This window comes from Pseudorasbora parva, chromosome 9, assembly GCF_024679245.1.
Source record: "Pseudorasbora parva isolate DD20220531a chromosome 9, ASM2467924v1, whole genome shotgun sequence".
Taxonomy (NCBI): Eukaryota; Metazoa; Chordata; class Actinopteri; order Cypriniformes; family Gobionidae; genus Pseudorasbora; species Pseudorasbora parva.
In genome coordinates this window covers 869,596-1,157,953 of record NC_090180.1, presented here as the reverse complement: position 1 = coordinate 1,157,953, position 288,358 = coordinate 869,596, and the positions used below count along the sequence as shown (strand labels likewise).

Sequence of the window (288,358 nt, the reverse complement as noted above, 5' to 3'; positions counted from 1 at the left end):
CATATGTACAATTGTTTGTGGTTGGTCAGATTTTTAGTGTTTTAGAAATAAGTCTTTCATCCTCACCAATGCATTTAAAGGGTTAGTTCAGCCAAAAATGAAATGTCTGTCATTAAGGGTGCGTTCACACTTGTCATGTTTGGTTGGATTAAAACGAACCCTGGTGCGATTGCTCGGTTGCGCTTCATTTGAACACATGTGAACGCTGCCATCTGAACCAAACAAGCAGAGCGAGAGCGCTATAAAGATGAGTCTCGGTCCGCTTCCAAACGAACTCTGGTGCGATTGCTCAGTTAGTGCGCTTCATTTGAACACATGTGAACGCTGCCATCCGAACCAAACCAGCGGAGCGAGAGCGCTATAAAAATGAGTCTCGGTCCGCTCTGATGATGAACTCTGGTGCGGTTCGACTGATATATGAACACCACATGGACCAAAGACATGTAGACGAACCAAAAACAGGACGTGATGTCACAAGATGCGACGCATAGTCAGCTAATTTGACGACACGGAAAGATCGGTCGGTGTATCCAGAATGAGTAACGTTAACGTTAGAGGGCAAACATGGAGCAATGAGGAAGAGCCTCATCAATAATGGGTCCGACGAGCAGGTTTTGAAAATACTAGAAAAAACACACAAACAGCAAACCCGGTTATTCTCAAAGGACCTGTGTTGCCCATTAGTCGGTACAGACGCCAGAACGGCCGTCTCTTTTCTGCACAACAGAGGAAATCCTGGAGCTGTTTTGAACATTTTCTGAGCTCTTCATGAGTTCTCAGCGGGTAAATAATGCCATATGTACACACATTAAATGATGGCGTTTAATCAGCACACAGCGTTGCTCTGAATGTTCGGTAAGCAGCTCCGACGTCATATAAGCCGACCAATCAGGTTGTGAGCGTCTCCCTGAGCCTTTGGTTCGGTAACTTTAGGTTCGCTGTTATAATTGCCAGTGTGAACGCTAAGCGGACCAGGACTATAGGTTTTGTTTTTTGGTCCGGACCAAACGAACCGAACTAACCGAACTACAAGTATGAACGCAGCCTAACTCCTCTCGCTCCACACCCGTAAGACCTCCGTTCATCTTCACACACAGTTTAAGATACTTTATATTTAGTCCGAGAGCGTATGCAAGTGTATGCACACTATACTGTCCATGTCCAGAAAGGCAATGCTGAATAAAGTCGTAGTTTTTGTTATTTTTGGACAATATGAATTTTTACTTTCTCATAAAAACTCCTCCTGTGTGATTTATAAGCCTTTTGTAAAGTGGGGCCATGGGTAATGTCCTCATATTTCACCCTCTCCTGTAATACCTGTGTCATACCCATGGCATTATACACATTTGGGTCCTCATATTTCACAAAAACATGCCCTCACACACACACACACACACACACACACACACACACACACACACACAAATCTCCTCTATCATGCACCATTTCTCTTTCGCATAAAGAGATGTATTAGGAAGCCAGAATGTGTATCCATTGACAGTAACACACATCAGCCGAACTCTGTCTGTCTGTTTTACACGTTGTTATTTTTGATAAAACCATATTATAAATGCGTTATCAGATTTGATAAGTGTGCAGTGCAACTGTTACACCCCCAGTAATTTCATTTTAATAGTGAAGTATTATCTGTAATCCAGCCAGTCGACTGTCAAACGACGCTCAGTTATTCCTCAGAATGGCGTGCTGGTCGTTATGTTGTGCTTTGTTGATGTGTGTGCTCGGTTTGCTTTGCAAATGGCTGACGTCACATTGCTTAGCATTGCTGTGCATAAAGAGAGCACAAGACTTCCTTTGGTGTGTCTCATGCACTTTGCAGACCCTAAGGATATTAGGCATCCCTGAAAGCCTTTTGATTGGTCGATGGAGGACGGCTAAATGTATAAAAGGTTTGAGATGCCATCAGTCTGAGATGAGACCCGCTGATGTGGAGACTTTGCATAAATAGGCATCTGCGTCATTAAGATGACGGCATGTGTATAGGGCGTGCTTTTCCTTTCAACATTAGATTGAAGTCTTGTTTTGTTTTGTGCATCTCTGTGAAATCTCTCCGGGTTTTGCGATGCCATCTCATCTATTTTGCAGGAGACCTTTAGTCTTATCTTTCCACTCAGACTATCTTATCAGGGCTCTCCAGCGAACGCTCTCGAGAACCGCTCAAGAGACTTAAAGGGTTAGTTCAGCCAAAAGTGTAAATTGTGTGATTAATTCCTCCTGTGGTTGGCCAGCCGTCAGTCCTCCGCTCATCTTCACACACAGATGAAGATATTAGTGTTGAAATCCGATGGCTCAGAAAGGCCTTCATTGACACCAATGTCATTTCCTCTCTCAAGACCCATAAAGGCACTAAAGACGTCGTTACAAAGCCCATCTCACTACAGCGGCTCTACAATCATTGATGAAGAGGCCAGAATAGACCTAAACAACTAAATAACGACTTATATAGTGATGGCCGATTTCAGAACAAAGCTTCGAACCGTTATGAGTCAGTGAATCGATTCATGATTGAGGATTGAACACAAACCCGGAAGAGAAGCCAATGCTGAATAAAGTCGTAGTTTTTGTTATTTTTGGACCCAAATGTATTTTGGATGCTTCAAGAGACTCTAATTAACCCACTGATGTCTCATATGGACTACTGTGATGATGTTTTTATTCCCTTTCTGGACATGGACAGTATAGTGTGCATACACTTGCATACGCTCTCAGACTAAATATAAAATATCTTAAACTGTGTGTGAAGATGAACGGAGGTCTTACGGGTGTGGAGCGACATTAGGGAGAGGAGTTAATGACAGATGAACTAACCCTTTAATGATCCATATGTTTAGGGTTCAAAGTCTGTCAGATGTGGCTCTTGTAACCTGCTGGACTGAGGACGAGATGGAAAGGTTTTCTGGGGTTTCCCTCTTTAAGAGCCGAAGAACGAGCACTAAAATAAACTCTGTGTTTGCTGCTCTAATGGGATGTTGTTAAGAACTAGCGTTAAATGTGTCCAAACTTTTGGCCTGTAAACATATTCGAATGCTAATAAATAATAATATAAATATAAATTGTTTTATTTTTTTGATAAATGTATAGATTAATAATGAATATCACTAATAGCTAGTTTTTATTATAGTTATTCATATTTTGAATTAGCTTTTATTTGTATTATTTTATTTTTAATTTTCATGTTAATTTTTCATTTTTTTGTAATTTTTGTGTGCCATTTTAGTGAACTTTATTAATTTCATTTAATATTTTTTACTACAGTGAACGTGTGTTAATAACTGTAGTTGACTATTGACTGTAACCCTGAGTCATGATCTTCGCGTTATCTTTACCATCGGTGACCTAACCACTGGAATAACTTTCATGCGGTGTCTGTGTGTGTGTGTGTGTCTGTGTGTGTCTGTGTGTGTCTGTCTGTGTGTGTGTGTGTGTTTAATGTGCCCTTGTGTGCCCTCTGACCCCTCCTGTTACTCTTTTGACAGATTTGTAGGGTCTAATTCTTGAGTGGCTATTTTAGGATTTTGTGTGTGTGTGTGTGTGTGTGTGTGTGTGTGTGTCCTGCCCCTCCTTGTTTCCTTCTGCACTAAATAGTAAAGAGCTAAAAAAAAAATCACTCTGACAAAGTGGCGGTCGGTGCAGCCTTGTGTCATTACTTCCTGTGGTCAGGTGTGTGTGTGTGGGGGGGGGGTTGGGGGGGGGGGTTTGAGAGAGGGAGGAAGGAACGACAAGCTTTGAGCCATGACAAGCCAGCGAGTCCTGCATGAAGAAGTTGTAATGTCCTACATATATTTGCTTTGTGGAATAATTGCTGAAAGGAAATGTGAACTTTGCATTTTTTGAGATCAGATGATGGTGTTTGTGTGAATCTCTCGCTCGCAGCGGTGGCGAGGGACGCTGGTGTTTAATGAGTGTGTGTGCACTCTGGAGGCAGCCTCTGAAGCACACACACACACACACACACACACACACACAGAGAGAGAGAGAGAGAGAGAGAGAGAGAGAGAGAGAGAGAGAGAGAGAGAGAGAGAGAGAGAGTCTGGTGTTAATCTGGAGTATCTGTAGAGTCGTGTTGATCCTTCATATCTCACAAGAGTCTTTAGTTTATCATATTTATAAAAGACAGACACACTGAACCGATTCTTTCTGAAAACAGCCGAGCTAGTGGAGGAGTGCAGTGGGCGGAGCTAAAGACACACACACACACACGCACACACACAGACTTCTTTAGTGACATTGTTGAACTCGTGTCTAAAAACACAACGCTAGCGCCAAAGACGGCTCCTGTAACCCCTACGAAGCTCGTGAGTGTGTGTGTGTGTTTGCGTGTGTGTTAGTGTGTGCGCTGGGATAAGTGCCCATATAAGGAGTTCCACTCTTTATGATGTCACACAGGGCCATACTCGGAAAAAAATTCCCCAAACGTGTTCTAATCCTGAAGGCGTGTATTCGGCACAGAACGCGCCCAGCTCCAGCTTGTAAACTTTGTTAAAGAGTTGATTCTCCGGATGAACATGGGCAGTGTAAATAAGGCAGAATGCATGAAAGTAATAGCATTAGCCCCCCTTTAATCTCAGTGGAGATTATGGACTTTAATATTCACAGCTTTGACCTTTTGTGCTAAATCCGTTGCTCTGGAAATGTACTGCCCAATCCCAAAATCTGGCATTTAACGCAGAGTCCTGCTGACAAACTGTATGTCACACAAGGACACCACAGCATTGACTCGCTTACTTAAGAGTACAGGGATTAAAAACCTGTTTATAATGCTCCTGATGAAACACCCTGACAGCCGTATGCACACGGCCTTTGTTCTGCAGGACACAGAAGTTATTTTGAAGAATGTTGGTGACCTTTGATTTCTTTTGACTTCTGGAAGTTATCAGCATGAGCGGATCAACATTTGCTCTTTTTGTTTCTGGTTGCTCTTGTGTAGATGTGGGTGTGCTGACATGCTGTTGACCGCCAATATGTTAAAAAAGGACATGTTTGTCAACCTCTTGGTGTAATCAAGATCAAAATGGCGCTCACTGTAATCATGTCTCCTTTGTACAATACTTTTCATCTCACGCACAATCCCAATGCTGTCCATATCCAGTCTTAACCCTTAAATGTCAAACCTACTTTTGAGAATAGACATGAAAATTCAAACTTAAATGGCTGTAATTCAAGAATGCATTGGAATATTAACCCAATTTGGTCTTGTTTTAAAGAAAACACTCGGCAGATTATTCAAAATATGAAAGTATGAAAAAGTTATGGCAGTTTAAATTAAATGAATACTGTAGTAAATATTATTTTATATAAAATAAATATTTTACAAAAAGCTTACTATAAAATCAAAGCCATTTGTCTAACCTAGTTGTGTTCCAAATTTGAAGTTGATATCAGAAATTAAAGTTCCCATGAGATTTTGTTTCGGCGTTATACCCAAAACATCCACCGGGTGTCATCCAGGCTTGGTCATGGGTCATGGGTTCGATTCCCAGGGAAAGCAAGAATTGACAAAAATGTAAAATGTGTACCTTGAATGCAATGTAAGTCATGCAATGTTGCATAAATGTAAATGTGATCCACATTCCGTCGACTGTTTTTTTAAAATGCATTTTCCTGTAAATTTCTATCTAAATATCACTTCCATCACAAAACAGTCACCAAATATGGAACCGTGAGACTCTGAGCTTTCCGACGATATGCCTTTTGTCAAGATTAGAAAAGATTATGATTTTGATTCATAAAGTCGTTAAATTAAATTTTGTAATATGAAACATGACGCCGCCCACTAGGGGGAGGAGCCTGCTAGAAGAAATTCGAGTACTGTTTCCATGATAACTCAAATGCCGATTTCAAAACGGTTTTCACGGGAGGATTTTTGAGTTCGTAAGCTTTCGAATGATCCCTAATTTATGATGATTACTCCGAAATATCGGATACAAAACAAGAAGAAGAAAAAACAGTGGGACGGTGACAGAAACACTCCCCTTTTTTTGTAAACAAGCTTATTTTCCAAGTCCCTTAGAGTTAAACATTAGATTTTTACCGTTTTTGAATCCATTCAGTCGATCTCTGTATATATCGGTAGCCCTTTTAGCATAGCTCCATATTTGGTGACTGTTTTATTATTTAAATAATACTGTCTGTATTATTTATTTCCAAATTAGGTATTATTTTTTCAGACTATCAGGTGTCCTATTCTGATTGAAATTCTATCTGCGTTCGCGTTAGTTCGTTTAAATATGGGCTTTAGCATATCTGGGCACATAATCAAAGATCGTTCATCTCCGTCTCGGTGTATGTTTGATGCTGACGTCATATTCAGCGGTCGTTCGGCATCATCTCAGAGCACTGCGCGCTCAACAGAAGGGGCTGGCTTACGGTTTATTTTAGACTTGCTTCAAGGCATATCTTCAACGACTGTCCTCATAAGAGCAATCTTAAATGATTTATATAAAGTCTAAAATGAACAAAAAGAGTTGTGAGAGAATGAGGCGCGATCCATAGACAGTAAACAGTGAGACCCGTGTGTCTGTCTGCTCTTAAAGGGACAGCAGCCAATAAAGCTTCCTGTCAGTAAAGTTAAAGAACAAAGGGAACAGAGAAAATGACTCGCTGCTCTTGACTAAATAACTTTTGTAGCTTTAATAAGGATTAACTATTTAATTTATAGTTTATGCAGTGCAGACTGCATATAACTTTGATAACTTTATTACATTTCTGTATATTTCCTAACTGTTCAGACAGGAAGGGCGGGAGTAAACATGACATTTATTATGGGTTAATGTTAGCATTGTTTTAAGTTTACTTAAATTAAAAACTGTTATATTTTTGAAACCTAATAATAAATGTAAAAAAAAAAAATCAGTAACTGTATTGATATCAGTAATACTGGCCTTCATTCATAAAAATATGCCATTTAAACAAGTATTTAAAATATACTGTCTTTATGTTGTTTCTACATTAATTTGATTAACTGTGAAATTATTATATTAAAAAATATAATAAAAACATACAAAAACATTTATTTTTTATTGCGATTAATCACAGAAAAAATGTGTGATTAATCTAGTTAAAGTTTTTAATCGATTGACAGCACTAGTTTTTTAGTATTTTGTTAAATTCAACAACTTATCACAGTTATAGAAATGTAATATTTGGCTCAGGTTTTGTTGTTGGAAAAAAACACTTAATAATGTAATTGCGGAATTACCAATTATTAATGTAAATCAAATGTGTATGCAGTCATGCTTCTCCTTAACCAACCTCTGTGAATGTTGAGATGTATTTTACTGTGTCTGAATGATAACTTACAACAGATTTCCTCCTGGTGTCGATTCTAAATCTATTCTTTTTTGTATGTTATATATGTCAAAATCTGTGTAAATAATAGAAAGGTCTCTGATTAACACTTGCAATTCAGTGTCGTGATGGTTTTAAAAAAATATTCTGAAGGTAGTAAAAAAGGTATTAAAAAGTAGTAAATTTAACTTAACGATTGCTGTATATACCCTGTATTACATCTATATTCATTTGAGTTGAATTGAGAATCCAAAATTGAATCGAGAATCGAAATTGAATCGATTTGAGGGCTTGTGAATCGATATCAAATCGTATTGGAACATCTGAATCGATACCCAGCCCTCGTAATAATCACGGAAGTTTGCGGCTGTCAAAGAGTGCAGCGGCCCAATGTTATAATAGGCTTATTCTTAACATTTAGTCTTAAATGGGCTTATTTACAAAAAAAAAGTGAAGTGTTCTTTTAAGGGGTTAACCCATTAAATTGGCATATTTGTTCCAAGACATATTTTGAATCATCTGCAGGAAAACATCTAAATATTTCTGTTCCTTGCCAGCTTCAATATGATATTTTCATCACTTCCTTGAGAGTATTTTGGTTGCGTTACAGATTGGCATGACGTGCTGTACATTCTCTCGGCCTGATTCTCTGAAGTCGGCTGACTTGTGATGAAGCTGATTTGGCTTTCTTGAAAGCGTCTGTGCTGAGGCCGACCACAGATCGGGGCCCTTGGATGGCCAGCACATGCGCTGATTGGATAGTGAGCCTAAGTGTGTCTACACACACACACATATATCTGACACCTATTTCCTCCCAGAAAGCATAGCAGCAACCAGAATCCAGGAAGTGGTGGCTCACCAGTGGACGTCAATGAGAAAGACGGGAGACATTTGCTCAGCGTGTTGTCCGCGATGTCAGATTTATTTGGAGTATTACGCTCCGATATCTTGGTTAGAGCTCATCGAGATGAGACGATGATGCAGTTGGTCATGTTTGAAACTGACTGAAGGTGATTTTTGGCTTCCTGCTTTTTGGTATTGTTAAGCTTTTTAGCTTTTCTCATCCACCATGAGTTTCCCACGGAAGGCCACACTGGAGGAGCAAAACAGGAACCCTCGTGGCTGGCGTCTTCTCGGCAGACCTTGGCTAAAGCACCGCTCAAACTCGGCCCCCGAGGAGCCTTTCCAGAACCGAAGGGCCCCGGCTGGACACACACAGAGCTTAACGTGGTCCAGAACCAGCATGGCTCCGTCCAATCCGCCCGTCTCCAGGGTCCACAGTCTTCCAGAGGCTCATCGGGTCGCTAGCCGCGGCGTATTCCTAGAGCAAGCTAATCTTCAGAGAAACTGGCGATCTCGCAGCTCGGCCCCTTATTTAAGATCTGCATCTGAACCGGGGAATAAAAGCCATACTGAGACTCCGCCGCTCAAACGGGCTCCAAACTCTCACGCCTTTTCAGGGATCCTTCTGTCCATGTCCAGACGGATTGGCCGAATTTTAAACACTCCTCCTGATCCGGCTGTTGAAGAACTTTCAGATGACGGTAGGAGGTTTGATTAATGTCTTCTTACTTACTAAGAAAAATAATCTTGTTTTCTGTTTGAATTAAGATTATTTTTCTCACCCCATTGGCAGATTATTTATCTTATTTTAAGCAAAAACTCTCTTCATTTTGAGTTATTTTTCCCAAAACAAGACAATTACTTTTGCTTGTCTAGTAAATACTTCTTGTTTTAAGAATTTTTAGATGTTTGGACTAGAAACAAGACAAAAATACTGAGTAAGAAGAGCATTTTTAGCAGTGTAGTTTTCACGTGTGGCCACGCTTATAGGAGCGGCCGCCTGGAGGGCCAAACAAGGCTCTCCTCCGTTGACCGCCAGTCATCATCACAGGTCTGTAGTCAGTATTAATGCAGTAAAACAGTGATATTAACATACCAAATTCAATATTGATGTACTGATGTTGCACACTGGCACAGGAAAGCAGATGAACACAGAATATTAGTGCAAGTTTAAACCCATTATAAAGAAAACACGCTGCGTTCATCTTCTGGGCTCATCTACTCGCCTGTGTATAGTATGCGTCATGAGAAAGCTGTAACCTGAATGTGATATTTTAATATCACTGTTTTAACACATTAAGGCACTTTAAGGGTGGTTTGCACTGATAAGGATTCGCCGTCAGGTCACCCTTTGTCTGCTGCTGGATCAGCTCTATAACAGTTTTACTGCGAAATTAATCTGTGTTTAAAATGAAGTGGTGCAACTATTTAAAATAAAACCCACATCAGCAAATCCTAGATTAGTGTTAATCTTTGCTTAATTGAATCTTTATTAGTGCAACTCACCCTGTAGTGTTTTTCACGTACAGCGTTTTAAAAGCGTCCCGCTGTTTTTAGTGTTTGAAATACTGCACCAGGGGCTGCATATGGATCAGAAGTGCCCAAAATGTGCTGCATCTTCACATATTTTAGTTTTAAGATGTAATATGACAGGCTTGTGCTGCAGTTATATGACGGTTTTGCCCTCCAAGGCTCCGCGACAGTCACGTGACTGAAAACTAGGGATTGTTCTGTGCAACACAAAAGATGCTGTTCTGAAGGAAAAACTAGTTATGGTTATCATTGACTTTTATTGTATGAACAATAATAACACCAAGAGGTGTTTGGAACGACTCGAGTGTGAGCAAAGGATGAGCTGTCCCTTTAAGGTCAACATCCACATTGGTTTGGTCCAGTCTTTGGACTGGTTGAGCTCTGATTGGTCAGATTTGGGATGGTTCGACTAACTTCAGAAGGCCTAATGAGACGTATTGTGTCATATTGTGGCACAGGCATCAGTGAAGGTGAAATTACACTTTCTTGTTGAGTAATTTGATGTTTTATTGTTAAAGAGAGAAATGTAAGCTGTTGAGCAATCTTGTATTTTCCCGGTGTAGATGTAGCTTCATTTATAAGCATGAGTCTAATCTTGTGTGTGTACCAGAAAATACTTAAAGCTGTAAATATGGTTTAGCTTTAGGCCTTTAGAAACACCGTTAAGCGTCCCACATCTACAGTAGATTCATTATTTCTTTAGCTCTTCAAATGTTATTTTAGAAGTATTAGTTTGTGAGTATTTACAAACGGACCACCATATATTAAACCCACATATCTGAATACTCATGAATTCAGAGATTTTAACTTAACTTTAACTTTTTTAATTATTATTATTTATTATTATTATTATTTTATTTATTTTTAATTTATTTATTTTTTTTATATTGTGTTTACCATCCCTGTTTTATCTGTCTTGATTTTACAAATGTGAAGTGCTCTGAGAATTTACTTTTAAAAGCGCTATATAAAATAAAGTTATTATTATTATTATTATTAAGGGACTGTTCACCTAAAAATGAAAATTGTCATCATTTACATACTCGTACTATTCCAAACCAATTAGACTTTTGTTCACATTTGAAACACACACACAACAGACAGACAGACACACATTCATACAGACACAGACAGACTATTAGCATGTAGCTATTCGCATGTGTAGCGTGTTGAAAGTGGTGTTTGCTAGCATGAGTCAAAAGACCCCACCCCCATGTCTCTATGATGCTCTGATGCAGAGATATACGGCTTGCTGAATGGTTGCTAGGGTACTCTGTTTGGTTGCTATGGAGTGGCTTGAATGATGATACTCTCGTCAGTATGAATTAAATAAACCAACCCCCGTGCCTCTACGACATTCAGAATAGAAGGTGTCCCCCTTTGGGGTTGGGTTGCTAGGGTGCTAGATAGTTGTTGCTAGGGCGTGGCTAGACACATTTGATCATGAACATTGGGTTATTCTGATACACAGAAGACCAAAAATGCAAAGAACAATTTAAACTGATGGGTGTTGTTTGTTTTCTGTTTGAATTAAGATTATTTTTCTCACCCCATTGGCAGATTATTTATCTTATTTTAAGCAAAAACTCTCTTTATTTTGAGTTATTTTCCCCAAACCAAGACAATTACTTTTGCTTGTCTAGTAAATACTTCTTGTTGTAATAATTTTTAGATGTTTGGACTAGAAACAAGACAAAAATACTGAGTAAGAAAAGCATTTTTAGAAGTGTAATGAGGACTCTATATAAATATCGCTCCAGCTTGACCTCATCAGACGGCAGTAATAGCGGATGGGACACTAGATGAGATTCGTCTGATATGAGGTAAAAATAACACAAATACTGTTGTGTTTCTCTCAGAAAGCGATGGGTTCGTGTCTTAAGACATCAGTGTGTCGTCAGGAGCAGCAGGGTGTGTGTGTGTGTGTGTGTGTGTGTGTGTGTGTGTGTGTGTGTGTGTGTGTGTGTGTGTGTGTGTGTGTGTGTGTGTGTGTGTGTGTGTGTGTGTGTGTGTGTGTGTGTGTGCGTTCTCTAAGCATGTTTGTTTGTTTTGCTCTCATAGAATTGTTCCCCATTCACATCATTATATGACCGACACACAGCAACGGCTGAGTTAAAATCTTCATCTGTGTTCTCCTGAAGAAACACACACACCTACATGTGGATGCCCTGGGGTCAGCAGATCAACATCAGGCTCATTTTAGGCTCAACTATCGCTTTAATGATCCCAACATTTTGGCTTTGATGGGCAACAATGACTGCCGCATGCAATGACATGCTAAATACATTTTTTGTTATATTCAATTTACTTTTTTACGAATTTGTGAGTGCACCTAAAATTTGCAGGTGAAAATGCTTCTCACCATCTGAGTAAACACCTTTTCCTCTTTTGCATTCACTTCCCGCTTTCCAACTTATCGCTCAACTTCCCATCACCATTAACACACGGCAAAACACGTTCTTCTTATTTAGTTTTTTGTCTCGTTTCCAGTCCAAATATCGAACAATTCTTAACTCAAGATGCATTTACTAGATCAGTAAAGGGCAATTCCATGCAAAGGTCATCTTTACGATGAAAAAAAAAAGTTGGTCACACACAAACAGATTTGTTCTTAAAATGTTTACTTGGATCTATACTTTATTGTATGCAACCAGTCTCATTGAATTGTTTAGGTATTTGTTGTTTTATTACACCATAAACAAGATGTGCACCAATGCAAGGAGAGTTTTTGAAATATCTGTTTTTTAGTGTTATCAAGAAAAGGAAATATATAGACTCAATGTTTCAGCAAAAGTTTATTATTTGGCAATTTCCTGATTAACAAGGGGATGATTAAGCACTGTGTTCAATTAGCATGATTTAACAGTAAAGTTCTATGAATTTATAAGCCTCTTATTAAATGTGTCGTTGAGTTCCAGGGCCATGTAACATCCATAACGTTTTAGAGGATAAGTTTATGCTACATATACAGTGTTGATGAAAAAATGTCCAGCATTTCTGTGCAATGTTAACTTATATAAATGTATCATGTGATGAACATATCATGCTCTTTTATTACTTGTAAACATTTTAATTTTGCGTTATGGATGTGACGTATACAGAAATACGTCACATCCATATCACCTTTACATATAAAGAAAATTCTAAAATCAAACCCACATGTGATATAAATGTGTTTTCCTGTAGCATGGCAGTGATAAACATATTTCTCCTCTGTGTTTCAGTGAATTGTAACATAGCCTTAGGTTATTAGGCTATAAGTACAATCATAAGTAAATGTTAGCAAAACAAATGGTCACTTTCTGAATGATGTGATAAATAAATTCGATTAAATTCGATGTATCTGTATATATTATATATAGGGCTGGGTATTTTTAGGAATTTCACAATTCGATCCGATATTGATTTATTAGCTTCGATATCGATTGATTAATAAGTAAATACACAAGTAATTAAGTACCTGAGTATATTTTTTAATAATGTGTGCAGTATTATCAATGTGTAAGAACAAATTGACCCCAGCATTTTTCCTGTCATGGTTTATTTAGCAGAATAAACTGTACAATATTGTACATGTGTTGAATACAAACCACACCTGTTACAAACAGGTGCTTTATTAGCACCTCTAAAGTGCATGTAACTGTAAGTAGTAGAAAGTATTTTTCTTTCTTCCTATACATTCAAGTTATGAAAGAAATGTAAACAGAAGCACAAAATGTGCATATTCATAAAACAAAGTGGATTGATATTATAACATTACAACATTACACAGATTCGAAAGTAATTAACTGTGTAGTGAAGTGAAGCTGTTGTCTGTCCACTTAAGCCATTCAAATGTATTGAGAGCGGTGGTTTGTTTTACAACTATTGAGAGTGGAGTGATCTACATGACTGCGCGCGTTGCCATGATATGAAAGCATGTCGCCAACACGGCCGGTGTTGATTCTGTGGCGCAATAACACTGAACAACTGAGCAGCTGATCCAAAATGAGCCCAAACGTCGGCTTTTAACGTTAATCTTGGAACATACTTTGCAAGAACAAAGAAATTAGTTTGTTTTCTCGAGGTGGCAAGAACAAGAACAAAGTTTGTTCTGGCAGAAGTACATTCATACTTCACGAGAAAAGCAGGTGCCGATCATCTGCGTTTCTCCGCATTAACCACGCCCACTTTAAATTTCTGACCAATCACACAATAGTTCTTGGACAACCGCAATAAAAAAGTTCTGCTCAGGCAATGTGTCGAGAACAAGCTGCGAGAACTCCCAAACCAGGGCTGAGAACAACATGACGTCATTTTGTTCTCATAGCCCTGGGAGCGAGAACTTTTTTCTCTGTTTTTGCGGAGTATGTTGCAGCCTTTAGTGGTGCAGGCTTGAACGGAGTGCAGCTGCTGTTTTGGTAAAGCACGTCATTTTTACAGCGCTGAACGCTCTCACTAGAGTGTTGCCCACAGCGCCGCCACTGGCCGGTGGGCTGAATCGATTCATAGGGTTTGATTAATCGATATTGAATTGAGAAACAAATAATTGCAATGCATTGATGAATCGATATTTTTACCCAGCCCTAATATATATAATATATTAGTCATTTTATTGTCAGGATATTTACATGTTGATTAAGACCCATCTTACCTGAGACAATGAAAGAATGGGCTATTTCAACTAAATCAGGTCAGGCTACTTCATATGAGTCATTGATATAACTAGATTACTATTAAATTAACATTTAGAGTAATTTTATGTGTCAACAAATGTGCCATGATGGTTTGTTCGTTGATTTTCCAAACAGATTCTATGTGTATTTCAGACTCGTCACATCCATAACAGGGTTTTGTCACATCCATAACGTTGTTTTTTCTCATGATACACTTCATAAATTTTATTTACATTTTAAACATTGATATTTTTATTTTCAAATAAGACCCCTTCCTCATGTGGATAGCAATATTTATACATAAGATTTAAAAGTTCACAGACTTTTAAGAAAATTGAACAGTACACTGAAAACACTGTCATTTCCTGTCACATCCATAACGCACAACTATTTTCCTTTTTTGGGGGGTCGTAAATATAATTTAGAAAATAATATTTTTGCTGTCAATTCCCCAGATAGGGTGCTCTGAGAATATTCATTGCCAATATAAATATTGTAAGAAATAGATTTTTACTGAGACATTTCAGTTGTCATTATGAGTTCAAATGTCACATCCATAACGCTGGAATTGAATTAAAACGATACAAGATATTTTTATTTGGGACTGAAACGAGACAAGATTTCAAACAGAAATCAGATTATTTCTCTCACCCCATTGGCAGATCATTTTGCCTGTTTTAAGCAAAAACTCACTTCATTTAGATTTTATTTTCAACAAAACAAGAAAAAATATCTTATGTGGTTTTACTGATCTAGTAAATGCATCTTGATTTAAGAATTATTAGATATTTGGACTGGAAACAAGACAAAATGACTGATTAAGAGCATTTGTTCCAGTGGATAAATGCTAATTAGCGAGCGTCGAAAGGCAAATGCATGACTGTGGTAGGGTTTGCGCTTTAGAGTAATTATTGCTGTGGGATTGAGATCGCTGGGTTTGCGTTTGAGTCCACACACCTCAGGCTCTCAGCCGGAGTTTGACCCCCTCCTAAGTCCAGCCATTCCAGCTTTTCCTCCATTCCCTTCGAGATGTGGAAGCAGCTCACTCAGCTCCTTTTGTATGCTAATATTCCTGCAAAGATACAAAGACCGCCGGCCTGCCACCTTTCAGCCGCATTACCCTTTGTAAGGCCGGGGCAGAGGTCTTTAATAAAAGAGTGAAAGAGAAAGAACTGTACCTTCAGTGAAGCCAGTTTCCGTGTTAAAGTGGAATGCAGAAAGTGCCATTTAGGTCGGCAGTTTCCTCATTTAGGTGGTCTGGTGATGAGCTGGTTTCACTAACCTTTGGCATTCTGTGTGTTGAGAACGAGCGTAAAGACACTTAATCCTGAAAAGGCTGACAGGGAAGAGATATATATATAATACACATTTATACTTGAACTGGATCTCCCTAAAACAACCGTGTTCACAAGACAAGCAACTTTGGTAACACTATAAACACTTAAAGGGTTAGTTCAGCTGTCGTTAACTCCTCTCCCTAATGTCGCTCCACACCCGTAAGACCTCCGTTCATCTTCACACACAGTTTAAGATATTTTATATTTAGTCCGAGAGCGTATGCAAGTGTATGCACACTATACTGTCCATGTCCAGAAAGGGAATAAAAACATCATCACAGTAGTCCATATGAGACATCAGTGGGTTAATTAGAGTCTCTTGAAGCATCCAAAATACATTTGGGTCCAAAAATCACAAAAACTACGACTTTATTCAGCATTGGCTTCTCTTCCGCGTTTGTGTTCAATCCTCAAATAAAGATTCAAACGGTTATGAGTCAGCGAATCGATTCATGATTCGGATCGCCAATGTCTCGTGAATGAGTGTGTCGTCACTGAGAGTGGTTGGTTCGTCCACATGGCCTGTGCTTTTTTAGGCTGATGCAGAGATTCACACAGCGTTGGCTTGAGACCTATCCTGGACTTTATTTGCATTGCTAAGCGCTGAACATTTTGGCTCTAGCATATTTAAAAACTCAGTCAATAACAAAACAGGCCAATCACACGCAGACAAAATGCTTCTCACTCGGGGGCGTGTTCATACTAAAGGGCCAATCAGCAGCAGGCATGGGCGGGGCTTCCCTACTCTGCAGGAGTGGAGGGAAATATGATTGGTGGGGATTATAACACAAGTGTTGGGGATTTGTACTTTTATAGGCTGGATGTTTACACACATCTATGCTCAAAAGCCTTATAAAAGGGAACGTTTTTATTATTACATTTTATAGCACTAATAATAATAATAATAATGGATTAGATGACGATTATGATTGTTGAGGTCAAACATTTATAATGCATGTTTATTGTTGTACAAAGAAATTTGATAAAACGACATCACAGTGCCATTAAAATAATGTTGGCCTGAAGCTCATCAGGCGAGTTTAGGAGTCGTGATGGAAGGAGAGGGATGCAAATGTCCTTATTTAAATACATCTCAGTGTGTGTGTCAGCGCCGGAGTGAACAAAAAGGTGATGAACAATGCAGGAAAACCTGATTATTTCACTGACCGACGTGGGGCTGTGAGAAATGCACGAGCTCCTCGCGTTTGAAGAGTGCGTAGCTGTGACAAATGTGCTAATTGCACACAAATTTAAAGAAGTGAAATTGATTTTCTTCACCAAAAAGAGACTTCCCAGTATTTGCAGAGTCAATAAACACAGGCAGAATTACACAATAACGCAAGTGATTTCAGTGCAGTCAATAGTGTTGTAGTACTCGAGACCGGCCGTAAGACCATTTTTTGAAGGTCTTGTCTCGGTCTCAGACTTAGAGGACTTTAATCTCGAGACCTCGGCTGCAGATCATCACTAAACTGCTGTGCATTGTCTGATTTAACATCATTAATGAGGTTTGATGTAAACGTTCTGCTTAAAGTGCAGTCAGTAACTTCAGGGTCATGAGATTTCTTTATTACTGCGCTGCCGGATTCAAAAGCAACGCAGCATTGTCTCAAAAACACCCCAAAGTTATAGAAATGACCACAAAATCTGATTAATATCACAGAATATAAGCAATATCACGAGAGGATGAGCTGTTTTCATGAATATAAGCGGGATTGCAAATTATATTGAGTCATATAAACGTTCAATAAACTAAGTTAATATTAAATTATATTTTGAACTGTGTTTGCTAATTCGGCAGCGTTTCGTTATTAATGAATCGGCTGCTTTGAACACATCGCTTGAATAAATGATTCTGGGAATGTTAAATTAATATGAGCATTATTTATGAAAGTGTAATTGTAATTCAGATGCAACTTCTGTGCCATTCATTTTATTGTCCGTGGTTTGATTAATAACAGCGCTATAGTGTCTGACTATTCTAATTACATTTATTAAGACATTCTCAGACAGTAGATACAGATCTTTCAGATGAATTTAAGGAGTTCTGGTCTTCGTTTAGGTGGCCTTGGTCTCGGTTTAGGTGGTCTTGGTCTTGGTTTAGGTGGTCTTGGTCTCGGTTTAGGTGGTCTTGGTCTTGGTTTAGGTGGTCTTGGTCTCGGTTTAGGTGGTCTTGGTCTTGGTTTAGGTGGTCTTGGTCTCGGTTTAGGTGGTCTTGGTCTCGGTTTAGGTGGTCTTGGTCTTGGTCTCGGTTTAGGTGGTCTTGGTCTCGGTTTAGGTGGTCTTGGTCTTGGTTTAGGTGGTCTTGGTCTCGGTTTAGGTGGTCTTGGTCTCGGTTTAGGTGGTCTTGGTCTTGGTCTCGTTTTAGGTGGTCTTGGTCTCGGTTTAGGTGGTCTTGGTCTTGGTTTAGGTGGTCTTGGTCTCAGTTTTCCTTTTGGCGAAACAAAAAAAAAAACAAAAAAAAAAAAATGTGTATTGTGCTAATTAATTGAGATTTCTTACAGCTCTTACAGGTTGTTGGCCTTGTCTGTTCCGTTGCTTCTATTACTCTCCCCTTTTTTGTAAGTCGCTTTGGATAAAAGCGTCTGCTAAATGATTAAATGTAAATGTAAATGTAGTTTAGGTGGTCTTGGTCTCGGTTTAGGTGGTCTTGGTCTCGGTTTAGGTGGTCTTGGTCTCGGTTTAGGTGGTCTTGGTCTCGGTTTAGGTGGCCTTGGTCTCGGTTTAGGTGGTCTTGGTCTGGGTTTAGGTGGTCTTGGTCTCGGTTTAGGTTGTCTTGGTCTTGGTTTAGGTGGTCTTGGTCTCGTTTTAGGTGGTCTTGGTCTCAGTTTAGGTGGTCTTGGTCTCGGTTTAGGTGGTCTTGGTCTCGGTTTAGGTGGTCTTGGTCTCGGTTTAGGTGGCCTTGGTCTCGGTTTAGTTGGTCTTGGTTTAGGTGGCCTTGGTCTCAGTTTAGGTGGTCTTGGTCTCAGTTTAGGTGGTCTTGGTCTCGGTTTAGGTGGTCTTGGTCTCAGTTTAGGTGGCCTTGGTCTCAGTTTAGGTGGTCTTGGTCTCGGTTTAGGTGGTCTTGGTCTCGTTTTAGGTGGTCTTGGTCTCAGTTTAGGTGGTCTTGGTCTCGGTTTAGGTGGTCTTGGTCTCGTTTTAGGTGGTCTTGGTCTCGGTTTAGGTGGCCTTGGTCTCGGTTTAGGTGGTCTTGGTCTTGGTTTAGGTGGTCTTGGTCTCGGTTTAGTTGGCCTTGGTCTGGGTTTAGGTGGTCTTGGTCTGGGTTTAGGTGGTCTTGGTCTGGGTTTAGGTGGTCTTGGTCTCGGTTTAGGTGGTCTTGGTCTCAGTTTAGGTGGTCTTGGTCTCGGTTTAGGTGGTCTTGGTCTCGGTTTAGGTGGTCTTGGTCTCGTTTTAGGTGGTCTTGGTCTCGTTTTAGGTGGTCTTGGTCTCGGTTTAGGTGGTCTTGGTCTCTGTTTAGGTGATCTTGGTCTCGTTGTAGGTGGTCTTGGTCTGGGTTTAGGTGGTCTTGGTCTGGGTTTAGGTGGTCTTGGTCTTGGTTTAGGTGGTCTTGGTCTCGGTTTAGGTGGTCTTGGTCTCGGTTTAGGTGGTCTTGGTCTTGGTTTAGGTGGTCTTGGTCTCGGTTTAGGTGGTCTCGGTTTAGGTGGTCTCGGTCTTGGTTTAGGTGGTCTTGGTCTCGGTTTAGGTGGTCTTGGTCTCGTTTTAGGTGGTCTTGGTCTCAGTTTAGGTGGTCTTGGTCTGGGTTTAGGTGGTCTTGGTCTGGGTTTAGGTGGTCTTGGTCTTGGTTTAGGTGGTCTTGGTCTCGGTTTAGTTGGTCTTGGTCTCGGTTTAGGTGGTCTTGGTCTTGGTTTAGGTGGTCTTGGTCTCGGTTTAGGTGGTCTCGGTTTAGGTGGTCTCGGTCTTGGTTTAGGTGGTCTTGGTCTCGGTTTAGGTGGTCTTGGTCTTGGTTTAGGTGGTCTTGGTCTCAGTTTAGTTGGTCTTGGTCTCGGTTTAGGTGGTCTTGGTCTCAGTTTAGTTGGTCTTGGTTTAGGTGGTCTTGGTTTAGGTGGTCTTGGTCTCGGTTTAGGTGGTCTTGGTCTCGGTTTAGGTGGTCTTGGTCTCGGTTTAGGTGGTCTTGGTCTCGGTTTAGGTGGTCTTGGTCTTGGTTTAGGTGGTCTTGGTCTCGGTTTAGGTGGTCTTGGTCTCGGTTTAGGTGGTCTTGGTTTCGGTTTAGGTGGTCTTGGTTTAGGTGGTCTTGGTCTCGGTCTCGGTTTAGGTGGTCTTGGTCTTGGTTTAGGTGGTCTTGGTCTCGGTTTAGGTGGTCTTGGTCTCGGTCTCGGTTTAGGTGGTCTTGGTCTTGGTTTAGGTGGTCTTGGTCTCGGTTTAGGTGGTCTTGGTCTCGGTTTAGGTGGTCTTGGTCTTGGTTTAGGTGGTCTTGGTCTCGGTTTAGGTGGTCTTGGTCTTGGTCTCGGTTTAGGTGGTCTTGGTCTTGGTTTAGGTGGTCTTGGTCTCGGTTTAGGTGGTCTTGGTCTTGGTTTAGGTGGTCTTGGTCTTGGTTTAGGTGGTCTTGGTCTCGGTTTAGGTGGTCTTGGTCTCGGTTTAGGTGGTCTTGGTCTCGGTTTAGGTGGTCTTGGTCTTGGTTTAGGTGGTCTTGGTCTTGGTTTAGGTGGTCTTGGTCTCGGTTTAGGTGGTCTTGGCTCAGATGTTTTGTCGGTGTAGAGTCTGAGTAATGATTTTGCTTCTGACTGAACACATCCAGGAGGAAGATGTTTGAGCGCTGAGGATGTGAATTATAAATGAGCTCCTCCTGTCACTGTGTTCTGACACACACACATACACACACACACACACACTCTGTGTATTTCTGCTTTAGGGAGATGACCCGGAAGGCCACCCTTCATATTTCTGCATGAAGTCGAGGCCCATCTGAAGGGAAAGTGAACCCATTAAACAGCAGCCGTTCTGTGACTCTAGCATGGCCTAGATTTCTTTATATTATAATTAATTAATATAATATAAATTAGTAAGGGCAAAATGATGGGAAAGGCATCTAAATGTAATGAGCATGCACAGATAATTAACCATATCTGTTGATAACCATAATATATCAATATATTATATTTGCTACGTGAATTTTGCCATCGTTGTTATTGTAGATTTTCTGAATATTACATTTACCAGGGTTATTAAGTTATACGTGTATTAAAGTGAGTGTGAAATGATGGCGGTGTAATAATCTGTGTATAGACGGTTTCATCGAACGCACGCGCGTTGCTACGGTTACGCGCCTGGCCCGAAGTTAACTTCCGGTCTGTGTCTGTTTGTATGGCGCACTACTCAGTAGAAATACATTTTAAAGTACTATTCTTGGTTAACATGATATAAATATTAAAAATCTAGCAGAGAGCACATGACACAAGTTTCCCAACATTATTCTTATATTATGAAACAAAGAAACATGTTATGCCGACGCATTGCATAATTGAAAGGCGAGTGCGCATGCATTTATATAGGCTACTGTGAACCCACCGGTAAAATGATGTTCGTTCAAATCCAGCTCAGGCATGACATAAATCTGTAGCTTACTATACTTGTTGTAGCCATTAAACAATGTTTTTTTTCTTCTTCATATTTATGTTTAAATATTATAATATTATTTTTAGATCTCATCTGATTATGATGCTATAAGTGCAAAGATGCGAGTGGGTCAGAAATGATTTTGGTGGTTATATTTAGTTTAATATTAAGTTTTGTTTTGTAAAAAGCCTTTCTTTCGTTTTGTACAAATTGTCTCTTAATTTTAATAAAGGGTTGTTCGGTTAATTTCATGTATTTAATTAATAAGAAATAAATAATTAGACTAGGTCGCGGAAGCCATCGCTTTCATCATGAACTGAAGCGCGTCTCAAACTGAAACTCGGCAGGCTTGCCTCACAGACATGAGGAATATGTAGCCTAATATGTGTAGAAACGAAAAGATTTAAATAAGCACATGGTGCAGTGTTCAGAACTCACGGTAAACAACCAGCGTTATACAGATGATCACGGCGATGGGCATAAGCGGGATGTTAAAGTTTAAGGGATTTTTTTTTTTTTTTTTTTTTACCTTCTACTGAATATGATCGGGTGCAAGCACATTTTAAACAGGTGGCACTTATTCACACGTAATTTTGTGAATAAGTAATTTTGTCGTTTTCTCTAATGATTTCAAAAACATCTTGTAGTGCTTACCTGCTTGTAGTTATACTGTTATATTCTATTATATGATTTTGTCATTTCACACTGTGGCCAATTTAAATGTTACCAACTAAATGAGACATACTGAGTTTATAATTAAATTTATTAATTGCGTTTAATTATTGCATCTAAAGATTTTTCACGTGAATAAAGGCAAATAGATTTGCACACTTTGCTTAATCACTGGTCTAGTCTGTTAAACTTGTCAGAAGTTCTCGTTTCTAATCTGCCCTCGTGGTCTATTTTTTCTCTCATCAAAACCGAATACCATCAGTGGTTGTACATCAAGAGCAGGAACAGTTTTTGTGCATTTTGTTTCGCGATCTGACCGGAACAAACAGAAAGTCTCTGCAACGGCGTTAAGCGTCAGATTAAAGCGCTCGTCTGTGTGAAGACTGCATGAGCCGCGTTTGCTGCATTGAACTGCATTGTTTGTATTAGTTAGGCTAATCCGTGTAGCAAGATGTTTTAAAAAAGTGGTAGGGACATGTCCCACCCTTAAATTACGCCTATAAGTTAAAAAAATTGGTTGATTGACGCCAATCGGACGTTCATGTTTTTTTTTCCGTCTATTTGAAAGTTCGGCTAATAAACATGGTCATTTTTTTAATAAGTTACATAAACTGCTTTCAGGAGTTTTTGACCGGCATATATAATCAAAATGTCCGGAAAACGAAACCTCTGCCGGTCACTTTGACCGGCTCCATTTTTTTCTAGCGGAAACTCTGGGATCAACGTGACGGTGAGTAATGACAGGATTTTCAGTTTTGGGTGACCTACCCTTTAAGTGGGGCGTTTTCCCACTCTATATTAAAGACATAAATGGGAGATTATTTATAATAAACATGCTAAAACAAAAAAAAAAATCTATACATTAAGATAATGGTGCACAATCAAAATTAAAGATGCTAACGCATAAGAAAGATAACGCATCCTCTGGTGTTATTGATGTCTACCGGAAGTTAAGTTTGGGCCACAAAAGCGCGCATGCGCAGTAGCGTTTGTTTATGTTGTTACCGTTGAAACCGTCTATAATCAGCATGCACAATTAAATACCCATATCTGTTAAACTGACTGATGACCTCACATCATCAATACCTCTAAAGCATCCTCTTTAGTTTTCACTGTCCCATATTGTGGCTCGTGTGTCCTGAGGTCCTTATGGGTCAGAGGAGCGACTGGCCCATCTTACCCCGCGGTCAGCAGCTGTCCCCCCGGCCGAACAGGTCCTGTTAGAGTCTCAGCACATCCTGCTTAACCAGCCCTGTCAAAACAAAGCCACGACTTCCCCAAAGCGTCCCCAGTTTGTTCCTCCATCTGGAAGCTCAATCAGAGCCTAATCTGCTAATTGCAGTCATTTCCTGTGTGTGTAGACCAGTCCCCCGTCTCCAGACACCAGTTAAAGCTGCTAATGTGACGGGCTAATCAACACTCAGAACATAAACTCACACTGCTGCTCTCAATTCATACTGGGTCACATCACTTGGTTTAAGTGTTCTCTCCCAGACCACTTAACCCTTAAATGCATACCTCAGGTCGTTAGCGACCCGAGACGTCCTTCACTACCCTCCTGCTCCTCTTCATTTTTTAAAGTTAGACATCAACCTTCTTAGTATTCCTCAATCAATCCATTTTAAACAAAATAACAAGGAAAAAAAATAGAATTATAATTGAATGCCTGTTTTTTCACTAGTTTTTTGTCAAAATTGTATAGGGTCGCTAACGACCCGAGGTGTGTAGGATTGTACGTATATATTTTTTGCACAATAATAAATTAATCTATAGTAAGGAAATATGGTGCAATTCACCTTTATTCCACAAGGTGGCGATGTCTGATACGCACTGATGAAGTGACGTTTCACTCATAGTTACCTCTGGCAGAAAACGAAACTATAATAATTATAATCTGCAAAACTTGAAATGTCTCAGTGATTTACAGCAGAGAGCAAGTACTAAACACAATCAGATATTAGTGTCACTGTCTCTTGATGATGGATGTGGTCAAGAAGCTGTCAGTGATCAAAATATTGATTTTGAAGACGTTGAAAATGAGTTTGGAGAATATGCTGGAGATGGCGAATATGAGGCAGATGCTGAATATACTGGTAAACGAGCTCTGACGAGGACAGATGATGATGGTATTAAACATCAGCTCACACTGAACCCTTCCAAGCTCCAAAAGGGAACGAAATAGGTTTTCTTCTGTAGCTGTTACTCTAATATCAGGAGTTATATATACTATCACGACAGGTAGAGGTCTGTCCACGTTAAATATAGATCCGGGTCGCTAACGACCCGAATATGTAAGAATGTTTGGCGAAACAGTCACGCATTTAAGGGTTAAATATATCCCAACATTACCTTTTTTTATTTTTAAATCCTACATTGTGGTTAATTCAATGATTGTCCTGCTCACTTGTTATTTTTATGTGTGTGTGTGTGTGTATATATATATATATACACTGAAAAAAATGAAAAATGTTCGCTTTACTTAAACATATCTAATTTTGATAAAATTGTATTTAATTGTGTTCAGTCAACCTAATATATTTAAAACTGAAGTTTACGTAATTAATTTGTGTCAAAACTACATGAAATATTTGTGTTGACATAACTAACGGCAGTGGATCTGTAGTTCCCAGCATGCTTTGCAAGGAACTAAATTATGAATAAATTTGAGGATTAAAGTGTTAATGTATGGTTTTCTGTAAAGGGAAAGTTGTTGTTAGTTAATGTTAGTGTTTAATGTTCAGTTATGTTGGACATTTAGAGGAGTTTCTGTCATGTTTTTGCTGAAGAGCGGCACCTGGGCTGAGGCTGTGGGCACTGAGTGAGCTATGCTAATGAGCTATGCTAATGTTAGGCGTTACATCACACTTTTATTACATTTCCATGGTGACGCGTCATTGCTGGTCACGTGACACACCGCATCAGCAATGAATGATGATGATCTGCTTTGTCATTTTTCCTTTTTTATTCAGAATATCCACTAATGTGTTTGCTATGGCATGAAATATCTGATATTCCGGTTGTTAAATACATGCGAGTGGAAGTATATTGTAGTTTAAACCCCTTTATAGCCCTGCCATTAGTTGAGCTGTATACGCCGGGGCCACGCCCCTTATCTGTGCTGACTCTGCTGTGGCCACGCCCCTTCTCTGTGCTGGCCCTGCTGTGGCCACGCCCCATCTCTGTGCTGACTTTGCTGTGGCCACGCCCCTTCTCTGTGCTGACTTTGCTGTGGCCACGCCCCTTCTCTGTGCTGACTTTGCTGTGGCCACGCCCCATCTCTGTGCTGACTTTGCTGTGGCCACGCCCCTTCTCTGTGCTGACTCTGCTGTGGCCACGCCCCTTCTCTGTGCTGGCCCTGCTGTGGCCAAGCCCCTTCTCTGTGCTGACTCTGCTGTGGCCACGCCCCTTCTCTGTGCTGGCCCTGCTGTGGCCAAGCCCCTTCTCTGTGCTGACTCTGCTGTGGCCACGCCCCTTCTCTGTGCTGGCCCTGCTGTGGCCAAGCCCCTTCTCTGTGCTGACTTTGCTGTGGCCACGCCCCTTCTCTGTGCTGACTCTGCTGTGGCCACGCCCCTTCTCTGTGCTGGCCCTGCTGTGGCCAAGCCCCTTCTCTGTGCTGACTCTGCTGTGGCCACGCCCCTTCTCTGTGCTGGCCCTGCTGTGGCCAAGCCCCTTCTCTGTGCTGACTCTGCTGTGGCCACGCCCCTTCTCTGTGCTGGCCCTGCTGTGGCCAAGCCCCTTCTCTGTGCTGACTTTGCTGTGGCCACGCCCCTTCTCTGTGCTGACTCTGCTGTGGCCACGCCCCTTCTCTGTGCTGACTCTGCTGTGGCCACGCCCCTTCTCTGTGCTGGCCCTGCTGTGGCCAAGCCCCTTCTCTGTGCTGACTTTGCTGTGGCCACGCCCCTTCTCTGTGCTGACTCTGCTGTGGCCACGCCCCTTCTCTGTGCTGGCCCTGCTGTGGCCAAGCCCCTTCTCTGTGCTGACCCTGCTGTGGCCACGCCCCTTCTCTGTGCTGACACTGCTGTGGCCACGCCCCTTCTCTGTGCTGACTGCTGTGTCCCCGCCCCTTCTCTGTGCTGACTCCGCTGTGGCCACGCCCCTGCTCTGTGCTCAAGCGTTGTCATTGGACAGGCTGTTTGTGGTCAGGGTTGCCATGGAGACCAGGTGTTTGGGCTGTGTGTGGCTCATGAGAGGGCAGTAGGGCACAAAGCGTCTTCTGTTCTCCTTCACGATCTGTGTGTGTGTGTGTCAGGGTGTGTGTGTGTGTGTGTCAGGGTGTGTGCACACCTGGCAAGCGCTGTGGGAATCTGGCATTAGGACGTATATGAAACGAATGAAAGTCCAAGGAAGTGAAAAGACTCATTTGGGTGAAAGTTCTCTGGATAATCGGCCAATTCATGTCTCTAAACCATGCAATACACTGGATAATATCAGCTTAATACGGATGTAATTTGATTTATTTAACATTGAATGTAGGGTTTCGAATGAAGCACACTATTATACAGAACCAGTTTCATTAGAAAAGGAAACGGGATGATGATGTTCTATTGATTGAGCGTCATTGGTGTGAGCTTGCTTTGGGATTTAGATGAAAAGGAGAGAATGCTGTAAAACACACTCAAATCCTACTGTTGTGGGACTATTACTGAACAAAGAACTCTCTTTTTAATTCATCTGTCCGAAGGACTTTCAATCAGTCACAACCTTTTTGGATTTTCGGTTTGAACCTCAGAATTTTATTTCAATACTGAGAATTATCAGTCTGGGAGTGGAGACGGATTTGCATTTTGCGCTTTAACGTGTCCAGTGTGGACAGACGAACACAGTCAGAGTTATATTATAAAATTTATCCTGGCTCTTCCAAGCTTTATAATGGCTGTTCCATTATCCATTATCGACCGCATCCATCAATCACACTTTTATGATGGATAGATGAACTTTTATGATGATAGATGCACTTTTATGATGATAGATGCACTATTATGATGATAGATGCACTATTATGATGATAGATGCACTATTATGATGAATGGATGCACTTTTATGATGATAGATGCACTATTATGATGATAGATGCACTTTTATGATGATAGATGCACTTTTATGATGATAGATTCACTTTAATGATGGATAGATGCACTTTTATGATGGATAGATGCACTTTTATGATGGACAGATGCACTTTTATGATGATAGATGCACTTTTATGATGATAGATGCACTTTTATGATGATAGATGCACTATTATGATGATAGATGCACTATTATGATGATAGATGCACTTTTATGATGGACAGATGCACTTTTATGATGGACAGATGCACTTTTATGATGATAGATGCACTTTTATGATGATAGATGCACTATTATGATGATAGATGCACTATTATGATGATAGATGCACTTTTATGATGATAGATGCACTTTTATGATGATAGATGCACTTTTATGATGATAGATTCACTTTAATGATGGATAGATGCACTTTTATGATGGACAGATGCACTTTTATGATGATAGATGCACTTTTATGATGATGGATGCACTTTTATGATGATAGATGCACTTTTATGATGATAGATGCACTTTTATGATGATAGATTCACTTTAATGATGGATAGATGCACTTTTATGATGGACAGATGCACTTTTATGATGACAGATGCACTTTTATGATGATGGATGCACTTTTATGATGATAGATGCACTTTTATGATGGACAGATGCACTTTTATGATGATAGATGCACTATTATGATGATAGATGCACTTTTATGATGATAGATTCACTTTAATGATGGATAGATGCACTTTTATGATGGATAGAAGCACTTTTATGATGGATAGATTCACTTTTATGATGGATAGATGCACTTTTATGATGGATAGATTCACTTTTATGATGGATAGATGCACTTTTATGATGGATAGATTCACTTTTATGATGGATAGATGCACTTTTATGATGGATAGATGCACTTTTATGATGGATAGATGCACTATTATGATGATAGATGCACTATTATGATGGATAGATGCAGTATGATGATGATAGATGCACTTTTATGATTATAGATGCACTATTATGATGATAGATGCACTATTATGATGGATAGATGCACTTTTATGATGATAGATGCACTATTATGATGATAGATGCACTATTATGATGATAGATGCACTTTTATGATGATAGATGCACTATTATGATGATAGATGCACTATTATGATGGATAGATGCACTTTTATGATGATAGATGCACTATTATGATGATAGATGCACTTTTATGATGATAGATGCACTATTATGATGATAGATGCACTATTATGATTATAGATGCACTATTATGATGATAGATGCACTATTATGATGGATAGATGCACTTTTATGATGATAGATGCACTATTATGATGATAGATGCACTATTATGATGATAGATGCACTTTTATGATGATAGATTCACTTTTATGATGATAGATGCACTATTATGATGATAAATGCAGTATGATGATGATAGATGCACTTTTATGATGATAGATGCACTTTTATGATGATAGATTCACTTTTATGATGATAGATGCACTATTATGATGATAAATGCAGTATGATGATGATAGATGCACTATTATGATGATAGATGCACTATTATGATGATAGATTCACTTTTATGATGATAGATGCACTATTATGATGATAGATGCACTTTTATGATGATAGATTCACTTTTATGATGATAGATGCACTATTATGGTGATAAATGCAGTATGATGATGATAGATGCACTATGATGATGATAGATGCACTTTTATGATGATAGATTCACTTTTATGATGATAGATGCACTATTATGATGATAAATGCAGTATGATGATGATAGATGCACTATTATGATGATAGATGCACTTTTATGATGATAGATTCACTTTTATGATGATAGATGCACTATTATGATGATAAATGCAGTATGATGATGATAGATGCACTATTATGATGATAGATGCACTATTATGATGATAGATGCACTTTTATGATGATAGATGCACTATTATGATGATAGATGCACTTTTATGATGATAGATGCACTTTTATGATGATAGATGCACTATGATGATGGATAGATGCACTTTTATGATGATAGATGCACTATTATGATGATAGATGCACGTTTATGAAGGATAGATGCACTTTTATGATGATAGATGCACTATGATGATGGATAGATGCACTTTTATGATGATAGATGCACTATTATGATGATAGATGCGCTTTTATGAAGGATAGATGCACTTTTATGATGATAGATGCACTTTTATGATGATAGATGCACTATGATGATGGATAGATGCACTTTTATGATGATAGATGCACTATTATGATGATAGATGCACTATTATGATGATAGATGCACTATTATGATGATAGATGCACTTTTATGATGATAGATGCAGTATTATGATGATAGATGCACTATTATGATGATAGATGCACTATTATGATGATAGATGCTATATTATGATGATAGATGCACTTTTATGATGATAGATGCTATATTATGATGATAGATGCACTTTTATGTTGATAGATGCACTATTATGATGATAGATGCACTATTATGATGATAGATGCACTGTTATGATGATAGATGCTATATTATGATGATAGATGCACTTTTATGTTGATAGATGCACTATTATGATGATAGATGCACTATTATGATGATAGATGCACTTTTATGATGGATAGATGCACTTTTATGATGATAGATGCACTTTTATGATTATAGATGCACTATTATGATGATAGATGCACTATTATGATGATAGATTCACTTTTATGATGATAGATGCACTTTTATGATGGGTAGATGCACTTTTATGATGATAGATGCACTTTTATGATGATAGATGCACTATTATGATGATAGATGCACTTTTATGATGATAGATGCAGTATGATGATGATAGATGCACTTTTATGATTATAGATGCACTATTATGATGATAGATGCACTATTATGATGATAGATGCACTTTTATGATGATAGATGCACTATTATGACGATAGATGCACTATTATGATGATAGATGCAGTATGATGATGATAGATGCACTTTTATGATTATAGATGCACTATTATGATGATAGATGCACTATTATGATGATAGATTCACTTTTATGATGATAGATGCACTTTTATGATGATAGATGCACTATTATGATGATAGATGCACTATTGTAATGATAGATGCACTATTATGATGATAAATGCAGTATGATGATGATAGATGCACTTTTATGATTATAGATGCACTTTTATGATGATAGATGCACTATTATGATGATAGATGCACTATTGTAATGATAGATGCACTATTATGATGATAGATGCACTATTATGATGATAGATGCACTATTGTAATGATAGATGCACTATTATGATGATAGATGCACTTTTATGATGATAGATGCACTTTTATGATGATAGATGCACTTTTATGATGAACAATGCACTATTATGATGAACGATGCACTTTTATGATGATAGATGCACTATTATGATGATAGATGCACTATTATGATGATAGATGCACTATTATGATGATAGATGCACTATTATGATGATAGATGCACTTTTATGATGATAGATGCACTATTATGATGGATAGATGCACTTATGATGATAGATGCACTTTTATGATGATAGATGCACTTTTATGACGATAGATGCACTTTAATGATGGATAGATGCTTTATGATGATAGATGCACTTTTTTGACGATAGATGCACTTTTATGATGGATAGATGCACTTATGATGATAGATGCACTTTTATGATGATAGATGCACTTTTATGATGGATAGATGCACTTATGCAATGGATGCAAGATGGCGCCGCCGTGTTCGGTCGCCGTTCAGGTCGCTCCTCTGAGACTTTGCGTTTATTTATTATTCTACACTCTTTTGTTCTCGATTTTTACTAATCTATCATCAGCCTTGGTCTGCTATGATAGCAAAACACTTTTGGATATAGGTTATCGCTACACTGACCTGGTTCAAGACGCTTTCATCAATCCTCTGTGGCCACCTGAGATTCTTCGGAACGCCGAGTTGAACAAAGGCCACCCGACTCGTAGGCGAAGATTCAAAAAACACCGCGGGAAACGCGCTGGGATCCGCAACAGACTGAGGAAGAGAGCATTCAGTCCCCCTCTCCCGAGCATTCTGCTAGCAAATGTCCAATCCTTGGAGAATAAGATGGACGATCTTAGAGCCAGGATAAGTTTCCAACGGGACATGAGAGACTGCAACATCTATTGTTTGTCCGAAACATGGCTCACGCCCGCGGTCCCGGACACAGCTGTGACGCCGTCTGAGAACTTCTCTGTTTTCCGGATGGACAGAACAGCCGAAGCCGGTAAAACCAAAGGCGGCGGAGTGTGTTTCATGATAAACAAGAAATGGTGCGATCCCAGAAACATCTCCATCCTTTCGCGATCCTGCTCGCCTCACCTGGAACATTTATCAATAATTTGCCGCCCATTCTATCTGCCTAGGGAGTTTTCTTCAGTCGTCGCCACTGTGGTTTATATTCCGCCACAGGCAGACATGGGACTGGCTTTATCTGGCCTCCATGATGCCATCAGCGGCTCCACAAACAGCCACCCCGATGCGGCTTTCGTCGTCGCGGGTGATTTTAACAAAGCCAACCTTAAGAAAGTATTGCCTAACTTTCACCAACATGTCTCCTGTCCCACACGAGGAGCAAACACACTGGATCACTGCTATTCTCTGTATAAGAATGCCTACAAGGCTCGTTCACTACCAGCCTTTGGTAAATCGGACCATGCCGCCATTTTCCTTACACCTGAGTACAAACAAAGGCTCGTTCAGGAACCCCCGGTGAGGCGGGAAGTTAAACGCTGGTCGCCTCATTCAGAGATCACGCTACAGGCAGCTCTTGACGACGTTGACTGGGACATGTTCCGGGCGAGTTCATCGGACGTCAGCGAGTTCACTGATGTGGCGCTCTGCTTCATCAACACACTGACAGAGCAAGCCACACAAACAATAACTATAACGTCCTTCTCTAATCAGAAACCGTGGGTGGACAGTTCAATCCGCGCTGCAGTGAACGCCCGCACTGCCGCATACAACGCCGGTCTACTAACAGGGAATATGAGGGATTATAAATCATCCTGTTATGCTCTCCGACGCGCCGTTAAAGCCGCAAAGCTCCGTTATAGGGATCGCGTGGAGTCTTATTTCCAACTCAACGACTCCCGGTGGATGTGGCAGGGACTGAGGACCATCTGTGCTTTTGGAACGAAATCCTCTGCAGAAGTGAGAGCTGATCCGTTGCTTGTGAACGAGTTAAACTCTTTCTACGCTCGCTTTGATGGCAATCGCGGCAGCGCGACACCGCCGAGTGACGCGTCAGACAGAATCACTCAGAGCTGCAACAATCACGTGATCTCTGTCTCGGAGGATGACGTTCGTAGGACACTCAAACGTGTGGATGTTAGGAAAGCTGCTGGTCCGGATGGTGTTTCAGGTCGTGTCCTGCGGTCCTGTGCTGATCAGCTCGCTGGACTCCTCACATCCATCTTCAATGAGTCCCTTGCTACATCTGTGGTCCCAACCTCATTCAAAAAATCCACCATCATCCCTGTCCCTAAGAACAGTAAACCCTCTTGCCTAAATGACTATCGCCCAGTGGCTGTCACGTCTTTAGTCATGAAGGTCTTTGAGAGACTCATCAAAAACAACATTTGCTCCTCCATCCCTGACACCTTGGACCCTCTTCAGTTCGCTTATCGTCCCAATAGATCGACTGAAGATGCCATCTCTCACGTCCTCCACTCCTCCCTCACACACATCGACAGCAAGAATGGGAACTATGTAAGACTGCTATTTATTGACTATAGTTCAGCCTTTAACACCATAGTTCCCATTAAGCTAACTAACAAACTCCTGGATCTCGGCCTGAACTCTTCTCTCTGTCACTGGATTGAAGATTTCCTCACTGGCAGACCTCAGGTGGTGAGAGTAGGACAGTTCACCTCCACCTCCATCACCGTGAGTGTGGGAGCTCCACAGGGCTGTGTCCTCAGTCCCCTGCTCTACTCTCTCTACACGCATGACTGTTTGTCCACACACAGCTCCACCTCTGTCATCAAGTTTGCGGATGATACTGTTGTCCTGGGCCTCATTTCCAACAACAATGAGACCGCATACTTGGATGAGGTGGAGCAACTGACATCATGGTGCCAAGACAACTGTCTCCTTCTGAATGTGAACAAGACCAAAGAACTGATTGTGGACTTCAGGAAGAGACAGCAGCGGTCATATTCCCCTCTCATGATCAGCGGGACACCAGTAGAGAGAGTGAGCAGCTTCAAATACCTGGGTGTCAACATCTCCGAGGACCTGACCTGGACTGCACATATCCAGTCTCAGGTGAAAAAGGCCAGGCAAAGACTGTACCACCTGCGCCAGCTGAGGAAATTCCGGGTCTCACCAGCTATCCTGAAAACTTTCTATTCAGGGGCGATAGAAAGTTTACTAACTCAGTGCATCACAGCGTGGTATGGTAACAGCACCAGTCACGACTGCAAAGCCCTGCAAAGAGTGGTGCGCTTGTCCGAGCGCATCTCAGGGTCAGCTCTCCCGTCTCTGCAGGACATCTACATCAAACGATGCAGAGGCAGAGCTACAAAAATCATCAAGGACATTAATCACCCGGCCAACCCCCACTTCACCCGGCTGCCTTCTGGTAAGCGCTTCCGTAGCCTGATGGCCAAAACTGAGAGACTCAGGAGGAGTTTCTTCCCACAGGCCATCAGACTCCTGAACGCTGTCACTTAACTACATGTGACTTCACCTCACTTCAGTATTAACAAACTCACATACTGATATTGCACTGCACTTTATTCTTGTGTTTCATGTAACTACTCATTATAATGCTGTTTGCACATTACACTCCTGCACTTCTGTTATCCACAGATTTATTTTTATAGTCTCCAGTTTACTTTATCTCACTTATTTTATTCCACATCTCTTATTTATTTTACTTGATTTATTCATAATTCTACATATGTATATATATATATATATATAGCACCTTATCCTATTCCTATTTTATCCTATCCCTATTTTATAATTTATTGTGCTTTTTTTGTTAATTGTTATTTGCTGTCCATGGAGCGGACCTGTTTACATTTCACTGCCGGTTGTATTCTGTATAACTGTGTATGTGACAAATAAAACACTTGAACTTGAACTTGAACTTGAACTTATGATGATAGATGCACTTTTATGAACTTTTATGATGGATAGATGCACTTATGATGATAGATGCACTTTTATGATGATAGATGCACTTATGATGATAGATGCAATTATGATGATAGATGCACTTTTATGATGATAGATGCACTTTTATGATGATAGATGCACTTTTATGATGGATAGATGCACTTTTATGATGATAGATGCACTATTATGATGGATAGATGCACTTTTATGATGATAGATGCACTATTATGATGATGCACTATTATGATGATAGATGCACTTTTATGATGGATAGTTGCCCTTTTATGATGGACAAATGTACTTTTATGACGGATAGATGCACTTTTATGATGGATAGATGCACTTTTATGATGATAGATGCACTATTATGATGATAGATGCACAATTATGATGATGGATGCACTTTTATGATGGATAGATGCACTATTATGATGAAAGATGCCCTTTTATGATGGATAGATGCACTATTATGATGATGGATGCACTTTTATGATGATAGATGCACTTTTATGATGGATAGATGCACTATTATGATGATGGATGCACTTTTTTGATGATATATGCACTATTATGATGATGGATGCACTTTTATGATGATAGATGCACTATTATGATGATGGATGCACTTTTATGATGATAGATGCACTATTATGATGATGGATGCACTTTTTTGATGGATAGATGCACTATTATGATGATGGATGCACTTTTATGATGATAGATGCACTATTATGATGATGGATGCACTTTTATGATGATAGATGCACTATTATGATGATGGATGCACTTTTATGATGATAGATGCACTATTATGATGATGGATGCACTTTTTTGATGATAGATGCACTATTATGATGATAGATGCACTTTTATGATGGATAGATGCACTATTATGATGAAAGATGCCCTTTTATGATGGATAGATGCACTATTATGATGATAGATGCACTTTTATGATGGATAGATGCACTATTATGATGATGGATGCACTTTTATGATGATAGATGCACAATTATGATGATAGATGCACTTTTATGATGGATAGATGCACTATTATGATGAAAGATGCCCTTTTATGATGGATAGATGCACTATTATGATGATGGATGCACTTTTATGATGATAGATGCACTTTTATGATGGATAGATGCACTATTATGATGATGGATGCACTTTTATGATGATAGATGCACTATTATGATGATGGATGCACTTTTATGATGATAGATGCACTATTATGATGATGGATGCACTTTTATGATGATAGATGCACTATTATGATGATGGATGCACTTTTTTGATGATAGATGCACTATTATGATGATGGATGCACTTTTATGATGATAGATGCACTTTTAAGATGATGGATGCACTTTTATGATGATAGATGCACTATTATGATGATGGATGCACTTTTATGATGATAGATGCACTATTATGATGATGGATGCACTTTTATGATGATAGATGCACTATTATGATGATGGATGCACTTTTTTGATGATAGATGCACTATTATGATGATGGATGCACTTTTATGATGATAGATGCACTATTATGATGATGGATGCACTTTTATGATGATAGATGCACTATTATGATGATGGATGCACTTTTATGATGATAGATGCACTTTTATGATGATGGATGCACTTTTATGATGATAGATGCACTATTATGATGGATAGATGCACTTTTATGATAGATGCACTATTATGATGGATAGATGCACTTTTATGATGATGGATGCACTTTTTTGATGATAGATGCACTATTATGATGATGGATGCACTATTTTGATGATAGATGCACTATTATGATGGATAGATGCACTTTTATGATGATGGATGCACTTTTTTGATGATAGATGCACTATTATGATGATGGATGCACTTTTAAGATGATAGATGCACTTTTATGATGATAGATGCACTATTATGATGGATAGATGCACTTTTATGATGGATAGATGCACTTTTTTGATGGATAGATACACTTTTATGATGATGGATGCACTTTTATGATGATGGATGCACTTTTATGATGATAGATGCACTATTATGATGATAGATGCACTTTTATGATGATAGATGCACTATTATGATGGATAGATGCACTTTTATGATGGATAGATACACTTTTATGATGATGGATAGATGAACTTTTATGATGATAGATGCACTATTATGATGGATAGATGCACTTTTATGATGATAGATGCACACACATAGGATGAGCTGAGGGGCAGTAAATCATGGGATAATTTTCCTTTTTGGGTGAAGGCCGTTACGTCAAGTACATTAATATTATACAGCAATGTTTTTTAAAATACAGTTTTTGATGTTACAGAAAATGCTCATATTTTACACATATTTTTAGTGTAAAGAGATTAGGCTATGCAAATAGTAAAACTATAACAGTGTAATAAGCACTAATATAGTGCAGTACAGATTTCTTCTCCTCAGTAATTGTAAAAAGACTCCTTATCATCAACATCCGTGTTTTAGTTCTGCAACAGCTAATGCTTCCCTCACTTCATTACACTTCTGCTTTACTCCCATTTAGAGTGTGGTGTTTCATGAGAAAACACAAGAGAAGCATTGTTTTTACATTTATACGGCGACACTAAAATTGGCTCGTAAAGTGTTTGTGAATCGCTCAAGTGTTGGAACGGTTAGCAGCAAAAAACGATGGTTGACGTGTACACACACACACACACACACACACACACACACACACACTCAACATCTGACACTATAGATGATTTGCCGCCTCTTTTCCTATTTGTAGTGGAGATGAGTGGTCCCCGGTGGGGTCTTCTGCTGTTGTAGCCCATCCGCCTCAAGGTTGTGTGTGTTGTGGCTTCACAAATGCTTTGCTGCATACCTCGGTTGTAACGAGTGGTTATTTCAGTCAAAGTTGCTCTTCTATCAGCTTGAATCAGTCGGCCCATTCTCCTCTGACCTCGAGCATCAACAAGGCATTTTCTCCCACAGGACTGCTGCAGACTGGATGCTCTTCCCTTTTCACACCATTCTTTGTAAACCCTAGAAATGGTTGTGTGTGTAAATCCCAGTAACTGAGCAGATTGTGAAATACTCAGACCGGCCCGTCTGGCACCAACAACCATGCCACGCTCAAAACGGCTTAAATCACCTTTCTTTCCCATTCTGACATTCAGTTTGGAGTTCAGGAGATTGCCTGTCAGTCACTGACTGTAAACAGCAGCGCGTGCAGCACCCAGAAGCCGGTCTGCAATACTCATGCGCAGCATTACGCATAACGCGTAAGCATTATATCGAGAATTTATCGAAATTTTGTTATCGTTTTAGCGAATAAAATTATATCATGATAATTATCGTAATCGTTTTATCGCCCAGCCCTAATATTTATATATATATATAATGACCTAGAAGCTCTTCACCAGTCGTGCGTCGCACAGGTATATCTGTGGCCATAGCCAACACTACATTATAAGGGTCACAATTATCCATTTTTCTGTTATGCCAAAAATCATTAGGATATTAAGATCATGCTCCATGAAGATATTTAGCACATGTTCATATCATAAATGTATTATTAGTAGTAATATGCATTGCTAAGGACTTCATTTGGACAACTTTAAAGGAGATTTTCTCAATATTTAGATGTTTTTGCACCCTCAGATTCCAGATTTTCAAATATTGTCCTATCCTAACAAACCATACATCAATGGAGAGATTATTAATGCAGCTTTCAGATCATCGACACATCTCAACATTGACCCTTATGACTGGGTTTGTGCTCCAGGGTCAAACATATAATTAATCTTATGTGTTCTGTGTTTGTTTGGGTGAGGAGAGTTTTTGGTTTCCTCTTTTAAAGCAGCTGAGAGTTCTCTGGGCTTGCAGTGATTAGCTATTCTGTCTGAAACCTCATCTGAGACAGGTGGCCTGACCTCCTTCAGCTGGACACATTCCAGGCAGGATTAGGGTTATGCTTCTTCCGACACATGTGCTCTCAGTGGGTGTCTGTGATCATAGAGATGTACTTGGATCAGTGCATCTATTCATCATAAAAGTGCATCTATCCATCATAAAAGGGCCTCTATCCATCATAAAAGTGCATCTATCATCATAAAAGTGCATCTATCCATCATAAAAGTGCATCTATCATCATAAAAGTGCATCTATTCATCATAAAAGTGCATCTATCATCATAAAAGTGCATCTATCCATCATAAAAGTGCATCTATCATCATAAAAGTGCATCTATTCATCATAAAAGTGCATCTATCATCATAAAAGTGCATCTATTCATCATAAAAGTGCATCTATCATCATAAAAGTGCATCTATTCATCATAAAAGTGCATCTATCCATCATAAAAGGGCCTCTATCCATCATAAAAGTGCATCTATTCATCATAAAAGTGCATCTATTCATCATAAAAGTGCATCACAATTATTGCACCCCATATTGACAGAGAAACACAGAATTGTTGACATTTTGCAGATTTATTAAAAAAGAAAGCCTGAAATATCACGTCCCTCACCCATGTTTGATCTGCTTGTGGCATGACTAGCGTGCCATGTTGCTGATGTGTGTGTTCTACATATGCAGATGCAACACTGTCTTGACTCCGTTTGACCAATTTCATATTTTCACACACACAATCCCAATTACCTCAGAAACATGTTATCTCATCATCATTCTATATTCTGTAATTTAACACGTGCCGCTCACTTCCTGTTGCTGTCTGAACCTTTGCTGACCTCTGGGCTATTATTGGCTCCATCTCCCTTACGGCCCACACCGGCTGACCTGGAGTCAGCTGCTAATTGTTTTCAAGCTGTGCTGCTGCACAAACAGACATATGTGTGAGCAGATATTGGGCTGTCCAGGACACACACACACACACACACACACACACACACACACAGGTGTCAGTGCTGTTGGAGAGCTGCCCTCATGGCTCAGTGCGTAGTGAAGGCCAGAGTTATCAGCTCAGATGGCCGGTATGATGTCCAGGTGTTTAATGTGCTGTAGTCGTAGGCAACGGCGTAGATTTGGTTTGAACATTATGGGGTTGAACGTTGGTATGCTGCTTGTTATTTTTTTACATTATTTTTATGTGTATTGTTATTGGATAATATCCATCCATCCATCCATCCATCCATCTCTTAAAAGCCAAAGCACCATCCATCCATCCATCCATCCATCCATCCATCCATCCATCCATCCATCCATCCATCCATCCATCCATCCATCCATCCATCCATCAATCCATCCATCTCTTAAAAGCCAAAGCACCATCCATTCATCCATCCATCCATCCATCCATCCATCCATCCATCAATCCATCCATCTCTTAAAAGCCAAAGCACCATCCATTCATCCATCCATCCATCCATCCATCCATCCATCCATCAATCCATCCATCTCTTAAAAGCCAAAGCACCATCCATTCATCCATCCATCCATCCATCCATCCATCCATCAATCCATCCATCTCTTAAAAGCCAAAGCTCCATCCATCCATCCATCAATCCATCCATCTCTTAAAAGCCAAAGCACCATCCATCCGTCCGTCCGTCCGTCCGTCCACATGCTTTAACTGATTACAAATTCAATATATATAAATATGAAAGAGACCAACATTTAGACATTTATTTTAAGATTTTTTACATTCCACCTTAATGCATTAAAAAAATGTTTTTTAAGGGAAACACATCGGCTCTTGAACAACCAAACATGAAATTTAGATACACCACTTACTCAAAGGTACAGCACAGTGCTTATGATTACACCTCATAACGTTATGAAATTTGTGTATAATCATTCATAACATCCTAACAAAGTCGAGATTATAAAAAGAAAGAAATGAAGTATTGAAGCCGCCAGTATTCGGTGACTGTTTAAATGAATGAGATACTTAAATCATCCATTCACCCAATTCGTTCAAAAGTCAGATTAATACAGGAAGAAAACAAACACCGATGTGAAGACTTCTGTCATTGATAATTACAGACACTATTGAAAAATTAACTACCAAAACAGACGGCTGCTTTGGTAACTTATGCTAAATACATTGCAGTGGATTAGCTGTCTAAATATATGTGGTGTGTACTAATACACAATATTCCCATGCCTCATTCTCAGAACATGCTTTATTTTTTATTTTTTGCATCCCTCTCTGAGCAGCAGTTAAATATAGTCCGCTGTGCAGCTTCTCTTCAGTTTTGGCGCTAACGTTACCCGTGTCTCTCCACTCGCGTTGTTTTGGTGAAAGTGCGACTCGTTGGTTGGGCGTTACCTGTCGGTGCAATGGAGGAGGAGTACTTCTTGTCTGATTTATGACAAACTCATATTTGATTAGGAACAAAATTATTGTTACAAAATAAATGAATTCTACATATTTTTAATTTGATCTACTGTGATTTTCATGTTGAAATATAAGGGGGGGTTGTAACTGATGGATTTGTTGCCTGGTCTGATGAGTCTCGGTTTCTGTTGAGACGTTCAGATGGTAGAGTCAGAATTGGGCGTAACCAGAATGAGAACATGGATCCATCATGCCTTGTTCCCACTGTGCAGGCTGGTGGTGGTGGTGTAATGGTGTGGGGGATGTTTTCATTGGCACACTTTAGGCCCCTTAGTGCCAATTGGGCATCGTTTAAATGCCACGGCCGACCTGAGCATTGTTTCTGACCATATCCATCCCTTTATGACCACCATGTCCCCATCCTCTGATGGCTACTTCCAGCAGGATAATGCACCATGTCACAAAGCTCCAATCATTTCAGATTGGTTTCTTGAACATGACAATGAGTTGACTGAACTAAAATGGCCACCACAGTCCCCAGATCTCAACCCAATAGAGCATCTTTGGGATGTGGTGGAACGGGAGCTTCGTGCCCTGGATGTGCATCCCACAAATCTCCATCAACTGCAAGATGCTCTCCTATCAATATGGGCCGACATTTCTAAGGAATGCTTTCAGCAGCTTGATGATCAATGCCACGGAGAATTAAGGCAGTTCTGAAGGAGAAAGGGTCAAACACAGTATTAGTGTGTGCTCCTACACTGTAAAAAAACATTTTTGGAGATTCGACAACCTTTATTAATATTATTAAAAGATTTTGTAAGCATATTGGGTAATTGTGTGTGTTTTATTTCTGATGACACAGTGAAACATCCCAGATTGTGCTATTTTCATGATTTATCATACGTTTTATGTGGTTCAGATACAATAATATTTGAGTTTCTATTATTAAACAAATTTCCTTCATTGTATCAACTTACATTTTTAAGGCAAACAGGTAACTTACTTTAAGTTAAACCAACAAAAACTTTTTATAGTGTAATAATCCTTTAGGTGAGTGTATATCATATCGTGAGTTCAGTGCGGTGATATATATCGAACTGTGACTGTGAGTGTATCGCCACACATTTATCGGCATCAGTCTTAAAGCCTTTATCGGTCGGGCTGTACGTCTGCTACAGCACATTAAGAAACACTGATCTGGTTTCGGGTCCAATCCTAACTGTACAGGTAGTCCTCCAGTCGCCTGGGCTCGACCCATGAACAGTGATGTGGAAATGGTTTAGTTTTGCTCGGCTCTGTTGAGAGGAATGGCTTCATGTTTGCAGTGCTGCGTTTCCTTCCAGAGAAGTGTGTGTTCTCTACAGTCCTTCTAATGAAATTCAATGGCAATAAATCATTAGTGTAGATAAAGAGATACTGCCTGTTCTGTGGGGGTTTATCTCCCTCTAGTCTCTTGACATTTTAAGCGACCCTTCTTTCCTTTCAGGGTTTGGTTGGTTTGTTTTCTGGCTTCAGAGCCCACACACACACACACACACACACACACACACACACACACAGATGACTGAGGATGATGGCCGTGTGAGTTCAGATGAGCAGAGGTTGTGTAATAGGACAGGTTTCTGAAGGAAAGATGTGATGCTCACACACACTGGGGTCTTTATATATTAGCTCCAGTAAGATATTTTATTATAATTATTTTGTCACCACAGATGATAATTTTCTCTACACATGTCCATTCATATAGAAAAGTAGCAAAAGCATGATTTAGACCAGTGGTTGTCAACCTTTAATATAAAGGCTTAAAGAGTCATAACACACACACACAGTGGGTGGAGCTAAAGACACACACACAGTGGGCGGAGCTAAAGACACACACACAGTGGGCGGAGCTAAAGACACACACACAGTGGGCAGAGCTCAACACACACACAGTGGGTATGACACAGATATTCAGGAGGGAGAGGGTGAAATATGAGGACTCGTTTCCAGTCTAAATATCTAACAATTCTTAAATCAAGATGCATTTACTAGATCAGTAAAACCACATCAGATATCTGTTCTTGTTTTGTTGAAAATAAAATCTAAATGAAGAGAGTTTTTGCTTAAAACAGGCAAAATGATCTGCCAATGGGGTGAGAGAAATAATCTTATTTCTGTTTGAAATCTTGTTTCTTGTTTCCGTCCCGAACAGAAATCAGATTATTCCCCAGAAAACCATCAAAAATATCTGATGTCGTTTTACTGATCTAGTAAATGCATCTTGATTTGAGAATATTTAGATGTTTGGACTGGAAAAACAAGACAAAAATACTAAAGAAGAAGAGCCTTATTTGCTGCAATGTAGACCAGTGATGCAGAATTCACGTTTGTAATGTAAATGTTGTTGTTATTGAACGGTTATTTTTGAACCTCTCGTGGCTGTGCTGTCTCAAATATCCGCAGATGATTATGGAAGATATTGTGTTCCTTTAGATGGAGTTGTCAACAACTTCACACGTCTCTTAATGGCATATGAGATCTCTGGAGAAGCCACTGCGTATGTTAAATCTGCCACTCGACACACACACACATACACACACACACACACACACACACACACACACACACACACACACACACATACACACACACACACACACACACACACACACACACACACACACACACACACACACACACACACACACACACTGCCCCTAAACCTACCCATCACAGGAAACATTCTGCATTTTTACTTTCTCATAAAAACTCCTCCTGTGTGATTTATAAGCCTTTGGTAAAGTGCGGTTTGTAATTACTATGAGAAGAGCATTTTTGGCAGTGGAGACATCAATCGGTCGTGAATGGGTGTCCCTTATTTTGGCTTCTTTTTTCCCTTTTATTTCATTATTATTATTATTATTATTAGAATTAGTTCAAGAATAAAATGAAAATATCAGATTGATATCGGAATCGGCAAATAGCCAAAGCTGTGGCACCGGAAGAGAAAAGTGGTATCGGGACATTTTAATTGTGTGCATCCTTTCTAAATAAATGCATTAATTTCTTAATAAAATAATGTCTTAGCTCAAGCGTTTGAACAAAAAATACTGTTAAGTGTGCATATAAATAGAAAAAAACATTATTTTTAACCAGATTATCTAACAGTTGAATTGGTCCGTACACTTCTAAATGTCTAAACATTCTTACATTAAGAAACATTTACTAGACAAGCAAAAGTAATTGTCTTGTTTTGGGAAAAATAACTCAAAATGAAGAGAGTTTTTGTTTAAAATAAGATAAATAATCTGCCAATGGGGTTTATTTTTAATAGAGTAGATTATTTATCTTATTTTAAGCAAAAACTCTCTTCATTTTGAGTTATTTTCCCCAAAACAAGACAATTACTTTTGCTTGTCTAGTAAATGCTTCTTGTTTTAAGAGCTTTTAGATATTTAGACTAGAAACAAGACAAAAATACTGAGGAAGAAGAGTGTTTTAGCAGTGTAAGGTTAAAATGGTTTCTCTGATTAAAAAAAAACCGGTTGTGTGGCAGAATCGGTGAATATTGCCCGTGTCTCAGCCGAGCTAACGGCTCTCTTCGGCTCGTGTTTTAACCGCGTGTCTCCGCGGTGTTTTCTCCTGATCGTTCCTTGTGTTTGCAGCTGTGCAGTCGCACCCGGCCTCATGAGACTCACTGCCAAAACTGATCTAGAGTGACATTAGGGCGGGCTGACCTCTGACCTTTAATCCTGACGTGTTCATTCTGTCTCACTCTGGTCGAGGTTTAAATGATCAACTAATTGACGAGGCTTTTAGATCAGGCTTTTTACAGTAATGTTCTCTGACGAGCATTGGGATGTGAGAACCATTCCCAGAATGCATCTAATCTCTCATAAAGCACATGTTTGGCCCTAACAGGGTTGGTTTGTTCGCTCTGAGAGATGCTGAGAATTACGAGCTTCCTGGTGTCATTTTCCTCCGAGACTCCTTTAAAAAGAGCCGGCATTGAAAACTAGTGTAGTGCTGCCCCCTACAGGCACTTTACACACATGACATCAAGATGTGTAGATGATCTGAAAGCTGAATTAATAATCTCTCCATTGATGTATGGTTTGTTAGGATAGGACAATATTTGAACATCTGGAATCTGAGGGTGCAAAAACATCTAAATATTGAGAAAATCTCCTTTAAAGTTGTCCAAATGAAGTCCTTAGCAATGCATATTACTACTAATAATACATTTATGATATATTTACGGTAGTTTGTATAGCTGCACATTTACAGCATGAAGAAATATGTAAACCTTTAACGTTTTATATTGATAACATTTAAACAACATTTCTAAGGCCTGTCTTACAATTCTGCCTTTTTATTGCAATGTCTACACTGCAAACAAAGCTCTTCTTACTCAGTATTTTTGTCTTGTTTCTAGTCCAAACATCTAAAAACTCTTACATTAAGAAACATTTACTAGAGAAGTAACAATTATTGTCTTGTTTTGGGGAAAAATAACTCTAAATGAAGAGAGTTTTTGCTTAAAATAAGATAAATAATCTGCCAATGGGGTGAGCAGCATTTTTAGCAGTCTAAGGTTCTCTGGTCTGATTGTGTGTGGCATGTTCTTTTTTAAAAGAAAATGTCTTTAAAACAACTGATGATGGCCTAGGAGTGCTGCCATTGGGTGGCTCAGTTTGTCCAAACAATGGGAGACGAGTTCGTTTAAGAGACGTTTGTTTGGTGCTCACACTGTGGCGTTTAATGAGTCTGAAACGTGTCTTAATGAGTTCATGAGTCCAGTGTGACTTTTCTGATGAGCAGACTCATTGTCTGAGTATCTTTGTGAGGTGAACTGGTGATTAAATAAAGAGTTTGTGCCTCACTAAGGGCCCGAGTCTATTTCTGCATTAAAAGCATTCCTCATTCCGGAAGTTTTAGTCTGAAGAGAATCGTGGTTAAAGGGTTAGTTCAGCCAAAAGTGTAAATTGTGTGATTAATTCCTCCTGTGGTTGGCCAGCCGTCAGACCTCCGCTCATCTTCACACACAGATGAAGATATTAGTGTTGAAATCCGATGGCTCAGAAAGGCCTTCATTGACACCAATGTCATTTCCTCTCTCAAGACCCATAAAGGCACTAAAGACGTCGTTACAAAGCCCATCTCACTACAGCGGCTCTACAATCATTGATGAAGAGGCCAGAATAGACCTAAACAACTAAATAACGACTTATATAGTGATGGCCGATTTCAGAACAAAGCTTCGAACCGTTATGAGTCAGTGAATCGATCTATGATTCGAACCGTTATGAGTCAGTGAATCGATTCATGATTCGGATCGCCAGAGTCTCGTGATTTCAGCAGTTTGACACGAGATCCGAATCACGAATCGATTCACTGACTCATAACGGTTCGAAGCTTTGTTCTGAAATCGGCCATCACTATATAAGTCGTTATTTAGTGTTTTTTGCTTTTCATTTCCTCGAGTCCTGTACTGAAGTTCACTGTTTGAGTCTCTGTGCTTTACTGGAGTGTTATTTTTTCTGTAATCTTCTGACTTTAACTTCACTCCATCTGAAAGACAAATATCGTCCTCTTTACTCCACTACATTTCTATCAAGGTCCTCGAAGTGGAAAGTCGTTTCTGTCGCAGCTTTGAAAGTCAGTGATGATTTTTTTCTTCTTTAAAAGGTGTTTGGGTTTTTGCAGAAAGCCTTTCAGGAATCACTCTTGTAGAGTCTCGTGAAGTTCAATGATTTCACAGCATTTATTAAACACTGATTTATAGTTTAGAGCAAAATGGAAGAAGACGGATGTCCAAATGCTCATTTAGTGGAGGATTCACATAAACAAAGTTGATTCTGTCTTCAGTGAAGGTGAACAGTGTGAGAATATCAGATGTGTATCAGTGTATTGGATCCGTGCATTCGGCCTTAAAGTGACAGCAGCTTTGTAACTTTTCTACAAGTATTTAAATGAGTTTAAGTTAGTCGTCTGCTAGTGTGTCAGATGGAGCGTCACTGACTGGCTTAAACCATGATGGCATAATGTGCATTTAGACAACTATAATACAATAATGCGGCGACATAAAGAAGGACATTTACTTTTGATACTTCAGCACTTTTAAAATCAAATACTTCTGTACTTTTACTCCAGTAAAAACCTGATTTTACATCTTTCACTTATAATTGAGTAAAGTAATTTGTAATTTGGAGTAGAGTAGTAACTTGTAGTAATTTGACCAGTAGTACTTTTACTCAAGTAATGAAGTTGTGTATTTGTCCAGCTCTGCACAATGGTTCCGACGCCCATGTATTTGTACTAGTAGTTATTAGATAAAATGAAGAGGGTGTGTGTTTGTGTGCTGATTGTGAGGTGTGTGTTCTGTGCCCAGATGTGAAAGGTCCGGCCAGCCACCACTTCTCCTGCGGACAGTCTCCATTCACGGAGCCCTGCGTTTGGGAGAGAAAATACTGCATCCTGACGGATAACCAGCTCATCCTGCTCAACAAAGAGGAAGAGGTGAGCGCTCCATCCCCATTCTTCTCTCGTCCTCCGCCTCGCACATGAGGATTGGGCTTTGTTGGACGTTTCCCCTTTTGAGGGTTAAATGTGTCGCTTACAGATGGCATTTATTGACCTGGATGGAAATCGTTTTACAAATTACAACATATGATATATATCAACACCAGTCATAATCTCACGGCTATATCTGTGGCCATAGCCAACAATACATTATAAGGGGCACAATTATCCATTTTTCTTTTATGCCAAACTGCAAAAAATGCTCTTCTTCCTCAATATTTCTGTCTTGTTTCTAGTCCAAACATCTAAAAATTCTTAAAACAAGAAGTATTTACTAGACAAGCAAAAGTAATTGTCTTGTTTTGGGAAAATAACTCAAAATGAAGAGAGTTTTTGCTTAAAATAAGATAAATAATCTGCCAATGGGGTGAGAAAAATAATCTTAATTCAAACAGAAAACAAGATTATTTTTCTCACCCCATTGGCAGATTATTTATCTTATTTTAAGCAAAAACTCTCTTCATTTTGAGTTATTTTCCCCAAAACAAGACAATTACTTTCGCTCTAGAAGCTGTCATAAGGTCACACTTTACAATAATGGTCATTAGTTAACATGAGCTAATAATCAACTGCACTCATTTATCTCTGTTAATGTTAAGTTCAACATTTACTAATGCATTATTAAAATCTTGTTAACATGAGTTAATGCGCTGTGAACTAACAGCTGGATTTATATTAGCTAACATTAACAGAGATGAACAAATGCTGAACAGAAGTGTAGTTCATAATGCATTAACTAATGTTAACTAATACAACCGCACAAGCGTTTCCTAATAAACAATAAAGAGCTCGTTTCAAGCTTATATCGCACAATTTAGACTTTTTTTCACTGCATTACCAAACTTTTCTTTAACAATTCTAAGAAATCTCAGAATTGCAAAGATATAAGCTCAATATTCTGTCTTTCCCCCTCAGAATTATGATAAAGCAATTGCAAGAAAAAGGCAGAATTGTAAAACAAGCCTTAGAAATGTTATTAATATAAAACGTTAAAGGTTTAAATATTACTTCATGCTGTAAATGTGCAGCTATACAAACTACCGTAAATATATCATAAATGTATTATTAGTAGTAATATGCATTGCTAAGGACTTCATTTGGACAACTTTAAAGGAGATTTTCTCAATATTTAGATGTTTTTGCACCCTCAGATTCCAGATGTTCAAATATTGTCCTATCCTAACAAACCATACATCAATGGAGAGATTATTAATTCAGCTTTCAGATCATCTACACATCTCAACATTGACCCTTATGACTGGGTTTGGGCTCCAGGGTCACATTTGTGATTTGAATAACTAACCAATTGGTCGACTATAGGCGGTTAAAGAGCCTCGTTTTCCTGCATTGAGTTCCTCATCCCTCTGTCTGTGTTTCACCTTGAGGTTATGAAAGGGAATAATCAATTCATTTAATGCATTGGAATAGTTAATTCAATAATTTAATTGACAGGTTGCTTTCAGGTTCATTTAAACGGATAGTTAATTGGTGTGAAAATGTTAAAGAAAAGGACTTTCTAACCTGCTGTGACCTCTGACCTCTGTTCCCAGATGCCATCTGAGGTCCATGAAAGCCCGTCAGTGTCCTCATGGAAGGGGCGGAGCCTGAGGAGGACGGTCAGTGAAGGGCCATTCCTGGAGTATCCAGCAGAGGGAGCCACTGGCCCAGGTGAGGTCCAGAACCAGACTATATTACACAGGTTTGAATGGGTTAGCAGATATATATTTAACTGTTAAATTTCCTCCATTTTATAACATTAATAAATGAGACCCCGGAGCCCAAACCCAGTCATAAGGGTCAATGTTGAGATGTGTAGATGATCTGAAAGCTGAATTAATAATCTCTCCATTGATGTATGGTTTGTTAGGATAGGACAATATTTGAACATCTGGAATCTGAGGGTGCAAAAACATCTAAATATTGAGAAAATCTCCTTTAAAGTTGTCCAAATGAAGTCCTTAGCAATGCATATTACTACTAATAATACATTTATGATATGAACATGTGCTAAATATCTTCATGGAGCATGATCTTAATATAAAAATTCAAGTTTTTGATACAAGAATAATATAGACTATATCAGTCATGAATGAAAATCATTATCAGCTATTAATAATCAATCAATATTGTGATACCATTATTCACTTATTTTCTGAGGAATAAATACAGTATAGAGTTTTTAATATCAAATATTTATAGCTATTGGTTATAACGCTGCAAAAAAAGCTCTTCTTACTCAGTATTTTTGTCTTGTTTCTAGTCTAAATATCCAAAAATTCTTACATTAAGAAACATTTACTAGACAAGCAAAATTATTGTCTGTTTTGGGGAAAATAACTCTAAATGAAGAGAGTTTTTGCTTAAAATAAGATAAATAATCTGCCAATGGGGTGAATTATTTGTGTGTGTGTGTTTAAATTTGTTTAAATTATTAATTGTTTGAATTAAGATTATTTTTCTCACCCCATTGGCAGATTATTTATCTTATTTTAAGCAAAAACTCTCTTCATTTTGAGTTATTTTCCCCAAAACAGACAATTACTTTTGCTTGTCTAGTAAATACTTCTTGTTTTAAGAATCTTTAGATGTTTGGACTAGAAACAAGACAAAAATACTGAGTAAGAAGAGCATTTTCTGCAGTGTAAGAGAATTATTGCCTGTAAATAGACATTTTATTTTTATATTTTGAATGTATTTTATTGCTAGTTTTGCTCAAACTAGATATTTTTTAGCAAGAAGCTCCTCTTTTGAAGTCTTTAAAAAAAAATAAAAAATGAATATTTGTGTGCAGTAATCATAAGCCATTAGAGATGTGATGGATTTAGACAACACTGGCTGAGCTTAGAGAAATGTCAGACCGGGGGCACAAATATGCATGATGATAACTGTGGAATATTGCACAAAAACAAAGATCAGTTGTGTGATTCAAATGCACGATTCTACACACACACACACACACACACACACACACACACACACACACACACACACACACACACACACACACACTGCCCTCATTGTGACTAGATGAGACTGTTCTGTCAGCTTTTACACACTCTTATGTTGAGCCAGACCTGAATTCTTCAGTGAAACAACATTTTGGGGTTTTGACCATTTCCCCAAACATCTAATAGGCCATAGAACATTGAGTTTTATGAATATCTGAGCATGCAATATATCAATATATTATAAGAGCTGACCCTCTTCTTTTAAACAGAAAAAACTAGTTTTATTCTCGCTTCATGCATTCGTTTTTTTTATCAACACTTCAATATGGGTAAGTTTCATTAAAAAAGCAACATTTTGAGCAAAAGCTGAGAAACTCGTGTGTGTGTGTGTGTGTGTGTGTGTGAAAGACTGACTCAGATTGAGAGATGATCAAACACAGGTCGAGTCCATCAACACCTTCAGTCCTGGAGCTCCACATCTCATTCACTAACATTAGATAGATTTGATTTATATGATGTTTAATGTTGATGATCGTGATCATTATAATATTTTATATTTGCATCTGCGGTTTCTGCATCTCCTTCGCCTGTGTTTTGATTGGAGATTCAGTGCTCATTCAGGAGATGCGTAACAGCGCCCCCTACCGTCTGACAGTGAAAATCACGGTTGTCATGACGATAAACTATGGAAGCTGTTTCTGCCACTTATCAAAAATTAAAAGGTAATTGCAACTTTTTATTGCACAGTTCTAAAAATTGCAATTGTGAATTTACATAATTCTGTGCTATGAGGTTAATTATCAAATATGGCTATGAGTTTATATCTTGTAATTCTTGCTAATTTTCTCAGAATTGTGTTACAATGAGTTATAAAATCCAATTCTGAAGGGGAAAACATAATTTTGTTTAAAGCAGCACTTGGCAACTTTTGCTCTCGGGGTCCCCCTACAGTTGGGAAAAATAATGTCCTCAACTACTGTCGTAAGCTCTGTCCCCCTACAGCAGGGGATGCCATCGCGCGTGCATTTGTTGACATGACAGCCCTGATAGCCCTGAACTAGCGATGCGCGGGTCGTCTCATAACCCGTGGACCCCGTATGTCTATTTAATGGTCGCGGGTGCGCAGCGGGTTGTAAAAATATATCCAGTGGTGCGGTGCGGGCCAAATAACTTCATAAAAGCGTCCCGCGGGTCGGTGCAGCACTAACAGTTCCCCTGAACACTGCAGGAGGAGTTCACATGCAGGTGTTCTTCTGGCGGCGCGTGGGAAATGTCTTCATCCCAGGTACAGTCAGTGGAATATGCTCCAGCATGTCATATGAATATCATTTCATGGGTTTTATTTTTTTCAAACACCAAATAATCGCGATGCTCACGTTTACAAGCCAGCGTCATTATAGTAGTCTATCGGTTAGCGTTTTCCAGAATCTATATGATACTTCAGTTCAATGTTTGAGTGGTCGGTAATCACCGTAACAAGCAGGACAGCATCGGTCGGGCACGCCTCCTTCAGCTCACGCCCACGAGCAAACGCTGGTCACATGTTGATCCTCGTCCGGCCTTTAATCACTTTCTCGTTTCCTCTTATTGCTTTCCTCCAACAAAACCTTTTCTTTCTTATTTGTCTGTGCTGCTTCGGACATGACTATATTATCCGACGAACACAGTTGGGCTCGCACGTCTGAATGTAAGGAAGTGTGTGTGTTGGTGGAAGTGACGTATATGCCGTAAAGCAGAATTTTGTAGTTCTTTTTGTTCTCGGGTTACTACCTGAAACCCGAAGTTTAAAAGTACGATTAAAAACGATACAAACCCCATCAGGCTATGGCAGACGTGTCATTCAACCTATTGTAAGTTGATGGATCATCACAAGAGTCTTAAAAAATATATTATGAAGGTTGAAAAGTTACCTAGTGCTGCTTAAATACTTTTAACTTTTTATTGCACAATTAAAAAAATCACAATTCTCGCACATTTATTATCTAAACTCACGATTGCTATAAAGTCAGAATGGTGAATTTTCTCACAATTGCAATTTTATATCTCACAATTCTGACTTTAAAACTCATAATTGCAAGAAAGAAAGTCAGAATAGCAAGATAACTTATCACAATTACCGTTTGTATTTTTAATCCTGTGGCGTGAACAAGCTGCCATAGTCATAAAGTATATGATTATAAGCTCATATTAATAACTAAACGTATAGTTAATGGCAATAAACTAACGAAGCTGTTTCTGCCACTGATTAAAAATAAAAAGGTAATTGCATCTTTTTTTATCGCACAATTCTAGAAAAATGTCTTTATATCTTGTAATTCGTAGTACTTTTCTCAGAACTGTGAGATCTAAACTTGCAATTGCGAGTTATAAAGTCCAATTCTGGGGAAAAAATACTTTTTTTCAGAATTTCAAGTTTATATATCATAATTCTGACTTTATAACTCGCAAGAAAACTCTTAATTACCTTTGTATTTTTTATTCTGTGGCATAAACAAGCTCCCATAGTCATAATGTATGATTAAGAGCTCATATTAATAACGGATTTTATAGTTATTGGCAATAAACTCTGCCTTTTACTCGGAGAGCAATATTTAGCGTGATCTTTTATTCCCGTCGTGGTAAGGTTGAAGAGTTGAGTGTGTTTGAGGTGATATGATGAAAGCCGTCGGTCTGAAGCGACTCATTGACTGTCATTGGATGAACAGAAAACAATGAGAGATTTTCCCAGAATGCCGTTGTGTTCGTCAGAAGGCCTGAGAGGGCATGAGTTTGAGCCTCAAACACACACTGCTGTTCCCAATGCAGATTAATAAGTGTTAGTGTTCACACCATAGACCGTAAAAAAATATGGACGACTCGACATCATCCGTTTCCGCTTGCCATATTTGAAGCTTTCAGGAGGCCTTGCACGGCGCGGACATCTTGGGACCGAGTCTGCGCAGTAGCGATTTCGGGACCGGAGTTGCGCAGTAGAGCGCAGGAAGTAGAGCAGGAAGTACAGCTGCGATATCAAAAGCCCGCCCACACTCTCGCAGATGCAGAACATTTAATTATGTTGGTGTGAAATAAACAGTTATGGAAATGTAGAAATTAAAGCTAAAGCTCTAATCTGCTCCCAAAAATTTAGAAAAAATCCGTTAGTGCCTCAGTAAGAACTTCACTCAGAGAAGCCGTCAGTCTCAGCTGTCAATCATGACGTCACACCCCCCGTTTTTATAGCATCAAATAACTAACTCAAACTAAACTTATTTTTAAAACGAACACCTGAAATGAAATCATCATGATGATAACTGCCTTCAGTGACATAAACTAACTTTGGGGGGAAATTTTTGAACTGTAATTTTATTATTTAGTTTGCCTCGCGCCCATTAGAAAACACAGAGGGGCGGCTATACTGGGACCGGCCACCGGGGGGCGATCGAGGCCCGAAAGCTTCAGTAAATGAGAGGGAGACTGCAGGCTTGGTTCACACTCATCCACTTCACTTTTATTTCCATCTTTTTCATCCCTCCATATCTGCACTCTTTCTCATAGCATTTGGTCATGTTTGAGTCGGGTAGAATAGAGTTGACCCCGTGACCTCTGTGGGCCGGGCGTGCTTGAGCGAGGAGGCGTGTGGAGGAATGCAATGGGACAGAACGGGCTGTTGTGTGTGTGTGTGTGTGTGTGTGTGTGTGTGTGTGTGTGTGTGTGTGTGAGGAGGGATAGGGTGCGGAGCCATATTCTCCCCCAGACCCGCTGAGCCTCAGACTCTGAGGTTATTTATATGTTAATGCTCCGCTCCACAATGAGGATTTCTGTGGCCATTCAGAACAGCTCGAGTGTGTGTGTGTGTGTGTGTGTGTGTGTGTGTGACATATGAGGACACAAATGTGTATAATGCCATGGGTATGACACAGGTATTACAGGAGAGGGTGAGATATGAGGACATTACCCATGGCCCCACTTTACAAAAGGCTTATAAATCACACAGGAGGAGTTTTTATGAGAAAGTAAAAATGCAGTGTGTGTGTGTGTGTGTGTGTGTGTGTGTGGTATTAGTTGTCAAGACAATGAGTTTCTGACGTCTCACTCAGCAAACAGAGATATTTATAAACTATTGATTGTTGATGTTGGTTTACATTTCTCTCTATCACACACACACACACACACACACACACACACACACACACACACACACACACACACACACACACACACACACACACACACACACACACACACTAAATATAGTTTGTAGAATCTAAACTTTGTGTCCATAAACTGAAAGTAAACATTTAGACTCGCATTACAGGGAAACCAGATGACAGATTATTAGATTAACTCTCTTTTACTCGAGATATGTTCTGTTTTACTCGAGATATGTTCTGTTTTATTCGAGATATGTTCTGTTTTACTCGAGATATGTTCTGTTTTACTCGAGATATGTTCTGTTTTATTCGAGATATGTTCTGTTTTACTCGAGATATGTTCTGTTTTACTCGAGATATGTTCTGTTTTATTCGAGATATGTTCTGTTTTACTCGAGATATGTTCTGTTTTACTCGAGATATGTTCTGTTTTATTCGAGATATGTTCTGTTTTACTCGAGATATGTTCTGTTTTACTCGAGATATGTTCTGTTTTACTCGAGATATGTTCTGTTTTACTCGAGATATGTTCTGTTTTACTCGAGATATGTTCTGTTTTACTCGAGATATGTTCTGTTTTACTCGAGATATGTTCTGTTTTATTCGAGATATGTTCTGTTTTACTCGAGATATGTTCTGTTTTACTCGAGATATGTTCTGTTTTACTCGAGATATGTTCTGTTTTACTCGAGATATGTTCTGTTTTACTCGAGATATGTTCTGTTTTACTCGAGATATGTTCTGTTTTACTCGAGATATGTTCTGTTTTATTCGAGATATGTTCTGTTTTACTCGAGATATGTTCTGTTTTACTCGAGATATGTTCTGTTTTACTCGAGATATGTTCTGTTTTACTCGAGATATGTTCTGTTTTATTCGAGATATGTTCTGTTTTACTCGAGATATGTTCTGTTTTACTCGAGATATGTTCTGTTTTACTCGAGATATGTTCTGTTTTACTCGAGATATGTTCTGTTTTACTCGAGATATGTTCTGTTTTATTCGAGATATGTTCTGTTTTTGATATAAATGTTCTGTTCGACTCTGTGGGGAAAGTAATGAGGCGTTTAATAGAGACTAAAATAGAATAATGGTTATTTATTTCGGCAGATGAGTCTCATTGTACAGTTGCTCTTCCTAATATGTCCGATTGATTTTGCTATTAATAAATGTCTCCGCTTTACACATCCACTAATATTGTTCCTAAGCAACATGTGTGAGTGTTTTATTGGAAGAAATAAGGATGCAGTAGTTCAGCGGGCATGCTGTAGAACTTCCGGCCGTGTTTAGGCAAGATGATGATGATGGGAATAATGTCTCAGAACGGGAAGGGAAAGTTCAGGTGAGAGACCTGAAGAGTAACCGTATTGTGTGACGTTGTCATGCTGTGAGCATCACATGGCAGATATTCCCCTGCCAGACCTGCTGCTATGATACATCTCCCATTGCTGTTATCTGGAGCTTCAGCACGTGTGGAAAATAGGCATCATTGATTTAAACAGCGGGTCTCTGACAGTTAACGACAATAAAAATGCTTGGTTAAAAACAACCCAAGTTGGGTTGAAAATGGACGAACCCAGCAATTAGGTTGTTTCTTCCCTGCGGTTGGGTTGTTTTAGCCCAGTGAATGGGCTGTTTTAGCCCATTGAATGGGCTGTTTCAGCCCAGTGGTTGGGTTGTTTTAGCCCAGTAAACGGGCTGTTTTAGCCCAACAGTTGGGTTGTTTTAGCCCAGCAAATGGGTTTGTTTTAGCCCTGTGTTTGGGTTGCTTTAGCCCAGGGAATGGGTTGGTTTAGCCCTGCGGTTGGGTTGTTTTAGCCCTGTGGTTGGGTTGTTTTAGTCCAGTGAATGGGCTGTTTTAGCCCAGCGGTTGGGTTGTTTTAGCCCAGTAAATGGGCTGTTTTAGCCCAACGGTTGGGTTGTTTTAGCCCAGTGAATGGGCTGTTTTAACCCAGTGGTTGGGTTGTTTTAGCCCTGCGGTTGGGTTGTTTTAGCCCTGGGGTTCGGTTGTTTTAGCCCAGTGAATGGGTTGGTTTAGCCCAGTAGTTGGGTTGTTTTGACCTAATAAATGGGTTGTTTTAGCCCTGCGGTTGGGTTGTTTTAGCCCAAAATAAAACTGCTCAACAGGTTGGTCAAACGTTTAACAAGCGCAGGGCTAAAACAACCCAATCTCTGGGTTTGTCCATTTTAAAACCAACGTGGTCTATTTTTAACCCAGCATTTTTAGAGTGCATGTGTAATATTTCATACTGCTACCAAATTTCATCTGCACTGAACCACCGCCTAAATCCTGAACTTATTTAAAACCATAAACCAAGCTTTTGATGAATTTCAAGTCTTTTGAAAATGTAAATCTAGTTCCAGTATTTTCTGCTTTGACATTAGGCTCTGTTGATGAATTGACTTATTTAAAATACAACTACAGTATGAAATGGCATTCAAAACAATGAGTGGAGCTTCACTTCCCCATCCATTCCTACCGCTGAGAGTTCCCTGTGCTTTCTCACGCATGTAGCCGGTGAACTTCAGCCTTACACACTGAGCGAAATACAGCCGTGCAGCCATACTTTTATATTTATCATCTATATTAATTATGGCACTATTTCTTCACAAAATGAGATCTTGGAGACTGCCATCCTTTCATCAACCCCCCCCCCAAACGATGAAAGTAAATTGTGTGTGTGTGTGTGTGGTACTACAGGTTACAAAATACATGCTTTAAAAAGTCATTAATCTAAATACTTTAGAGTACTCTGGAACACTAATAAGGCATCAGGGACAATGAGTGATGATAAGAAGTATTATGACACCTGATAAAATCAATGTTAATATTTGGTCCAGTAGCCTCTGTTTGCCGCTCCAGAGGTCAAGCGTTTGCTGTAGTCTTTTTGCAGGTTTGCACTCCTCCACACAGATCTTCTCTAGAGCCGTCAGGTTTCTGGCCTGTCGCTGAGAAACACGGAGTTTGAGCTCCTCCAAAGATCCTCTATTGGGTTTAGGTCTGGAGACCGGAGACACCCCCACAGCATGATGCTGCCACCCCCGTGCTTCACAGTAGGGATGGTGTTCCTGGGATGGGACTCATCATTAGACTCTGTAGTTTAAGTGTTTTCTGTAGGTCCTTCAAATTGGAATGAAGAATGTAGAAACTACAGAGTCTGATTTCCTTAAATGAGTTCAAAGGTTATGTTAAATCTATAGAACATGACTCCATCCACACATGCAAATGTTTTACTTATAGTCACTATTATTTTGCACTTGTTATTTTAAACAGGTGCATCTAATGTAGGATAATAAATAGAGTGGAGGTGGACATTTTAAAGGCAGACTAACAGGTCTGAGAGTCAGAACTCTAGCTGATAGACAGGTGTTCAAACACTTACTTGCAGCTGTATCATACAAATAAATAGTTAAAAAATCATACATTGTTATTTCTGGATTTTTTTTTTTAGATTATGTCTCTCACAGTGGCCATGCACCTACGACGACAATTTCAGACCCCTCCATGATTTCTAAGGGGGAGAACTTGCAAAATAGCAGGGTGCTCAAATACTTACTATATATATATATATATATATATATATATATATATATATATAGTTTTTGATCAGGCATTTAAAACCGCTACTACATTAGGTCCTAAGCGGACACTATTTGAAAGGGGGACAGGATTTCTCACCGTTTCTATCTACACGCACCACGGGTCCCTTACAGCGAAGCCGCCATTTTGTGCCACCATTATTCTACAGTGGAGTATTCCCCTGTAGGCCATTATTCTACAGTTCTAGAATAACGCTAGCTACTTTTTGCTGTCTCAGAACACATCTTTGTCCTGTGTTGGCCACCGTAGCTTCAACAGTGCAATTTACACACTGCACCTTTAATGTTTAAATGAAATATGGCATTATAAATTAAAGTAATCACTTTGGTAGTCTAAAATACTTTTCAGATGTAACCCAGTTGAAATAAAAAATAAAGTTATTTTGTATTTTAAATACGTATTGTATTTCGTTAAGGCTATTCCTGGTAATTGTGTGAAGATGGACAGATGAAAGGACAGCCATTGTTGAGAAAAGCGGAGTGTGTTTGACTGCATTCCTCTGAGTAAAGGGGTGTGTGAGAGACCGGCTCATCTCATCTGCTTTCTGGATCCTTTCGGTTTGTTTTCCTGGAGAAATGTGACTAAAACTGATCGCGGATCGATAACAACGATGGAGTTTATAGGTATGTTTTCTGAGGCACTTTATACCCCGCGCGGGAGTTAGAATTTGAATATTGAGCCGTATATTTGATCTCTCGGTCTTCTACTAAGGGTATTTATCCCTCAATGCAGTTCGAGCACCACATTTTAAGTAAGATGTATACCCTTGTTGTTATTTTCCGTATTAATGCCAGCCTACGGAGTATTCAACAGTTGTCTGAAGTTCTTAACGGTTGTAACCGACTCTATTTACGGTTCTGGTTACGATTCGCAACCTGTGTTAGGCGGTTCTTTTTGATTTTTACGGTGTGGAGGTTTCGTGAACGGCCATTCCGGACATCGTATTAAAATAGCCAACTTTGAATCCAGTGTTTGAAACATACAGCGTGACTGCTGTAGTCCGATTCGGAGACGAATGATTCTTATGAGTCGGTTCTTTTATAGTGAATCACTAAGACACAAGCCAACCAATGTAATCGACTCCCGTGCAAATGTCTCTATTGAGTCGGTTCACATTATGATTCACTAGCTGAATCATTCAGAGAAGGTGTACTGAATCATATATAGTTATTTATCGGCGTTGTTACTGCCTTATGTTGTATTTAAAACGTGTAATACTTAGTTTTTATGAAAAGAAATTAATGAAATATGAAGTACCAATGAACCAGAGTTGTTAAGAGGAATAAAAAGACTAAATTCTCAGCAGTCTGCATTTAAAAGTGGACATTTCCGGTTTAATTAAAGCCCAATTCGCTCTTTTGCATCGCTTCTTCCTCGATCCTTCGTTACCGGTCACCCCTCATGGTGTCCACTGCTGTTATTCATTTATTTGCCCTTTTAATGTAACATTATTAAAAGCCAGTGAGATGCTTCCTTGATTTATCATAGCACAACAACCCGAATTTTAACAATATTAATCCATCTATAAACATTTATTTTAAATATATATGTGTGGAATGGATCAGATTTGGAGTAAGCCGTGATTGCTTTCTGAGAAATGCCACCAATTTTCCAAATAGTGAATAGTCCAATAGTTTTTCATGCCAAAATAAAAACGCACGAGTGCCATAAGCCGTAACCATGAGTTTTTGATTATAAATGTGACCCTGGAGCCCAAACCCAGTCATAAGGGTCAATGTTGAGATGTGTAGATGATCTGAAAGCTGAATTAATAATCTCTCCATTGATGTATGGTTTGTTAGGATAGGACAATATTTGAAAATCTGGAATCTGAGGGTGCAAAAACATCTAAATATTGAGAAAATCTCCTTTAAAGTTGTCCAAATGAAGTCCTTAGCAATGCATATTACTACTAATAATACATTTATGATATGAACATGTGCTAAATATCTTCATGGAGCATGATCTTAATATTCTGATGATTTTTGGCATAACAGAAAAATTTATCATTTTGACCCTTATAGTGTATAGTGTTGGCTATGGCCACAGATATAGCCGTGAGACGCACGACTGGTTTTGGGCTCCAGAGATCATTAAAACTCCCTCAGGATTCCCTAAAGCATATTAAAATAGGAAAATATTATTGGTATGTAAACTCCTTCTTGGAGTCATTCAGTTGTTGTTGTTCATTGGCCTGAAGCTTTGCTTTGTGACTCTGGATAGCTTGAATAGCATCACATGACCGTCATTGTGTATTTAAGTGTTTCAGCTGTAAGTGAAAAGGAAGTATGACGTTTTCTTTAACCCTCACCACTCTTTTAATACCTGATATTAAACTTGAAATACCTGTCTGTGGGGTTCCGCCATGTTTAACCAAACCTGTTTGACCTTTAGATTCTCAGGCGTCATAAACTAAAACAGCAGTGTACCTGTGAGTGTGCCACGCCTGTCATCAGGAATCGGATTGAAACTGATGGAGAAGTAAATAAATAAAGGAAGAGAATAGATGCTATTGTGCGACTTGTTTCGTTAGATACACAAGGTGCATCAACCTGAACTGAAATGGCAAAAGAAGTGTTCTGTAGCGCCATCAATCTGCTGATAATATGGTTTAGCACCACAAACAGAAGGTAGTATAGCAAACCCAGCAATAAAAAGCAAGACTCGACGTTACGGCTGTTCACACGCTTAAGTAAATCTGTCATTCACTTATCAGAGTAAAAAATTTATTTGTCCGGAATTTTTGTGTGTGTGTTGTAAATATTATTTATTCTGAAGCAATATTCTCACCAGGGTTCAATCAGCTTTGGCATATTTTAAATCTGCATATATGATATTTTTACCATTTATGAAGGTTTTTTTTCTCCTCATTTTATTAAATATAGTCTGTGCTTCAGCTTTAATTTTATATTATTAAATTTGATGAATATAAGACACTATAGAGCTGTTAACAATCAAATCAAATAATTTACACTGAAAAATTACCACTGCATTAAATAATGTTATGAGACTGTTTTAAATATTTTTAGAATATACAAATAAGAAAAGTTGGAAATAATTTTTCAGAATCGATCAGATATTAAAAATTCTTAGTATCGGTCGATACCAATACTAAACCAATACCAATGCAGTTTTGTTTAATAATTATATGTCGAATTTCTAAACCTCAGTGTGTTGAACTGATAATCTTAAATCTAGTCTTTTGTGAGTTAAACACAAATAGAGACAACTTCATTATAAAGAAAAACAACAAATAATATATATATATATATATATATATATATATATATATATATATTCATGGGTTTCAGTCACGTGACTTTTTTGCCGCAGCCGCCATCTGTAGGACCTTTGCGTAGCATAGCCGGATACGCCCCTGTCTCGCAGACCGCAGACAGACCCATCTGAACGAGATGTACATAATAATTACATGATTACATTATTACATAGGCTATATCTATGATCGGAAAGATTTCACACGCCAAAATAGCACATCTCACCTCTGATGAAACGTCAATAGCAACGGTATACTAGATACTTAAAGAGATACTTGTCTTTAGGATTAGATCCTTATTTACTGCCAAACGAGCTGCTGACACCCAGTGGTGGAGCCAGAGGGGTGCGGGTGGCACCGGACACCTTGATATTTGACAGGCCACCCTGGGTGCCACCCCAAAATAAAGATCGTTATTTCCATTTCACTCACATCCTATTGAAAGCAGCATGTACTGTATTGATGTGCAGTCGCACGGCACATTTTTCATGTACCCTACTATAACCGTTGAATATTAACCTTTGAGAATAGCGTTGCCAAACATATGATTAATCAACAAAATTTGTGTTAAAACGTTGTTAATGACTTCACCCTAGGTTGGAGTAAGTAGCCATTTTTCTTTCTGTGTAAAGTCTGTGTTTATGGAAGGTTAAGTAGCCTATTTTGCACTTTTTTGTTGTTGCAGTTTTACAGAAACACATCGATGCCACTTTCATTCTTGAAGAAAAAACGTTTTGCCTGTATGGTGATTAGATTTACTGTTTAGTGCGCGGCATATGGCGCTTCATCAATAGCGCAATTAAACATAGGAAGCATGGCTTGCACTTGAACGAGTAAAATAATCATAAAGGCATGCCAAATATATAATCGTAAACACAGTCGGCTATGTATACCGACTACCGAATGTAAGCTGTGAAATCAGATGCATGTCTGTTGGATTGAACATTGTGCATTTGGTCTTAATGATTGCACGAGCTCCTTCAGTCCGTCATTAGTTAATCGCAGAACAAAAGTGAAACTTAATTCTGATCTCACTTGGCTGATCTGTTCACTTGTATTTTATATTGTTTTACATTTTTAAATATTGCACCTGTCAGTAGCCTACATAACGAAATATTATTTGTCGTGAATACTGCCGACGATGTCTTTGCGGTCTCATTTTGGTACTTTATTATTATAAATGATTGTTAAAAGTTAGCAGAAAAAGAGCAAAGTATTTCTGACGACGCTCAGGTTTTTTTGGATATTGTAAAACGTTAATCGATGTTTATTTTATTTGCTGTTGTCACAGCCCACAGCACAGCAGATAGACGCATGCTGCAGTTCAGTCCTACAAATGGCGGCCGCGCCACTGTGTGACGTCACATGAAATCTAAGAATATATATATACAATAAATTAGATTAGTAAATAATTCAGCAGCAAAAGTTACTCTAGAAAAAGGCCCAGTAATTGTATAAAATTTAAACATTTAGTAGGGAAAAAATAAATAAAGAAACACATAAAATTGAATAAGTGTAGCTCTAAATCTAGGAAAATGTTATCGTTTGTGGTAGAATACATTCATTAAAAACAAATAACTAGATTTATAGAAATAGGGCCTATACTACAATAATACATTTGGTAACACTTTATTTTAAGGTTCAGTTATTAACTAGTGTCTTATTATCATGCATATTCCTATGATATTGTCTGTGTATTAGCACTTCTAAAGCTCATATTAATGCCTTATTCTGCATGAGCTTATTCTACATCCCTTAATCCGACCCAATACCTAAACTTAAATGCTACAAAAACTACCTTACTAACTATTAATAAGCAGTAAATTAGGAGATTATTGAGGCAGAAGTCGTAGTTAATAGTGAATGTGTTCCTCATACTAAAGTGTTACCGCACATCTATTTTAAATGTATAGCACATATTTTTAATGAGAGAGCAACATATTATAGATAGGGCAGAACAAGAAAGGCGATTAATAATCTTTCACAGCGCAAAACTATTATAATACAGCACTGGGGCTTAACAATAACACTGAATATTATACGCACAGCACCGGATTTGGATCGGCCCTGTCTGACCGATACCCGATCTGGGAAATGATGGCGGATCGGAGCCGATTCTGAAACTGAGAGCCGGATCGGAGCATCCCTAATTCTCAGTAAATGTTGCCTGTGTTCTGCAGTGGCTTTCCTACAGGATTTTGCCACCGCTTACCGTCTCTCTGATGCAGGGAAATGCTGCAGTTGCGTGTGTGCTGTTCCACTAAATATGAATAATTAATGCCTGGCCTGCACATTTCATATCAGGTATCATCATCATCATCATCTTTACTGTGAAGAGGCATTCATATTCAGGCACGCAGTACTGATGAAGGGTTTCTCCTGCTGTAAGGTCCTGTTGGGATAATGGCTCAACAACAGCCCAGTGAGTCAGCCGTATTATTATAACATTTATGTTATGATCCTTTACATGCCGTAAGCAAAACTGTTTATTTTTAAAACTTTAAAAAGCTTTAACTTACCGTTCCCAAACTTTAGTGTGTGTGTGTGTGATAGTGCATGCTGGAAGCCCAGCCAGAAGAGCATTACAATAGTCCAGTCTGGAGAGAACAAGAGCTTGAACCAGGAGTTGTGCAGCCTGTTCTGATAGGAAGGGTCTAATCTTTCTAATGTTGTATAAAGCAAATCTGCAGGACCGGGCTGTTGCAGTAATGTGGTCAGTGAAGTTTAACTGGTCATCAATCACAACTCCAAGGTTCCTGGCTGTCCTTGATGGAGTTATGGTCGATGAACCAAGCTGAATGGAGAAATTTTGATGAAGTGCTGGGTTGGTTGAGAAAACAAGTAATTCTGTCTTTGCCAGATTGAGTTAAAGGTGATGCTCTTTCATCCAGTCAGAAATGATGACATGTAGATGGAGAAGAGAAGTGGTCCAAGCACTGAGCCCTGGGGAACCCCAGTAGCTAGATGATGTGACTTAGACACTTTTCTGGTGTGTGTTATATTCTCCGTATGATGGATGATGAAGCCTAAGACCAGTGACCTGTCTCTCCTGCAGTTCCTCCAGATATCAATGCATTAATGATGCTCATGCAGAGAATGATGGGTAATGTTAGTGCAGTTATGCTTAATGTTGCAGGGAGTTTGAAGAGAAAAAGCATTGTGGCATTCGTTTTTTTATCAGCTAAATCCGTATTGATTCATTTACACCCTCCAAAAGCCATTTTACCACCGATTGATTGCCTCTGAGGACAATAAAAGGCAATCTGGTGGTGTTGCACTAACTAGGGACTGCTCCCATCCACAACCCCAGCACCACATCACTTCTCATCCAGTCGGGGTCCGTGTCTCAGGCACGGCTGTGCCTATTTTAACCCTGTGTTATCTCCAGTATTGATCCGAGGAAGGGCTGGGCCAAATCAATGCCGTAAGTGGATCTCAGCCTAGATATGCTGGAGACCTGTCGGGATAGAGCCGGTCAGGGACAGTCTGACCTTGGGCTGCACATGGAGAGGAGATGGATGAGCTGCTGAGCCACTGGGAGGAATTCTAGGTGTGATGCAACCGCTGTGATTAAAGGGTTAGTTCATCCCTCTCCCTAATGTCGCTCCACACCCGTAAGACCTCCGTTCATCTTCACACACAGTTTAAGATATTTTATATTTAGTCCGAGAGCGTATGCAAGTGTATGCACACTATGTATGTACACCAATGTCACGGATCATGTCGTGTTATTTTTGGACCCAAATGTATTTTGGATGCTTCAAGAGACTAATTAACCCACTGATGTCTCATATGGACTACTGTGATGATGTTTTTATTCCCTTTCTGGACATGGACAGTATAGTGTGCATACACTTGCATTCGCTCTCGGACTAAATATAAAATATCTTAAACTGTGTGTGAAGATGAACGGAGGTCTTACGGGTGTGGAGCGACATTAGGGAGAGGAGTTAATGACAGAGAGTTCAGTTTTGGCTGAATTAACCCTTTAAGGGAGCTAATGAGTGTGTCGTCACTGAGAGTGGTTGGTTCGTCCACATGGCCTGTGCTTTTTTAGGCTGATGCAGAGATTCACACAGCGTTGGCTTGAGACCTATCCTGGATTTTATTTGCATTGCTAAGCGCTGAACGCTCTAGCATTTTTAAGCCCTATTTAAACATTTTGTCGTTTCTGCAAGTCATTCTCATTTTTTTATTTTATTGTTCAAAAGTGGGTTTCAGTATTTTTTTTGTTGAAATTAATACTTTTATTCAACAAAGATGCACATTGTTTAAAAGTTCATTTGAGCTTTCTGTTCATCAAGTTACTGTATAATGCAGAACGACACAGGATTGGTCAGGTTTCGTCTGAATAAATCAACATTCGGTCCGACTCTTAAAGGGCCAGTTCACCCATTAATGAGAATCCTGGGGTCATTTCCTCCCTAATGTCGCTCAAACCCGTCAGACGTTCCTTCCTCATATAAAGCCATCGAGTCTCTTGGCATAATCCGCTCGAGCCGTATGGAGCAGCTTTAGGATCTCTTTATGAGCTTTCTGAAGCGGCGGTGGAAGTTGCTTAGCCTGTCAATGGAGGACAGAAATCTGTTCATTTCATTACAAACATCTTCATTTGAGTTCAGAAGATCAGCGAGAGTCAGAACATTTACTCTGACCGTTAAAGCAGAGGCCAGAGACATTAATACATATATAAAACAGATTTCATAAGGCCTTAATTGCAAAATTAAGTCAAATCACCCTCATTTATACAGCAAAATAAATCACATGCGCTGCATAACTGATGTTCTTCCTCAGGATTTCTGTTCTCCAGCACAAACTCTAAACATCCTCAAATCAGGAGACATTAATGACCGCACAATGAAGAAATCAAGTCTCGTTTTCTGAGAAACTATTATCGCAGGTTTGTGATGATGAAGTAAACATGCAGTGTATTCACCTTGACATTTATTGCAATATGATGCATTATTCTGAACATTTTCAGTGGCTATTATAGTTTGTGTTTTTAATGTGAGCAGCCTTTGAGTCTGACCCCAGTCTCCTGATATTGCTTTATTTGATTTAAAAAAGGATTTTGAAGGACATGTTAAATATAGCACAGAACCCTTTCAGATCCGCCACTTCTGCCTTCCCTCAGCTAATGGCTGACCTGCTTCTGTGGGATCGGCCTCTGTTCGTTTACTTCTCCATTCTTTAAAGAGCTCTAAAACACACACCTCATGCAATGACACACACCTCCAGAGCAGTGTCCAGAGCGGACACACACGTCTCCGGGCAGAGAGAGAGAGAGAGAGAGAGAGAGAGGGGATGGGAAGTGCTGCAGTTCTGCTGAGAAGAACAGAGGAGTGTGTGTGTGAGAGAGAGAGGAACAGAGGAGTGTGTGACAGAGAGAGAGGAACAGAGGAGTGAGGTTACAGCGATTGATTGAGTAAATGCGGTAAAATCTCTTCCGCTGCTCTGCCAAAAAGAGAAAGGGAAGAGGCTGATAAAGGGAGAAGTAGGACGGTTGCCCAGAGATTCGGAGAGAGGGAAGAGGATGAGACGGAAGAGAGGAGCGCGGAACGATGAAGAGGCTGCAGTTTAACAATGCGGAGTCGCTCTCGAAGTGATGGACAATTAAAGGGAAAGCGCTGAAGCTGATTGGACGAGGGCGATGGTCAGTCTCCGGCCTATCCGAAGCTGACCTGCTCCGTTTATACAGCAGGTGATGGGCAACAGCTGTGATAGAGGTATCTCTCTCTCTCTCGCTCTCTCTTTCTCGCTCTTCTGTCTGTTATTAGATTAACTTTAATGCATTGTTATCGTCCGGCTCTCAGACTTGGAGGGTCATTAAATCCATAATGAGTTGGATATGCTGTAATTTCCTGTTTGATAAGTCATCTGTTCCGAGGCGAAGCGAGTTGGTCTTTGATTTGCGTTTATGCATCTAGCTTTTATCCCAAGTGATGTAAAGTGCATTTAAAATGTCTGTTTTATCTCTGGGATTTACTGATGTAAAGTGTAGTGTTTGAGTTCCTCTGTGCTTTAGGGATGGGTTGGTGAAGCTCAGCACTGCAGTGTGTGTGAGTTTGAGCCGAGGACAACAGGCAGTCAAAACACACGAGAAGTTGACCCTTAATCAATATATCTCTGGAGATCGGCCAAATGCGTCCTTTAGTTGGAGAGTTTATTTGCCTTTTGTAATAGTACAGCAGTACAGGTATAGGAATCTTTGAGTCAGCAAAAATACAATACATAAAATCAACATAGAAGACCAGCTAACAAACAGTACATAGGCTACATACAATGTAGAGAGTTCAGTTCAATAGAGAAACAATTAACGAAGAGCACCACAAACCTACTGTATGTCAAGTAAACCCCCACACTAAGATTTTTATTTAAAATAACATTATTGCACATTTAATTCAATTTAGTATTGAATACCGTCCCAAGATAATACATATTATCAGTGCTAAAAAACTATAATAAAAGCATTCTCTATTTAACAGAGACTGACGACACAGACTACTCTCACATCTCTATATAAAAACATTCATTCGTTTGATGAGAGGTTTGTTTAGAGCATCATTTTAGATATTAAATCAATACATTTTCATGTCAATGCAAACAAGCATGATTGCTCTGAATATTTTTATACGAAACCAGTTATAAATCGCACGGGTGCATTTGTGGAAATTGGTAGATTTCTCGTGACGTCAGTCCATTATAGGAACGCCCACCTGGAGGCTTTCCTGCAGTGCCTGCCAATCATTCTCACCGGGTTTGTAGTAAGAACAAATTCAGTATACACCTTATTGATTATGCACGCAAATAAACACTGAATATTAATGCAACACGAGGTTTGTCCCATCGGAAAGCATACAAAGAAAACCCAGACGTTCATATTCTTGGCTCATCTACTCACCTGTGCATCATCATAAAGGTGTAACTAAATTATGATGATCACTTGTACATTAATAATGATTATTTATCCTGGCGTCGGCTCATCACGATCAGTCTGGTTTTAAAATAAAACCCATATCAGCAAATAATTTGCCTAATTTAAACCATAAAAGTGTTTTGTCCTCAATACACTATAAGGGTCAAAATTATAAATTTTTCTGTTATGCCAAAAATCATCAAGATATTAAGATCATGCTCCATGAAGATATTTAGCACATGTTCATATCATAAATGTGTTATTAGTAGTAATATGCATTGCTAAGGACTTCATTTGGAGAACTTTATGACTGGGTTTGGGCTCCAAGTGTTTTTGACCAAAAGGGATGCTTTTTTTTTTTACTCCGCGTGTCCCACGGAGTCCGTTCGGGTTGTAATTTTGGGGTGAGCTTCCGCTTTAAGCTCTTCATTGTGAGGGTTTGAGCTGGGCAGCGCTCCAGCACATTGTATGGATCCGCCGAGGCCTGAAACCAGAACCAGCATCATGGCTAAAAGACCTCTGGGTTCGTTTGAGTTTCCTGATCCAGTGCAGACGCCGAGAGGCAGGGTTTTTTTCCTCAGGGTGAATTAACTCATTATTGTGGTGATCTGGGTCTGTGCGGATGTAGGTTACGTCCTGCTCCATCCTTGACACACATTGGCTGCGGCTCCCTGCAAATGCAGAAGAACTCGGCCTGAGGAAATTAAAAATAAACTTGGCTATGAAAGGAAAATTACTAATATTCAGTGCTGTGCAAAAGCCTTAGGCACGCTAGTATTTTCACCCCCCAAAAATGTTATTACAGGGTTAGTCCAGCCTAAAATGAGCCTATGATGTTGATCTGCTGACCCCAGGGCATCCACATGTAGGTGTGTGTGTTTCTTCAGGAGAACACAAATGAAGAATAAAGCCTGCTGCTCCTGACGACACACTGATGTCTTAAGACACGAACCCATCGGTCTCTGAGAGAAACACAACAGTATTTGTGTTATTTTTACCTCATATCAGACGAATCTCATCTAGTGTTCCCATCCGCTATTACTGCCGTCTGATGAGGTCAAACTGGAGCGATCATAGATATATATTATGTAAAAGTGACGTTTCTGTGCAGGCTCTAATGAGGAACCTATTTAATATATATCTATGATCGCGCTAATTTGACCTCATCAGACGGCAGTAATAGCGGATGGGAACACTAGATGAGATGCGTCTGATATGAGGTAAACGTATTGCTGCCTTGAAGAACAAGCGGGTGAAGAACGTAACTTTCTTTACGAACTAATACAAAGCACCGCAAGATCATTCCACCTGTCCATCAAAAGCGCTCTATCCAATCAGAGTAGATCACTGTTAAGCCCGCCCCCACGAGAGGGTTGAGTCAAAAGAGCAAAAGAAAAAATATTTTGCAATAGTGTGTCAACAGGTAATATCAGTTTGCATGTTCACAGATTTATTTTGCCATTAATTGTAATAATCAAATGAGTCTGACAGCAGCTGATCCACACGGAGATCTAATCTCTCCACCATTGAGTCCGTTTGGGATTACATGAAGAAACTGAGACGAAATCCTCAAGAACTGAGACAATATCTCCAGACTCTTGAAGAAACTCCTGCAGAGCTCCGGGACTGATAACAGTTTTAGACACTTGTGTAAAATAACTGTAAAGTGAGAATCCTTTCAAAAATAATGTCATAAATAGATTTAGTTGATCAATGAACTCCTAATAACTAAATCAAATCAGTGTTTGGTGTTTTAAACTGCTTTTGTCCACTTGCTCATAGATCTTCAGGAGCTTTGCCGGAGGATTTCTTCAAGAGTCTGGAGATGTTCTCGCAGTTCCTGAGGATTTTAGATCAGTTTCTTCATCATATTACCTGCTGACACACTATTGCAAAATATAGAAATAACTTGCTTAAAAAAAATTGTGGGGGTGAAAATATCAATCAATCAGTCATCTTTATTTCTATCGCTCTTCTCCAGCGGCGATTGTGTCAGAGCAGCTTCAGTGTTAAACAGGACAATACTGCAGCAGAATTAGATTGGGCTGTACAGTCGTTCTGGAGTAAACAGTGATGTTATCAGCTTATTTTAATTTATCAGAGAGAGACAATGTTGGCAGATCAGGATTATAGTTTATAGAATTAAAGAAGACATACATAATTTTTTTTGTATATTTAGTTGAATAACTCTGATCATAATTTTACTGTCTAAAATACTAACATGTCTTAGGCTTTTGCACAGAACTGCATGTATTGATATTACACGCCACATAAATGTTGAAGGACTAATGTCTTAAAGGGATAGTTCACCTAAATATTGAATATGATTCCTCAATTCTGTACGACTATTGTTCTGTACAACACAAAAGATGCTGTTCTGAAGGAAAAACTAGTTATGGTTATCATTGACTTTTATTGTATGAACAATAATAACACCAAGAGGTGTTTGGAACGACTCGAGTGTGAGCAAAGGATGAGCTGTCCCTTTAAGGTCAGCCTCCACATTGGTTTGGTCCAGTCTTTTGGACTGGTTAGCTCTGATTGGTCAGATTTTTAGCGTGTACTGTCAGTGATGGTTTGACTGGCTTCAGAAGGAGATATCGTGGCAGTTCTTGAGGATTTCGTCTCAGTTTCTTCATGTAATCCCAAACGGACTCAATGATGGAGAGATTAGATCTCCGTGTGGATCAGCTGCTGTCAGACTCAAAAATATCACTGCAGTGGATTATTACAATTAATGGCAAAATAAATCTGTGGAAATGTCATTCGTTATAGAATTGATTTTGAAGTGTTAATGCTGTTTTTTAAATCACTGCGTGGATCAGCTTTGGTATATATATCTAAGATTTACTATCCATAACAATTTTGGAAGGTCTCTTAGGTCAACCAACCAGAGACTGTTAAAAGTTTCCCGATCCAGGCTGAAACTGAACGCGGACTGTGCCTTTGCCATTGCTGCACCATCTGAAACTTGGGAACAGCTTACCTGTTTCTATGGCCCCGTTCACACTGCAGGCAAAAGTGGCCCAGATCAGATTTTTTGGGGGGTCAAGTGATCAGGTCAGACTTCTTCAGAGATAGTGTGAACACTCAAATCTAGCCCAGATCAGATTTTTTTCCAATGCGGCCACAGATTGAACAACTAAGGCGGATTTGACGTGACTTTTACGTCAATCTATGTCGACATTTGTGACAATTATGCGCCGGCGAGTTAGCCCTAGACACAACAGACACAGACAATAACATTAAAAGCTTGTCAGTGGAGGGCGAATGAGGTGTTAGACCTGATTAGTAAATGGGGAGATACTTCAGTTCAAGCTAAACTAGGAGGATCCTACCGTAACTGCTCTGTTTTTGAAAAAATAGCACACAAAAGGGAAGAACGGGGACACAGAAGAACGTGGCTTCAGTGCCAAAGGAAGGAGACAAAAGGCCAAAATAACCAATTTTGCTCTCTTTCTTTTCGTTCTTCTCTTCAGCTCCTACTCATTACTGTTATGGCTTCCATTACACAAACATGTTTAAATAAAAGCGAAAATGCTTACTTCCATAAGCTCCTGAACTTTAGTGCAACAGCACGCTGCGTCTGATGTCACTGATATTGTTCTTTTACACACGCGGGTTAGTTTGAAGCCTCAGACAGTTCACACTGGAATCAGATATAGGCCACATTTTAAAAGCTAATGTGAACAGCCAACAAAAAATCAGATATGAGCAAAAAATGCCCCTAAATTGTATGAGTTTGAAAAAAAAACGTTTTCTTTCTCTGGCTTTTATTTGTAGCTGATTTGTGCTGTCCGGTCTGTTTTGTGTCCTAATTTATGTTGGTGCATATTTTGGTTAAAGGGTTAGTTCGCCCAAAACTGAAATGTCTGTCATTAACTCCTCTCCCTAATGTCGCTCCACACCCGTCAGACCTCCGTTCATCTTCACACACAGTTTAAGATATTTTATATTTAGTCCGAGAGCGTATGCAAGTGTATGCACACTATACTGTCCATGTCCAGAAAGGGAATAAAAACATCATCACAGTAGTCCATATGAGACATCAGTGGGTTAATTAGAGTCTCTTGAAGCATCCAAAATACATTTGGGTCCAAAAATAACAAAAACTACGACTTTATTCAGCATTGGCTTCTCTTCCGCGTTTGTGTTCAATCCTCAAATAAAGATTCAAACGGTTATGAGTCAACGAATTGAGTCATTAATGACATATATTTCATTTTTGGGTGAACTAACCCTTTAAAGGTGCACTATGGAGCTTTCCGTCCACTAGAGGGCGCCTATTCAAAACAAATCGTGGTTTGATGATGCATTGTGTGAGAGCAGCATCTTGGGAGATGTGGTCTTCTCATCACAGCCGGTGGAAAATAGGACTCGGGCAGAAATCACGTTCATGGATGCGGTTATTAACGTTACTGTAGTGTAAAGCAGAGCAGGACCGAGTGTTGAGGAGCTGAGCACAGCTGCTGGAGCGATTGTTAAACAAATACCCGCCTCGCAAATACCGGGACTTTTATTATGACGGGACGGGACACATTCGCCGGTCGCCTGCACTGATCCGCTCTTCCGGTTATGATTTTGAGGTAATGCCGCTCTGTTTATCATATTAGATACATTTAAGTGTGTTCAAAACGATGTTATGACTACTCTGTGCGTTAACTTGTTCACACTGCTAAGAGTAAAGCGCTCCTGTCAAATAAAAGCCGAAACCGAGGGTAGCGCGGATATGACGCAATTGACAGGCGACTCCCTCAAATGCAATGTTAAAACGTCCCTGTCCTCAGTTAAAATAGCAATTTTCTCACAATTTACAAATAGTTGGAAACTTCTGGGATATTGTAGGTACTCAACTGAACAAAATATATAACACCGGCCTAGTGGTTTTTGGATATTTTACTGCAAAAATACTACATAGTTCACCTTTAACAATTGCGGTTTTTAATGGTGCTATATAAATAAAGCTGAGTTGAGGAAATGTAAACTGATATTACCTGCTGACACACTATGGCAAAATATAACTGGCTCAAAAACATGTTTGGGGGTGAAAATACTAACGTGCCTAAGACTTTTGCACAGTGCTGTGAGAGCGCAGGGCATCTGTCCTGAGGCTGACGGTGAAGTGAGCATTAATGAGTGGATGGATAAGTGCTTTATTAAGAAGACTTAGTGAAGCTTTGGGTTAAAGCGCTCTTTTAAACCTGTGTGCCTGGCACTTCAGCCAAGCTCTGTTAGCGACCCGCTGGGCGTCGGTAGAGGAGAGAGAGATTTACAGAGGACTGTATTACACCTCAGACATCAGTCAGGGTTTAGAAGTGGGCATCTCTGCAAAGTAATAATTAGGCATTCCTAATTTATATGTACATTTGTGGTCTGTGAGATTTGTTTTTGTTGTCGTCTCTTATGCTTAATAAGGATGCATTTATCTGATCAAAAATACAGTAAAAACTGTAATATTGTGAAATATTATTAACATATAAAGTAACTGTTTCCTGTTTTATTATATTTTAAATTGTAATTTGTTGTGCGTCTCACGGCTATATCTGTGGCCAACACTACACTATAAGGGTCACAATTATCCTTTTTTTTTTTAATGCCAAAAATCATCAGGATATTAAGATCATGCTCCATGAAGATATTTAGCACATGTTCATATCATAAATGTATTATTAGTAGTAATATGCATTGCTAAGGACTTCATTTGGACAACTTTAAAGGAGATTTTCTCAATATTTAGATGTTTTTGCACCCTCAGATTCCAGATTTTCAAATATTGTCCTATCCTAACAAACCATACATCAATGGAGAGATTATTAATTCAGCTTTCAGATCATCTACACATCTCAACATTGACCCTTATGACTGGGTTTGGGCTCCAGGGTCACATGTATTCCATTACTCCAGTCTGCTCGAGAAACATTTCTTATTATTATCAATGTTAAAAACTGTTTATAAAGAATGTGGAATGTGGTGAATGCAAGTAACGCAGACACCAAACCCAAAACTGCTATTATAGAAAACAGTTATGTGGCATATTTGAACACATCAGCTAATCAGAATGCCCCATTGCATGATAAAAGTATTCATAATATAGATCTTATGCCTATGATACACATTAAAACGTTTTGAGCAATGTTGCCAAGCGATGTTGCTGTGGGTATTTATCCATTGAGAATGAGCAACACGTTTCTTTTTGGATATCCAGATAACATCTGTTACCCATTCTCAATGGGAAAGTGCCCACAGCAACATTGCTCAAAAAGTGTCATCAGCTTTAGTGACCACTAGGCCTGTCACGATTACAAATTTACTGGACGATAAATTGGCCAAGAAATGATTGCGATAAACGATAATATTGTCGTTCTGAGACCATTTTGATCTAAAATAATGATAATGGTATAATCATGCAGGTGCACCTTTTCAAAGATCTATAAACTTTTATTTCTAAAGACTATTTAAAAAAAAAAAAAGGAAACGTTTTAAATATCCACAATAAATGAACAGAACAACCAAATACAATAAAAGCAGCGGACTCTCAGTCTGTTAACAAAAAATGGAATTGAATAAATACCAAAAACTATAAATCAAATGGATGAAAACTGCAGCGGATGATTGTGTTTTAGGAGCAGATCAGGGGCGGCGCGGTTCATATCACGGTTTTCGGTTCTCTATGGTTCTTGTTGTTTGTTTTTTTCTTTTAATCGTTAATACTCCAGAAATGTTCTTCAGCATATGATATAAAGCTTAATTATCCACAATTTAGGATACAGTATTAAATTGTTATATCATGTAATCATTAGGCATGTGCTGATATCAATTTTTCATGTTGCGATTAATTGCTGAAGTTTTATCACGATATTGAAATAAGTTGCACAAAAAAAGTGTTGCCATAGCATAACAGCTTTAAGAACTATTTTTGTAATAACAAAAATAACAGAATGTTTAAATACAATAATGCACCAAAAATATATACAGCTCTGGGGAAAAAATTAAGAGAAATTAATGTTACGTCTCTTGATTTTTTTCAGAGCTGTAAAAGTACAATTTTCAAACAGATTAAAGAGCAAAAGAAATAGGCTATAAAGAACAACAGGTAGGCTTACAAATTACAATAATGTTTCATTATTTAATGCATTAACTAAGATTGAGCAACAGCTACATTTGGTACAGAAAGTATAATGTTTTTGTTAATGTTAGTTAAGATATACTGATCATTGTTAGTTTTATCTCAGGTCCATTAAAAAAGTTATTTTGGTTTTGATTTTAATGTTATTAACTTAACTAAGAAATTAACATTGCTTAGAATAAATAATTCTTTATACGAATTTTTCGTTGTCAGTTTGGTAATAATGAATTAACATGGAAACTAATGAAGTCGTATCTCAAAGTTATACTGAACAATAACAAATAATCAGTACAGTTCTTATCATTAGGGCATGTTGTAGTCCAGATTAAAGCATAAAAATGTTTAAGTTTGAAAATAAATAGCCTATTAAGTCTTTAAGTATTAAGTATTTGGTGCTGTAATGACAACATTGAGATTAAAAAAAACGAACGGCTGTTTTAACACACTACATGCGTTTTGTTTGTTTGCGGGGTTACCGGGGTAACCGCTCCATTCTGCAGTTCATCAGCGCCCTCTGCTGTCACTGAGCGGCACTCTATGGCGGCACTTCATTAGCGGGTCTCCTTCACTCGTTCATGTGCTTCTCACGTTACATCTGAGCGCGTGTTCCTTTGACGCAGAATACAGCGGCGTTGAGCATTTATACGGTTGATGGGCAAAGTATTCTTGAGTGCATTATAAAAAAATTATGAATTGTTAATAAATTATTATTTACGATATTTTAAAGTGCCCACGATAACAATATCGTGCATATTCATTATCGTGATAAATCGCATTATCGAAAATCGGCACATGTCTAGTAATCATGCAGAAACTTGACTTGATGATCTCTGAGGAAAGCTCCGGGAGATTTTAAAGGTCCCATTCTTCGCGATCCCATCTTCAAACTTTAGTTAGTGTGTAATGTTGCTGTTAGAGCATAAATAATACCTGTAAAATTATAAAGCTCAAAGTTCAATGCCAAGCGAGATATTTTATTGAACAGAAGTTCCCTTTCAAAGCCTACAGCGAGCGGCCGGTTTGGGCTACACCGCTGCACTTCCTGCTGTGATGACGGCACTAGAACCGTTTGTTGACTAAAGCTCCGCCCACAAGAACACACAAAATAGGGGGCGTGGCCTCATTGCTCTCCCGAGTGGAGAAGAGCGCGCATTCAGCGCTTGCATCGCCCCATTATGGTAAGAGGCGGGACCTTTCCGATTTATTTTTTGATAAAAAAAAACGTCTCTCTCATTTTCTCAAAATACCTCATTTAAATTAACGAATATTCGAATACTCGATTTTTATGAACCCAAATATTCGAATACAATATTTTGGGAAAATGTCCATCCCTACTGTGTGAAAAATGTTGTTACTGTGTCGGCACGAGCGTGAGTGACGTCAACGCGGAGTGAAATGACCGCATTTCGATTGGCGGTGTGCTCGTCAGATGTTGTTCGTTTGCGTGCGGCTCGGTGACTGAAGCAGCTGGAGTTAGGCGAGTCTGGCCGAGCATTAATCTCATCACGCCTCAGTCTGAGCGTCGAGTTTAAACTCCTCCCCAAACGGACGAGGCGCCGTCAGCGAGAGACACGAGGAAAACTAACAAGCATGCAAATGGGAATTATCACGGCCGGAAAAATGATCACGCTCACGTGCGATTCATTGATTTATTGACTATCGCGACAGGCCTAATCGCAACATTATAAAATAGTTATTGATTTTGTGTCCGCCATCATTTCTAAATTAGTGCATCCACAGTAGTAGTGTAAATGTTGAGTCCTCTGCTTTGGGTATCAGTAATTAATGTAACTCACGTCAAACTCCCTCCTGGACCTGAGCCACAGTGGGCTACGGCTCCTACATGTTCTCTCATCATTATTGTGCATATTAACAACATTTCCAGACGTCCTCCCAGTGTCTTGTGGTCTAATCCATGGGTTTTCAAACTGGGCTCCGGGGACCCCCAGGGGTCCTCAAGACGGTTCTAAGGGGAAAATTCCACAGAAAACAAAAACAAAGCAGAAATGGATAAAATCTACCAAACAGTCTGGTTTATTTCTAAATGTTTTTCTTTCTTGCCGTACTTTCCATAATTGTATGTTTGCTTTGTATCTTTCTAGTGAGTTGTTCTTACTTGAGTCCCCTTTGTCTTCTTCACTGGGGTTCTTAACGCAGTATGTTAAGAACCCCAGTGCTTATATAAATCATTTTTGATTATTAAGTATAGCCGATTTATGTTTGGAAACAATATGGTGTATTTATAATCTTTTAAAGGTTTCTTCATACATGAAATAGATGGATTTTAGGAAGGGGGTCCCTCATAAAATGTTCATCATATTTGGGGGTCCTTGGCATCATAACGTTTGAAAACCCCTGGTCTAATCCTTCCTCTGTTCTCTCGCAGCGGAAGAGTCTGCGGAGCGCTCTCCCAGACGGAGGAGCATATCGGGATTGGGCAGCTCGGAGAAGAACATTTCCATGGATGGCCCCAACTCCTCACCCTTCAAAGTGCCTGTGAGTTCATCCTGCAGATCTCATATTAGCATTACTCCAGCTCATCGACCTCGTTACTTCTCTCAGTCTGCAGGGCCAGCACTCTGTGTCCTTCACACATTATTTCACTTTTATGTTTTTTGTGCGCTTTTAGAGTGTTATTGGCTAGTTTCTCTGCCTACCAGTGTGCATTTTTCAGTCATTTTTTTAAATGAATTATCATTTTGGTAACGCTTTGCAAAAAGATCTAATTTGTTAACATCGCAGGGCTATGGGTGGTGGGGCTGGGGGATTGACACTGGTTGAGAGAGAAAAATCTCGCCTTGTTGTGCTGCGATTGGTGTGAATAGCGGCGTAGGAATCTATTGAGGAGTGAGACGTGTTCTCTGAAGGCGACCAATATGACAATCCCATGGACGAGTCTGGGTTTGGCGGTCGCCGGGAGAACGGGACTTGCCTGACTGCATTGTGCCAAGTGTAAAGTTTGGTGGAGGGGGGGGGGATTATGGAGTTGGCTCCTTAGTTCCAGTGAAAGGAACTCTTAATGCTTCACCAAGATATTTTGGACAATTTCATGCTCCCATCTTTGTGGGATCAGTTTGTGGACGGCCCCTTCCTGTCCCAGCATGACTGCGCTCCAGTGCACAAAGCGTCGCTCCATAAAGACATGGATGAGGAGTTTGGTGTGGAGGAACTGGACTGGCCTGCACAGAGTCCTGAGCTCAACCCGATAGAACAGCTTTGGGATGAATTAGAGCGGAGACTGAGAGCCAGGCCTTCTCGTCCAACATCAGTGCCTGACCTCACAAATGAGCTTCTAGAAGAATGGGCAAAAATCCCCATAAACACACTCCTAAACCTTGAGGAAAGCCTTCCCAGAAGAGCTGGAGCTGTTAGAGAGGGGGGGGCCGACTCCAGATTAAACCCCACGGGTTAACAATGGGATGGCATTAAAGCTCATGTGCATTTTACAGCAGGCGTCACAACACTTTTGGCTGTATGTTCTATATGTGTTTTTCATGCAGCTCGGGTATTTTTATAACAATAAAGAATCAGAAATGCTAAGCAGGTGCTCAGGAAGCTGTGGGATTGGAAGAAACTGAAGAAATTCAAGATAAGTTTAATATTTTTGAGTCCTCGCCATTAATCATCGTCACACTGCACTGATGTAGAAATAGACCAGAATTCCTGCTTGGGATAAATGCCCCACTTTAATTACCCTCTTGAGCCCCTGATCAGTGAAACATCTTCCTCCTCCGTTTATCTCCAGCCACTGATGGTCTTTCTTATTCCAGGCCAGCTCTCATGCATAAGGACAGAATGATATATGCATTAACATGATATTAACTCATACCTTTCACATTTGCACGTTCAGTTTCTGTGCAATGTGTTCAGCGCTGCATTGCATGAGCAATGAGTGAAACGCTTCCTCTGATACTTATATTGTAACAAAAGAACATTTTGGAAATAGTGTGTGCCTCAGAGAAGCATTAGACATTGTTTGATGATATTTTTAACCAGGCGGGAAGTGGGACAAGGAAGATATTTATATCCACTGCTTTTTTTTGTGTCATTTTATATGTGATTAAAGGTGCATTTTTTTGTCTCCCTGTCACAAAATTCCTAGACAAATAAACTGACGGATAAAAGACTTGGATTTGTCTTTCTCAATCTGAAATCTCATTACAGCATTTTCTGTATAGAGGAATATAGAGGAGGCATTGATTGACAGGTGCATTGGGATTAATGGGCTCTGTCGAGGCGGCATGTAATTAATATATGAATTATGTGAAGACCGCATTGAAGCCTGTCAGTATATAATAAAGTAGCTTTTCAGCAGTCGTCACATGATTCCCAGAGGAGTCGACACTGTTAGGGAAGACGAACTCTATGAAAGCCAACAATTTCAAGATTGAATGCTTTTTAAATGTTGTGGTTTAGGTCTCCACGTACTTATAAAGCAGCCGCCACTGGACTCTAGAGCAATGAGACGTGTTCTCTGAGCGACCAATCACGCTTCAGTCTGACAATCCCATGGACGAGTCTGGGTTTGGCCGTCGCCAGGGGAACGGGACTCGCCTGACTGCATTGTGCCAAGTGTAAAGTTTGGTGGAGGGGGGATTATGGGCTGGGGTTGTTTTTCAGGGGTTGGCCCCTTAGTTACAGTGAAAGGAACTCTTAATGCTTCATCAAGACATTTTGGACAATTTCACGCTCCCATCTTTGTGGGATCAGTTTGTGGACGGCCCCTTCCTGTCCCAGCATGACTGCGCTCCAGTGCACAAAGCGTCGCTCCATAAAGACATGGATCTTTCCTAGTTTTCTCAGACTTAATCCGGCGACTCCCTCCACTTTACTTTCTCTCACAGTGCTTCATCGCTCTCTCGTCCATCTTTCACCCTCTCTCTATTTCACCTTTCAAACATAAAGCTTTCTCAAATCATCCCTCTGATGAGGAATGACTAATTTATTGCATACTTTCTATCTCATCACTGCTAATGGCCCGTCCTCTGGCCAAGCGCTCTCCTGCTTATAGTCTGGCACTTATCTGAACAGGACAGATCTTACCCGTTCTCTCTTTATTCAGTCCGTGTCATTGTACCGCATGATTTTAATGTATATTAATCTAGATTTTTTTCTTCCTTGTTTTCTCCTCCTTCTGCTTTTCTTCAGAATATTAAATTCACCGTAAACAGTGTATTTTATTACATTTTTTAAAAATGAATATCCCTCAATTCTGAATAGAGAACTAAGCAAACAAAAACATGTAATTTACTTGAGGTTCTCAGGAAATGTTAATTGCTGCAGTCAGTTTAAAGGCACAGTATGTAATTTTCCAGCTCTTACTCAGGGGCGTGTCTTGACTCTTGAGTGGGCGGAGCTTTTATTCTGCCGCGAGTGCTTCTAATCACTGATTTACACATTCTTAGAAAATTTTGGGATAATGTGCATTAGCCAACACAATATATAACACTGTTCTAGTGGCTTTTGGATATTTGATTCCAAAAATCTTACATATTGAGTAGATTAATTTACCGATTTTTTTTTATCAGTTTGAAATCTGTTTCTCTACTATGTAGTCTGTGAAAAACAGAAGACAAAAAGTACCCGGATGACCTACTACTTCTGTTGAGATTATGTCTGATTAAAAAAAATATGATTATGATTCCTATTATGTATGTGTTGCTCGTCCTCTGCCTGAAATAACACTGACTCTCACTCTGGACATGAGTAAGCCCATGCTGAGGTTTTACTCCTTCCTGTTTTGCTGAAACTAACAAGCCTTGTAAGAACAGCTCATTCTGATCCAGAACTAAATATTACTCACATATATATCCTCAGGTGGCTGTTTGAACTCGCTGAATAGGTTACTTATTAATATTTAGTTTTCCTCCAAGACATTGAGCAAGCAGTGACTGTGCCACAAGCAGACGGTAAGCTTTTCAGCCAGCCTTTATTAGTCTGTGCCTGTACCAACACTGCACAAAAAGCTTTTCTTACTCAGTATTTTTGTCTTGTTTTTAGTCCAAACATCTAAAAATTCTTAAAACAAGAAGTATTTACTAGACAAGCAAAAGTAATTGTCTTGTGTTGGGAAAAAATAACTCAAAATGAAGAGAGTTTTTGCTTAAAATAAGATAAATAATCTGCCAATGGGGTAAATCTGCTGGATTTGACTTCAGCCACCTCTCCTCTAATGTTCAAATCTGAAAGAAGTCTTCGCTAAAGTTGCCGTCTGATTGTGATGGTCGTTCAGCGAGTGCCGTATTATTAATCGTGACTTTAAAGTTGAATATATAGTCATACTCAGAATCGGCACATCTGACTGTCTCTGCTCTTCTGCTTCTCAGGGCTTTCTGAGTAAACGACTGAAAGGATCCATCAAAAGGACGAAGAGTCAGACGAAGCTGGACCGCAACACAAGCTTCAGACTCCCATCACTACGGCCAGCAGATAATGACAGGTACGACTTACACTAGTGTGTGTGTGTGTGTGTGTGTGTGTGTGTGTGTGTGTGTGTGTGTGTGTGTGTGTGTGTGTGTGTGTGTGTGTGTGTGTGTGTGTGTGTGTGTGTGTGTGTGTGTGTGTGTGTGTGTGTGAGCCTCATTTAATTTCCTCTGCACAGAATGCTCCGACAGTTTCATCTGGTCAAAGCAGGGCTGTGTGATATTGAAGAAAGATGCGAGATGCAGTACTGCAAAAAATGCTCTTCTTACTTTGTATTTCTGTCTTGTTTCTTTTCTAAATATCTAAAAATTCTTACATTAAGAAACATTTACTAGTATTTACATTTACAAGTAAAAATAATTTTTTTGTTTTGGGAAAAAATAACTCCAAATGAAGAGAGTTTTTACTTAAAATAAGATAAATAATCTGCTAATGGGGTGAGAGAAATAATCTTGTTTTCTGTTTGAATTAAGATTATTTTTCTTACGATACTGAACTCATGATACGATATATATCACAATACTGAACTCATGATACGATATATATCACGATACTGAACTCATGATACGATATATATCACAATACTGAACTCATGATGCGATATATATCACAATACTGAACTCATGATGCGATATATATCACGATACTGAACTCATGATGCGATATATCACAATACTGAACTCATGATACGATATATATCACGATACTGAACTCATGATACGATATATATCACAATACTGAACTCATGATGCGATATATATCACGATACTGAACTCATGATACAATATATATCACAATACTGAACTCATGATACGATATATATCACAATACTGAACTCATGATGCGATATATATCACGAGACTGAACTCATGATGCGATATATATCACGAGACTGAACTCATGATACGATATATATCACGATACTGAACTCATGATACAATATATATCACAATACTGAACTCATGATACGATATATATCACGATACTGAACTCATGATACGATATATATCACAATACTGAACTCATGATGCGATATATATCACAATACTGAACTCATGATACGATATATATCACAATACTGAACTCATGATACGATATATATCACGATACTGAACTCATGATACGATATATATCACGATACTGAACTCATGATACGATATATATCACAATACTGAACTCATGATGCGATATATATCACGATACTGAACTCATGATACGATATATATCACAATACTGAACTCATGATACGATATATATCACGAGACTGAACTCATGATACGATATATATCACGATACTGAACTCATGATACGATATATATCACAATACTGAACTCATGATACGATATATATCACGATACTGAACTCATGATACGATATATATCACAATACTGAACTCATGATACGATATATATCACAATACTGTACTCAAGATACGATATATATCACAATACTGAACTCATGATATGCTATATATCACAATACTGAACTCATGATACGATATATATCACAATACTGAACTCATGATACGATATATATCACAATACTGAACTCATGATACGATATATATCACAATACTGAACTCATGATGCGATATATATATCACGATACTGTACTCAAGATACGATATATATATCACGATACTGTACTCATGATGCGATATATATATCACGATACTGTACTCAAGATACGATATATATATCACGATACTGTACTCATGATGCGATATATATATCACAATACTGAACTCATGATACGATATATATCACGATACTGTACTCAAGATACGATATATATATCACGATACTGAACTCATGATACGATATATATCACGATACTGAACTCATGATACGATATATATCACAATACTGAACTCATGATACGATATATATCACAATACTGAACTCATGATACGATATATATCACAATACTGAACTCATGATACGATATATATCACAATACTGAACTCATGATACGATATATATCACAATACTGAACTCATGATACGATATATATCACGATTCTGAACTCATGATACGATATATATCACAATACTGAACTCAAGATACGATATAGATCACGATACTGAACTCATGATACGATATAGATCACGATACTGAACTCATGATGCGATATAGATCACAATACTGAACTCATGATACGATATAGATCACGATACTGAACTCATGATACGATATATATCACAATACTGAACTCAAGATACGATATATCACAATACTGAACTCATGATACGATATAGATCACGATTCTGAACTCAAGATACGATATATCACAATACTGAACTCATGATACGATATAGATCACGATACTGAACTCATGATACGATATATATCACGATACTGAACTCATGATACGATATATATCACGATACTGAACTCATGATACGATATATATCACGATACTGAACTCATGATACGATATATATCACGATACTGAACTCATGATACGATATAGATCACGATACTGAACTCATGATACGATATATATCACGATACTGAACTCATGATACGATATATTTCACGATACTGAACTCATGATGCGATATAGATCACAATACTGAACTCATGATACGATATAGATCACGATACTGAACTCATGATACGATATATATCACAATACTGAACTCAAGATACGATATATCACAATACTGAACTCATGATACGATATAGATCACGATTCTGAACTCAAGATACGATATATCACAATACTGAACTCATGATACGATATAGATCACGATACTGAACTCATGATACAATATATATCACGATACTGAACTCATGATGCGATATATATCACAATACTGAACTCATGATACGATATATATCACAATACTGAACTCAAGATACGATATATATCACAATACTGAACTCAAGATGCGATATATATCACAATACTGAACTCATGATACGATATATATCACAATACTGAACTCAAGATACGATATATATCACGATACTGAACTCATGATGCGATATATATCACAATACTGAACTCATGATACGATATATATCACAATACTGAACTCAAGATACGATATATATCACAATACTGAACTCATGATACGATATATATCACGAGACTGAACTCATGATGCGATATATATCACAATACTGAACTCATGATACGATATATATCACGAGACTGAACTCATGATGCGATATATATCACAATACTGAACTCATGATACGATATATATCACAATACTGAACTCATGATACGATATATATCACGAGACTGAACTCATGATGCGATATATATCACAATACTGAACTCATGATACGATATATATCACAATACTGAACTCATGATACGATATATATCACGAGACTGAACTCATGATACGATATATATCACAATACTGAACTCATGATACGATATATATCACGAGACTGAACTCATGATGCGATATATATCACAATACTGAACTCATGATACGATATATATCACGAGACTGAACTCATGATGCGATATATATCACAATACTGAACTCAAGATACGATATATATCACGATACTGAACTCATGATGCGATATATATCACAATACTGAACTCATGATACGATATATATCACAATACTGAACTCAAGATACGATATATATCACAATACTGAACTCATGATACGATATATATCACGAGACTGAACTCATGATGCGATATATATCACAATACTGAACTCATGATACTGTATATATATATTAGGGATGTCACAATACTTCATATAATATTGAACTGTTCGGTACGGCATTCACGGTTCAATACGCGCTGGTGAATTGCGTTTTTTTTTTCGGTTTTGCATTTAATTATTATTTCCATTTCCCTCCGTATGAAATATTTCTCTCAGTTTATTTCGGCTCTGAGTGTGCCTGTGAGTCTACGCGCTGATATGAGCAATTATCCAGTCATACGCACTAAAGTTAGGGGTGTTTACCCGCGTTTAAAAGCCTTGCCAGTTAAACATGCACGCGAATGAAATGTTAAATGGGCAAGGCACGGACTGTTCAGTGCATGCACTGTTTTGCATTGAGCGCGCGCACTAAACGTCTGTCAAACACACAAGATTACTGGACAGTTTTATTGCGCTAATACTGTCAAACACACACAACATATAAACACAGTCGGTTAACTATACATGAGATGCGAGCAGGTCTTCAATTGACAGCAGCAGCCTAGTCCTTAAAGGGACAGTTCACCTCTAAAATGATGTTCATAAATAAAAGACGTTTAATACAGTCGCTTTTAATAAATGTTGTATATTGAAGACTGTAGTTTTAATTTAAGCCTACATTTATTCATTCAATTTCATCCTTAAATGCTGCTGTACATCTCTGAGCTGCCACTGTAAATCTTTATATTTATTTCATATTATACAATACACTGGGAATGTGTACAAGGGTTTTTAAATAAAGTGTTAAGTTTAAGTAAGGGTTTTCAAGTCTTTTAAGTATAATAAAGAAAGAGTATTGCAATAAAAACATTTTCTCCTTAACCCTTTTCTGTTCCTGTCGCCTAAGAATTAAAGAGAGCAAAAAAACAAACCGAACTGAAAAACCGTGGTTAAACCGAGGTGTGTATTGAACCGTGGACTAACTGTATTGTTGCATCCCTAATATATATATATATCTATATCAATACTGAACTCGCTGTATGATCTGTATCCCGATATTTTGCCATTCGGAGGATCTCACTGGTTCTGATTATCGACCTCTTTGGTCTAACACACACTCCATAAGACGCTGAATCACATGGGCAGTGGATCTTGTGTTCTCTCATTTGATTATCAGATCCCCTGTGCTTTACTTCCTGCAGTACTGCGGCCGAATGTGTGTGAGTGCGTGCGAGTGTGTGCGCGTGAGTGTGTCAGTGTGTGTGCTGTAAATCTGACTTTAGTGCAGTATTAATGGATAAGCAGGGCTGTTAATAGCATTAGGGAAAGTCACTTCTGCTTTATTACTACACAAGTGGTGTGTCACAGGAAGCTGCATGACTCGTAACAGGAAGGAGACTGAGCTCTGTCTAATGGCCACCAGACTACAGATGAGGACGAGTGTGTGTGTGTGTGTGTGTGTGTGTGTGTGGGCATGTTTTGGTGACACATCAGGACACAAATGTGTATAATGCCATGGGTATGACACAGGTATTACAGGAGAGGGTGAAATATGAGGACATTACCCATGGCCCCACTTTACAAAAGGCTTATAAATCACACAGGAGGAGTTTTTATGAGAAAGTAAAAATGCAGAATGTTTCCTGTGATGGGTAGGTTTAGGGGCAGTGTGTGTGTGTGTGTGTGTGTGTGTGTGAGCCTGTTTATGTGGTTTATGAGGACACAAATTTGTATAACTACATGGGTATTACACTGGTATTACACTATAAATGTGGACATATCAAATGTCCTCATAATTCAAATGGCCTTAAAAACATACTAAATTATGTTTTTTTGAGAAAGTAAAAATGCAGAATGTTTCCTGTGATGGGTAGGTTTAGGGGCAGGGGCAGTGTAAGGGGATAGAAAATACGGTTTGTACGGTATAAAAACCATTACGCCTATGGAGAGTCCCTGTAAACCACATAGACCAACGTGTGTGTGTGTGTGTGTGTGTGTGTGTGTGTGTTTGTGTGTGATGGGTTGCTTTAGGGCCTGTGTTTTTTTGGACCCAAATGTATTTTGGATGCTTCAAGAGACTCTAATTAACCCACTGATGTCTCATATGGACTACTGTGATGATGTTTTTATTCCCTTTCTGGACATGGACAGTATAGTGTGCATACACTTGCATACGCTCTCGGACTAAATATAAAATATCTTAAACTGTGTGTGAAGATGAACGGAGGTCTTACGGGTGTGGAGCGACATTAGGGAGACGAGTTAATGACAGACATTTCACTTTTGGCTGAACTAACCCTTCAATGTCTAGTGATATATCACGGCTGTTTTATGATTCATTGAAATACTTACATACAGTTCCTTTAAGATTTGTTAGATATTTAGGCTGGGAACAAGACAGAATGACGGAGTAAGAAGAGCATGTTTTGCAGTGTGTGGTTTCCTGCTGTCTGAGCTCCGCTGAATGGCTGGCTGTGGGAAAACATTAGAGCTTGTATCTGAAAGGACGATGTAAACATCGCATTAAAGCCCTCGCCCTCTGCCCCTCTCGCTCTGTGGTCTGGATGAAATTCTGGTCCGGGTTTGGAAGCTTTGACCGTAAAGAGCTTGAATGTGGCAGCGCAGTCCCAGCAGACTGATCAGATTTCCTGGATAATGTGGGAGAGCTGAAGCGGATCCGGTTGACGGTGCACTGATCCGCTTAGCTGTCCGAGTCAGCTCCGGTGAAGCGATCGAGAGGGAGCGATATCTTTATCTTTATCTTTAACTTCACATCGTCATACGCGATAGCATTCAGAACAAGCCACAGTTCATCTGGGGACGGGGCTGGAGCTCAGGCTCCAGGAGTCTTCATTTGACCTTCCACAATTTAAGGCCTTACACTTCAAAAAATGCTCTTCTTACTTAGTATTTTTTTCTTGTTTCTAGTCTAAATATCTAACAATTCTTATATTAGGAAAACATTTACTAGACAAGTACAAATTATTGTTTGCTGTTGTTTTGGGAAGAAATAACTCAACATTAAGAGAGTTTTTGCTTAAGATTAGCTAAATAATCTTAATTCAAGCAGAAAACAAGATTATTTTTCTCACCCCATTGGCAGATTATTTATCTTATTTTAAGCAAAAACTCTCTTCATTTTGAGTTATTTTTCCCAAAACAAGACAATTACTTTTGCTTGTCTAGTAAATGTGTCTTAATGTAATAATTTTTTAGATATTTAGACTAGAAACAAGACAAAAATACTGAGTAAGAAGAGCATTTTTAGCAGTGTAGATTGAATCCGAGAGTCCTAAAGTCAATATCATGGCATTACATTAGCGCCCTGTAATTTTGGTGATGCAGAAAATGTTGACAGAATTGCAGAATCCATTCATAAACGTTTGAATTTACTGTATAATGCAGAACGACACAGGATTGGTCAGGTTTCGTCTGAATAAATCAACAGTCGGTTGACTCTTAAAGGGCCAGTTCACCCATTAATGAGAATCCTGGGGTCATTTCCTCCCTAATGTCGCTCAAACCCGTCAGACGTTCCTTCCTCATATAAAGCCATCGAGTCTCTTGGCATAATCCGCTCGATCCGTATGGAGCAGCTTTAGGATCTCTTTATGAGCTTTCTGAAGCGGCGGTGGAAGTTGCTTAGCCTGTCAATGGAGGACAGAAATCTGTTCATTTCATTACAAACATCTTCATTTGAGTTCAGAAGATCAGCGAGAGTCAGAACATTTAATCTGACCGTTAAAGCAGAGGCCAGAGACATTAATACATATATAAAACAGATTTCATAAGGCCTTAATCGCAAAATTAAGTCAAATCACCCTCATTTATACAGCAAATTAAATCACATGCGCTGCATAACTGATGTTCTTCCTCAGGATTTCTGTTCTCCAGCACAAACTCTAAACATCCTCAAATCAGGAGACAATAATGACCGCACAATGAAGAAATCAAGTCTTATTTTCTGAGAAACTGAACATTAAGTGAGTTTATGATTAAAACGAGCAACTATCTGTCATTTGGGATGAACATGACTTGCTTTAAAAAAAAAAAAGCCCAACCGTGTGTGTGTGTGTGTGTGTGTAGTAACTCATCCCTCGCTCCTCAGTTCCTCATAGGGCGGTCCCCATAGAAACACATGCTCATGGGGACTTTGCATTGGCCATCCCACTTGTTTATCACATCAGATCCTCTTTCACCTTAAACACACTCACTCTCACACACACACACTCACTCACACACACACCTGAGCTACGGTTAAGTAGCTCAACGCCAAACAATGGAGTGAGACCGCGTAAGACCTGACTGGAGTCTAATATCCTGATAATATCCTGATATGCTCTTGGGATACTCCTTCAAGTGGATCTTTAGTTGTTTTTCGTAGGTATAAACTTTACTTCTGGGAGCCGTGAGCTTCTGGAAGCTGCATGTCAGAGATTTTCTTTAACTTATAATGTGTTATTGTAGATAAATACATGTATAAGGATTGTTTTATCACTGAAAACGGCTGAAAAATCGCTAAAACGTAGAGAATTGAAATGAGTTTATGTTCATAGGACACGCAGAGGCACACAGCTTCATGACTTGAGCCTCTGAGCATTATTCCCATGATCACACTGACATGTGCACTGCCGTTCAGAGGTTTGGGGAAAAAGCCGTTTGTTATGCTCACCAAGGCTGCGTTTATTTATTCAAAAATAAAATGTATATTATTGCAACAATAACTGTTTTCTATTTTTATAGTTTAACCATGATGCATTATTTTAGATTTCTTTGATGACTGGAAAGTTAATTTTTGCAAATTGCAAAAAATGTCCAGTTGCAATGGCAATCTTTTCTAACATTATCAATGCACTACTGTCACTTTTAATGCATCAGTGCACACTGCAAAAAATGCATGTCTGAGATTAATTTTGTGGATAAATGTGTTATTGTGGATATATACAAATATAGGGATTGGTTTTATCGCTGAAACTCTTGCGTTTGACTGCCTCCCTGTGGCCGAATGTGTAAAAGCCTATTTGTTTTTTAATGAATTGAAATGAGCTTATGTTCATAGGACATGCAGAGGCGGACAGAGTACACAGCTTCATTACTTAAGTAAAAGTACTACAGTCAGATTATAGTAAAAGTACTATAGTCAGATGTCTACTATAGTAAAAGCACTACAGTCAGATGTCTACTATAGTAAAAGTACTACAGTCAGATGTCTACTATAGTAAAGCGCTACAGTCAGATGTCTACTATAGTAAAAGTACTACAGTCAGATTATAGTGAAAGTACTACAGTCAGATGTCTACTATAGTAAAAGTACTACAGTCAGATGTCTACTATAGTAAAAGTACTACAGTCAGATGTCTACTATAGTAAAAGTACTACAGTCAGATTATAGTAAAAGTACTACAGTCAGGTGTCTACTATAGTAAAAGTACTACAGTCAGATTATAGTAAAAGTACTACAGTCAAATGTCTACTATAGTAAAAGTACTACAGTCAGGTGTCTACTATAGTAAAAGTACTACAGTCAGATGTCTACTATAGTAAAAGTACTACAGTCAGATGTCTACTATAGTAAAAGTACTACAGTCAGGTGTCTACTATAGTAAAAGTACTACAGTCAGATTATAGTAAAAGTACTACAGTCAAGTGTCTACTATAGTAAAAGTACTACAGTCAGATTATAGTAAAAGTACTACAGTCAAATGTCTACTATAGTAAAAGTACTACAGTCAGGTGTCTACTATAGTAAAAGTACTACAGTCAGATGTCTACTATAGTAAAAGTACTACAGTCAGATGTCTACTATAGTAAAAGTACTACAGTCAGGTGTCTACTATAGTAAAAGTACTACAGTCAGATTATAGTTAAAGTACTACAGTCAAATGTCTACTATAGCAAAAGTACTACAGTCAGGTGTCTACTATAGTAAAAGTACTACAGTCAGATGTCTACTATAGTAAAAGTACTACAGTCAGATTATAGTAAAAGTACTACAGTCAGATTATAGTAAAAGTACTACAGTCAAATGTCTACTATAGTAAAAGTACTACAGTCAGGTGTCTACTATAGTAAAAGTACTACAGTCAGGTGTCTACTATAGTAAAAGTACTACAGTCAGATTATAGTAAAAGTACTACAGTCAAATGTCTACTATAGTAAAAGTACTACAGTCAGGTGTCTACTATAGTAAAAGTACTACAGTCAGGTGTCTACTATAGTAAAAGTACTACAGTCAGATTATAGTGAAAGTACTACAGTCAAATGTCTACTATAGTAAAAGTACTACAGTCAAATGTCTACTATAGTAAAAGTACTACAGTCAGATGTCTACTATAGTAAAAGTACTACAGTCAGATGTCTACTATAGTAAAAGTACTACAGTCAGATGTCTACTATAGTAAAAGTACTACAGTCAGATGTCTACTATAGTAAAAGTACTACAGTCAGATTATAGTAAAAGTACTACAGTCAGATGTCTACTATAGTAAAAGTACTACAGTCAGATTATAGTGAAAGTACTACAGTCAAATGTCTACTATAGTAAAAGTACTACAGTCAAATGTCTACTATAGTAAAAGTACTACAGTCAGATGTCTACTATAGTAAAAGTACTACAGTCAGATGTCTACTATAGTAAAAGTACTACAGTCAGATGTCTACTATAGTAAAAGTACTACAGTCAGATGTCTACTATAGTAAAAGTACTACAGTCAGATTATAGTTAAAGTACTACAGTCAAATGTCTACTATAGCAAAAGTACTACAGTCAGGTGTCTACTATAGTAAAAGTACTACAGTCAGATGTCTACTATAGTAAAAGTACTACAGTCAGGTGTCTACTATAGTAAAAGTACTACAGTCAGATTATAGTAAAAGTACTACAGTCAAATGTCTACTATAGTAAAAGTACTACAGTCAGGTGTCTACTATAGTAAAAGTACTACAGTCAGGTGTCTACTATAGTAAAAGTACTACAGTCAGATTATAGTAAAAGTACTACAGTCAAATGTCTACTATAGTAAAAGTACTACAGTCAGGTGTCTACTATAGTAAAAGTACTACAGTCAGGTGTCTACTATAGTAAAAGTACTACAGTCAGATTATAGTGAAAGTACTACAGTCAAATGTCTACTATAGTAAAAGTACTACAGTCAAATGTCTACTATAGTAAAAGTACTACAGTCAGATGTCTACTATAGTAAAAGTACTACAGTCAGATGTCTACTATAGTAAAAGTACTACAGTCAGATGTCTACTATAGTAAAAGTACTACAGTCAGGTGTCTACTATAGTAAAAGTACTACAGTCAGATTATAGTAAAAGTACTACAGTCAGATGTCTACTATAGTAAAAGTACTACAGTCAGGTGTCTACTATAGTAAAAGTACTACAGTCAGGTGTCTACTATAGTAAAAGTACTACAGTCAGATTATAGTAAAAGTACTATAGTCAGATGTCTATTATAGTAAAAGTACTACAGTCAAGTGTCTACTATAGTAAAAGTACTACAGTCAGATTATAGTAAAAGTACTACAGTCAGGTGTCTACTATAGTAAAAGTACTACAGTCAGATTATAGTAAAAGTACTACAGTCAAGTGTCTACTATAGTAAAAGTACTACAGTCAGATTATAGTAAAAGTACTACAGTCAGATGTCTACTATAGTAAAAGTACTACAGTCAGGTGTCTACTATAGTAAAAGTACTACAGTCAGGTGTCTACTATAGTAAAAGTACTACAGTCAAATGTCTACTATAGTAAAAGTACTACAGTCAGGTGTCTACTATAGTAAAAGTACTACAGTCAGGTGTCTACTATAGTAAAAGTACTACAGTCAGATGTCTATTATAGTAAAAGTACTACAGTCAGATTATAGTAAAAGTACTATAGTCAGATGTCTACTATAGTAAAAGTACTACAGTCAGATGTCTACTATAGTAAAAGTACTACAGTCAGATGTCTACTATAGTAAAAGTACTACAGTCAGATTATAATAAAAGTACTACAGTCAAATGTCTACTATAGTAAAAGTACTACAGTCAGGTGTCTACTATAGTAAAAGTACTACAGTCAGGTGTCTACTATAGTAAAAGTACTACAGTCAGGTGTCTACTATAGTAAAAGTACTACAGTCAGATTATAGTAAAAGTACTACAGTCAAATGTCTACTATAGTAAAAGTACTTCAGTCAGGTGTCTACTATAGTAAAAGTACTACAGTCAGATGTCTACTATAGTAAAAGTACTACAGTCAGATGTCTACTATAGTAAAAGTACTACAGTCAGATGTCTACTATAGTAAAAGTACTACAGTCAGATGTCTACTATAGTAAAAGTACTACAGTCAGGTGTCTACTATAGTAAAAGTACTACAGTCAGGTGTCTACTATAGTAAAAGTACTACAGTCAGATTATAGTAAAAGTACTACAGTCAGATGTCTACTATAGTAAAAGTACTACAGTCAGGTGTCTACTATAGTAAAAGTACTACAGTCAGGTGTCTACTATAGTAAAAGTACTACAGTCAGATGTCTACTATAGTAAAAGCACTACAGTCAAATGTCTACTATAGTAAAAGTGCTACAGTCAGATGTCTACTATAGTAAAAGTACTACAGTCAGATGTCTACTATAGTAAAAGTACTACAGTCAGATGTCTACTATAGTAAAAGTACTACAGTCAGATGTCTACTATAGTAAAAGTACTACAGTCAGATGTCTACTATAGTAAAAGTACTACAGTCAGGTGTCTACTATAGTAAAAGTACTACAGTCAGATGTCTACTATAGTAAAAGTACTACAGTCAGATTATAGTAAAAGTACTACAGTCAAATGTCTACTATAGTAAAAGTACTACAGTCAGATGTCTACTATAGTAAAAGTACTACAGTCAGATGTCTACTATAGAAAAAGTACTACAGTCAGATGTCTACTATAGTAAAAGTACTACAGTCAGATGTCTACTATAGTAAAAGTACTACAGTCAGGTGTCTACTATAGTAAAAGTACTACAGTCAGATTATAGTAAAAGTACTACAGTCAAATGTCTACTATAGTAAAAGTACTTCAGTCAGGTGTCTACTATAGTAAAAGTACTACAGTCAGATGTCTACTATAGTAAAAGTACTACAGTCAGATGTCTACTATAGTAAAAGTACTACAGTCAGATGTCTACTATAGTAAAAGTACTACAGTCAGATGTCTACTATAGTAAAAGTACTACAGTCAGGTGTCTACTATAGTAAAAGTACTACAGTCAGATGTCTACTATAGTAAAAGTACTACAGTCAGATATCTACTATAGTAAAAGTACTACAGTCAGGTCTCTACTATAGTAAAAGTACTACAGTCAGATGTCTACTATAGTAAAAGTACTACAGTCAGGTGTCTACTATAGTAAAAGTACTACAGTCAGATGTCTACTATAGTAAAAGTACTACAGTCAGATGTCTACTATAGTAAAAGTACTACAGTCAGGTGTCTACTATAGTAAAAGTACTACAGTCAGGTGTCTACTATAGTAAAAGTACTACAGTCAGATGTCTACTATAGTAAAAGTACTACAGTCAGATATCTACTATAGTAAAAGTACTACAGTCAGATGTCTACTATAGTAAAAGTACTACAGTCAGATGTCTACTATAGTAAAAGTACTACAGTCAGGTGTCTACTATAGTAAAAGTACTACAGTCAGGTGTCTACTATTGTAAAAGTACTACAGTCAGGTGTCTACTATAGTAAAAGTACTACAGTCAGGTGTCTACTATAGTAAAAGTACTACAGTCAGATGTCTACTATAGTAAAAGTACTACAGTCAGGTGTCTACTATAGTAAAAGTACTACAGTCAGGTGTCTACTATAGTAAAAGTACTACAGTCAGGTGTCTACTATAGTAAAACTACTACAGTTAGATTATAGTAAAAGTACTACAGTCAGATGTCTACTATAGTAAAAGTACTACAGTCAGGTGTCTACTATAGTAAAAGTACTACAGTCAGATGTCTACTATAGTAAAAGTACTACAGTCAGGTGTCTACTATAGTAAAAGTACTACAGTCAGATTATAGTAAAAGTACTACAGTCAGGTGTCTACTATAGTAAAAGTACTACAGTCAGGTGTCTACTATAGTAAAAGTACTACAGTCAGGTGTCTACTATAGTAAAAGTACTACAGTCAGGTGTCTACTATAGTAAAGGTACTACAGTCAGGTGTCTACTATAGTAAAAGTACTACAGTCAGGTGTCTACTATAGTAAAAGTACTACAGTCAGGTGTCTACTATAGTAAAAGTACTACAGTCAGGTGTCTACTATAGTAAAAGTACTACAGTCAGGTGTCTACTATAGTAAAAGTACTACAGTCAGATGTCTACTATAGTAAAAGTACTACAGTCAGGTGTCTACTATAGTAAAAGTACTACAGTCAGATGTCTACTATAGTAAAAGTACTACAGTCAGATGTCTACTATAGTAAAAGTACTACAGTCAGGTGTCTACTATAGTAAAAGTACTACAGTCAGATTATAGTAAAAGTACTACAGTCAGGTGTCTACTATAGTAAAAGTACTACAGTCAGATTATAGTAAAAGTACTACAGTCAGGTGTCTACTATAGTAAAAGTACTACAGTCAGGTGTCTACTATAGTAAAAGTACTACAGTCAGGTGTCTACTATAGTAAAAGTACTATAGTCAGGTGTCTACTATAGTAAAAGTACTACAGTCCTTGTTTTTAAAAGTACTTGAGTATCAAGAGCACATTTTCTAAATATTACATTACTACTGCCACAGTGCTTACATTTATGTGCAGAAACATCCTACATGGAGTTATGGAAAATGTTAATGTAATACCTTGGAGAATGTAAAAGGAATTTACTGTAAAATCAAGTCATATTCATCGTTTTCCCATGTTGCTTTACTGAAGTAAATGTGCTCCGTTACTGTCCGGCTCTGAGGACATGATAACGGATCTCTCTGAGCTGAAGCGTTCGTAATGTTCTGCCTGTGTGTGAGGAGAAGAGATGATGAAAGTGTGTGTTGTTTCTGCTGTAGGTCTCGAGGTCTGCCCAAACTGAAGGAGTCCGGATCCCATGAGTCTCTGCTGAGTCCTGGCAGTGCAGTCGAAGCTTTGGATCTGAGCATGGAGGAGGACGTCCACATCAAACCTTTACACAGCAGCATTCTGGGACAAGACTTCTGCTTCGAGGTACAAACATGGCCTCTGAGCATTATTCCCATGATCACACTGACATGTGCACTACCGTTCAGAGGGTTGGGGATTTTTTTACTCGTTTAAGGAAAAAGAAGCGTTTGAAAAAGCCGTTTTTTATGCTCACCAAGGCATAAAATCTTTTGTAACAATATCAATGCATTACTGTCACTTTTACAAAAAATGCTCTTCTCACTCAGTCATTCTGTCTTGTTTCCAGTCTAAATATCTAAATATTCTTAAATGAAGATGCATTTACCTGATAAGTAAAACGACATGATATTTTTTCTTGTTTTGTTGAAAATAAACTTAAAATGATCTGCCAATGGAGTGAGATCACAAATAAGATTATTTCTCTCACCCCATTGGCAGATCATTTTGCCTGTTTTAAGCAAAAACTCTCTTCATTCAGATTTTATTTTCAACAAAGCAAGGAAAAATATCTCATGTCGTTTTACTGATCTAGTAAATGCATCTTGATTTAAGAATTGTTAGATATTTAGACTGGAAACGAGAGAGAATGACTGAGGAAGAAGAGCATTTTTTGCCCTGCATAATAAAAGTTTTTAAATTTCTTTAAATAAATAAAATGTCTTACCCCAAACTTTTTATGCATTTACGTTTTGTAAAACTCTGACACCATAATATACGAATATGTACGTTTTTCATTAATATTTCGATTTAGCAAAATTAATTAATGTAAATGCAATCAAACGGGACAGTGGATGCACTTTATAACACGTGTTAACTGTATGATGTTCTGTGTGAATGAATGGCTGATTTCTCCTCCTGTAGGTGGCGTACTCTGGTGGAAGTAAGTGCTTCAGCTGCTCCTCTGCGGCGGAACGGGACAAATGGATGGAGAACCTCAAGAGAACCGTGCAGCCTAATAAGGTGACCATCAAATGCTTTGTTTCTGGTCATATTTTAAGGGATAGTTCACCCATAAATGAGCATGAGCCCATGGTTTCCTCTCCCTCTAGGTGTGTATGACATTCTTCTGTCAGACGAACACAATCAGAGTTATATTAATAAATGTTCTGACTCTACCAAGCTTTATAATGGCAATCAGTGATATGGCTTTTATGATGGATAGATGCACTTTTATAATGGATAGATGTTCGTCTGACAGAGTAATGATATACACACCTAGGATGAGCTGAGGGAGAGGAAATCATGGGGCCATTTTTGGGTATTCTATCCCTTTAATGCAATACAATTATATTTTGCATGCTTGTTTTATTCCTAAATTGAGCCGCTGTGATTAAATCAGTCATTCCATCTCCAGGATAACTGCCGGCGTGTGGAGAACGTCCTCCGCCTGTGGATAATCGAGGCCAAAGATCTGCCACCCAAAAAGAAGTACTTCTGTGAGCTGTGTCTGGATGACATGCTGTACGCACGCACCACCAGCAAAACCCGCTCCGAAAGCCTGTTCTGGGGAGAACACTTCGAGTTCTCCGGCCTTCCAGCCACGAAAAGCATCACCGTACACATCTACCGCGATGTGGAGAAGAAGAAAAAAAAGGATAAGAACAACTACGTGGGTCTGGTGAACATCCCGGTGCAGGGAGTGATGGGAAGGCAGTTTGTGGAGAAGTGGTACCCGGTCAGCACCCCCACCGCCAGCAAGCCCAAAGGAGGAGGGCCCTCCATCCGCATCAAGTCCCGCTTCCAAACGGTCTCCATCCTGCCCATGGAGCAGTACAAGGAGTTTGCGGAGTTCGTGACCAATAACTACAGCATGCTGTGCTCCGTGCTGGAGCCGGTCATCAGCGTGAAGAACAAAGAGGAGATGGCCAGCGCGCTCATACACATCCTGCAGAGCACAGGACGGGCCAAGGTGCGCTCATTACTGACCGTTTCCTCAGCCCAGATCTTCGTGTCTTTCTTTCTTCAGTTTTTTGAGGAAAACATTCCAGGATTTTTCTCCTCATAATGAACTTCAATGGGAACCAACTGCTGAAGGTCCAATTCTTAGAAGAGACTCTAATTAACCCACTGATGTCTCATATGGACTACTGTGATGATGTTTTTATTCCCTTTCTGGACATGGACAGTATAGTGTGCATACACTTGCATACGCTCTCGGACTAAATATAAAATATCTTAAACTGTGTGTGAAGATGAACGGAGGTCTTACGGGTGTGGAGCGACATTAGGGAGACGAGTTAATGACAGACATTTCACTTTTGGCTGAACTAACCCTTCAATGTCTAGTGATATATCACGGCTGTTTTATGATTCATTGAAATACTTACATACAGTTCCTTTAAGATTTGTTAGATATTTAGGCTGGGAACAAGACAGAATGACGGAGTAAGAAGAGCATGTTTTGCAGTGTGTGGTTTCCTGCTGTCTGAGCTCCGCTGAATGGCTGGCTGTGGGAAAACATTAGAGCTTGTATCTGAAAGGACGATGTAAACATCGCATTAAAGCCCTCGCCCTCTGCCCCTCTCGCTCTGTGGTCTGGATGAAATTCTGGTCCGGGTTTGGAAGCTTTGACCGTAAAGAGCTTGAATGTGGCAGCGCAGTCCCAGCAGACTGATCAGATTTCCTGGATAATGTGGGAGAGCTGAAGCGGATCCGGTTGACGGTGCACTGATCCGCTTAGCTGTCCGAGTCAGCTCCGGTGAAGCGATCGAGAGGGAGCGATATCTTTATCTTTATCTTTAACTTCACATCGTCATACGCGATAGCATTCAGAACAAGCCACAGTTCATCTGGGGACGGGGCTGGAGCTCAGGCTCCAGGAGTCTTCATTTGACCTTCCACAATTTAAGGCCTTACACTTCAAAAAATGCTCTTCTTACTTAGTATTTTTTTCTTGTTTCTAGTCTAAATATCTAACAATTCTTATATTAGGAAAACATTTACTAGACAAGTACAAATTATTGTTTGCTGTTGTTTTGGGAAGAAATAACTCAACATTAAGAGAGTTTTTGCTTAAGATTAGCTAAATAATCTTAATTCAAGCAGAAAACAAGATTATTTTTCTCACCCCATTGGCAGATTATTTATCTTATTTTAAGCAAAAACTCTCTTCATTTTGAGTTATTTTTCCCAAAACAAGACAATTACTTTTGCTTGTCTAGTAAATGTGTCTTAATGTAATAATTTTTTAGATATTTAGACTAGAAACAAGACAAAAATACTGAGTAAGAAGAGCATTTTTAGCAGTGTAGATTGAATCCGAGAGTCCTAAAGTCAATATCATGGCATTACATTAGCGCCCTGTAATTTTGGTGATGCAGAAAATGTTGACAGAATTGCAGAATCCATTCATAAACGTTTGAATTTACTGTATAATGCAGAACGACACAGGATTGGTCAGGTTTCGTCTGAATAAATCAACAGTCGGTTGACTCTTAAAGGGCCAGTTCACCCATTAATGAGAATCCTGGGGTCATTTCCTCCCTAATGTCGCTCAAACCCGTCAGACGTTCCTTCCTCATATAAAGCCATCGAGTCTCTTGGCATAATCCGCTCGATCCGTATGGAGCAGCTTTAGGATCTCTTTATGAGCTTTCTGAAGCGGCGGTGGAAGTTGCTTAGCCTGTCAATGGAGGACAGAAATCTGTTCATTTCATTACAAACATCTTCATTTGAGTTCAGAAGATCAGCGAGAGTCAGAACATTTAATCTGACCGTTAAAGCAGAGGCCAGAGACATTAATACATATATAAAACAGATTTCATAAGGCCTTAATCGCAAAATTAAGTCAAATCACCCTCATTTATACAGCAAATTAAATCACATGCGCTGCATAACTGATGTTCTTCCTCAGGATTTCTGTTCTCCAGCACAAACTCTAAACATCCTCAAATCAGGAGACAATAATGACCGCACAATGAAGAAATCAAGTCTTATTTTCTGAGAAACTGAACATTAAGTGAGTTTATGATTAAAACGAGCAACTATCTGTCATTTGGGATGAACATGACTTGCTTTAAAAAAAAAAAAGCCCAACCGTGTGTGTGTGTGTGTGTGTGTAGTAACTCATCCCTCGCTCCTCAGTTCCTCATAGGGCGGTCCCCATAGAAACACATGCTCATGGGGACTTTGCATTGGCCATCCCACTTGTTTATCACATCAGATCCTCTTTCACCTTAAACACACTCACTCTCACACACACACACTCACTCACACACACACCTGAGCTACGGTTAAGTAGCTCAACGCCAAACAATGGAGTGAGACCGCGTAAGACCTGACTGGAGTCTAATATCCTGATAATATCCTGATATGCTCTTGGGATACTCCTTCAAGTGGATCTTTAGTTGTTTTTCGTAGGTATAAACTTTACTTCTGGGAGCCGTGAGCTTCTGGAAGCTGCATGTCAGAGATTTTCTTTAACTTATAATGTGTTATTGTAGATAAATACATGTATAAGGATTGTTTTATCACTGAAAACGGCTGAAAAATCGCTAAAACGTAGAGAATTGAAATGAGTTTATGTTCATAGGACACGCAGAGGCACACAGCTTCATGACTTGAGCCTCTGAGCATTATTCCCATGATCACACTGACATGTGCACTGCCGTTCAGAGGTTTGGGGAAAAAGCCGTTTGTTATGCTCACCAAGGCTGCGTTTATTTATTCAAAAATAAAATGTATATTATTGCAACAATAACTGTTTTCTATTTTTATAGTTTAACCATGATGCATTATTTTAGATTTCTTTGATGACTGGAAAGTTAATTTTTGCAAATTGCAAAAAATGTCCAGTTGCAATGGCAATCTTTTCTAACATTATCAATGCACTACTGTCACTTTTAATGCATCAGTGCACACTGCAAAAAATGCATGTCTGAGATTAATTTTGTGGATAAATGTGTTATTGTGGATATATACAAATATAGGGATTGGTTTTATCGCTGAAACTCTTGCGTTTGACTGCCTCCCTGTGGCCGAATGTGTAAAAGCCTATTTGTTTTTTAATGAATTGAAATGAGCTTATGTTCATAGGACATGCAGAGGCGGACAGAGTACACAGCTTCATTACTTAAGTAAAAGTACTACAGTCAGATTATAGTAAAAGTACTATAGTCAGATGTCTACTATAGTAAAAGCACTACAGTCAGATGTCTACTATAGTAAAAGTACTACAGTCAGATGTCTACTATAGTAAAGCGCTACAGTCAGATGTCTACTATAGTAAAAGTACTACAGTCAGATTATAGTGAAAGTACTACAGTCAGATGTCTACTATAGTAAAAGTACTACAGTCAGATGTCTACTATAGTAAAAGTACTACAGTCAGATGTCTACTATAGTAAAAGTACTACAGTCAGATTATAGTAAAAGTACTACAGTCAGGTGTCTACTATAGTAAAAGTACTACAGTCAGATTATAGTAAAAGTACTACAGTCAAATGTCTACTATAGTAAAAGTACTACAGTCAGGTGTCTACTATAGTAAAAGTACTACAGTCAGATGTCTACTATAGTAAAAGTACTACAGTCAGATGTCTACTATAGTAAAAGTACTACAGTCAGGTGTCTACTATAGTAAAAGTACTACAGTCAGATTATAGTAAAAGTACTACAGTCAAGTGTCTACTATAGTAAAAGTACTACAGTCAGATTATAGTAAAAGTACTACAGTCAAATGTCTACTATAGTAAAAGTACTACAGTCAGGTGTCTACTATAGTAAAAGTACTACAGTCAGATGTCTACTATAGTAAAAGTACTACAGTCAGATGTCTACTATAGTAAAAGTACTACAGTCAGGTGTCTACTATAGTAAAAGTACTACAGTCAGATTATAGTTAAAGTACTACAGTCAAATGTCTACTATAGCAAAAGTACTACAGTCAGGTGTCTACTATAGTAAAAGTACTACAGTCAGATGTCTACTATAGTAAAAGTACTACAGTCAGATTATAGTAAAAGTACTACAGTCAGATTATAGTAAAAGTACTACAGTCAAATGTCTACTATAGTAAAAGTACTACAGTCAGGTGTCTACTATAGTAAAAGTACTACAGTCAGGTGTCTACTATAGTAAAAGTACTACAGTCAGATTATAGTAAAAGTACTACAGTCAAATGTCTACTATAGTAAAAGTACTACAGTCAGGTGTCTACTATAGTAAAAGTACTACAGTCAGGTGTCTACTATAGTAAAAGTACTACAGTCAGATTATAGTGAAAGTACTACAGTCAAATGTCTACTATAGTAAAAGTACTACAGTCAAATGTCTACTATAGTAAAAGTACTACAGTCAGATGTCTACTATAGTAAAAGTACTACAGTCAGATGTCTACTATAGTAAAAGTACTACAGTCAGATGTCTACTATAGTAAAAGTACTACAGTCAGATGTCTACTATAGTAAAAGTACTACAGTCAGATTATAGTAAAAGTACTACAGTCAGATGTCTACTATAGTAAAAGTACTACAGTCAGATTATAGTGAAAGTACTACAGTCAAATGTCTACTATAGTAAAAGTACTACAGTCAAATGTCTACTATAGTAAAAGTACTACAGTCAGATGTCTACTATAGTAAAAGTACTACAGTCAGATGTCTACTATAGTAAAAGTACTACAGTCAGATGTCTACTATAGTAAAAGTACTACAGTCAGATGTCTACTATAGTAAAAGTACTACAGTCAGATTATAGTTAAAGTACTACAGTCAAATGTCTACTATAGCAAAAGTACTACAGTCAGGTGTCTACTATAGTAAAAGTACTACAGTCAGATGTCTACTATAGTAAAAGTACTACAGTCAGGTGTCTACTATAGTAAAAGTACTACAGTCAGATTATAGTAAAAGTACTACAGTCAAATGTCTACTATAGTAAAAGTACTACAGTCAGGTGTCTACTATAGTAAAAGTACTACAGTCAGGTGTCTACTATAGTAAAAGTACTACAGTCAGATTATAGTAAAAGTACTACAGTCAAATGTCTACTATAGTAAAAGTACTACAGTCAGGTGTCTACTATAGTAAAAGTACTACAGTCAGGTGTCTACTATAGTAAAAGTACTACAGTCAGATTATAGTGAAAGTACTACAGTCAAATGTCTACTATAGTAAAAGTACTACAGTCAAATGTCTACTATAGTAAAAGTACTACAGTCAGATGTCTACTATAGTAAAAGTACTACAGTCAGATGTCTACTATAGTAAAAGTACTACAGTCAGATGTCTACTATAGTAAAAGTACTACAGTCAGGTGTCTACTATAGTAAAAGTACTACAGTCAGATTATAGTAAAAGTACTACAGTCAGATGTCTACTATAGTAAAAGTACTACAGTCAGGTGTCTACTATAGTAAAAGTACTACAGTCAGGTGTCTACTATAGTAAAAGTACTACAGTCAGATTATAGTAAAAGTACTATAGTCAGATGTCTATTATAGTAAAAGTACTACAGTCAAGTGTCTACTATAGTAAAAGTACTACAGTCAGATTATAGTAAAAGTACTACAGTCAGGTGTCTACTATAGTAAAAGTACTACAGTCAGATTATAGTAAAAGTACTACAGTCAAGTGTCTACTATAGTAAAAGTACTACAGTCAGATTATAGTAAAAGTACTACAGTCAGATGTCTACTATAGTAAAAGTACTACAGTCAGGTGTCTACTATAGTAAAAGTACTACAGTCAGGTGTCTACTATAGTAAAAGTACTACAGTCAAATGTCTACTATAGTAAAAGTACTACAGTCAGGTGTCTACTATAGTAAAAGTACTACAGTCAGGTGTCTACTATAGTAAAAGTACTACAGTCAGATGTCTATTATAGTAAAAGTACTACAGTCAGATTATAGTAAAAGTACTATAGTCAGATGTCTACTATAGTAAAAGTACTACAGTCAGATGTCTACTATAGTAAAAGTACTACAGTCAGATGTCTACTATAGTAAAAGTACTACAGTCAGATTATAATAAAAGTACTACAGTCAAATGTCTACTATAGTAAAAGTACTACAGTCAGGTGTCTACTATAGTAAAAGTACTACAGTCAGGTGTCTACTATAGTAAAAGTACTACAGTCAGGTGTCTACTATAGTAAAAGTACTACAGTCAGATTATAGTAAAAGTACTACAGTCAAATGTCTACTATAGTAAAAGTACTTCAGTCAGGTGTCTACTATAGTAAAAGTACTACAGTCAGATGTCTACTATAGTAAAAGTACTACAGTCAGATGTCTACTATAGTAAAAGTACTACAGTCAGATGTCTACTATAGTAAAAGTACTACAGTCAGATGTCTACTATAGTAAAAGTACTACAGTCAGGTGTCTACTATAGTAAAAGTACTACAGTCAGGTGTCTACTATAGTAAAAGTACTACAGTCAGATTATAGTAAAAGTACTACAGTCAGATGTCTACTATAGTAAAAGTACTACAGTCAGGTGTCTACTATAGTAAAAGTACTACAGTCAGGTGTCTACTATAGTAAAAGTACTACAGTCAGATGTCTACTATAGTAAAAGCACTACAGTCAAATGTCTACTATAGTAAAAGTGCTACAGTCAGATGTCTACTATAGTAAAAGTACTACAGTCAGATGTCTACTATAGTAAAAGTACTACAGTCAGATGTCTACTATAGTAAAAGTACTACAGTCAGATGTCTACTATAGTAAAAGTACTACAGTCAGATGTCTACTATAGTAAAAGTACTACAGTCAGGTGTCTACTATAGTAAAAGTACTACAGTCAGATGTCTACTATAGTAAAAGTACTACAGTCAGATTATAGTAAAAGTACTACAGTCAAATGTCTACTATAGTAAAAGTACTACAGTCAGATGTCTACTATAGTAAAAGTACTACAGTCAGATGTCTACTATAGAAAAAGTACTACAGTCAGATGTCTACTATAGTAAAAGTACTACAGTCAGATGTCTACTATAGTAAAAGTACTACAGTCAGGTGTCTACTATAGTAAAAGTACTACAGTCAGATTATAGTAAAAGTACTACAGTCAAATGTCTACTATAGTAAAAGTACTTCAGTCAGGTGTCTACTATAGTAAAAGTACTACAGTCAGATGTCTACTATAGTAAAAGTACTACAGTCAGATGTCTACTATAGTAAAAGTACTACAGTCAGATGTCTACTATAGTAAAAGTACTACAGTCAGATGTCTACTATAGTAAAAGTACTACAGTCAGGTGTCTACTATAGTAAAAGTACTACAGTCAGATGTCTACTATAGTAAAAGTACTACAGTCAGATATCTACTATAGTAAAAGTACTACAGTCAGGTCTCTACTATAGTAAAAGTACTACAGTCAGATGTCTACTATAGTAAAAGTACTACAGTCAGGTGTCTACTATAGTAAAAGTACTACAGTCAGATGTCTACTATAGTAAAAGTACTACAGTCAGATGTCTACTATAGTAAAAGTACTACAGTCAGGTGTCTACTATAGTAAAAGTACTACAGTCAGGTGTCTACTATAGTAAAAGTACTACAGTCAGATGTCTACTATAGTAAAAGTACTACAGTCAGATATCTACTATAGTAAAAGTACTACAGTCAGATGTCTACTATAGTAAAAGTACTACAGTCAGATGTCTACTATAGTAAAAGTACTACAGTCAGGTGTCTACTATAGTAAAAGTACTACAGTCAGGTGTCTACTATTGTAAAAGTACTACAGTCAGGTGTCTACTATAGTAAAAGTACTACAGTCAGGTGTCTACTATAGTAAAAGTACTACAGTCAGATGTCTACTATAGTAAAAGTACTACAGTCAGGTGTCTACTATAGTAAAAGTACTACAGTCAGGTGTCTACTATAGTAAAAGTACTACAGTCAGGTGTCTACTATAGTAAAACTACTACAGTTAGATTATAGTAAAAGTACTACAGTCAGATGTCTACTATAGTAAAAGTACTACAGTCAGGTGTCTACTATAGTAAAAGTACTACAGTCAGATGTCTACTATAGTAAAAGTACTACAGTCAGGTGTCTACTATAGTAAAAGTACTACAGTCAGATTATAGTAAAAGTACTACAGTCAGGTGTCTACTATAGTAAAAGTACTACAGTCAGGTGTCTACTATAGTAAAAGTACTACAGTCAGGTGTCTACTATAGTAAAAGTACTACAGTCAGGTGTCTACTATAGTAAAGGTACTACAGTCAGGTGTCTACTATAGTAAAAGTACTACAGTCAGGTGTCTACTATAGTAAAAGTACTACAGTCAGGTGTCTACTATAGTAAAAGTACTACAGTCAGGTGTCTACTATAGTAAAAGTACTACAGTCAGGTGTCTACTATAGTAAAAGTACTACAGTCAGATGTCTACTATAGTAAAAGTACTACAGTCAGGTGTCTACTATAGTAAAAGTACTACAGTCAGATGTCTACTATAGTAAAAGTACTACAGTCAGATGTCTACTATAGTAAAAGTACTACAGTCAGGTGTCTACTATAGTAAAAGTACTACAGTCAGATTATAGTAAAAGTACTACAGTCAGGTGTCTACTATAGTAAAAGTACTACAGTCAGATTATAGTAAAAGTACTACAGTCAGGTGTCTACTATAGTAAAAGTACTACAGTCAGGTGTCTACTATAGTAAAAGTACTACAGTCAGGTGTCTACTATAGTAAAAGTACTATAGTCAGGTGTCTACTATAGTAAAAGTACTACAGTCCTTGTTTTTAAAAGTACTTGAGTATCAAGAGCACATTTTCTAAATATTACATTACTACTGCCACAGTGCTTACATTTATGTGCAGAAACATCCTACATGGAGTTATGGAAAATGTTAATGTAATACCTTGGAGAATGTAAAAGGAATTTACTGTAAAATCAAGTCATATTCATCGTTTTCCCATGTTGCTTTACTGAAGTAAATGTGCTCCGTTACTGTCCGGCTCTGAGGACATGATAACGGATCTCTCTGAGCTGAAGCGTTCGTAATGTTCTGCCTGTGTGTGAGGAGAAGAGATGATGAAAGTGTGTGTTGTTTCTGCTGTAGGTCTCGAGGTCTGCCCAAACTGAAGGAGTCCGGATCCCATGAGTCTCTGCTGAGTCCTGGCAGTGCAGTCGAAGCTTTGGATCTGAGCATGGAGGAGGACGTCCACATCAAACCTTTACACAGCAGCATTCTGGGACAAGACTTCTGCTTCGAGGTACAAACATGGCCTCTGAGCATTATTCCCATGATCACACTGACATGTGCACTACCGTTCAGAGGGTTGGGGATTTTTTTACTCGTTTAAGGAAAAAGAAGCGTTTGAAAAAGCCGTTTTTTATGCTCACCAAGGCATAAAATCTTTTGTAACAATATCAATGCATTACTGTCACTTTTACAAAAAATGCTCTTCTCACTCAGTCATTCTGTCTTGTTTCCAGTCTAAATATCTAAATATTCTTAAATGAAGATGCATTTACCTGATAAGTAAAACGACATGATATTTTTTCTTGTTTTGTTGAAAATAAACTTAAAATGATCTGCCAATGGAGTGAGATCACAAATAAGATTATTTCTCTCACCCCATTGGCAGATCATTTTGCCTGTTTTAAGCAAAAACTCTCTTCATTCAGATTTTATTTTCAACAAAGCAAGGAAAAATATCTCATGTCGTTTTACTGATCTAGTAAATGCATCTTGATTTAAGAATTGTTAGATATTTAGACTGGAAACGAGAGAGAATGACTGAGGAAGAAGAGCATTTTTTGCCCTGCATAATAAAAGTTTTTAAATTTCTTTAAATAAATAAAATGTCTTACCCCAAACTTTTTATGCATTTACGTTTTGTAAAACTCTGACACCATAATATACGAATATGTACGTTTTTCATTAATATTTCGATTTAGCAAAATTAATTAATGTAAATGCAATCAAACGGGACAGTGGATGCACTTTATAACACGTGTTAACTGTATGATGTTCTGTGTGAATGAATGGCTGATTTCTCCTCCTGTAGGTGGCGTACTCTGGTGGAAGTAAGTGCTTCAGCTGCTCCTCTGCGGCGGAACGGGACAAATGGATGGAGAACCTCAAGAGAACCGTGCAGCCTAATAAGGTGACCATCAAATGCTTTGTTTCTGGTCATATTTTAAGGGATAGTTCACCCATAAATGAGCATGAGCCCATGGTTTCCTCTCCCTCTAGGTGTGTATGACATTCTTCTGTCAGACGAACACAATCAGAGTTATATTAATAAATGTTCTGACTCTACCAAGCTTTATAATGGCAATCAGTGATATGGCTTTTATGATGGATAGATGCACTTTTATAATGGATAGATGTTCGTCTGACAGAGTAATGATATACACACCTAGGATGAGCTGAGGGAGAGGAAATCATGGGGCCATTTTTGGGTATTCTATCCCTTTAATGCAATACAATTATATTTTGCATGCTTGTTTTATTCCTAAATTGAGCCGCTGTGATTAAATCAGTCATTCCATCTCCAGGATAACTGCCGGCGTGTGGAGAACGTCCTCCGCCTGTGGATAATCGAGGCCAAAGATCTGCCACCCAAAAAGAAGTACTTCTGTGAGCTGTGTCTGGATGACATGCTGTACGCACGCACCACCAGCAAAACCCGCTCCGAAAGCCTGTTCTGGGGAGAACACTTCGAGTTCTCCGGCCTTCCAGCCACGAAAAGCATCACCGTACACATCTACCGCGATGTGGAGAAGAAGAAAAAAAAGGATAAGAACAACTACGTGGGTCTGGTGAACATCCCGGTGCAGGGAGTGATGGGAAGGCAGTTTGTGGAGAAGTGGTACCCGGTCAGCACCCCCACCGCCAGCAAGCCCAAAGGAGGAGGGCCCTCCATCCGCATCAAGTCCCGCTTCCAAACGGTCTCCATCCTGCCCATGGAGCAGTACAAGGAGTTTGCGGAGTTCGTGACCAATAACTACAGCATGCTGTGCTCCGTGCTGGAGCCGGTCATCAGCGTGAAGAACAAAGAGGAGATGGCCAGCGCGCTCATACACATCCTGCAGAGCACAGGACGGGCCAAGGTGCGCTCATTACTGACCGTTTCCTCAGCCCAGATCTTCGTGTCTTTCTTTCTTCAGTTTTTTGAGGAAAACATTCCAGGATTTTTCTCCTCATAATGAACTTCAATGGGAACCAACTGCTGAAGGTCCAATTCTTAGAAGAGACTCTAATTAACCCACTGATGTCTCATATGGACTACTGTGATGATGTTTTTATTCCCTTTCTGGACATGGACAGTATAGTGTGCATACACTTGCATACGCTCTCGGACTAAATATAAAATATCTTAAACTGTGTGTGAAGATGAGCGGAGGTCTTACGGGTGTGGAGCGACATTAGGGAGAGGAGTTAATGACAGACATTTCATTTTTGGCTGAACTAACCCTTTAAGAATATTTATATACTTGGACTGGAAACAAGACAAAATGACTGAGTAAGAAGAGCATTTTATGTAGTGTGGTTAGTCTGGATCAGACTCTATTCCTCTGGGATCATCAGAGTCTCTGAAGCTCTTCCTCATTGATTTGGACCTTCAGCCGTTGGTTCCCATTGAAGTCCATTATGAGGAGAAAAATCCTGGAATGTTTTCCTCAAAAAACTGAAGAAAGAAAGACACGAAGATCTGGGATGAGGAAACTATCAGGAGATGTTCATTCTGAAGTGAACTCATGCTTTAAATGACCCATTAATCCCCTTTTGACTGAATGTTGGTGTTGATTAGGACTTCCTGACGGATCTGGTGATGTCTGAGCTGGACCGCTGTGCTGAGCATGATGTGCTGATCTTCAGGGAGAACACATTAGCCACCAAAGCCATCGAAGAATACCTCAAACTGGTGGGACAGAAGTACCTGCATGATGCCCTAGGTAACTCACGGCTGTCCTGCGGATTACAGGAGCTGGAGTGGGCTTGAGCACTGCAAAAAATGCTTTCATTAAGAAACATTTACTAGACAAGCAAAAATTATTGTCTTGTTTTGGGGAAAATAACTCAAAATGAAGAGAGTTTTTGCTTAAAATAAGATAAATAATCTGCCAATGATGGGATAAGTAACATAATCTTGTTTTCTGTTTGAATTAAGATTATTTTTCTCACCCCATTGGCAGATTATTTATCTTATTTTAAGCAAAAACTCTCTTCATTTTGAGTTATTTTCCCCAAAACAAGACAAAATTTTTTACTTGTCTAGTAAATACTTCTTATTTTAAGAATTTTTAGATGTTTGGACTAGAAACAAGACAAAAATACTAAGAAGAGCATTTTTTGCAGTGTGGAAATCAGAGCCTTTACTGTGTGTGTGTGGTGTGTGTGTGTGGAGCCTTTACTGTGTGTGTGTGGAGCCTTTACTGTGTGTGTGTGGAGCCTTTACTGTGTGTGTGTGGAGCCTTTACTGTGTGTGTGTGGAGCCTTTACTGTGTGTGTGTGGAGCCTTTACTGTGTGTGTGTGGAGCCTTTACTGTGTGTGTGTGGAGCCTTTACTGTGTGTGTGTGGAGCCTTTACTGTGTGTGTGTGGAGCCTTTACTGTGTGTGTGTGGAGCCTTTACTGTGTGTGTGCGGAGCCTTTACTGTGTGTGTGTGGAGCCTTTACTGTGTGTGTGTGGAGCCTTTACTGTGTGTTTGTGTTCTGATCTGTAGGAGAGTTTATTAAAGCCTTGTACGAGTCGGATGAAAACTGTGAGGTCGACCCATCAAAGTGCTCCAGCGCGGAGCTACCTGAGCACCAGAGTAACCTGAAGATGTGCTGCGAGCTGGCCTTCTGCAAGATCATCAACTCCTACTGGTGTGTGTGTGTGTGTGTGTGTGTGTGTGTGTGTGTGTGTGTGTGTGTGTGTGTGTGTGTGTGTGTGTGTGTGTGTGTGTGTGTGTGTGTGTGTGTGTGTGTGTGTGTGTGTGTGTGTGTGTGTGTGTGTGTGTGTGTGTGTGTGTGTGTGTGTGAAATTTCCATTCACCATTTTATTCATTTCCAGAAAATGTCATTATAATTAATAACATTTTAAATGTAAATGTTTCTAGTTACTCTCAGCTGACATGTTTGATATAAACTACACGTTGTGAGTATAATGCGACATAAAACGTTTAAAAAAACAAATACATATTCAAAAATCATAAGAATTTGGAAAAGGCACAGAATGTGTTTATGTAATGTTTATTTTATTCACAGTAAAATATGTACTTTTTTAATATATATGATTTATTTTCGAAGTCTTCAGATATTGTTGAGGTCTGGGGTCAGGGAGTTTTATTCAGCATTCGATCAGAAGTAACAGTGAAGTCATTTATAATGGAACAGGAGATTTACTCTGCACTAAATGCTCTTCTTACTCAGTATTTTTGTCTTGTTTCTAGTCAAAATATCACAAAATTCTTAAATTAAGAAATGTCCGTATGTATTGTGCTATCCTACGCTGTGTGTGCCTCAGTGTGTTCCCGCGGGAGCTGAAGGAAGTCTTCTCCTCCTGGAAGCAGCAGTGCCGATCCCGAGGGAAGCAGGACATCAGCCAGCGCCTCATCAGTGCCTCGCTCTTCCTGCGCTTCCTGTGTCCGGCCATCATGGCTCCATCGCTCTTCAGCCTCATGCAGGAGTACCCGGACGACCGCACCTCAAGGACACTCACACTCATTGCCAAAGTCATACAGAATCTGGCCAACTTCGCCAAGTATGTCCTGAACACTCCTAGATCTCGACATGTTTACTCAATAACACACACTGCAAAAAAATGCTCTTCTTCCTCAGTCATTTTGTCTTGTTTCCAGTCTAAATATCTAACAATTCCTAAATCAAGATGCATTTACTAGATCAGTAAAACGACATCAGATATTTTTCTTGTTTTTGCTTAAAATAAGCTAAATAATCTGCCAATGTTTTCTGTTTGAATTAAGATTCGGGAATAAGGAGGAGTACATGGCCTTCATGAATGAGTTCCTGGAGCACGAATGGGCCGGGATGACCCGTTTTCTGCTGGAGATCTCGAATCTGGAGACCATCTCCAGCACGCCGGGCTTCGAGGGCTATATCGACCTGGGCCGAGAGCTCTCACTGCTCCACTCGCTGCTGTGGGATGTGGTGTCTCAGCTGGACAAGGTAATGCAATCCTGCTGACCTCTTACACTGGCCTCCTTCACTGACCTCTTTCACTGACCTCTTACACTGACCTCTACACTGACCTCTTACAGTGACCTCTTACACTGGCCTCCTTCACTGACCTCTTTCACTGACCTCTTACACTGACCTCTACACTGACCTCTTACATTGACCTCTTACACTGACCTCTTACACTGACCTCTACAGTGACCTCTTACACTGACCTCTTTCACTGACCTCTTACACTGACCTCTACACTGACCTCTTACAGTGACCTCTTACACTGGCCTCCTTCACTGACCTCTTTCACTGACCTCTACACTGACCTCTACACTGACCTCTTACACTGACCTCTACACTGACTTCTACACTGACCTCTTACAGTGACCTCTTACACTGACCTCTACACTGACCTCTTACACTGACCTCTACACTGACCTCTTACACTGACCTCTTACACTGACCTCTACACTGACCTCTACACTGACCTCTACACTGACCTCTTACACTGACCTCTACACTGACCTCTACACTGACCTCTACACTGACCTCTAACACTGACCTCTTTCACTGACCTCTTACACTGACCTCTACACTGACCTCTTACACTGACCTCTACACTGACCTCTTACAGTGACCTCTTACACTGACCTCTACACTGACCTCTTACAGTGACCTCTTACAGTGACCTCTACCATAGGCTACAGATTCACAGCAGCTGCGGTTCTGGAAACCTCTGCATTCACTCATTGTTTCTTCATTAGAACATTTTTTAGCTGCAGAAATGAATAGTTCTAGGGGTGTAACGATATATCGAGATATAAAAATGTGACGTTGATGTAAACGATATGACTCGTGATACAGAGTTAGTTTTATTACTCTATTTTTAAAGTATAAATCACCCAAAAATGGTTCATTGTCATCTACTCGCCCTCATGTCAGGAGATTTTTGTTCATCTTTCAAATGCAAATAAAGATATGTGATGAGAGATTTCTGTCTCTATTCAAAGTCAATACCCCTAAAACTTAAGGTCAATCGAGTGTCTAATCCAAATCCAAGTCTTCTGAAGAGACACGATGGCTTTATACAAACCCGATTCAAAAAAAGTTGGAACACTGTACAAATTGTGAATAAAAACAGAATGCAATGATGTGGAAGTTTCAATTTCAATATATATTGATGACATCAAATGTTAAAACTGAGAAAATGTATAATTTTAAGGGGAAAATAAGTTGATTTTAAATTTCATGGCATCAACACATCATAAAGTTGTGCGGTGGCCATGTTTCCCCCTGTGCGTCATCCCCTCTTCTTTTTATATCAGTCTGCAAACGTCTGGGCACTGAGGAGACGAGCTGCTCAAGTTTAGGAATAGGAATGTTGTCCCATTCTTGTCTAATACAGGCTTCTAGTTGCTCAACTGTCTTAGGTCTTCTTTATCGCATCTTCCTCTTTATGATGCACCAAATGTTTTCTAATGGTGAGAGATCTGGACTGCAGGCTGGCCATTTCAGTGCCGGATCCTTCTTCTACGCAGCCATGATGTTGTAATTGATGCAGTGTGTGCTCTGGCATTGTCATGTTGGAGAGAGCAAGGTCTTCCCTGAAAGAGACGCCGTCTGGATGGAGCATATGTTAGATGGGGCGGCAGTGGCTCAGTAGGTTGTCTACAAACCAGAAGGTTGGTGGTTCGATCCCCGGTTCCACCTGACCAAGTGTCGAGGTGTCCATGAGCAAGACACCTAACCCCAGCTGCTCCCGACGAGCTGGATGGCGCCTTAAATGGCTGACACCGCCGTCGGTGTATGAATGGGTGAATGTGAGGCAAAAATGTAAAGAGCTTTGGATGGCCATAGGGTCTGTTAAAAGCGCTATATAAATGCAGTCCATTTACCATTTACCATGTTGTTCTAGAACTTGGATAGACCGTTCAGCATTGATGGCCTTTCCAGGTGTGTAAGCTGCCCATGCCACACACACTCATGAACCCCAGACCATCAGAGATCAGCTTCTGAACTGAGCGCTGAGAACAGCTTGGGTTGTCCTTGTCCTCTTTAGTCCGGATGGCGTCCCAGTTTTCCAAAAAGAACTTCACATTTTGATTTGTCTGACCACAGAACAGTTTTCTCTGAATCTTTGGATGATATTATGCGCTGTAGATGATGATAACTTCAAACTCTTTGTAACTGTTCTCTGAGAAACTCCTTTCTGATATTGCTCCACTATTGTCCGCCGCAGCATTGGGGGAATTGGTGATCCTCTGCCCATCTTGCCTTCTGAGAGACACTGCCACTCTGAGAGGCTCTTTTATACCCAATCATGTTGCCAACTGACCTAATAAGTTGCCAATTGATCCTCCAGCTGTTCATTATATGAACAACTTTTCTGGCCTTTTATTGCACCTGTCCCAACTTTTTTTGGGATGTCCCAACTAAATTATTGCATTCCTTTTCTATTCACAATTTGTACAGTGTCCCAACTTTTTTGGAATCGGGTTTGTACGATGAACCGATTTACTGTAGTAAACATGTCGAAAACAACACGAGGGGGAGTTAATGAAGAGCAAATAAAAATGTTTACATGAACTAACCATTTTGTTTTTAGTTGCGTGCTTTCTTGTGATTCAAACTGCTTTGATTCCCTGCTCTCCTCGAAGTAAAGGCACACTTTAGCTCACCATATCACGCTTGTAGTTTTGGTAGAAATCAAGCGTAGCATCAGTTCTGGCCGGTCATATTAGTTTAGTTAGCTTGCATCCACTGACCACTTCCACCCATATGAACATGACGTTGGTTCTGTTTAGCCTAAAGCTGCTCTCCCTGCTCTTATCCATGCTAGGCTACCCAGAACAGAACCACACCGCCAATCCAAACTATATGCTAATAGTCAATCAGTCACAGGGCTCAACATTAAGCATGTTCATGGGCTTCTCCTTCAGACAAGTAAATCACTCATTCACTTCTCCGAGTAAAAAATGTGCTTGTCTGGAAAAAAGTTTGATTTGGTGTGTGTGTATGTGTTCATCAATCAGCTTTGGCACATTCAAATCTGCATATTTGTGATATTTCTACCTTTTGTAAAGAGCATTTTCCCCTAATCTTATTAAATATAGGCTATGCTTTGATCTATACATTAAATTAAAATAAGAACACTATAGGGCTGATACCAATCAAATTAAACAATTTACACAGAAAAATTACAACTGCATTAAATAATGTTATGAGATTTTGTATGTTTGAATAAACAAATAATAAATGTTGGAAAGAATTTTTTAAACATGAAACTAAACCACCAGTAGGTGAATCTTAATGAGTGAGTCAGTGAGTCGATTCGTTCAATTGATTCATTCAAAAAATTATTTAAGAATGAGGCAGTTTTTAACGAACATTTCATTGAATCTTTGATTCAACCTATTGATTCAAACAGTGATTCGTTCAGTATGACACACTGCTGCTGTGAGACTCGTTATGGTTCTGCTGCTTGGATCTGTTTTCGCTGCTGAAATAGAACAACACCGGTCAATATTGCATCTGAAAGTTGCTAAATGTTAATTAATTGTTTATGGAGCTGATGTTATGGTCGTGATGATGTTCAGGAAAACACACTCTTGGTCATGTGATGTTGCTTAACTGAATCACGTGTTATAAATATAAAAACGTCACATATTGAATGTTTAGCTCAGTTTCTCAGTGTGAGCGGCTCTGTGTGGATTGTGATTTCTTTTTGAGAGGCTGCAGAGTGTCAACAGCGCCACCGTCAGTTCATTATATATTACACTATTATCCACTATCAACTACTATATTTAATGTTAAATATAATGTATAATAAAACAATATTTCTGTGTCCTAATGTTGCCAAATGTCAACACAAATTGTACTGATTTTACCAGTAAAAAAGGGCTTACATTCACCATTGTTTTTCTCTCTTAGGTCTCAGCTATCATAATTCTGATTTACAGAAGGTTCCATTAAATCTTTATTAAGTTGTATGTACAACAAAGTTATTGAGAATTGTTAATGTTTGGGGAATAAATCTATTATTTGAATTTTAGGTTGCGTATCGGATCTGAATCTATTGCTTAATATTTGTCCCTATCTTAATTTAATTATAGCAAGGTGTTACCGTACCGTGATATTTTGATGTTGTTACACCCCTAGTACCTACACATAAACAAATGCAACATGAAGGATAATAATATAACTGGACATGAGCAGAAATGACTGAGCGCCCATATTTCTTACTCAGAGGAATTGCTGCAAATGTCTCATGTTGTGCTTTATATCAGTAACGCTTGATCCCTACTAAACGTACGGATGGAGCTGATCTTAAATGTTATCAATGCAGTAGTGATGAATGCACTTCAAAAAAATGCTTTTTTGTCTTGTTTCTAGTCCAAACATCTAAAAATTCTTACATTAAGAAACATTTACTAGACAAGCAAAAGTAATTGTCTTGTTTTGGGGAAAATAACTCAAAATGAAGAGAGTTTTTGCTTAAAATAAGATAAATAATCTGCCAATGGGGTGAGAAAAATAATCTTAAAACAACATTATTTTACTTATCCCATTGGCAGATTATTTATCGACTGGAATGGGGTTTAATCTGTTTGGCCTAGAGATACAGAGAGTTATTTTTGACACCTTGGCAAGCACAGGAAAGGCGATTGAGTGCTGAAGGGCCGATTTGTGGCTCTCGTGTTTGTATATTTCACGTAGCCGATACTGCTAAAAACCAGTCCCAAACATTAGATTTAGCAGCCTGACTTTTTTTCTTTGAATTACGTAAATTCCCAAACCTCAATATCTCCCGCACCTCGACTTCCATCTTCACTTTTATTTCTCCGTTTTTGTGACGCCCAACATCACGCAAGTTACGCTGCTACAGCCTTCGTATTGTAACCTTATCAAAGAACCGAATAAAATATGAAAATAGATATTCCCAAATATTTAAAGGGGTACTTCAGCGCTGGGAAGATGAATCTGTATTTAAACCGGGTCATCAATGCAGTAGAAATGTGAAATTATTTTTGAATTTGGTGTCTTCTAGACACCAAATGTATTTTTGTCCCATGGGGATGAAAGACTACAATTCCCAGAATGCTTCGCTGCCCTGTGAGGCCATTCCCAACACCACCAACTTCATTACTGTGACTGAGTTAGAGAAGACACTACAATTAAAAACTGAACGTGTCTGTTCAATATAATGAGTGAGTCGCCGCGCGAGTATCACAGCACTGAGCACTGACTGCAGGAGTGATGAGAGCTGAGGTAATCGCGACTACACTCGCGGCATACATTCACAACGCGAGTTCAGTCTGGCACGCGTTTCAGTTCATGCCTTTGCAAGCTTAACTTTCATAGAAATTAATTTGAGAAGTTAAAAGACTTACATTGCTCACCATAGCTCCGTTTAAATGATCTTGTCTGCCAGCTGAGTGTAATCTCCCCTCCCCCACGCGCGAGTTCAAAACATGCGGAAATGGCTCCCTCTGCTGACTGTAGTCTTCAGCCTCTGGGCAAACATTCCTCCTATGATGCAAAAATCGTCAATTTGCATCATAGGAGGAATTTTTCCAGAAATAAAATGCATAAATCTCTCGTCTCAGGGAGATATGAGGGGGGGAAAGCACAATAATTTGAATATTCTCCAGGGTTTCTACTGATACAAAGCCATATGCTAATCGCTGAAGTAACCCTTTAATATAGGCTATACGTAATTGCATACAACACACATTTTTTTTATTTTATATATAATAATTTGAATGACCCGCCCTGCAAATAAAGTGACAATTTCTTATGTCGCCCGACCCATCACTACTGTGCCGTCCTGTTAAAGATCTCTGTGTGGCCAGAAAAGCTTTGCTCTTGTTTGCAGTGTTATTACTATCATCATTATTACATTAAAGCGATAGTTCAGCCATAAATGAGCCTGTGCTGTTAATCTGCCGGATATCCAACATGTAGGTGTGTGTGTTTCTTCAGGAGAACACAGATGAAGATGTTTAACTCAGCCGTTGCTCGTATAATGCGTGTCAATGGGGTCTAATTCTATGAGAGTAAAACACACACAGACATACGAGTCCATATTAAACCCTGCGGCTCGTGGAGACACACTGATGCCTTAAGACACCAAACGATCGCTTTCTGACAGAAACACAACAGTATCTGTGTTATTTTACCTCATATCAGACGAATCTCATCTAGTGTTCCCATCGTCATTACTTCAGGTGAGTGAGGTCAAAATAACGGAGCGATCATAGATATATTTACATAGGAGTCTCATTAGTGCCTGTAGGTTGAATGAGGCATCTACACTGCACACATTTTTTTTTCTTACTTAGTATTTTTGTCTTGTTTCAAATTCAAATAAAAAAAATTCTTACAATTAAGCAAATGTTATTGTCTTGTTTTTGGGCATAATAACTCAAAATGTCGAGAGTTTTTTCTTACAAATAAGATAAATAATCTTCCAATGGGGTAAGAAAAATAATCTTAATTCAAGCAGAAAACAAAATAACTAAATTTTTAGATATTTTCCCCTAAAACCAGATAAAAACTTTTGCTTGTCAAGTAAAAGCTTCTTAATGTAATTTTTTTAGATATTTGGATTGGAAACAAGAGTAAGGTGAGTGAGGTCAAAATACCGGCGTGATAATAGAAATATTTACATAGGTATTAATATTTACGAATGAGGCATCTATGTAAATATATCTATGGTCACGCCGTTATTTTGACCTCACTCGGCTGAAGTAATGGCGATGGGAACACTAGATGAGATTCGTCTGATATGAGGTAAAATAACACAGATACTGTTGTGTTTCTGTCAGAAAGCGATCGTTTGGTGTCTTAAGACATCAGTGTGTCTCCACGAGCCTCAGGGTTTAATATGGACTCGTATGTCTGTGTGTGTTTTACTCTTATAGAATTAGACCCCATTGACATGCATTATACGAGCAACGGCTGAGTTAAACATCTTCATTTGTGTTCTCCTGAAGAAACACACACACCTACATGTTGGATATCCGGCAGATAAACAGCACAGGCTCATTTCTGGCAGAACTATCGCTTTAGCTCATCTCCTCGTGCTCTTCCCTAACTCCCGCTGACCTGTTGCGTCTGGAGCATGTCTGCGATTAAAACCTCCTGCACAGTGTTTTATGTTTAATTCATCTCAACCTTTTTCCTCGATCTCGTCTCGGACATAACCTCCTGTTGTGTGATGCATGCCCTGCGTTTGACCTTTTTTGGTTTGGTTTGGTTTAGAAGCATGTGTTTGGTTTTCCTTTTATTTATCCCTAATTTTTTCCTTTTGTTTTCTCCTCTGTTATACATTCCATCCTTTCCTGTCCGACACACTGTGTCTCCATGGTAACGCTGTCCTACCACCAATGCATTATGGTGCCTACTATCTCGACCAACCCAAAAAACTCCCTCCTGCCGATCCACCAATCTGCCATCTGCACCTCAAACTCTGGGACTCTGCGGTCCGTAATGTGCTTACTATGGTAATGCACCAACCCAGGGTGACAATTCCTTCCTGCAGGCGACGGTGGCCAAACTGGGGCCCCTGCCGCGGATCCTGGGGGCCATTTCGCGCTCGCTGTCCAGCCCCACGCCCATCCAGCACCAGCTCCGCTTCCAGGACCACAGCTCCGCTCAGGACATCAGTGGCAGCGTCTCATCCGGACTGCAGAGGATATTTGAGGACCCGGCGGACAGGTGAGCCCTCAGCCTCTTCATTAATCTGACTTCTGTCTCTTACACCTCATTGGACATCTTATAAAGCCACACTGAAGGAAAGTGTATATCATAGAGGCTCAAATATACACTGCAAATGCTCTTCTTACTCAGTCATTCTGTCAAAATGATCTGCCAATGGGGTGAGAAAAGTAATCCTATTTCTGATTGAAATCTTGTTTCTTGTTTCCGTCCCAAACAGAAATAAGATTATTTCTCTCACCCCATTGGCAGATCATTTTGCCTGTTTTAAGCAAAAACTCACTTCATTTAGATATTTTTCGCCAGAAAACAAGCAAAAATATTATGTCATTTCTCTTATCTAATAAGTGCATCTTGATTTAGAGAATTTTTAGATATTTGGACTGGAAGCAAGAAAACAATACTAAATAAGAAGAGCATTTTTTTGCAGCGATCATTCAAATACACTCCGGGTTTCTACTGATGCAAAGCAAGCCATCCGCCAAATCGCTGAACTAACCCTTTAAATGTGCATTAGTATAACTGCATCTCATATACTCATTCATGCATATGTCGTTCTCCAGTGAAATGAGGAGCGTGAAATCTCCTGTGCAGGAGCACATGGAGGCCTTATCCCGAGGGAAGCCTCCTTTATTGGGTCAGCAGGCCTCCACACACAGCATGAGCTTCTCTGATAGAGAGGAGCGAGACAGCCCGCTCCCAAACGGACGCAGCGTATCGCTAATGGACCTCCAGGACTCGTACCATCCGGTGCCTCTTAACGAAGCCCAGGCTCGGTTAGGGCGAGTGGGCTCTCAGGTGTCCATCGGCCTGGTTCATCCACATCTCCAGCAGCCTCCGCTCCATCCCAAAGTGCCCCAGCTGAGGGACAATTTGCCCCAGAGCGCCCCGCAGGCACGCAGACCCATCCACGCCTCGCTCAGCCAACAGCGAAGCCTGCAGCCGTTGTCTTTCCAGAACCCGGTTTATCACCTGCACACACACTCCACACACTCGCTGCAGCCGGACTCCAGCTCGGAGAACCAGAGCTCGGCCAGTTCTCGCAGCGCCAGCCCCAGAGCCCGCATGCCGTCGGGCAGCAGCAGTGTGGAGGAGGAGCCGGGCCGCAGACTCCTCCAGGAGCCTCCGGGCTCAGCCGTCCTCTATCCTCCGCTCTCCGCAGCGCCGGTGCTGGCTGGGCCCAGGCTGAGCACCGCAGGCACGGCTCATATCCTGAAGGTGGAGCAGCAGAGCCGAGTCGGGCCCCGGACCCCCAGGACCCCTCACAGCAGCAGCACAGAACCCATGCAGCCCAGCGGAGAGCGGTCCACATGCTCCAGAGACGGCTCCGCATCTGGAGGCAACAAGCAGGTACGAACCGCAAACAAGAGCTTCGTGTGAAGGATAAGCCCAAATTATTCTCCATTGGTTTGTTAGGATAGGACAATATTTGAAAATCTGGAATCTGAGGGTGCAAAAACATCTAAATATTGAGAAAATCTCCTTTAAAGTTGTCCAAATGAAGTCCTTAGCAATGCATATTACTACTAATAATACATTTATGATATGAACATGTGCTAAATATCTTCATGGAGCATGATCTTCATATCCTGATGATTTTTGGCATAAAAGAAAAGTGGATAATTTTGACCCGTAGAATAGTGTTGTAGTACTCGAGACCGGCCGTAAGACCATTTTTTGAAGGTCTTGTCTCGGTCTCGGACTTAGAGGACTTTAATCTCGAGACCTCGGCTGCAGATCATCACTAAACTGCTGTGCATTGTCTGATTTAACATCATTAATGAGGTTTGATGTAAACGTTCTGCTTAAAGTGCAGTCAGTAACTTCTGTGCCATTCATTTTATTGTCCGTGGTTTGATTAATAACAGCGCTATAGTGTCTGACTATTCTAATTACATTTATTAACTATATAAGACATTCTCAGACAGTAGACAGATCTTTCAGATGAATTTAAGGAGTTCTGGTCTGGTCTTGGTTTAGGTGGCCTTGGTCTCGGTTTAGGTGGCCTTGGTCTCAGTTTAGGTGGTTTTCGTCTTGGTTTAGGTGGTCTTGGTCTCAGTTTAGGTGGTTTTCGTCTTGGTTTAGGTGGTCTTGGTCTCAGTTTAGGTGGTCTTGGTCTAGGTTTAGGTGGTCTAGGTTTAGGTGGTCTTGGTCTTGGTTTAGGTGGCCTTGGTCTCAGTTTAGGTGGTCTTGGTCTTGGTTTAGGTGGTTTTAGTCTTGGTTTAGGTGGTCTTGGTCTCGGTTTAGGTGGTCTTGGTCTCTTAAGATGTATTGTTGGCTATGGCCACAGATATACCGTGAGGCACACGACTGGTTTTGGGCTCAGTCTCATATATTGCTGTGTTGTGTCCGTTAGGTCCAGTCTCCTGTTGAGTCGGTCAGCATGTCTCCAGTGGAGAGAACCGCGGCCTGGGTCCTCAATAACGGCCAGTATGAAGACGAGGAAGAGGACGGCACGAGCAAAGACCATCCCAAACATGTAGAGAAGGTACTAAATGGACTCTTTTCACAGACTGTGATGACGCATATTAACGGTCATCAATATCACACATTTATAAGTCTAATCGTTTGCATTATATTACTTTTGCATCAAATTACAATAAACAAGTAGCCTCTGCTGAGGCAGTTTCTAATACAGCGTCTGTGGGAGTTATGGAAAAAATAACATTCCTCTGTTCTGTTCACTGCCGTTATCAATCTCAAGCTTATTTATCCCTCTTTTGGAATTTGTGAAATCACTATTGGTACGTTTTTCTTTTTCTATTTGAGAAAATGTAGACACAAAAAAATATATATAATGTATATTTCGCTGTAAAAGTTAACCCAACTATGACGACTTCCGCTCTGAGAAACTCGGAAATGTGAAAGGGTATACAATAAAGAAAAAGGGCTCGCCATCTTGTGAGCGAGATGTGGGCGGAGCTTAGGTGACGCAATGACTATAGACGGCAGATAAATGACTATCCACCTGTAACCACGCCCTTAATTATGCAGAACTTTAATGCTTTATGTAATGTAAACGAATGAGTTATAAAAAAATTCACCCCCTCACAGTCATCATGAAGGTCAAAATTAGCCGTACAGGCAATAACCACAATTTGTACCAGACTGTAAACATGTGTTTTTCTGCTGTAAAGTTGGGCATTTTAACATGAGCTCAATGAGATTCTGCTCCCTCCTGGAGCCGCTCTAGTGGCCAGTTGAGGTATTGCAGTTTACATTACTTCTGTAATGTATATTTTTACAACCCGCCCGCAGCCGCGACCATTAAATAGACATACGGGGTCCGCGGGTTATGAGACGACCCGCGCATCTCTAGTTCAGGGCTATCAGGGTTCTCATGTCAGCAAATGCACGGGATGTAGGATAGCATTGGGTGCGTCTCAATCTGCTCCCTAGTTCAGTTGTCAGAGCACTGTCAGCCCATTGACTTATGTCCTAATCAGTGCCCTGACTAGTGGACTAGGGAGCAGATTGAGACGCAGGGAGAGTTTCCGACAGTAGGAGAGAACGATATTTTTCCCCAACTGTAGGGGGACCCCGAGAGCAAAAGTTACCTAGTGCTTAAAATGTTAGTACATAGTAGTTAAGGCCACTTTATATAAAGTAGTTCTAAATAATCTTATTTCTGATTGAAATCTTGTTTCTTGTTTCCGTCCCAATCAGAAATAAGATTATTTCTCTCACCCCATTGGCAGATCATTTTGCCTGTTTTAAGCAAAAACTCACTTCAACAAAACAATAAAAAATATCTCATGTGGTTTTACTGATCTAGTAAATGCATCTTGATTTAGGAATTGTTAGATATTTAGACTGGAAACGAGACAAAAATACTAAATTAGAAGAGCATTTTGTGCAGTGTAGAGTTTTGAAAACGTGTGTAAGCAGTTAGAGCAGAATAAACAGTAAGATGTTGTGGTCCTCTGTAAAGTACGAGCAGGAGATCTGTAAGCTGAAGGAGCGTCTGCGGACGTCGAGCCGGAGACTGGAGGAGTATGAGCGACGGCTGCTGGCTCAGGAGCAGCAGATGCAGAAGCTGCTCTTAGAGTACAAGACTCGGCTGGAGGACAGCGAGGACCGTCTGCGCAGACAGCAGGAGGAGAAGGACAGCCAGATGAAGAGCATTATCTGCAGGTCAATTTAACGGTTAACGGTTCATTTACAGATGTGTAGTGTATAGTTTTGATGACTTTATTAAAAGTGGTGGCTGTGTGTCGAATGTAAAGTAAAATAAAAACAGTCTTAGCCTCCTGCTGACTAGTGTCCTGCCCTTCCTAACCCGTTTATACCGTTTATTTTTTTTCCAGTCTATGGTTTACACACACACAGATGATTCGACTATCGGTCGACCATAGACAGATTCGAAAATTCTGATTCGAATGTGTAAATCCTTAGTCGGGGACAGCCCTAGTTTATATATACAATATATAAGTGTAAGATTGTGGCCAAAACTGGCACTGCAATCACTTTCAAATGACTGGAGAGCGGTGTCTCCCCCTCCCCCTCCCCCAGACTTGAGGTTGCCAGATTGGCTGCAGGATCAGCAGAACGTTTGTAGATCTGCAGCTGTGGTAACTAGAGCAGATCTGGCAACCCCAAACACTACTGACTCCTGATTGGTCGATAGGTGGAGGGCGGAGCTTCAGGCCAAAACACAACATGACATCATCAACATCCGCTGAGGGGCGGCAACAACTTTATAATGACAATATCCTGCCGGACTACTGTTGGCAGTGATAGAAATGAACATGATTTATTAATGTCTAGAGACATATCAGGGCCATTTTATGATTAATTCAAATACTTTTCTTACATACAGTTCCTTTAACAAAATATTTGTAAAAGCATGTGAATCTGACTGTAATTTGTGGTTGATAGGCTGATGGCCGTGGAAGAAGAGCTGAAGCGAGACCATGCGGAGATGCAGGCGGTCATTGATGCCAAGCAGAAGATCATCGATGCACAGGTACTGCAGATGGCCATATGAACCGGCATCATTATAGCATTAGATCAGCCAAAAGGGTAAACTCTGTCATTAATTCCTCCTGTGGTTGGCCAGCCGTCAGTCCTCCGCTCATCTTCAAAAGCCCATCTCACTACAGCGGCTCTACAATCATTGATGAAGAGGCCAGAATAGACCTAAACAACTAAATAACGACTTATATAGTGATGGCCGATTTTAGAACAAAGCTCAGATTTATACTTTATTGTCCTCAGGAGAGGAAATATGCTTCCACAGACTGTACCAGGTGCAACATTCAGCACACATAACATACACATACTTCACAGAATACACAAATTATTGGTCACATAAATATAAGCATACACAGAAGGCATCAGCAACAAACCTATAAGATATGAGAATTAATCACTATGTGAGGTCAGTGCTTTTATTGCTGAAAGTACAAAACTTTATGGGGTAGCTGTCTGTATCTCCGGCCTGAGGGAAGAAGGGTGAAACATGAATTGAGGGGGTGACTAGGATTTCGAATAATAGTTTTTGCTCTGCGAATGATAGCAGTGTTAATCAGACCTGTCAAATTGGGAGTTGGAAGACAAATTATTTTTGAACAGGTGTTGGTAATTTTAAGTAGTTTATTTCTATTAGTTAAAGAGAGCATGTTGAAATAGCAAGCGGCACAGTACAACAGAATAGATTCAATGATACTTCGATAAAGGAGAAGCAAAAGATGTGGTTTAACTGAAAGAGATCTTAGTTTACGTATGACAAATAGTCTTTTTTGGCAGCGTTTCTGAATGTGAAAGCTTCGAACCGTTATGAGTCAGTGAATCGATTTGTGATTCGAACTGCTGAAATCACGAGACTCTGGCGATCCGAATCATGAATCGATTCACTGACTCATAACGGTTCGAAGCTTTGTTCTGAAATCGGCCATCACTATATAAGTCGTTATTTAGTTGTTTAGGTCTATTCTGGCCTCTTCATCAATGATTGTAGAGCCGCTGTAGTGAGATGGGCTTTGTAACGACGTCTTTAGTGCCTTTATGGGTCTTGAGAGAGGAAATGACATTGGTGTCAATGAAGGCCTTTCTGAGCCATCGGATTTCAACACTAATATCTTCATCTGTGTGTGAAGATGAGCGGAGGTCTGACGGCTGGACAACCACAGGAGGAATTAATCACACAATTTACACTTTTGGCTGAACTAACCTTTTAATGCACGGGTTTGGAGGTTGTCTGGCTGTGAGCTGCTGGCCTGAGTGTGTTGAACCCCCTGCTAAACCTCAGCTGGTGTTAAAGGCTCTTACTGTGTCCTCCTGATTCCAGGTGGCTAATGGGACTGAGGTAATACCAGCAGGCAAGTACAGTTTTGCTAGGCCTGTGTAACCCCAATCCAACACCCATGCCTGAGCCCGTCCAACACTCAGTCCGCTAAGCTGTTTTGTTTCTCTCCACTTCAGACAATATAATAAAACACCTGTTAAAGGTGAAGTGTGTAGTTTTAAAGACGTTCTAACCCAAAGTAATGTGTAGAGACCACTTTAACCGCCATTTGTATGTAAACACTGGTTTTGTGCTTTTGACTACAAAACAAGTATAAAAAGAGAAGATTGCCCAGAACTAGAATTGTCTATTTTTAACAAACTAGCTTTTTTATAACATATTAGATATAGTAATATACACCGATCAGGCATAACATTATGATATTGTGTTGCTGACCCGTCTCTGATGGACTCCTCTAGACCCCTGAAGGTGTGCTGTGGTATCTGGCACCAAGATGTTAGCAGCAGATCCTTTAAGTCCTGTAAGTTGCGAGGTGGATCGGACTTGTTTGTTCAGCTGATCCCACAGATGCCCGACTGGATTGAGATCTGGGGAATCTGGAGGCCGAGTCGACGCCTCAAACTGGTTGTTGTGCTCCTCAAACCATTCCTGAAGCATTTGTGCTTTGTGTCAGGAGCATTATCCTGCTGGAAGAGCCACAGCCACCTGAATACCGTTTCCATCAAAGGCTGAACATGGTCTCAGCAATGCTTAGGTAGGTGGAGCGTGTCAAAGTAACATCCACATGGATGGAGGACCCAAGGTTTCCCAGCAGAACATTGGCCAAAGCATCACACTGCCTCCGCCGGCTCGCCTTCTTCCCATAGTGCATCCTGGGGCCATGTGTTCCTCAGGTAAGCCACACACACACACCTGGCCATCCACGTGATGTAGAAGAACACGTGACTCCTCAGACCAGGCCACCTTCTTCCATTGCTCCGTGGTCCAGTTCTGATGCTCACGTGCCACTGTTGGTGCTTTCGGCGGGGTCAGAGGTCACCCTGACCGCCTCAAACTGAGCTGCTCTGTGTATTCTGACAGCTTTCTATCAGAACCAGCATTAACTTCTGGAGCAGTTTGAGCTCCAGTAGCTGGTCTGTTTGATCGGACCCCACGGGCCAGCCTTCGCTCCCCACGGTCATCAATGAGCCTTGGCCGCCCATGACCCTGTGGCCGGTTCTCCACTGGTCCTTCCTTGGAGCACTTTTGATAGATACTGACCACTGCAGACCGGGAACAGCCCACAAGAGCTGCAGTTTTGGAGATGCTCTGACCCAATCGACTAGCCGTCACAATCTGGCCAAACTCGCTCAAATCCTTACGCTTGCCCATTTCTCCTGCTTCACACACATCAACTCTGAGGACTAAATGTTCACTTGCTGCCTAATATATCCCACCCACTAACAGGAGCCGTGATGAAGAGATCATCAGTGTTATCACTGGTCATAATGTTATGCCTGATCGGTGTATAGTATTAATGTATGTAACCTTTTAACATATTAATTAAAAATGACAGAAAGCAGTTGTGTTGGGTTTCCACTGAAGGAACTGAAGAGAAATCTTTCAGTGATTTGGCAGCATTAGTGATGAAATTACACACTCTACCTTTACAGTAGATGCGTCAGTATGTCTGCACACCTCAGCGTTTTGGTCGTAGCCTGTTTTGTCATTTCACTTCCAGAATTCTCCTAGAGGTTTGGTGATGTTCATGCGTTAAAGCTGCCCGAGCATCTTCCGGAGGTGTGGTGCTGTTGAGGAGTGTGTGTTGATAGGGATCGCCCGTAGCAGTGCCTGTGAGCTCCAGCTTTGGCTGCTGTTATTTTATTATTATTTTTTTGCCGAGTCACTTCCTGATTGCCCATGCTGCCACACTCCCAGCACCCTCGCCGGTGTGTGTGTGTGTGTGTGTGTGTGTGTGTGTGCGCTCCACACAGACTGCAGATAATGTGCTCAATAGTGTGAGGATGGCCTCGCTTTTACTTCTCTGGTTTTGTCTTTGTAAGTTGTTTGTGCAGGATTTGAGTTGTCCTTTTTGTTTCTGTCGTGTGTGTGTGTGTGTGTGTGTGTGTGTGTGTGTGTGTGTGTGTGTGTGTAAGAGCGCGTGTGACCGAGCGAGTCAGTAAGGGACTGAGCGAGTCAGTAAGGGACTGAGTGAGTCAGTGAGCGAGTCAGTGAGCGAGTCAGTGAGCGAGTCAGTGAGCGAGTCAGTGAGCGAGTCAGTGAGCGAGTCAGTGAGCGAGTGAGTCAGCGAGCGAGTGAGTCAGCGAGCGAGTGAGTCAGCGAGCGAGTGAGTCAGCGAGCGAGTGAGTCAGCGAGCGAGTGAGTCAGCGAGCGAGTGAGTCAGCGAGCGAGTGAGTCAGCGAGCGAGTGAGTCAGCGAGCGAGTGAGTCAGCGAGCGAGTGAGTGAGCGAGTCAGTGAAAGAGTCAGTGAAAGAGTCAGTGAGTCAGTGAAAGAGTCAGGGAGTGAGTTAGTGAGTCAGTGAAAGAGTCAGTGAGTGAGTCGGTGAAAGAGTCAGTGAGTGAGTGAGTGAGTGAGCCAGTGAGCGAATCAGTGAGCGAGTCAGTGAGTGAGTGAGTCGGTGAAAGAGTCAGTGAGTGAGCCAGTGAGCGAGTCAGTGAGTGAGTGAGTCAGTGAAAGAAACAGTGAGTGAGTTAGTGAGTCAGTGAAAGAGTGAGAGAGTGAGTGAGTGAGTCAGTGAGCGAATCAGTGAGCGAGTCAGTGAGCGAGTGAGTCAGTGAAAGAAACAGTGAGTGAGTTAGTGAGTCAGTGAAAGAGTGAGTGAGTGAGTGAGTCGGTGAGTCAGTGAGCGAGTCAGTGAGCGAGTGAGTCGGTGAGTCAGTGAAAGAGTCAGTGAGTGAGTCAGTGAAAGAGTCAGTGAGTGAGTGAGTCAGTGAAAGAGTCAGTGAGTGAGTTAGTGAGTCAGTGAAAGAGTCAGTGAGTGAGTTAGTGAGTCAGTGAAAGACTAATGCTGCGTTCCAGTTCGTTTTTATCATGCCCTTCACTCGCAAACTTCCCTCCGTCTCGTTCACTCGGATGTGCGTCATGCCTACGTTGCATGAGTGCCCACTACTGGCGGAAACTTTTCAAATGGACTGAACTGGAACGCCCTAAGCCCTTGATCACTTGGAATCCACTATGGAGTTGATATATTATTTATTTTTTACCTCTACGAAACTGTTTAATGCAGCATTCTATATGTATATGGATGTGTTTGGGTTGTTTTAAATGTTTTTAAAAATAGTTATAGTTGTTTGTGGTGGGGTAAATTAAACGTGATATGTGGTGACGTCACAATCGCGTTGCATTGTGGTATATGAAGCTGCCTGAAGTGTACATATGAAGTAGACTCGCTCACTCGGTCAAAATCGAGGGAGCAAGGGTCTGTCCATACAAACTTCCCTTGTCCACTTCACGAAGTGGAACACACTTAAAAATGGCGGCAGGGATTCCCCCAAGGGGAAGTGCTTAGGGAAGTTTGCAAGTGCGTGTCTTAAAGTGGAGTGGAACGCAGCATAAGTGAGTGAGTGAGTCAGTGAGGGAATCAGTGAGCAAGTCAGTGAGTGAGTCAGTGAAAGAGTCAGTGAGTCAGTGAAAGAGTCAGTGAGTGAGTGAAAGAGTCAGTGAGTGAGTGAAAGAGTCAGTGAAAGAGTCAGTGAGTGAGTGAAAGTGTCAGTGATTGAGTTAGTGAGTTAGTGAGTGAGTGAGTGAGTCAGTGAAAGAGTCAGTGAGTGAATGAGTGATAATTCCCTTAAGTCATTTTAAGAAATCAGATCTCACAGCATGTTACATGAGCTCTTCTCTCTCTCTCTCTCTCTCTCTCTCTCTCTCTCTCTCTCTCTCTCTCTCTCTCTCTCTCTCTCTCTCTGCAGGAGAAGAGGATCAGTTCTCTGGATGCCGCTAACTCTCGTCTGATGAGCGCTCTGACTCAGGTTAAAGAGCGATACAGCATGCACAGCCTCCGCAACGGCCTGTCTCCAACCAACCCCACCAAGATCTCCATCACTGAGAACGGAGAGTTCAAGAACAGCAGCTGCTGATTGGTGCTCGTGGACGTGAAGACCCGAGCCGATTGGTTGACTTCAGGGACGAGCACCCAGACGACATGCCTAAACTGACTGACTACTGTATAAATGCCGTGTCTGGTGTTCAGTGTATATAAGCGATCTAATATCGGTTCTGTACAGAAGTGCTACTGTTTTTAAATCGTTCAAGAGCGTCGGTTCTGAGTTTTTTTTTTTTAATGCTGATTTATGCATAAATGCTGATTGCATAAAGATTTTTAATTATTGCCTAAACTATATGAAGGAGTTGTACATATCTTAAATAGAATTGTTTTAAAAGAAAATATGAAGAAAAGCACATGTGTATCGGCCGTAACCGTTGCAGAATCCGACAGGCAGGGAATAGATGAAAGGCAATTTTATGCACTCAGTTTTCTAACACAAATTTTCTATTTTTTGTTATTATTATTTTATGTCATCTTGCAAAAGGTTGAATTTTAGGTGACTAACTGAAGGGACATGGTTATGTTACACCGTTAACTGCAAAATGACAAAAGATCTCAAGTATGTGTTCATTAATATGTAACTAAAAGTCGACTGAAGCAGAGGTTTAATGAAATGACCCTGAACTGAATTAACGGTTTTGTTTTGTCAGATATAAAGGCTATTCGCCGGTCACTCCACCTAACTGAACTTTATGATCTGACCAGAGTGCTGTGACCCCACTGACCTTCAGCCTCATTGCCCTCCTCCTGATGCCCTTTATCATCTGTCCTTCCCTTTAGGGATTATTGTTCCACCGTATGAGCATCAATGCCTTTGACTGTCTGCACAGAACTCCTCAGAGTTTGCTGTTCCTGTAGCGATGTGTCTGGTGGTCCGTCTCTGAGCACTGAATAAAGATGGACTGTGGTCTCATTGGTCATTGTGTCTCTCTCTCTGTGTGTGTGTGTGTGTGTGTGTGTGTGTGTGTGTGTGTGTGTGTGTGTGTGTGTGTGTGTGTGTGTGTGTGTGTGTGTTGGGTAGGTTTAGTGGCAGTGTAGGGGGAAAGAATGTAAAGTTTGTATGGTATAAAAACCATTACATCTATGGAGAGTCCCCACAAAGATAGTGAAACGTGTGTGTGTGTCACTTTATTAGCTTTATTACACATTACTATCGTTTTAATATTATATTATTATTGTTATGTTCATTATATGTTTTAATAGACATTAATATCTACTAAATATGAAAACAATAAAAATTAAGTGTTCCCAACACTTTACATTTTAATTTTTAACATTAATGAAACTAACCATGAGCTACATTTGTTTCTGTATTAACCTTTGTTAATGTTAATACAGCTGTTCATGACATTTAACAGTACATTAATGTTAACCTTGGATTTTAATGTATTAATAAATGTTAAAATTAACAAAGATTAATAAATGCTGTAGAAGTTCATCATTAGTAATTCCTCTCCCTCAGCTCATCCTATGTGTGTATGACATTCTTCTGTGAAACGAACACAGTTACAATTTATTAATCATTAATAAATGTTCTGACTCTTCCAAGCTTTATAATGGCAGTGAATGACTGTTTCTGTTTTTAAGTCCATCAAAGTGCATCTATCCATCATAAAAGTGCATCTATCCATCATAAAAGTGCATCTATCATCATAAAAGTGCATCCATCCATCATAAAAGTGCATCTATCATCATAAAAGTGCATCTATCGATCATAAAAGTGCATCTATCCATCATAAAAGTGCATCTATCCATCATAAAAGTGCATCTATCATCATAAAAGTGCATCTATCCATCATAAAAGTGCATCTATCATCATAAAAGTGCATCCATCCATCATAAAAGCGCATCTATCATCATAAAAGTGCATCTATCGATCATAAAAGTGCATCTATCATCATAAAAGTGCATCTATCATCATAATAGTGCATCTATCCATCATAAAAGTGCATCTATCCATCATAAAAGTGCATCTATCATCATAAAAGTGCATCCATCCATCATAAAAGCGCATCTATCATCATAAAAGTGCATCTATCCATCATAAAAGTGCATCTATCCATCATAAAAGTGCATCTATCATCATAAAAGTGCATCCATCCATCATAAAAGCGCATCTATCATCATAAAAGTGCATCTATCGATCATAAAAGTGCATCTATCCATCATAAAAGCGCATCTATCATCATAAAAGTGCATCTATCCATCATAAAAGTGCATCTATCCATCATAAAAGTGCATCTATCATCATAAAAGTGCATCCATCCATCATAAAAGCGCATCTATCATCATAAAAGTGCATCCATCCATCATAAAAGCGCATCTATCATCATAAAAGTGCATCTATCGATCATAAAAGTGCATCTATCATCATAAAAGTGCATCTATCCATCATAAAAGTGCATCTATCCATCATAAAAGTGCATCTTTCATCATAATAGTGCATCTATCATCATAAAAGTGCATCTATCATCATAATAGTGCATCTATCCATCATAAAAGTGCATCTATCATCATAATAGTGCATCTATCCATCATAAAAGTGCATCTATCATCATAATAGTGCATCTATCCATCATAAAAGTGCATCTATCCATCATAATAGTGCATCTATCCATCATAAAAGTGCATCCATCCATCATAAAAGCGCATCTATCCATCATAATAGTGCATCTATCCATCATAAAAGTGCATCCATCCATCATAAAAGCGCATCTATCATCATAAAAGTGCATCTATCGATCATAAAAGTGCATCTATCATCATAAAAGTGCATCTATCCATCATAAAAGAGCATCCATCCATCATAAAAGTGCATCTATCCATCATAAAAGTGCATCTATCCATCATAAAAGTGCATCCATCCATCATAAAAGTGCATCTATCCATCATAAAAGTGCATCTATCCATCATAAAAGTGCATCTATCATCATAACAGTGCATCTATCCATCATAAAAGAGCATCCATCCATCATAAAAGTGCATCTATCCATCATAAAAGTGCATCTATCGATCATAAAAGTGCATCTATCATCATAATAGTGCATCTATCCATCATAAAAGTGCATCTATCATCATAAAAGTGCATCCATCCGTCATAATAGTGCATCTATCCATCATAATAGTGCATCTATCCATCATAAAAGTGCATCTATCATCATAAAAGTGCATCTATCCATCATAAAAGTGCATCTATCATCATAAAAGTGCATCCATCCATCATAAAAGCGCATCTATCATCATAAAAGTGCATCTATCGATCATAAAAGTGCATCTATCATCATAAAAGTGCATCTATCATCATAATAGTGCATCTATCCATCATAAAAGTGCATCTATCCATCATAAAAGTGCATCTATCATCATAAAAGTGCATCCATCCATCATAAAAGCGCATCTATCATCATAAAAGTGCATCTATCCATCATAAAGTGCATCTATCCATCATAAAAGTGCATCTATCATCATAAAAGTGCATCCATCCATCATAAAAGCGCATCTATCATCATAAAAGTGCATCTATCGATCATAAAAGTGCATCTATCCATCATAAAAGCGCATCTATCATCATAAAAGTGCATCCATCCATCATAAAAGCGCATCTATCATCATAAAAGTGCATCTATCGATCATAAAGTGCATCTATCATCATAAAAGTGCATCTATCCATCATAAAAGTGCATCTATCCATCATAAAAGTGCATCTTTCATCATAATAGTGCATCTATCCATCATAAAAGTGCATCTATCATCATAATAGTGCATCTATCCATCATAAAAGTGCATCTATCATCATAATAGTGCATCTATCCATCATAAAAGTGCATCTATCCATCATAATAGTGCATCTATCCATCATAAAAGTGCATCCATCCATCATAAATGCGCATCTATCCATCATAATAGTGCATCTATCCATCATAAAAGTGCATCCATCCATCATAAAAGCGCATCTATCATCATAAAAGTGCATCTATCGATCATAAAAGTGCATCTATCATCATAAAAGTGCATCTATCCATCATAAAAGAGCATCCATCCATCATAAAAGTGCATCTATCCATCATAAAAGTGCATCTATCCATCATAAAAGTGCATCCATCCATCATAAAAGTGCATCTATCCATCATAAAAGTGCATCTATCGATCATAAAAGTGCATCTATCATCATAACAGTGCATCTATCCATCATAAAAGAGCATCCATCCATCATAAAAGTGCATCCATCCATCATAAAAGTGCATCTATCCATCATAAAAGTGCATCTATCGATCATAAAAGTGCATCTATCATCATAATAGTGCATCCATCATTCATAAAAGTGCATCTATCCATCATAAAAGTGCATCTATCATCATAAAAGTGCATCATCCGTCATAATAGTGCATCTATCCATCATAATAGTGCATCTATCCATCATAAAAGTGCATCTATCATCATAAAAGTGCATCTATCCATCATAAAAGTGCATCTATCCATCATAAAAGTGCATCTAACCATCATAAAAGTGCATCTATCATCATAAAAGTGCATCTATCCATCATAAAAGTGCATCTATCCATCATAATAGTGCATCTATCCATCATAATAGTGCATCTATCCATCATAAAAGTGCATCTATCCATCATAAAAGTGCATCTATCCATCATAATAGTGCATCTATCATCATAATAGTGCATCTATCATAATAGTGCATCTATCCATCATAAAAGTGCATCTATCCATCATAAAAGTGCATCTATCATCATAAAAGTGCATCTATCCATCATAAAGTGCATCTATCCATCATAAAAGTGCATCTATCATCATAAAAGTGCATCCATCCATCATAAAAGCGCATCTATCATCATAAAAGTGCATCTATCGATCATAAAAGTGCATCTATCCATCATAAAAGCGCATCTATCATCATAAAAGTGCATCCATCCATCATAAAGCGCATCTATCATCATAAAAGTGCATCTATCGATCATAAAAGTGCATCTATCATCATAAAAGTGCATCTATCCATCATAAAAGTGCATCTATCCATCATAAAAGTGCATCTTTCATCATAATAGTGCATCTATCCATCATAAAAGTGCATCTATCATCATAATAGTGCATCTATCCATCATAAAAGTGCATCTATCCATCATAAAAGTGCATCTATCATCATAAAAGTGCATCTATCCATCATAATAGTGCATCCATCCATCATAAAAGTGCATCTATCATCATAAAAGTGCATCTATCATCATAAGTGCATCTATCATCATAAAAGTGCATCTATCATCATAAAAGTGCATCTATCCATCATAAAAGTGCATCTATCCATCATAAAAGTGCATCTATCCATCATAATAGTGCATCTATCCATCATAAAGTGCATCTATCCATCATAAAAGTGCATCTAATCCATCATAATAGTGCATCTATCATCATAATAGTGCATCTATCATAATAGTGCATCTATCCATCATAAAAGTGCATCTATCCATCATAAAAGTGCATCTATCATCATAAAAGTGCATCTATCCATCATAAAAGTGCATCTATCCATCATAAAAGTGCATCTATCCATCATAAAAGTGCATCTATCATCATAATAGTGCATCTATCCATCATAAAAGTGCATCTATCCATCATAATAGTGCATCTATCATCATAATAGTGCATCTATCATAATAGTGCATCTATCCATCATAAAAGTGCATCTATCATCATAAAAGTGCATCTATCATCATAATAGTGCATCTATCATCATAAAAGTGCATCTGTCCATCATAAAAGTGCATCTATCATCATAATAGTGCATCTATCATCATAAAAGTGCATCTGTCCATCATAAAAGTGCATCTATCATCATAATAGTGCATCTATCATCATAATAGTGCATCTATCATAATAGTGCATCTATCCATCATAAAAGTGCATCTGTCCATCATAAAAGTGCATCTATCATCATAATAGTGCATCTATCATCATAAAAGTGCATCTGTCCATCATAAAAGTGCATCTATCATCATAATAGTGCATCTATCATCATAAAAGTGCATCTGTCCATCATAAAAGTGCATCTATCATCATAATAGTGCATCTATCATCATAATAGTGCATCTATCATAATAGTGCATCTATCATCATAATAGTGCATCTATCATAATAGTGCATCTATCCATCATAAAAGTGCATCTATCCATCATAAAAGTGCATCTATCCATCATAAAAGTGCATCTATCCATCATAATAGTGCATCTATCCATCATAAAAGTGCATCTATCATCATAATAGTGCATCTATCATCATAATAGTGCATCTATCCATTATAAAAGTGCATCTATCCATCATAAAAGTGCATCTATCCATTATAAAAGTGCATCTATCATCATAATAGTGCATCCATCCTTCATAAAAGTGCATCTATCATCATAAAAGTGAATCTATCATCATAAAAGTGCATCTATCATCATAAAAGTGCATCTATCATCATAATAGTGCATCTATCCATCATAAAAGAGCATCTATCCATCATAAAAGTGCATCTATCCATCATAAAAGTGCATCCATCCATCCATCCATCCATCATAAAAGTGCATCTATCCATCATAATAGTGCATCTATCCATCATAAAAGTGCATCTATCCATCATAAAAGTGCATCTATCCATCATAATAGTGCATCTATCATCATAATAGTGCATCTATCATAATAGTGCATCTATCCATCATAAACGTGCATCTATCCATCATAAAAGTGCATCTATCCATCATAAAAGTGCATCTATCCATCATAATAGTGCATCTATCCATCATAAAAGTGCATCTATCATCATAATAGTGCATCTATCATCATAATAGTGCATCTATCCATTATAAAAGTGCATCTATCCATCATAAAAGTGCATCTATCCATCATAATAGTGCATCCATCCTTCATAAAAGTGCATCTATCATCATAAAAGTGAATCTATCATCATAAAAGTGCATCTATCCATCTTAAAAGTGCATCCATCCATCCATCCATCCATCATAAAAGTGCATCTATCATCATAATAGTGCATCTATCCATCATAAAAGTGCATCTATCATCATAAAAGTGCATCTATCATCATAATAGTGCATCTATCCATCATAAAAGAGCATCTATCCATCATAAAAGTGCATCTATCCATCATAAAAGTGCATCTATCATCATAATAGTGCATCTATCCATCATAAAAGTGCATCTATCATCATAAAAGTGCATCTATCATCATAAAAGTGCATCTATCATCATAATAGTGCATCTATCCATCATAAAAGTGCATCTATCCATCATAAAAGTGCATCTATCCATCATAAAAGAGCATCTATCATCATAAAAGTGCATCTATCATCATAATAGTGCATCTATCCATCATAAAAGTGCATCTATCCATCATAAAAGTGCATCTATCATCATAAAAGTGCATCCATCCGTCATAATAGTGCATCTATCCATCATAATAGTGCATCTATCCATCATAAAAGTGCATCTATCATCATAAAAGTGCATCTATCCATCATAAAAGTGCATCTATCATCATAAAAGTGCATCTATCCATCATAAAAGTGCATCTATCCATCATAAAAGTGCATCTAACCATCATAAAAGTGCATCTATCCATCATAAAAGTGCATCTATCATCATAAAAGTGCATCTATCATCATAATAGTGCATCTATCCATCATAAAAGTGCATCTATCATCATAAAAGTGCATCTATCATCATAAAAGTGCATCTATCCATCATAAAAGTGCATCTATCCATCATAAAAGTGCATCTATCCATCATAATAGTGCATCTATCCATCATAAAAGTGCATCTATCCATCATAAAAGTGCATCTATCCATCATAATAGTGCATCTATCATCATAATAGTGCATCTATCATAATAGTGCATCTATCCATCATAAAAGTGCATCTATCCATCATAAAAGTGCATCTATCCATCATAATAGTGCATCTATCATCATAATAGTGCATCTATCATAATAGTGCATCTATCCATCATAAAAGTGCATCTATCCATCATAATAGTGCATCTATCATCATAATAGTGCATCTATCATAATAGTGCATCTATCCATCATAAAAGTGCATCTATCATCATAAAAGTGCATCTATCCATCATAAAAGTGCATCTATCCATCATAAAAGTGCATCTATCCATCATAAAAGTGATCCATCATAAAAGTGCATCTATCATCATAATAGTGCATATATCCATCATAAAAGTGCATCTATCCATCATAATAGTGCATCTATCATCATAATAGTGCATCTATCATCATAAAAGTGCATCTATCCATCATAAAAGTGCATCTATCCATCATAAAAGTGCATCTATCCATCATAATAGTGCATCTATCCATCATAAAAGTGCATCTATCATCATAATAGTGCATCTATCCATCATAAAAGTGCATCTATCATCATAATAGTGCATCTATCCATCATAAAAGTGCATCTATCCATCATAATAGTGCATCTATCATCATAATAGTGCATCTATCATCATAAAAGTGCATCTATCCATCATAATAGTGCATCTATCCATCATAAAAGTGCATCTATCCATCATAAAAGTGCATCTATCCATCATAAAAGTGCATCTATCATCATAAAAGTGCATCTATCCATCATAAAAGTGCATCTATCCATCATAAAAGTGCATCTATCCATCATAATAGTGCATCTATCCATCATAAAAGTGCATCTATCCATTATAAAAGTGCATCTATCATCATAATAGTGCATCTATCCATCATAATAGTGCATCTATCATCATAAAAGTGCATCTATCCATCATAAAAGTGCATCTATCCATCATAAAAGTGCATCTATCCATCATAAAAGTGCATCTATCATCATAATAGTGCATCTATCCATCATAAAAGTGCATCTATCCATCATAAAAGAGCATCTATCCATCATAAAAGTGCATCTATCCATCATAAAAGTGCATCCATCCATCCATCCATCCATCATAAAAGTGCATCTATCCATCATAATAGTGCATCTATCCATCATAAAAGTGCATCTATCCATCATAAAAGTGCATCTATCCATCATAATAGTGCATCTATCATCATAATAGTGCATCTATCATAATAGTGCATCTATCCATCATAAACGTGCATCTATCCATCATAAAAGTGCATCTATCCATCATAAAAGTGCATCTATCCATCATAAAAGTGCATCTATCCATCATAAAAGTGCATCTATCCATCATAATAGTGCATCTATCATCATAATAGTGCATCTATCATAATAGTGCATCTATCCATCATAAACGTGCATCCATCCATCATAAAAGTGCATCTATCCATCATAAAAGTGCATCTATCCATCATAATAGTGCATCTATCCATCATAATAGTGCATCTATCATCATAATAGTGCATCTATCCATTATAAAAGTGCATCTATCCATCATAAAAGTGCATCTATCCATCATAATAGTGCATCCATCCTTCATAAAAGTGCATCTATCATCATAAAAGTGAATCTATCATCATAAAAGTGCATCTATCCATCATAAAAGTGCATCTATCCATCTTAAAAGTGCATCCATCCATCCATCATAAAAGTGCATCTATCATCATAATAGTGCATCTATCCATCATAAAAGTGCATCTATCATCATAAAAGTGCATCTATCATCATAATAGTGCATCTATCCATCATAAAAGAGCATCTATCCATCATAAAAGTGCATCTATCCATCATAAAAGTGCATCTATCATCATAATAGTGCATCTATCCATCATAAAAGTGCATCTATCATCATAAAAGTGCATCTATCATCATAATAGTGCATCTATCCATCATAAAAGAGCATCTATCATCATAAAAGTGCATCTATCATCATAATAGTGCATCTATCCATCATAAAAGTGCATCTATCCATCATAAAAGTGCATCTATCATCATAAAAGTGCATCCATCCGTCATAATAGTGCATCTATCCATCATAATAGTGCATCTATCCATCATAAAAGTGCATCTATCATCATAAAAGTGCATCTATCCATCATAAAAGTGCATCTATCATCATAAAAGTGCATCTATCCATCATAAAAGTGCATCTAACCATCATAAAAGTGCATCTATCCATCATAAAAGTGCATCTATCATCATAAAAGTGCATCTATCATCATAATAGTGCATCTATCCATCATAAAAGTGCATCTATCATCATAAAAGTGCATCTATTCATCATAAAAGTGCATCTATCATCATAAAAGTGCATCTATCCATCATAAAAGTGCATCTATCCATCATAAAAGTGCATCTATCCATCATAATAGTGCATCTATCATCATAATAGTGCATCTATCATAATAGTGCATCTATCCATCATAAAAGTGCATCTATCCATCATAAAAGTGCATCTATCCATCATAAAAGTGCATCTATCCATCATAATAGTGCATCTATCATCATAATAGTGCATCTATCATAATAGTGCATCTATCCATCATAAAAGTGCATCTATCCATCATAATAGTGCATCTATCATAATAGTGCATCTATCCATCATAAAAGTGCATCTATCATCATAAAAGTGCATCTATCCATCATAAAAGTGCATCTATCCATCATAAAAGTGCATCTATCCATCATAAAAGTGCATCTATCATCATAATAGTGCATCTATCCATCATAAAAGTGCATCTATCCATCATAATAGTGCATCTATCATCATAATAGTGCATCTATCATCATAAAAGTGCATCTATCCATCATAAAAGTGCATCTATCCATCATAAAAGTGCATCTATCCATCATAATAGTGCATCTATCCATCATAAAAGTGCATCTATCATCATAATAGTGCATCTATCCATCATAAAAGTGCATCTATCATCATAATAGTGCATCTATCCATCATAAAAGTGCATCTATCCATCATAATAGTGCATCTATCATCATAATAGTGCATCTATCATCATAAAAGTGCATCTATCCATCATAATAGTGCATCTATCCATCATAAAAGTGCATCTATCCATCATAAAAGTGCATCTATCCATCATAAAAGTGCATCTATCATCATAAAAGTGCATCTATCCATCATAAAAGTGCATCTATCCATCATAAAAGTGCATCTATCCATCATAAAAGTGCATCTATCCATCATAATAGTGCATCTATCCATCATAAAAGTGCATCTATCCATTATAAAAGTGCATCTATCATCATAATAGTGCATCTATCCATCATAATAGTGCATCTATCATCATAAAAGTGCATCTATCCATCATAAAAGTGCATCTATCCATCATAAAAGTGCATCTATCCATCATAAAAGTGCATCTATCATAATAATAGTGCATCTATCCATCATAAAAGTGCATCTATCCATCATAAAAGTGCATCTATCATCATAATAGTGCATCTATCATCATAATAGTGCATCCATCCTTCATAAAAGTGCATCTATCATCATAAAAGTGAATCTATCATCATAAAAGTGCATCTATCATCATAAAAGTGCATCTATCATCATAATAGTGCATCTATCCATCATAAAAGAGCATCTATCCATCATAAAAGTGCATCTATCCATCATAAAAGTGCATCCATCCATCCATCCATCCATCCATCATAAAAGTGCATCTATCATCATAATAGTGCATCTATCCATCATAAAAGAGCATCTATCCATCATAAAAGTGCATCTATCCATCATAAAAGTGCATCTATCATCATAATAGTGCATCTATCATCATAATAGTGCATCTATCATAATAGTGCATCTATCCATCATAAAAGTGCATCTATCCATCATAAAAGTGCATCTATCCATCATAAAAGTGCATCTATCCATCATAATAGTGCATCTATCATCATAATAGTGCATCTATCATAATAGTGCATCTATCCATCATAAAAGTGCATCTATCCATCATAATAGTGCATCTATCATAATAGTGCATCTATCCATCATAAAAGTGCATCTATCATCATAAAAGTGCATCTATCCATCATAAAAGTGCATCTATCCATCATAAAAGTGCATCTATCCATCATAAAAGTGCATCTATCATCATAATAGTGCATCTATCCATCATAAAAGTGCATCTATCCATCATAATAGTGCATCTATCATCATAATAGTGCATCTATCATCATAAAAGTGCATCTATCCATCATAAAAGTGCATCTATCCATCATAAAAGTGCATCTATCCATCATAATAGTGCATCTATCCATCATAAAAGTGCATCTATCATCATAATAGTGCATCTATCCATCATAAAAGTGCATCTATCATCATAATAGTGCATCTATCCATCATAAAAGTGCATCTATCCATCATAATAGTGCATCTATCATCATAATAGTGCATCTATCATCATAAAAGTGCATCTATCCATCATAATAGTGCATCTATCCATCATAAAAGTGCATCTATCCATCATAAAAGTGCATCTATCCATCATAAAAGTGCATCTATCATCATAAAAGTGCATCTATCCATCATAAAAGTGCATCTATCCATCATAAAAGTGCATCTATCCATCATAAAAGTGCATCTATCCATCATAATAGTGCATCTATCCATCATAAAAGTGCATCTATCCATTATAAAAGTGCATCTATCATCATAATAGTGCATCTATCCATCATAATAGTGCATCTATCATCATAAAAGTGCATCTATCCATCATAAAAGTGCATCTATCCATCATAAAAGTGCATCTATCCATCATAAAAGTGCATCTATCATAATAATAGTGCATCTATCCATCATAAAAGTGCATCTATCCATCATAAAAGTGCATCTATCATCATAATAGTGCATCTATCATCATAATAGTGCATCCATCCTTCATAAAAGTGCATCTATCATCATAAAAGTGAATCTATCATCATAAAAGTGCATCTATCATCATAAAAGTGCATCTATCATCATAATAGTGCATCTATCCATCATAAAAGAGCATCTATCCATCATAAAAGTGCATCTATCCATCATAAAAGTGCATCCATCCATCCATCCATCCATCCATCATAAAAGTGCATCTATCATCATAATAGTGCATCTATCCATCATAAAAGAGCATCTATCCATCATAAAAGTGCATCTATCCATCATAAAAGTGCATCTATCATCATAATAGTGCATCTATCATCATAATAGTGCATCTATCCATCATAAAAGTGCATCTATCATCATAATAGTGCATCTATCCATCATAAAAGAGCATCTATCCATCATAAAAGTGCATCTATCATCATAATAGTGCATCTATCCATCATAAAAGTGCATCTATCATCATAATAGTGCATCTATCCATCATAAAAGTGCATCTATCCATCATAAAAGTGCATCTATCATCATAATAGTGCATCTATCATCATAATAGTGCATCTATCCATCATAAAAGTGCATCTATCATCATAATAGTGCATCTATCCATCATAAAAGTGCATCTATCCATCATAAAAGTGCATCTATCATCATAATAGTGCATCTATCATCATAATAGTGCATCTATCCATCATAAAAGTGCATCTATCATCATAATAGTGCATCTATCCATCATAAAAGTGCATCTATCCATCATAAAAGTGCATCTATCATCATAAAAGTGCATCTATCCATCATAAAAGTGCATCCATCCATCCATCCATCCATCCATCATAAAAGTGCATCTATCATCATAATAGTGCATCTATCCATCATAAAAGTGCATCTATCCATCATAATAGTGCATCTATCATCATAATAGTGCATCTATCATCATAATAGTGCATCTATCATCATAAAAGTGCATCTATCCATCATAAAAGTGCATCTATCATCATAATAGTGCATCTATCATCATAATAGTGCATCTATCCATCATAAAAGAGCATCTATCATCATAAAAGTGCATCTATCATCATACTAGTGCATCTATCCATCATAAAAGTGCATCTATCATCATAAAAGTGCATCTATCCATCATAAAAGTGCATCCATCCATCCATCCATCCATCATAAAAGTGCATCTATCATCATAAAGTGCATCTATCCATCATAAAAGTGCATCTATCCATCATAAAAGTGAATCTATCATCATAAAGTGCATCTATCCATCATAAAAGTGCATCTATCCATCATAAAAGTGAATCTATCATCATAAAAGTGCATCTATCCATCATAAAAGCGCATCCATCCATCCATCCATCCATCATAAAAGTGCATCTATCATCATAAAGTGCATCTATCCATCATAAAAGTGCATCTATCCATCATAAAAGTGCATCTATCATCATAATAGTGCATCTATCCATCATAAAAGTGCATCTATCATCATAAAAGTGCATCTATCATCATAATAGTGCATCTATCCATCATAAAAGAGCATCTATCCATCATAAAAGTGCATCTATCCATCATAAAAGTGCATCTATCATCATAATAGTGCATCTATCCATCATAAAAGTGCATCTATCATCATAAAAGTGCATCTATCCATCATAAAAGTGCATCTATCCATTATAAAAGTGCATCTATCATCATAATAGTGCATCTATCATCATAATAGTGCATCTATCCATTATAAAAGTGCATCTATCCATCATAAAAGTGCATCTATCCATTATAAAAGTGCATCTATCATCATAATAGTGCATCTATCATCATAATAGTGCATCTATCCATTATAAAAGTGCATCTATCCATCATAAAAGTGCATCTATCCATTATAAAAGTGCATCTATCATCATAATAGTGCATCCATCCTTCATAAAAGTGCATCCATCCTTCATAAAAGTGCATCTATCATCATAAAAGTGCATCTATCATCATAAAAGTGCATCCATCCGTCATAAAAGTGCATCTATCATCATAAAAGTGCATCCATCCGTCATAAAAGTGCATCCATCCATCCATCCATCCATCCATCATAAAAGTGCATCTATCATCATAAAAGTAAATGGACTGCATTTATATATCACTTTCAACAGACCTAAGGCCATCCAAAGCGCTTTACATATCATCCACCCATTCATCCACTGACGGCCATGAAGGCTCATCCAGCTCGACGGGAGCAGCTGAGTTCGGTGTCTTGCTCCTTTTGGGGTGAACTATCCCTTTCACTAAGTAAACCTTATTGTAAATTGTGTCCAAAATAATGGCTAATAAAAATATTTAAAAAACCATCTCGGATCACCATAAAGAATAACCTCAAATTAAGCTTCATTGGGCCCCCAAAACTGCCCAAATAACATGATGGGAATGTTTGATGAGTGCAACAGAAAATGTTTTCATTTTTCTGCCATTGCGACTTATCTCAGAATTCTGAAATTTTCTTTCTCTCACATTTGCGAGTTATAAAGTCAGAATTCTGTGATTTAAAGTCAAAGGTTTAGTTTTTTATTTAGTGGCGGAAAAAGGCTTCCATACATTGCGCTGGATTTTTGCTGTGCTGCGTCACTTCCGGTTCTCTCGGCTCCGCGTCTGCTGCAATGCTAATTGTCCTGTAACACACACACACACACACACACACACTCCCGGTCAACCTGTACGTCTGGTTTGGATTTTACGTGAGAGGGTCTTTTTCTGGTAGGATAAAAACGTAAAATTGTTCATCTTAATTTTGTTTAATAGTTGTATTTTATAGTAGGTTACTTTTAGGCGTTTAGTAGGTTACTGTTAGCTAATGCTAGCCCATTCATTGCTGCAGACACAGGCGGGGAATATGTTTACATGCTCCTCTAAATATATCATTCTGCTTACAGTTTAACCTTTAACCATCACGTTATGGAGTTAGTAATGTCGAAGGATGCAGTTATTCTCAGTGTTTATCCCTTAGCATTCGCTGCGCTCAGATCAGGTGCGTTTATCTGTGGAATGTTTTACTCTGATTTTAATATTTATATTAATCCTCACGCAGACCGTCAAAATGGCGGATGTGAAGAACTTCCTGTACGCCTGGTGTGGGAAGAAGAAGCTCACGCCGAACTATGACATCAGAGCGGCGGGAAACAAAAACAGACAGAAGTTCGTGTGTGAGGTGAGCATATTGTGTGTGTGTGTGTGTGTGTGTGTGTGTGTTGCACACATACAGTATAGTGTGGTGTTGTTGTTTCTGTTTTAAACCCGTTTCTTCCCTAAGGTGCGTGTGGATGGTTACAATTACATTGGCATGGGAAACTCCACCAATAAGAAGGATGCTCAGTCCAACGCCGCTCGAGACTTTGTGAATTATCTGGTTCGGACCAAAGAGATGAGTCCCGGCGAAGTTCCTGCTCTAGGGGTCAGTATGGCATCTGTTGTGGACCACAGCTCTGTGTGTCGTGGGGGATGCTGAGGCCATGTTTCTCATCTTCAGGCCAGTGTTCCTGATGGAGGAGATGAAGAAGGCGGAGTTGAGTTCGGAAATCTGCCATCCAACTGTCCACTACCTCCACATTTGGCTGTGAAAAGGGAACTGGGTGAGACTTTAAATTAATCCAATCATTCGTAACAAAACATCTGATATGAAGTGTGTCTGCTTTAGGTGTTGCTTTCTGAATCTTAAAGCGATAGTTCAGCCATAAATGAGCCTGTGCTGTTAATCTGCCGGATATCCAACATGTAGGTGTGTGTGTTTCTTCAGGAGAACACAGATGAAGATGTTTAACTCAGCCGTTGCTCGTATAATGCGTGTCAATGGGGTCTAATTCTATGAGAGTAAAACACACACAGACATACGAGTCCATATTAAACCCTGCGGCTCGTGGAGACACACTGATGTCTTAAGACACGAACCGATCGCTTTCTGCCAGAAACACAACAGTATCTGTGTTATTTTACCTCATATCAGACGAATCTCATCTAGTGTTCCCATCGCCATTACTTCAGGTGAGTGAGGTCAAAATAACGGAGCAATCATAGAAATATTTACATAGGTGTCTCATTAGTGCCTGCAGGGATCGGTCAAATGAGGCATCTATGTAAATATGTCTATGATCGCTCCGTTATTTTGACCTCACTCACCTGAAGTAATGGCGTTGGTAACACTAGATGAGATTCGTCTGATATGAGGTAAAATAACACAGATACTGTTGTGTTTCTCTCAGAAAGCGATCGTTTGGTGTCTTAAGGCATCAGTGTGTCTCCACGAGCCTCAGGGTTTAATATGGATTAGGGCTCCAGGCCGCCACCAAATGGTTGCATTTTGCTACTAAAATTTGAGTGTGCAGCTGAATTTTACCTCCAGTTGCACGTGTTCGACCAGTAATTTTGGGCGTGTTTATTCAACAGATCACTCCAATTACATGCTCTCTAGAGTGATATATTTGCTGAGGTGACGCACACGAGATCTATTTAACCAATACGGTCACATTTTTTATAGAAGTACATGATTCAAGCGTAATTAAATCATTTTATGTAAAAGAAACCTGTTTAAACATACATAATACAAACACAAAACCAGTGCTTATACTCTACAGTAATCATTGAATCATCAGCCTGCGTTATTACACCGTTTTCATGTCAATGGTAAAGTGTTCATTTAAAAAATAAAATACTAAAAAAATACTATACATACTAAAACTATATAGTTAAAATATGAGCTTCCGGTTTTCAGTGCCACACGAATCGACTTGTGCTTAAAGGACAACTCCGGTGAGAAATGCCCCTAGGGGTAATTAACAGATGGTTAGCGAGTAGATCGTTCTCTGGGATGTGTTTTCTTGAAAATTGATTGAGGATTACATTTTTACACATATGTACTGTAAAGAGTTTTATCTCTAATCACAGATTAGCTTATAGCGCTAGTCTATGGGGCACAGGGTAAGGGAAATTAAACCACTAGTTAATACCACTAACAGCTCAAAATATCCTCACACTAACACGGCAGCATGATGAGGGTCCCTACATGCTAACCGAAGCATTGAGAACTTTGTAAGAGTACAGACAGTTTAATAAGAAGATACTTTATAAAGACAGGACATTACACATTTAGGGACAGCAGCCATTTTGAAAAACAGCACATGTAGTAATTTAATTTCACTACCCTGTGCCCCATAGAGAAGTGTTATAAGCTAATCTGTTCTTAGAGATAAAACTCTTTGATTTTCATGAAAACGCATCCCAGAGAACGATCTACGCGGTCACCATCTGTTAATTACCCCATAGGGTCATTTCTCACCGGAGTCGTCCTTTAAGTCAGAATACACTTATAAATGGATGTCAATGGCACAATGATAGAGTACTCGAGTCCTGGACTCGGACTGGAGTCCGACTCGAGTCCTTATTCTCTGGACTCGTGACTCGACTTGGACTTGCGGACTGATGACTCGTACTTGGACTCGAGTCTCAAGGATATATCAAATTGGACTTGAGGATTCATCAAATTAATTACGTTGTTTCTGACTAAGTAGGTTATAAAATTTTGATATAAGATGTTGCACTTTTCCTGTATCGAGCTCCAAGATCGACCGTGATCTTTTGTCCCTCACAGGCACTGATACCGCTCGCTCTCCTTGCTTGACCACACACTCACTAACGTCACTCACTTTACGCCGCATCCTCGTGCATTATTCACGGGCTAAATGTTGACATTTGGAAAATGCAGACACTATTATTGACTAATGCATATATGATAATAAACAGAGGAAGCTAGGGTTGGGCGATGTCTGCCTATTTGGCATCAGACGTCGACGATGTCTACGTACAGTGAAGCGAATGTACAGCGACGGGACATAACTGCCAGACTCAAACTGTGCTTTCTCATTGGCTGACGCTGAGCCAAAGACGGACGCGCTCAGTGCTTAATCCCGCTTACGTTTACTTTAGATTTCATTCAGATATTTAAATACATATAATTTAAAGCAAAACAATACATTTATAGTTTGTAAAATACACAATGGTGTCTATGGAAGTAGCAATAAACAATCCTTTCAAATGTATTTGCCTACGTACAGGCTAAAGGTTTGGACAATGTTTTTGAAAGAAGTTTCTTCTGCTCATCAAGCCTGCATTTATTTGACAAAAATACAGAAAACAATGTTATGTGATATATTTTTACAATTTAAAATAATTGGTTTTCAGTGTATTCTCCTTTAAATGCTGATTTATTTCTGTGATCAGAGCTGAATGTTCAGGATGGTTCCTCCAGTCTTCAGTGATCATGATCCTTCAGAAATCATTCTCAGATGAGGATTCATTACGAGTGTTGGACACAGTTCTGCTGACTAATATTCAATGAATAAAAGGTTCAAAAGAATTATTCTAAATAAAAACATATTTTCAAATAATATAAATCTCCTTCACTGTCACTTTTTATCAATTTAACACGTCCTTGCTGAATAAAATTATTGATTTATTTCAAAAAAAGAAAAAACATGCCTGACCACAAATTACTGACCAGTAGTGTATATTGTTCTTACAAAAGAGTTCTATTTTTAAAACATTTGCTTCCTTCCTTTTTTTTTAAAACTTTTTTTTACTTTTTTATTCATGAAAGTATCCTAAAAAAAGTATCACAGGCTATGAAAATATATTAGTGAGCAGAACTGTGTCCAACACTCGTAATGAATCCTCATCTGAGAATGATTTCTGAAGGATCATGATCACTGAAGACTGGAGGAACCATCCTGAACATTCAGCTCTGATCACAGAAATACATCAGCATTTAAAGGAGAATACATTGGACTCGAACACGGGACTCAAGCCTCGACTCAAACTCAAACTCAGGTAATGGTGACTCGACTGGGACTCAGACTCTTCTTTGCTGACTCGGACTCGAAACACTGGGACTCGACTCGGACTTGACAGTTGGTGACTCGACTACAACACTGCAATGGCAGCAGTAATGACACATTGCTATTAAACATTGAGTAAAGCGTCCCTTTCTAACAGTGAGTTCTTCCTGTGTCTCAGAGCCATCTGAGAGTTCTGCGTCTGCACCCGTTCCTGGAGTCACAGGTTTGGGCTACTCCGGTTTTGGGAATGCCCAATGGGAGCGAGGAGCCAACCTGCAGGAGTATTACTCCAAGAGACAAGAGCAGGACGACAAAGCGGTAACATTTTTAGGCAGTTTGCAGTGTAAATGACCCCAATTTTAGAGCATCTCTGAGTGTTAAAGGGTTAGTTCACCCAAAAATTAAATGTCTGTCATTAGCCCCGTTTCCACCAAAATTACCCGGAACAATTTGTACCAGGAACTTTTTTACAGGAACTTTTCTCCCCCCCAGACCTGCAGCTGTCTGCGTTTCCACCGCGATAAAGTTCCGAGAAGATTAGGCAAATTATTCGGTGATGTAGGACTGCTCGCGACTGTTCCTCCAAGCCAGTGACGGACAAGGGCTGTCACTTTTTATTCGATATTCGAATATGCATTCGAAGATGACGTGAAATATCCGTAATCGAACTATAAATAAACTATCCGGTTTTTAAAGTGCCATGTAGCGCAATTTATTTTTATTTTTTTACTGTCGGTGCGTTTACATGGAGCACTGTAATCAGTTTAAAAGTCCAATCTGAAGGAAAATGCTCCATATAAACACCTCAATCGTAATAAAAATGCCCAAACTGAATGAAATTGTAATCGTTTTGAGATGGGTGGATAAATCTTTTCATGAATCGATCAAACGAAACATTTCACCAAATGACCTGACCGGATTACTTTTGAGTTTGCGTCCTTATGTGATAACAGCGCGCGCCCCACTGAAGAGCACACGTCGCGCTCATGCACCAAGCATGTTGACAAGAGAGGAAAATACATTTTTCTGAGGGATACCGGTAATCTTTTTATTTCATAAGAAGTTATGAAGATAATGTTGGCATAATGACACTGTCCCTAAGCCTATGTAAGCAAACAATCAACTTCTTCAACTGTGCCTGACATTAGAATTATTTTTTTCTGAGATGATTATTACACTTTACAACAAATGAATAGCTTTTATAAAACCGTAAAGTCCTGGTGGCCGTTGAGAGTTGCTATGGCATCCGTAAACACATTCCAGGCGCTGGAGATGACGGCGTTGTAGATAATTGAATATATTCGAATGCCTTGCTTGATATTTGATATCCGTTCGAATTAGATTTTTTTCAAAAATGACAGCCCTAGCGGACAGTAATCATTTTTGTGTGTACCGATTGAAAGATTTAGTGGATTTAGTTATTATAAGCTATTTATTTGTTTAAATAATCATCTCAGAAAAAATAATAATTCTTCTGTCAGGCGCGCAAGTAAAAAACTGCCTGGGGCAATATACGCTGTGTCATTACTCCAACATTATCTTCATTATCTTATAACTTACGAAATAAAAAGTTAACCCCTCAGAAAAATTAACTTTCCTCTCTTGTCAACATGAGCGCGGCGTGTAAGACTTTTAAAAATGCCGAGTTGGACCTAAATGCTGCTCAACCAATCAGCATGTTCAGCGCCCAAGTCCCGCCCTCGAAAGTTCCTGAACTTTGAAAAAGTACTACCCCGCGAGCAGGGCCGTTTGGAGGGGGAAATATTTACCCGGAACTTCATTTATACCCTGGTTCCTGCGGTCTAAACACACGAAGTACCACCCAAAGTTCCTAGTTCCTGGGTAAAGTTCCTGTGGTGGAAACGGGGCTATTAACTCCTCTCCCTAATGTCGCTCCACACCCGTAAGACCTCCGCTCATCTTCACACACAGTTTAAGATATTTTATATTTAGTCCGAGAGCGTATGCAAGTGTATGCACACTATACTGTCCATGTCCAGAAAGGGAATAAAAACATCATCACAGTAGTCCATATGAGACATCAGTGGGTTAATTAGAGTCTCTTGAAGCATCCAAAATACATTTGGGTCCAAAAATAACAAAAACTATGACTTTATTCAGCATTGGCTTCTCTTCCGCGTTTGTGTTCAATCCTCAAAGATTCAAACGGTTATGAATCAGTGAATCGATTCATGATTCGGATCATGTCGTGTTATTTTTGGACCCAAATGTATTTTGGATGCTTCAAGAGACTCTAATTAACCCACTGATGTCTCATATGGACTACTGTGATGATGTTTGTATTCCCTTTCTGGACATGGACAGTATAGTGTGCATACACTTGCATACGCTCTCGGACTAAATATAAAATATCTTAAACTGTGTGTGAAGATGAACGGAGGTCTGACGGGTGTGGAGCGACATTAGGGAGAGGAGTTAATGACAGACATTTCAGTTTTGGCTGAACTAACCCTTTAAGGGTTCTTTTCTTGTTTCCATAGACCTTGGAGTCAGAGGAAGTTGATCTGAATGCTGGCCTGCATGGGAACTGGACTCTGGATAATGCCAAGGCGAGGCTGAACCAGTTCTTTCAGAAGGAGAAAAACCAAACCGACTACAAGTATAGCCAAGTGGGGCCGGACCACAACAGGTCAGAGCATTCCCAACGCACACAGCTGAGATTTATCCACGCCGCACAGATTCTTCAATAACTCAATGTTTTCAGCATAAATCACATTCTCAATGTATGAAGGGTTTGTTTTTCTGCTGGACTGAAACGATCACAGAGATCTCCTTGATGTGCATCTAACCTTAGGGAGATCTCAGATAACAAACACCCTCTCCTCTTAGATATATGACCTTACAAAATCAGCAGTGTCCAATGGGTGAGTCTCACGAGACTGCTCGAGAGCATGCCCAGGTCACGTCTCACCCCAGAGTCGGACGAATGAAGCACAGGCAGGGCTCGACATTAAAATTAGCTTGTCCGGAAAAAAATATAATTTATTCTGAAGCAATATTCTCACCAGTGTTCAATCAGCATTTACATATTTAAATCTGCTGAAGGTACTCAAAAAGTTTCTGGGTAGTGCCACCATGTGCACAAATATAATAATGAATTTTCCAAAAATGCTAATAACTTAATAAACTTGACTATTGTCATAAAACTGGTTTTAATAGATTCCCTGGGTCATGCCAAGAACATAGATCCCAATTTGACCAAACCTCCTATTCGCCGTTTTGATTTCCTACTTTTTTCGAACTCATCCTAGACCATTTCTCTGATTGTCACCAAAATCAAATTGGAACATATTCAGACCATGACAGGAAAAAGTTATTAATTTCATGTCAACAGACAAAACTGTTATCATGTAACTCAGCGACGAATTTGGGACATGATGCTAAAATGACCCTTGCTTTGACATAATGACACCAAACTTTAGCCCCGTTTCCACCAAAATTACCCGGAACAATTTGTACCAGGAACTTTTTTACAGGAACTTTTCTCCCCCCAGACCTGCAGCTGTCTGCGTTTCCACCGCGATCTAAAGTTCCGAGAAGATTAGGCAAATTATTCGGTGATAGGACTGCGCGCGACTGTTCCTCCAAGCCAGTGAAGGACATGTCTTACTGCAGTAATCATTTTTGTGTGTACCGATTGAAAGATGGACTATTTGCGTGAGACGTTATCTAAACCGATCTGGTGTTTACATGTGATGACTTTCAATCGCAATCATTTTGTCACATGCAGTTTGTCTGCCGCATCAAAAATGTCAACGCTGTTTTCTCCAGCAGCTGGAGTGTGTTTACTGTAGCCATAGCAACTCTTAACGGCCGCCAGGACTAATACAGTATAGCTATTTATTTATATATATTTATAGCTATTTATTTGTTGTAAAGTGTAATAATCATCTCAGAAAAAAAAAAATCTTCTGTCAGGCGCAGTTAAAGTAAAAACTGCCCGGGGCAATATACGCTGTGTCATTACTCCAACATTATCTTCATAACTTACGAAATAAAAAGTTTACCCCTCAGAAAAATTAACTCTCCTCTCTTGTCAACATGAGCGCGGCATGCGCGTGCCGTCACGTCACGTAAGGAGACACACTTAAAAGTAATCGGTCAGGTCGTTTACATGGTGAAAACAAATTTAATAACGAGTATGGAAGAGATTCAAGCTGAGCTGCTTTTGCTGGTTATGTATAGGTTTACTAAAGAGGTAATTAACAACGACAGAAAAGAGCACTAATATGCAGATTCAGCAGCATATTCAGAAAGCTTGTAAAGCTAGATTTAAAATAACAATGTTTATTATTATCAGCTATTACGGACATTGCACGTGAGTTGGCTGAGACGAACGCACGCCATCAGACAGAGAGCAAGACTGATATTACTGAACGCAGAACAAACCTCGCAAAAGACTTTTAAAAATGCCGGTTGAAATAAAATGCTGCGTGAGCTCAACCAATCAGCATGTTCAGCGCCCAAGTCCCGCCCTCGAAAGTTCCTGAACTTTGAAAAAGTACTACCCCGCGAGCAGGGCCGTTTGGAGGGGGAAATATTTACCCAGAACTTCATTTAGACCCTGGTTCCTGCGATCGAAACACACCGAGTACCACCCAAAGCTCCTGGGTAAAGTTCCTGTGGTGGAAACGCGGCTGTAGTGTCATTGTCACCTCACTCGGCCCACATCTATTTTGTAACTACGCCACCTATTGGTCAAAAGTGATAAACCATTAAATCATATTATTAGTGACCGTGTATATGATTTTTCCGCCATTTTGCCTAAAATCACCGGTAACACTTTAGTATAGTGAACACATTCACTATTAACTACGACTTCTGCCTCATAATCTCCTAATTTACTGCTTATTAATAGTTAGTAAGGTGGTTTTTGTAGCGTTTAAGTTTAGGTATTGGGTCGGATTAAGGGATGTAGAATAAGCTCATGCAGAATAAGGCATTAATATGAGCTTTAGAAGTGCTAATAAACAGACAATATCATAGTAATATGCATGATAATAAGACACTAGTTAATAACTGAACCTTAAAATAAAGTGTTACCAAATCAGCTTAAATTGCTCATTGTGGCAGCTGTTGTAACACTCCCTGCCATGTTGGCATGTCTTATTGCCTTCTTTGCAGTTGGCCCCGAAGACTGCTGCTCGCAGCTATATTTATTATTATTAAATTGACTTGATTTTGTGGTGAAATGTGACCTGGACATGTTTTTGTGAGAGTCACCCATGGCGAATGTAATCTTGACAGAGGACGATAGAGATGCCAGAAATCACAACCGTACATGGGGGAAAACATGTGACACGACTTAGGCTGCACTAAGAGGTCACATGGTGAAGTCTGAGATTGGTTGGGTTTAAAGGCAGAAAAGGCAAAGCAATGTCTGGTTGTGATTTCTGATGTCCATCAGGGGTCCAGTTCTCCGGTACCCTGAGAGGAATAACTCCCTGTTTAGAAGTCTGGCAGGAAAACAAACCCGCTCAGGATGGGCTGTATGGGCCCGGTGCTGAAATATCACTGTTGATTGAGAGGTCAGTTTGTGCTATATTGTTAAGACATCTGTGGGCTAAATGTCATGTTCAGATGTCTTGATTTGAAACCTTGCTCTATTGTAGGAGTTTTATTGCTGAGATGACAATCTTTGTAAGACAACTGGGTCGAAGTAAGTATCAGAATACTTCATTAACCTTCTACATACTAAACCATTAAGGTGAAGAGTTCACCATTAAAGGAACCCCTGGTGTTAAGACTTAATGGAGCTTAAATGATGTCTGTCTTAGGAGTGTGCGATATATATCGTCTGCGGTAACATCGTAATTGTCGTTTTAACGATGTGCAGTCTGACATTATCGAGTATATCTCTCACACACACACACACAGAGTGTCTTGAAGATTAGACTAGTGCGGATGCACGCTTTCACTGCATGTTTTAATAAATATCACAGGAAGAATCCAGATATCAGCATGATAACAAATGTGATATTGATTTTATACACGTTTACTAAACAAGAATTTATTAAGTGACTTACATGTTAGACACCCTATTGTCCATTTTTACTCTATTCCGCCAACGAGAACAGCTCACAGCACTGTAATCGCATCTCTGAGCAACACAGTGTTTTCTTTACTGGATAATACTGTTGTAGTACTCGAGATCGGTCTTGGTCTCGAGACCACTTTTTAAAGGTCTTGGTCTCGTCTCGGTATCGACTGCATTTTTACTCGGTCTCGTCTCGGTCTCGGGCGAAGATGACTCAGGATTTCGTCTCAAGACCACAGCTGAAGGCATATAAAGAGCAGAGAACTCCACCCTAAGCGCACTCCCTCTGTCTTCAAAATAAGCACATAAGCTCTCTCTGATACTTCACATATTAAGCTAAATCAAAAGTTCAGAAAACCGAATCCATGTTGAACGTTGCGCGTTCGGACAACTGTTTTGAAGTACCGCTCGGTGTGAATTGCGCTCAAAAAACGTTTGACCAGCTAAACAGCTGACATAAATCATACATTAAATAAACAGGAAACAATTTCTATCCAGTTATGAAGTGTTTTCTGTGTGACAAACCTTCCGCGATGTTCTGACAGCCGTGATTCACACACAACGGGTCTGCTAATGTCCGATTCACGACCAAATGACTCATTTGAACCGAATCATTTTAACGACGGTAATAAGAACTGATCTGTTCAACAATGAACTGAACGAATCAGTTTAATCATTTACTCAGAACACCTCAGAAATGAGAACACAAGTGCGCTTACCCAATTTAGCAAGAGTGGAGAGTAAGAATTATTAGTTTTAACCATCCACAGTATTTCAGCTTATGTATGTTGAATGTGTAGTAAAATAAATAGTCTAAAATCATTTAGTTTAGACTGGAGTGAGGTGAAAACAGAACAAAGCTGTTTGTTAGCTAGCTGATCATTTTATTAAATTGTATATGGCAGGAAATGTGGCTATTTGTTAACTGTTAATGCTATTTCTAATATTGATATGATTATATACCAAACAATTCAACCTGTTGGAACAAAAGAAACATCAAGATAAGAGATCATACATAATATGAGAACATAAGATAATAAAAAATGATTGTTTCGTTGCATTTAAAAAAAAAAAATGGTGTGTGTGTGTGTGTGTGTGTGTCAGCCACCACCAAAGACCATTTGTGACCCAGGAAAAACCCTGCACATGTGAGGTATTTGTTAAATCAAACTGTAGTTAATCAAAAAATGCAAGTACAGGGTTTCTTTTCCTTGTTGTTGCACAATAAAGCTGCACAATAACATTTTCAATTTGTAAATGAAAAATATGTACATATGTAAAATAATTAACTTAAGCAGCATACTAACGCATATCTGTATGATACATCTTCCACCTCCTGTTATTCACATTCATTTAAGACATAATGGACTGTGTCTGAGATCAATACCTCATCCAGATTAGCATTCTTAGGGAACTTTGAGTTTTAAAATGGGATTGAGCACTTTTCACAAAACAAAACACAAAACTCTGTTAGTGTCAGGTTGGTGTTTGTGTCCACCATAGACTGTAAACAATATGGACACGTCGTCTTCAGTGCCTCCCATTGACGAAAAGTTAAGTGTTATTTGCTTATAGAAGAAAAAGATTAATTCCCACAAAGCTGCAATGCCTTTTGATTATTTGATCAAAACTTCTCTCATGGTACACTTACACACCCACACATACGAGAGAAGTGCCAATCATATGCATATTCCACATTTTATCATAAGTGTGGGGACATGCATTGGTCTCGGTCTTGACTCGGTCTCGGCCTGTCTTGGTCTTGGTCTTGGTCTTGACTCGGTCTCGGCCCTTCAAAGTCTTGGTCTTGTCTTGGTCTCGGTTTAGGTGGTCTTGACTACAACACTGCTGGATAAATCAGCTTTTTGAACAAATCATTTAAATCAGTGATTCAGTGAATAAGAGATTAATATAGTCAAATGATTCGTTCCTGAATGAATCAGTCGTTTGAATGAATCGGTTGAATTAACAGTGACTTGCTGCTGCCTCGTGGCGGTTTTAGTTTCACATTTAAAGAATCTTTTAACGTTTTAAATCATTTCAAATATCAATATTCAACGTTGTGTTTAATCAATCAATTTTATTTATATAGCACAATAAATACAACAGTAGTTGGCCATTGTGCTGAACAAGAGGATAAATACATAAATATAATGCAATAATAAAAAATGAGTTTACATCAGAAACACTAATTTGAAGTGATGTTTATTTGATGCTAATTTGATGTTTAAAACATCAAAACGTCATTTATGCAGGTTATTTGCATTACTGCAGGTTCTTTGTGTCTTATTATACAAATTATCATAAAATTAACACAAATGATGCATCCATATAATAAGGTTAAAATATATATATATACTGTAAAAGCAAAAGTGTAAACTAATTAAGTCTCATTTAGTTCAAAGCGATAGTTCAACTATAAATGAGCCTGTGCTGTTTATCTGCAGGGCGTCCCAGATGTCGTGTCTTTGTTTCTTCAGGAGAACACAAATGAAGATTTTTAACTCAGCCGTTGCTCGTATAATGCATGTCAATGGGGTCTAATTAGAATTAGACATTCGCTAACACACCTACATCTGGGATATCCTGCCGATAATCATCACAGGCTCATTTCTGGCTGAGCTATCGCTTTAAGCCTACACTTATATCCATCACCACCTGAAAGCTCTTTCAGTAGCTGAGGTCGACTAAAAGCCTCGAAGTCATCAGGGTTAAAGTGGAGAAAACAGACGTGCATCTTTAGGAAGTTTTGTTTGTCCGCAGGCAGCTTCTCTTCTAGTCACGAGGAAAGCAGTGAAGACTTGCATTGCTTCTCCTGCTGCCCTTCGACTGATAATCACAGCCAAAAGCCGCACAATGTGTCGTCATCTGAGTTTTTTCCAGTTGTGTTGTGGGAAAAATAGCAACAGTCATTAACTGCGCACCTACACAAAATGGCCCACGATATATTAAAACAATGTGGATTTTTTTAAATAACGTAAATCTTTCATGAGTTTCCACTACAGATTTCATTAAGATACATCAGTTAAGCTACTCTAAAGGGTTAGTTCAGCCAAAACTGAAATGTCTGTCATTAACTCCTCTCCCTAATGTCGCTCCACACCCGTCAGACCTCCGTTCATCTTCACACACAGTTTAAGATATTTTATATTTAGTCCGAGAGCGTATGCAAGTGTATGCACACTATACTGTCCATGTCCAGAAAGGGAATAAAAACATCATCACAGTAGTCCATATGAGACATCAGTGGGTTAATTAGAGTCTCTTGAAGCATCCAAAATACATTTGGGTCCAAAAATAACAAAAACTACGACTTTATTCAGCATTGGCTTCTCTTCCACGTTTGTGTTCAAAGCTTCGAATGGTTATGAACCAACCAAGTCTTAACCCCAGGGGTTTGCTTTAACCCTAACCCTCACATCATAAGTTGTGTGCTTGCTAATGTTGTCCTGGTTCTGTAGAGGTCACGGCCCGTGAGCACGGCTCCACGAAGAAGCTGGCGGCCCAGTCCTGTGCTCTCTCTCTGGTCCGCCAGCTTTACCATCTGGGGGTTATTGAGGCCTTTACAGGACTGACCAAGAAGAAAGAGGGAGAAAGCGTGAGTTTAACAGCCCAGCTCAAGGTCTTGGAGGTCTGTGTGTTTATTGGCGACTCTAACTTCCTGTCTGGGTCGTTCTAGGTGGATGTATATGAAGTGAATCTCAGTGATGATTTGCCACAGCAATTGCACAGTATTGTGCAAGAACTGGGCCTCCAGATCCCTCCTCCGGTAAGTGTTGGACTTATTAGTGCATGACTTAAAGGCATTTTTTGCAGTGTTATCAGTGAGTGTGTGCTGATACCTCTGTCCTGTGTTAGCCTGGGGACTCCAATAGCCCCGTGTCTCTGGTTCAGGGTAAGCTGGCCCACTTCGAGCCCTCTCAGAGGCAGAGCATGGCAGGTGTGGTGCCCTGGTCCCCACCGCAGGTCAACTGGAACCCCTGGACCAGCTCCAACATCGACGAAGGCCCGCTGGCGTTTGTGAGTCTGCTCTTCTGCGATTAACTCTCTAACTGAATGATATCAGCTGAATGCACTGCAAATAACGCTGCTCTTTAGTATTTTTTTTTCTTGTTTCCAGTCCAGACATCTAAATATTCTTAAATCAAGATGCATTTCCTAGATCATTAAAACGATACAAGATATTTTGCTTGTTTTCTGGGGGAAAATATAAAAATGAAGAGAGTTTTTGCTTAAAACAGGCAAAATGATCTGCCAATGGGGTGAGAAAAATAATCTTATTTCTGTTTGGGACGGAAACAAGAAACAAGATTTCAATCAGAAATTCTCACCCCATTGGCAGATCATTTTGCTTGTTTTAAGCAAAAATCTCTTCATTTTGATTTTATTTTCAACAAAAGAAGGAATATCTTGTTCGTTTTACTGATCTAGTAAATGCATCTTGATTTAAAGGGTTAGTTCACCCAAAAATGAAATGTCTGTCATTAACTCCTCTCCCTAATGTCGCTCCACACCCGTCAGACCTCCGTTCATCTTCACACACAGTTTAAGATATTTTATATTTAGTCCGAGAGCGTATGCAAGTGTATGCACACTATACTGTCCATGTCCAGAAAGGGAATAAAAACATCATCACAGTAGTCCATATGAGACATCAGTGGGTTAATTAGAGTCTCTTGAAGCATCCAAAATACATTTGGGTCCAAAAATAACAAAAACTACGACTTTATTCAGCATTGGCTTCTCTTCCGCGTTTGTGTTCAATCCTCAAATAAAGATTCAAACGGTTATGAGTCAGTGAATCGATTCATGATTCGGATCGCCAATGTCTCGTGATTTCAGCAGTTTGCCACGTGATCCGAATCATTGATCGATTCGCTGACTCATAACCGTTTGAATCTTTATTTGAGGATTGAACACAAACCCGGAAGAGAAGCCAATGCTGAATAAAGTCGTAGTTTTTGTTATTTTTGGACCCAAATGTATTTTGGATGCTTCAAGAGACTCTAATTAACCCACTGATGTCTCATATGGACTACTGTGATGATGTTTTTATTCCCTTTCTGGACATGGACAGTATAGTGTGCATACACTTGCATACGCTCTCGGACTAAATATAAAATATCTTAAACTGTGTGTGAAGATGAACGGAGGTCTTACGGGTGTGGAGCGACATTAGGGAGAGGAGTTAATGACAGACATTTCACTTCTGGCTGAACTAACCCTTTAAGAATTGTTAGATATTTAGAATAGAAACAAGACAAAATTACTAAGTAAGAAGAGCATTTTTTGCAGTGTGTAGTGTTCTATACCTACCTCGTGTTTTGTTTTGCAGTGTACCCCAGAACAGATCAGCACAGACCTGCAGCAGGAGCTCAACTATCAGCTGGAACACGACACGAATCTGCAGACGGTGAGACAAAAGCACACTCCAGTAAAGTCGGGAGTTTTTCTTAAAGTGTTAGATCAGCTAGAAATGTAAATTGTGTGATTAATTCCTCCTGTGGTTGGACAGCCGTTAGACCTCCGTTATGAGTCAATGAATCGATTCATGATTCGGATCGCCAAAGTCACGTAATTTTAAGCAGTTTGATGCGCGATCCGACTCATGAATCGATTCACTGACTCATAACGGTTCGAATCATGAATCGATTCACTGACTCATAACGGTTTGAAGCTTTGTTCTGAAACCGGCCATCACTATATAAGTCGTTATTTAGTTGTTTAGGTCTATTCTGGCCTCTTCATCAATGATTGTAGAGCCGCTGTAGTGAGATGGGCTTTGTAACGACGTCTTTAGTGCCTTTATGGGTCTTGAGAGAGGAAATGACATTGGTGTCAATGAAGGCCTTTCTGAGCCATCGGATTTCAACACTAATATCTTCATCTGTGTGTGAAGATGAGCGGACGTCTGACGGCTGGCCAACCACAGGAGGAATTAATCACACAATTTACACTACGGGCTGAACTAACCCTTTAAGCAGTTGGTGTTGTGAACTAGCGGCATGTTCTTTGTACAGATTCTAGGTGAACGAAGTCAGCTGCCAGTCAAGAACTTTCAGGAGGAAATAATGTCCGCCATTCACAATAGCCCAGTGGTCATCATTCGTGGAGCCACCGGCTGTGGGAAGACCACGCAGGTTCCTCAGTACATCCTGGATGAGTTCATACACCAAGGCAGAGCGTCTGAATGCAATATCGTAGTTACACAGGTGAGTTGAAATGCTTGATTATTTTGTGTGCTTTGTCACCATGACACGGGTTGGGTACCGAAACCTGCTGCCTATATAACCGGTATGCAGAGGACCAAATCAGAACGCAGATTTCGGTTCCTCATTTCAGTGCCACTTACAACGGTACCGGTTTAAAAGTACCAGTTTGGCAACGGTACCGGTTTAAAAGTACCAGTTTGGCAACGCTACCGGTTTAAAAGTACCAGTTTGGCAACGCTACCGGTTTAAAAGTACCAGGTTTAAAAGTACCAGTTTGGCAACGCTACCGGTTTAAAAGTACCAGGTTTAAAAGTACCAGTTTGGCAACGCTACCGGTTTAAAAGTACCAGGTTTAAAAGTACCAGTTTGGCAACGCTACCGGTTTAAAAGTACCAGGTTTAAAAGTACCAGTTTGGCAACGCTACCGGTTTAAAGTACCAGGTTTAAAAGTACCAGTTTGGCAACGCTACCGGTTTAAAGTACCAGGTTTAAAAGTACCAGTTTGGCAACGCTACCGGTTTAAAAGTACCAGTTTGGCAACGCTACCGTTTTAAAAGTACCAGTTTGGCAACGGTACCGTTTAAAAGTGCCGGTTCGGCAACGGTACCGTTTAAAAGTGCCGGTTCGACAACGGTACCGTTTAAAAGTGCCGGTTCGGCAACGGTACCGTTTAAAAGTGCCGGTTCGACAACGCTACCGTTTAAAAGTGCCGGTTCGGCAACGGTACCGTTTTAAAAGTACCAGTTTGGCAACGGTACCGGTTTAAAAGTACCAGTTTGGCAACGGTACCGTTTAAAAGTGCCAGTTCGACAACGGTACTGTTTTAAAAGTACCGGTTCGGCAACAGTACCGTTTAAAAGTGCCGGTTCGGCAACGGTACCGCTTTAAAAGTGCCGGTTCGGCAACGGTACCGCTTTAAAAGTACCGGTTCGGCAACGGTACCGCTTTAAAAGTACCGGTTCGGCAACGGTACCGCTTTAAAAGTACCGGTTCGGCAATGGTACCGCTTTAAAAGTACCGGTTCGGCAATGGTACCGCTTTAAAAGTACCGGTTCGGCAATGGTACCGCTTTAAAAGTACCGGTTCGGCAACGGTACCGCTTTAAAAGTACCGGTTCGGCAATGGTACCGCTTTAAAAGTACCGGTTCGGCAATGGTACCGCTTTAAAAGTACCGGTTCGGCAACGGTACCGCTTTAAAAGTACCGGTTCGGCAATGGTACCGCTTTAAAAGTACCGGTTCGGCAATGGTACCGCTTTAAAAGTACCGGTTCGGCAATGGTACCGCTTTAAAAGTACCGGTTCGGCAACGGTACCGCTTTAAAAGTACCGGTTTGGCAACGGTACCGCTTTAAAAGTACCGGTTTGGCAACGGTACCGCTTTAAAAGTACCGGTTTGACAACGGTACCGCTTTAAAAGTACCGGTTCGGCAACGGTACCGCTTTAAAAGTACCGGTTCGGCAACGGTACCGCTTTAAAAGTACCAGTTTGGCAACGGTACCGTAAAAGACCCAAATGATACCCAACCCTATTCATAACCCATGTTCTGACTTGCTTCTGCTGTGCCTCCTGTAGCCGAGACGGATCAGTGCGGTGTCGGTGTCGGAGCGAGTGTCGTTTGAGCGAGCGGAGGAGGTGGGCAAAAGCTGTGGCTATAGCGTGCGCTTTGAGTCTGTCCTGCCCAGACCTCATGCCAGCATCCTCTTCTGCACCGTTGGTAAGATCTGGATCTGAATATGAATCTGGATCTAATCTGGATCTGAATATGAATCTGGATCTGAATATTAATCTGGATCTGAATATGAATCTGGATCTGAATATGAATCTGGATCTGAATATGAATCTGAATCTGTGACTGTCCCACTGCATGGGCTGAGATAAACTCGTCGTCTTCACTTATTCAGGGGTTCTGCTGAGGAAGCTGGAGTCTGGGATCCGTGGCATCAGTCATGTGATTGTGGATGAAATCCATGAGAGGGACTTGAATGTAAGTCATTGGGCCACTGAATCTGCATTAACGACAACAGCTGGGGCAACAGCCTTAGTCCTAATGGGTTGTTATCATGGCTATCAAAATCCAGTGTTTTGTATTTTGCGTACGTGAGTTTTTGTTGTAGATGTCGATTTAAAAAAAAAAAAACCTTGTGTATTGTGCTAATTAATTGAGATTTCTTACAGCTCTTACAGGCTGTTGGCCTTGTCTGTTTCGTTGCTTCTATTGCTCTCCCCTTTTTGTAAGTCGCTTTGGATAAAAGCGTCTGCTAAATGATTAAATGTAAAATGAAAATGTAAGTCTAGCGCTACCGTATCACTACAAAAAATGCTCTTCTTATTTAGTATTTTTTTCTTTTTTCCAGTCCAATTATCTAAATATTCTTAAACCAAGATAAGGCATTTACTAGATCAGGAAATTACAGGCAAAATGATCGGCCAATGAGGTGAGAACAATAATCTTATTTCTGTTTGGGACGGAAACAAGAAACAAGATTTCAATCAGAAATCAGATTATTTCTCTCACCCCATTGGCAGATCATTTTGCCTGTTTTAAGCAAAAACTCTCTTCAGTTAGATTTTATTTTCAACAAAACAAGAAAAAATATCTTCTGTCGTTTTACTGATCTAGTAAATGCATCTTGATTTAAGAATTGTTAGATATTTAGACTGGAAACGAGACAGAATGACTGAGTCAGAAGAGCATGTTTTGCCGTGCAGCTTGACCTCAGTATCCTCTGGCTATATTGACCGGTGTGTTGTTCTGCCCAGTCGGATTTCCTGCTGGTGGTGTTGAGAGATGTGGTCCAGGCTTACCCTGAAGTGCGCGTCATCCTCATGTCTGCCACCATCGACACCACCATGTTTAAGGAATACTTCTTCAACTGTCCTGTCATCGAGGTGCATGGACGCGCGCATCCTGTGCAAGGTCAGGAGCAACGTTTTCCAATGCACTCTTAGAATGTAAAAAATAATAAAATTATTTAATACTAACATCCTCACATATTGGATTAAAGGGTTACTCCACCGCTTTTTCATATTAAACTCTGTTATCCCCTTAACTAAGCCGAGTTGACACACACCTCTCTCGTCTCAGTGTGTGCTCTTAATCTCTCTGACGCGCGGTGACAATCTGATAGCGTTTAGCTTAGCCCACTAAGCCCAGTTCATTCACTATGGTACCAAACAGAGATCAAGCTAGACGCCGCCAAACACCTCCACGTGTTCCTCTATTTAAATACAGTTACACCAATAGCTGAACGATCAAGTATAATGGCAAAATAAAACGTGGCGCTTTTCTAATTGGATTAAAAAGCAGAACTATAGTGTATGGCTCCTCCCCCTGTAGCCAGAAATGAGGGGGAGATGTGAGGGAGGATTTTTCAGTCGGGACTTTTTACTGCACCGAGTCGAAGTACTCTCAGAAGTGCTATTCCGCCACACATTATAGTTCTCCTTTTTAACCCGCTTAGAAAAGCGCCACGTTTTATTTTATGTCCCCATACTTGATCGTTCAGCTATTGGTGTAACTGTATTTAAATAGAGGAACACGTGGAGGAGTTTGGTCGCTTCTAACTTGATCTCTGTTTGGTACCATAGTGAATGAACTGGGCTTAGTGGGCTAAGCTAAACGCTATCAGATCGTCACCGCGTGTCAGAGATTAAGAGCACACACTGAGACGAGAGAGGTGTGTGTCAACTCGGCTTAGTTAAGGGAATAACAGAGTTTAATATGATAAAGCGGTGAAGTAAAACTTTAAATATTCCTATGTAAGTTTGGAACCCATTGCTTAATAATAGAGCATTAATTTGCAATGTGCTGACTGTAAAACACTGAAATCATTTCAACATCCTGATGGATTATTTGTGTTTTTCCATCTCCAGAGTATTTCCTAGAAGACTGCATTCAGATGACTCAGTTCGTTCCGCCACCAATGGACCGGAAGAAGAAAGATAAAGATGAAGATGGTGGAGAGGAAGAAGTATGTTGTGTGTGTGTGTGTGTGTGTGTGTGTGTGTGTGTGTGTGTGTGTACAGGAGTTTCACTCAGTCTCAGTCAATCTCAATCTTGAGTACCTATAGAGTAGTATTGCATCCTTCATATCTCTGAAAAGTCTTTAGTTTTATTATATTTATAAAAGAAAGATATGATTTCCGAATAAAAACGAGGCTGGAGGCGTATCAGTGGGCGGAGCAGTAGCCTAAGCATTATCTTTAAGAAACTTTGAGTTATAATTTTATTTGTTTAAGGACCATTGTTTAGCACTTTTATATTTAGTTTTTTCCTCCGCTGCTCTCCCGCCAGTTTTGTGTACCTTTACACCCTAATGGCTACATTATAGATATTGAGACCGATATTGGAAATAAGGAATCTTATTAAATAAAGATTATATTTAATTATATAAAAAATATCCCAAGTAAAATCTGGAAATAAGTATTAGTTCAGAAGGGAAGCATAAAAAAAAAGAATATTTCTGTTCTTTTGACCTTTCTCTTCATCAAAGAGTCCTAAATGTTTCACATTTCCACAAATAATATTAAGTGTATATAACTTTTCATCATTGATAAGGAATGTTTTGTAAAATTGTTATAATTAATTACACAATACAGTTTTTGTTCATCAAATAAGTGCAGCTTTGGTGATCATAACCGACTTAAAAAATACTTTTGAACACTATTCCTACTATAAATAAAACGTGCTTTGAAAAAACAAACAAATTGGCTACACTGCAGTCCACTAACACGTGTCAAACCTCACTGAAGCCGAGATATTAGACACACACAGATATTAAACTGCATCAGATGATCCTAGTAGTGATCATCTGCTGCATCGGTTCTCTTTACAACTGTTTTAATTATCCTTGTTTTTATTTTTAATTCTTACACCTGGTTTTCTTATTTCTCATGCATATGTTATTACTAGTTTAATTAATTTCTATGTGAAGCACTTTGAATTGCCATTGGGTATGAAATGTGCTCTACAAATAATCTTGCCTTGTCCAGGGATCGCTACAACTAAAACTGATTTCAAATAGCTTAACTAACTAAACATGGGTTACTCCACGTCTGTGATGGTTTAAGAGATGTCCGTAGGGGTTGCGATATTGACCAAAAAATTATATCTTGATATTTTCTAGGATTTTCTCGATAACTATAATTAGACGATATTTTGCTGAGTGTGTTATTGTAATGCTATCTTGGTGCTGGTGATCATCAATCTCCTAAAGTTTTTGATATTCTTCATATACTGTGTGGTGGTCAGTTCACAGCAGTGGCAGATATCATCTTTTTCAAAAAGTTTAAATATATTTTTTCCTTTTTGAGTATTTTACCTTTTTACATGGTGTCTCACATGTAAGTCACTTATTAAATTCTTGTTTAGTAAACGTGTATAAAATCAATATCACATTTGTTATCATGCTGATATCTGGATTCTTCCTGTGATATTTATTAAAAACCCATGCAGTGAAAGCGTGCATCCGCACTAGTCTAATCTTCAAGACTACATCACGTAGTGTACGCACACACACTCTGGGTGTGTGTGTGTGAGGGATATACTCGATAATGTCAGATCGCACATCGTTAAAACGACAATTACGATGTTACCGCAGACGATATATATCGCACAGACCTCTATATGTCAGTGTCTGAGATGAGGCTGTTTGTGTGTTCCTCAGGTGAACTGTAATGTGATCTGTGGGCCGGAGTATAGCCCTGAGACCAAGCGGGCCATGTCTCAGCTGAATGAGAAGGAGACCCCGTTCGAGCTGATCGAGGCTTTGCTGAAGTACATCGAAACGCTGCAGGTTCCTGGAGCTGTGCTGGTCTTCCTGCCGGGCTGGAACCTCATCTACTCCATGCAGAAGCACCTGGAGATGAGCCCTCACTTCGGTCTGATCATATCACACACTCAACTAGGGCTGGGCAATATGGGCAAAAAAAAAGCATGCATTTAAGACAAGTCTACTCACACAAAGTGCAAATAGTGTGTCTTGTTGGCTTTTCACTAGCTCCGCCTAAATGCCTGCCTGTGCCAAACCAGATTAAAAATGTTACGATATTCGAGATATATCTCTGTTTGCAAGTGCTTTTAAATAATAAAAAAAACATGATTTTCTTCTGCCCCCATAAAAACAACAAAAACCATTTTGATTAAATTAAATGCAAAATGTTTACTTCGCCGTGTTTACTACAGATGAAGTTTACATTTTAGTGATCAGGTTGGGATGACCCAAATCTTATTTTATTTTTGATAAAATAAATGCAGGCTTGTTTGTGAAAGAAATTTCTTCTGCTCATCATTACAGATAGTAATGTGTCCAAACGTGTGGCCTGTACTGCACATAAGTCTGGTTCTAATGTGTAGTGAACAGTTGAAGCACAGCTCTGCACTATCTGCCTTATCTGGCAATGTTCTTTGGGGAAGTATGCTCGAATTTAAAACAATCGATATTGATGATATTTTTAAATTTTATATTGTCGTCAAAATTATTGCGATATTATCGCTAATATTCGATATATATTACCCAGCCCTAAACTCAAGTCAGATCTTTTCTCCTGATATAATCCCCTAACTTCTCCATATGACTGACAGTGAGTCCTCCAATGTTGTTCCTCTAAGGCGGTCACCAGTACCGAATCCTGCCGCTTCACTCTCAGATCCCCCGAGAGGAGCAGAGACGAGTGTTCGAGCCCGTCCCTGATGGAGTGACCAAGGTCTGGAGGGCATTTATTCTTCAGGTTAGGAGCTGATGGATTCGTTTGCTTTAAACTGTTCTCTCTCACTCCACAGGTCATTTTGTCCACAAACATCGCTGAGACCAGCATCACCATCAACGATGTCGTCTATGTCCTCGACTCCTGCAAGTAAGCAGCTCCTTTAATCAAAATTAAGAGTTCATCCAAAAAATATAAACTCATAGGGGAGTAATTATATATCGCGACATAAAACTATAACGATATGTAGCGTTGATGGAAACGATATGATTTGCGATTTGTTTTATTATAGTAGGCTTGCTGTAGTCGGCCTGTTTATAAGCTATAATTCAGCCAAACACACATTTATAAATGTGCCACACATGTAAACTCAGTCATCATGAACTCACCATGTCATTTTCTGTTTAACTTCCGAACACAAATGAAGATATTCTTTATGAAACCTGTGGGATTTCTGTCCCTCCAATAAAGGTCCATTATTCCTCTCAAACTTAAAGGGTTAGTTCAGCCAAAAGTGAAATTTATGTCATTACTCCTCTCCCTAATGTCGCTCCACACCCGTAAGACCTCCGCTCATCTTCACACACAGTTTAAGATATTTTATATTTAGTCCGAGAGCGTATGCAAGTGTATGCACACTATACTGTCCATGTCCAGAAAGGGAATAAAAACATCATCACAGTAGTCCATATGAGACATCAGTGGGTTAATTAGAGTCTCTTGAAGCATCCAAAATACATTTGGGTCCAAAAATAACAAAAACTACGACTTTATTCAGCATTGGCTTCTCTTCTGCGTTTGTGTTCAATCCTCAAATAAAGATTATGAATCAGCGAATCGATTCATGATTCGGATCGCCAGTGTCTCGTGATTTCTGCAGTTTGACACGCGATCCGAATCATGAATCGATTCACTGATTCATAACCGTTTGAGTCTTTATTTGAGGAGTGGGTTAGTAGTAATTATTTTAGGTGAAATATTTATTTGATGTACTGTATGTCGTCTCTATAATCTCTGTTTTGTTCAGAAATGTTTTTAAAATAAAAACTGTGTGTTATTCAGGCAGAAAGTGAAGTTATTCACTTCTCACAACAACATGACGAATTACGCCACAGTGTGGGCCTCCAAGACCAACCTGGAGCAGAGGAAGGGGCGAGCCGGCCGGGTCAAACCGGGCTTCTGCTTCCACCTGTGCAGCCGAGCGCGCTTCAACAAGTGAGCCGTGAAGAGGGGTCACGATTTCATACTAAACTCACCTTGCAATATTTACTGCCATATTTGAAGATAATACCTCCAAATGAAGGTTGCATTGCCCTAGTTGTAATGCTACCTCACACAAGTCAATTATTTATGTTTATAACGCTTTACCAACGATGATTGTGTCAGAGCAGCTTCAGTGTTAAACAGGACAATACTGCAGCAGAATTAGATTTGGCTGTACAGTCGTTCTGGAGTAAACAGTGATGTTATCAGCTTATTTTAATTTATCATAGAGAGACAATGATGGCAGATCAGTATTATAGTTTATAGAATTAAATAAGACCTAATTCATTTATTTGTATGTTTAATTGAATAACTTGGATCATAATGTTAGTGTCCCCAACTGAGCAAGCCAAGCCAAAGGCGACCAAAGGAACCAAAACCATGATGGAGAAAAAAAAACCTTAGAGAAACCAGACTCAGTTCTCCTCTGGCCTATTAAAGGGATAGTTCACCCAAAAATGACAATTCGGTCCTCATGTTTCTCCAAACCTGTATGAGTTTCTTTCTCCTGCTGAACACAAAAGAAGATATTTCTATATATTGATAGAGCAACCATTGACTATCATAGTATCTTTCCCCTTGCTATGCTAGTGAAGGGTTGCTCTATCTGCTTCGGTTACAAACATTCTTCAAAATATCTTCTTTTGTGTTCAGCAGGAGAAAGAAACTCATACAGGTTTGGAGCAACATCAGGAGAGTAAATGAGGACCGAATTGTCATTTTTGGGTGAACTATCCCTTAAACACACTGATTATTATTCTGGCAACATTACAGCTCAGAAATCATATTAGATTGGAATATTCTACATTTCTGGGTATCACGCCAGAGACGGCTTATTGAGGATGGTGCGTTGATCATACAAGAATATGAGTATTTGAAAGATCGGAGTTATTGCGCCAGAGACGGCTTATTGAGGACGCTGCTAAAAATGCTCTTCTTCCTCAGTATTTTTGTCTTGTTTCTAGTCTAAATATCTAAAAATTCTTAAAACAAGAAGTATTTACTAGACAAGCAAAAGTAATTGTCTTGTTTTGGGGAAAATAACTCCAAATGAAGAGAGTTTTTGCTTAAAATAAGATAAATAATCTGCCAATGGGGTGAGAAAAATAATCTTAATTCAAACAGAAAACAAGATTATTATTCTCACCCCATTGGCAGATTATTTATCTTATTTTAAGCAAAAACTCTTCATTTTGAGTTATTTTTTCCCAAAGTAAGATAATAATTTATACTTGTCTAGTAAATGTTTCTTAATGTAAGAATTTTTAGATGTTTGGACTAGAAACAAGACAAAAATACTGAGGAAGAAGAGCATTTTTTGCAGTGGATGACGTGCTGGTGAGGCAAATTCAGAGGAGATGCCGTTTGACAGTCCGATGTTTGTTTGTATGCAGGCTGGACACCCACATGACTCCGGAGATCTTCCGCACGCCGCTGCATGAGGTGGCCCTCAGCATTAAGCTCCTGAGACTCGGAGCCATTGGAAACTTCCTGTCCAAAGCCATCGAGCCGCCTCCGCTGGATGCTGTTATTGAAGCGGAGCATACGCTGAGAGGTATCCCACTTCTGACAACAAACTGTAATGGCAACAAAATTAACTCTGTCACTTTACTGAATAAGAGACAAAAATTAGCCAATTAAAATTATAAAGGTTTATTTCTTGCAAGAAAGACCCACAGTCAACACAGCAGAGTCCTGCACGGGTTCGGGTAACCGACGGGTCGACCCGCAAATTTTGCTGAAAATGGAATAAAAACTGTTATTTTTGGACCCAAATGTATTTTGGATGCTTCAAGAGACTCTAATTAACCCACTGATGTCTCATATGGACTACTGTGATGATGTTTTTATTCCCTTTCTGGACATGGACAGTATAGTGTGCATACACTTGCATACGCTCTCGGACTAAATATAAAATATCTTAAACTGTGTGTGAAGATGAGCGGAGGTCTGACGGGTGTGGAGCGACATTAGGGAGAGGAGTTAACGACAGACATTTCACTTTTGGCTGAACTAACCCTTTAAACACAGCACAGAAGTGTCCTGCATGGCAGACACACATATTAGCTCCTGTATGAATACAAACACACTCTAAATAATCAATATTCTTCATCAGTGATGATAATTTTCCATAACAGGCTCTAATGTCTTCATGCTGTAATAATGCTGAATGAACCCCATCCCACAAGCCTCTGTTGTTTCCCAGAGCTGGATGCTCTCGACTGCAATGATGAGCTGACTCCGCTGGGCCGCGTGCTGGCCAAACTGCCCATCGAGCCGCGTCTGGGGAAGATGATGATCATGGGCTGCATCTTCAAGTACGTTTCATCCTCACAATCATAGCAATCTCACAAACCTGTCAGGGCACATTTAACCCCAATATTAAAATATATAATTAGACATGCATATACACTTCTGTTCAGTCTGGGGTCTTAATTTGACCTTCCACAATTGAACGCCTTAATGTCTTAAAGGGTTTATTACAGTCTAGTCCTGAATAAATGTATTTCTTTCAAATCTCACTGAACATGTATGTATTGTCATATTTTTTTATCGTGTGTAATTGTGTTTAATAGGCTGATCTTCCACTATAGCCTGTTGTATTGACCTGTGTGTGTGTGTGTGTGTGTAGTGTTGGCGATGCGGTGTGCACCATCTCCGCCGCGGCCTGTTTCCCCGAGCCCTTCATCAACGAGGGCAAACGCCTCGGCTTCGTTCATCGGAACTTTGCAGGCACTCGTTTTTCCGATCACGTGGCTTTACTCTCCGTCTTCCAGGCCTGGGATGAAGTCCGGTGGGTCCAGAGGCCACTGAGCTCAATCTAGCATCATGACTGTTGTGCTTTTACATTTTAATTTCTTGAGCACTGCTAAAAATGCTCTTCTTCCTCAGTATTTTTGTCTTGTTTCTAGTCCAAACATCTAAAAATTCTTAAAACAAGAAGTATTTACTGGACAAGTAAAAGTAATTGTCTTGTTTTGGGAAAAATAGCTCAAAATGAAGAGAGTTTTTGCTTAAAATAAGATAAATAATCTGCCAATGGGGTGAGAAAAATAATCTGAATTCAAACAGAAAACAAGATTATTATTCTCACCCCATTGGCAGATTATTTATCTTATTTTAAGAAAAAACTCTCTTCATTTTGAGTTATTTTCCCCAAAACAAGACGCTAATTTGTACTTGTCTATAGTGTTGGGTGAAATTAGTTACTAAGTAATTAGTTACTCTAATTTAATTACTTTTCCCTTGAAAAAGTACGGTATGGGATTACTCTTATTTTTTCTGTAATTTAATTAGTTACTTCTAATGTAATTGAACTAAATACTAAATATAATTATTAGTGCTGGGCAACGATTAAAATGTTTAATCGCGATTAATCGCATGATTTTCTGTGATTAATCGCAGTATGCGCAAAATTCAATAATGAATACAAAAGTGCTGCTAAATGAACAAAAGTGCAATAACATATGGTTTGCAAACACTTTGAACAAATAAGGTGCTTTTTACAGCAGTTAAAAGTTCGTAACAGTTACAATATATCTTGTAAATATCAACTTAAACATTAATCTAATTAAAGTAAATTGGTGGTCTACATCTATTGATTGTGTAGTAATATTCTCATCAGTGTTCTGTCAGCTTTAACACAGGCCGACTTAAATCTGCATATATGTGATATTCACCCCAGGGCGTTATTTAATTTTATAAAGGCCGTTTTTAAAAAATCGTATTAAATGTATGCATCATCTTTCCTGTTAAATTCTTACATTTGATTAATAAATTCAGTTATAATAGTAAAGACACTATAGGCTGTTACCAATCAAATTAAATAATTTAAACTGCAAAAAATACAGCTGCAATAAATAATGTTATAAGATTGATGTTCTCAATAAAACACGCGATCATACTTTTACACATACAACCCAATAGGGGGCAGCGAGTGATCGTCTTCATGAGCGAGTCATTGAGTCGTTTATTCAAATGATTCATTCAAAACACTGAATCATTCAGTAACACAACACCGCGCTGAGTGTTGCTTTCCTCTGGAACTATTTCCGTCGGTGAAATCATCGGTGAAGTGGAACAAAAATAGGTTGTTTGGATCTAAAATGTAAGTAACTTAATATTAATTAGGCTACTGTTTATTGAACTAGGCTACTCATGCTACACAATTCACGATTGCAAAGTCGACTTGTTTTATTAACAATTTCATAGATCATAAATATCAACAACTACAGAAAGCTCAGTTTTACCCCAGTGTGTTTCTTCTGTGAGTTTATATCGCTGCTCAATTGTTTTGATTTCTCCACGAATGTCTCTCAGAGACGGGCAGCGCGAGCCTCAACGCGACTAACGCACCAGAGGCAGAGATACACCCATCAATCACTGTTAACATTGAATATAATAAAAAGCAAAAAAACTAAATCTTAATCATTCTCGCGTATCTGATTATTTTATAATTTTATTTGTCCCAGACAAAGAATGTCGAGCCCTTGGCTTAGGCTGCAGACAGCGCTGTATTCTCCTGACCAATGGTTTGTCTGTGTGTGTATTCTCCTGACCAATGGTTTGTCTGTGTGTGTATTCCCCTGACCAATGGTTTGTCTGTGTGTGTATTCTCCTGACCAATGGTTTGTCTGTGTGTGTATTCAGAGGCAGTGAGCAACCGCCTTTTAATATAATAATAAATAACTGCATTAATGCGTGATAAAATAATTGTCTGCGTTAATTAATAAATGCGTTAACGCGATAATAACGCATTAACTTGCCCAGCCCTAATAATTATACATAATACAATAGTGGAATGAACATCAACATTTTAAGTCTAACTTTAAAATGCATGTTTTTTATGTATCCTTCTCACATTGTAATACTTTGGTCAGTTAATAAGAGTAATTTATGTAGTTTCATATTATTTATTTGAATGAATTAAGAGCTGTTTGGTCAAGGTTGATACAGGATTTAGAAAGTAATTAAAAAGTAATGAAATAATTTTTGTAGAGTAATTTGTACAGTAATCTAATTACACTATTGAAGATGTCATTAGTAATTAATTACTTTTTTAGAGTAACTTACCCAACACTACTCTAGTAAATGTTTCTTAAAGTAAGAATTTTTAGATATTTTGAAACAAGACACAAATACTGAGTAAGAAGAGCATTGTTTGCAGTGAGTGATTTGTAATGGAACTGTTTTCTGCTTGATCAGGATGGGAGGTGAGGACGCAGAGATCAGGTTTTGTGAGCACAAGAGGCTGAACATGCCAACTTTGAGGATGACCTGGGAGGCCAAGGTCCAGCTAAAGGAGATCCTTGTTAACGTCGGCTTCCCTGAAGGTTAAACCCTGCTTCTCAATGCACTTCTCTGCTGTGCTACACATGTCGTTTGAGTTTCTGAGTTGGGTTTGTTTTCTCTGTTTCTTGTAGAGTCGCTCCTGAATCAGGTGTTTAATAACGTGGGTCCAGATAATAACCTGGATGTGGTGATCTCTCTGCTGACATTTGGCTCTTACCCCAATGTGTGCTACCACAAAGAGAAAAGGAAGATCCTGACCACTGAGGGACGCAATGCTCTCATTCACAAATCCTCAGTCAACTGTCCCTTCAGCAACCATGACATGACGTATCCATCTCCCTTTTTTGTCTTTGGGGAAAAGGTTGGTTTTAAAGTCTTGCTTGAAACTATTTTTAAAGTTTCTACTTCATTTAGACTCATCAGACTTAAACCATCATTTTCTACATGCTAGTCAGTTGCAGGTGATATTAAAGGCATAGTCCAGCCAAAAATGGAAATTCCTCTCCCTCAGCTCATCTATCCATCATAAAAGTGCATCTGCTTTTTTTTATTCTTTTTTTTTAAATATATTTTTTATATATAAATTATAAGTGATTGTATTCGTCTGAAAGAAGAATGTCTTGAGGGAGAGGAAAACATGGGCTTATTTTCATTTTAAAGTGAACTCTCCCTTTAAGGGGTGGGATATTCTCATTCTAGAGAGCATTTGATTGGATAAACTACTGTGTAGTGCAAGATGAGTCATCAATATTTTTAGTCCGTTTTTCTGGAAGAGACAGTTTGACACAGAAAGAGAAAGTTTGGGGTCTGTAAGATATTATCAAAGAAATGTATAAGTTTGTTTACATTGATCAAAACTGACTAAATACTTATCCATTAATCACAGAATGTATTTGTGTCCACAAGAATATGAAGCCAGCCCACGGTTCTCAACACTGATCATGTGAAATGTTTCTTGAGGACCTGAAAAACCCAAACTTGAGAACGGTCTAGCTTAAATCTGCTAAATGTTTCTTTTCTCTCGATGTTTAGGAGCACATAAGTATAGTTTGTGTTTGTGATTACAGATCCGAACTCGAGCCATCTCTGCCAAATCAATGACCCTCGTCAGTCCTCTTCAGCTCATCCTGTTCGGCTCGAAGAAGATCACGTCCAATGGAGAAGTGGTTGAGCTTGATGACTGGTATGTTTATCCTGAAGCAGATCCACAAAAAAACCACTGCTTCATTCTTGAGGCTGGAATTCTGGGAGAAAACCAACTATTTGCAGGGAGCTCAACAAATGAGAATTGTTCCATATTTGAAATTCTTACATATTTGGGTCGTTAGCAATCCGGATCTATATCTAACACCAATAGATCTCTACCTGTCACGATAATATATATAACTCCTGATGTTAGAGAAACAATTACAGAAGAATAAAATGAAACATTTTTGTTAACTTTTGGAGCTTGTAAGGGTTTAGTTTGAGCAGATGTTTAATCCCATCATCATCTGTCCTCCTCAGAGCTCATTTACATTCAGCATCTGCTCATATTCGCCATCTCACGCATATTCTCTAAACTCATTTTCAACATCTTTAAAATCAAGATCAGCTTCTTGAGCACATCCATCCTCAGTGACATTGACACTAATATCTGATTGTGGTTAGATCTCTGCAGTAAATCACTGAGCCGTTTCAAGATTATGATTATTATTGCTTCGTTTTCTGTCTGAGTAACTATGAGTGAAACGTCACTTCATCAGTGCGTATAAGACATGTAGCGGTGAAGTGCATCTTTTTTGTCATTATAGATTAATTTATCATTGTGCAAAAAAAGAATTCGTACTCTTACACACCTCGGGTCGTTAGCGACCCTATACAATTTTGATAAACTAGTGGAAAGACAGGCATTCAATTATAATTCTACTATTTTTTTCTTGTTATATTGTTTATAATGGATTAATTGAGGAATACTAAGAAGGTCTAACTAAGAAATTAATGAGGAGGAGGGTAGTGACTGAGGTATGCATTTAAGGGTTAAAAATATCCTTCCTGCGCAGGCTGAAACTGAGGATTCCTCATGATGTGGCTGGAGCTGTGGCCGCTCTGAGGGCCGCGATGGAAGGCCTGGTGGTGGAGGTCACCAAAGACCCAGAATACATCAGGAATTTGGATCCCACAAACGTGCGCTTGTTGAACGTCATTCGCCTGGTGTCCAGACCCTCGTCAGCAGGCATCAACCTCATGGCCACGAACGCACGGTGAGATACTCCAACCAGTGAGGTGCGGGTTGATCCAAAAGTAGCAGTCACCCACAGAAACGAGAAATCCAAAAATATTTGTAATGATATTCCGGTCGAGGTCGGTCGGGTCATTTGAAATAAAGGTGCCAATTAAACCTTTGTAATATCTATAGTACTAGACAAGATACTATGAAGTCCATAGGCAAAGAGGACCTTCTGCATTCCAGCATAAGTGCAGCAGTGACCCACATTCAGAAGAAACCGGCTCAGTGACGGCTGATTCAATATTATTATACACGGCACGGGCGAAGCTAAAAATAAGCAATCTTCTGTTTTAGGTGACCAACGGCACCTTATAGGCCTTTTGCCCTGTCCTGATGCGGGACGACATGCCCGATTGGCATTTCCCAACACGCTGAACTGAGCAATGCCATTGGACCATTTAAATAGGCTACTTTTAAACGCATAGCTCAGTAATGTCAGATTTATGTAGTTTCTGAGAGGGGCAGGATCTTTGTTGGGAAAGTCGGGGGAGAGACGCCCAATTAGATTAGACTGGACAAACACATGCAGGATCTTAATTGTCAAAGGGATAGTTGAGCCAGTAATGAGCCTGATGTTGATCTGCTGACCCCAGGGCATCCACATGTAGGTGTGTGTGTTTCTTCAGGAGAACACTAATGAAGATTTTAACTCAACTGTTGCTGTGTGTCGGTCATATAATGATGTGAATGGGGAACAATTCTACGAGAGCAAAACCAACAAACATGCTTAGAGAACACACACACACACACACACACACACACAGCTGCTCCTGACGACACACTGATGTCTTAAGACACGAACCCATCGGTTTCTGAGAGAAACACAACAGTATTTGTGTTATTTTTACCTCATATCAGACGAATCTCATCTAGTGTTCCCATCCGCTATTACTGCCGTCTGATGAGGTCAAACTGGAGCGATCATAGAAATATATATATATTATGTAGATTCCTCATTAGTGCCTGTGTGGATCGGCCGAATGAGGAATCTACATAATATATATATATTTCTATGATCGCTCCAGTTTGACCTCATCAGACGGCAGTAATAGCGGATGGGAACACTAGATGAGATTCGTCTGATTTGAGGTAAAAATAACACAAATACTGTTGTGTTTCTCTCAGAGACCGATGGGTTCGTGTCTTAAGACATCAGTGTGTCGTCAGGAGCAGCTGTGTGTGTGTGTGTGTGTGTGTGTGTGTGTGTGTGTGTGTGTGTTCTCTAAGCATGTTTGTTGGTTTTGCTCTCGTAGAATTGTTCCCCATTCACATCATTATATGACCGACACACAGCAACAGTTGAGTTAAATCTTCATTTGTGTTCTCCTGAAGAAACACACACACCTACATGTGGATGCCCTGGGGTCAGCAGATCAACATCAGGCTCATTACTGGCTCAACTATCGCTTTAATAAAAAGAAAAGAAATAAATGAATAAACTGATGCTATGATGAGCATTTACTACTTTTAAAAAATGCGGGTTGTGTACAATATTTTCTTTTTTTTTTGCGGTCTGAGTTGCGGGCGGTTTAGTTGAAAACGTTGGTCGGGTGCGGAGTGTTTATACATATACATCACTGACTCCAACACATTTAGGATGGAGGACCTTGAGATGTTATAGTTAATTTAACGCATCTTATCTTTGGTTTTTACAGCTTTGGAGATGGCCCACGTCCTCCAAAGATGGCCCGTACTGATTTTGGAGGTGGAGGAGAGTTCAGGGGCCGTGGAGGCGGATACAGAGGTGGAGGATCGTGGTCTGGTGGAGGATACAGAGGAGGTGGAGGATATCAGGGTGGAGGTGGAGGTTATCGTGGAGGAGGTGGATACAGGGGGGGTGGAGGAGGTGGATACAGGGGGGGTGGAGGAGGTGGAGGCTTCAGGGGATCTGGAGGATACAGAGGAGGTGGAGGAGGATATGGTGGAGGAGGAGGAGGATACGGTGGAGGAGGTGGAGGATACGGAGGCAGGGGATCCAGAGGTGGGTGGGGTGGGAACAGGGGTGGTTATTAAAGCTCAACCACTTTTGAGATGGTAGGGGAAAAAATGTTATTGTTTTTTTTATCAATCTTTTCTCATTTTGTGTTATGTAAATAAAAATAGCATGACTGACTGACAGCCAGATAATAGCAGCCATTCAAAATGGCTCATTTGTGACCAATAATGTAGTTATCATTTTTAATAGATGGCAAATGCATGTAAACATGTGGTATTCTATTAAAATAGTTCCTTTTGTATCATTTCTCTATTATACTCTTGATCACTGATGTCCTCTGAGAAAGGAGCTCTTCAAGGTCCTGTGGGAGTTTTCAGATGTGTGGGTTTCTGCAGATGCTTTTCTATCCAGATCGAGTCCTAAAACTCAGCCACTCGTAGTTTAGAAGTTTGCATTTTCACAATAAAGTAGCACATTTTCATCATAATGGATTGCTAACTCTACTCTAATGTCATAATTGATCAGAGCCAATGAGTGTGTTGACATGTCTGCTGAAGTGCAAATCTGCTTTAGCGCTCTTTTGTTTGTTTGTTCATTTGTTCATGTGCACCATAAATGATATTGGCTAAGGCTAACTAACCGCTTTTATTGAACAGAAAATCCACGGCTCAAAATAAAAACGTGAATGTGTTGGACCAGAGTGCTTTGAAATTACCAGCACACACGGTTTAACTGAAGTGTATGCTGGGTAAATTCAAATGTTGTCAAAACATGTATTTATTATTTATATGATTGCCTCATATCTGACGTTTGTGTTTTTTTGGTCTCAGGGCTGAAGGCTCATGAGGACCGATAGAGGGCGCTTTAAACCCCAGCTCATGTGCAATAGATGTTTACTGACAGCAATTATTTAAAATGTATTAACCTCTGAATGACTAACCTAATCTGCAAACATAATGGTTTACATTTAAGTAAATGTCCTACCGTAAATACAGCTCTGGAAAAATTTGAGACCACTTAACATGGATTAATTTTTTTTCAGAGCTTTATATAGTAGTAATATGCATTGCTAAGGACTTCATTTGGACAACTTTAAAGGAGATTTTCTCAATATTTAGATGTTTTTGCACCCTCAGATTCCAGATTTTCAAATATTGTCCTATCCTAACAAACCATACATCAATGGAGAGATTATTAATTCAGCTTTCAGATCATCTACACATCTCAACATTGACCCTTATGACTGGGTTTGGGCTCCGGGGTCACATAGGATGTACTCACTTAAGCAAATAAGGGACCACAGCAAAAAAGAAAAGAGGCTCCATATCAACATTATCTCAATCTCATCTCTCCACTGTAGCCTTTTAAATGAGTCTAGCGTGTGATTTACATATCTTCCCATCACAGCTGATTGGATCTTATTTAGAGAAATGCTAATGTGGCCAGTTAATCTCCACAGTTGTGAACTGATTGATTGTTTCACAGCAGAGTTTGATTAAATCTGAGTAGTGTTATCTGGAGACTGGATCTGATGAGCATCTGAGACGGAGCTCCGGCAGAATATCAGACACACTCCAGCTCTCGCTTTCACATCAGTCCACGGAGCAGACTATTCCTGATAATCCAGTGCAGAGAAAGGAGAGTTAAAAAAATAATCTAAATAGCCAATTCTATCTGTTATTAATTTATTTAGGCTGATTTATTTGTATATATCGGGGTTTGCACAAGATGTTTAAAGTGCTTGAATATGACTTTTTAAAGTCTTTAAAAAACCGTAAAAAGAGTCATTTTTATGCCTGAATTTTAAAAAGTGCGTAATGAAAGACAACAATATGAAATTAGTGTTAAATTTTTATTGATAAAGCTGAATTTCCACGTGGGATGAGCGCTGCAGCCCGTCTGCTATAGAGCCGTGTCACATGACTGAGCGTGATATTGCTCATATAGATATATCATACCGCTTTCATTCTTCAGGGCAGTCATACTCATGAGGAAAAATTCAGTTTGAATAAGGAAAGCAATATTTTAGTTGCTTAGTTAAAGTTTCCAGCCATTGTTCTTTATTCATACCTTTTTATGTGTTTACTTTACATTATGAAAGACAAAGATATTGTTTGATAAGTGAGATCTGATTGTAGTTCCTGAAAACCCCAAAAATTACTGCTTGTAAGTCCTGGAATTTAATTTTACAAAATCTGTACGCACCCTAGTACACACCAATCAGGCATAACATTATGACCAGTGCTAACTGATCTCTTCATCTCCTGTTAGTAGGTGGGATATATTAGGCAGCAAGTGAACATGTAGTCCTCAGAGTTGATGTGTGTGAAGCAGGAGAAATGGGCAAGCGTAAGGATTTGAGCGAGTTTGGCCAGATTGTGACGGCTAGACGACTGGGTCAGAGCATCTCCAAAACTGCAGCTGTTGTGGGCTGTTCCCGGTCTGCAGTGGTCAGTATCTATCAAAAGTGCTCCAAGGAAGGACCAGTGGAGAACCGGCCACAGGGTCATGGGCGGCCAAGGCTCATTGATGACCGTGGGGAGCGAAGGCTGGCCCGTGGGGTCCGATCAAACAGACCAGCTACTGGAGCTCAAACTGCTCCAGAAGTTAATGCTGGTTCTGATAGAAAGCTGTCAGAATACACAGAGCAGCTCAGTTTGAGGCGTATGGACCAGTCAGGGTGACCTCTGACCCCTGACCCCGCCGAAAGCACCAACAGTGGCACGTGAGCATCAGAACTGGACCACGGAGCAATGGAAGAAGGAGGCCTGGTCTGAGGAATCACGTGTTCTTTTACATCACGTGGATGGCCGGGTGTGCGTGTGTGTGTGGTTTACCTGAGGAACACATGGCCCCAGGATGCACTATGGGAAGAAGGCATATCCGCAGACCAGTCAGGTTGGCCATAATGTAATGCCAGATAAGATCGTGTATATAAGTTAATTAGTTATGTGAAACAATTTAATAGGCATACAGTGGTTAGGATGCGTATCTGCATGATTAATAAATCAGGTAATATATATTATAACATTAAATTAAATAATTTTCATTAGTATTTCATTTTTACGTGTTCTTTAAACACACACCCCTCCCTGACAATATTCTTTTTTTAAGTCTGTACGAAGGATTAATCTAAAAATGGACCGAATGAGTGTTGGAGGAACGCTTAGTTGTATCGCATCTTAGAAACAATGCTGGTAAAATATTAAAAAAACAGCCCAGATAACATAACCCTCGGCTATATAAAGCTCTCGGACACACCCTCTCCTGGTGTGTGTATATAACAGTTCCTCTAGACTAGAGCAACAGCTCAAGCGCTGGTTATTCATAGCTCAGGACTCATCCAGACTGCGTGTGTGTGTGTGTGTGTGTGTGTGTGTGTGTGTGTGTGTGTGTGTGTGTGTGTGTGTGTGTGTGTGTGAAGATAGCCCACCATTACTGCGAAGAGTGAGCTTTCAGGAATAGTGGCCTTTTCTGGGATTACGCGTTGGTTTAACACGCGCACGTGTGGTCAGAGACGGACAGCAGCACTTCTGCTCAAGTTACTTCGAAGAACTTTTAAAATGTCGTGAAGTAAAAGTTTTCCAAAGAAAAACACTGATAATAAAGTACAGACACTCATGTAAACATGCGACCCCGGAGCCCAACACACCGGGTATATCTGTGGCCATAATTATCCATTTTCTGTTATGCCAAAAATCATCAGGATATTAAGATCATGCTCCATGAAGATATTTAGCACATGTTCATATCATAAATGTATTATTAGTAGTAATATGCATTGCTAAGGACTTCATTTGGACAACTTTAAAGGAGATTTTCTCAATATTTAGATGTTTTTGCACCCTCAGATTCCAGATTTTCAAATATTGTCCTATCCTAACAAACCATACATCAATGGAGAGATTATTAATTCAGCTTTCAGATCATCTACACATCTCAACATTGACATATTTGTACAGTTAGTGGTCAGTTCGTCTCTCCTTCGGGAGATTTGAGATTCTGTCCCCGCCCACTCCTGGACTTTGACTGGGAAACCGACCAATTGGGAAAGTGCAAACCACGCCCACACTCCTTTAGCCACGCCCATGCATATATTTAGCGGGTCGTCGGTCCATCAAAGCATCCTTCGAGCGGAAGTAGACGGAGAGAATTTTTTTTTTTTTTGGGAAGTTCTGTGACCTGCGCACTAGCGGCCAGGGTGTAGTCGGATATCGCTCCGTTTCTCCAAAAGTTTTTCCCCCCATGGCGATGGTTATAAAGTATCAATAAAGTGCACGAGAGAAGTCGCGCGGAGCTGGTGCGTTTGCGGAGGGGAAGCGAGTGCCAACATTTTACGCATGCGTTTATTTATCAGAGCGCAAACTCGGGAGCTGTTACCGCAAACTTTTCAGAGCCTGCGAGGATTGAAGGCATCGAGACTGACGGTCACACACACTAAAGGACACAATGTGGTTGTATAGCTGTTTGTTGGTATGGAGTGTGTGGGCAGCGCGCGGTCTCGGAGCGATGGATGAGTGTGTGGATGAGCTCGGCCGGCCCCAGCGATGCCTGCCCGAGTTCGTCAACGCCGCGTTTAATGTGACCGTGGTGGCGACCAACACCTGCGGCTCTCCGCCCGAGGAGTACTGCGTGCAGACCGGGGTCACCGGAGTCACCAAATCATGCCACATCTGCGACTCCGGAGACCCGCGGCAGCACCACAGCGCCGTCTACCTCACCGACTACAACAACCAGGCCGACACCACCTGGTGGCAGAGCCAGACCATGCTGGCGGGCATCCAGTACCCGAACACCATCAACCTCACCCTGCACCTGGGTAAGCGCAACCAGAGCCGAACATGCGTTATTATCTGCGTCATTACAATCCCTCAACACTGCAAACGCTCTTCTTACTTAGACACTTTCCAGTCTAGATATCTAACAATTCTTAAAACAAGATGCATTTACTAGAGAAGCAAAATAAAGTGAGTTTTTGCTTAAAACAGGCAAAATGATCTGCCAATGGGGTGAGAGAAATAATCTTATTTCTGATTGAAATCTTGTTTCGTTTCCGAACAGAAATAAGATTATTTTTCTCAACCCATTGGCAGATCATTTTCCTTATTTTAAACAAAGGCTCCCTTAATTTTGATTTATTTTCCCTCAAAACAAGACAATAACTTTAGCTGGTCTAGTTAATGCTTCTTAATGTACGAATTTTAAGATATTTGGACTTAAAACAGGAAAAAAATACTGAGTAAGAAAAGCATTTTTTTTGCAGTGTGCATGCTGTGATTTATTTCCTTTGCTACTGCTCGCTGTGGACATTGACTAGTAACGAAGTCATGCTAACAAATTACAATTTTTTCATTGGAGTCTACAGAGGTCTGTGATTATAAATGTGACCCTGGAGCCCAAACCCAGTCATAAGGGTCAGTGTTGAGATGTGTCGATGATCTGAAAGCTGAATTAATAATCTCTCCATTGATGTATGGTTTGTTAGGATAGGACAATATTTGAACATCTGGAATCTGAGGGTGCAAAAACATCTAAATATTGAGAAAATCTCCTTTAAAGTTGTCCAAATGAAGTCCTTAGCAATGCATATTACTACTAATAATACATTTATGATATGAACATGTGCTAAATATCTTCATGGAGCATCATCTTAATATCCTGATGATTTTTGGCAGAAAAGAAAAATGGATAATGTTGACCCTTATAGTGTAGTGTTGGCCACAGATATAGCCGTGATGAGATTATGGCTGCTGTTGTAAGTGTTGCGCTATTAGTTGTTTAGTAGTCTGTTTATTGATTTGACACTTGTAAGTTTTCAGTTTAGTTTTTTAATCTATTCCAGTTTTTCTAGTACTAACTGAATAGACACTTGTAGGCTGTTTATTAGACACTAGTGTGCTTTTAATATTATTTTATAAACTAATTAAGTAGCCGCTGTATATAACAAGTAAAAAAGCAAGATGACATTTTTAATAAGGTGGTGAACTAACAATGGACACTGCTTCAGCACTTCAAAAATACATTAATATAAAAAACATTCTGTTAAATCACATTAACAATTAACAATATTTAGGTGTAAATAATCTTTATTAGTTGATCTAATGCATTAATGGGGGCATAGAGATTTCCTCAATATTTAGATGTTTTTGCACCCTCAGATTCCAGATGTTCAAATATTGTCCTATCCTAACAAACCATACATCAATGGAGAGATTATTAATTCAGCTTTCAGATCATCTACACATCTCAACATTGACCCTTATGACTGGGTTTGGGCTCCAGGGCTAGCGAGCTGTAATCAGCGTGTCAATATACATTTGCATGTAATGGAAGAGGAAGTGATTTTTCTTCTAATGTTCTGTTTTGCGTTTGGTTAATGAGCAGCCATTTGTTCGCACGTGGACTATAACGGGCCGAGTCAGAGGCTTTTCTTCTGACTCGCTTCAGTTCTTCTTGTTAATTCAGGCACTTTGCGTTTGAATCCTGTCATTAATTCGGTGTGGAACTGGCAGTCATATCATATTTGATGCTTTAATATTTCCTCAAGTGATGAATGACTCATTTGTGCAAAGCTGATGTACATTTGTTTCTGTACTCTTTATATGAATAAAATATTATGCATGTTTTTTTTAAACATGCAATCTGGGCCATTTTTCCCATGCATCGTTTTTACGCAGCATCCTTAATGGATCGTGTGGATCGTGACAGGTTTAGTTGTTTTCACCAAATGTAAATCTTACCGAGATCTGAATCCAAAATCTCAGAAGATTCCCAGTTGTTGATTTGTTGTTCTGGTTTGTCTTTCATCAGAGTGTGTGTGTAGTGGGAACCCCTGAGATCTGTGGGTCTCAGCCGTAATCTGTGTTTCTGAGCGCTGCCTTTGATGGCTTTATGTTTATTGTGTGTTGGTTGGGCTGGTCGAGGCGGAAGCAGGCACGTCTGAACTTGACTGAGTCCTGAGAGAGATGAGGAGGCTAGAGTTACTCTTCCTCACTACTGTATCACACACACACACACACACACACACACACACACACACACACACACACACACACACACACACACACACACTCCTGCTCTGAGACGTCTCCTCTGGGCGTGCAGAGGCAGAGATCTCTCCATCAGCGGTCCGGTTAGCAGTAGATTGCTGAAGCTGCCGTTTTAAACCGGTCGCCCCGTCGGAGCCCTGAGGGGGCGCTAGCATTAATACAGTGCTGTTGAGTCCTCAGACCGACACAAGTGCCAGATCATATTCTGGTGTTTGTGACGCTGTTCCCGGAATCAGAGGTTTAGTGTTATATTTAGGGCTCAGCACTACATCAGTGACTGTACTTCACACACTTCGGCCACACGCGTCCTCCTCGTGACGTCGTGTGTGTGACGTACTGTGCAGTAGTCAAGTCTTTATTTCTATCGCTCTTCTCCAGTGCCGATTGTGTCAGAGCAGCTTCAGTGTTAAACAGGACAATACTGCAGCAGAATTAGATTTGGCTGTACAGTCGTTCTGGAGGAAACAGTGATGTTATCAGCTTATTTTAATTTATCAGAGAGAGACAATGATCTGCCAATGGGGTGAGAAAAATAATCTTAACTCAAACAGAAAACAAGATTATTTTTCTCACCCCATTGGCAGATTATTTATCTTATTTTAAGCAAAAACTCTCTTCATTTTGAGTTATTTTCCCAAAACAAGACAATAATTTGTACTTGTCTAGTAAATGTTTCTTAATGTAAGAATTGTTAGATGTTTGGACTAGAAACAAGACAAAAATACTGAGTAAGAAGAGCATCTTCAGCAGTGTAGTTGATATGGTTCATTTAGTCATTTATTATATTTGGATATTTAGATTTAATCGACGTTTAGTGTCCCCAACTTCGCAAACACAGCCAAAGTAGTCAAAGAAGAGGGCAGAAAGAAAGCGAGGAAATAACACCCTGTTCTGAGAACAGTTCACAAACATCTCCTTCTCCATCGTCTGCTTGGAAGTCAAATATTCCTTCTTTTCTCTTGCTTTTAAATTCATTTGTATTATTATTTTTAAAGTCTGCATGAAATAAACTCACCCTTATTGCTTCCTAAATAGATGTGATTGATCTTACGGTTGACCCGTGCATCTGTTTCATGAAAAAAACCTCAACATTTTTAATCAAAATGACATTAAAGGTGCAGTGTGTAAGTTTCAGCGGCATCTAGTGGTGAGGTTGTGAACTGCACCCGCTCACTCCTCCCTTCTGACGCACAGAGGAGCTACGGTGGCCCACACAGGACACACGTGGTCTGAGACAGCAGAGAGTAGCTAGAGCTCTGTAGAGAAGTTTGTCCCTTTAGGGCCACCGTATAAACATGGCAGCACTTCACTGTAAGGGACCCGCGGTGTGTGTCGATAGAAACGGCTCACTCTAAGATAATAAAAACAGAACGGCTCGTTATGTGAGGTCTTTATACTCCTCTGAAGACATAGTTATGGATATTATACTGCGTTTCTGTTAATAGAGCCTCATACATATTACACACAGCACCTTTAACATAACATGTCTTCTGATGAAAAGTTCTCTCTGGCGTATGCCGAATTTCTCCAATCATTTAGTCAGCTTAAATTGCAACTTTAAAAGCTTTTCATGAACTCCCCATTGGCAGATCATTTTGCCTGTTTTAAGCACAAACTCACTTCATTTAGATTCTTTCTCCCCCCCCCCCCCCAGAAAACAAGAACAAATATCTTATGTCGTTTTACTGATCTAGTAAATGCATCTTGATTTAAGAATTGTTAGATATTTAGACTGGAAACGAGACAGAATGACTGAGGAAGAAGAGCGTTTTTGTCAGTGTAAGTTTGTGTTGAAAGCTTGCTGAATTGTGAAGGTGTGTTGAGATGAAGTTGGGCGTGTTTGTGGAGTGAGAATGATCTTTAATCTGATAAACTGCAGCCGTCTGTGGGTCATTAACTTCCACTTGTGAATGGCTCTTATCGTGCCATATTTCCTGCTGACCGATGAAAGAACCGCAGCCTGTCCTGCAAACGTCCGTCAGCGCCTCGCGTGCTGCTCTGCATCATAATGTTTTGGATGCTTCATAACGCTGGGTAAAAAATATCCATTTCTCCAGAGCTGGACTAATACACAACTTCATTACTGGAGTAAAAGTAAAAGTACTGCTGGTCTAATATTACTCCGATACAAGTGAAAGTTGTAGAAACAGATTTTTACTGGAGTAAAAGTACAGCAGTATTTGTTTTCAGAAGTACTGAAGTATCAAAAGTAAATGTCCTTCTTTATGTGGCCGCATTATTGTATTATAGTTGTATAAATGCACATTATGCCATCATGGTTTAAGCCAGTCAGTGACGCTCCATCTGACACACTAGCAGACGACTAACTTAAACTCATTTAAATACTTGTAGAAAAGTTACAAAGCTGCTGTCACTTTAAGGCCGAATGCACGGATCCAATACACTGATACACATCTGATATTCTCACACTGTTCACCTTCACTGAAGACAGAATCAACTTTGTTCATGTGAATACTCCACTAAATGAGCATTTGGACATCCGTCTTCTTCCATTTTGCTCTAAACTATAAATCAGTGTTTAATAAATGCTGTGAAATCATTGAACTTCACGAGACTCTACAAGAGTGATTCCTGAAAGGCTTTCTGCAAAAACCCAAACACCTTTTAAAGAAGAAAATAATACTCCAGTAAAGCACAGAGACTCAAACAGTGAACTTCAGTACAGGACTCGAGTAGATGAGCTGAGGGACGGTCCAGCTCTGCATTTCTCCATTTTAATCGGTTCTCATTTTTATGAGCCGATATTGTTTGAGAATTGATGAGATTATCCTGAACGGGACATGTAGTGTCTTCCATCCATTAAATCATCCTAATCTTTGTGCTGTTAATATGGATATGAAACAAAGCCTCAGATTTCATATTGCACTCATTTTATAACAAACTCTAAAAATCTTAAAGTGTTTGGGATGGCTGAGCTCAGGAGAAGCGGCACATGAACAGATGCTCTCATCCGCTTTAACAGCACGAGATGAACAGAACGAGCATCTGAAAGGGTTAAAAGATGGAGAACAACTTCCAGAAATCTGTCAGTCTCATGGACCCGTCAGTAAAACGGCTCCTAACGGATCATTTACCTCAGAAAAACACGTCCAGTGTTCATAAACTCATCAGAAAAACACGTCCAGTGTTCATAAACTCATCAGAAAAACACGTCCAGTGTTCATAAACTCATCAGAAAAACACGTCCAGTGTTCATAAACTCATCAGAAAAACACGTCCAGTGTTCATAAACTCATCAGAAAAACACGTCCAGTGTTCATAAACTCATCAGAAAAACACGTCCAGTGTTCATAAACATGATAAATATATGCAGCATAATGTTCTTCCACATTTAATGCACGTTTTAGTAACTCTATATGACAGCCACCGTTTAAATGCTTATATTTTTTTGAAAACTGATTGGAGTAGAAATATGATTATGCAATTGTAACTTTATTATAATAAAAAACATAACGGAGTGTAATTTGCTCCTATTTAACTGGGCTAAGTTCAGCTTCATTCGGACCGTAATGTGCCAGCCGACTCGCATCGACTACAGCTTTAGTTTGAGAAAGGGCCATGTGCTGTATCTGAGAAACATTGATCATCGATATCGCATCTGAACCGTACTGCACGCTTTATGAATGGAGATGGTGGAGTTGTGCCAGTGCTCGTGGTCTTCATATGCTGTCCTCATGAGCGTCCCGAGGCTTCACTTCTGTTTTCAGGGAAAGGCTCGGACATCTGCATTATCTCCTAATGCATTAAATCTGGGAAACTTCTGGAGCGCTGGAACACTACGGCCCTTTTAATGCGCTCTTCCTTTAAGAGTTTTGTGAGGATGATTATTTATGCGTCAGGAAACGGCTTGTTTGGCTTGGAGCTGATGAGCATTTACAGTATGTTAAGAAGTTTGACCCTGGTGTGCTCTCGCTCGCTCTCTCTCTCTCGCTCGCTCTCTCTCTCGCTCTCTCTATTCCTCAATGAGTGGAGACGATGAGTGTTAGCACAGTGTGGGAAAATGTTTCCCGGGGTCCGCGTCTCATCCCTCAGAGACGTTTTTTTCCCAAACTCCATCAAAGCACTTGTCATTTCTGAAGGACCAGATGGTGTAAATTATACGGAGGAGAGCAGAGCGTGCTATCTGCTGTGAGCCTACTGTGGGGAAGGTATGATCTCAGTGTGGGAAACTTGTGTTTATCAAACCTGTGGAGTCGTGGAACTCATGTTGCTGCTTTTCTCCTCGGAGAGAACTGGCATTCGAGTTCATCACTGCAGTAAACCCAACACAAGCTAACGAGACCAGGCCAGCACTCTTACAACACTGCAATAAACGCTCTTCTTACTCAGTATTTTTGTCTTGTTTCTAGTCTAAATATCTAAAATTCTTACATTAAGAAACATTTACTAGACAAGCAAAAGTAATTGTCTTGTTTTAATATAAGATATTTTTGCTTGTTTTCTGGGAAATAGTATCTAAATGAAGTGAGTTTTTGCTTAAACAGGCGAAATGATCTGCCAGTGGTGTGTGAGAGCACCTGTTCTGTGTGTATGGGGTCCGCTTGACTCCTGTGGTGGAATAAGCCCCCGGGGCCGGGGCCGGGGCCGGGGCCGGGGCCGGGGCCGGGGCCAGTGTTTGTTGCCCTTGCCATCACTGATTAGCGCTAGTTAAACTCCTGAGATTTAACGCTAGTTTGGCATAAAGAGGCCTGTCTGCATGATGGAGATCTGTGTGTGTGTGTGTGTGTGTGTTGATCATTTTACAGAGAATTTCTAGCCTGCCGTGGTCATACTCGCGACCTCAATTGTGGGATATATAGACCCAGGAAGGCCAATTTTAGCAGCAACCTTGCCAAAATAACACACAATTTACTCAAAGATTAACTAAGTAAATGCTATAGATGATAGTTTAATGTAAAAACTGTGGGAGTATTTAATAGCGAACGGAATTGTAGAGCAATAACCCGTATGGTGCCTATAGATCTGGACGCGGTGTTTGTTTTCCACACCGAGAGGAAAGACTTGGCCATTTATATTATTGCTGCTTTGATGTGTGTTCAAAAAGATGCAAAGGAAACTTTCCCACAGTTAGTTCTGTCCTTTTTACACACACACACACACACACACACACTGCATTTTTACTTTCTCATAAAAACTCCTCCTGTGTGATTTATAAGCCTTTTGTAAAGTGGGGACATGGGTAATGTCCTCATATTTCACCCTCTCCTGTAATACCTGTGTCATACCCATGGCATTACACACACACACACACACACACACACACACTGGATGTACATTATTTGCCCTCGGTCTTTCAATCCCTTGAGGCTTTAGTGTTCTCAATGGCCTCAGCTCCAGCTGCAGTGTTCGTCTTGTTTCGGTTCATCTCTTCTCCAGTGTCTTGGATTGGGCGAGGCTCTGGGGTACGAATAGGCCACCCTGTTTAAGTCTTCACAGGTGATAACATGCGTTAACCTCCAGAGCAATGACGGCATGTGTTTGCAGAAGCCTTTGTTTCCTTTCTGCCTGCGCTTCATTGTCAGGATCAATCATGCGGGCTCATTCTTCATTGTTTCGCCCCTTCTTCGTTTGATCTGAAGTCTAGACTTGCATGGAAATGTAGTTCATGCTGAGAATGTGACAGCCCCAGCACGTGCTAATGGGTGGAATAAAACCGGCGGCGTTTATTCTCCAGTCCTTTCATTCACAGAACCTCAGGAAAACACTCCTCGAATTTTGTCATCGGGTAGCATTTTAGAGCCCAAACCCAGTCATAAGGGTCAATGTTGAGATGTGTAGATGATCTGAAAGCTGAATTAATAATCTCTCCATTGATGTATGGTTTGTTAGGATAGGACAATATTTGAACATCTGGAATCTGAGGGTGCAAAAACATCTAAATATTGAGAAAATCTCCTTTAAAGTTGTCCGAATGAAGTCCTTAGCAATGCATATTACTACTAATAATACATTTATGATATGAACATGTGCTAAATATCTTCATGGAGCATGATCTTAATATGCTGATGATTTTTGGCATAACAGAGAAATGGATAATTTTGACCCTTATAGTGTAGTGTTGGCCACAGATATACCCGTGAGACGCACGACTGGTGTTGTGGCTCAGAGTCACAAATAGCAAAAGTATTCTTATCAAGTTTAGACGATATTTAACTCTAGATTTCCCCCAAGTCTGCCATGAAGCCGCGGTGTAGTTTCCTGACACCTCCACCTCTTCAAAAGCATGTCCCGTGTCAGGCTCTTCCAACACAAAAAAACTTCTTCAAAAGCTTCAAAGCGTCACACACACACACGTTTTGAAGTGTGAATCCGATCTCGGCTGTCATTTGCCAAACACAGCTGTTTTCACACACAAACAGAGCTTCACAAGCCAGATGGGAAGAGAAATGTTGTCCCAACACGAGAGAGAGAGAGAGAGAGAGAGAGAGAGAGAGAGAGAGAGATTCATTCACAGCTGGTTTATGAAAATACCCTCCCTCAGGCGTCAGAATAGCTCATGCTTTTACACTGAGACATGATTTAAAAGTAGAGTCAAATATGAGGTTTACAGTCGGAGAGAGAAGCCCTTCCTGCTTTTAGATGGGATTTTTCCAGTGCATGCCTTCGAATAAAGAAAATGTTCAGCCCATAACCATTAATGCAAGCATGAACACTAGTAAACGTGACTTTAAATTGGAGTAAAAGTCAAATATGGTGTGCAAAATTAAACCCAGATTGTCTTTTACCTTCAATTATTTGGCAAATATGACTGGTAACACTTAAAGAATAACGGTCATTAGTTAACATGAACTAATAATGAACTGCACTTATTTACATAACTCAGGAGTACAGGAAGCGATCCGTCACGAAGAGGCGTAGAGACACAAAACGTGCCCCGAATACCAAGATATGTCCACTGCTCAGAGTAGCAAACACCAGAGAAAGGGAAGAAGAAAAGAGAAATAGAGGAGGAAGAGGTTAGAGGGTTTTATTTTATAAGATTAAGTGATCATGGAAGAGATGAGTTTTTAACGGTCTTGAATAAACTAAAAAATAAACGTATAAAGCGCTCATTTATCTCTGTTAATGTTAAGTTCAACATTTACTAATGCATTATTAAAATCTTGTTAACATGAGTTAATGCGCTGTGAACTAACAGCTGGATTTATATTAGCTAACATTAACAGAGATGAACAAATGTGTTGCTCATGGTTAGTTAATACATTGACTAATGATAACTAATGACCGTTAATCTAAAGTGTTACCATATGACTTCTGCTTTTGCCTGATAAAATGGCAGCTTTTATATAAATGTGACCTCACACATTTGTCGGGTTATGATTAGTGTAAGTTTGTGCTTGTAAATGCACATCAATGTAGATATGAATTTTTTTTTGGCTGTTTTTGTTTTATGCATTTTTGACTCTGACATGTCGATACAGAAGTCCACATTTAGTGTGCTTCCAGAAATTGTTAATTAATGCAAACTGAATCCCATTCATCAGTACTTACAGTATATGTTAACATTGGCTAAAGGCTGCACTGCAAAAAATGCTCTTCTTACTCAGTATTTTTGTCTTGTTTCTAGTCCAAATACAACCCCAAATCAGAAAAAGTTGGGACAGTTTGGAAAACGCAAATAAAAAAAGAAAGTAGTGATTTCTAAATTTTCTTTGACTTGTATTTCATTGCAGACAATATGAACACAAAATATTTCATGTTTTGTCTGGCCAACTTCATGTCATTTGTAAATATGCATCCTTTCCTGTCATTCAGACCTGCAACACATTTCAAAAAAAGTCTGGACAGGAGCAATTTAGGGCTAGTAATGAGGTCAAAGGGTTAAATAATGATGTGATTTGAAACAGGTGGTGTCAACAGGTGATTGAAATTATGATTTGGTACAAAAGCAGCATCCAAGAAAGATCTAATCCTTTAGGAGCAAAGATGGGCCGAGGATCGCCAGTTTGCCAACAAATACGTGAGAAAATTATTGAAATGTTTAAAAACAATGTTCCTCAAAGAAAGATAGGAAGAGATTTGGATATTTCACATTCAACAGTTCATAACATAATTACAAGATTCAAGGAATCTGGAGGAATTTCAGTGCGTAAGAGGACAAGGCCGCAAGCCTAAGCTGAACACCCGTGATCTCCGATCCCTCAGGCGGCACTGCATCAAGAATCGGCATTCATCTAGAAGCGATATCACCACATGGGCTCAGGACTACTTTGGCAAACCTTTGTCAAGTACCACAATACGTAGTTACATCCACAAATGCCAGCTAAAACTGTACTGTGCCAAAAGGAAGCCTTATGTTAACAGTGTCCAGAAGCGCCGTCGACTTCTCTGGGCTCGGAGGCATCTGGGATGGACCATCACACAGTGGAAATGTGTACTGCTGTCAGATGAATCAGTATTTCAGGTATTTTTTGGGAGGAATGGACGCCGTGTGCTCCGGACCAAAGAAGAAAAGGATCATCCAGACTGTTACCAGCAACAAGTCCAAAAGCCAGGGTCTGTCATGGTATGGGGTTGTGTCCGTGCCCTTGGCAAAGGTAGCTTGCACTTCTGTGAAGGCACCATTAATGCTGAACAGTACAGAGAGATTTTGGAGCATAATATGCTGCCTTCAAGAAGATATCTTTTCCAGAGACGTCCATGCATATTTCAACAAGACAATGCAAAACCACATTCTGCACACATTACAAAGTCCTGGCTGCGGAGGAAGAGGGTACGGGTACTTGACTGGCCTGCCTGCAGTCCCGACCTGTCTCCAATAGAGAATGTGTGGCACACGAAGACCCCGCACTGTTGCCCACCTTAAGACTTGTTTGCAGGAAGAATGGGACAAAATAACACCTGAAACACTTCATCACTTGGTGTCTTCAGTCCCTAAACGTCTTTTAAGTGTTGTGAAAAGGAATGGCAACATTACAAAGTGCTAAATGCTTTACTGTCCAGACTTTTATTTGAAATGTGTTGCAGGTCTGAATGACAGGAAAGGATGCATATTTACAAATGACATGAAGTTGACCAGACAAAACATGAAATATTTTGTGTTCATATTGTCTGCAATGAAATACAAGTCAAAGTAAATTTAGAAATCACTTCTTTATTTTATTTGCACATTGCATACTGTCCCAACTTTTTCTGATTTGGGGTTGTATAAAAAATTCTTAACACAAGAAGTATTTACTAGACAAGTAAAAGTAATTGTCTTGTTTTGGGAAAAATAACTCAAAATGAAGAGAGTTTTTGCTTAAAATAAGAGAAATAATCTGCCAATGGGGTGAGAAAAATAATCTTAGCTCAAACAGAAAACAAGATTATTTATCTCACCCCATTGGCAGATTATTTGCAGTGTGTTTGTCACATAAGTCTGGCCTCCATTAGCAGTTGTGTGTGGAAATATCATGTTCTAGAAACAACAGCGTTTTGTCTTTCCGTCTTGTGTCTGGGCAAATGGTTGCTTTAGTCCGTCGCACCTTTAGTTCCTATGGTTTCCTGTGTTATGTTTAGGGCCTTGAAAACCAGCTCAACACTTCTGGACAGAATATTAAACAAGCGATCATCTGGCATTGTATCGCATGTGAGCGGGAGAAGGCATTTGGCAATCATGACTGCTTTATTGTTTGACTCGCTTGGCCTTTTTTCCGATTATATCGCGATCCGTTATATCCTTTCAGAGATGTTTAAGGTTTTGCACCAGTTTTATGTGGCATAGCACCTTGTTTGTCCTTCAGTGCAGGATTTCAGGCCCATTGCATCAGATTTTAGACAGTTCCTTCACACATTCCTTTCAGATTATTTGTCATGCCATCCTTGCATAAACCTCATTCATCAGCAGATTTAGTTGAGCGTCACTTACCTGTCAAAAGAAGAGTTTTATGCATCCAGGAATAGATTATCAGTGAAAGCAAGTCACAATCTGGTCACACAGACGGGGTTTGGCATCTGTCCTGCAATACACCCTCTTCTTCCTCAGTCATTCTGTCTCGTTTCCAGTCTAAATATCTAACAAGTCTTAAATCAAGATGCATTTACTAGAAAAATAATCTTATTTCTGTTTGGGACGGAAACAAGAAACAAGATTTCAATCAGAAATAAGATTATTTCTCTCACCCCATTGGCAGATCATTTTGCCTGTTTTAAGAAAAAACTCACTTCATTTAGATTTTTTTCCCCAGAAAACAAGAAAAAATATGTTATGTCGTTTTACTGATCTAGTAAATGCATCTTGATTTAAGAATTATTAGATATTTAGACTGGAAACGAGAAAACAATATTAAATAAAGAGCATTATTTGCAGTGTAAGGCATCAGTAATGCGTCACAGACTCGATGTTAAAGGATTATTTCACTTCAGAATGAACATCTCCTGATAGTTTCCTCATCCCAGATCTTCGTGTCTTTCTTTCTTCAGTTTTTTGAGGAAAACATTCCAGGATTTTTCTCCTCATAATGGACTTCAATGGGAACCAACGGCTGAAGGTCCAAATCAATGAGGAAGAGCTTCAGAGACTCTGATGATCCCAGAGGAATAGAGTCTGATCCAGACTAACATTTATACACTTTAACCTCAGACGCTCGACTTCGGCGTATGACATCATCACGTGGGAAAGGTCACATGACACAGGAGGACGTGCCGTTAAACTCCATCTCATGTTCTCCTCCGTCTTTAAAATCATCCGTTACCGTTGTTTTACCTTTATTTGTGTAAAGACGTTTGATTTAGTCTTTGCACGTTCGTTTTAACACTGGGTCGGCACTTCCTCCTGCGTCATGTGACCTTTCCCACGTGATGATGTCATATGCTGAAGTGGAGCGTCTGAGGTTAAAGTGTATAAATGTCAGTCTGGATCAGACTCTATTCCTCTGGGATCATCAGAGGCTGCGTTCACACTTTTAGTTCGGTTCGTTCGGTTCGTTTGGTCCGGACCTAAAAACAAAACCTATAGTCCTGGTCCGCTTAGCGTTCACACTGGCATTTATAACAGCGACTCTAAAGTTACCGAACCAAAGGCTCAGGGAGACGCTCACAACCTGATTGGTTGGCTTATGAAGTATATCTCGCTTACCGAACATTCAAACTAACGCTGTGTGCGGATTAAACGCCATCATTTAATGCGTGTACATATGGCATTATTTACCTGCTGAGAACTCATGAAGTAAAATGTTCAAAACAGTCAAAACAGCAGCAGGATTTCCTCCGTTGTGCAGAAAAGAGACGGCCGGCTCTTATGCAAAAGAGATCACCGGTCCATTGATGAGAATAACCAGGTTTGCTTTTTGTGAGTTTTTTCTAGCTTTTTCGAAACCTGCTCGTCGGACCCATTATTGATGAGGCTCTTCCTCATAGCTCCACGTTTGCCCTCTAACGTTAACGTTACTCATTCTGGATACACCGATCGATCTTTCCGCGTCGACACATCAGCTGACTATGCGTTGCATCTTGTGACATCACCTCCTGTTGGTTCGTCTACATGTCTTTGGTCCGTGTTGCGCTCATATATCAGTCGAACCGCACCAGAGTTCGTTTGGAAGCGGACCGAGACTCATCTTTATAGCGCTCTCGCTCCGCTGGTTTGGTTCGGATGGCAGCGTTCACGTGTTCAAATGAAGCGCAACCGAGCAATCGCACCAGGGTTCACTTTAATCCAACCAAACATGACAAGTGTGAACGCACCCTGAGTCTCTGAAGCTCTTCCTCGTTGATTTGGACCTTCAGCCGTTGGTTCCCATTGAAGTCCATTATGAGGAGGAAAATCCTGGAATGTTTTCCTCAAAAAACTGAAGAAAGAAAGACACGAAGATCTGGGATGAGACGGAGGTGAGGAAACCATCATTCTGAAGTGAAGTAATCCTTCAAGTCGTGCTTTATTAGTAAAGATCAGAATATATTATTAAAATGAAACTAGTTTTTTTTTTATATTTCTAACCTTGCTTTTTAAAGCAGGTCTTGTAAAGATTTGTCATGCTGCTCTGTTGACCAAAGGTCACTTTGGTTTCCGGCAGAAAAGCGTCCTGATTGTAATCGGAGTCCCTTCCTTTTGTCTCTCCTGTCCAAACACGATCTCCTCCTGAGGAATAACAAAGCAAACTCCTCGCCGTGCTGTGACATTCCTCGGCCTTTGTGTTGATAATTGGCCAGAATGCTAGTTTACAGAGCTCCAAACTCCAGAGAAATGCTAATATAATGTACTATAGACCATTGTTCATTTACAAGTCAATTCAGTCTTATCAGGAGATGCGTCTGTCGAGCCCGTCAGCACGTCTGCCGCTCTTCATTTATTATCTGAAACTCTAAACAGCTGATAATAGATTCCAGGAGATTATTCATCATCGTGAGGAAATGCTTTGCTTGTTGGTTGGTCATATTGATATGCTAGCACTCTTCACTCTAAAAAACGCTGGGTTAAAAACAACCCAAGGTTGAAAATGGACAAGCTCAGAAATTGGGTTGTTTGAATGGGTTTGTCCATTTCCACCCCAACTTGGGTTGTTTTTAACCCAGCATTTTTTAGAGTGTTTGTAACCTGTATTTTTTTTAATATAATTTCACTTTTTTGAAAATTCTTTGGAATAATTTGATCCTCGTTGTTTTTGTGATCAACTTTTTATTGTTTTACATATAACAAAATAAAATCCAGTCAAACAAACCAACAGGAAAGGGGAATAGATGAGTCATCCATAATTTAACTATCTATAATAATAATAATACATAAAAAAATACACCATAGAGCTGCTTTACATGATTATTCCTTTACATAATTTCATATGCTGGAGGAAAACATTGGGTTTAGCCTTGTTCATTCGTGCCGTTGTACACGCTTCACAATTATATGAATCCAGGAAGTTTTTGCACATGTTTGGGGTAAACCAGTTCTGTATTATTGTCTTCTTTACGGCTGTAAATCCAGTATTCTCAATATTCAATAACAATATTTACAATATTCTCTTGTGTAATGAACTTAAACAGGAGTCAGACTCATCATTGAGGAGACAGACCTGGATTAGACATGTTATCAATTTTTATTACACGGCTCTGTGAAATACTTGATTCTGATTGGTCAATCGCTCATTCCAGCGGTGTGTTATTTCCAGATAACACACACCGCTCATCCGGGTACTGTGAGTTATCTTGACCGGTTCTACTTCTGTGCTTAACGCTGGCGCCATCTTGTGGCTTAAACAGCCGTGGGTTACAATGGAAGACTTCAAGGCGGGTTTCCTTTATAATGTTTTAAATATGGATATTTTTCTTCCACAAACGCATCGATTGGAATCAGACGGCTCTATTAACCCATCGGAGTTGTGTGGAGCACGTTATTTGACGGACAGCTGCATTTAATGGACTTCAGAAACAGCTCCAACTACTGCTGGGATTAACGTTAGCCTGGACTTTTTAAATATAACTCTGATTGTATTTGTCTGACAGAAGAATGTCATAAACACCTATAATGACCTGAGGGTGAGTAAATCAGAGGCTTGGGTTCATTTTTGGCTGAACTAACCCTTTCAGCATTCATTCTCAACATTTAGCAGCGATAGATAAAGGCTTAAAGCAGTCTGGAACTGTTTTTCTTCGCGGAAGCTTTGCGGAAGAGCTAATAAAATATTTAATCTCAAGACAATATTTAGTGTGTTATTTATTTGAGACTAGTAGTCGTGTAATAAGCGGGATAATGTCCACCCAGCCGGTTGTTATCTCAGAATAAACCCCTTCAGACTGACGCTCCGCTTCGCCTCGGGGTCCTGATCGCTCTGGAGGGGTTTATTCTGAGATAACAACCGGCTGGGTGGACATTAGCCCTTACATAACAGAGAGAACGAAACTGACCCTCATTGTTCTAAATGAAGAGAGTTTTTGCTTAAAACAGGCAAAATGATCTGCCAATGGGGTGAGAGAAATAATCTTATTTCTGACTGAAATCTTGTTTCTCGTTTCCGTCCCAATCAGAACTCAGATTATTTTTCTCCTCACCCCATTGGCAGTGCTCGCTCTGTGCTCCGGTTCACATTAAGATCTAGAGCTGATTTATGTGTATTATTGTCATACACACATTATGTTCAGCTCGTCGTCTGTCTGGGGAAGTTTGTTGCGCACAGAAGCCGAGTTACTTCACTGTCCTGCTTTAATTATGACCAGATTAATTTTTATTTTAAAACTCCTCGTTGCCTTGCATGTACACTGTAAAAAATATTGTTGGTTTAACTTAAAAAAAAGTAAGTAACCTGGTTGCCTTTATTTTAAGTTTATTGAAATTAAAAATTTGAGTTGATACAATGAAGGAAATTGGTTTAATAAAAAGAAACTCTAAATATTATTATATCTGAACAACGTAAAAAATGTGACTTAATCATGAAAATAGCACCGTTTGGCATGTTTTACTGCATCATCACAAACAAAACACACAATTACCCAAAATGCCTTCAAAATCATTTAATAATATTTGAATGAAGGTTGTTGATTCTCAAAAATGTTCATTGTATCTGCAGTCGTGACGTCAGGAACGTCCAAGCCTCCACTCGTTTCACGTGAGAGCCATCGACGCTCGAATATTTGTCGAACATTTAAAAAAGTTATTAATTTTAAATACTTACATCTACACAACAGTCTCTATGGCCACAGCGTTACAGATATTAATATTTTAACGATTTATAAAAGCTGAATCTGGCCATCTGGATTTTTGGTATGGAGAAAGTTTATGATCATAGCTTTTGTTGTAGTATTACACTCCACTGTGTGTGTATTAGCTCCGTCTGTAGTTTATCTTGTGGGATAGATATAGAGCGTTTGGACTCGGAAACGCTGCCGCGTGACGCAGGACCTAACAACCGGATTAACACAATATTTTTTTTTTAATTTCAATGAACTAATTTTTTAAGGCACCCAGATAACTTATTTTTTAAGAGTGTTGTAGTTTCTACTTCCCGTCTCCTGCACGTTTGAGAGCAGTAAGGATGAAGGGAGCTTATTAAAGTAAAAAGGTATAGCCGCTTTAGGAATGTCTTGAATGGCTGCTCTCTCCTTAAGCCTCTTGAATGAAGTCTCAGCCGTGTGTGTGTGTGTGTGTGTGTGTGTGTGTGTGTGTGTGTGTGTGTGTGTGTGTGTCTCAGGGTCCTATCTTTAGATCTGAAGCATGGGCCAGTGCTCCGCCTCTATCTCCAGCCCACCCTCTTCAAGTTCTCCTTCACAAAACCCCTTTGTCTTCTTCTCTTGACATGGGGGAAGGGTTATCCAGTAACTGGATTAGTCTTTTTGTTTGGTTATTCCTACTTGTCTGTTCTACACCCCCCACCTTTCAGTCTGCTTGTTTTTTTTCCACCTTATTTTCCCTCTTTCTTCTCTTCCTGAAACTGAAAATTCTCAATTAGGACTCGCTCTCAACTTCATTGGCCCGTCTTAGAGAAGTCTTCATCTGGATGAGATGTTAAACACCAAATTTGCACTCTAAAAGCTTACCCACGGCCTGTGTTTGCAGTCCATTCATCAGTGTTTACTTTGAAGTTTGCGGTGAGCATTCCTGCCTTTGGGAGTAAATTGAAGGGCCGGGCGTCGGGTCCATCTCTGAGCGAACGGGACGCTGGGCTATAAACTAACACTCGCCAAATGTCAAATACAAGAACAAAGTCACAGGAATGGTAACTTTTCTAATAAATGATGCAATTGTCAAATTTAGGAACGATAATCATCGTCGAAAAGCAAACGGTCTTCTAAAGTAAGCAAGTGTCAGAGTGGTGTGTGTGTGTGTGTGGACATTCTAAAACGCTTAACGTGGCTTAATGTACCAAGACAGTGTTAATAACTCAGGAAATATAACACTAATGAAGTAAACTACGGTATGCACCAAAAATATCACATGAGGCCAGAATATGAACGCAGCACGTTTGAGTACACGTTAAGCGTTTTCCTCCCATTGAAAACCATTATAAGAATGCTAAACGTGGCTTAATGTAGCCTACTAAGACCGTGTTAAAGGGCTGGCTGCATGTGATTTGACTTGTGTAACTTTAGTTAGTGTGTAATGTCGCTGTGATGGGACTTGTGTAACTTTAGTTAGTGTGTAATGTCGCTGCTTGAGCATAAACAGTCTCTGCAAAGTTACAGCGCCGAGAGTTCACTGCAAACGGAGATATTGTCTTTTAAAGTTACGGCAGTTTATTGCCTACAAAAATGGCCGGTTTGGACTACAACGAGCTTCTTCCTGGGTTGGTGACATCATAAACCCGCGCTAGTCTCCGCAGATGTGACTTCTGCCCGTAATGGGAAGGGGCGTGGCCTTTCACTTCAGCCAATAAAAATACAGGAAACTATAAATGTAAAATAAAAGAAAAATACGCCATAAAAAAGAAGTATTAAGACATGTTATACTGCACCCATAAACACAACCAAACCTAGAAAGAAAACACAGAACCACCGCTTTACGAAAAAAAAATTGTGACCTAATAAAACACTGCTTAACGTGTAATTAAACGCATATTCATATTCAGGGCTCATCTGATTTTTTTTTTGTGTGTGTGCCTAGTTTATCTTATTAGTGTTATATTTCCTGAGTTTGGTCTGTTATTAACTCTGTCTTCTTAGTACATTAAGCCACGTTAAGCGTTTTTCATGTAAGAAATAAAATTATGATCTTACTGAACATATTTGACAGGCACCATGAATTGTGTTTCTTGTCTCAAATAATATATAATGCACAGAAATATAAGAATATGGTGTCATCTGTTATTAATATAATACCATCTCTTGTTTTTAGATGTGTTTATAATTTATGTTCACACAATTACAAATAATAATATTGAGTCTGGATCACAAACCCAATCATAAAGGTCCATTTGCTTTAAATTAATAATCTCTCCATTGATGTATGGTTTGTTAGGATAGGACAATATTTGAAAATCTGGAATCTGAGGGTGCAAAAACATCTAAATATTGAGGAAATCTCCTTTAAAGTTGGCCAAATGAAGTCCTTAGCAATGCATATTACTACTAATAATACATTTATGATATGAACATGTGCTAAATATCTTCATGGAGCATGATCTTAATATGCTGATGATTTTTGGCAGAACAGAGAAATGGATAATTGTGACCCTTATAGTGTAGTGTTGGCCACAGATATACCCGTGATGAGATTATGGCTGGGTTTGGGCTCTGAGGTCACGTTTATACAGTTTCATGGTCAGTTAAAAAGACTATGGGCAAGAAAGTAAGCTGTGGACCGTAGGTTTGATTAGATTGCGTTGTACCGTCGATGTTTTACAGGTGACTCTGGATCACTTGTGTGTTATCAGTCCTTTCTGTTGTGGAATGAGCTACACTATCCAGATACACTGCAGAAAATGCTCTTCTTCCTCAGTATTTGTGTCTTGTTTCTAGTCAAAATAGCAAAAAATTCTTACATTAAGAAACATTTACTGGACAAGCAAAAGTAATTGTCTTGTTTTGGGGAAAAATGGATGAGTCCGCTCTGGAATGTCTCTGACCATAATGTGACCCGTGAGTCTCTGCGTGCCGGAACGGGCCGTCTTTCAGGATACGGAGCCCTGAGGACACACTTGAGCCCATACTGCCATTCTCTGGCCCATCATTAACTCCTGACTCGTTTAACTCAAACGCCGCCTGATTCCTCCACTGAGATCAGAGCCGTTGGCCGTTGTGTGCTGTTGCCAGTGTTTACTTGCTTTTGCAGAAAAGCTCTGCTTATGTAGGAAGAGGAAACTAATCCAAGGCCACATGTTCCATGTGCTCCTGTTACACTGCAAAACACACTCTTCTTCCTCAGTCATTCTGTCTCGTTTCCAGTCTAAATATCTAACAATTCTTAAATCAAGATGCATTTACTAGATCAGTCAAATGGCAGAAGATATTTTTGCTTGTTTTCTGGGAAATAAAATCTGAATGAAGAGAGTTTTTGCTTAAAACAGGCAAAATGATCTGCCAATGGGGTGAGAGAAATAATCTGATTTCTGATTGAAATCTTGTCTCTTGTTTCAGTCCCAAATCAAAATATCTTATGTGGTTTTACTGATCTAGTAAATGCATCTTGATTTAAGAATCGTTAGATATTTAGACTGGAAACGAGACAGAATGACTGAGTGAGAAGAGCATGATGTGCAGTGTGGGCAAGCTGTGGATCTGAGCGATCACTCGTCATGTGGAAATGAAGTTCTGTAGCCCTTTCTCTTTATTACATGCATCAGTTCTGGACGGATTTACAGGCTTACAGCCGGACCTCAATAAACACTCATCAGAATACGGTTTCACATCACACACTGCACTAAAGGCTCTTCTTCCTCAGTATTTCTGTCTTGTTTCTAGTCCAAACATCTACAAAGTCTTAAAACAAGAAGTATTTACTAGACAAGCAAAAGTAATTGTCTTGTTTTGGGGAAAATAACTCAAAATGAAGAGAGTTTTTGCTTAAAATAAGATAAATAATCTGCCAATGGGGTGAGAGAAATAATCTTAATTCAAACAGAAAACAAGATTATTATTCTCACCCCATTGGCAGATTATTTTGAATGAGTCCAAGAGTGAAGTCTTGGTGTGTGTGTGTGTGTTGGCCTTTGGTCAGTCTCGTGTGTGTGTGTGTGTGTGTGTGTGTGTGTGTGTGTGTGTGTGTGTGTGTGTGTGTGTGTGTGTGTGTTGGCCTTTGGTCAGTCTCGGGGTGTGTGTGTGTGTGTGTGTGTGTGTGTGTGTGTGTGTGTGTGTGTGTGTGTGTTGGCCTTTGGTCAGTCTCGGTGTGTGTGTGTGTGTGTGTGTGTGTGTGTGTTGGCCTTTGGTCAGTCTCGGTGTGTGTGTGTGTGTGTGTGTGTGTGTTGGCCTTTGGTCAGTCTCGGTGTGTGTGTGTGTGTATGTGTGTGTGTGTGTGTGTGTGTGTGTTGGCCTTTGGTCAGTCTCGGTGTGTGTGTGTGTGTGTGTGTGTGTGTGTGTGTTGGCCTTTGCTCAGTATCTGGTCCTCAGATTAGCGGCTCCGTTGTCCTCTGGATCTGGATCTGTGTGGTGATAGTGTAATGAACATCTTCTGGAGCTCTTCGGTCCTCAGTTATCAGGATGCGATTACTCTGGTCTGGCTTTTCCTCATTGAGCATTGAAAATATGAAGAGCAAGATCAACATAACATTTATATTAAACATTTGAGTTTGTCCGTTATTTCAGATCAGATCTGTTGGATTTCCTCTGTTAACAACACATGAATTCATCACTTCTCCTGAAATACTGAAAAGTAAGCGGCTGGTGAAGTGGGAATAGAGTAAACACTGAAGTTACTTACACAATGTGTGTATCTGATTTAAAAAGTGTCGGATTATAATGGAATGGATTATTATTACCTCTTCCCGAGACATCAGTGTGTGTTTTACAAACTCTAAATGTATAGTTTCTTTTAGTACGTGTGTGAATTTATATGTTTGAACCTAAAGTCAACAGTATGTGGTTGAAAACACTGAAAAGCTGTGGTATATGACCGCTCTGAGCGCTGATCGTGATGCACTCGATCATTCGCTCCAGGGACCAGCCTCTGATCACACCGGTGTGATCGAACAATACATTTTCTGACACAAATTTTTGAAATGTAGGCTTAAATCTTTTTATTTTTCTGAGAAATGCTGGTTTTCACCGAACCCGTAGTCATATCGTATTGTATCGATATGGAGATATCTGGCATGATTGTGTCCGTATCGTTCAGCCCTAGCTCATGAGACACGGCACGACCGAACATTAGTGATTGGTTAGGGCAGATCCAGTTTAAAACCTCAACAGAGTGCCGCCTTCACGGAAATAAACGCTTGTCCAAGGAGAGTGGCCAGACTCTGTGTAAGACCAGGCTAACGTTGACAGACCTCGCTATAAAACTCAACTTCCGGTGTGATATTCTGACAGAGTATGCTCCATCGACAGAACACCGGCACCTAACCTCAGGAACCGGTTAACATGTGAACGGTCCCCAATCATGCTGAGAGACAGGGAGCAGTCTTGTCCTCTTTTCCTGCCTTGTTCTTCTTTTAGCCGCCGTCGGCCCCGGAGCTGCGGATCTTCCTGCGTTCCTGCTGCTGGTTTTAGCCGGAGCAGCTGTCCTGTAGCGGCTCACATTTAGCCCTGACAGGCTGATCTAACCTGACTTCCGTTCTGTTTGCCCTGAGAGTTTGCTAGCATCGCATGGGCTTGACTCTCTGCCTGGCACCAAACAGCAATGTGACGTTTGTGCTCATTAGCATGCCTAGCCTACTCTCTGAGCCCTCACACGGCCAAAGACAGTACGAGGAGGAGACGTGAGAAACCTGTTTAATGCATTCTGCCTCATTGACTCCTTAAAGGGTTAGTCCAGCCAAAACTGAAATGTCTGTCATTAACTCCTCTCCCTAATGTCGCTCCACACCCGTAAGACCTCCGTTCATCTTCACACACAGTTTAAGATATTTTATATTTAGTCCGAGAGCGTATGCAAGTGTATGCACACTATACTGTCCATGTCCAGAAAGGGAATAAAAACATCATCACAGTAGTCCATATGAGACATCAGTGGGTTAATTAGAGTCTCTTGAAGCATCCAAAATACATTTGGCTCCAAAAATAACACGACATGATCCGAATCATGAATCGATTCGCTGACTCATAACCGTTTGAATCTTTATTTGAGGATTGAACACAAATGCGGAAGAGAAGCCAATGCTGAATAAAGTCGTAGTTTTTGATATTTTTAAAAATATCACACAACTAGTATCATTTTTATGTATTTATTTTTGGTTGTAAAGCCAAATTGGCCATCTTGAATCTTTTCTGTGTGACACACTCGACAGTTCACTCGAACGGTTCACATCGTCCGCTTTAGTTAAATGAGTTGACATCCCTGCAAACATTAACCATTTAAAGTGTGCATTAAACCTGTGGTCTGCCAGCATCTGATGTAGTCTTAGTACGCTGTAAAAAAGGCACATTTTGAACTTTTACAGTACAGTCGACCTGGATGTTTATTTCAACTTAAACTGACTTTAAAAAATGAGTTACATCTTGTATAACTAATTAAAAAAAAGTTTAATATTTCTTAACTTATTTTGATGAGTTAAAAAACAATGTTGTCATAACTTATTGATCATGTTCTTTTACAGTGTAGTATGAAAAGATGCCGGATTAGCACTGCATACTGTGATATGATTGGTTAAATCTGCCTCTTGTCTAACACATGCTGGTTCAGACTAAACATCACGTTTATCCTCCCGAGAACATCTTTGATGAAAATCTTCAAAATCCTGCAGCCGACAGGTCCAGTTGTGATGAGCGGGGCGAAGGGCTGACTTCGGGAGATGTTGTCTTTTGTAAAGTAGAGAGATAGTAAGATGTCTCCTTCCTCTTATCCCTCTCAGAAAGGAGCCTTTGAAAAGAGCCATTATCCCCTCTGGATCTGAGCTGTGTCTTCTCAGCTCTTGTAATGGCTGTTATCATCGTCCTGCTGCTGGCTGACTCTGCTTTATTAAGGGAACGGCGCAGTGTTGAACCTTTGGGGAATCTGCACCGTGATGCTGTTTTAAATATCACACACCGGCAGTCCGCTTTCATGAAATAGAGCCTCTCCATGTTCATCGTCTGGCATCTTATTGCTTAACATTTTATGTGTCGGCCCCATTTTTAGGGCTTAATTACATTTCCACTTCACTATGACAATGTTATAAATCTTAAATTCACACACTGGTCTCTCTTTATAGAGGTCACTTGGTAGATTATATATTGTTGAACAGAAAAATGTAGGTTGTTTACTCACCCTTATGTTCATTCTGAACCTACACTATATCACCAAAAGTGTTGAGACTCCCGCCTTCACACACACACGAGCTTTAATGCCATCCCATTGTTAACCCGTGGGGTTTAATCTGGAGTCGGCCCACCCTCTCTAACAGCTCCAGCTCTTCTGGGAAGGCTTTCCTCAAGGTTTAGGAGTGTGTTTATGGGGATTTTTGCCCATTCTTCTAGAAGCTCATTTGTGAGGTCAGGCACTGATGTTGGACGAGAAGGCCTGGCTCTCAGTCTCCGCTCTAATTCATCCCAAAGCTGTTCTATCGGGTTGAGCTCAGGACTCTGTGCAGGCCAGTCCAGTTCCTCCACACCAAACTCCTCATCCATGTCTTTATGGACCGACGCTTTGTGCACTGGAGCGCAGTCATGCTGGGACAGGAAGGGGCCGTCCACAAACTGATCCCACAAAGTCGGGAGCATGAAATTGTCCAAAATGTCTTGGTGAAGCATTAAGAGTTCCTTTCACTGGAACTAAGGGGCCAACCCCTGAAAAACAACCCCACCCCATAATCCCCCCTCCACCAAACTTTACACTTGGCACAATGCAGTCAGGCAAGTCCCGTTCTCCCGCCAACCGCCAAACCCAGACTCGTCCATGTGATTGTCAGACTGAAGCGTGATTGGTCGCTCAGAGAACACGTCTCACTGCTCTAGAGTCCAGTGGCGGCTGCTTTACTCCACTGCATCCCACGCTTTGCATTGCTCTTGGTGATGTAAGGCTTGGATGAGCTGCTCGGCCATGGAAACCCATTCTATGCCCAATTTGGAACGTAATGAGGTTGAGATGATGATAGTGTGAATTTATCGCTATACTTGTATCCCATCCTGTTTTTTTGCACGTTACCATAAGCAGTAAAAAGTAATCTGTTTATAATCTCATCCCTGTAAACCCTGACCTGATAACCACAATCCCAGCCGTAGCCGGACCCTGGGCTGTGGGAATGGGATCGAGTGAGTGGTTTATGCCCGGGAGAGGAAGTGCTCTGGACTGTGTGTGTGTGTGTGTGTGTGTGTGTGTGTGTGTGTGTGTGTGTGTGTGTGTGTGTGTCTCTTCATGTCTTCCCCTTTGTCTGATTTGTTGCACAGGAAATTATTAAATGCCCCAGGGAAACCTTTCTCCTAATTATAGACACAGACTGTGTGTTTATGTGTGTGTGAATGTGATGAGATGGAAAAAGATGCATTGCGTAGGCATGTAGACGCTTGCAGTGTAATTTTACTCTGTGAATGATCCTCATGTTCTAGATGTAAAGGAGGCGGAGAGGAAAAAGTTGACGAAGCCATAAACTGGTAATTATGGAGAATGTGTCCAACACACACAGGAGACTGTAATTCTACACCGAAGTCCTGTCGTTAGTGTCATGGTGAAGTCCTTTAGCGCAGCTGCTCTCTCTCACACACACACACACACACACACACACACACACACACACACACACACACACACACACACACACAGAGAGACGCGTGTGACCTTCAGCTTTAATGTGAGCAGGTAAAGCAAACAGGATGTTTATCTGCTGAATACTTGTTTATCGCCCGTTTGACATATTATCTGCATGTCTAACTAGTGATGAAATTAATACTCAATGACCGCTATGATTAATCTTTATTTTTTATAGCAAAGGTCCGTAATAATTACACATGGGACAGCTTCATTTTTTAATTTTGTGATTGGTTACACAATTTTTGGTATTTCTAGTCGATCCAAGTTTTCTATTTTTGCTCTTTTTTTTCTTTTCTTTTTTAAAGTAGTTAAAAAAAGAATAATCCTTAATCTTAATTTAAAGGGCCATCTCACACATACACACACACACACACACACACACACACACACACACAGAGTGTGGTGTTAATCTGGAGTATCTGTAGAGTCGTGTTGATCCTTCATATCTCACAAGAGTCTTTAGTTTATCATATTTATAAAAGACAGACACACTGAACCGATTCTTTCTGAAAACAGCCCAGCTCGAGGAGGAGTGCAGTGGGCGGAGCTAAAGACACACACACACACACACACACACACACACACACACACACCAAAAAGCTTTGATCAGGTTACAGGACCCGTCGGCGGCGCTGGCATTGTGTGTTTAGACATGAGATCAACAATGTCACTAAAGTGTGTGTGTGTGTGTGTGTGTGTGTGTGTGTGTGTGTGTGTGTGTGTGTGTGTGGGCATGTTTTTGTGACATATGAGGACCCAAATGTGTATAATGCCATGGGTATGACACAGGTATTACAGGAGAGGGTGAAATATGAGGACATTACCCATGGCCCCACTTTACAAAAGGCTTATAAATCACACAGGAGGAGTTTTTATGAGAAAGTAAAAATGCAGAATGTTTCCTGTGATGGGTAGGTTTAGGGGCAGTGTGTGTGTGTGTGTGTGTGTGTGTGTGTACTCGTACTCATCCGGGAGAAATATAAGGAATTCCGCCCTTTATGATGTCATACTCTGGGGAAAAAAACCTTTCTGAAACTGGTTTGAATCCTGAATTCGGCACAGAAATACTTTTTATTTAATTTTTTTATGTTTGTCATGAGAATTAACTCTCTAACAGTGTCAATCCGGCAGAACGCAGGAATAGCATTACAGCCCGTTAAAAGGTCATAGAAAAGTCATCAAAATGTCACATTATGTCATGCTCCTTTATTCAACTAGACTTTTTCACACTCACAAAAAAGCAATAAAACAACGGAAATTCCTTATATTTTCCTTATTAAAATCCTCATAAACAACATAACGCAATACGAGCGGAGCCCCGAAACGAGAGCATTTACTTTCCTCAAGAACTAACTAACCTAATCAATCAAAAGCTGAGCTCTGGAGTCGATTAAACGCTTCTTTATTTTTAATTATTTTTTATTATTAGTATTTTTATTGATTTTTGGGCATCACTGATTCATTGTAGTCTTCATGAAGTCAACCTTACCCTTGACCTCATAATCTATATCCTTTAGTGATGATGCATAATGAAAACAACTGAAGAAGATAAGACCAGAAGCAGCTCGTGATAAGAGCGCACATGGGTCACGTCTGTCGTTTTACACCAGGTTCTCCACTCAGTATATTGCACATATTTCGCCACATATGTTTCCGGCGTGTCGTTTATGTTGGGACAGTTGTTTAGTGACCGCTCTAATATTTCCGAGTTGGCTGCCTGACCCTGATGATGCTGTAACCCTGAGAAGTGTGAAGTTGAAATGAAGGATGTAGTAAAGATGATCTGTCGTTTCTCTGCCCCTTTACTTGTTGAGAGCCTGTAGAATATCACGCCCAGGGAGGGTTACTGGAGGAGCTTTATGCAGCTGTTGACCGCGGCCTTTTACACGCATTATCACAAATCAGCTCAAACGGCCTCCTCCCGTTTCCCAAGTTCACATTCTTTAGAAAGGTTTGGGATTTTTGTTGGTTTGGAGCGAGGCGGTCTCATGCGTTGAAGGCCTGGAGTTAATGAGCGGTGAAGTGAGTGCTGAGCCAAGGCATCCTGCGCAATAGATTAGTCAATGTAAAGTTATGAGTCAGTTTATCATTAACTCTTCTGAATGCATGTGCACGCCTCAAAGAATGAGGAGACGTTTCCTTATTTCACCTTCAGCCGCCTTTTCTGTTTAAAGGGAGTATTGTAATGTAAAAATGTGTACCTTGAATGCGATGTAAGCCGCTTTGGATAAAAGCGTCTGCAAAATGCATAAATGTAAAGGAGTATTCAATAGAAGTTAAGCTCAATCAAATGATTACAAGATTTCATACGTAACAAAATATTGAGGTTATGATGGGGCATTTATGGGGCCTTTATGGAGGATTTAAAAGCGTAAATGTGAAACTTCATTGTATATGGACTATTAAGATGATTGTTTGAGCTGTGAGGACTTTTAACTTTTATAGTTGTTTTGGGTTTTATACATCATCATAACTTTACACAGAAAAGGATAACTTTTTTTAAATCACAAATCATGTAATTATGCTTATCGATGGCGGCTATACATTTAAAATCGTGAGTATTTTAACATTTAAGGAGGATTGACCTCATTCATGTTCGTTGTAAGTGCTTTTTTGCGTGTGTTTTTTTAAGAAAAAGGAGCCAATTACTTGTGTTGGTAATCAATGTTATTCCACAATTGAGCTTAACCTCTATTGAACCTCGAATATCCCTAAACATGTGGATGTTGAAATGCTTATTGATTTTATCGGGGCCTTGCTGTGTGTTTATTTTTTAAAATTATTATAATTATTTTAAATATGTGACCCTGGAGCCCTAATTAAACGTCATCACGGCTATATCTGTGGCCAGCACTACACCATAAGGGTCACAATTATACACTTTTCTGTTATGCCAAAAATCATCAGGATATTAAGATCATGCTCCATGAAGATATTTAGCACATGTTCATATCATAAATGTATTATTAGTAGTAATATGCATTGCTAAGGACTTCATTTGGACAACTTTAAAGGAGATTTTCTCAATATTTAGATGTTTTTGCACCCTCAGATTCCAGATGTTCAAATATTGTCCTATCCTAACAAACCATACATCAATGGAGAGATTATTAATTCAGCTTTCAGATCATCTATAAACCGACCCTTGTGACTGGGTTTGTCGGTCAGGGTCACACATGTTCCTTGAGATTCACTTATGTTAATAACAATGTTTTTTGCACAAAAAAGCAAATATACATGCCAAAAAAGATCATAGCAAATTTGTCAAGGTGAGCTTTTAATTGCATTTCCTGAGCTCACACTCAGTCACTTCTCCTATTTTTAAGCGTAGACTGAGCGTGACCAGACTCGGTGTTCGCTCCTCCAGCTGTCTGGAGCTCGACACGAGACCACCGAGTGTGGAGGAAAGCCCCATTGTTATGGCTAGTGGACCGCAGAGTCTTGTCTGATGTGGTTGTGTGTGTGTGTGTGTGTGTGTGTGTGTGTGTGTGTGTGTGTGTGTGTGTGTGTGTGTGTGTGTGCATCCGTGCCTTCAAGCTTCCCCTGCAACCTGTGCTTTCATGCAGTAATATACAGAGTAAACCACATCTGGGATTTTACTTAACACTCGGCAATAATTAATGGTAACGTTTTAATTAAAGCAACGCTTGTCAGGAAAATCGACACAAGTCTTTGAATCGGATAAGTGTAACATTGAAAGATTGAATATCAGGTTTCTCCTAATTAGGACTGTCACGATAGTCAATAAATCAATGAATCGCACGTGAGCTTGATCATTTTTCCGCCGACGCGTCGAGTATAAACGAGGCTTAAAGCGACACTGAAGTTGGCCGGTTGATTAATGCAAGCTAATCCTTCAGTTCAATCTGAGTGCTAAAGCCACCTGAGGTCCTGTAGAGATAGTAATACTCATTCTCCTTTTGCCAAATAAATGAAAAGCATGTCATCGATGTCTTCTCGCTCGCTGTATTAAAATCTCACGAGCTTTCCTCAGAGATCGTCAAGTTTCTGCATGATTACATGATATAACAATTTAATACTGTATCCTAAATTGTGGATAATTAAGCTATATATCATATGCTGAAGAACATTTCTGGAGTGTGACCCAAAACGCGTGATACGAACTGACCCGTGGGTTTTGTGAACCGTGCCGCCCCTATTATGCACCTCATCCGTGGCAGTTTTCATCCATTTTGGAATGGTCTCAGAACGACAATTATCATTTATCGCAATCATTTCTTGGCCAATTTATCGTCCAGCAAAATGTATCATCATGACAGGCTTACTCCTACTCCTTGCAAAGCATGCTGGGACTACAGACCCACTGCCCCGCTTATGTCAACACAAATGATTTAAGTAAATTTCAGTTTTAGATCAATTGAACCGTGTGTGTGTGTGTGTGTGTGTGTGTGTGTGTGTGTGTGTGTGTGTGTGTGTGTGTGTGTGTGTGTGTGTGTGTGACAAGACCCACCCACTTTTTACGCCCAATGATATTGGACCCACTCACTTTTATCGTCTCTAATAAGTGTTTCTCAGTTAGGTAAACAGACGTGCTGAATTAAACGCGTTAGACTCTTTATTTCCACTTTTCTAATATTTTCTTAATTTTTATTAAAAATAAATGGTTTTGTGATCTAATAAGTAGAACAAGTGGCAGAAGGCGGATTCGAACCTCAGATCGATTTGCTTCAAACCTTGATACGCTGCACTAAATGCTCTTCTTACTCAGTATTTTTGTCTTGTTTCTAGTCCAAACATCTAAAAATTCTTAAAACAAGAAGTATTTACTAGACAAGCAAAAGTAATTGTCTTGTTTTGGGGAAAATAACTCAAAATGAAGAGAGTTTTTGCTTAAAATAAGATAAATAATCTGCCAATGGGGTAAATTATTTGTGTGTGTGTGTTTAAATTTGTTTAAATTATTAATTGTTTGAATTAAGATTATTTTTCTCACCCCATTGGCAGATTATTTATCTTATTTTAAGCAAAAACTCTCTTCATTTTGAGTTATTTTCCCCAAAACAAGACAATTACTTTTGCTTGTCTAGTGAATGTTTCTTAATGTTAGGATTGGGATATTTTGACTAGAAACACAATCTGGTGTAGTCTATGCCAATGCTAGAAGTGAATCTCGTAACCTACGCCAGATGGTGTATTATTGACCTCACCGGAAGTGAAGCGCGTTCCAGCTGTTGGATATGGCGCTGTATTTGAGGTAAAAAATGATATAAATACGTCTCGATTTCTCTCAGAAACCGATGGGTTCGTGTCTTAAGACATCAGTGTGTCGTCAGGAGCAGCTGTGTGTGTGTGTGTGTGTGTGTGTGTGTGTGTGTGTGTGTGTGTGTGTGTGTGTGTGTGTGTGTGTGTGTTCTCTAAGCATGTTTGTTGGTTTTGCTCTCATAGAATTGTTCCCCATTCACATCATTATATGACCGACACACAGCAACGGCTGAGTTAAAATCTTCATCTGTGTTCTCCTGAAGAAACACACACACCTACATGTGGATGCCCTGGGGTCAGCAGATCAACATCAGGCTCATTATTGGCTCAACTATCGCTTTAAGCCATTGGCTTATCTTGGACCATTTGTCATGGACTCTGTAGTTGATCGTAGTCTATGTTTAATGTAATGTGGTGATTGTATGCGTCTGAATGATATCCCTTCAGCTCTGTAAACAGCAGAGAGGATGTGTGCTCTTCAGCTCTGCTAGTGTGTGTTGTTTGTGCCTTTTGCCTCTCAGGGTGGGCTATTGAGCCGCTTTTATTGTGTGTTTGCCCTGCTTTCCCACGCTTTAACACACATCTGTAGCCTCATGTGATGCTGCCTGGCCATCGCTGTCCAAACTCGAGATGTTTTCTCATCCGCAGCTCTCCTGTTTGTGGAGCAGTGTGAAGCCTGTCACTTCCCACTGCCGTGAAAGCTCTTGATTATAATCACATTATGTGTTTGTTTCTAAGCCCCTTAATGTTAATGAAAGTCTTGAGTTGTGTTGGTTTTGTAGTCTGGCTCTTTGGTAAAGCGGGTCTAATGCTATTTCTGCTTGACTCAGTCCATGTTGATCACGAGTGTCAACTCTTGAGCAGAGTTTAAAGCTCCCCTGTGTGATATTTTCCCCCATCTAGTGGTGTGAAGGTTTATGACCATCCAGTGTATAATAGTTTCTGTTCCTCTCAATTCTGATTTCGTTTTAACTCCTACGGTGGCTGATTTAGTCCAAGATTAACACGGCTTCTAGTTCGACCTCGTCAATGAGTGCCATCGAGTGTTAAACGCGAAAGGCGAAGCTTGAATTTACGGGTGTGTCCCTCTGTGGCTACTGTACTTTCAAGATGGAGGGCTAACATGGCGACCGGCATTCGAACCCCTCACCCGTATGGGTTTTCAATGGCATATTATTAACTGACCAGAATACTTTATTACTTGAAAGAAGTAAATATGCATTAATGAGCACAAATATTTTTGAAAGAACTAAGTGATTTTAGCTAAAAATAAACTAAAAAGGTTACACAGTGTAGCTTTAAAAGCTGGAGCTGGCGTGTGATGGAGTATTTCTGTGCCGAATACACTCCTTCAGGATTAGAACACGTTTCGGAAAGGTTTTTTCAGAGTATGGCCCTGTGACGTCATAAAGGGAGGAACTCCTTATATGGGCACTCTCCCAGATGAACACACACACACACACACACACACACAAGCTTGGTTCTGGTTACGAGAGCTGGTTAAAGAAGTGTGTGTGTGTGTGTGTGTGTGTGTGTGTGTGTGTGTGTGTGTGTGTGTGCGTGTGTGTGTGTCTTTAGCTCCGCCCACTGCACTCCTCCACGAGCTCGGCTGTTTTCAGAAAGAATCGGTTCAGTGTGTCTGTCTTTTATAAATATGATAAACTAAAGACTCTTGTGAGATATGAAGGATCAACACGACTCTACAGATACTCCAGATTAACACCAGACTGGCACAAACTGTGTGTGTGTGTGTGTGTGTGTGTGTGGCCCCGTTATGAATCAGTGAATCGATCAATGATTCGGATCGCGTGTCAAACTGCTGAATTCTTGATACACTGGCGATCCGAATCATGAATCGATTCACTGACTCATAACCGTTTGAATCTTTGAGGATTGAACACAAACGCGGAAGAGAAGCCAATGCTGAATAAAGTCGTAGTTTTTGTTATTTTTGGACCCAAATGTATTTTGGATGCTTCAAGAGACTCTAATTAACCCACTGATGTCTCATATGGACTACTGTGATGATGTTTTTATTCCCTTTCTGGACATGGACAGTATAGTGTGCATACACTTGCATACGCTCTCGGACTAAATATAAAATATCTTAAACTGTGTGTGAAGATGAGCGGAGGTCTTACGGGTGTGGAGCGACATTAGGGAGAGGAGTTAATGACAGACATTTCATTTTTGGGTGAATTAACCCTTTTTCTCTCTCTTCCGTCCTCACCATCTCGCTCTCTCCGCTGTTTTCTCCGGTCACAGAAAGCTGAGGTCTGGTTAGCGGTTAAACTGAGCTGTTGCTTTTACAGCGCTCTTTCTCAGCGCTCTGGGAAGTTACTCAAAGGTTAATTAGAAGATTGAGCAATAAATGTCAGATCAGCAAGAGGTGGCGTTCTCAAATTAAAAGGGATGTTTAACGAGATTAGCCTGAAGGTCAGAGGTCAGATCATGAGTCCAGTGCGTCAGGAAATCAAGCCTGTAAAAAAACAACGTTTGTTTCTTTGCCTTTTGGGTTGAGTTGTGTGTTAGGGTTCAGTTATTGAGAAGTTGGCAAACGATTTGCATTTTGCAATCCCAAGTTGCTTATTTTAATCATAAAAACGTGCAACAGAGCCACGGATTTCTTTAAGGTTACATTTATGTTTTGTTTAATTAAACCTTTAAATAATGCAAGGAAATCTTTATACATTAGTGAAATGTCTACCGGCTATATCTGTGGCCAACACTACACTATAAGGGTCACAATTATCTATTTGTCTTTTATGCCAAAAATCATCAGGATATTAAGATCATGCTCCATGAAGATATTTAGCACATGTTCATATCATAAATGTATTATTAGTAGTAATATGCATTGCTAAGGACTTCATTTGGACAACTTTAAAGGAGATTTTCTCAATATTTAGATGTTTTTGCACCCTCAGATTCCAGATGTTCAAATATTGTCCTATCCTAACAAACCATACATCAATGGAGAGATTATTAATTCAGCTTTCAGATCATCTACACATCTCAACATTGACCCTTATGACTGGGTTTGGGCTCCAGGGTCACAAATAAATTTCAAGAAGTGTGTGAACATTGTGTGGTCATGCTGTACAGGCTTGTGTGTGTGTTGTGTAGACACTAACAGATGTTCCACATGCATCTCCCAGCAGGCCGATGGGCAGATGGTGAAAAATGATGTACAGGAAAATCATGCCCACACGTTTAAAAAGTCAAAGCCGTCATTGTTCATCCCACTACGGAAGAATGCAGTGAGGTCATGAGAGGAAGTTTAATCGGACTGTAGCTTTGGGCTCTGGACACACACACACACACACACACACACACACACACACACACACACACACACACCGATCTTCTCTCCAGCTCCTCCGGCTGTTTTGGAGAGCTTACGGTCACACCATAGACACCTTCAGATGCTCACAGATGAAAAACTGGAGTAGAAAATGTGGAAAGTGCCATTTGTATGATTTTAAATCATTTTAAAACCTGGATATGATTGGGTTTTGTTTGCAGTCAATCCAGGATCTTTCACAAAGAGTCACATTTCACACCAATTGTGCTATTTTCACGACCTAGAAACTACATTTTCTCACTATATTCTTAAGCCATTTATGTATGAAATCCTTGTTTTCTGTCTGGTAATATTTTAAAATATTATTTACATATTAAATAATAATATTTGTGCTCCTGGAGTTTTTCACCAGTCGTGCGTCTCAAGGCGATATCTGTGGCCAACACTACACTATAAGGGTCAAAATTATCAATTTTTCTGTTATGCCAAAAATCATCAGGATATTAAGATCATGCTCCATGAAGATATTTAGCACATGTTCATATCATAAATGTATTATTAGTAGTAATATGCATTGCTAAGGACTTCATTTGGACAACTTTAAAGGAGATTTTCTCAATATTTAGATGTTTTTGCACCCTCAGATTCCAGATGTTCAAATATTGTCCTATCCTAACAAACCATACATCAATGGAGAGATTATTAATTTAAAGCAAATGGACCTTTACGATTGGGTTTTGTTGCCCAGACTCAATATTATTATTTGTAATTGTATGAACATAAATTATAAACACGTCCAAAAACAAGAGAGGGTGATATATTAATAACAGGTTATGTTAATGTATGCTTTATTTTTCTGTGCATATTTTGCATAACTTGTAGTTTTCCGTTTTTTGCCAAATATTTTTTGACAGATAAGTAGTTTAGTGATTTTGTTTTTCACTCGTATTTTAAAATCATGCCCTAATTGACATTGTTCTAGTTACAGATCACATCTACATTTTTAGTTTGGCCAAATTTAAATTCTGTGAATTAAACTGCATCAACTCACAGAAGTTCAGTCGGGTGTTTAGATGTGATCAGTCACCAGAAGAGTGTGTGCGCGTGCGTGTGCGTGTGTGATGTTTTCCTGATATTTGATCTGAATGTTGTGCAGAGGTCCACCGAGGGCTGTTGTGAACGCCAATCCCACTCCCTGTTCTCCAGGAAACGCCAAACTGAGCAAATGCTTTTCCACACCATAAACTTCTCTGAGAACGCTCACTCCACCACATAACACTTTACAACGGGTTACACGCTGCAAACAATGCTCTTCTTCCTCAGTATTTGTGTCTGGTTTCCAGTCCAAACATCTAAAAATTCTTACATTAAGAAACATTTACTAGACAAGCAAAAGTAATTGTCTTGTTTTGGGGAAAATAACTCAAAATGAAGAGAGTTTTTGCTTAAAATAAGATAAATAATCTGCCAATGGGGTGAGAAAAATAATCTTAATTCAAACAGAAAACAAGATTATTATTCTCACCCTAAAAAATCAAGTGAGAAGAGTGTTTGTGTGCAGTGGGTAAAGCTTCCAGGCGGGTTTAGATGAGGCGGCCTCTTATCGCGAGCGTTATCCGTCCTGTAAAGCGCTCTGAGAGTCGCTGTCGGCCTGGGGCTGAGGCTCCGTTCGCTGCGGTGTTGAGCGGATGCATCTCTCCTCTGTTGTACCGGAGCTGGAGGTCTTTATCACCTCCGGCATCTCCAACACGGCCTGAAGGAGAGCGGAGCGGAGCGAGTTCAGAGCATGGCCTTTGGCAAAGCGCTCCGCCTTTTCTTTCCCCTCCCGAAGCCTGGAATGCCAATAATGAACGCAACCCCTGAGTGCAAAGATCTCACCTTTAAACCGTGTGAATGGGCAACACACACACACACACACACACACACACACACACACACACACACACACACACACACACACACACACACAACCTCTCTCTCACACACGCACACACACACACACACACATGCGCACACACACACACACATGCGCACACACACGCACTCTCACACACACACACACACACACACACTCTTTCACACACTCACACTCTCTCTCATATTTCACACACACACACAACCTCTCTCACACACGCGCACACACACACACACACACACACACACACATGCGCACACACACACACATGCGCACACACACACACTCTCACACACACGCACTCTCACACACACACACACACACACACACTCTCTTTCACACACTCACACTCTCTCTCATATTTCACACACACACACACACACACACACTGAGACCTGTGTGTTAGTGTTTCATGTGGGATTGGTGGTTATTGAGCGTTTGTTTTAAGAGGATTTAATTGGGGTCATGTGACCGTTGCATACCAACAAGCCTGACCGTGTTATTGTGGGATGTTTTCTGAGCCGGGCCTCCTTTTGAAAGAACACCTCGGCCTCTCCATTTCAAAGGGCTTTTCAGTCCAGTCATAAAACTTGGATTTACCTTTGGCTCACGAATAAATGCGTTGGACACTTTTAAAGGCTAACTCTTCTGCCCTTGCCAAGCAAGCACACACAAGTTTCTTCTGAGAACAAACCCGTCGTCTTCATCAGACAGGCATTCCTAACGAAGACATTGTGTTTTCTTTTCACTCGCCCTAATCAGAGTCTGGCCGACCTGTTCCAGGGAGGATCCGAGAGTCCTCCAGCGGGAGTCAAACTCAAGGCTGTGGAGTATTATCTCCTAATATTGGCTCATGTGGATTTATGTCTCTTTAGACAGCTGCTGCTTTTCTTCCTTACACTCATTCTGAAATATCATGAGAAACGGCGCCGTGAGCACAATACACACATCTGTCTGTGCTGCGGTTTAAAATGCTAAATATGATGGTCTAAAGCATAAAGATGATGATTCCGCTTGGGCAGAATGAAGGCCAACTTTATTTATTTATCAGATTCTGCAGAGAGGGAAAAATGAACTGAAAGGCACGGAAAATATCATAGTATTTTTTTTCTTGTTTCCAGTCCAAATATCTAAAAATGCTTAAATTTCACTACATAAGCAAAATGTTTTTTCTTGTTTTGTTGAAAATAAAATCTAAATGAAGTGAGTTTTTGCTTAAAACAGGCAAAATGATCTGCCAATGGGGTGAGAAAAATAATCTGATTTCTGATTGGGACGGAAACAAGAAACAAGATTTCAATCAGAAATAAGATTATTTCTCTCACCCCATTGGCAGATCATTTTGCCTGTTTTAAGCAAAAACTCACTTCATTTAGATTTTATTTTCAACAAAACAAGCAAACATGCAATCATATGTCGTTTTACTGATCTAGTAAATGCATCTTGATTTAAGAATATTTGGACTGGAAACGAGACAGAATGACTGAGGAAGAAGAGCATTTTGGGCAGTGTGAACAAAACCTACACATATAAATGACATTAAAATCTTGATTTTCTCCACAGAGGACCCAAAATACCTCACTTGTTCAATTTACTGCATTTTCTTTTAAAAACTCTGGTCCTGAATAGAGTCGAGTGGTGTGGTCCACAAGCCTCGGCGTGTTGCCTGATCCTTCATAATGACCAGTTTAAGCCACACTGGCATTTCAGGAGCTTCCTCGCCTCCTTCAGGACAAGCCTTAACTCTAACCCCATACATCCCCTTTACTTTTACAAAATTGGCCTCATAAGCCCCGTTTCCAACAAAATTACCCGGAACAATTTGTACCAGGAACTTTTTTACAGGAACTTTTCTCCCCCAGTCCTGCAGCCGTCTGCGTTTCCACCGCGATCTAAAATGAAGAGAGTTTTTGCTTAAAATAAGATAAATAATCTGCCAATGGGGTGAGAATAATAATCTTGTTTTCTGCTTGAATTAAGATTATTTTTCTCACCCCATTGGCAGATTATTTATCTTATTTTAAGCAAAAACTCTCTTCATTTTGAGTTACTTTCCCCAAAACAAGAAAAGCAATTATTTTTTTGCACTGCATGGTTGTTTGATAACCGATGCCACCTCTTATCTCGAAGGATCATGGGAAGTTCCTCGTGACCTCTTTAATGCAGCTTTATGTATTTTTCTTGTCCTTGCGTCTCATTATGTCCTTGTCTGCAGTTTTTGCTCATTTTGTCTGTTTTGCATTCTTTGATTTACTGACAAGTTTCCTGTCTCTCCCCCACGGTCCATGGCGATATCGTCTGTGTTTTACCTCTTTCTCTTAGTCTGTCGTCCCCTCTCTTTTGATCATTTGCAGATGTTTAGAGAAAAGGAGAGCAGCTTTCAAGAAATGTGTCTGAGCAATCGAGAAAAACTGTCCAATGCTTATTGAAGTCCTGGGAACTCCTTGAAAACAGCCATATTTATGCAGAGGTGCTTGAATTATTCAGAGACGATAAACAAATTAGTGTTTCATTTTTTTATTTATTTTTAATGATGAAACACAATTTTCATGCAAAATGAATGCTGCATAGATTTAAAGATATTTAGCATGACTATGAGCGTGATATTACACAAGATTCAGTTTGAATAAGGGAACTAATAAGTGTGCTATCTTTGTCATAGGATCCTTTCAATGGTTAAAGTTACCACACACACACTGCAAAAAACGCTCTTCTTACTCAGTATTTCTGTCTTGTTTCTAGTCCAAATATCTAAAAAAGTCTTACATTAAGAAACATTTACTAGAGAAGTACAAATTATTGTCTTGTTTTGGGGAAAAATAACTCAAAATGAAGAGAGTTTTTGCTTAATTCTTATCTTAATTCTTCCCCAAAACAAGACAATAACTTTTGCTTGTCTAGTAAATACTTCTTGTTTTAAGACTTTTTAGATGTTTGGACTAGAAACAAGACAAAAATACTGAGTAAGAGCATTTATTTCAGCGTATTTGTTCTGTTTTGTATTATCAGTGTATTTTATTTAGCTGTTGTGTTTAGAATTTGAAAGCTGATAAAGATATTGTTTTGGTAAGTTAGATCTCTGATTGTAGTCCTTGAAAACCAAAAATGTGGTGCTGGAAGTTCTGGGATTGAACTGGTCAGCACCTGTAGGAACCCTTCTGTCATAAAGCTGAGCCTGATGGTGGACCGGCCTGAGACGGTCTGATCTGAGCAGCACTGAAATGTCCTTTTGGTTGTGTTTGGAGACCGGGTGTGTATGATCAATGCCCTGATTGTTCTGGAAGGAGTGGTGAAGTCCTCTTGTTCTTCTGCTCAGGGTGGTCTTCTTCTGGAAAGGCTTAGTAAAACCGTGTGTTATCACTCATGTGCCACAAAATGCTTAACACTCTTCATGGACTTCTGGCAGCTTCTTCCAAAGTGATATCATTTGACAATATTTCTGTTAATTTTATTTTACACAGACTGGAATTGGGAAAATACTGTAGGATCCCACAGTCGAAGACTTTTAGGAACATGATGGCTTTTTACATTTAAAAAAAAGTTAGGATTTTCTAAAAGGTTTCTTTTTTACTGCTATTTTGTCTGCATTTCTGTAGGTCGCTAATCAAACATGCAGATTTAAATGTAATTTATACTATAAAATCAAATTAAATATGTTGTATGTCCCTAAATATGTTGTACATTTTAAAAACACACAAATGTAACCAGGGTCACAGACTTTTGGACCCGTTCTGTGTTTAAGTCTCCTTCATATGCGTTCACTGGTACGGAGGAATTTCCCATTAATGCTGGGATAAAAGAGCCCTTTAGTTTGCCTAATCATTAGATGGAGCGTTTAACTCCTGGAGTGAACTTCAGTACATCAGTCGGCTTCACACACAAGACTTTTCCCATGAGGATTATAAAATAAAACCAGCAATTACACATTAACAGTAAATAATTAAAAGACTAGATTAAGTTCACTTCCACAAATCTCTGATATTCTGAAGCATTGTCTAATATATGTTGTATGTTTTATAGTATAGCCCTGTTTCCACTGAAATTACCCAGAACAATTTGTCCCAGGAATTCGTTCTTGCCCCAGACCGGTTGTTGTCTGCATTTCCATCATGGCCGTCGGAACGTGTGTGTGTGTGTGTGTGTGTGTGTGTGTGTGTGTGTGTGTGTGTGTGTGTGTGTGTGTGTGTGTGTGTGTGTGTGTGTGTGTGTGTGTGTGTGTGTGTGTGTGTGTGTGTGTGTGTGTGTGTGTGTGTGTGTGTGTGTGTGTGTGTGTGTGTGTGTGTGTGTGTGTGTGTGTGTGTGTGTGTGTGTGTGTGTGTGTGCGTGCGTGCGGCGGGACAAGGCCAATGATACTGGACCTACTCACTAGTGTTGTAGTCAAGACCACCTAAACCAAGACTTTGAAGGGTCGAGACCAAGACAAGACCAAGACTTTGAAGGGCCGAGACCGAGTCAAGACCAAGACCGAGACCGAGTCAAGACCGAGACCAATGCATGTCCCCACACTTATGATAAAATGTGGAATATGCATATGATTGGCACTTCTCTCGTATGTGTGGGTGTGTAAGTGTACCATGAGAGAAGTTTTGATCAAATAATCAAAAGGCATTGCAGCTTTGTGGGAATTAATCTTTTTCTTCTATAAGCAAATAACACTTAACTTTTCTTCAATGGGAGGCACTGAAACGACGTGTCCATATTGTTTACGGTCTATGGTGGACACAAACACCAAACTGACACTAACAGAGCTTTGTGTTTTGTTTTGTGAAAAGTGCTCAATCCCATTTTAAAACTCAAAGTTCCCTAAGAATGCTAATCTGGATGAGGTATTGATCTCAGACACAGTCCATTATGTCTTAAATGAATGTGAATAACAGGAGGTGGAAGATGTATCATACAGATATGCGTTAGTATGCTGCTTAAGTTAATTATTTTAAATATGTACATATTTTTCATTTACAAATTGAAAATGTTATTGTGCAGCTTTATTGTGCAACAACAAGGAAAAGAAACCCTGTACTTGCATTTTTTGATTAACTACAGTTTGATTTAACAAATACCTCACATGTGCAGGGTTTTTCCTGGGTCACAAATGGTCTTTGGTGGTGGCTGACACACACACACACACACCATTTTTTTTTTTTAAATGCAACGAAACAATCATTCTTTATTATCTTATGTTATATCTCATATTATGTATGATCTCTTATCTTGATGTTTCTTTTGTTCCAACAGGTTGAATTGTTTTGGTATATAATCATATCAATATTAGAAATAGCATTAACAGTTAACAAATAGCCACATTTTCTGCCATATACAATTTAATAAAATGATCCGCTAGCTAACAAACAGTTTTGTTCTGTTTTCACCTCAATCCAGTCTAAACTAAATGATTTTAGACTATTTATTTTACTACAAATTCAACATACATAAGCTGAAATACTGTGGATGGTTAAAACTAATAATTCTTACTCTCCACTCTTGCTAAATTGGGTAAGCGCACTTGTGTTCTCATTTCTGAGGTGTTCTGAGTAAATGATTAAACTGATTCGTTCAGTTCATTGTTGAACAGATCAGTTCTTATTACCGTCGTTAAAATGATTCGGTTCAAATGAGTCATTTGGTCGTGAATCGGACATTAGCAGACCCGTTGTGTGTGAATCACGGCTGTCAGAACATCGCGGAAGGTTTGTCACACAGAAAACACTTCATAACTGGATAGAAATTGTTTCCTGTTTATTTAATGTATGATTTATGTCAGCTGTTTAGCTGGTCAAACGTTTTTTGAGCGCAATTCACACCGAGCGGTACTTCAAAACAGTTGTCCGAACGCGCAACGTTCAACATGGATTCGGTTTTCTGAACTTTTGATTTAGCTTAATATGTGAAGTGTCAGAGAGAGCTTATGTGCTTATTTTGAAGACAGAGAGAGTGCGCTTAGGGTGGAGTTCTCTGCTCTTTATATGCCTTCAGCTGTGGTCTTGACCGGTCTTGAGACAAAATCCCCAGTCATCTTCGCCCGAGACCGAGACGAGACCGAGTAAAAATGCGGTCGATACCGAGACGAGACCAAGACCTTTAAAAAGTGGTCTCGAGACCGGTCTCGAGACCAAGACCGATCTCGAGTACTACAACACTACTACTCACTTCTCCCGTCTCAAATTCATCACGTCTGTTCACCCCTAACTGATATACGCTTTATTATTAAACACGTTAGACACTTTATTTCCACTTGTTTAATTTTTTCTTAATTTTTATTGAAAGCAAATCTGAAATGTGATTGGAAAAGGGAGCAGAGCGAGTTCGGCCAAAGCTGAATTCAAACCTCAGGTCGCTTTGCATCTCAGCTTTCTGCAATGTGCTTTACCCTACACTACTGCCACTGTCAATAAATCTCTTCTGTACATTTTTCTGGCCAAGCTAGAAGTCTAGTAGTAACCAAGACTTTGGTTTTACTTTTTTAAACTACATTGATGTTTCGAATGGCAAACAACTCTTGCTGATTGAATTAAAATGCTGTGTGGAGTCAGCCAATCAGCACGTTTATCACCCAAGTCCTTAACTCCTTAAATTCATGATTCGGATCGCGTGTCAAACTGCCGAAATCACGAGACATTGGCGATCCGAATCATGAATCGATTCGCTGACTCATAACCGTTTGAATCTTTATTTGAGGATTGAACACAAACGCGGAAGAGAAGCCAATGCTGAATAAAGTCGTAGTTTTTGTTATTTTTGGACCCAAATGTATTTTGGATGCTTCAAGAGACTCTAATTAACCCACTGATGTCTCATATGGACTACTGTGATGATGTTTTTATTCCCTTTCTGGACATGGACAGTATAGTGTGCATACACTTGCATACGCTCTCAGACTAAATATAAAATATCTTAAACTGTGTGTGAAGATGAGCGGAGGTCTTACGGGTGTGGAGCGACATTAGGGAGAGGAGTTAATGACAGACATTTCAGTTTTGACTGAACTAACCCTTTAAGAACCACTTTTCCTGGCTCGGAGCTGGTGCTTTGGGTGTGGAAAGACAAAGAACCGATTTGAAACTGGGCTCTGGCTCCGCACCAGCTCTGCCTTGGTGGAAAAGGCTTTAGACATCCCAGAGTCTCGAGTTCCTGCGGTGGAAGCGGTTTATATTCTCCATCCTAGTATGTTCTCCCAGCTGGCGAACTGTCTGAGAAAGAGCCGTTGTTTCTCCTCTTCATGGGACACCTGTGTCTGCTTCCTCACAGCTGCGGCCCATGGCGGCTTCGCTCTGCGTAATGTCTGCAGTGCTGACCCAAAGGAAATGATTAATTGCCCATAAGGAGGTGCAGTATTTAGGGGATCATGAGAACATCAGGTTCTGCTTTTCTTTAATCTGTCTGCTTGTCTTATTAGGACTGGTTTCTCTGCTCTGATTAAACTGCCGTGTATCGCCTTTGCTGCAGTCGTATAAGGTAACGGGATTGATTGCAGATGTTTGAAACCGGCCTCCACCTTAGTCTCCGAAGGCTTTGTGGCAAAGATGAGATCTCATGAAGTATAAGTTCTAGGGATGCAATAATGCAGTTAGTCCACGGTTCAATACACACCTCGGTTTAACCACGGTTTTTCAGTTCGGTTCGTTTTTTTTAGCTCTTCTATTCTTAGGCGACAGGAACAGAAAAAGGTTAAGGAGAAAATGTTTTGTTTTTTTATTGCAATACTCTTTCTTTATTTTACTTTAAAGACTTGAAAACCCTTACTTAAACTTAAAACTTTACTTTAAAAACCCTTGTACACATTCCCAGTGTATTGTATAATATGAAATAAATATAAAGATGTACAGTGGCAGCTCAGAGATGAACAGCAGCATTTAAGGATGAAACTGAATGAATAAATGTAGGCTTAAATTAAAACTACATTCTTCAATATACAACATTGATTAAAAGCGACTGTAATAAAGGTCTTTTATTTATGAACATCATTTTAGAGGTGAACTGTCCCTTTAAGGACTAGGCTGCTGCTGTCAATTGAAGACCTGCTCGCATCTCCTATATAGTTAACCGACTGTGTTTATATGTTGTGTGTATTTGACAGTATTAGCGCAGTGAGACTGTCCAGTAATGTGTGTGTTTGACAGACGTTTAGTGCGCACGCTCAATGCAAAACAGTGCATAAGCACGCCAATGAACTGTTTAAGCGGCAAGGCTTTAAATTAAAACGCGGCTAACACCCCTAACTTTAGTGCATATGATTGGATATTTGCTCATGTCAGCGCGTAGACTCACAGGCACACTCAGAGCCGAAATAAACTGAAGCCCCTTTCACACTGCGCATCCGGCAAACACACGGATAATGCGACCGGGCATTTGTTCCCGGGCCGCTAGATTTGGTCCATTCACACTGCCAGCGAAATACCGTAATATGTGCGCTTTCACACACAACACGTAACGGTCCCGGGTCGAGTCGACACGTGACATCCTGATGTGACGTATAACGGCGAGCGATCTCCGCTTCAGCGCGGATAGTAAGGAGCTCCGTGGTCTCGACTTGTGTCCAGTTTGCGCTCATTTCTGCTTGTTTAATTTGAGTTTCTTTTGTAGACGAACACTCTCTGCGTTTAAAACACCGACGAGCTCTTCTGGCACTGCAGGGTTGTGTTATTGAAGAAACAAGCTCTAGGAGTCGCACGATAACTACGCACACGTTGCGGCATTAGTTCGTTGCGGCATTAGTTTCGGCTTTTGTTCACACAGCGCTCGTCCCGGGTCGAATCCCGCAATGTTACTAGGTCCCCGACCCGGGTCGAATTCGGTAATCAATCCCGGGACGTGGTGCTTTCACACAGAAGGTGACCCGGCAATGCTCCGGGAATATTGCGGGTCCGACGTGCAGTGTGAAAGGGGCTAGAGAGAAATATTTCAAACGGAGAGAAATGGAAATAATTAATTAAATGCATTCACCAGCGCGTATTGACCCGTGAATGCCGTACCGAACGAGTATTATATTGAGTATTGTGGCATCCCCAATAAGCTGAAAGACTGTCCAGTTGGACGTCCCCCACAGAGCCTTTCCTCTTCATGTGTAACCTCTGGCTTCAGTCGTGCCTTTGAGCTCCACAAACCCTCAAGAGCTCTTTGTCTGTCCTTCTGAAGTGCGTTGGCTACGTGAAGAGGCCGTTTTGTTCCCCTCTCAGCCAGCTTCTGGCTCGATTCTTCACGGCTTTGCCAGCAGATTTGGTCTGTCTTGTTTTTTGAGGATGAGGAGGAGACTTCAGAGGTGAGACCTCAATGATGGCAGTGTTCGCCACAGCGCTTCAGTAGTCCGCGAACGGCCTGCGAGCGCCCGAAGGCATTGCATTGTTTGGGTATTAGGCTTTAAAAGTCATCCTGCTGTTGTCGGATTCATGGCGAAGCTGTGTCATGTGGATGCTGTGGATTGCTTCAAAGCAGTTGGTCACACAATGTTCTTCACTACCATGCAATGCAAAAGTTATCTTGTTTCCAGTCTAAATATCGAACAATTATCAAATCAAGATGCATTTACTAGATTTTTCTTGTTTTGTTGAAAATAAAATCTAAATGAAGTGAGTTTTTGCTTAAAACAGGCAAAATGATCTGCCAATGGGGGGAGAAAAATAATCTTATTTCTGATTGAAATCTTGTTTCCGTCCCAAAGGAAAAATATCTCATGTCGTTTTACTGATCTAGTAAATGCACCTTGATTTAAGAATTGTTCGATATTCAGACTAGAAACAAAAACAATACTAAATAAGAAAAATGATCAAGAGACAAATTAAAGTAAAGTTTGACTGGAAAACATCTGGAGAAGGATTATGACTAAGAGTGAGTCACCAGATTGCATAAAAAGAGAACGGCCCATAAGAAATACTGGATGCTGTCGCTGGAGACCCCTCGACTGCTGTCTGAATGTGTGCATGCATGGGAATATATGCTCTTATTCCATGAGCGCGACCGTCATAGAAATGAAATAAAAAACATTTTGATTTCCACAGAGGAAGTCACAGGTTTGGAGCAACATGAGGGGGATTAAATGATGACTGAGTGAACCTATAGCCACCGTTTCTGTCCTAGCTGTACTCAAGTGCAAGTGCACTCAAAAATGAACATCATGAGTTTGAGTTCCACAGGGAAAAAAAGAACATTTAGTTTTTTGTGGAAATTGTGTAGCAGAATATGATCCGTGTCCGTTGTAAAGAAAAGATCAGCTCAAAAATAGATGAAAATATACTAGAAAAATCCATATTTGTGCTCTTCATCAGCCATAATCTCACGGCTATATCTGTGGCCATAGCCAACACTACACTGAACTCATGTTATATTGCACACTGTAAACATAATCAAAGCTTCGAAAACATGTGAAAACATGATATTTAGCACATGTTCATATCATAAATGTATTATTAGTAGTAATATGCATTGCTAAGGACTTCATTTGGACAACTATAAAGGAGATTTTCTCAATATTTAGATGTTTTTGCACCCTCAGATTCCAGATTTTCAAATATTGTCCTATCCTAACAAACCATACATCAATGGAGAGATTATACCACAGGTTTGGAGCAACATGAGGAGGATTAAATGATGACCGAGTGAACCTTTCAGCATTGCATCTTTTGTATATGTACTTATTGCGAGCGGGTTAGCTTAGTTATCCAAATATGACCAGCATGGATTTGAGAGAGAAAAAAAAGAAAGTGTGATGAGCTGGTGTCCGTCCATGTCCATTGCATAGAAAAGAGCAGCTCCAAAAATGGATGAAAACGTACCGGAAAAGGCCATATGACGTGTTTTACATGGTCTTCTGACACCACATGGAATTGTTGGACATTTTTGATTCACTTTTGAGTGTTAGCTTGTTTTAAGACCTGGCATTTTGAGCTCATTCACAAACCAAAAAGCAGAAAGCCCACTACCCGCTGTAAAACCTCTCCCGCTTCTGTTGAACTTTGACCTTGTGTGCAGGGGCTCCTAAAAGCCAGCAAGTTCATTCTCATGTTAACCTTCTTAAGAGGACTTCTGCAAGGAAACGAGTCTTTCTGTCAGTGCTTTAAACCAGTCCCAGCTTTAGCTGCACTGCAAAAAAACGCTCTTCTTCCTCAGTCATGTTGTCTTGTTTCCAGTCCAAATATCTAAATATTCTTAAATCAAGATGCATTTACTAGATCAGTAAAACTACTAGGGCTGTCAAAGTTAACGCGTTAATGCAAATTCATTTAATGGCACTAAATTTATTAACACGCTTTAACGTAGCACGCATTTTCTGTTTGATCATAGCCTGTAGTTGGGATAAGCCGTAGACGTAAAGGATGCAGCAGCAAACATTGGAAAGAAAATGGTTATCATTAATATTCTAAACCAAAAGTGCAGTTATTGCCTATAAGCTACCATATTATTCTGTTTAACCATAGACACCAGGTCAAAAGAAAATCTGTTTACACTGAGCACATTCTCTGCAGTCCGAGCGCGATGCGTGAATACACTGATGTCTGAGGTCAATCATTGACACATCACCGCTTACAGTACGTGTGTTATACTGAACTCAATGCATTACAATCGGCTAAAACGAATGTACAGGTTACTCTTCTGAACAAGAGCGCTCCCGAGTCCGTGTTCTTCACACTGTTCACGTGAATCGAGGCGCACACGCACAATACCGGCAGTTCAATGGAGAGCACGCGTCTCTTAAAGGGGCCGCACTATATTCCTACTCGTGGAGTATGGACCTCCTCCAGTATGGTGTGGTACTGCTGCGCTTACAGGTCCACATGACAGCTTTCACATCACCAGTTTTTCACACGAACTGTGCCCTGCTCTGAACTACACTGCCAGTAATACTCCCTTTATTTATATTCTTAAAATCAGAGAAATCCCTGCTTATTCTGAATTTAAGCTAGGCTTAAGAGACATGAACAAGTTCTATGATAAACATCTATGACCTTTGATACGTATCTAGTCTTCATGCTGTTTTATTGATTAATATTGAATAAGTATTATCTGGTTTCACTAATAATAAAGGTACATTTGCGTAAAATTGTTTGGTCCATATACCCATATTGATCAGAGTATTAAAAACTTAATTCAAACGTAATTTAAGATACATTTACAACAAATACAAATCTGCGATTAAATTGCGATTAATCGCGAGTTAACTCATGACAATCATGCGATTAATCACAATTAAAAATGTAAGATACTTTTGCTTTTTTTCTGGGTAAAAATATTAAAATGAAGTGAGTTTTTGCTTAAAACAGGCAAAATGATCTGCCAATGGGGTGAGAGAAATAATCTTATTTCTGATTGGGACGGAAACAAGAAACAAGATTTCAATCAGAAATAAGATTATTTCTCTCACCCCATTGGCAGATCATTTTGCCTGTTTTAAGCAAAAACTCACTTCATTTAGATTTTATTTCCCAGAAAACAAGAAAAAATATCCTGTTGTTTTGCTGATCTAGTAAATGCCTCTTGATTTAAGAGTTATTAGATATTTAGAAACAAGACGTAGTTTAACTTCTTGATGCAATCTCCGTCTATTTACTTAACTCAACGTTGTCCCTAGTTTTTGCAGATTTGTTTGGAGAGCAAATTCTTAGCTAAAGCAAACATTGGTCCCCCCGTGGCCCTGCTGAAAGATGGAGGCATTTTCTTCACTCTTAATAATAAATGCTGTCTCTCCGTGCCATCTCCATTGGCCCTGCTTACGGTCTCTCCCAAACACTCTTGGCCTGCTCAGACATGCAGAAATATGCTTTTACACACACTGTGTGATCGCTGGAGGACCTCGCAAAGCTGACGGAATCCAGACGAGCGCACAAACTGAGCTTCTTGTAATAAAAAAGCATGTGATTATGCTCGTCATTTTACGAGACGATGTTTGATTGCGTGTTAAAGAGTGAAAGAGTCTCCGGCTTGATGAGAGAATGGGTCCAGTTATTGCAGAGATGACCGTTCACAATATAGAAAGGAAAACCTAAACGCATGCATTTATGAATGCTAAAAAAGTAATTTCACAAAATGTTTATGAATATCAGATCCTCATGTGAGAGTGATTAGTGAGGGATCATGACTGGAGACTGGAGGAATGATGATAAATCAGCTGTTTAATGACATGTTGAGCATATGTGACTTAGTTTATATATATATAATTTATTTATATATATTTTTTTAAATCATACCGACCCAAAACTTTACATTTTGAAGATGTCTTTTTTTAAAGTATTTTTTTTATAACACAAATGAATAATTCATAGTTGGTTACACTGCACAAAATGGTCTTCTTCCTCAGTCATTCTGTCTCGTTTCCAGTCTAAATATCTAACAATTCTTAAATCAAGATGCATTTACTAGATCAGTAAAACGACATCAGATATTTTTTCTTGTTTTGTTGAAAATAAAATCTAAATGAAGTGAGTTTTTGCTTAAAACAGGCAAAATGATCTGCCAATGGGGTGAGAAAAATAATCTGATTTCTGATTGAAATCTTGTTTTTCATTTCAGTCCCAATCAGAAATAAGATTTTTCCCCAGAAAACAAGCAAAAATATCTTATTTCATTTCACTTGTCTAGTAAATGCATCTTGATTTAAAAATATTTAGATATTTGGACTGGAAACAAGAAAAAAAAATTGTAATAAAAGCATTTTTTGCGCTGTATTACATTGTTGGGCAAGTCACACAGATCTGACACAATCACACAAAAAAAATCTATTTTAATACAGAAACAATAAATCCTAGAACTGTTGTGTTGAAGTCGTTTTGTGTGTAAATTCCTTTGCGTTTTTGAATAAATACTACAACAGTAAAAGAGTCCCATCGTTGACCCAAACGTGAGCAATCGTTGGTAAATCCCTCACGTCTGACTCCTGAGGGGAAAATGAGCAGAACAATAGAAATCTGAGGACGAGGCTTTGCAGATGTTATCAGACAGGAAGGAGCTCGCAGGTATGTCGAGTGGAACGAGGTTATGTTTGCGTGGCATTATTCCAGCTGTGTGTAATATCAGGCTTGTCTGCTTAACCTTGTGCAATCTTTCAGCGCCGTGTTGTGTGTGTGTGTGCGTGTGTGTGTGTTTGACACCTGCAGTGCTGATTTAGTGTCTTATCCAGGCCTTGAATCCAGCTCTATCTCTCTGTGTTTAGTAAAGCGAGTGTATGGCATCCATCCAGGCATCTTCCGGCTTTATCTGAACTCCGTTCTACCTTTAGCCTATCTGTGTGATATCTGACTTGCATTCTCTGTACATTATAGATCTCGTCTTGTGTTTATCTAAATGTATGATCAGATGTTTATCTGCAGAGTTAGACAAAGTACACAACCTCATTTCTTGAGTAAAAGTAAAAGTACTACTGATTAAATATTACTCTGTTACAAGTGAAAGTTGTAGAAACTGTTTTTTACTGGAGTAAAAGTAGAGCAGTATTTGATTTTAAAAGTGCTTTAGTATCAAAAGTAAATGTCCTTCTTTATGTCGCCGCATTATTGTATTATAGTTGTATAAATGCACATTATGCCATCATGGTTTAAGCCAGTCAGTGACGCTCCATCTGACACACTAGCAGACGACTAACTTAAACTCATTTAAATACTTGTAGAAAAGTTACAAAGCTGCTGTCACTTTAAGGCCGAATGCACGGATCCAATACACTGATACACATCTGATATTCTCACACTGTTCACTCTTCTCTTTCTCAGACGTTTACATTTTTTAACATTTTATAAAATATGCATCTAGTGTATGCCAACTAAACTAATCTTTAATCTTTTCAGAAAACTGAAACATTCTTTCTAAATATGGCCATGAGTGCACACACTGTGCTGAGGAACCGTCTTCTTCCATTTTGCGATAAACTGATCAGTGTCGTAAAAATACTGTGAATCTTCACATGATGACTCTACAGGAGAGATTCCTGACAGATTGTCTGCAAAAACAACACAAAACATTTTAAAGAAGAAAAAAATCATCACTGACTCTCAAAGCTGCGACAGAAACGACTTTCCACTTCGAGGACCTTGATAGAAATGTAGTGGAGTAAAGAGGACGATATTTGTCTTTCAGATGGAGTGAAGTTAAAGTCAGAAGATTACAGAAAAAATAATACTCCAGTAAAGCACAGAGACTCAAACAGTGAACTTCAGTACAGTACTTGGTTATTGTCCAGCGTTGTTCCTCTTCAATGCAGTCTGATCCTGCAGCCGGCTATAGTTATATAATATATGTGTGTCTCATATTGCCTTCTGTCGTCCTCAGGCAAGTCCTTCGACATCACGTATGTGCGCCTGAAGTTCCACACCAGCCGTCCGGAGAGCTTCGCCATCTTCAAGCGCAGCAGTGAGGAAGGGCCCTGGGTCCCCTATCAGTACTACAGCGGCTCCTGTGAGAAGACCTACAGCAAGACCAGCCGTGGCTTCATCCGCACCGGAGAGGACGAGCAGCAGGCTCTGTGCACAGACGAGTTCAGCGACATCTCTCCGCTCACTGGAGGAAACGTGGCCTTCTCCACACTCGAGGGCCGGCCCAGCGCTTACAACTTCGACAACAGCCCTGTGCTGCAGGTACACGAGCTGAGCTGTGACGATATATCGTTATATCAGAACGTTACACGCACGTTCTTAAGCCGATCATGCCTAATAATCCGACAGTGATCATGGTCATGTAACCCGTAAGCTCATAAACGGCGTAAGCATAAACCGGTCAGAACAGGGAGTTTTGTGCCTCTTATCCAGATTTCGTGCTCCATGTAAACGCTTAACCTGCTCTCTGTCGGCTTACTGAAGTGCGCATGTGTGATAGGTGACAAAAACACAAACTCAGAGCAGATTTAAATACATCCAGCGAGTGTTTTGCATGAAATAAGGACATATTTCACAAACGCAGACTCTTTTAAGACCCAGAACATTGTAAAGATGTGTTCTTCTCATCTCAGTCAGCAGAAGAGGTTCAGTCAGAACGCTTCATCATGAGGGGTAATATGAGCCGTAAATCTCCCGCTCACGCTTTATTAACATCATAACTGACGGAACATTTGGGATACTCCGAGTCAGATACGGACATTATTATTATAAACCGGTTTATTAATAGTCATGTAAATGCGGTTTACTTGCATTGTCAATTTACTGGTTTGCATGTAAACGGGGAAAACTGATTATTTAATTTTTTTTGGAGTTATCAGCTTATTGGTGTGCATGTAAACGCACCCAATATTAAATATGACCATATGTATCGTTGATGGAAGCGATATGATTCGTGATATCCAATTGGCAACCCAAACAAAAGTACTATGAACCGAAAGTAAAAAAAGTTTGTAAGTGAAGCACTAGCGGTGTAATGATATATCGTGATATAAAAATGTGTCGATATGTATCGTTGATGTATTCGTGATATAGAGGTGTTTTATCCAAGGCTCAGCTTGCTGTAGTCCGCCTGTTTATTAGCTATAATTCAGCCAAACACACATTTATAAATGTGCCACACATGTAAACTCAGTCATGAACTCGCCATCATGTCGTTTTCCGTTTAACTTCCGAACACAAATGAAGATATTCTTTATGAAACCTGGGGGATTTCTGTCCCTCCAATAAAGGTCCATTCTTCCTCTCAAACTTAAAAGATACAAAAAATGTCATAAAGGCATCGTAATAATAACTAATGGAGGATTGCAGGTAAAAGAGTCTCTCATGTCTGTGATCTCAATCGCACGCTCTTCTCTGATTAACTTTGGACTGAAAACGAGAAGCAAATACTAAAGAAGAGCATTTTCTGCCAGATGTGTGCTTGTGCTGTAATGTGTGATTGCAGACAAAGTTACTCTGCCAAGATTGAGCAACTTTCTGCAGCCTGACACAAACAACAGTTTGCGTGCGAGAGAGGATGGTGTTTGGGTAGTTTGACTGATAAGCTGTAAAAAGACTTTTTGGTAAAACAGAACTATTGTTGTGTAGTAAAGTCTGATTGAGAAAATATTAGCAATGTCCCGATCTGATCCATGTCATCGATATCGTCCCGATTCTGGCCCAGAACGCTCGATCGGAGATATGAGCCGATACCCATCCAGCACAAACCACGGGAAAATCTGCCAATAATGAGCCTGATGTTGATCTGCTGACCCCAGGGCATCCACATGTAGGTGTGTGTGTTTCTTGAGGTCACACTGGTGCGATCAGAGATATATATTATGTAGATGGACCTTTCCACACAGGCACTAATGAGGGATCTACATAATATATATCTCTGATCGCCCCAGTGTGACCTCATCAGACGGCAGTAATAGCGGATGGGAACACTAGATGAGATTCGTCTGATATGAGGTAAAAATAACACAAATACTGTTGTGTTTCTCTCAGAAACCGATGGGTTCGTGTCTTAAGACATCAGTGTGTCGTCAGGAGCAGCAGGGTGTGTGTGTGTGTGTGTGTGTGTGTGTGTGTTCTCTAAGCATGTTTGTTTGTTTTGCTCTCATAGAATTGTTCCCCATTCACATCATTATATGACCGACACACAGCAACGGTTGAGTTAAATCTTCATTAGTGTTCTCCTGAAGAAACACACACACCTACATGTGGATGCCCTGGGGTCAGCAGATCAACATCAGGCTCATTATTGGCTCAACTATCGCTTTAAACCATCGCCTCAATGCTCGCTCATGTCTGATCTCGACTGTGGATGTTCTCTGGTGAACTCACTCATGAACGCGATCATCCTTCGCAGTCTCAGATATTGCAGAGCTAATGGTGGGAATGGAAATCCCGGATGCCAGATGTGTGCTTGTGCTGTAATGTGTGATTGCAGCCAACGTTACTTTGCCAAGATTGAGCAACTTTCTGCAGCCTGACACAAACAACAGTTTTAATGCGAGAGAGGATGGTGTTTGGGAAGCTGATGAACCAGCAGGCCCACATGGAGTCTGCAGACTGAAGGGTCCGTCAGTTGAGAAGCATACACAGTTGCGTGCGGGATCGTGAGGGGTAGTAGGCTGCGCTTACGTGTGTGTGTGTGTGTGTGTGTAGATACAGTTAGGGAAATAAGTATTTGAACACCCTGCTATTTTGCAAGTTGACTAGGCAGTCATGGAGGGTCTGAGATTGTCATCGGAGGAGCCACTGGGAGAGACATCATCTAAAACATCCGGAAATCATAATGTAGGATTTGTTTAAACTAAAATAGCAGAGTGTTCAGATGCTCATTTCCCTCACTGTATATGTATAGAATAAATAATTTATTTCCTTCATTAAAGCCTCGCTGTTATAGTTATTTAGGTTTGCGGTGACGTATCTCAACATGCCTCGGCCAGTTTCACACCACAGAGAAACTGTTTGGCAGAAATGCTCCTGATACATTATTTCAGATCACCAGAACTTGATATACTTCCAGACCACACACACACACACACACACTCACACTCACACACTCACACACACACTCTCACACACACACACACACACACATTTCAGAGTAATTATCTGAATAAGAGACACACACACACACACACACACACACACCGCCAACACACACACACACACATTTCAGAGTAATTATCTGAATAAGAGACACACACACGCACACACTGCCAACACACACACACACACACACACACACACACACACCGCCAACACACACACACATTTCAGAGTAATTATCTGAATAAGAGACACACACACACGCACATTATTTCAGAGAAATTATCTGAATAAGAGACACACACACACACACACACACACATTATTTCAGAGAAATTATCTGAATAAGAGACACACACACACACACACACATTATTTCAGAGAAATTATCTGAATAAGAGACACACACACACACACACACACACACACATTATTTCAGAGAAATTATCTGAATAAGAGACACACACACACACACACACATTATTTCAGAGTAATTATCTGAATAAGAGACACACACACACACACACACACACACACACACACACACACACACACACATTATTTCAGAGAAATTATCTGAATAAGAGACACACACACACACACACACACACACACACATTATTTCAGAGTAATTATCTGAATAAGAGACAGGGAGTCTGCTGTGGGGAAGGGTCGACTCTAGGGAAGGGAAGAGGTTGCGGTGTTTGTGTGATGGTGTGTTTGTGTGTGTGCTGGTGGTGTGTGTGTGTGATGGTTTGTTGGTGGTGTGTGTGTTTGTTGGCGGTGTGTGTGTGATGGTGTGTGTGTGATGGTGGTGTGTGTATGTGTGTGTTGGCGGTGTGTGTGTATGATGGTGTATTGGTGGTGTGTGTTGGCTGTGTGTGTGTGTGTGTGACCCGTGGTGCGATGTCCTGCTCGCTCAGCTCATGTTCCCGGGGCCGCCCCCAGGTTTCCCAGCCGCTCCTGACTGTGCTTTGGCAGCGCTCGGACACATCTGGGGAAGCCGCGAGTGCGGAGCATGTGGAGTGTGGGCGTGGCCTGCTGGAACTCTGCGGCTGATCTTGAATCATTGATCTTGATCTAGTCGTCTTGAATAATCTTGATCTGTTTTTAATAATTTACTTGTTGATCATCCGAGTCAGTCTGCGTAATGTTGTAGTCAAGACCACCTAAACCAAGACCAGATCAAGACCTCCTAAACCGAGACCAAGACCAGAGCAAGACCACCTAAACTGAGATCACCTAAACCGAGACCAAGACCAGAGCAAGACCACCTAAACTGAGATCACCTAAACCGAGACCAAGACCAGACCAAGACCACCTAAACTGAGATCACCTAAACCGAGACCAAGACCAGAGCAAGACCACCTAAACTGAGATCACCTAAAACGAGACCAAGACCAGACCAAGACCACCTAAAACGAGACCAAGACCAGACCAAGACCACCTAAACTGAGATCACCTAAACCTAGACCAAGACCAGACCAAGACCACCTAAACCAAGACCACCTAAACCAAGACCAGATCAAGACCTCCTAAACCAAGACCAGAGCAAGACCACCTAAACTGAGATCACCTAAACCGAGACCAAGACCAGAGCAAGACCACCTAAACTGAGATCACCTAAACCGAGACCAAGACCAGAGCAAGACCACCTAAACCAAGACCACCTAAACCAAGACCAAGACCAGATCAAGACCTCGTAAACCAAGACCAAGACCACCTAAACCGAGACCAAGACCAGAGCAAGACCACCTAAACTGAGATCACCTAAACCGAGACCAAGACCAGACCAAGACCACCTAAACCAAGACCAAGACCACCTAAACCGAGACCAAGACCAGAGCAAGACCACCTAAACTGAGATCACCTAAACCGAGACCAAGACCAGACCAAGACCACCTAAACTGAGATCACCTAAACCGAGACCAAGACCAGACCAAGACCACCTAAACTGAGATCACCTAAACCGAGACCAAGACCAGACCAAGACCACCTAAACTGAGATCACCAAGACCACCTAAACCAAGACCACCTAAACCGAGACCAAGACAACCTAAACCAAGACCACCTAAACCAAGACCACCTAAACCGAGACCAAGACCAGAGTAAGACCACCTAAACTGAGATCACCTAAACCAAGACCAAGACCAGACCAAGACCACCTAAACCAAGACCACCTAAACCGAGACCAAGACCAGAGCAAGACCTTCAAAATATGGTCTTAAGACCGGTCTTGAGTTCTACAACACTAAGTCTGTGTATTTCTAGTGTACTTCAGAAATGGAGCGAGGGCTTTATTCCTGTGGGACGGCGGCTGAGCTCAGAGTGTCTCGTCGTCACGAAGCCCTCCTTCAGTGGTTTAGGAGCTCTTCTTCAGTTATGAGGCTGCAGCATTGGGCTCTTAAACGGCTGTCCAGAATAATCCTGCTTCACCAGTAGTCCCGTCTGTCAAATGCAATGTTCCCTTCTCCAAATGTGGACATTCAGCACGACTCCAGACGCCTCATGTGGCCTAGCATATAGGTGACTGTCCCGCCTGCTCCAATATAGAAGTGTGCTGATGAGGTGTGTGTGTGTGTGTGTGTGTGTGTGTGTGTGTGTGTGATGAGTGAAGATGACGAGGTGTGTGTGGACTTGTTGAAATGATCCTCAAGTTTCTTCACTCATCGTCTGTCATCATCATTAGGCGTTACGTGTATGTGTGTTTTGTTTCCGAGCAGTGCTGATGGGAAGATCGTGTCGGAGCTGGAAAGGGTTAAAGTGATATAGGGATGTCCCGAGCCAATCTCAAGGATCAATGCGGGCAATTATGTTATTTTTATCTGCCGACTATAGATGTTGTTGCCATAATGCATTGCTTTGGGCTGCGTTTTGCTTCAGACTTGACTAGCAGACTGCCATTCTGACGCCGCAAGCTTCAGGCCTCAGCTCCGACTTTATATCAGTAGTCCCATATTCATAATTGAGTCTGTTAAGATACACTATATCGCCAGAAGTGTTGTGCCGCCTCTACACACACATGAGCTTTAATGCCATCCCATTGTTAACCCGTGGGGTTTAATCTGGAGTCGGCCCACCCTCTCTAACAGCTCCAGCTCTTCTGGGAAGGCTTTCCTCAAGGTTTAGGAGTGTGTTTATGGGGATTTTTGCCCATTCTTCTAGAAGCTCATTTGTGAGGTCAGGCACTGATGTTGGACGAGAAGGCCTGGCTCTCAGTCTCCGCTCTAATTCATCCCAAAGCTGTTCTATCGGGTTGAGCTCAGGACTCTGTGCAGGCCAGTCCAGTTCCTCCACACCAAACTCCTCATCCATGTCTTTATGGAGCGACGCTTTGTGCACTGGAGCGCAGTCATGCTGGGACAGGAACGGGCCGTCCACAAACTGATCCCACAAAGCTGAGAGCATGAAATTGTCCAAAATGTCTTGGTGAAGCATTAAGAGTTCCTTTCACTGGAACTAAGGGGCCAAGCCCTGTAAAACACCCCCACCCCATAATCCCCCCTCCACCAAACTTCTGCGCACTGTGACCCTTAGCATGCGCTGACCCCGCTCTGGGATTAAACACTTCGTGGCTGAGTTGCTGTTGTTCCCAATGGCTTCCTCTTTGTTATAATCCCACTAACAGTTGAGCGTGAAATATTTAGTAGTGAGGAAATGTCAGGAATGGCCTTATTGCACAGGTGTCAGCCTATCACGGCCCCACGCTTGAGTTCACTGAGCTCCTGAGAGCGACCCATTCTTTCACTAATGTGTGTAGAAGCGTCTGCAGGCCGAGAGCTGGAGTTATACACCTGTGGCCACCTGTGAACTCAGAGACCCAATACTTTTGCCAATACTGTGTTTGATATTGCAGATCTTCACCATTGTTTCAGGGTTGCCAGGCTCCACTTTAAACCCCTGTGGTATTCTGTCAGCCCACTTGTAAATAAAACTCACACGGTTTATAGCAAAGCTAGAAGAAATGGTTGCAAAGCTTTGAGAAAAGGACTAATGTCTTGGTCTGAGTCATGTTTTCTTTGCTTTCTGGGATTGTTCCCCTTGCCGCTCCCAGCATGATGTGGCCAAAGTAAGCAAAGTTCAGCTGCAGGTAATGTGTAACATGACATTTACATGCTAAACCATTCTCTTCCCATGAAGCCTTTCTGCAGACGTGTGCAGTGCCTCGACGTGACTCCAGCAGGTTTGGTTTAGATTAGAGGCCTGAGGATTTTTTTTTCTTTAAACATCTGCACGGAACAGATGGCGGGCAAAAATCTCTCCGATAACTATTCCAGAAAACAAATCGTTACATGCTTATCTATGGCCATTCCTGCTTGTGTTTTCCCATGAGTAATGGCTAATGTGTAACACAACTGTTGTTTTCTGTCTGCCAGGATTGGGTGACCGCCACAGACATCAGAGTGACCCTGAACAGATTAAACACATTTGGAGATGAAGTTTTCAACGATCCTAAAGTTCTCAAATCCTACTACTACGCCATCTCAGACTTTGCTGTGGGAGGAAGGTATGTTTTCAGTTTCTACATTTACATCCGCTTCTCCAGTGGAAATGTGCCGATATATAGTTTGAGACGTTGGCATATCTGACCAGAGGTATCATCAGCTCGATCTGGAATGCTGGACATGTGACCTGAAAGATGATAGGAGGGCTTTTCAGTGTGCAAACAAAAGAAATGAAGCGACGCTGGGGAAGATTAGATCGCTGCAGTGAGAGTTTTAACACTTTGAAGATTCACTCTCTTGAGGAACAGCTTTTCCAAACTCACACAGGTCAAAATCAGCAGTCGTGTTCAGTGATGTGCATGTTACGGATGCCACAATTCTCAATATAATATTGAACCGTTCGGTGCGGCATTTGCGGTTCAATACGCGCTGGGGAAATGCGTTCGCATTTAATTCATTATTTCTATTTCTCTCTGAGTCTACGCGCTGCTCTCCATCATATGCACTAAAGTTAGGGACGTTTAGCCACGCTTGAAATGCTGGAGTCAGAGAGTTAAACTCACAGCACTATAGTTAATCATCACCAAAGTTCATCATTTGCTGCATTTTAAAGCCTTGCCTGTAAACCTTTCATTGGCTGCTTATGCACTGTTTCACATGAGCGGAGCGCACTAAAGCCTGTCACACACACACACGCGATTACTGGACTTACTGCGGTAATACTGTCACACACACACAGTTAACATACATAAACACAGTCGCTTATGTCTAAAGTGAAAGTTAAATCTGTGTGTCTGTATATGAAATATTATAGTGAACACTTGTCCTTAAAGGGACAGTTCACCTCTAAAATTATGTTAATAAAACAACAAAAGACTTCTTGAATAAAATAATAATACAGTAGCTTTTAATCAACGTATATTAAAGACTATGTAGTTTTAATTTTAGCTTACATTTATTCATTAAATTTCATATTTAAATGCTGCTGTACATCTGAGCTGCCACTGTAAATCTTTATATATTTATTTCATATTATACAATACACTGGGAATGTGCTCAATGTTTTTTTTTAAGTGAAGTTTTAAGTTTAAGTAAGGGTTTTCAAGTATTTATGAAAGAAAGAGTATGACAATAAAAACATTTTCTCCTTAACCTGTTTCTGTTCCTGTCGCCTAAGATTAGAAGAGCTAAACTGAAAGCCGAGGTGTGTGCTGAACCGTGGGCTAACTGTGTTGTTGCCTCCCTCGTGTATATAGAACACACATCCTGAGCCATTATCTTAACTGTAGGTAGAGCAGTGAAGGCATTACCTCTCTCCTTCCTGCTGTGGAATCTGTAAACCATGACAGTGAGCTTTTTAGATGAAGAAGCCCTTATACGGGATGGAGTAAGTGTGAAACATCTCCTGCTGCTCCATTGCACGTGTTTTCACCTTAATCTGCTTGAAATGTGGAGCAGATTTCCATTACACAGCCCACATTCCCAGCATTCCTGCCTAGAGTGCTGGATTACCGAGGAGCTGGAATGGGGCGGAGCGTCTGGAAAGGGAGCGAGGCTGAAGGGAATAATTTACACCTGTCCAAAAGACTCTTCAGTGCTGAATGGCAGCCGGATGATAACCAGAAACGTTGCATCTTGGGAGTTATAATGCATCCCTGATGCATGCATACATACATACATACATATACATACTTTTCCAAAGCTTTCCTGTAGCTTAAAGGGATACTTCACCGCTTTTTCATATTAAACTATGTTATTCCCTTAACTAAGCCGAGTTGACACACACCTCTCTCGTCTCAGTGTGTGCTCTTAATCTCTGACGGGCAGTGACGATCTGATAGCATTTAGCTTAGCCCACTAAGCCCAGTTCATTCACTATGGTACCAAACAGAGATCAAGTTAGAAGTACCAAACACCTCCATCTTTTCCCTAAGATGCAGTTACACCAATAGCTGAACGATCAAGTATGGTGACAAAATAAAACGTGGTACTTCTCTAATCGGATTAAAAAGGAGAACTATAATGTATGGCGGAATAGCACTTCTGAGAGTACTTCGGCTCGGCGCAGTAAAAAGTCCCAGCCGAAACATCTTTCCTCACACCTCCCCCTCACTCTCTCATTTCTGTCAATAGGGAGATGTAAGTCGCTTTGGATAAAAGCATCTGCAAAATGCATAAATGTAAATACATACATACATACATACATACATACATACATACATACATACATACATATATACATACATACATATATACATACATACATACATACATACATACATACATACATACATACATACATACATATATACATACATACATACATACATACATACATACATACATACATACATACATACATACATACATACATGCATACATACATGCATGCATGCATGCATACATACATACATGCATGCATACATACATACATGCATACATGCATACATGCATACATGCATACATACATGCATACATGCATACATGCATACATGCATACATGCATACATGCATACATACATACATATATGCATACATGCATACATGCATACATATATGCATACATGCATACATGCATACATGCATACATGCATACATGCATACATGCATACATGCATACATGCATACATGCATACATGCATACATGCATACATACATGCATACATGCATACATGCATACATGCATACATACATACATGCATACATATATTTATGGGAAGAATGCAAGTCCTCCCACGTTATTATTTCTCACGTCAGCTTTTCCCTAACTCTACCTGCCAGCTGAAGCTGCACAAGCCCTCTCTTGTTCTTGCTCCGTCTCCGTCGTGAACATGCAGCTCTGAGCATATTCCCCTGCATATAGTCAAATATTCAAATAAAATTAATTACTAAATTAACTGCATCAATTATAATACTGATCTGTCAGCATTGTCTCTCTCTGATAAATTAAAATAAGCTGATAACATCACTGTTTACTCCAGAACGACTGTACAGCCAAATCTAATTCTGCTGCAGTATTGTCCTGTTTAACACTGAAGCTGCTCTGACACAATCGGCGCTGGAGAAGAGCGATAGAAATAAAGACCAACACGGCTGCCTGATATCCTTAAGCGTTCATGAGTCTGAAAGAAAAAGTTCAAGGCCCTGGAAAGCTTCTGAAGAGAAACATGTATAGATCAGGTCAATTTATTTTGTGCGAGAAGTTTTCTGGAAACCGTTCCGTATCATTCCCTCCGGTCGATAATGTGTCATTTCTGCCTGTGCAGACTAGCTGGCTTGATTTACGTTAGTTATTCACATTTACACGTTATGTTAAGTCACATACACACCCACACACACACACACACACACAGCCCCTTAACCTACCCATCACAGGAAACATTCTGCATTTTTACTTTCTAAAAAAACTCTAATGATCTAATGAAGACTCAGACTAAAATGATCTGCCAATGGGGTGAGAAGAATAATCTGATTTCTGATTGAAATCTTGTTTCTTGTTTCCGTCCCAAACAGAAATCAGATTATTTCTCTCACCCCATTGGCAGATCATTTTGCCTGTTTTAAGCAAAAACTCTCTTCATTTAGATTTTATTTTCAACAAAACAAGAAAAAACATCTTATGTCGTTTTACTGATCTAGTAAATGCATCTTGATTTAAGAATTGTTCGATATTTAGACTGGAAACAAGAGAAAAATACTAAATAAGAAGAGCGTGTTTTGCCGTGTGCTGTATGAAAGGACAGGCAGGGGAAGCTCAGCAAACACCGTCAGAGCTGTGTGTGTTTGAACAGCTTTACACACGTTTGTGATCCGCACAGCAGCATGGTGTGTGTGTGTGTGTGTGTGTGTGTGTGTGCGTGTGTCCTATCATTGTGCGCTGACCGCTCTTCCCCCCTCCACAGGTGTAAGTGTAACGGCCACGCCAGCGAGTGTGTGAAGAACGAGCGCAGGAGGCTGGTGTGTGACTGCAAACACAACACTGAGGGAGCCGACTGCAGCCGCTGCAAACCCTTCTACAACGACCGCCCCTGGAGGAGAGCCACGGCTGACCACGCCAACGAGTGCCTGCGTAAGACACACACACACACGGGCGCACGTGCACACGCACGCACAAACACACACACTCACACACTCTCACACGCACTCTTCTGTTTTCTCTAAACCGGAGGCATATTGTGAGTGTTCTCCATCCCCTCATCTGGACACATCCTGGCACTTCCTGGAAATGCATGACTAATGTGGACATCTGATGTTCACACACACACACACACACACACACACAGCTCCTGTTGATTGCCAAACCGCATCTGCAATATTCAGCCTATATTCAGCCTCAGACTGTTCCAGTGTTTGTCTGTTGTGTGTAAATGTGATGGCCTATGTACTGGAGCTCTGACTGGAGTGAGTGTGTGTGTGTGTGTCCTGTGTATGTACTGTGTAACGCCTCCTCCTCTGATCTCTGACTGGTGTGTGTGTGATGTCCTGTGTAACGCCTCCCCCTCTGATCTCTGACTGGTGTGTGTGTGATGTCCTGTGTAACGCCTCCTCCTCTGAGCTCTGACTTGTGTGTGTGTGTGTGTGTGTGTGTGTGTGTGTGTGTGTGTGTGTGTGTGATTTCCTGTGTAACGCCTCCTCCTCTGAGCTCTGACTGGTGTGTGTGTGTGAGATGTCCTGTGTAACGCCTCCTCCTCTGACTGGTGTGTGTGTGTGAGATGTCCTGTGTAACGCCTCCTCCTCTGACTGGTGTGTGTGTGTGTGATTTCCTGTGTAACGCCTCCTCCTCTGAGCTCTGACTGGTGTGTGTGAGATGTCCTGTGTAACGCCTCCTCCTCTGACTGGTGTGTGTGTGTGTGTGATGTCCTGTGTAACGCCTCCTCCTCTGACTGGTGTGTGTGTGTGAGATGTCCTGTGTAACGCCTCCTCCTCTGACTGGTGTGTGTGTGTGTGATGTCCTGTGTAACGCCTCTTCCTCTGAGCTCTGACGTGTGTGTGTGTGCGGTGTCCTGTGTAACGCCTCCTCCTCTGACTGGTGTGTGTGTGTGTGTGAGATGTCCTGTGTAACGCCTCCTCCTCTGACTGGTGTGTGTGTGTGTGTGTGTGTGTGATGTCCTGTGTAACGCCTCTTCCTCTGAGCTCTGACTGGTGTGTGTGTGTGTGTGTGTGTGTGTGTGTGTGTTTCAGCCTGTAACTGTAATGGGAAGAGTGCCGAATGCTCGTTTGACCCGGAGCTTTATCGGGCCACTGGGCACGGAGGCCGCTGCAGTAACTGTGCCGATAATACAGACGGGCCGAACTGCGAGCGCTGCCTGGACAACCATTACAGAGATCCATCCGGCCGACGCTGCCTGCCCTGCGGATGCAGCCCTGTGGGTGAGTACAACACACACACACACACACACTTATCACGAGCATCAGCTCTTGAACAGTCAATCAGGCAGAATGCAGGAATAGCATTAGACCCGCTTAAATAAAGATGAAGAACTATATAAAGTGATATTGTGAAGGTGCCAGGGGATCATTTTATTTCATTTTAACACCTCGTTCTGGTGTAAAATTTGAATAGGCCTCCATAGGCTTGTCACTCAATCTATTTATATATATTAAAAAATTATGTATTTTTTAAATTCTCTTTACAACTGTTTTAATCGTCCTTGTTTTTATTTTTAATTCTTACACATGGCGTTCTTATTTCTCATGCATATATCCCCACTATTTTAATGACTGTCTATGTAAAGCGCTTTGAATTGCCAGTGTGTATGGTCTATATGAATAAGCGTGCCTGTAACCCTGCTCTTGTTTGTTTATCGTCTGCTGTTCAGGCTCTCTCAGTCCTCAGTGTGATGACTCTGGCAGGTGCAGCTGTAAGCCAGGTGTGATGGGAGAGAAGTGTGAGCGATGCCAGCCGGGGTTCCACACACTGACCGCCGCAGGATGCAGGTAAAGCTTTAACTCAACTATAACCAGCTTTAACTCATCTATAATCGGCTTAAACTCATCTATAATCGGCTTTAACTCAACTATAACCAGCTTTAACTCATCTATAATCGGCTTTAACTCATCTATAATCGACTTTAACTCATCTATAATTGGCTTTAACTCATCTATAATTGGCTTTAACTCATCTATAATCGGCTTTAACTCATCTATAATTGGCTTAAACTCATCTATAATTGGCTTTAACTCATCTATAATTGGCTTTAACTCATCTATAACCGGCTTTAACTCATCTATAATTGGCTTTAACTCATCTATAACCAGCTTTAACTCATCTATAATCAGCTTTAACTCATCCATAATCGGCTTTAACTCATCTATAATCGGCTTTAACTCACCTATAATCGGCTTTAACTCATCTATAATCGGCTTTAACCCATCTATAATCGGCTTTAACTCATCTATAATCGGCTTTAACTCACCTATAATCGGCTTTAACTCATCTATAATCGGCTTTAACTCATCCATAATCGGCTTTAACTCAGCTATAACCAGCTTTAACTCAACTATAACCAGCTTTAACTCAACTATAACCAGCTTTAACTCAACTATAACCGGCTTTAACTCAACTATAACCGGCTTTAACTCATCTATAATTGGCTTTAACTCATCTATAATTGGCTTTAACTCATCTATAATTGGCTTTAACTCAACTATAACCAGCTTTAACTCATCTATAATCGGCTTAAACTCATCTATAATTGGCTTTAACTCATCTATAATTGGCTTTAACTCATCTATAACCGGCTTTAACTCATCTATAATTGGCTTTAACTCATCTATAACCAGCTTTAACTCATCTATAATCGGCTTTAACTCATCTATAACCGGCTTTAACCCATCTATAATCGGCTTTAACTCATCTATAATCGGCTTTAACTCACCTATAATCGGCTTTAACGCACCTATAATCGGCTTTAACTCATCTATAATCGGCTTTAACTCATCTATAATCGGCTTTAACTCACATATAATCGGCTTTAACTCATCCATAATCGGCTTTAACTCACCTATAATCGGCTTTAACTCACCTATAATCGGCCTTAACTCATCTATAATCGGCTTAAACTCACCTGTAACCGGCTTTAACTTACCTATAATCGGCTTTAACTAATCTATAATCGGCTTATCTCACCTGTAACCGGCTTTAACTCACCTATAATCGGCTTTAACTCACCTATAATCGGCTTTAACTCATCTATAATCGGCTTTAACTCAGCTATAATCAGCTTTAACCCAGCTATAAACAGCTTTAACCCAGCTATAATCGGCTTTAACTCATCCATAATCGTCTTTAACTCATCCATAATCGGCTTTAACTCAGATATAATCGGCTTTAACTCACCTATAATCGGCTTTAACTCACCTATAATCGGCTTTAACTCAGCTATAATTGGCTTTAACTCATCTATAATCGGCTTTAACTCACCTATAATCAGCTTTAACTCATCTATAATTGGCTTTAACTCATCTATAATAGGCTTTAACTCATCTATAATCGGCTTTAACTCACCCATAATCGGCTTTAACTCACCCATAATCGGCTTTAACTCACCTATAATCGGCTTTAGCCCATCTATAATCGGCTTTAACTCATCTATAATCGGCTTTAACGCATCCATAATCGGTTTTAACGCACCTATAATCGGCTCTAACTCACCTATAATCGGCTTTAACTCAGCTATAATCGGCTTTAACGCATCCATAATCGGCTTTAACTCACCTATAATCGGCTTTAACTCAGCTATAATCGGCTTTAACTCATCTATAATCGGCTTTAACTCATCTATAATAGGCTTTAACTCTTTTATAATCAGCTTTAACTCAGCGATAATTGGCTTTAATTCATCCATAATCGCCTTTAACTCAGCTATAATTGGCTTCAACTCAGCTATAATCGGCTTCAACTCATCTATAATCGGCTTCAACTCATCTATAATCGGCTTCAACTCATCTATAATCGGCTTTAACTCATCTATAATCGGCTTCAACTCAGCTATAATCGGCTTCAACTCAGCTATAATTGGCTTCAACTCATCTATAATCGGCTTTAACTCATCTATAATCGGCTTCAACTCAGCTATAATCGGCTTCAACTCATCTATAATCGGCTTCAACTCAGCTATAATCGGCTTCAACTCAGCTATAATCGGCTTTAACTCATCTATAATCGGCTTCAACTCATCTATAATCGGCTTCAACTCAGCTATAATCGGCTTCAACTCATCTATAATTGGCTTCAACTCAGCTATAATCGGCTTCAACTCATCTATAATCGGCTTCAACTCATCTATAATCGGCTTCAACTCAGCTATAATCGGCTTCAACTCATCTATAATCAGCTTCAACTCCTCTATAACCGTCTTTAACTCTTCTATAATCGGCTTTAACTCATCTATAACCGGCTTTAACCCACCTATAATCGGCTTCAACTCATCTATAATCGGCTTCAACTCATCTATAATTGGCTTTAACTCATCTATAATCGGCTTTAACTCCTCTATAACCGTGTTTAACTCTTCTATAATCGGCTTCAACTCATCTATAATCGGCTTTAACTCACCTATAATCGCCTTCAACTCACATATAATCGGCTTTAACTCACCTATAATCGGCTTCAACTCATCTATAATCGGCTTCAACTCATCTATAATCGGCTTTAACTCACCTATAATCAGCTTTAACTCCTCTATAACCGTGTTTAACTCTTCTATAATCGGCTTTAACTCCTCTATAACCGTGTTTAACTCAGCTATAATCGGCTTTAACTCCTCTATAACCGGCTTTAACTCCTCTATAACCGTCTTTAACTCATCTATAATCGGCTTCAACTCATCTATAATCGGCTTCAACTCATCTATAATCGGCTTTAACTCCTCTATAACCGTGTTTAACTCTTCTATAATCGGCTTCAACTCATCTATAATCGGCTTTAACTCACCTATAATCGCCTTTAACTCCTCTATAACCGTGTTTAACTCATCTATAATCGGCTTCAACTCATCTATAATCGGCTTCAACTCATCTATAATCGGCTTTAACTCCTCTATAACCGTGTTTAACTCTTCTATAATCGGCTTCAACTCATCTATAATCGGCTTTAACTCATCTATAATCGGCTTTAACTCACCTATAAGCGCCTTTAACTCACATATAATCGGCTTTAACTCACCTATAATCGGCTTCAACTCATCTATAATCGGCTTTAACTCACCTATAATCAGCTTTAACTCCTCTATAACCGTGTTTAACTCTTCTATAATCGGCTTTAACTCCTCTATAACCGTCTTTAACTCCTCTATAACCGTGTTTAACTCTTCTATAATCGGCTTTAACTCCTCTATAACCGTCTTTAACTCCTCTATAACCGTGTTTAACTCATCTATAATCGGCTTTAACTCACCTATAATCAGCTTTAACTCCTCTATAACCGTGTTTAACTCTTCTATAATCGGCTTTAACTCCTCTATAACCGTGTTTAACTCTTCTATAACCGGCTTTAACTCATCTATAATCTTCATTTGTGTTCTCCTGAAGAAACAAACACACCTACATCTGGGATGCCCTGCAGATAAACAGCACAGGCTCATTTATGGGCTGAACTATAGCTTTAACATTGAGTAATGACTAATCGGACGGTTCATCCGATTGATTCTCATAGCCAGTGATGTGATCTTTTCTGATAATAGCACCTTTATTTACTGAAACACAAAAATTGGCAAGGCTCAAACTTTGGTGCCGATCAACTGTCCCGTTCACGCTCATGTTCTTAAAACATTGCATTGTTAGGATTCATAAAAATGGGACTGGCCAACTATTGATTGACAGCGTTTTAAATACACGTCAATGCCGATTTTTTTTTTTATGCACTTGGCAGATATTAATTTTTCGCCCTGCTGGCCAACACAACACACTTAATCTTTAATTGTTTTAACATTGTAAGGACCCCTCTCTCTCTCTTCTAGAAGGCTATATTAGAATGCAGACTCCATCCGTGTGTTTAAAGCTGACTCTCTTGGCCTTTCCCTTTCAGACCCTGCTCTTGTAATCCTTCCGGAAGCACACAGGAGTGCGACGTCCAGACCGGGCGCTGCCAGTGCAAGGAAAATGTGGATGGTTTCAACTGTGACAGGTCAGGCTCATTACCACACACACACACACACACACACAGAGCGCTGTTAGCATTGTTGTCTGGACTTGACTTGTACTGCAAAAATGCTCTTCTTACTCTTGCTTGTTTCCAGTCTAAATATCTAACAATTCTTAAATCAAGATGCATTTACTAGATCAGTAAAACGACATAAGATATTTTTTCTTGTTTTGTTGAAAATAAAATCTAAATGAAGAGAGTTTTTGCTTAAAACAGGCAAAATGATCTGCCAATGGGGTGAGAGAAATAATCTTATTTCTGATTGAAATCTTGTTTCTTGTTTCCGTCCCAAACAGAAATAAGATTAGGTTACACTTTATTTCCATAGGCCACTTTAAACATTCTACTAACTATAAGTAACTTTGCACCTACATGTCAACTATCTCTCATTAGAGTATTAGTACACTGGTAGGTTATGGTTAGGTGTGAGTGTTCGGGTTAGTAGAATAAGTTGAATTGTAGTTGCCAACAAAAGTTTGGGGACCAACAAAATAAAGTTTGATTAAATATTAATCAGACAGTCTATAAATACTCTAATGACATTTAGTTGCAAAGTTACTTATAGTTTGTAGACTGTCTAAAGTGGACTATCAAAATATTTTCTCACCCCATTGGCAGATCATTTTGCCTGTTTTAAGCAAAAACTTACTTCATTTAGATTTTATTTTCAACAAAACAAGAAAAAATATCTTCGTAATATGTCATTTTACTTATCTAGTAAATGCATCTTGATTTAAGAACGGTTAGATATTTGGACTGGAAACAAGACAAAAATACTAAATAAGAAGAGCATTATTTGCAGTGTGTTCACAAGGACAAGCGTTATAATTGCTGGGTTTGTTTAATATTTCCTCAAATGAGAATCTGGTCATCCACAGAATGAACTCTTCCATCAGCACACTCAGCTCCTGATCTGGCATGAGGACGTCTGTCCAAGCTTTAGAAACAGACACGCGTATACACCACTTTCTTATGGAAAGTCCCTGTGTGGGTGACACACAGAGGGTGTGTGTGTGTGTGTGTGTGTGTGTGTGTGTGTGTGTGTGTGTGTGTGTGTGTGTGTGTGTGTGTTTGTGTGAAGCAGAATTAGGACTCTCAGTGTCAGATGGAAGAGAAAATAGCTCCGGGATGGCAAAGGTTTCCCAGCTGAGAGCCTCGGTCAGACCATGTAAGGCCTCCAGACTGGCCGTCTCCAGAGTTTAACCTGCTTCTGTTCTTCCTGTTGACTGGGACGATCTTTGATGACGTGCGACTACAGTTTTAAAATGCATAACACAATAAAAAAGCTATTAATCCTAGACTACACACTACCATTCAAATGAAGTCAAAAATGTGTTTAAAGGATCTCTTCTGCTTTTCAAGGCTACATGTATTTGATCAATAATACAGTAAAACCGGTATATTGTGAACATTTAAAATAACTGTTTTGTATTTTTATATATTTTATTCCTGTGAACAAAGCTAAATTTATATGTCAAAGCATTGCAGAGATACAGCCTCAAGAGTCATTTTTGCATCATAGCTCAACACTGTTGCAGTGGTATATGACTACTGTTTTGTCTATCAACACGAAATCCATAATTATTTGTTCACATGGTCTGGAGACGATACGATTCAATTTTGGTGAAAATTGGACAAACAGTCTAGGACGAGTTAGAAAAAGTATGTTTTTAACCAATAACAAGATAGAGGGGAGAGGGGTTTGCCAAAAATATGGACAATATTGGTATCTATTTTCTCACCATGAGCCAATGAATGTGACCAGTCTCATTACAATAGGCTAATTTAATCAAAAGTTATTAGCATTTTGTACACCTTATTACAACTTTTGACCACAAGGTGGCGCTGCCCAAAAACTTTTTGAGTACCTTCAGGGCATGGAGCAGAAGACACATACTGAGATTTGTAATGATACACTAATGCATTTGTAACATTAGTATTTTATTCCCTAATACTGCATTGAAGTCAATGGGTATTTCATGTTTTGTTCTATTATAGCCCCATCAAGAGGCACAATGCCACCATTTTTTTAATTTGTCCTCAGAATGAGCCCATACATATACGTGTCGAGTTTGGTGAAAATATCTCATTTTGTTTTGGAGTTATAAACATTTATATGAAAAAACACGTAAAAAATGACTGACACCTGATTTTGATTGGATTTTACTACCCCTTACTATCAATATTTTGAGATTTGGGCATTAGCGTTAAGCTATCGACCTATGTTTCCGAACTTCTGAGGCTGGTTTCGTCTCGATCGGACTAGCGGTTTTGAAGATATCAGCTAATGTTTTTTAAAGGGGGGGTGAAACACTCAGTCTCAGTCAGTGTCATGTCAATCTTGAGTACCTATAGAGTAGCATTGCATCCTGCATATCTCCGAAAAGTCTTTATTTTTTTTATAATTATATAAGAAAGATGCGCTGTTCCGAGTCTTTCCGAAAAAAGCCGAGCGGGTGGGGGCGTGTCGTGTGAGCGGAGCTAAATAATGACGAGTGCGCGCCGCTGTTAATGTGTCGAGTGCGTCGTAAAGCTGTGTCATCCCTAACAGCGGGAAAAAAACTTTATTCAAAATAAAAATATGGCTTTTAATCAGATACAGCCATACATCTATGATCCGGAATCAGACCCAGAGGCTGCAGTTGAACAGGAGCAGCAGCAAAAACGACTAGAGCAGGACGTCTCTATGTGGTACAAGTTATACACTAACTATATAATATGCTTAGCGGCTCGTGTTATTTACATATTTATACTTGAATTATATCGTCGTATTTTTGTCTTTGAAGGTGTACATGTGGGAAGTGCAGTTGTGCACGTGTGTGTGTGTGTGTTTACGCGTGGTTTGTGTAGACAGTAAGCGGACTGGTTTTGCACGGCAGGCTAAGTTAGTGTTTACATAGAAAGACACGGAATAGTAGTGCATTTGAATGAAGAAGCGTGCTTATTTAGTTCAACATATTTCCCCCCTCTTTGTGTATTGTTGTTTGGAGTGCTTTTACAATACACAAACATAAAGTTACACATATAGTGGCCAGCTAAACAAATGTACACGCACTACACATCGCATGCTCCATTGATCAACTAACTATACGTGATCATGTTTGGGCTACTTGATGAGCATAGGCAAAAACACAGACATTTGAAGCAGTCTCACTCACCGCCTGCGGTTCTAACGTTGGGACCTTTATCGTTGGGACTGCTCCATCCTTCAGCGATCGGGAAAATCCGGCGTCGAGCTGGGCCTTGTTTATGAAACAGTCGGCACCGAAATGCAGCGAACAGATATAAACATTCGCGCAACTCAGTTGCTGATCCGGAAAAGCAAATTCCATCCACTGTTGCCTTAACGCGGGGTTTTTGGGGAATCTGTGCAGGACTGTCTTGGTCTGGCAACCAAAAACGCACTTTTTTGATGTCATTGTTAGTTGTGCACATCACCTGTCCAGCAGCCTACGAGCCAGCGCTTTGATGGGCGTAGCCTGTTGCTCTCTCTCTCCCTCTCCCTCTCCCTCTCCCTCTCTCGCTCTCTCTCTCTCTCTCTCTCTCTCTCTCTCTCCCTCTCCCTCTCTCTCTCTCGCTCTCTCTCTCTCTCTCTCTCTCTCTCTCTCTCTCTCTCTCTCTCTCTCTCTCTCTCTCTCTCTCTCTCTCTCTCTCTCTCTCTCTCTCCCTCTCCCTCTCCCTCTCTCGCTCTCTCTCTCTCTCTCTCTCTCTCTCTCTCTCTCTCTCTCTCCCTCTCTCTCTCTCTCTCTCTCTCTCACGCTCTTCCGGTAGAATTGTCCGTACGGCCCATACAAGGAAATTCCGCCCCCATTAACGTCAAAGTGGACGCATGATCGCAAAAAACTTGCCGAAACTTATGACTAACCGGAAGTAGTATTTTTGACAAAAAATACTCCCATCAAACGTCCACCTTAACTTTTGAAACTTTGTCCATGTTTAGTATGGGATTCCAAGTCTTTAACAGTGTAAAAAGATCAGTATGCATGAAACAGCATTTCACCCCCCCTTTAAGCACTAAATTACAATGCTGCGCAAACCATACGCCGAAACCTGGCAAGTCTGGTATCATTGGACTCGGCAAGGATTCAGGAGACAAAAAAAGTTACTCCCATCCAAATATGTCAACCACACCCAAAGTTATAAGCATTTGGGGGAAAAAATTCTCCACTAGGTGGCGCTGTTTCGAAACTTCTCAGGCTACTTCAGGGCATTGTGCTGATGACCCATACCAAGTTTCGTAACAATATGTTCATGCGTTCATAAAATACAGCATTTTAGCACATAAATCAAAATGGCCAACAGCCAAAAAGGCAGACCTAGTAAACTTGGATATCAGTTGACTCGACATGACTCCCCGTATCTAAGGAGATACATTTTATGATTTTTGGATAAATGGTTCAGAAGTTATTAGCCAAAATAGCCCTTTTTTGTATCTCCAGACCAGTAGGGTGCACTGCGCCGAAACACTGCATGTTGCCTCAGGTCATGCTTGTGATGACAGGTACCAAGTTTGGTTTGAACACGATAAAGCGTTGCAGAGATATGGCCTTTAGTGTGCTTTTGCAACCTCTACGTAAAATTTGTTCGCACATTTATCGTAAACGATTTGAAGAATCAACTTGAATTCCATAACTTTTTGTCACCATGGTCTGAAGATGATCTGGTTCAATTTTTGTGCAAATCAGACGAACCGTCTAGGACGAGTTCGAAAAAGTAGTTTTTTGGAAAATTATGACTCAAATCGACGTCATAGGGTGCAATCGAATCGGCTTGAGCCAAGGAGTCAGAGAAAATTTGGATTTTGTTTCTAGCCCTTTTAGTTCAGGAGTTATTAGCATAAACATGAGTGCCACTTTGGACAGTTGGTGGCGCTAGAGAGATTGAGTTAGAGACTCAAAATTTGCTATATTGACAGTTGTGACTGTCTTTTATGTGTGCCAGATTTAATCATGTTCCCGCGAGCGGTTCTATGGGCTGCCATAGACTTGTGAGCGGAAGAAGAATAATAATAAGAAGAACGCTAACGGTTTCAATAGGTGCCTCCGCACCTTCGGTGCTTGGCCCCTAAATACTAAGGAAGAAAAGCATTTTTTGCAGCGGATGCATCACTAAGGACTTCATTTGGACAACTTTAAAGGAGATTTTCTCAATATTTAGATGTTTTTGCACCCTCAGATTCCAGATTTTCAAATATTGTCCTATCCTAACAAACCATACATCAATGGAGAGATTATTAATTCAGCTTTCAGATCATCTACACATCTCAACATTGACCCTTATGACTGGGTTTGGGCTCTGGGGTCTCATTTTACCTTTTTTTGAGAAGGTAAAAAATTCTAGAGACTAAAACTGAAACTGTTCTAGTATGCGAGTGTTTAACCGGACTGGATTGGAACCAACTGCTCCGTTTTGCCAATCGGCTATCATCTGTCTCTTTGCTAATAAATTTGTGCATCTTGCTTTCAGGTGTAAACTTGGCTTCTTCAATCTGGACCCCCAGAATCCGCAGGGATGTACTCCATGCTTCTGCTTCCAGCACTCCACAGTGTGTGAGAGCGCCGAGGGCTACAGCATACACACCATCAGCTCCACATTCGACAGGGGTGAGCAGCATCCTGAGCCAATGAGCCTCAACCAAAAGACTGAACCTAGATGAACCTAATGTAATGTTATTGAACAGATGCGGAGGGCTGGAAAGGACAGCAGCGAGACGGCTCCAGCGTCCCTGTGCAATGGACAGCCAGTTCCCAGGAGATCTCACTCATCTCTGAAGATTACTTCCCCATCTACTTTGTGGCTCCAGGTATAGAGACAGATGCGAGTTTCTTGAACATTGGTTGACAGTACACTGCAAAAAGTGTATCGGATCATATTTCTTTCCCGTCTGATCTCCGATCAAGGGTTCTGGACCAGAATCAGCACAATATCGACAACGTGGATCGGATCAGGACATTCCTGAATGTCCCGATCCACATTGTCGATATTGTGCTGATTCTGGTCCAGAACCCTCGATCGGAGATTAGACGGGGTTAGTTCACCCAAAAATGAAAATTCTCATTAATGACTCGCCTTCATGTGGTTGGACACCCGTCAGACCTTCGTTCATCTTCAGAACACAGATGAAGATATTTTAGTGTAAAGCTGAGAAAGGCTTCAGATAGGCCTCCATTGGCATTCAGTCCATTCCCACTCACAAGACCCATAAAGGCCCTAAACACATCGACACACAGCCCATCTCACTACAGCGGCTGGACAATCACTTTACAATGCGACGAGAATAGTTTTTTGGCACAAAAATCAAAATAACGACTTTATCCGCCGTGTTATTGTCGTGAACTCGACGCATGCGTGAGAATATGACGCAGCTCCGCCGTTCATGACCCAGAAGAGGAGGAGCGAGACCGACACGGAAGACAAGAACTCAGCGGATAAAGTCATTATTTTTTTTCGCTGTAGTGTCGATGTGTTTAGGGCCTTTATGGGTCTTGTGAGTGGGAATGGACTGAATGCCAGTGGAGGCCTATCTGAAGATCATGTTGTCCTAACGGTTTGCTCTTTGTTTGTGTAGAGAAGTTTGTTGGTAATCAGCTGCTGAGCTACGGCCAGAACCTGACGCTGAGCTTCCGCATTCAGAGACACGACGCTCGGCTGTCTGCGGAGGACGTGGTGCTGGAGGGGGCGGGGCTTCGTGTGGCCGTGCCGCTTATAGCCCAGGGTAACGCCTACCCCACGGAGGACACACAGACCTTCGTGTTCAGGTAATGCGCTCAATCTCCTCATTTAAAGGTGCAGTGTGTAAGTTTTATCGGCATCTAGTGGTGAGGTTGTGAACTGCACCCGCTCACTCCTCCCTTCTGACGCACTGAGAAGCTACAGTGGCCCACACAGGACACACGTGGTCTGAGACAGCAGAGAGTAGCTAGAGCTCTGTCCCTTTAGGGCCACCGTAGAAACATGGCAGCACAAAATGGCGTCTTCAGGATAGGACAATATTTGAAAATCTGGAATCTGAGGGTGCAAACACATCTAAATATTGAGGAAATCTCCTTTAAAGTTGTCCAAATGAAGTCCTTAGCAATGCATATTACTACTAATAATACATTTATGATATGAACATGTTGAGCATGATGTGTTTGTCCTCCAGACTCCATGACACCACTGACTACCCCTGGAGACCCACAGTGAAGCCCGCGGACTTCCAGAAGCTGCTGCACAATCTGACGGCTTTAATGATCCGCGGAACCTACAGCGCTAGAAGTACGTCTGTCTGTCTGTCTGTCTGGCTATCTGTCTGTCTGTCTGGCTATCTGTCTGTCTGTCCATCTATCTATCTGTCTGTCTGTCTGGCTATCTGTCTGTCTGTCTGGCTATCTGTCTGTCTGTCTATCTGTCTGTCTGTCTGTCTGTCTGGCTATCTGTCTGGCTATCTGTCTGTCTGTCTGGCTATCTATCTGTCTGTCTGTCTGTCTGTCTGTCTGTCTGTCCGTCTGTCTGTCCTTCTGTCTGTCCTTCTGTCTGTCCGTCCGTCTGTCTGTCCGTCTGTCTGTCCATCTGTCTGTCTGTCTGTCTGTCCATCTATCCATCCATCCGCTCATCCATCCACTCATCCATCCATCCACTCATCCATCCATCCACTCATCCGCTCATCCACTCATCCATCCATCCATCCATCCACTCATCCATCCATCCGCTCATCCATCCAGCCATCTGCTCATCCATCCATCCATCCACTCACCCATCCACTCACCCATCCACTCATCCATCCATCCACTCATCCTTCCACTCATCCATCCATCCACCCATCCATCCACTCATCCATCCATCCATCCACTCATCCATCCATCCACTCATCCGCTCATCCATCCAGCCATCTGCTCTTCCATCCATCCATCCACTTATCCATCCACTCATCCACTCATCCATCCATCCACTCATCCATCCATCCATCCACCCATCCATCCACTCATCCATCCATCCGCCCATCCACCCATCCATCTGCCCATCCGTCCATCCATCCATCCATCCATCCACTCATCCATCCATCCACTCATCCATCCACTCATCCATCCATCCACTCATCCATCCACTCATCCATCCATCCACTCATCCATCCACTCATCCATCCATCCACTCATCCATCCACTCATCCATCCACTCATCCATCCATCCACTCATCCATCCATCCGCTCATCCATCCAGCCATCTGCTCATCCATCCATCCATCCACTCATCCTTCCACTCATCCATCCATCCACCCATCCATCCACTCATCCATCCATCCATCCACTCATCCATCCATCCATCCACTCATCCATCCATCCACTCATCCGCTCATCCATCCAGCCATCTGCTCTTCCATCCATCCATCCATCCACTTATCCATCCACTCATCCACTCATCCATCCATCCACTCATCCATCCACCCATCCATCCACTCATCCATCCATCCGCCCATCCACCCATCCATCTGCCCATCCGTCCATCCATCCATCCATCCACTCATCCATCCATCCACTCATCCATCCACTCATCCATCCACTCATCCATCCACTCATCCATCCATCCACTCATCCATCCACTCATCCATCCATCCATCCACTCATCCATCCATCCACTCATCCATCCACTCATCCATCCACTCATCCATCCATCCACTCATCCATCCACTCATCCATCCACTCATCCACTCACTCATCCACTCATCCATCCACTCATCTATCCATCCACTCATCCATCCACTCATCCATCCATCCATCCATCCACTCATCCATCCATCCATCCACTCATCCATCCATCCATCCACTCATCCATCCACTCATCCATCTGGTGATGTTAACTGATGTGTGTGTGTGTATGTTGTGCAGGTGCTGGTTATCTGGAGCGTGTGTCGCTGGTGTCAGCTCGGCGTGGCTCTGGCCCTCCGGCCCGGTGGGTGGAGCAGTGCTCGTGTCCTCAGGGTTACGAGGGCCAGCACTGTGAGGAGTGTGCTGTGGGCTACAGACGGAGCCGTCCGGAGCGGGGCCGCTTCAGCTCCTGTGAGCCCTGCAGCTGTAACGGCCACAGCGACTCCTGCCACCCCGCCACAGGTTAGTACCGCACTAGTGTTGGTGTGCCTTTACTATCAGCTCTCAGGACACTCGAGCCGACCGGCTGCAGATGCTCTCACTGTTATCATCAGGAGGAGGGCCTTATGGAAGGTCATGAGCTCTGGACGACACAAAGCCTTTCAAATATACTACATGAGATTTTAATGATATAATTTCGGTGCTGTTCTAGATCTAAATCCACAATAAGAAAATCACATTTAAGATGCAGTCAGAGGCCGAAACACAGACTGTAGATTCTGAGGCATTTCTAGGTATTCCATGCATACCCAAAATTTACTATTCCTAAGATCAGGCATAACATTATGATATTGTGTTGGTCCTAGGGTGACCACCCGTCCCGCCTAGCCCGTGTTTGAAGCCGAATTCACGCCTCCCGCAAATTGAGACCGTCACGCATAATCAATGCTTGCTCAAAAAAAGTTGGTCGATCTTTATCCTCGAAGAAGCTCAGGCAGCCAATCGAACATCACTCGACAGCTCCGCACGCTACTGTTGCCGCACACACCCCTCCTCATCGAACTGCTGACTAGGTTGTCATTTTTTGCAGTCTATGGTTGGCAACTTTGTTCATTGTCATGACAGCGCACACACACGTGCAACACACACTGGGAAGGAACTTTCAGATGCGCGCTGAACAGGGTCTCAGCAATGCTTAGGTAGGTGGAGCGTGTCAAAGTAACATCCACATGGATGGAGGACCCAAGGTTTCCCAGCAGAACACTGGCCAAAGCATCACACTGCCTCCGCCGGCTCGCCTTCTTCCCATAGTGCATCCTGGGGCCATCTCAAACTGAGCTGCTCTGTGTATTCTGACAGCTTTCTATCAGAACCAGCATTAACTTCTGGAGCAGTTTGAGCTCCAGTAGCTCGTCTGTTTGATCGGACCCCACGGGCCAGCCTTCGCTCCCCACGGTCATCAATGAGCCTTGGCCGCCCATGACCCTGTGGCCGGTTCTCCACTGGTCCTTCCTTGGAGCACTTTTGATAGATACTGACCACTGCAGACCGGGAACAGCCCACAAGAGCTGCAGTTTTGGAGATGCTCTGACCCAGTCGTCTAGCCGTCACAATCTGGCCAAACTCGCTCAAATCCTTACGCTTGCCCATTTCTCCTGCTTCACACACATCAACTCTGAGGACTAAATGTTCACTTGCTGCCTAATATATCCCACCCACTAACAGGAGAGATCAGCAGTGTTATCACCGTTCATAATTTTATGCCTGGTTGGTTGGAGTACTAGTGCTACTTTTGGCTTTGTCTTTGTGTAATGTGGCCATCTTGTGGTGATGTGTGGTATTACAGTGTGTCCTTGTTTTGGTGTTTGCAGGAATGTGTAGCTGCCAGCACAACACTGCTGGCATGAGCTGTGAGAGGTGTAAGGATGGGTTCTATGGGGACTCTACGCGTGGCTCTTCCTCAGACTGTAAAGAATGTCCCTGTCCACCAGGGGCCACGTGTGCTGTGGTGCCCAAAACCAAAGAGGTGGTCTGTACAAACTGCCCAGCTGGAACCACAGGTACAGACCCGCGGCATTCAGCCGGCCTGGAGATTATTCAGTATACCGTATATACCCGAATATAAGACCACCACACATTTACCAGACTTATTTTTGGGGATTTCAACAGAAAATAATTTCAAAATTCTACTGATATTTAGTTGGGAAAACATTTTAACACAATTCATTACATTTTTGGAATAATTTGTCACAAAATAAAGTGCACTCTGTCAAGGAGTAATGAGTAAATGAGTGACAAAAATTAATAACCTTTTCACAAAAATACAATTATTATGTATGCAATTCATACTCTGTAAAAAAATATTTACAAAATAAGTTACCTGGTATAATCTTTTATAAATAAAAAAGTTAAGTTGATACGATGAATATTTTTTGAGAATCGACAACCTTTATTAAAATATTAAAAGATGTTGTAAGCATATTGGGTAATTGTGTGTTTCATTTGTGATGACGCAGTGAAATAGTGCTATTTTCATGATTTATCAAACTTTTTATGTGGTTCAGATACAATAATATTTAGTTTTTATTTATTAAACCAATTTCTTTCATTGTATCAACTCAATTTTTTTATTTCAATGAAGTAAAAATTTTAAGGCAACCAGGTTGCTTACCGTTTTAAGTTAAACCAACAATAAAATGAGTGTAGTTTTCACGTGTGGCCACGCTTATAGGAGCGGCCGCCTGGAGGGCCAAACAAGGCTCTCCTCCGTTGACCGCCAGTCATTATCACAGGTTTGTAGTCAGTATTAATGCAGTAAAACAGTGATATTAACATACCAAATTCAATATTGATGTGCTGATGTTGCACACTGGCACAGGAAAGCAGATGAACACAGAATATTAGTGCAGGTTTAAACCCATTATAAAGAAAACACGCTGCGTTCATCTTCTGGGCTCATCTACTCGCCTGTGTATAGTATGCGTCATGAGAAAGCTGTAACCTGAATGTGATATTTTAATATCACTGTTTTAACACATTAAGGCACTTTAAGGGTGGTTTGCACTGATAAGGATTCGCCGTCAGGTCACCCTTTGTCTGCTGCTGGATCAGCTCTATAACAGTTTTACTGCGAAATTAATCTGTGTTTAAAATGAAGTGGTGCAACTATTTAAAATAAAACCCACATCAGCAAATCCTAGATTAGTGTTAAACTTTGCTTAATTGAATCTTTATTAGTGCAACTCACCCTGTAGTGTTTTTCACGTACAGCGTTTTAAAAGCGTCCCGCTGTTTTTAGTGTTTGAAATACTGCACCAGGGGCTGCATATGGATCAGAAGTGCCCAAAATGTGCTGCATCTTCTTCACATATTTTAGTTTTAAGATGGTAATCTGACAGGCTTGTGCTGCAGTTATATGACGGTTTTGCCCTCCAAGGCTCCGCGACAGTCACGTGACTGAAAACTAGGGATTGTGGTACTGTGACGATAGATAGAAAATAACCTGCTGCTTTTAGTCAAACACATCTGACATTAAAGTGTTAAAACAAACTAAACTGTGGGGCTGCAGTAAGAACAGCAGTGCAGATGGGCTTTAATGCTGCACATTGAACTAATTGTCAGACATTACGAAGCCTATTATGTTAGCGCCCTCTACTGTTTCCCTCTGCTTTCGCCCCGTGATTTAGTCTATATCGCAAATATAAGACATCCCCCATTTTCAACCTATGTTTAGGACACTCCTCATCTTATATTCGGGTATATACGGTGTTAGTTAAGTGCATATAGTATTGCAGCCGATAATCATGCACCGGTCTCCAGGTAAGCGATGTGAACTCTGTGACGACGGCTTCTTCGGGGACCCTAAGGGTGAGAAAGGCCAAAAGAGGGAGTGTCAGGCCTGCAGCTGCAATAATAACATCGACCCGAACGCTGTGGGGAACTGCGACCGAGAGACGGGCGAGTGCCTCAAGTGCATCTACAACACCGCCGGCGTCTTCTGCGACCGCTGCAAACAAGGCTTCTACGGCAATGCCCGAGCCCCGGATGTAGCCGACAAATGCAAACGTGAGTTAATCAGGAGCTTTCTCAGAGCTGTGCCAGATCTTAAAGGGTTAGTTCAGCCAGAAGTGAAATGTCTGTCATTAACTCCTCTCCCTAATGTCGCTCCACACCCGTAAGACCTCCGCTCATCTTCACACACAGTTTAAGATATTTTATATTTAGTCCGAGAGCGTATGCAAGTGTATGCACACTATACTGTCCATGTCCAGAAAGGGAATAAAAACATCATCACAGTAGTCCATATGAGACATCAGTGGGTTTAGAGTCTCTTGAAGCATCCAAAATACATTTGGGTCCAAAAATAACAAAAACTACGACTTTATTCAGCATTGGCTTCTCTTCCGCGTTTGTGTTCAATCCTCAAATAAAGATTCAAACGGTTATGAGTCAGCGATTCGATTCATGATTCGGATCATGTCGTGTTATTTTTGGACCCAAATGTATTTTGGATGCTTCAAGAGACTCTAATTAACCCACTGATGTCTCATATGGACTACTGTGATGATGTTTTTATTCCCTTTCTGGACATGGACAGTATAGTGTGCATACACTTGCATACGCTCTCGGACTAAATATAAAATATCTTAAACTGTGTGTGAAGATGAACGGAGGTCTGACGGGTGTGGAGCGACATTAGGGAGAGGAGTGGGGCCATTAATATGCTATAACGTGTTGATGTGTGCAGCGTGCTCGTGCTCTCCGTATGGGACGGTGGACCAGCAGACCTCCTGCTCTGCCGCGGGCGACTGTGAGTGTCTTCCTCATGTCGTCAGCAGAGACTGCAGTGTGTGTGAGCCCGGATTCTACAACCTGCAGAGCGGCAGAGGCTGCGAGCGGTACTACAGCCGTCTATACACACATCATAAATCCTGAGAAACGCTTAGAAAACCTTCATAATCTGAAAAAAATGCTCTTCTTACTCAGTATTTTTGTCTAGTCAAAATATCTAAACATTCTTACATTAAGAAACATTTACTAGACAAGCAAAAAATGTCTTGTTTTGGGAAAAATAACTCCAAATGAAGAGAGTTTTTGCTTAAAATAAGATAAATAATCTGCCAATGGGGTGAGAAAAATAATCTTGTTTTCTGTTTGGATTAAGATTATTTTTCTCACCCCATTGGCAGATCCTAGAAATCTAGACGCACCCTAGCAGCAGCAAATCTAATCTGCCACGAGTGTCGTCTAGCAACTCTCAATACACGTCTGTGCTGTAAAAACCAAACTCTGGTCGGGCCAATCACATCGTGTATAGAGTCGGTGGGCGGGGCTTAACATAATGACGGCCGAGTTGCGAGTGTGTGCTTCTAGTAAACACAGAAGCTGGCGAACGGCGGTCTGTCGAATCAGCTCTGACCGCGACTCTGGAAGACTTGAGTTCAGCTTTTCTCTGAGAAAAGAACAAAGAATGGCACTGAAGTCATTCTGAAGAAGGGAAGATGTGTTCGAGTTTAGCCGACCGGATACGGCGAATATTTAATCTGTCAGCTCTGCTTCACCTTCGAGCTCTGGTTGGTTGTAGCGCTATCCTATCAGATCAGAGAGGGAGTTTGACAGACAGCCGTTTATCCCGCCCCTCAGATTGAGCCGCCAATGGGGAGCTTCCAGACCAAACATCTTGATGTGGCTCTGGCTTGTCAGGCTAAGATTATTTATCTCATTTTAAGCAAAAACTCTCTTCATTTTGAGTTACTTTCCCCAAAACAAGACAATTACTTTAGCTTGTCTAGGAAATACTTCTTGTTTTAAGAGCTTTTAGATGTTTGGACTAGAAACAAGACAAAAATACTGAGTTAGAAGAGCATTTAGTGCAGTGTAAACACACGACTGATTCTGCGAAACGTTCCGAAAACCTTCATAATCTGTGAATGTTTCCTCAGATGCAACTGCAACCCCATTGGCTCCACAAACGGGCAGTGTGACATCATCAGCGGCCAATGCGAGTGTCAGCCCGGGGTCACAGGTCAACACTGCGAGCGCTGTGAGGTCAACTTCTTCGGATTCACTTCATCCGGTTGCAAACGTACGTTCTGCCTTATTCTATCCATCTCTGTCGCACTGACCTGTTGTGTGTGTGTGTGTGGTTGATTTTGTTGCATTGACCCGTTGTGTGTGTGTGTGTGATTTGTCGCACTGACCCATTGTGTGTGTGTGTGATTTGTCGCACTGACCCCTGGTGTGTGTGTGTGTGATTTGTCGCACTGACCTGTTGTGTGTGTGTGTGATTTTGTTGCATTGACCCGTGGTGTGTGTGATTTGTTGCATTGACCCGTGGTGTGTGTGATTTGTTGCACTGACCCCTGGTGTGTGTGATTTGTCGCACTGACCCGTTGTGTGTGTGATTTGTCGCACTGACCCGTGGTGTGTGTGATTTGTCGCACTGACCCCTGGTGTGTGTGATTTGTCGCACTGACCCCTGGTGTGTGTGATTTGTCGCACTGACCCCTGGTGTGTGTGATTTGTCGCACTGACCCCTGGTGTGTGTGATTTGTCGCACTGACCCCTGGTGTGTGTGATTTGTCGCACTGACCCCTGGTGTGTGTGATTTGTCGCACTGACCCGTTGTGTGTGTGATTTGTCGCACTGACCCCTGGTGTGTGTGATTTGTCGCACTGACCCGTTGTGTGTGTGATTTGTCGCACTGACCCGTGGTGTGTGTGATTTGTCGCACTGACCCCTGGTGTGTGTGATTTGTCGCACTGACCCCTGGTGTGTGTGATTTGTCGCACTGACCCGTTGTGTGTGTGATTTGTCGCACTGACCCCTGGTGTGTGTGATTTGTCGCACTGACCCGTTGTGTGTGTGATTTGTCGCACTGACCCGTGGTGTGTGTGATTTGTCGCACTGACCCCTGGTGTGTGTGATTTGTCGCACTGACCCCTGGTGTGTGTGATTTGTCGCACTGACCCCTGGTGTGTGTGATTTGTCGCACTGACCCCTGGTGTGTGTGATTTGTCGCACTGACCCGTTGTGTCTGTGATTTGTCGCACTGACCCCTGGTGTGTGTGATTTGTCGCACTGACCCGTTGTGTGTGTGATTTGTCGCACTGACCCGTGGTGTGTGTGATTTGTCGCACTGACCCCTGGTGTGTGTGTGATTTGTCGCACTGACCCGTTGTGTGTGTTTGTGATTTGTCGCTCTGACCCGTTGTGTGTATGTGTGTGTGATTTGTCGCACTGACCCGTTGTGTGTGTGTGTGTGTGTGTGTGATTTGTCACACTGACCCGTTGTGTGTGTGTGTGATTTGTCGCACTGACCCGTGGTGTGTGTGATTTGTCGCACGGACCCGTTGTGTGTGTGTGTGTGATTTGTCGCACTGACCCCTGGTGTGTGTGTGATTTGTCGCACTGACCCCTGGTGTGTGTGTGATTTGTCGAACTGACCCGTTGTGTGTGTGATTTGTCGCACTGACCCGTTGTGTGTGTGATTTGTCGCACTGACCCGTGGTGTGTGTGATTTGTCGCACTGACCCGTGGTGTGTGTGTGTGATTTGTCGCACTGACCCGTGTGTGTGTGTGTGATTTGTCGCACTGACCCGTTGTGTGTGTGATTTGTCGCACTGACCCCTGGTGTGTGTGATTAGTCGCACTGACCCGTGTGTGTGTGTGTGATTTGTCGCACTGACCCCTGGTGTGTGTGTGTGATTTGTCGGACTGACCCCTGGTGTGTGTGATTAGTCGCACTGACCCGTTGTGTGTGATTTGTCGCACTGACCCGTTGTGTGTGTGATTTGTCGCACTGACCCCTGGTGTGTGTGATTAGTCGCACTGACCCGTGGTGTGTGTGTGTGATTTGTCGCACTGACCCCTGGTGTGTGTGATTAGTCGCACTGACCCGTGGTGTGTGTGATTTGTCGCACTGACCCCTGGTGTGTGTGATTAGTCGCACTGACCCGTTGTGTGTGTGTGTGTGTGATTTGTCGCACTGACCCGTTGTGTGTGTGTGTGATTTGTCGCACTGACCCCTGGTGTGTGTGATTTGTCGCACTGACCCGTGGTGTGTGTGATTTGTCGCACTGACCCCTGGTGTGTGTGTGATGTGTCGCACTGACCCGTGGTGTGTGTGATTTGTCGCACTGACCCCTGGTGTGTGTGTGATGTGTCGCACTGACCCGTTGTGTGTGTGATTTGTCGCACTGACCCGTGGTGTGTGTGATTGGTCGCACTGACCCGTGGTGTGTGTGATTTGTCGCACTGACCCCTGGTGTGTGTGTGATGTGTCGCACTGACCCGTTGTGTGTGTGATTTGTCGCACTGACCCGTGGTGTGTGTGATTGGTCGCACTGACCCGTGGTGTGTGTGATTTGTCGCACTGACCCCTGGTGTGTGTGATTAGTCGCACTGACCCGTTGTGTGTGTGTGTGATTAGTCGCACTGACCCGTTGTGTGTGTGTGTGTTTTGTCGCATGGTGTGTGTGATTTGTTGCATTGACCCCTGGTGTGTGTGATTTGTCGCACTGACCCGTTGTGTGTGTGTGTGATTTGTCGCATGGTGTGTGTGATTTGTTGCATTGACCCCTGGTGTGTGTGATTTGTCGCACTGACCCGTGGTGTGTGTTTGCAGCTTGTGACTGTGACCCGGAAGGCTCTCAGTCCGCTCAGTGTAAGGAGGATGGCCGCTGCCAGTGTCTCCCAGGCTTTGTGGGAAGCCGCTGTGACATGTGTGAGGAGAACTACTTCTACAACCGCTCCACTCCGGGATGCCAGCAGTGTCCAAACTGCTACAGCCTGGTCAGAGACAAGGTGTGAGGCCTTCTCATGGACACAGGACCTTAGGCTTTATAACAGGAGACACCGCTTCACTGTGTTCTTTCTGAGCAGGTGAACCAGCAGAGACAGAAGCTTCTGGAACTGCAGAATCTGATCGATAATCTGGACAACAGTGAGAATACAGTGAGTGACAAGGCCTTCGAGGACCGACTGAAGGAGGCAGAGAAGACCATAATGGACTTACTGGACGAGGCTCAGGCTAGCAAAGGTATTGTCTGTCATGGGGTCATTTACCTGATGGTTTCCTCACCCCGTCTCATCCCAGATCTTTGTGTCTTTCTTTCTTCAGTTTTTTGAGGAAAACATTCCAGGATTTTTCTCCTCATAATGGACTTCAATGGGAACCAACGGCTGAAGGTCCAAATCAATGAGGAAGAGCTTCAGAAACTCTGATGATCCCTGAGGAATAGAGTCTGATCCAGACTAAACATCACACATTTACTACACTAAGAAACATTTATACACTTTAACCTCAGATGCTCGACTTGCACTGCTCTGATAACCGATAATAAAGTCCTTCTTGTGGCTGATTCTGATACCGATAACCGATAATTAAGTCCTTCTTGTGGCTGATTCTGATACCGATAACCGATAATGAAGTCCTTCTTGTGGCTGATTCTGATACCGATAACCGATAATGAAGTCCTTCTTGTGGCTGATTCTGATTCCGATAACCGATAATTAAGTCCTTCTTGTGGCTGATTCTGATACCGATAACCGGTAATGAAGTCCTTCTTGTGGCTGATTCTGATACCGATAACCGATAATGAAGTCCTTCTTGTGGCTGATTCTGATACCGATAACCGATAATGAAGTCCTTCTTGTGGCTGATTCTGATACCGATAACCGATAATTAAGTCCTTCTTGTGGCTGATTCTGATACCGATAACCGATAATTAAGTCCTTCTTGTGGCTGATTCTGATACCAATAACCGATAATGAAGTCCTTCTTGTGGCTGATTCTGATACCGATAACCGATAATTAAGTCCTTATCATGGCTGATTCTGATACCAATAACCGATAATGAAGTCCTTATCGTGGCTGATTCTGATACCAATAACCGATAATGAAGTCCTTCTTGTGGCTGATTCTGATACCGATAACCGATAATTAAGTCCTTCTTGTGGCTGATTCTGATACCGATAACCGATAATTAAGTCCTTCTTGTGGCTGATTCTGATACCGATAACCGATAATTAAGTCCTTCTTGTTGCTGATTCTGATACCGATAACCGATAATTAAGTCCTTCTTGTGGTTTATTCTGATACCGATAACTGATAATGAAGTCCTTCTTGTGGCTGATTCTGATACCGATAACCGATAATGAAGTCCTTCTTGTGGCTGATTCTGATACCGATAACCGATAATGAAGTCCTTCTTGTGGCTGATTCTGATACCGATAACCGATAATTAAGTCCTTCTTGTGGCTGATTCTGATACCGATAACCGATAATTAAGTCCTTCTTGTGGCTGATTCTGATACCGATAACCGATAATTAAGTCCTTCTTGTGGCTGATTCTGATACCGATAACCGATAATTAAGTCCTTCTTGTGGCTGATTCTGATACCGATAACCAATAATTAAGTCCTTATCGTGGCTGATTATGATACCGATAAGTAAGTCCTTCATGTGACTGATACCGATGACTGATAATTAAGTCCTTCTCGTGGCTGATTTGGATAACGATAACCAATAATTAAGTCCTTCTCGTGGCCGATTCTGATACCGATAATTAAGTTCTTCTCATGTAATGAATTAATTTGGTTAGAGAGCAGACAGTACAAATAAAAACTGAACATGTCTGCTTAAAAATTACGTCATTTTCACCCATATCGCCAGATAATTTATCTGTCTGATAAATATTGTGCATCCCCATTTATTTGTGTTGTGAATGTGTGATGGTTAGTCTGGATCAGACTCTATTCTTCTGGGATCATCAGAGTCTCTGAAGCTCTTCCTCATTGATTTGGACCTTCAGCCGTTGGTTCCCATTGAAGTCCATTATGAGGAGAAAAATCCTGGAATGTTTTCCTCAAAAGACTGAAGAAAGAAGACACAAAGATCTGGGATGAGGAAACTATCAGGAGATGTTCATTCTGAAGTGAACGAATCATTTAACTAGATAAAATAAGAACTATTTGATTCAGAATTATTCCGTTATCTTTCTCTATTGTCGTACAGAAGTGGATAAAGGGCTTTTGGACCGTCTAAACAACATCAACAAGACCCTGAGCGCCCAGTGGAACCGACTGCAGAATATAAAGAACACGGTGGACAATACGGGCTCGCAGGCGGACCGAGCGCGGAACCGGGTCCGAGAAGCAGAGAACCTGATCAACACCGCTAGAGAAGAGCTGGATAAGGCCAAAGAGGCCATCAGCAAAGTGGTGAGAGAGGCGTCATATTACACTAACTTCAGCTAATGCTCATTAAAACGTCTCTTAATCGCAGTTAATATTCATTAATAATCATCCTATTTGACCTCCCATAGGATATTAAAATACCCACAACCTCTGGAGATCCAAATAACATGACGCTTCTGGCAGAGGAAGCCCGTAAACTCTCAGAAAAGTGAGTTAAAGTATTTCAGTCAGTGTTTATTCAGTCGGTCTTTTCCACAGTTTTATTGAACCTTTCTGGGGCTCTTTGCACAGACATAAAGCAGATGCGGATCAGATCGAAAAGATTGCGAAGGATGCCAATGACACTTCCACGAAGGCTTATAACATGCTGAAGAAGGCGCTCGATGGGGAAAACAGGACAAGCGGCGACATCGACGATCTCAACAGAAAGTACGTCACATTTTATACGACTTCCTTTCTCAAAGCAAGGAGAAGATTTTATATTTTATATTTATTTATACATTTTATATTTGTTTATTTAATTTAATAATTTAATGAATTAATTTTATTTTATATTAATTTTATTTATTTATTTAATACTTTTTTATTTATTTAATTTATATTTTTTTATTTAATTTTGTTTTTTTTCTGATTATTTAATGTTATATTTAGTTATTTATTTAATTTTATATTTATTTATTTAATTAATATTTATTCATTTTTTTATTTTATATTTAATTTATTTCATTGTATTTATTTATTTATTCTATTTATTTATTCATATGTAATGTTTTTTTTATTATATTGTTTTATTATAAATTATATAATCAGATTTTGAGATGATTTGAGGCAGTATTTTGAAACATTAGTGATTTTAAATGCAGATGGCCATGCTTTAACCGATCATGCTGTGATGTGCTCAGATATGTAGAAGCCAAAGATCTGGCCAAGAACCTGGAGAAACAAGCAGCTAAAGTCCATGCAGAAGCGGAAGAGGCAGGAGGCAAAGCTCTGAAGATCTACGCCAACCTGACCAGCTTACCTCCAGTCGACACCAAAACCTTAGAGGTGCTGATCTCAGAACTGTCTCTAATTCTGGCTGATTTGGCTCACATGCATCGATAATCAAATCCTCCTGAATTGTGTTTCTCTCAGGATGAGGCTAATAAGATTAAGAAGGAGGCATCCGACCTGGACAAACTGATAGATAAGACAGAGAAGGAGTACAACGACCTGAGAGAAGACCTGAGGGGCAAAGAGACAGAGGTCCGAAAACTGCTGGACAAAGGGAAGACCGAGCAACAGGTACAGGAGATTTGACTTTTATGTTCTTGTTTTGTCTTGGCTGTTTGAGATTAGCTCTGAGAATATTGAGTTGAGCTGCTGTTTCACATTAAAGGGTTAAAGGGTTAGTTCAGCCAAAACTGAACTGTCTGTCATTAACTCCTCTCCCTAATGTCGCTCCACACCCGTAAGACCACCGTTCATCTTCACACACAGTTTAAGATATTTTATATTTAGTCCGAGAGCGTATGCAAGTGTATGCACACTATACTGTCCATGTCCAGAAAGGGAATAAAAACATCATCACAGTAGTCCATATGAGACATCAGTGGGTTAATTAGAGTCTCTTGAAGCATCCAAAATACATTTGGGTCCAAAAATATAGTGTCCTAAATGTTTTTATCCGTTTTTTTTTTTTTTTTTTTTTTTTTTTTTTTTTTTTTTTTTTATGTTTCTACTGAAGGAGTGCTCTTAAAGTTTTATATTTAGTCGAAATGGATGTTTTTTATCTTTTTGCGTTATGGCTTGTGGTGATGTACTGGATGGCCGCCGGTAAAACTTGCGGGGCTTTATGCCAAGGGAGGATAACATATACGAGAGAGACATTGCTGCAGCTCAAGAACAGCAACGCAGTTCGGGAAAATCTAACGTTGAATGTAAATTCGATTCGTAGGGATTACCAGGAAGCAAGGGACACGGTAAAGAAAAGGAAAAGGGGCAAACGAGGCGGCGTAAAAACTCGCCTAAAGAAACAGCGTTTCAACCGGGCTCCATTGCCTTCGATGATTATGGGAAATGTACAATCACTGAGGAACAAAGTGGATGAGCTTCAAGGAAATGTTCGTTACCAAAAGAACTTTATGAACTGTTGTATTATGGCATTTACCGAAACATGGCTCACAGAGTGTGATCGGGATGTCGATTTGTGTATGGATGGATTCGGAGTCCCTTTTCGTCTGGATCGACTATCAAAGGTGACGGGGAAAACCCAAGGAGGAGGGGTATGTTTGTATGTCAACAAGCGATATTGCTCATGTGTTACTGTCAGAGAGCGTATTTGTACGCCTGATGTAGAACTTTTATCGGTGTCCTTGAGACCGTTTTATCTACCTCGAGAGTTCCCTCAGATTTTTATTACAACAGTTTACATTCACCCGAAGGCGAACTCCGCGTCGGCCACTAGTACAGTATTTGATGTTGTACAGAGGCTGCAGTCAATCTCACCGGAGGCACCAAATTTCATCCTTGGTGACTTTAATCATGTTTCCCTAAAACAGACTCTTAAAACTTTCCATCAGTATGTCTCCTGTCCGACCAGACGGGGAAAGACTTTAGATCTGTGCTATGGATCGGTGAAAAGTGCATACAAATCTATTCCTCTGGCCCCCTTGGGCTCGTCAGATCACAATTGTGTCCATCTGTTGCCCATATACAAGACTGTTTTAAAAAGGGAGAAAACAGTGACTAAGGACATCAGAGTGTGGTCAGAAGATGATGTGTCCTGTCTACAAGACTGTTACAGCTGTACAGATTGGGACATTTTTAAACAGGCCTGTGGTGACGATTTGGACTCAATGGTGGATGTCACATGCTCATATATGGCTTTTTGCAGGGACATGATAATCTCATGTAAAAAGGTCAAAATTTATTCCAACAATACGCCCTGGGTTACTAAATCAGTAAAGTCCTGTTTACAAAGGAAAAAATTTGCATTTAAACACGGAACAACTATGGACTTACATGTGGCTACTAAGGATTTGAAGACTGAAATCCTTAAAGCTAAACAAAGCTATAAGGAAAAATTAGAAAATAAGATGGCATCCAAAAATCCTGGCTCAGCATGGGCAAATATGAAAACAATAGTAGGCCTTCAGAACTCAAACTGCAGCAATCAGGTTACTTTAAATGGTTTTAATTCTGATTTTGAACTGGCAAATGCACTAAATTACTTTTACTGTCGTTTTGACAATTTGGATTTCAGTAAAGAAATCCAGGATTTGAATTCTAAATTAGTGGATGATCAGCATTTTAATATCGACCTTCAGGAGGTTGAAAAAGCTTTTAGACTTGTAAAAGCAAATAAAAGCCCTGGTCCTGATAGCATCTGTGGCAGACTATTAAAGTCATGTGCAAAAGAACTGAGTCCTGTATTTCATGATATTTATAATAAGTCTCTGAAGACACAACATGTACCGATTCTCTGGAAGGATGCAGTGGTCATCCCTGTTCCTAAATGTAGTGGTCCAAAGATGATTAATGATTTCAGGCCGGTTGCTTTGACTTCCATTTTAATGAAAATCTTTGAGAAATTGGTGCGGTCAGAGATCCTAAGGGTGACCGAACATAAATTGGACCCTATGCAGTTTGCATATAGACCTCACAGAGGAGTACATGACGCTACAGTCACAATGCTAAATTTGCTATTAGGACATTTGGATGGCCAGAGGACCCATGCTAGACTTTTATTTGTTGATTTTTCTTCAGCTTTTAATACAATCCAACCACACATTTTAATCAAGAGGCTTTTAGATCAGTTTGTGTTAAGCAAAAATTTGATGGGTTGGATTTTGGATTTCTTAATTAACAGAACACAGAGAGTCAGAGTAAATGGTGTCTTATCTGAACAGAGGAGTTCCTCTACAGGGTCTCCTCAAGGATGTGTGCTATCTCCAATTTTATTTATTTTATATACAAATATGTGTCAAAGCATGTATGATGATAGAATTATTATAAAGTATGCGGATGACTCAGTTATTTTGAGTTTACTTAAAGAGAATGAGACCTCACATGGCCCAATTATTGAGGACTTTGTCAATTGGTGTGAGGAATCTTACTTACAGCTTAATATATCAAAGACCAAGGACATGATCATTGATTTTAGAAAAAGTACTCATCCGAGTAAATCAACCTCAATTAAAGGCCAAACAATAGAGTATGTACAATCATACAAATACCTTGGGACTATTATTGATGAGAAACTAAATTTTGAAAAGAACTGTGAGGCTCTTTGCAAAAAGGGGCACCAGCGTTTGTATTGCCTAAGGAAATTATCTGTGTTTAATATTGACCGAACAATAATGAAAATGTTTTATCATGCTTTTATTGAATCTGTGTTGTCCTTCTCCACTGTAGTATGGTATGGTCAGATATCCTTAAAGGCAAAAAATCAGTTAGATCAGATAGTAAAATGGTCTGGCCGTTTGATAGGTGATTCCAAACCAGGAGTGGCATCCCTGTATACCAAACAGTTACAAAGGATGGCCTTCTCAATCTTACATGACGACTCCCATCCCCTGCACAGTGAGTTTCAGTTATTGCCGTCTGCGAGGAGGTATAAAGTCCCAAGGTGTAGAACAAAAAGATATAAGAGCAGCTTCATACCAAATGCGATTAGCATGATTAACAAAATGTAGAGGTGGTTCTTAGAAATATTGTACTAGGGTTTTATGATTCATTGTTTTTTTTTTTTTTTTTTTTTTTTTTTTGTCCTTATGTGTTGTGGAGTATTTTGTGTTGTGTTTTTGTTTTTTGTATTGGATGCCATAGTCATTGCACTGTAAAACAAACAAATTTACCTACGGGTACAATAAAAGTAACCTAACCTAAATAACAAAAACTACGACTTTATTCAGCATTGGCTTCTCTTTCGCGTTTGTGTTCAATCCTCAAATAAAGATTCAAACGGTTATGAGTCAGCGATTCGGATCGCGTGTCAAACGGCTGAAATCACGTGACATTGGCGATCCGAATCCTGAATCAATAAATATAAAATATCTTAAACTGTGTGTGAAGATGAGCGGAGGTCTTACGGGTGTGGAGCGACATTAGGGAGAGGAGTTAATGACAGACATTTCATTTGTGGGTGAATTAACCCTTTAATATGCAAGATATCCCCGAGACTGATGAGAGACGAGTGATGCCACTCCTCACAGTCCAGATCCTAATCTGATCGAGTTAAATGTCATGCTTTTAATGAAAGAGCTGAACCATGAGCTCTCCGTGCTTATGAAACCTGCTCCGAGTGTAAAGTTACTCTTTGAGATGAGATATTTTTGCTTGTTTTCTGGGAAAAAAAATCTAAATGAAGAGAGTTTTTGCTTAAAACAGGCAAAATGATCTGCCAATGGGGGGGAGAAAAATAATCTTATTTCTGTTTGGGACGGAAACAAGAAACAAGATTTCAATCAGAAATAAGATTATTTCTCTCACCCCATTGGCAGATCATTTCGCCTGTTTTAAGCAAAAACTCACTTCATTTAGATTTTATTTTCAACAAAACAATAAAAAATATTGTATATCGTTTTACTGATCTAGTAAATGCATCTTGATTTAAGAATTGTTAGATATTTAGACTGGAAACAAGACAACATTTCTGAATAAGAAGAGCATTTGTTTGTCATGCTAAGTAAATCTGTTGCTGATGAACAGTAAATGTCGGAGTGTTAGCCGGTTAAGGAGTGTGTTGTGTGTCGTCTGCCTCTCCTCAGACGGCCGATCAGTTGTTGGCTCGAGCAGATGCAGCGAAAGCTTTGGCTGAGGAAGCGGCAAAAAAAGGCAAATCTACCTTCCAAGAAGCGCAGGACATATTAACCAACCTCAGAGGTGAGGCCTCTTCACCGGGCATCTTTTTCTCCAATAATAATACAAAAAAGAAAATAAATATTTGATTTATTATATATATAATAAAAAACATCTAATGAAATATTTAACCCACATTGGGATGCTTTATGTTCTGAACATGAAATATTAAAGGGATAGTTCACCCAAAAATGACAATTCGGTCCTCATTTACTCTCCTGATGTTGCTCCAAACCTGTATGAGTTTCTTTCTCCTGCTGAACACAAAAGAAGATATTTTGAAGAATGTTTGTAACCGAAGCAGATAGAGCAACCCTTCACTAGCATAGCAAGGGAAATACTATAATAGTGAATCTGCTTTGGTTGCAAACATTCTTCAAAATATCTTCTTTTAAATAAAAGTTTTTATTACATGAAATGGATTCAATTATACGAACCAAAAAAGAAAAAAATAGTACTTAGGTAAACATTGCCATAGGAAAAATTGTCCAAAAAGTTTTTTTCTATAAATGTATGATTTTCTTTTGTATTTAAATGCTTGTTTCTTTTAGAAATTGATTGATTGATTTACTTGGGACTCATGGAAACCAGAAATAAGTAGCTTCCTATAATTGAATCCCTATAATTAACTCACTCTCATCACTCATCGCCCTACCATAAAAATATCACTGTATTCGTTTTCTGAAAAGAAGAAATAATTTCGATACATAAACACTCACAACTACAGTAAACACATTAAATAAATAACGGCTATCATATTGTTGATGCTACTATCTATATAAAAATCCCAATGCCAAATACACGACTGCAGTTCCACTGTGGAGACATGTGACTTACTTTACATTATTTCTTACACCATCACTAAGACCTACCCTTTTAATTCCCACAGGGAAATGTATTGGGTTTTTTTTTTTTCTGAATAACAATAAAATTGGTAGAGATCAATTGTTGCCATATGGCAATGCTGTACCATAAAGGGTTAAATCATAAATATATATTTCAAACTAATTATATTGATTTGTTTATTTAGATATGTATACATTTTTGTGTCTCATTTTTAGACTTCGACAAGAGAGTGAATGACAATAAAACTGCTGCTGAGGATGCCATGAGGCGAATCCCTGAAATCAATGCGACAATCAATGAAGCCAATGACAAGACCCGGCGAGCTGAGGCGGCTTTAGGCAACGCCGCGGCAGACGCTAAAGATGCGAAGGACAAGGCTGAGCAAGCGGAGAAAATCGCTAATGACGTACAGAAGGTACATGTTGAGTTGAGAACATTAAAGTTGAGAGTTGAGAACATTAAACCATTGAGAGTCATTGAGAGTTGAGAACATGTTCAGATGAAGAACATTAAACCACAGCCATGCCACAGCCACACCACGGCCTCGCCACAGCCACACCACAGCCCCTCACCACAGCCACACCACAGCCATGCCACAGCCCCTCACCACAGCCACACCACAGCCACGCCACAGCCCCTCACCACAGCCACACCACAGCCATGCCACAGCCCCTCACCACAGCCACACCACAGCCATGCCACAGCCCCTCACCACAGCCACACCACAGCCATGCCACAGCCCCTCACCACAGCCACACCACAGCCATGCCACAGCCCCTCACCACGCCTCACCACAGCCTCACCACAGCCTTGCCACAGCCCCTCACCACGCCTCACCAAAGCCACACCACAGCCATGCCACAGCCCCTCACCACAGCCACACCACAGCCTTGCCACAGCCACACCACAGCCTTACCACAGCCACACCACAGCCATGCCACAGCCACACCACAGCCATGCCACAGGCCCTCACCACGCCACACCACAGCCACACCACAGCCATGCCACAGCCTCACCACAGCCTTGCCACAGCCCCTCACCACGCCTCACCAAAGCCACACCACAGCCATGCCACAGCCCCTCACCACAGCCACACCACAGCCTTGCCACAGCCACACCACAGCCTTACCACAGCCACACCACAGCCATGCCACAGCCACACCACAGCCATGCCACAGGCCCTCACCACGCCACACCACAGCCACACCACAGCCATGCCACAGCCTCACCACAGCCTTGCCACAGCCCCTCACCACGCCTCACCACAGCCACACCACAGCCATGCCACAGCCCCTCACCACGCCTCACCACAGTCACACCACAGCCTTACCACAGCCACGCCACAGCCTCACACCACGCCTCACCACAGCCTCACACCACGCCTCACCACAGCCTCACCACAGCCTCACACCACAGCCTCACCACAGCCTCACCACAGCCTCACACCATGCCTCACCACAGCCTCACACCACGCCTCACCACAGCCTCACCACAGCCTCACCACAGCCTCACACCATGCCTCACCACAGCCTCACACCACGCCTCACCACAGCCTCACACCACGCCTCACCACAGCCTCACCACAGCCTCACACCACGCCTCACCACAGCCTCACACCACGCCTCACCACAGCCTCACCACAGCCTCACACCACGCCTCACCACAGCCTCACCACAGCCTCACACCACGCCTCACCACAGCCTCACACCATGCCTCACCACAGCCTCACACCATGCCTCACCACAGCCTCACACCATGCCTCACCACAGCCTCACCACAGCCTCACACCACAGTGCCTATATATACTAAACTCCTTTATTTGCATTTTGTTAATCAGGGCTCTGCGAAGACTAAGGCCGAAGCAGAAAAGGCCTTTGAGGACACTATGGCACTGGATGGAGAAGTGAACAGTATGATGGACCAGCTGACAGCAGCGGAGAACGAGCTGCAGAAGAAGAAGGCCGAGGCGGATGCTGACATGATGATGGCGTCCATGGTGGGCTATGCTCTTAGCGTCCCTCTAATAGCTCACTGCTGGCTCTGTGTGTGTGTGTGTGTGTTAACTCTGCTGTTCTTCACAGGCGTCTGATAACGCTAAAGAAGCCGAGGGCAATGCCAGGAAAGCCAAAAATGCTGTCAGGACCGTGCTGAACACAATCAACGACTTATTAAGCCAGCTCGGTAAGACGGATACCATAGCCAATCATTCTCCTTTCTGCGTTTAGCATTCTGAGCTTGAAGTGTGTCATGTGAGGTCCATCACTCTTCCTCAGTCAGATCAGAGATATCGTTATCATATTTTTCCAGTTATTGCGAGTGTTAACTCAAACTATTACAAATTGTTCTTATTAATTTAAATACATTTGAAATAAAAAATTAACGATTACAAGGAAAACTATAAAAATATATAAATTAATGTATATATTTGTGTGTATGTATGAGTATATAAGTGCATGTATGTGTATATGCGTGTGTGTGTGTATCTATGCATGTGTATGTGCTTGTTCGTGCGTGTGTTCGTTCGTGCGTCTGTTCGTGCGTGCGTCTGTTCGTTCGTGCGTCTGTTCGTTCGTCTGTGTGTTCGTGCGTCTGTGTGTTCGTGCGTCTGTGTGTTCGTGCGTCTGTGTGTTCGTGCGTGCGTCTGTTCGTTCGTGCGTCTGTTCGTTCGTCTGTGTGTTCGTGCGTCTGTGTGTTCGTGCGTCTGTGTGTTCGTGCGTCTGTGTGTTCGTGCGTGCGTCTGTTCGTGCGTGCGTGTGTTCGTTCGTGCGTGTGTTCGTTCGTGCGTGTGTTCGTTCGTGCGTGTGTTCGTGCGTGCGTGTGTTTCGTGCGTGCGTGCGTGTGTTCGTGCGTGTGTTCGTTCGTGCGTGTGTTCGTGCGTGTGTTCGTTCGTGCGTGTGTTCGTGCGTGCGTGTGTTTCGTGCGTGCGTGCGTGTGTTCGTGCGTGCGTGCGTGTGTTCGTGCGTGTGTTCGTGCGTGCGTGTGTTCGTGCGTGCGTGTGTTCGTTCGTGCGTGTGTTCGTTCGTGCGTGTGTTCGTTCGTGCGTGTGTTCGTTCGTGCGTGTTCGTGCGTGCGTGTGTTCGTGCGTGCGTGTGTTCGTGCGTGCGTGCGTTCGTGCGTGCGTGCGTGCGTGTCTTCGTGCGTGTTCGTGCGTGCTCGTGTTCGTGCGTGTTCGTGCGTGCTCGTGTTCGTTCGTGTTCTTGTTCTTGCGTGCTCGTGTTCGTTCTTGTTCTTGCGTGCTCGTGTTCGTACGTGCTCGTGTTCTTGCGTGCTCGTGTTCTTGCGTGCTCGTGTTCTTGCGTGCTCGTGTTCGTGCGTGCTCGTGTTCGTGCGTGCTCGTGTTCTTGCGTGCTCGTGTTCGTGCGTGCTCGTGTTCGTGCGTGCTCGTGTTCGTGCGTGCTCGTGTTCGTGCGTGCTCGTGTTCGTGCGTGCTCGTGTTCGTGCGTGCTCGTGTTCTTGCGTGCTCGTGTTCGTGCGTGCTCGTGTTCGTGCGTGCTCGTGTTCGTGCGTGCTCGTGTTCGTGCGTGCTCGTGTTCGTGCGTGCTCGTGTTCTTGCGTGCTCGTGTTCGTGCGTGCTCGTGTTCGTGCGTGCTCGTGTTCGTGCGTGCTCGTGTTCGTGCGTGCTCGTGTTCGTGCGTGCTCGTGCGTGCTCGTGTTTGTGCGTGCTCGTGTTTGTGCGTGCTCGTGTTCGTTCGTGTTCTTGTTCTTGCGTGCTCGTGTTCGTACGTGTGTGTGCGTGCGTCTGCATGTTCGTGCTTGTGCGTGTTCGTTCATGTGTGTTCGTGTGTGTGCTTGTGCGAGTTCATTCATGCATGTGCATGTCTGTGTATGTATGGTATGTATATATGTGTGTATGCATGCATGAATGTGTGTGTGTTAATGTGTGTGTGTGTGTATGTATGGTTTATGTGTGTGTACACACACACACAATTATAACAGCCCTGTATGCTGTTTCAGGCAACATTGATAAGGTGGACCTGAGCAAGCTGAACCAGATTGATACCGCTCTGAAAGAGGCCAAGGATAAGATGACCGGCAGTGAGCTGGACAGGAAGCTGAAGGAGCTGACCGATGTGGCCAAGAGCCAGGAGGACCTGATCACCGATTACGATCGGCAGATCCGAGAGATCCGAGCGGACATCGCTAACCTGAACGACATCAAGAACACTCTGCCTGAAGGCTGCTTCAACACGCCGTCTCTGGAGACGCCTTGACCTCCGCTACGCCCGCGCTACGCCTGCCATACACTCCTCCACCATCCTCCTCCATACACTCCTCCATCCTCCTCCTCCATACACTCCTCCACTCTCCTCCTCCATACACTCCTCCATACACTCCCTCAATCCTCCTCCACCATCCTCCATACACTCCTCCACCCTCCTCCTCCATACACTTCTCCAGCCTCCTCGATAAGCTCCTCCATACACTCCTCCGTACACTTCTCCATCCTCCTCGATAAGCTCCTCCCTCCTCCATACACTCCTCCATCCTCCTCCTCCATCCTCCTCCATACACTCCTCCATCCTCCTCCTCCATACACTACTCCATCCTCCTCCATACACTCCTCCATCCCCGTGCCCCACACCACCCGCAACCAAAACAGCCTTTTTCATTTCAAATGCTTTTACTCGCATTTTATTTCCTTTTATTAGGTTATTGTTTGTTTATGTTTCTACACATTTCTTCAAAATCATGTTTTACAAACAGAAGACAACAGCAGCTTTTAATTTTTTGCTACATGAAGAGAACTCCAAGCAATGGCGCTCACCAGCCGCGTGTGTTTGTGCGTATTTGTGTGTGTGTGTGTGTGTGTGTGTGTGTGTGTGTGTGTGTGTGTGTGTGTGTGTGTGCTATAGCCAGCTTTTAGAGGCCTTGATCCCACATGACTGCACCTCCTCCAGCTCTTCCTCTCAGACGTCTCTGATGGATCAGAATCGTGCGTTATAATCAGGGGAAGTGCGCTACCTAAGCTAGTGTACATCATCATCGGTAACGCTATCGCTCCGCGCTAACAGTGAAGGAATCTTGATCTGCTTTCGCCCCTCGTGCTCCGTTTGGTACCGATAATGTGCGCCGTACGCGTGAATACAGTATTTCAGCTCGTGTGTATATAAATCGCTCAGTACTGAAGTCCCCGCATGGCTCCGCTGATCTCATCATTGCAGTTTAATGTGTGTGTTATTTTCAGACGCTGCTGCTTATTACAGATCGAATCACATTAACATGAGCAAAACTCAACACTATGCAACTTTGTACATTGGCGTAGCAAGACTTTTATCTGATACACTGGTGCTAATAATTATTTCAAATGTTATATTTTTGTGTGAATGTTTGTTTTTGATTTTTTTTTTCTTCTTTTTTATTATAATATAGAGTTGAGGAACTGTTATTTGTGTAAATATGCTTAATTGATTCAGGAGCGGCTGATTTTTAAATCTAACCAGCCCACCTCATCGGTTCGTTCGTGAGAAAACACTAACACTGCTGAAGATGCTCTTCTTCCTCAGTATTTCTGTCTTGTTTCTAGTCCAAACATCTAAACATTCTTACAACAAGAAGTATTTACTAGACGAGCAAAAGTAATTGTCTTGTTTTGGGGGAAAATAACTCAAAATGAAGAGAGTTTTTGCTTAAAATAAGATAAATAATCTGCCAATGGGGTGAGAAAAATAATCTTGTTTTCTGTTTGAATTAAGATTATTTTTCTCACCCCATTGGCAGATTATTTATCTTATTTTAAGCAAAAACTCTCTTCATTTTGAGTTATTTTCCCCAAAACAAGACAATAATTTCTATTTGTGTAGTAAATGTTTTGTAATGTAAACATTTTTAGATATTTTGACTAGAAACAAGACAAAAATCCTAAGTAAGAAGAGCATTTTCTGCATTGTAAATCAGCCAAAACTTCTGCATAATATATATAATTATATATATATATAATATGTTCTGTGGTATAATACGCTTGCCTGTATACACGGCTCAGTGTTGCATCATAGCTCTATCTTTAATTTGATTTGTGGTTCATTTTCGGCGGATGGTGATGCGTAATGTCTTGACCCTTTAACTTGTACACTCCCCAATCATGTCTGAACATCCACACGTCTCTAATATTTCATATTTATCGGAATGATTTGCTTTACTTGAGATGGTAAGCTTAATCACGTGTTGCTAGTGCCTAAACTTGGACATACTCCTCTAATTGTGGCCTTTGCATCTTAAGTTTAAGGTGGATGGTTTGGCACATTTCCCGTTGCCGTATCCGTAGTTCCTTCAGTCTTATTCGGAGTTATTTCCGGTCACGCCGTGAGATTCGACTATGGAAAGAGCCACTATAAAACATCAGACGTATTATAGACCTCCCCACTCTACCACTGCGGACATAAGTGCAACACCTACACGTTTATGTATAAAACAGTATTTTTAATTTATAATGTATCAAGTATTTGTGATGTGCTGTTCTACAGTTAGAGTATGTGTTTGCTGCACAAGTCTTTATGTGGTCCTTTGGTTCTAGAGAGTGTAATGGTTTCTAAAGCTCAAGGCGTTCATAAACACACTCACAGGACCTGACACACCTCTGCTTGTTACCCATTTGCCTGTAAATTCGATCGTAACATTTGAATAATAAACAGTGGTTATTACAGGATTCAGCTGTGTGTTATTCTGCTTCATTGTCACTGTGGATTACAAGTTGTGTGTGTGGTGTTCCCTACACGTTGTGAGGATTAAACGTTCAATAATACTACAATCTAAAAAATTGTGGGGTTAAAAACAACCCAAGTTTGGTTGAAAATGGACAAACCCTGCGCTTGGGTTGTTTTAATCCAGTGGTTGTTAAATGTTTGCTTGGGTAGTTTTTTTTAACCCAACTATTGTTTAAAAATTATTATTTCTCGCTTAAATGAAAGTGTGTGCAAAGTGTGTTGGAAATGAACATTTATTAATGTTTAATGAATAATAATAAAACTATAAACATTTGTTAAATTCTTTATTAATAATATGCCTCTAGTAATCATGTCTGATTTGTAATTTTCAACCTATTTTGGGTTAATTTTAAGCCAGCCATTTAGTCATTATTAAACAATAATTGAGTTAAATAAAACGATCCAGCACGTTGGGCAAACATTTGACAACCGCAGGGCTAAAACAACCCAATCGCTGGGCTAAAACAACTTATTCATTGGGCTAAACATCTCAATCGCTGGGCTAAAACAACCCACTCTCAGGGCTAAAACAACTCATTCATTGGGCTAAACATCTCAATCGCTGGGCTAAAACAACTCATTCATTGGGCTAAACATCTCAATCGCTGGGCTAAAACAACCCACTCTCAGGGCTAAAACAACCCAGTCGCTGGGCTAAAACAACCCAGTCGCTGGGCTAAAACAACCCAGTCGCTGGGCTAAAACAACCCAATCGCTGGGCTAAAACTTACCCAACCGCTGGGCTAAAACAACCCAATTGCTGGGCTAAAACTTACCCAACCGCCGGGCTAAAACAACCCAGTCGCTGGGCTAAAACAACCCAATCGCTGGGCTAAACCAACCCAATCACTGGGCTAAAACTTGCCCAACCGCCGGGCTAAAACTTACCCAACCGCCGGGTTAAAACAAACCAGTCGCTGGGCTAAAACAACCCAATTGCTGGGCTAAAATAACCCAACCGCTGGGCTAAAACTTACCCAACCGCTGGGCTAAAACAACCCAGTCGCTGGGCTAAAACAACCCAGTCGCTGGGCTAAAACAACCCAGTCGCTGGGCTAAAACAACCCAATCGCTGGGCTAAAACAACCCAATCGCTGGGCTAAAACTTACCCAACCGCTGGGCTAAAACAACCCAATCGCTGGGCTAAAATAACCCAACCGCTGGGCTAAAACTTACCCAACCGCTGGGCTAAAACAACCCAGTGGCTGTGCTAAAGCAACCCAACCACTGGGCTAAAACAACCCCAATTGCTGGGCTAAAACAACCCAGTCGCTGGGCTAAAACAACCCAGTCGCTGGGCTAAAGCAACCCAACCGCTGGGCTAAAACAACCCCAATTGCTGGGCTAAAACAACCCAACCACTGGGCTAAAACTTACCCAACCGCTGGGCTAAAACAACCCAGTCGCTGGGCTAAAACAACCCAACCACTGGGCTAAAACTTACCCAACCGCTGGGCTAAAACAACCCAATCGCTGGGCTAAAACAACCCAATCACTGGGCTAAAACTTACCCAACCGTAGGGTTTGTCCATTTTCAACCAAACTTGAGTTGTTTTTGACCCGGCATTTTTTAGTGCAGGAATCTTTTTTGGTCCCCATGAGGAAAACGGCTTATAAATCATACTAAACTATGCATTTTGAAATGTTAATGCATGTAAATTAGGGGTTAAACTAGTTTTGATGGTTTTCAAAATTGAGGT

At 40.0% G+C, this 288,358-nt stretch overlaps 3 protein-coding genes across 4 annotated transcripts; all 3 read left to right on the top strand.

Annotated features, from left to right (window-relative positions):
- Window positions 1-8,140: 8,140 nt before the first annotated feature.
- rasal2 (RAS protein activator like 2) lies at window positions 8,141-131,269 on the top strand. 2 transcript variants are annotated; one of them, XM_067453473.1, is made up of 18 exons: window positions 8,141-8,849; window positions 46,889-47,016; window positions 48,630-48,747; window positions 77,461-77,570; window positions 81,401-81,513; window positions 96,168-96,321; window positions 97,120-97,218; window positions 97,613-98,167; window positions 109,983-110,127; window positions 110,898-111,042; window positions 111,683-111,919; window positions 112,143-112,344; window positions 119,867-120,063; window positions 120,627-121,413; window positions 122,420-122,551; window positions 123,995-124,197; window positions 124,942-125,029; window positions 130,220-131,269. In XM_067453473.1, the coding sequence occupies exons 1-18, from the start codon at window positions 8,375-8,377 to the stop codon at window positions 130,385-130,387; spliced, it is 4,056 nt and encodes a 1,351-aa protein (XP_067309574.1). In that variant the 5' UTR covers window positions 8,141-8,374; the 3' UTR covers window positions 130,388-131,269. The 2 variants fall into 2 exon arrangements, with proteins under 2 accessions (XP_067309574.1, XP_067309573.1); XM_067453472.1 differs by lacking the exons at window positions 8,141-8,849; window positions 46,889-47,016; window positions 48,630-48,747; ... (3 more) ...; window positions 97,120-97,218; window positions 97,613-98,167 and adding exons at window positions 107,286-107,435; window positions 108,234-108,332; window positions 108,727-109,281 and having other exon boundaries at window positions 119,888-120,063.
- A 14,538-nt stretch (window positions 131,270-145,807) lies between these two features.
- On the top strand, window positions 145,808-180,088 carry dhx9 (DEAH (Asp-Glu-Ala-His) box helicase 9). The gene is made up of 28 exons (XM_067453469.1): window positions 145,808-145,925; window positions 146,257-146,376; window positions 146,479-146,619; window positions 146,695-146,797; window positions 150,231-150,370; window positions 152,554-152,702; window positions 155,686-155,732; window positions 159,572-159,708; window positions 159,790-159,879; window positions 159,969-160,130; window positions 161,446-161,523; window positions 162,131-162,322; window positions 163,897-164,038; window positions 164,226-164,308; window positions 165,085-165,241; window positions 166,198-166,295; window positions 167,991-168,204; window positions 168,935-169,029; window positions 169,106-169,179; window positions 170,092-170,244; window positions 171,687-171,847; window positions 172,499-172,610; window positions 172,925-173,086; window positions 175,498-175,625; window positions 175,716-175,945; window positions 176,652-176,767; window positions 177,627-177,827; window positions 179,509-180,088. The coding sequence occupies exons 2-28, from the start codon at window positions 146,266-146,268 to the stop codon at window positions 179,864-179,866; spliced, it is 3,834 nt and encodes a 1,277-aa protein (XP_067309570.1). The 5' UTR covers window positions 145,808-145,925; window positions 146,257-146,265; the 3' UTR covers window positions 179,867-180,088.
- A 3,846-nt stretch (window positions 180,089-183,934) lies between these two features.
- On the top strand, window positions 183,935-284,374 carry lamc1 (laminin, gamma 1). Its single transcript, XM_067453466.1, has 28 exons — window positions 183,935-184,608; window positions 235,772-236,076; window positions 243,294-243,424; window positions 247,265-247,431; window positions 248,544-248,732; window positions 249,182-249,299; window positions 253,390-253,488; window positions 258,973-259,109; window positions 259,187-259,309; window positions 260,075-260,264; window positions 260,651-260,763; window positions 262,371-262,592; window positions 263,942-264,130; window positions 265,890-266,135; window positions 266,818-266,968; window positions 268,013-268,155; window positions 270,697-270,875; window positions 270,954-271,110; window positions 273,088-273,293; window positions 273,398-273,477; window positions 273,561-273,698; window positions 274,172-274,316; window positions 274,404-274,553; window positions 279,020-279,134; window positions 280,172-280,371; window positions 281,794-281,952; window positions 282,038-282,137; window positions 283,911-284,374. The coding sequence occupies exons 1-28, from the start codon at window positions 184,239-184,241 to the stop codon at window positions 284,165-284,167; spliced, it is 4,779 nt and encodes a 1,592-aa protein (XP_067309567.1). The 5' UTR covers window positions 183,935-184,238; the 3' UTR covers window positions 284,168-284,374.
- Window positions 284,375-288,358: the final 3,984 nt, after the last annotated feature.

What these genes read in the sequence shown, in the direction of transcription:
- dhx9 (XM_067453469.1), top strand. Translation starts at nt 146,266, where the DNA reads ATGGCGGATGTGAAGAACTTCCTGTACGCCTGGTGTGGGAAGAAGAAG. An exon ending in TCCATGAGAGGGACTTGAAT is followed by an intron (nt 164,309 to 165,084) that starts GTAAGTCATTGG and finishes TGTTCTGCCCAG; the next exon opens with TCGGATTTCCTGCTGGTGGT. An exon ending in AAGATGGTGGAGAGGAAGAA is followed by an intron (nt 166,296 to 167,990) that starts GTATGTTGTGTG and finishes TGTGTTCCTCAG; the next exon opens with GTGAACTGTAATGTGATCTG.
- rasal2 (XM_067453473.1), top strand. Translation starts at nt 8,375, where the DNA reads ATGAGTTTCCCACGGAAGGCCACACTGGAGGAGCAAAACAGGAACCCT. An exon ending in AGAGGGAGCCACTGGCCCAG is followed by an intron (nt 48,748 to 77,460) that starts GTGAGGTCCAGA and finishes GTTCTCTCGCAG; the next exon opens with CGGAAGAGTCTGCGGAGCGC. An exon ending in GAACCGTGCAGCCTAATAAG is followed by an intron (nt 97,219 to 97,612) that starts GTGACCATCAAA and finishes TTCCATCTCCAG; the next exon opens with GATAACTGCCGGCGTGTGGA.
- lamc1 (XM_067453466.1), top strand. Translation starts at nt 184,239, where the DNA reads ATGTGGTTGTATAGCTGTTTGTTGGTATGGAGTGTGTGGGCAGCGCGC. An exon ending in GATGGTTTCAACTGTGACAG is followed by an intron (nt 253,489 to 258,972) that starts GTCAGGCTCATT and finishes TCTTGCTTTCAG; the next exon opens with GTGTAAACTTGGCTTCTTCA. An exon ending in CGACTTATTAAGCCAGCTCG is followed by an intron (nt 282,138 to 283,910) that starts GTAAGACGGATA and finishes ATGCTGTTTCAG; the next exon opens with GCAACATTGATAAGGTGGAC.